The following is a 272,092-nucleotide window of genomic DNA, read 5'->3' as shown; positions in this document are numbered from 1 at the left end:
CAGGCACAGTGAGGAAGAGCAGGAGGATTTTCAGGAAAGTTTGTTGTTAACAGAAGAAGGCAGATTTCCCTCAAGCCTAATAGCTCTTTATTAAGTTGAAGTGCATGGGGAGTGCTCTGCTCTCCAGGGGCTCAGCACCTGACGCTGCCCTGGGAGGAATTAGGAGCCATGGAAGAGGGATTGATGATGATCTCTCCCTCAGGTTTTGTCTTATCTGGATTTCCAGTTTGTGCTCTGTGTGGAGCCCTGGAGAGCTGGGGGATCACTCCAAACTGGCTTTGCCTGCATTTCTGGGTGCTCCCAGGCACCCAGCTGAGCGCCCAGAGCTTCCAGCAGCACTGGGAGCCACCACTGCCGCTTGCATGAACACAGTTCTGTTCTGGAATTAAATCGTGGTCACAGTGTGATCTGCAGAGCTGCTGAAGAATCTGTCCCTCATTACTTGAATGAAACATCCAGCTCTGAGTCCTGGGATGTGATACTGTGAGAAGAACAGATGAGGAGATGCTCTACAGACACTCTGTGCTTTCCTCCCTGAACATCTGCACTGGCACAATCTAGAAAAACTAGAATTTTCTGAATGAGAAGTCCAAAATCTAAAGATGAGGTCCCCAAGACCTTCCCTGAGATTACTCATGGCTGCAGCTGGAACAGCACAACTCTGGCATTTTCTGAGGAGAACTGTTCCTAGCCAGGTTCACATGTTCATTCCCAGATTAGATTATGGCTCTGATCATCAGGTAAGGCACTCTTATAACCAGTTTGTGGCATAAATGGCTTTTTTTTTTTGAGTGTAATTTTGGCAAGTCAGATTTTTTCCCTCAGCTGAACTTCAAACTGCAGTGTTCCTTGTGCCTGGATCAGCACTGAGCACAGGTCTGCACTGAGTGAGTGGGACCAGAATATTCCAGGTGGTGTTTTGGAGATCTGCCTGGCCCAGGCTGGACGCTGGAGGAACGTGGCTGTTCCCTTATGTGCATTTGAACAAACAAGACAACAACATCAATAACCCCAGTCCAGACCAGCTCTCCTCGATCCCTGGCACGGGTGGGTTCCAAACGTGGGTATCTGCACGTGGGGGTGCGTGGGTACAAACATGGGTAGAATATGGAAATTATCATAAACTTTCTCAAAGCCTTCTTCTAAAAATATGGAAAATTATATGAATAAATTTGATTAAGTCACTCTGAAAGTAAAATAGCAACTAGTTTTTAAACTCCCAGTACAGACTCAACTGCTATGGAGGTTTTAAAACGTATTCTTTATTTCAAGAACATGTTTAGCAGTTTGAGTCATACAAATTTGACATATGCAACTTGTTATGCCGCAGCAGATGAGAACTGACATTTTACTGGAACTGTAAGGTGTCAGAATTTATTATCATAAACATTTTGTTATTAATTTGGTAGTTTGTGTGGCCAAATATCAGCATTAATGATATAGCTTGGTAATGTTTTTTTCTGGCTGCAGTTGTGCTGCTGATGGGCTATTGGCATGTAAGAATATACATAACATGTATCACAGTTTGGCTGAGAGCAGAAAGGGAATTCCAGCTCTGTGTGCCGTGGAATCCCAGAATAACAACCCCCAAAGAATGACCCTTCCTCCTGACAGACATTCCTTAGGGAAAGACAGAGAGCAAAAGACATCTTCCTGTGGAAGATAAGGGCTCTATGAGATACCATTTTAACTGGGGCATTTTTCACAGGCTATAATCAATTTCATGTTCTTTCCAGTCCTTCTGAATTACATGAAACAATTATTTAAAATATATTCCAAGAGATGGGTTCTCCTCCCCTTAGTATGAAAAGCAATGTCGCAGGGTGTTGTTTCAATCACCCACTGGTGTCAAACCCTCCCCTGGCCAGCTCCAGTTTTTGGATGCAAAGCTGGAAAAGGAGCTGACCTGTGGGGCTGCCAGGCCTCACCCTGGCATGAAGGACAGCTGGCTCTGCATCCTCAGCATCTCCTTCTGCCTCTGCATCCTCAGCATCTCCTTCTGCCTCTGCATCCTCAGCATCTCCTTCTGCCTCTGCAGCCCCAGCATCTCCTTCTGCCTCTGCATCCTCAGCATCTCCTTCTGCCTCTGCAGCCCCAGCATCTCCTTCTGTCTCTGCAGCCCCAGCAGCTCCTTCTGGCTCTGTCTCAGCAGCTCCTTCTGGCTCTGCAGCCCCAGCATCTCCTTCTGGCTCTGCAGCCCCAGCATCTCCTTCTGGCTGTGTCTCAGCAGCTCCTGCCCTGGCTCCTGCCCCTGCAGCCCTTCCCACAGCACAGCAAAGTCTCCATCTCTCCCCTGCCAGACACGTGGGAGCAGAGACAGGATCTGTCCGAGCTGAACCTCTGCCTGAACAAGGAATATCTGCTCCTGTGCTCCTTCTTGTGTTTATCCCAACAATCCTCTGCCCCCAGAGCAGCAGGACCCTGCACCCCCTGCACCCCAGCAGCTCAGGGCAGGGGAGCTGGGCAAGCCCAGCCTTTGGGAGCTGGAAGTTGTTCCTCTCACAGGGTTTGCTGCTGTGCAGAGGCCTCAGAGGTGCTGCTGGTAGGGCACAACATCAGAACAGGACAATGCCAAGAGCAGTTTGATGCTGGGGTAGAAATACAAAGTGCAGCAATGCCACGGAGTATTCCAAAGTACGAGTTCATTTCCTCAGTGAAAGTCTTGAGTCTAAAGCAGAAGTGTTGTGCATTCAGACCCAAACTGTCCTGCACAGGATAGCTTATTGCTATAAATTATTGTGTAAATTATCTGTTTGAATGAGAAATGGACAGATAAATATTTGGTGTTTAACAGATGGATCAATAAACAATTCTGACTGTAACTGTTTACCAGCACAGTTTGATATTGAGAACTGGGTTTTTACCTCCCCACAGGCAGCCCAGCTGATTTTGGAGTTCTTCACACTCCCCTTGCAGCAGTTGGATCTCCAGATCTTTTATGCCTTTGGATTGTTTGTTGATATTTTGCAGATGTTGAGATGTAACATTGACAAAGTACATTTTCTGCTTTGGAGGCAGTGTTCTGGTGATTGTTTTTGTGATGACAGCAGTGTTATTGGATGACAATGTCAATGAAGCTGAAGGGTTGACAGCCTGGTAAGGAGAAAATACATTTTTCATGTCATTCTTGCTAAAGCTTTGTCTGAGGGAAAGAATTTAATTCAAATTCTTTCAAAAATCATAGCGTAAGTGCTTTATTTGAAAGTTTCCTTCCTCAGACATTTCATTCAAGCTGTGAGTGAGAGACAATCTTGTTTGATCAATCACAAGTAAAGAGATAGGGATAGCACAAAGAAATGAAAAGCAGACAATCTTTATCCTTTCCCCTTTTCCCTTTCCCCTTTCCCCTTTCCCCTTTCCCCTTTCCCCTTTTCCATTTTCCCTTTCCCCTTTCCCCTTTCCCCTTTCCCCTTTCCCCTTTCCCCTTTCCCCCTTCCCCCTTCCCCTTTCCCCTCTTCCCCTTCCCCCTTTTCCCTTTCCCCTTTCCCCTTTCCCCTTTCCCCTTTTCCCTTTCCCCTTTCCCCTTTCCCCTTTCCCCGTTCCCTGTCCGGTGTCCCCAGCCGTGCATGCTGCAGCCGCAGCAGTGCATGCAGCGATGCATTTACCGCTGGATGGCAACCGAGCTCTTCCCCCGGAGCTGCCCGGGAGCGCGGGGGAAACTGAGGCAGCTCCGAGCTGGGCAGCGCCCGGCGGAGGGGAGAGCTCGGGGTGGCCCAGGACAATCCTGTCCCTTTTCCATGGCTCGGGACAAGGCGCTCATTGCCGGCCGGACGGGCGGGGAGTGAGAAAGGCACAAATGAAAGGGACGCTCCCTCTGTCCCCTTCGCCAGGCCAGAGCTCCCTCCTTCCTTCCCCTGCCCGGGGGTCTCTGCTCCCCTGCCCGGGGGTCTCTGCTCCCCTGCCCGGGGGTCTCTGCTCCCCTGCCCGGGGGTCTCTGCTCCCCTGCCCGGGGGTCTCTGCTCTCCTGCCCGGGGGTCTCTGCTCTCCTGCCCGGGGGTCTCTGCTCCCCTGCCCGGGGGTCTCTGCTCCCCTGCCCGGGGGTCTCTGCTCCCCTGCCCGGGGGTCTCTGCTCCCCTGCCCCAGCGGGGCTCCAGGGCCCCTCCTCCCCGCTCTCCCTCACTCCGGCCACCTCTGCCCCGTCCTGGGACACCGAGGGCTCGGCTGAGCCAGTCCCGGCACCGGGCACGGCATTCCTGCCTTTGGGATCTGTTCCAGGGGCACCGGAGCCTGCCCTGGGCTGGGATGCTTGGTGTGCTCCAGCCCCAGCTCCATCTCCATCCCCATCCTGTGTCTGGATGTTCTGTGTCCCATCTCCTGTTCCAGCCCCATCTCCAGCCCCATCCTGTGTCTGGATGCTCTCTGTGCCCCATTCCCATCCCCATCCTGTGCCTGGATGTTCTCTGTGCCCCATCTCCATTCCCATTTCCATCTCCATCCTGTGCCTGGATGTTCTGTGTCCCATCTCCTGTTCCAGCCCCGTTTCCATCCCCGTCCTGTGCCTGGATGCTCTCTGTGCCCCATTTCCAGCCCCATCCTGTGCCTGGATGCTCTCTGTGCCCCATTTCCATCCCCATCCTGTGCCTGGATGCTCTCTGTGCCCCATTTCCATCCCCATCCTGTGTCTGGATGCTCTCTGTGTCCCATCTCCTGTTCCAGCCCCATTTCCATCCCCGTCCTGTGCCTGGATGCTCTCTGTGCCCCATTCCAGCCCCCCGGGCACGGAGGGGTCCCTGCCATGGCCAAGGCCCAGCTCACTCTGACTTGGCTCTCTAAAGCAAGAAATCCTCCAAACTCTGCATGATGGAAGCTTCTGTCCCAAGCTGGAGTTCGGGCAGGCTCCCCCAGCCTGAGCTCAGGAATAACCAATTTGGATGAAGAGAGTCAGGAAAGCAGAAGCAGCCTGAGGTGTGTTACATCTGCTAAATCTGCACATGAATATTTAACTGCTGAGTTCCTTCTATTAGGCATTAAACTGTTGAGTAAATGATACAGTAAGAAGTGTCCTTGCATCGGTGTAAAAAGCATCAGAGTATCAGTGGTGCCAAACACTTAAGTGTTCATTGATCTTTTAAAAGCATTTTTTATCGTGTTTGCATCTGCTGAAGGGAGAAGCATTGGAAGCTCTGCAGGGTGGATCCATCAGTGAACAGAAAAGATGAATCAGAGCAAACATCAGGTGAATTTCACCGAGGCACCCCAATGTCACTGGAAAAGGAATTTCTCCTCAGGCAATGGGGCTGTGCCTCCATCTCCAGGGCAGACTGGGGGTGTCCCCACTGCTGCCAACAAAGGGTTGTTGGAAGCTTCCTCAGCCTCAAGGGGTTTTGGAAAGAAGCTGATCCCCCTTTCGTGCAGACAAAGATACCAGAATCGTCACAAAAGGCATTAACATCAGCATTTATTCATTTATTTTATTGGGGGATCACTTCAAATTGATCAATATTTTAAATAAGGTGTCTTACAATACAAGCAGTAAATACCTCCAATAATAAAAAAGAAAAGTCATAATGGGATAGTCCTGTTACTGGTTACCATTCACAGCAGAACTCCTAAAACTGCAAAGAGTTATTTGTAATTTGTCATTTGTGCTGGACCATGAGACAAACCAAACATATCAGGGAAGGTGAACCCAAGATAAATCTCGGTGTGCCCCGTTCTGGGCAGGGTGCAGGATCTGTTTCACCTGACTCTCAGCACCTCTGGGTGGTGCCAGTGCCACGAGAGAGTCCCAGCAGCTGGCAGGAAAGCAGGGGAAGGCTTTAGAGCATCAATTGCTTTTTGAATTGTCCAGATATTGCTAAATCAGGTCAGTTTTACAGCGTGCTACAGTCAGTGCAGGCCAGCCTTGCCTCCCAGAACTCACTAACCCCAAAAAACATCCCAAAGCACGAGGGCACTCGGCCTCACACCGCCCTGCTCAGAGCAGGCTCCCTCCTGCAGGGCTGGAACCTCACCTCGGTGCAGGGATGGAGAGGGCAGGGATGGAGAGATATCAGGGATGGAGAGAGATCAGGGATGGAGAGAGATCAGGGATGGAAAGAGCAGGGATGGAGAGGGCAGGGATGGAGAGAGATCAGGGATGGAGAGAGATCAGGGATGGAGAGGGCAGGGATGGAGAGAGATCAGGGATGGAGAGAGATCAGGGATGGAGAGAGATCAGGGATGGAAAGAGCAGGGATGGAGAGAGATCAGGGATGGAGAGGGCAGGGATGGAGAGAGATCAGGGATGGAGAGATCAGGGATGGAGAGAGATCAGGGATGGAGAGGGCAGGGATGCTGAGAGCTCAAGGATTCCAAGCTCAGGGATGGAGAGATCAGGGATGGAGAGAGATCAGGGATGGAGAGGGCAGGGATGGAGAGGGCAGGGATTCCAAGGCCAGGGATGCTGAGAGCTCAGGGATTCCAAGGCCAGGGATGCTGAAAGCTCAGGGATTCCAAGGCCAGGGATGCTGAGAGCTCAGGGATTCCAAGGCCAGGGATGCTGAGAGCTCAGGGATTCCAAGGCCAGGGATGCTGAGAGCTCAGGGATTCCAAGGCCAGGGATGCTGAGCAGGAGGCTGCACTGCAAAGTGCCCCTGCCCCTGGCTCTGTGCTCCTGCAAGCTCTGGCAAAGCAGCTGCTCTTTCACTTTACGTAACATTTAATCTTGTACAACCAGCACCGCTCCCACAGGGTAAACAGAGTCAGATCTCTTTCTCCAAGCACCACAACCTTTATTTCCATCTTCTCCCAGCTGCTGCTGTGTCAGGCTGTCTCTGTTTGGCCAGCAGGACCCGGTGTGCAGTCCCACCAGAGGTGTGGATCTCATAACTGAGCGAAGTTCAACCTTGCAGTACAAGCAAGGTCTTGTTGGAAAAGGAAGTTTGGAGTTCTTTCCTGTGCTCAGAGCTCGGGATGGCCCCGTCCCTGATCCCTTCCACAGCTCAGTTCAGCGTTACTGCGCTGGGGCTGGCTCCGTGGCTGTGGGGGCAGAACTCCGCAGGTTGTAACAGATCCTGTTAATCAAACACTTCCCCTCTTAGCACAGAAAAGATATTTTAATGCAATTAAAATTATGCCACATTTACTTTTCTAGTATGAATGGTAGGGAAGTCAACAAGAGCACTTATTTATATCTGTGTAGGATGAAAAAGCTCAGTGGAAACCCTAGAAAAGCATCCTGGCCCACAGGTCTGAGTCACTCTGCTCAGCACATGCCTTAGCGGTGAACCAGCTTTGAGGAGGAAAAACATAGAAAGCAGATATGGAATCTGAACCCAGCTCTGCAGGGATATGTGAATCCAGCTGGATTGCAGGGAAACACAGATTTTACCTTTATTTTCTTCAAATTTGCCTGAAGTTTATAGTAAATTCTGTAATTTTAGGGATTAAAAAAAAATAAATATATTAGCTGTGATTAAAAATACATGTCAACACTTGCTGAACTTTATTGTCCTGTGAATTTATGTTTTGTTTGTAAGACTGATTTGTTCCATGGTTTTATTTGCCTCATACTGGAAGGAAAACCATGCCTAAAAATCCATTAGGGGGAACTGTATAAATGGGAACTCTGACAAAATCTCTCTATAAATAGTTTCAGAGTCAGGAGAGCACAAGTGTGCCCAGCTGTCAGCCCTGGGCCTGGGCAGAGCCTCCGAGCTCTGCTCCAGCCTGTCCTGGCAGGCAGAGGGTGACCCTTGGGGCTTCAGGCACAGGCCAGGATGTCTGTCCCCTAAATGTCCCCTAAATGTCCCCTAAATGTCTGTCCCTGAAATGTCCCCTAAATGTCTGTCCCCAAATGTCTGTCCCTGAAATGTCCCCTAAATGTCTGTCCCCAAATGTCTGTCCCCAAATGTCTGTCCCCAAATGTCTGTCCCCTAAATGTCTGTCCCCAAATGTCTGTCCCCTAAATGTCTGTCCCCAAATGTCTGTCCCCGAAATGTCCCCTAAATGTCTGTCCCTGAAATGTCCCCTAAATGTCTGTCCCCTAAATGTCCCCTAAATGTCTGTCCCCCAAATGTCTGTCCCCTAAATGTCCCCTAAATGTCTGTCCCCAAATGTCTGTCCCCAAATGTCTGTCCCCAAATGTCTGTCCCCTAAATGTCCCCTAAATGTCTGTCCCCAAATGTCTGTCCCCAAATGTCTGTCCCCTAGCATTAACTCCCAGCCCCCAGCTCTCCTGCCCCATGCTTCCCCCTCTCAATATTCTGCTGAGCACTTTGAAAACTCGCTGCAGAAACTTGCTGTGGTTCTTGGAGTGGTTCTGAACCTAATTTTAGGTGAACTTTTTTTAAATCCTGCCATCGGTGACTATTGAGGAGCTGTGGAAATGCACAGTGAGAAATAGCTCTGTATTGTAGGAGTAGTCTAAATGTGCCCTTCCACACATGCAAATTAATTTATTTCAAATCAGTGCAGCATTGGTGGGCAGCTCAGGAGGCAGGGAATGGCTTCTAATGTGGCAACACGGAAAGGAGCTGTAATTATCTTTAACAGTGAATGTTTAGTGTTTGCACTGGGACAGGAACATCAGTTCACCACAAATGGTGATGTCAGATGTGGGGAACAGAAAGACAGACCAGGCAAACCTTGTGGCAAAGCCAGGAGAGAGACACAAATGTTAAACTACAATCCTTAGTGTGGATTATCTGTTGTGGGGATGAACATCTTTCCTCAAATGAAGTGAATGCAGCTGCTTTCCAAAAACAGCATCTGCAGCTCAGCTCAGGCTCAGCAGGACACCCAAAGTGACCTGTTAGCAGAACTCCCACAGGTCCTGGAGCTCTGTCTGTCTGTCTGTCTGTCTATCTATCTATCTGTCTGTCTGTCTGTCTGTCTGTCTGTCTGTCTATGTCTATATCTATATCTAATCTATATCTATATCTATATCTATATCTATATCTATATCTATATCTAATCTATATCTATATCTATATCTATATCTATATCTATATCTATATCTATATCTATATCTATATCATATCTATATCTATATCTATATCTATATCTATATCTAATCTATATCTATATCTATATCTATATCTATATCTATATCTATATCTAATCTATATCTATATCTATATCTATATCTATATCTATATCTATATCTATATCTATAGATCTAATCTATATCTATATCTATATCTATATCTATATCTATATCTATATCATATCTAATCTATATCTATATCTATATCTATATCTATATCTATATCTATATCTATATATCTAATCTATATCTATATCTATATCTATATCTATATCTATATCATATCTATATCTATATCTATATCTATATCTATATCTATATCTATATCTATATCTATATATCTAATCTATATCTATATCTATATCTATATCTATATCTATATCATATCTATATCTATATCTATATCTATATCTATATCTATATCTATATATCTATATCTATATCTATATCTATATCTATATCTATATCTATATCTATATCTATATCTATATCTATATCTATATCTATATCTATATCTATATCTATATCTATATCTATATCTATATCTATATCTATATCTATATCTATATCTATATCTATATCTATATCTATATCTATATCTATATCTATATCTATATCTATATCTATATCTATATCTATATCTAATCTATATCTATATCTATATCTATATCTATATCTATATCTATATCTATATCTATATCTATATCTATATCTATATCTATATCTATATCTAATCTATATCTATATCTATATCTATATCTATATCTATATCTATATATCTCTCAGAGATGGGATGCAGGATCTCTCAGAGATGGGATGCAGGATCTCTCAGAGATGGGATGCAGGATCTCTCAGAGATGGGATGCAGGATCTCTCAGAGATGGGATGCAGGATCTCTCAGAGATGGGATGCAGGATCTCTCAGAGATGGGATGCAGGATCTCTTGGAGATGGGATGCAGGATCTCTCAGAGATGGGATGCAGGATCTCTCAGAGATGGGATGCAGGATCTCTCAGAGATGGGATGCAGGATCTCTCAGAGATGGGATGCAGGATCTCTCAGAGATGGGATGCAGGATCTCTCAGAGATGGGATGCAGGATCTCTCAGAGATGGGATGCAGGATCTCTCGGTGGGAAGGTTCCAGTGGGGTTCCTTTGAGCCCCAATCCAAGTCCAGCCTCGCTGGGGCAGGAGCTGGCAGCGCTCAGCCCCTGGAGATGTTTCCTCACCGATTTCTGACCACCCTCAGCTGCAGTGACACAAAAGATGCATCCCCAGGGAGCTTCCACTCTTTAGGAATTGCTAACGATGCGCTTAAGTAGAATTGTTTATTTTAGCAGTTCACAGATGGTGAAATTTTTATTAGCTACTGAAATGTTAACGATGCTCTGAATTCCTCACACACAAATGAGCTCTTTTAAAAAACCCTTACATTTGAAACTATCATGGCTCCCAAAATGAAAATAAACTGCAAGCCAGGCTTCAGCTCCAGTGAGAGAAATGCTGACAGGAACATCAGTGGAGTAATGAATGTATGGAAATATTCCAGTGGTGCCTTGCAGGAATAAAGCCAGATCAGCCTTTGACAGGTGCAGTTTCATTTCACCCATCATTTCTTTGCTGCAAAGCCCCTGCTCCAGCCGAGGTGAGCAGGTGATTTTCCTGAGACAAACAATGCCCAGAAGAGGGCCCAGCTCTGTGCCGCACACTCGGCACAGAAATGAGACGTTTTCCCAAAAACAAACACAGAGAAAATGGTACGGCAACACCCTGAATTATTGAACGGCTAGCTATGCAGAACAAACATAATTAAAGGGTCTCATTATCTTCTAAATAATCATTGTAAATAATGCTTTGGATAATTACTTCATTAGTTCGCAAAACACTGGCTTTTATTCTCCTCTGAGATTCTACCCACTAACTCTACTCTGAATAAATTGCCAAAAGGGAAAACCAAAAGCAGAGCATGAGAGCTGGAAATGCAGCGTGTGCTTGCATGAACTGATTCAAACCCAGGATGTTTTCAAAGGGGTTTTTGCAGATTCTCAGATGGTTAAAAGCAGTCTGTTTGGATTTTGTGATGTATGTATTTCTCTCCCCAGCTCTCTGCTGCAGCCAGGCTCCCTTGCTTGCAGCTATATTTATATTTATATTTATATTTATATTTATATTTATATTTATATTTATATTTTTGTATATATTTATATTTATGTATATATTAATATTCATATTTATGTATATATTTATGTTTATATTTATATTTATGTATATATTTATGTGTATATTTATATTTGTGTATATTTTATTTATATATTTGTGTATATATTTATATTTATATTTATATTTATATTTATATTTATATTTATATTTATGTATATATTTATGTATATATTTATATTTATATTTATGTGTATGTTTATATTTATATTTATATTTATGTATATATTTATATTTATAATTATATTTATGTATATATTTATATTTATGTATATATTTATGTATATATTTATATTTATATTTATATTTATATTTATATTTATATTTATGTGTATATTTATATTTATATTTATAATTATATATATTTATATTTATGTATATATTTATGTATATATTTATATTTATATTTATGTATTTATTTACCCACGGGGAGCTGGTTGGCAGCAGCATGGTGAGAACCAAGAGCAGCCCCTGTGGATGTCCCTCCTCAGTAACCCACGCTGCCATTCCCTGCATACAAACACCATCAAGCAGTTCAATATTCACAGAAATGACACCTCTAAAAGCCACAGCCTAAACAAAAGGAGAGCCAGGGCAAGATAAGAAATGGGCAGAAAATCTAAGGCCACAGTCAGGTGGCTCAACAGCTGGGAATGTTTGATTTTGGAAAAGTGTCTTTGTTTAACAGCAACCTCTCAGTTCTGCCAGGAATTAAAGTGATGGCACAAAAAAGCACAAATATTTTCCTGGTCAGGTCCCGAGTCAGTCTGGAGACTGCAGAAGGCTGAGACCTCCATTTACCACCTCATTAAAGAAATTAAGGAGCAAAGGGAAAAGAGTCGCTCTGCAGAGCAAGTCAGCAAGCACCCAGCCCTGAGAGGAAAAGGGCACAGCAGCAAAAAGCAGCGGCCTCTGTGACTCCCAGAAGGGAATTAACCTGCACAAAGGTGATTGCTGAAGTTTTGAAAAGCCAGGTCAGCAGCAGCCACAAAGCCTAGAGAGAACTGAGACATATTTTGTGAAAATTAATCTTTTTCTTGTGTGTGTTTTTTGGTTTGTGTTAGGCTTTTGTGGTAATTTTTTATAAAAGTACTTGAGTAGTAAGGTGATGATTCAGGTTTTAGCACATGCTTTCCACTTTCTCAATACAAAACCCCCCAAGAATGTAAAAAGACAGTCCAGCCATGCTTTTGAGGGCCAGAACCCCTCCTGCCCAGCAGCCCCGTTTGGGTCAGGGACCAAGAGCCAACCTGCCGAGTTCTGCCAATGCAAACATCTGCATTGTGGCCAAATCCCTGGAGAAATCCTGGGGAAATGTGGAAAACCCTCTGAAACCTCTGCAGGGGAATGCTGCCTGGGATCTTGGAACCAGTAAAAGTTCAGCAGACTCCCCTGATGGCAGAAACCTTGCTGAGGTCATACAAGACTCAAAAAAATAAAACCCCTTCAAGTGCAGAAGAGTTTTGTGCAATCCCAACCAAATTACCCTGTAATGCACATTGAAGCTGCCCCTGCAAACCCCACAAGGAAGGACTTTGGAAAGGATATTCCCTTCCAAAAAGGGGTGCCAGGGCTGTTCCCAGAGGTGCCAGGGCTGTTCCCAGAGGTGCCAGGGCTGTTCCCAGAGGTGCCAGGGCTGTTCCCAAGGGTGCCAGGGCTATTCCCAAGGGTGCCAGGGCTATTCCCAAGGGTGCCAGGGCTATTCCCAAGGGTGCCAGGGCTATTCCCAAGGGTGCCAGGGCTGTTCCCAAGGGTGCCAGGGCTATTCCCAAGGGTGCCAGGGCTATTCCCAGAGGTGCCATCCAAGCCCCATGAACACATCACATCAAATTTAACACGGTGTAACCCAAGTCTTTAAATTCACACCCCCTGGGAGCACCCCCAACACAACCCGAAACAAAACCCACATCCAAACTGTGCTCTCAAAGCAACACTCAGCACTTTTATTTTAAATGATGGGATTTTTTTAAAGAAAAGCATCCTTCCTCACAGGCAGCAGCTCCCTCCTTTCCCTTTGTCTTCTCCACTTTATCAGGCTTCCACTCATCAAAACTCCAGTGGTGCTGATAAACAAAGCCTGCTCTGCCTGGAACTCTGTGCTGTGCTTCACACCACACAGCAGAGGCAGAATGAGGGCAGAACAGCTTGAGCCGACTCCATCGAGCTCCTTCCTGTCCAGGTTTGGCAGCAGACACCTGCCCATTTAAACAATCTGCTTTTGCTCATCCTGCACTTTGTAAGAGCAGCTATCTAACATATTCCCTGTGTTTTTACTGACATGTAGTCATTAACTGGGCATTTTCTAACTGCTTTGGTGTTCAATCTCAAACCTCACTGCTGTCAGACTGTTCCAGGAGCTGTCACAAATTATTTGTGTATGAAGAGAGCAGTCAATGAAACCTTGGGGTTTTCTCTAATAAAACTCCCCCATGGGCACAGCTTAAGTGAATATATCCCATTGTTTTCTTCCTAACTATCTCCACACTGTTCTGGTAAAAGGCTGCAGGAAAGCCACCACACCTTGCCCTGTGTTTGGTGTCACTCAGACACCTCCTGGGACACTCAGCAGCAGCAGCAGGACACACAGCAGACACAGCAGACTCGCTTAGATCAGTTTATTAGTGCACAGCTTAGAGATTTACTCCCCTCCAATATGAACCAAACAAAGAGGTTCATGTGAAAAGGTCTGTTTTGCTTTAAAACAAACTCACTGAGGCAGCTGTTCAACAAGAACTAAAAACTGTGGAGTAGCCTATTCAAATTTCTGGTCTTGATGGGCAGATTAGTGCATCACAGAGAACAGAATTCAACATGACAGCATTTGGAGGGGCAGTTTACATAAGCAGCTGGTAAACAGCAGGAGTGATTTTTTTTCCCCCATCTAATTTGCATATATGTATAAATAATATTTACTGATAAAAATCTAGAAAACTACAGAATAAAAAATATTTACCTAGAATGAGCATTAAGGCAATCCTTCCTTACTTTGCATGTAAACTTCCTCCCAAACATCAGTGAGCATTCTGGACTCAGAGGTAAAAGGAATTTGTTCATTGTTGAAGCCGAATTTTTCAAGCGACTTCTTTATGGCTGACTTGTAGAGAGACCAATAATAATAACAACAACAACAACGTGTGTTTTCTCTTTCCAACATGTTTGACATCTGAATAGCTCCAGCATTTTCACAGTACACCTGGACAGCAAAGCAGGAATACTCATGCATTTGACAGAAAGTGTAAACTTTGCTGACTTTTCTGAAGTCTGAATTCTCGCTTACTGAGTAACTTTGATCTCGGACACTTTCAACAAAACCTAAGTTTCAGGATTCTAAACTTTCAGGACTGAGTTACTGCAGTCAACATGAGAGCTGAATATCTGAAAACATTGATGAGTGTAGTTTTAGACTATGTTTAAAAAGGCACAAATTATCCTCTCCTCTATTTCTCTTAGAGTGTAAATATATCTACATATCTACATGGATATGCTTGAACAATGAGGAGTCACAAACCCAAGTTACAAATATTTTACACACAAAAATACAAAAATAACCTGTAACATTAAATGCAGTTATTTGGGTACATTTGAGTTCTATGAAGCTTTCAAGTCGTGCAAGCTGGCATTACATCAGGCATGTGTACACCAAAACACTTCATACATGTTATAGCCACACAGATCTCATAACAAATCAGTGTCTGGATTCAATTTCAGACTCTTCTGGGGGAGTTCATCCCCATGTGCTGTATTCATACATCAACATTTGCAAACTCCACAGCAAGGAAACTTGATTTGGCTTTATAAAGTCATTTTTGTCATACTCATATAAGCAACAAGGCTAAACTGATCCACCAGTTTCCTCTGCACAAGAATTACCTGTAAAAATTACCTGCTCAAGTGCAAATTCAGCATTGCAGAGCTGTATGCTTTTACCAGAAATGTTGCAATTAACTTTATATTAACCATGAAGGAAGTATTTAAAGCAATAACCTTGAAAGAAAAAATAAACAGGCAAGTGTAAAAAGGCTTTTTTTCTTCTCAGGTGTAATGCACTAGGCAGTTAAATGAGTGTCTTTTCAGGATAAAATATTTTAGCACTTGTTGGAGAAAAAGCATAAAGTTTCAATAGGTTTAGGTGACTAATTAATACAATTAAACACAAGGCTACATCTCATAAAAATATTCACAAGAGTGCTAACAAAGGCAGCACTGGCAAGGTACTTAAAGTCATGATTAGAGTTAGGTTAGCAATAGGAAAAAAAAGCCAAAAAAAAGTCAAAATTCAATAGTCTCTCAACTCCCTATTCCAACTGTAACACTGAGATGTGAAAAAACTCTAAGTTACTTTAGTTCAAAAGAAAGTTTCAGTCTTACAAGTGTCTAGTTTATGCTTCACAATCCATACACACCCTAATACATTCTGATTTTCATTTACAAGTAAACATTAAGAGTGATTTTTGCTTTCATTTTTAACCACTGCTGACAGGTCATCACCGTGGGACAGTGTAAGGCATCGTCTGTGGAAAAGGTCTGGTTTCACTGGAGATGTTTTGGAGTTCCTGCAGGCTGGGAACTCTTGGAATGTGCTTGCTAGGACAGAGTTGTTGCTAGGATAATTCCAAGTATCAGAAGCAATACAGTTACACAGATTATTATGAACATCAGTTTCTGCAGGGAAAAGAGAGAAAAGTTAAGAATGAAATACTTTGTCAGAGACAGAATTGTTTCGATGTATTCAGAGGCACAGTGCCACCCAGGCTGAGTGCTGGGATTCTCTTTCTAAGGAGCACTCGCTGCCATGATTTCCCGTTGTTCCCTGTTCCTAACATCCATGTAACCATAGCCACAAGCCTGGGCCATCTGTGCAACATTTCCCTCTTTTCCTTCACAGAATAATGGGCATTACTCGTGCCCAACTTCTGTAAACATCATTAGGAACAGATGTAGGTCAAGTCCAAGTAACTGCTCACTGCCACCCTCCTTGGATAAATATTTGCAGCCTGCTCAAACCTTCACATCTGCACCCTCAGTGGAATTCAGCAGGTCAGTGAAAACACTGCAGGTGCAGCTCAGAGGAGCTGTGAGGGTTAAACAAGGAGAGATGGTTCTGTGTAAATGCACCAAGGTGTGACTCTGGGTCAGGAATTCCTGACTGCAGGTAATGGCACAGTGAATGCTGCTCCCTGCCCACAAACCCCAGCTGACAGGAATCCCCAGCACCGAAACAAAACCTGAGATGTTAAGAGTGTTAGGACAGAAATGTGGATTTCTGATGAGTGTCTGAGCTGGTGCCTGCTCAGGGGCTCTGTGCAGAGCCTCAGGACACGGCAGGTTAAAAGCTGCACTGAGAGAAGTTATCTGCTGCTGCCTGCTGGCCTGGCTAAGCTTCATCTGGACAAGAACTGGTACTTAACTACAGCAAAAACACCAGCACTGGAAGAAATCTCATGTCCTGAACACGTTGTTATCTCCCACTGTCCCATTTAGTCTAGCACTAATAAACAGTTTCAAAGTAGGAAATTTGAAGATGTGCTCCAATCTGTCAGAGCCGACTTCACGGCTGCAGACATCTACACTTCAACAACTCTGCTTGAACCACAGAAACCCCACTGGACAAAGATCCAATACTGAGTATTCTGTCCTGTTTGCTGATGTGAGCTCTCGGGGTAAGAACCAGCACTGCCAGAGCTGGGGGCCAGCCCCGGGCACTCTGCAGCTCTGCTGGGCCTGGGGCAGCTCCCGTGGGCTCCCCGCGATGTTCTCCAGCACAGGACCTGTGCCAGGCCAGCAGTGGGGTCTCCAGGACAGCAGTGGGGTCCCAGACACAGCAGTGGGGTCCCAGGCACAGCAGTGGGGTCCCAGACACAGCAGTGGGGTCCCTGGGCACAGCAGTGGGGTCCCCAGGACAGCAGTGGGGTCCCAGACACAGCAGTGGGGTACCTGGGCACAGCAGTGGGGTCCCCAGGACAGCAGTGGGGTCCCAGACACAGCAGTGGGGTCCCCAGGCCAGCAGTGGGGTCCCCAGGACAGCAGTGGGGTCCCAGGCACAGCAGTGGGGTCCCCAGGACAGCAGTGGGGTCCCAGGCACAGCAGTGGGGTCCCTGGGCACAGCAGTGGGGTCCCAGACACAGCAGTGGGGTCCCCAGACACAGCAGTGGGGTCCCCAGACACAGCAGTGGGGTCCCCAGACACAGCAGTGGGGTCCCCAGGCCAGCAGTGGGGTCCCCAGGACAGCAGTGGGGTCCCCAGGACAGCAGTGGGGTCCCTGGGGTGCCCAGCCCTCCCCACACTGCAGGGAGGGGAAGGCTCAGCAGCACAGGACCGAGACAACGAGAGCCAAATTAGTTGATTAGTTACTTACTGCCACAGTGGCAGGCAGCCATGCATGCTGAGGTTATCCAAGCATCACCGAATACCCACAGACAAACCAATAATTAGAGCTACTATGGCAATCAACACCACTGACACAATGATAATTATCCACATTTTCTGTCAAGAAACAAGGTATTATTAATATTATGCACATTAGCACTTGCATTTATTTTCAACTTTTCAAGTAGTTTTTAGACCCACAAGCGCTTTCATTAAAGCCTCCTGCATTCTTAAATTGAGATAAATTTATCTGCACAATCTTGCAAGTGTAAGAATTAACATTTTTAAGCAGGTAAACTCGTGTGATTAATGCCTGTTCAGTTATCAGAGATGACACAAGCACTATTTACATACATATTAAGTGGGCTCTTTTAAGGCTTGTGAAAAGATCTTTTGTAAAGGACCAGGGGTGTTATCTCTATGTAGATCTCTATCTATAGAAAATGAATTATTCCCTCAAATCCAGCTCAGCATAACGAGCCTCAGCGAACTGCACAGCACAGCAAAAGGGGAAATTGGAATGTAAAAATAAACTACTTAGTAGTCTGATATCAGAATATATTATTTGGTGTCTGATGGGAGGAAAGATACCAAAACAAAGCAAGTGCCATGGAAAGTGCCAGAAGGTTTCCTTTGAACTCAAGTCCTGCACAAATTCAGTGTCACACCCTTTCCAGAGGGAAAATCCCCCTAATTTATCTATAAAACTAAAAATTACAAGCAGAATTTTGAAAAAATAAGCCTATTTCAGCAAAAGTACTTTTCTTTCTCCTGCTAGCAAATAGATTTTACAGCTTTAAATCCAGGTACGTTTACTTGTGATAAACAGCCTAAAACTTTTAAGGTTATTTAAAATGTGAATCATTTAAGGTACTGTGAAAGCTGGTAAGAAAAACACGTGAATTCATCCACTGGACTAATTAATAAATTCTTCTTTTGGGGTTTTTATACTCTGTACTGGCAGCTCTGAGCAGGAAATTGTGAACACACCCTTAGCTGTGCATGAACTGATCCCTTCTCCCAGTCCCAGAGGTGCCTGTGCTCTATTGGTATCACAGATTTTCAATATTAACTACAGCAAAACAATTCACACTGGAAGTGCTGCTGTGCTGAATTAAAACACTGCCTAGCACAATTACAGAAAGACAACATACCCTGCGTGCTTTGCTTTGATATTTCACTGCCTTTTTTGTCTCTTCTTTTGCATGTTCCACGTAATCTGTCGCATTCATCACGTTCTTTTCTATGTTGTTGATCATTTCACCCTTAAAACGAAATTTTGAAGAGAAAGCAGTATTGGAATGCGTGGATCTTTGTTTAATGAACCTAAAAGAAAGGCTCTAGAACATCAAGAATTGCTTTCACACATCAGTGACACACATACTGGGGATGACACCTTTTCTGCTTTGGCATGGAAAGGAAGAAGGGAATGAGAAGCCAGGCTCCCAGTTCTGACCATCAGGGCATGGTCACGAGCAGGGCAGGAGAATTCTCCCTGCTGCAGGAACAGGACTGACCACCTGCAACATCCCTGTGTGGGAGGGATGCTGAGCAGCCAGACACACTCCAGATCACAAAGCCCTGGTGTGTCTGCACTGGGAAAGAACACTGACTATTTCCACACAACAGCTGGCTAGGAAACACACACATGTGAGCTCCTCAGAGCTCAGGGACTAGCATGTCAATGCATGACAAATTCAAATTAATTATGAGCAGTGACATTTGGCAATGAAATGGAGGATTGGTGAAATATGACAGTAAGTCTGTTACCTGTGTCTCTGTCCATCAGAAGAAATAATCAGCAGCAGTAAACAGCAAAGCATTACAGAATGATGCACAAGTAACTTCAGTTCATGTGTAATTCAAAAGAAACCTGCTAACAATTTCTCTTGGCTGTGTATTTAATATCAAAGCAATAAAGGACTTCTAGAACAAAACCCAGTTACAAAAAACAGGCAAGTTTCTCTAACTTGCTTTTCAGGCAAGTTTCTCTTCTAACACTATTCTCTTCACTTCCCTGCAGAAGTCAAACCATTTCAAGATCAAACTTAGAAATACCTTTGTTGGATAATTGGTATTTAAAGACTAAAAATAGGACAGATTTCTGGACATGTCAAGACAAAGCCTATGAATACAAGAGATGACTTGAAAGCCTTGTCAAGCCCTTTACACTCCTGCTGGTGAACACAGCATTGCACTTCTGCATCAACTGCAAGGTGCACACAGCCTTGCTGACTGTCACTCCACTGGCTGAGAACCCAAAATGCCCAGGGTATTAACAGTGTTCCACGAGACAGTTTTCCTTACTTAAACATGCACAAAGATATTCCAGCATATTGCAGTTAATCAAACTGAAGAAAATATTAAATGTACTGACTGGAAGGCAAGTCTGTGGTCAGTTATTGAAAGCATAAGGACATTGAGGTGGTCAATTTGCCCACAACAAAACCAAGAGCCTCCAGTGATTAACTTCCATATATTCTAATCACAGTGCACAATCACTCTCGAGCTGCACTATCTGAATAAAACCAACTGCTTGTGCACATTGCAGAGGGGAAGAGGGAGCAAACAGCCCCCATCCCACAGATGTGCTTGACTGTCCTTTACCTGAGTCTCAACAAACATTGCCATGTCCATGAACATCTCGTGGAGCTCCCGAATGCTGGACTCCAGCTTCATGATATCCTTGTGGCGAGACTCGATCTCGTTCAGGGCTTGCCTGGTTATCTGCGAGTCTGATATGATCTTGGGGAGAATGCAGAGACACAGACACAGGTCAGTGCCAGCACACTCGTAAAGAGCAGGAGCAGCAGAACAGAGATGTAACTGGCCCAGAAATACATACATCAGAAGTGAAAATGGAAGGATTACCACTCTCTAGCATTTCTTCCAGCTCCTCATCGGTGGTGGTCTTTCCAGCTAGGATAGAAACAACAGGGCTTCACATAACATCACTTACTGAACACAACATTTCACCATCCAGAAGGATGACGAGTCAAAGACAATTCTTGCACTGAGATTTTGCAGGATAAAACCCTGTACCAAGGGCCATTTTGCACAGAACAAAATCCAGAAAGTATCGAGTAATAACCAGAAAACAGATGTAGATTCAAAGCTGCCATGGGGAATCCTGGTCAGGGCTGGCTCTCCCTGGCTGGTTGGGGTCTCTGTCAGATTCCAGAGCTTGATCAGAAACATTTACAATCTACATATGAACTCTGCTAAGTGGAGTGCTCTTCAGACCAGCATTTATTTATGTAACACTCAATATTTACCTATTCCGTTCCATTCCATCACGGCACACACTTCACCACTGCATGGGCAATAAAATCTTTATGTAAATTTGATTTTACTGACCCAGGATTCCATTCACAGTCCTCAGAGAGGATGAGAACCCCCAGTGCACCTCCAGTCCTGCTCTGATGCAGTTTAGTACTGCATGTCTGAGCAAACTGAATCCTATTGATCACACTTGTACAGCAAATGCAACACATTCAAATGACTTGCACTGTACACTTCTAACAATTACACATCAAATCCCTGTTCTTCCAATGAAAAATCAGCTGAATATCTGCACCAACTTATGGAATGCTGCTCCATCAGGCAAAAGCTACAGTTTGAATATTATTTTCTGATGTTAATACCCAAGAATGCTGCAAAACCTGCTTTAAAATCTGTAGTGCTTAAGAAAAGCTGAAGGCTCCAATTGGGTCATAACAACTTCAACTTAACCATGTCCTGAGGTATCAGGGTCCCTCCCCTCAAACACAAGAAAAGAACAACTTAACCTGCCTAATAAACGTTACTGAAATGCTGAATTGAGCCATTACCATGAGAGGCTAATGACAAATTTGAAAAGCACACGAGAAGCAAAATTTTCTTATAATTTGCCAGTTTCCCTGTTTGCATTCCCTGATTTAGCAATGTATGTATTGACTTCTATAAAGCACATTAAAAAAACTACTGATTTTAGGTACTTTTTAGACACCTTCCAAGGTAGATACTGTACTTCAAAGTAAAGTCAGGAACCTTTCTAAATACTTCCAATTCATTATTAGGAGTAAGTCATATGTGAGTCAGACAACAAATGATTAAAGTGCATTTAACAGCAGCACTGATTTTATGCCAGATGAATTTACCAAGTGTCCTTGTAGATAAAAATGGGACCACATAAAAAGAGCTGTTATCCTGTTAGGCATGTTAATTTTGGAATGGCTTTTAATAACACTTGCTGTTTCAGAATGCAGCTTTTCTTGATGCTTCATTTAAAACTGCAATATTGGAAGTAAATGAAGCAAAGGAAAAAGATCATTTCTTTAAGAATTTTCAATCTAAAGGAAATTATTGAGTTTTCTCTCTTTACAGCCGTTCTAAAAAGAGTAACAGCAAGGAGTTTGTGCCAGGCAGTAAAACTGTTTCTGTTCTCTCATACCCTCTGAGATGCTGTCCACCCTCTGCTGCTCTGTACCACATTTAATGACTGAGGAACGAGGGGGGCAGTGAGAAGCAGTGACTGATGCTGTTTGGAGCTCTGTACCACATTTAATGACTGAGGAACGAGGGGGGCAGTGAGAAGCAGTGACTGATGCTGTCTGGAGCACACCAAGGTCACTCACTGATCTCCAGCTGTCGCTGTATGCGGCCCTTGCTGCGCTCCCGGAACAGCGTCTGCGTCTCGTTGTACTCCGTCATCACCTCCACAAACTTGTGAGCCAACACTGAGTGCTGCAGTGGGACAGACAGCAGGACAAGGGGCATCAGGGACAGGGACACAGGGGGACAGAGGGACAGACAGCAGGACAGACAGCAGGACAAGGGGCATCAGGGACAGGGGAACAGGGGGACACAGACAGGGACACAGAGAGGAACAGCAGAGAGGGAGAGACGGGGACAGCAGAGGGACAGCAGAGGGACAGCAGAGGGACAGCAGAGGGACAGCAGAGGGGACAGACAGGGACAGCAGAGGGACAGCAGAGGGACAGCAGAGGGACAGCAGAGGGACAGACAGGGACAGCAGAGGGACAGACAGGGACAGCAGAGGGACAGCAGAGGGACAGCAGAGGGACAGACAGGGACAGCAGAGGGACAGACAGGGACAGCAGAGGGACAGCAGAGGGACAGCAGAGGGACAGCAGAGGGACAGACAGGGACAGCAGAGGGACAGCAGAGGGACAGCAGAGAGGACAGACAGGGACAGCAGAGGGACAGACAGGGACAGCAGAGGGACAGCAGAGGGACAGCAGAGGGACAGCAGAGGGACAGCAGAGGGACAGACAGGGACAGCAGAGAGGGCCATTTCTGTCATACAGCAACAACTCTGCACAACTCACAGTGGCACTTCCAGCCCAACAAAGCACCACACAGGCTCTGAAGTGAGTCCAGAACAGTTCAACTCATTCTCCACTCTACCAGAATCCACTGATTTTCTTTGAGCTGAAGGAATCCTACCTGTGTTTTTCTGATCCTGACGTCCACTGATGTCCGATTCGCATTTTCACCCTGATCAAAACTCTGCTCAATAGCTGAGAACAAGACAGGAGAACTGAGTCAATGTCAGTTATTTAACAGCCCAATTGCTTTGTAAATATTATTATTATTTTTTAAAGGTACAAGTTCCCCAGAGACGTGTGTAACATTCCAGCGGAGGGAGGTGGCAGTGATATATAAGTAAAATTTTAAAATAATTTTGATATTTGGTAGAGGTCTTTAAACACAGTAACTGCTTCACTCATACTCTTAACAGAGTCACACTAATGTCTTTTACACTGGAAACATTTTAAATGGTGTCATTTTGCAGTTAAAGTTAATCTTCTCCCAAAGTATCACCCCCAGAAAAGCACTTCAGCTGCAGAAGACATTTCTATATGGAGGAACTACTTTGCATTGTCATTTTCTGGGTGATTCCTGAAAGCAAGGGGCTTTATTTGTCCTCACAACTTACCCTTTAGCCTGGCCCGGATTTTATTAGCAATCTTCTTTATTTCCTCATTTAGTTCTTCAAGTTCTTCCTTTGTTCCTTTAAAAAATGTATTTTTTGAACTGTTAATGATTGATAATAGTAAGTCAGCAAGAGTCTACGAATCTACCTCGCAATCTCAGAATTTTATTCAGTACAACTATGCAGAGTTGAAGTTTATTATCCTCCTAAGTACTTTAAATACTGTTTTTATAATAGCAACCATTGGGTTCTTGCTTCTTATGGCAGGCTTACCCCTGGGAAATGTTATTACTACCAAATCTTCAACTAAACCAGGTGCTAAACAGTTTCTAACACTTTCAGGGTAATGTTAATTTGCCAGTCAAAAGTTAAATGCTGCTGAGTTGCAGGTGAGCACACAGATTGATCTCCCCTTTTTCTCTGTGTGCTGTGCACCACCTGAACAGCACCATGTGTGTGCCAGGCACTGCCTGCAGCCTGGGAGGGATCTCACCCACAGCACCCAGGAGAGCTCTGCCACCTCTCTGTCACCTCTGCCACCTCTCTGCCACCTCCCTGCCATCTCCCTGTCACCTCTGCCACCTCCCTGTCACCTCTGCCACCTCCCTGTACCTCTCTGTCACCTCTGCCACCTCCCTGTACCTCTCTGTCACCTCCCTGTCACCTCTGCCATCTCCCTGCCATCTCCCTGCCACCTCCCTGTCACCTCTCTGTCACTTCCCTGCCACAGGGCTCTCTCGGGACACATCCACAAGAACACTCACTGCTCACAGGTGCTCATTTCAACATTCAGACGAGCCCTGACTAAACCTGGGGGTCACTGAAGAAGCAGCCTGCAAAACCAGCTGGAGGAATACAAACACACACGAGGAGAACAGGGGGACAGGATAAAGTAACACCCCAAGTCCAGTTCCCATCAACAGGACAAAATAACAAGATAAATGTCAAGCCAGCATTGCAACATTCAAACAAAAAATATCTCAGCATCTTTTCTTCCCTTTTCTTTGAGCCCTGCCCGCAAGCACAGCCACGCCTGGAGCCAGCAAGGGCTGGCAGCAGGGAAGGTTCCAGGGCTCTGTTCCCTGAACTGCCGAGTTCTCTGCTCAGAAAGCACAACTCCAGCCCCAGCTTTGGGGACAAAGCTCCAGAAAAGGAACTGTGAGCAGCTGCTGGCTCTAGGGTCACACAGCACCCTGACCCCACCGAGGAATGGACAGAACTGACAGTGCAAGCTTCAGCTGACAGCATCCACCTTTTCACAAATGGGAGGAAACACAAGTAACCTCTCTGTTTGTGAAGAAAAACACCCATATTAAACTGAGTCTTGCTCTAGGAAAGATTTGGATAATACAAGAAATATTCTGAATGCACATTTTTCAAATGAGACCTAAAAAAGGTCAAAATAAACAAATGAAAGTATTAATTCATTATTAAGAAATAAAATACTTGCTTAGTTTTACATTTTGCATTCTGAACACCTGAAGTTGTATTCCTATGGACAGCTAAAACAAGCAGTATTTCAGAATATCCAACCACACTTATGTGACATCTCAAATATTATTACTCACTTCCTTCAGGATTTGGTGCTGACAGGATAATGCTGTGCTGCTTCTTCACTTCTTCCACATTTTGTGCTATTTTTGCTATATTATTTCTAATTTCCTCAACCTAGAGGAAGAGAAATATGACAAAGACAACATTAGAATAATTTAGGGCCAATATTAAAAAAGAAAACAACTCCTAAAAAACCCCAAACTATTTCATCTGTAAGCAGCAGAGAAAGAAATCCCAGCAGAAATGTCAACATTTGAACAGTCTGTAATTATTTTTTTTAAACTAAAACCCAGTATTGTTAATAGCAAATATATTCTCAACGGCCAAAAGCTTAAGTGATAATATTCCTAATAAACAACTATTTTAAAATTCTATTAGCAAATTTCTTGTTGACAGGGAATTAAAACCATTTCTCTGCAATAAATGCAGAAAATACCCTGAAATAAACTAATAAAGCATTACCAACATTTGTTTTGGCATACAGTTACAAACCATACTGGGGAGGATGAATCGTTAAACCTCATTGCTGGAATTAAAATGCAGAGAGAAAACAGCCAGTCTTTAATCCATGGTGAAAACTGTTGAGTTTACCTGTTGGAAGAAGTCATCCATAAAATGGTCTTTTTCAATGATAACTGTCTCCCCATCTTCATTTCCTTTATGCTGTGAAGGACAACAAACACAAATCTGTGAGATCGACTGCAGGACGCCGTTCTGAAGAAACTTCTGCCATTGCTCCAGCACACACATTTTCATCAACAGGCTGCAAAGCCAAGGAAGTTTTCCTTTTCTGAGGACTGCAATCCAAAACCAAATAAGCAGAGAGGCCGCAGGAAGTCAAGTGACTGCAAGAGAGCAGTGCAAGAAATGCAGAGTGCAGAGAGCCTGTGCTGTCCCCAGGCAGGCACCAGAACAAAACCCACAGGCTGCTGCTCCTGCCCTGCTCCCAGGGCTGCCATCCCCAGCAGCTCACCCCTAAACCAGGAATCAGGGGGTGATAAACCCCAGAGCCTCTGCCACACACCCAGCACATTCCCCAGCCCACAGCCAGCCCATGGAGCCTCAGTTCTTACCCTGGCAAAAGACACAATTAACATGCATCATATGAAGGCAAAGAGATAAAGCTTGTCTTCTTTAATTCCTCTCACTGTTTAGTTCAAACTGACTGTATGGAGTGCACTTAATGAAAATTAGAACAAAACATTAACATACAGTCATCAGGTTATCCATTAGGAAAAAAAAAACAAACTACAAGATAATTGTCATGAAGGGATTTTCATTCCAAGACACCTTTTTTTTTCTTACAAGGCCATCTGATCTACTAACACCTACTTTCTGCTCCTAACCTCTGATCCTATTACCCAAGAAGTTTGGTTCTGGCTTCTTTAAATTACATGAGATATGCATTGTTTGCATGACAATTCTGCAATTTAATCCAGTGTCAAACACTGCTATTATCTTATAAAGAAGTTACTGTCAATTAAGATCTGTGCATCAAAATCTACGAGTGCCCCAAACGTTCAGGGAGAAGTTACAGACCCGGTGCCAGCTCCTCTCCTGCAAACTCAGGGAATGCCTGAAGCCCTGGGGGAACACAGGCTCAGAATCCATCAGGGTTTGTGCTCAGGGGAAAGGATGATGTCCCACTGAAACACAGGAACGAGAGCTCAGTGCCCCCCTGGCCCATCAGGGACTCAGGGGAAAGGATGATGTCCCACTGAAACACAGGAACGAGAGCTCAGTGCCCCCCTGGCCCAGCCCCACAGGGCTGGGGACCACTGAGGACTCCATCACTCACTCATTCCGGGGAGATAAGCTAGAACTCAAATTCCCTGTCCTTACAGATTGCCATCAATGAACAGTCTTGCTCAACACAAACAAAGGAGGAAGTCTGTGCCCCAAGAAAGTCACCCAAAACTTTACCATTCCCAAGACTGGGCTGCTACTAAGACACAAGCTCTAATATTTAAGAAGGAGCTATATTTTAAAGACATTTAATTTCATTATCTATGCAAAACAACACTTTCTATTTACTGAGTAAAGAATATTTTTTTTGCTTGTTCATAACTGCATCCTATACTTCGTTATTTGAACTAAAAATAATGAAAACACCATCTACTAAGAGATTCAGAATGCCAGCTTTTGGTTTGATGAGATCCTAGTAAAACACATAACACCGGAGTGAATCCTAAAGGAACGAAAGGCAGAGCTGTGACTCAGGAATGTGTCTGGAGATCTCAGCTGGGAGGCAGCTGATCGTGGCTCTGCAGCCCACAGCCCGTGCCACCTGTATTTCACTTTCCTACTTGGCTGCCATGGTACCACTGACAGATCAATTTGCTCTCTACAATTTGTTGAAGGATTTATGGACAGCCTACCTCAGTCACCAGCACTTGAGACACCTGAGAAGTTTGTCAACCTCTGTTCTTTTATACTCATAAATCATCTCTTACCTAAAATACAGCTCATCTGCTGACTCTCTTCAAGTGATGTGCTTCCGTGCCTCTCTTGACAAGCACACAACTGACCAAGAACTCACTTTAATCAGGGTTTAGCAGAAACACACTGCTCTCCCTGGACTTCACCTCCCCAGTACAAGCAGTATCACAAAGAGCTGATAAAAAGTTTCACGTCAATGCCAAGATCAACCTAATAAAGTCTGTTTGCAGCTCCTACCTTGACCTTGGGACTCAAAGTCTGGGACACAGAGCTCCACAAACATCCAGGGAGCTGTAGATCCCTGCAGCCCCCTCAGGAGGAGCTCTGCTTTGGCTGGGACGGGTAACTCTCCTCACAACAGCTGGCAGGGCTGTGTTTGGGGTTTGTGCCCCACCAGGGCTGGCAACAGGGATGTTCCAGTTACAGCACCCACAGAGTCAGGGCCTTTTCTGCTCCCCTCCAAGGGGGCTGGGGGCACAGATGGGACCCAAGGGACACTGCAGATCACACTGATTATGCTCAGTGCATGAAGCTGAAGCGAGAAGCAAGGGGGGCACCTTCAGTGTTAGGACATTTTGTCTTCCCCAGTCACTGCTCTGTGTGACAGAGCTCTGCCTTCCTGGGAATGGCTTGACCCCTGCCTGTCCACTGGAAGTAGGAAGGAATTCCTTTTTTCACTCTGTTTGAGGGCAGCTTTTGCTTTACCAATTGAACTGCCTTTGTTCTCAATCCATGAGTTTTCTCACTTCTGGAATTCTGCCCCATCCCACCAGGGAGAGCGAGGGAGCAGCCGTGTGCTGCTCTCGCTGCCAGCAGGGTTAAAATACAGATATTCTCACAATAGCATTTCTCAGCTCCAAGCAGAAGCTGTCCTGATGGTTTATGGAACTTCTGCCACTTCCACTACCTTACGGAACTGCAGAAATAAGTCAGGCTGGAGGTATCTTAGTAATTACTGACCTTTGAAACTGGAAACAGCTTTTGACTGAAAAACGTGACTATGACTTGCCCTTGAAGTTCCATGCAAGGTTAGCTGTTTCCCAGTGCAGATCACGTGTATTCCTCTGGCAGGCTGCAAGGACCAGAAGTGACCATTCTCCCAGGGAAGCAGCCCAAGGAGCAGGTCACAGTGTCACAGCTCCTCCTCACAGCAGCCGTGTGTGCAGAACCCTTCTGCATCCCAGGAGGGCTCGCACAGGGCCAGGGAGAGCTGAGGCAGCCCGGGCAGGTCAGTCACTGCCAGGTATCAGCAGCAGGGCTGGAGGAGCTCAGCAGCACCAGCTGCCAAAGCAGCCCAGGGCTGCCAGGGCACACAGCTCATCCTCAGCTCCGAGGCTGAACCCAGCCCCGCGTCACAGGCTGACTCAGGGGAAAACAACAGCCCTGTTTTCTCCTGCTGCAAAGCCTCACTTTGTGTTTGCTTCCACCCAATTCCAACAATTCTAACCCCTGTGACTGTGCTTCTTCACCTGCTCCTAAACACTTCTAAGGGCACTGTGTGTGCAAAAATCAGCTCAGAAAAAAAATCAGTGCAGTTCTCTTCGAGTTACAGGTCCTTGCCTAAAAAAACCTGCAGTCAAATATGAACTTATAGCTTGCTGTGGAATACTCATTTTTCAAAGATTCTATGTAACAGATCTTCATTAACACTCACGAGGAAAGAAATACAAAAATCAAATATTTTAAATTATTCACCAATCAAGCATGAAAAATGAGTTCCAGGTATAGAATGGAAAATATATATATATATATATATAAAAAAAAAAAAAAAAATGGATAGACAGGTCTGCATCCACTTCAGTGTGTCACAAGGGGGAAATTCTGGAGCCATATGGACAATGCAGCCCAAACCTGAGATCCAAAACAGGACTCTGCTTGAGCAGAGGTTTGTGTCTAACCTTGTTCTGAGATGACTGAACAACAAAAAGAAAGTATGAGTAAGTTTTATTACCAGACCTTTAAAGTGCCATCTGTTTGTAATACCTGAAGTTAGCCAAATGTGCACGTGGGAACACGGATGGCTCCTTCAGAGCCCTGGTACATGGACTTGTGTCTGTGAACAGCAAACCACTGAAGGCTGGGAGCACATTTTGCAATCATAGCTATGTACTTTCCTTCTTCTCTAAACACCCACTACAAACCACTGCTGAAAACAGGGTATTGGATCAGAGAACCTTTTAATCTGACACTTATTTGTGCTCAAAATAACTAAAATCAGTCTAGGATTTGCTCAATTGACCCATTAATTGTATTAAAGGACAATTCAACCAGCTTAAAGAAGTTCATTTGGGCCTGTTTGCAGTAGTTCAGAAATGACATTAAAACAACCCCCTAAAATTGAACAAATACAATTATGGTTGCCATCTTCTGCAAAAGCACATACTTCACAAAACTTCTTTGAGCTAAGAAAACAAGAGGAAGCAGCATTATCTGAAGGCTGTAAAATCTGCATGTCATCAACCATTTCTTTCTCCAGCAATTGACAGCCTAAACATACTGTACTAACAAAATTATCTGACAGTCATGTTAATGAACCACTAACATTAATAGGCAGCATTTCTCCCTCTTCTTTACAATGATCTAGGAAAAACTAGTGTCAAAATATTTTGCTTGCTGCCCAGTAAAATTCAGGAACAGGAAAATGAGGACACGGGGAATGAGCATTTCTGCCAGGGTAACACTGTGCTAAGTTAAAACACGCCAGTGTAGGCTGGGACCTTTGCAACTCCTCATGTCCCACAGCAGTTCTGGAGGGAGCTGGCAGGTGAGGAATGACCAAAGGAACACAACAAAATCCTCGTGTTAAGGAAAAGAGACAAGGTAGAGTTATTTCTGAGGACTCTGCAGGCCTAGGCCTGTTTGAAAACCACAATGTCTATTTCTACTCTTAATGATTTAGCCAAATGAAATACAATGAAACTACATTAACAAACCTAAACACTTTGGAAAATAGGCAAACAAGTGTTAGCACTTTATTTCTTCAGATTCACTGTTCCTTTGCAGAGCATCTGACCCATGCATTAAGCATCTCTGTTCAAAGCATTTGTTCTATGAAAGGAAAACCACCTCACAAAACCACTGCACTTCTGATATTTCAGATAAAGATGTAAGATGGAAGCTGCTACTTCAATGAGTTGCCAGTGGAAATGGAAATATCCATCCATGCAACTTGACAAAACTTCAGGTCAACTACACACACTTGTAAACATAGACTAGATCTTCAGTAACTCTTACCGTCATTTCATGGTTAAATATTTTCTTCATTAGAAAAAAGTATTTAAGTCTCTAAGCTATTTATTAATTCTACAAGCAGTAAAAATTACATTGATGAACATATGAAGGCTGATATATATTTAAAAAGCAGCCAACTGCAGAAATGTCACCCAAAACTACTAAAAATACTAAAGCTGACTCAAAAATTCCTCTGTACAGCTGCATTAAACACTTTTAACCCTGTCAATGGGGGGTGTGTCAGGGTGTGGTACTGGTTTCTTCCATTTACAGAAACACAGAACAGGATTAAGTCTACAGGTATAGAATTATAAATCTAAAGCAAATTTGGATCACTATTGGTTGCTTCCTCTGTCTGGAAGCACACACCAGCACCAAAATCTGGCATGTGTTCCCACGACCTGGACATGCTCAGAAACAGGGAAAGGAAATAAGGACACTTGAAAGAAATGACACTGGTTTTTTGGCATGACTCCAAAACATCATTCCTGGTAGAGAAACTGTAATTCAATAATCCTGAAACTTTTCCAATGTCAATTCATCCTTTCAGAGAGAAAGGCAAAGAGACTTGTAATTCCATCACTAGAGATGGAGCTTCCAAAATGTATTTTATGATCCAGAAGATGAAAGAGCCCCAGACCTGAATGCAGCTCAACACAGCCCAACTTCTCCTCATACGTGGAGTAATGGAACTATCACAGGAACTCCTGTGTGTTCTCCATTTCCATTTCTTTTCAGGAAAGAAACAAAACAAACCCAAAACAAAAAACCTCAAATATCCTTTTATTTTACCCAAGCCATATCCTGTTGCAGACAGACTGATGGTGCCTCTCCCCAAACTCTCCCTTCTTTTTTAGGATACTGTTTCCAAAGCACAGATGAGGGAAAGGAAAAGAGCGTATAAACAGAAGCAGCTACCATTTTGTAAACACGCGGAAAATCCAGCTCGCAGAGCGCTTTCCTGCCGCATCACGGCCCAAGAGCTCCCGGGCGGCCAAACCCACCCCGCTACACCCCGGGCGGCTCCGGCACGGCATTACCGGGGGAATTTAGCGGAATTCAGCGCCGCCCGAGCCGCTTCGCAGAGGCCAGGGAGAAGCGGAGCCCTAGGGATCGCGGAGGGTGGAACCGCGCTGCCAGAGCCGGGGGATCCCGCCCCGCCCGCCCCAGCGCCCCGCACCTCCGCCAGGTCTGCCAGCCGGTCCTTCATCCCCGCCGCGGGCCCGCTGCCCTCCGCTGCTTCCGCGGGGCCCGCCCGCACCGCGCACGCTCGGCCGCTCCGCGGGCTCGGCCGCACAGCGAGCGGGATCGGCCCGGGGCGGGATCGGCCGCGGGGAGGAACCGGGGCGGGATCGGCCGCGGGGAGGAACCGGAGCGGGGAGGGACCGGCAGCCAGCGGGGAGGGACCGGCAGCCAGCCCCTGCGGGCCCCGCCCGGCGCCCTGACGTCTGACGGCACGGTGGGCGGGGAGCGGGCACAGAACGGAGCGGGCACTGAGGGGAGCGGGCACTGAGCGGGACCGGCACTGAGGGGAGCGGGCACTGAGGGGAGCGGGCACTGAGGGGAGCGGGCACTGAGGGGAGCGGGCACTGAGCGGAGCGGACACACAGCGGAGCGGGCACAGAGCGGAGCGGGCACAGAGCGGAGCGGGCACTGAGGGGAGCGGGCACTGAGCGGGACCGGCACTGAGGGGAGCGGGCACTGAGCGGAGCGGGCACTGAGGGGAGCGGGCACAGAGCGGGACCGGCACTGAGGGGAGCGGGCACAGAGCGGGACCGGCACTGAGGGGAGCGGGCACAGAGCGGGACCGGCACTGAGGGGAGCGGGCACAGAGCGGGACCGGCACTGAGGGGAGCGGGCACAGAGCGGAGCGGGCACAGAGCGGAGCGGGCACAGAGCGGGACCGGCACTGAGGGGAGCGGGCACTGAGGGGAGCGGACACACAGCGGGGCCGGCACTGAGGGGAGCGGGCACTGAGCGGGACCGGCACTGAGGGGAGCGGGCACTGAGCGGGACCGGCACTGAGGGGAGCGGGCACTGAGCGGGACCGGCACTGAGGGGAGCGGGCACTGAGCGGAGCGGACACACAGCGGGACCGGCACGGCTGCGGGCGGCCAGGAGCGGTCGGTTCGGCCCCGTTCCGGAACGGGCTGGACACATCCAGACCCCGGCTGGACCCGGCCCTGTGTCACCCGCGCCAGGTGACCCTGCCTTGCGCGGCGCTTGGAGCGGATGGTCTCCAGAGCCAAGCCCAAGTGTTCTGGGAGACGCGAATGCGCCGAGGGCGCGTCAGCGGAGAAATCCTCGGTGCGGGAGAGCTCAGGTGTGCTCCAGGGAATTCCCGTCCCACCAGGGATCCCCACGAGGAGTTATAACTCGGTTGCGGGAGATTGTAGTGAGAGAAAGAGCTGTAAAAAGGTGTGATCTGGTTATTTTTCAGTGGTACAAGCTTGTCTTAAAGGCCTGAGAGTTTGTAGGAGAGCATGCACGGACTGTGGAAGGCAGTACTCCTTTATACCACTCCTCACCTGCATCTGCAAACACTTTGTACCTGCTGCCTTCTATTCTGTATGTTTACCTGTGTCAGGCTTGCTAAGTTTGTTTACCGTTGACCTGAGTTAAGATACAGGGGATGTAAAGGCCTTTTCAAAATAATTATTCTGCCAATTGCCTACGGATCTCACGGACTCTAATCTTTGTGTAGTGATCTAACAAGTGTTTTGCTGCCTTTGCTGAATGGGGTTATCTGGAGCAGATGTTTTGTGCATCCTCTGAACTGAACACTTAATTATACATGCTGATAAAACAGATGCTAAAAAGTAGTTTCCACATGGTAATTTATCTGTTTAACAATTAAATAAGTGTTTGCCAGAAGCTCAAATGCTATGATAATGGAATTTTTAATAATTCCAAATTAAAGTGCTAGATACTTTGCAGGGAAAAAGTAGTTTACTAATAAATGTGTTACAATATTAAGAAATAACTAAAGCACAGTGAGTATTATATACACAGTTACAGATTGCTTTCCCCCCCATGTTTATATTCTTTAAAACTGCCAAACTGCACTAATGTGGCTTTATGGTCTCCTATTTATAAACACATTCCTGTTTGTAAAAAGGAGAGGTGGAATTCACAAGGGTTTTACCAGGATAGCATTGCGCTGAGAAAAAGAAGAGTTGCATATTCTGAAAAAAAAATCCTGACACCTAGAGGCACTCAGCAAAAATGCTGAAAACCACACAAACCCAACTCATGTCAGAAAGGGAAGGCAAATTCAACATGCCAGTGATTTTTCCAAGATCTCACGCAACATTTGGATTGGCATTACGCTATCAAGTAAGCAAAAATTACAGCACACTCCAGCCACTCTTGTAATTATAAATGCAATTACACTCTTTGTGTATATTGTGTCTCAGAGGAAATTAACAATAAACTACATTTGTGTATATCACTTGCCATGAAATACTTTCCTTATCAATTCCATTCATTCAGATACATGTAAAAGCATATCATTTATTTATTCTAGATTATGGGGACAGCAACAAAGATAATAAAAGTAATTTAAGTATACTGGATTAAAAAAAAATACCAGAGACCTTAAAAATCAGAGTGAACACATGAACTTGGTTTTTATCGACATACGCAAAACTCGTACTTTTTTTGAAAGCTGGCTTTCAAACAACTTTTTTTCCACTAATGTTTGGACAGAGTTTTTAGATCTTGGAGAGCTATTCTAAATCCAAGGCTTACAAAACAACTTTTGTTTTCATTACTGCACTCTCTAGTGAAGGTAGATTTGTTTGAAGAATGGAAAATCACAGTCATGAGGCACATTTAAGAAAAGTCCCTTTGAGCACAGCCCAGCATACCTGAGAGCAATTCAATTCAACCCTCCTGATGTGAAAAACCTCTTTACTAAACGCTGGACGCAGTTGAACAGTTTTTCTAAGTAACTACGTGCCTTTTTTTCACTTTGTCTGCGGAGAGAGCATCATCAGCTGGCAGCATCTCCTGGGATTTCACTGAAGCAGCAGGAGGTGTAGGGGAGCGAGCCTGGCACAGGGGCTGTGTCACCCCCACCAGGACACCCGGGCAGTGCCCACACTGTCCCCAGCACCGAGGAACTGCTCCTTCCAGCAGGGCTGGGGCCAGGGCTGTGACAGGGACATCTGCCACCGCTCAGGCCTGGGCCCCTCGCTGCGGAAGGGCCGTGGATGTGCCCAGCAAAGGCCAACGAGGCCACGAAAGGTGTGGAAAACGCGTCCTGCGAGGAGCGGCCGAGGGAGCCGAGGCTCAGGGGACACCTCCTGCTGACAGCCCCGCCGTCAGCTGCGGCCAGTCCTTTCTGCCGTGCCTGCAGCGACAGCACCGGACCAAAGGGCCTCAAGGCCACATTCACTTTAGCTATTTGAGCACATTTTTCCGCTGTTCGGGTGGTCAGCCATTGGAAGAGCATGCCCAGCGAGGTGATGGAGTCACCATCCCTGAGGTGCTGACGAGGATGCGGCGCTGTGATGCGGTTTGGCGGTTTCGGAGGCCGTGCTGGGCGGTCGTTCTGGCCGGCTGGCCTCACGGGGCTCTGCGTGGGGCCGAGTCCGGTGCGGTGCCCGCTGCCCGGTGCGGTGCCCGCTGCCCGGTGCCCGCCACGCTCCCTCACGGCCGCGGCCCTGCCCCGCCTCCCGCCGCCTCCCGCGCGCCGCGCACCACGTGACGCGTGGCCCCGCCCCCGCCCGCGGCCGCGCGGCGTCGCCGTCCGGGTATTTGAACGGCGCTTCCGCCATTTTCCCTGCGCCCGGCACGGAACGAGCGAGCGGGAGACGCCTCGGCTGAGGTAGCGGCCCGGTACGGGCCTGGGCTCCGCTCCCCGCGGCCCGGCGCCATCGGGGCACGCGGGGCCGCTCTGGGAAGCGCCCCCGGCGGGGGCGGCGGTCACCGCTAGCTCGCGGCCGGGATGGGATGGGCTGGGCTGGGCTCGGTGGCGGGCGGCTGCGCCTGAGGGAGCGTTGCGGCTGCGGGAGCCGAGGCGCGTGGCGGATTTTCGCCGCTGGGAGCGGGGCGGTGGAATGGCCGGGGCCGTGCGCGGCTCCGTCCGCGGTGGAAGGGCGGGCGGGATGTGAGGGGCAGCGAGCGGGGCTCCCGCGGCCGAGCCGAGGGGGAGGCGGCGCTGCTCAGTCATGGTGGCTCATGGCGGGGAGCGCGCCCGGCCCGGTGCGTGGGGAGGCCCGGCCGGAGCGGGCCCCGCCCGGGAGCCCCGCAGGACCCGCCGCGGCCTCTCCCGACCGGGCAGCGGCACCCATTGAGCGGCGGGGTGCTGGCTCCGGGCGGGCTGGGAGGACTCTCCGCGGATCGAGAGGGGAGCTGGGGCCGGCCGCGGCTCGGCCTGGGCGCGGCGGGGCCCGGCGGGCGCGGGGGCCGGGGCGGGCGGAGGTGCCGCCGCCATTACCGCGCGCGGTGCCGCCACACGCGGGCGGGAGGCGCCGCCTGCCCCGGGCGGGCCGGAGCGCCCGGGCTGGACACGGCCCCTTCCGGCGGGCGCTCCCGCGCGGCTCCTCACACGCTGCCATTTCCCCCGCAGACACAGCATGGCCGCCCAAGGAGAGCCCCAAGTGCAGTTTAAGGTAAGGCTCTGGTTCGCGGCTTGGGTTTGGGGTGCTTTTTTTCCCTTCACTGGAAAAGTAGCACGAGGGACTCTCGAGTGCCGACGTGGATGGTGGGTTTGGTTTCGAAGTTCTGGTCTTTCTTTAATGGCGTAACGTATTGTAGTGCTGCATACAACTTACACAAAAAGAGTCTGTTAAGCTGCGTCAATCTGTTCTATTTGCAGTTTAGACTAATAAATTTTAATGAATCTTTGCCTACAGAATGAATTTTAGATGTAAGAACTGAAGTGCACTGTAAAAGGTGCTCAGAGTGAATTAGAATAGCCTCCTTTCTGTTATGTGCTAATTGTTCAAATGTTTCAAAAGAGGATTTTCTGGTGTTTTGTGTGGTTGGTGGTGTTTTTTGGTATCTTAACAGCCAGAAGTTCTGAAGACTGCTTCCTGAAGGTCGTTACTTGTGATTCCTGCAGTACTTTGCTTGTGTATTCTAGTTCATGGTGCAAACGTTGGTGGGTTTTTGGTTTTGTTGGGTTTTTTAATTACAAGATAACAGTGGGTTTCTCCAGTGGATATTTTTGTCGTTTCCTTTCCAAATCTGGTCTTGTTCAGGTTGAAAGTCCTAAACATTCTTCATTCAGTCTCTTGTACAAGTTTAGTAGAACCATATTCACAGTGCAGTGCAGATCTTACCTTCAAGGACTGGATGAGACTGATCAGAGTTACAGCATGATGGATGGGCTCAGTAAATTGGTTCCCACCACAGGGACCTGCTGCATGGGCAGTTCTCTCTTTTGTTTACAGCACCTTGTAGGAACTAAGCTCTTTGTAATAAGAAGTCATATCTGTGCTAGAATGACTGTAAAATGTCTCAAAATGCTCTGACTTTCTTCCTTTATCTGTCTGCAGCTTGTTCTGGTTGGTGATGGTGGCACTGGTAAAACAACGTTTGTAAAGCGTCACTTGACTGGTGAATTTGAAAAGAAGTATGTAGGTATGTCTGAAGAAACATTTGAGCTCCACTATCTTACAAATGCAAGTACAATCCATGACTTGCTAAATGTGCTTTTTGTTATTTCCCTAGCAACACTGGGTGTTGAAGTTCATCCTCTGGTGTTCCATACTAACAGAGGCCCTATTAAATTTAATGTATGGGACACAGCTGGCCAGGAGAAGTTTGGTGGCCTGCGTGATGGCTACTACATCCAAGGTAAGATCTGAGGGGACGATTCTGTACCTCTTAGAGCTCAGTCCTTCATTCTGCTTGTGCTGGCCACACTGGAAGCTGCCAGTGTGGCTGCAGTGATGAACTGGCAAAGAAGTCTTCAAACTCTTCATGTGGAGAGGATAATGCCACACAGCATGTGCTAATGTGGGAGCAGGATAGCTTGTGTGGGCTTTGGTATTAACAGAAGTGGTGCACCTTTAATGACCAGATACTACCACCAGATACGCATTTGGTGGTTAAGGGGGGAAAATGCATGCTGCAGATTTTTTTTCTGCCTTGCTGTGCTCAGGCAAGGGCTTGGAACACAGAAACTCTTTAGATTTTCAATGCCATGAGGATGTTGGACACCTCCATGCCAGAGTCTGTCTTTCTGAAAAGGTGCAGACAAGTGTTCCTTCCTTCTGCTTGGCAAAGATCTGTCCTGTGCTGCTTCACTCACCTGCATATCTTTATTATGTCTTATTGTAGTCTTGAGTTCCCTGAGAAACTGCTCTGGATGAGGACATCCTCACATGCAGACCACAGGCTCTCAGCCTACCTTGGAGCCTCATTAGCATGTCTGAGATGAATTAAATAGGTGTTAACTGATTCTGCCAAATATTTGGGCAAATCCAAGTTGGCTTCTGTAGTCTTGTACGTTCTCACAGGGTGCAGCACGGTGTTCCTCTGACACAGCTGAGTCAGTAAAAACAGCTGGTCTGGTATATGGGGCAGGACAGATGTGAGGTGACACAGCTGTGGTTCTGTGGGCTCACATGTTGACCCTGTCAACAGGAGCTGTCAGAACTTGATGCTGAGATGGAAAAGTTGGTGCAGATGCCGAGCCCTAATGTGGGATGTCTCTGGGTTCCTCTTTATCCCATGTTGCAAGCAGGTGGTTGCTCCTGGTGTAACTTGACTTTGGTTCTCTTGCAGCTCAGTGTGCCATCATCATGTTTGATGTAACATCAAGAGTTACCTACAAGAATGTACCTAACTGGCATAGAGATCTGGTACGAGTATGTGAAAATATCCCTATAGTGTTGTGTGGCAACAAAGTGGATATTAAGGACAGAAAAGTCAAGGCAAAATCCATTGTGTTTCATAGGAAGAAGAATCTCCAGGTGAGTCAGGAGGAGGCCAGTTGGTTGGCTCTGCTGAGTGCAGCTGGGTTTTGGATGGTGATTGGGTGCTCTGCCTCTGTCATTATAGGGAGCCTCACATCTGTTGGCTCTTCAAACCAAAATTGAGGGGAGGGGGAAGTGGTGATGTTAAGGATGATCATCACTGGCCTGGAGCAGAAGCTGTGCCAAGTTCTTAAACAACTTCTGAGCATTTGGCTTTAACTGCTCAGAATCTCATCAACCCATGACAGGATTGGGACTGCAGTAGGTCACGTACCAGGAGAAAGATAAATGCACTGTTGCCTTCTGAAAGTTTTATCCTTGATGAGATTTCATAACCTTTCAGTTAATAGTTTCTTCCTGAAACTGTGTTTCTAGATATTTAAATGATAACTGCTTATAAATATGCAAGCAAAAGTAATTTAATCCAAAAAAAGGTAAAAGAGTTGATTCGGTCTTAATCTTGAGATGTCCTAAATATTGGAGGATTTTTAAAATAATGTCTAATATGTGCTTTTTTCAGTATTATGACATTTCAGCTAAGAGTAACTACAACTTTGAGAAGCCTTTCCTGTGGCTTGCTAGGAAGCTAATTGGAGATCCCAACTTGGAGTTTGTTGCCATGCCTGCGCTCGCACCTCCTGAAGTCGTTATGGACCCAGCACTGGCAGCACAGTATGAGCAAGACTTACAGGTCAGTGGCAGAGGGCACAGGGCCAAAGCAGTTGTCCTGTAAGTGGTGTCACACTTGGGGCACAAGTGGCTGGAGAACAGTTCTGAAGTGTAACTTGTTTGTTGCAGATTGCTCAGACCACTGCACTGCCAGATGAAGATGATGACCTGTGAGGGACGAAGCTGGAGCCCAGCGTCAGAAGTCTAGTTTTATAGGCAACTGTCCTGTGATGTCAGTGGTGCAGCGTGTTTGCCACTTTATTATCTAGCTGAACAGAACATGTGCTTAATCTTTGGGATGCTGAAAGAGATGAATGGGCTTCGGAGTGAATGTGGCAGTTTAAAAAAAAACAAACAAAACAAAATGAAAAAAAAAAACCAAAACAAAAAACCTTCATATTTTGGACCTGCATATTTAGCTGTTTTTTGGACTGCAATTACTTCCCCTTTTGAGTTTCAAATATAAGACTGCTGCAGTCACATCAGAGTGTTAAGTGAAAAATCTTGTTTCTGTCATTCCCATTCTTTTGTTTAGGTAATAAAGTTGTATTTCAAGTATCTCCAAGCAAGTGAACTTCCATGCATTGTTAGGAAAACTGTTCAAAGTGTCTTCTGTTCTTCATTTGAGGGTTATACTTGATTGTCTACTGCATTTCTCATTCTGTTTTCCTTCCTGCTTCTCCTATTCTGCTCCTCTTGCTAATTTGGAGCTAACAGTTAACCTTTGCCTTTTTGCTGGCGCACAGAGCTGAAGGTGCGGGGCTGAGCCTCCAGGCAGAGCTCGGTGAGCGCTGCTGGGCCGTGCCTGGGGGAGCGTTCCCAGCCCTGGGGAGTGTTGATCAGTTCCAGCTCCTCGCTGTTCCCCTCCCACAGGAACCTCCAGCTCTGTGCTCCTGGCAGCCAGCAGCGAGTGGCATCCAGCCTGGTGACTGACTCGAGCTGTCTTTGCATGAACAGCAGCAGAGCTATAGCTGGCCAAACCAATCCTAGGCATCTTCAGATTCACTAACCAGAAACAGCTGTGGCTTGAGCTAAAGCGCTCTTTATACCTGATGGCATATTAACTGAAGCCACAGTCATTCAAACATCTGTAACTGCACCAAGTTCTTAATTTGAAACTGGCTTATTACAGCACAAATGGTGGAAAATGTCAACTTTTAACACTACCTTGTAGCGATGAATCTTGGTCAATATTAGTACTGCTAGTAAGCAAAACTTAAGTTTAGAATTTTTTTTCAGTAGTGTTTGAGTACATGAAGTCTTGAACTCTTCAGTTTTGTATTTTTGGTTTCTTAATAAAGTGGAGCATTTCATTTATTCCTTTTAGCTTGTATATTTGTGTACATAAATTACTTTAGCTGACTGGTAGCAAAAATTGGACTATGATTATTGTGCAATATTGCTGAAAATGAGTAATTTGTAAGTTAATTTTTGGAATTCTTGGGGGCTTGGGCCTGTTTTTGGTTACTTAGAAGCTGAACTGTGTGTTTTAGACTTGAAGCTCCTGGATGGAAATGAGGAATGGTGTACCCTTGGTGTTTGAAAGGGGACAGACTCCCACTTAATGTTTCATTGACTCTTCTGCTGCATAATCCTGCTCTAACTTTGTTGTAGGCTTTTGCCTGTAGTGTTACTAATTCCCTGTGCAGGTCATGGTTAATCCTGCTGGCTTGGCTGCTGCTGCTTTACTGAGTGTGGTATGGTAGCTCTTGTGTCTTCATCTCTCACTGCTGGAAGCAACTGCAATGTTTTGGGAGTGGAGTAAAGCCCACTTGCACCGTTTGTTACCTTTAGTCCTTGTTAATACTTTATTTGAAATAATGCAGGTGGCCTTCAATAGACATGCAGAGTGCTCAGTTCAAGTTCCTGATCTATAACTGTTCTAAGGAAGTTTTCACTAGTTGGGTTTAGAGAAAACAAAATCTTGACCTATTTACTCAAGAGGAAAATTAAAGTTCTGTTCTAAGAACCTGTTCACTGAAGCCACATCAATGGCAGGACTGAAGGGAGACTGAAATCCTTCTCTGGAAGTGATGCTCAGGTGTTCTCTGCTTGGATCAGGAGCTGCAGGGGTTCTGTGTTCTGCACACCAAGCTCTGCCCCAGGCCCTAGTGCCACGTTACAGGCAGGGCACGGAGCTCTCCTTGCTCCAGGACAAAGCTGGCAGCTCCCGAGGGTCCAGGCCCTGCCACAGAAGCAGCTGCAGCAAGGACAGCAAGCTGGCAGAGGAAACGTGCTGCTTTAAAGGCCTCAGGAGTGTTAGGGCTGCCCTTGGATCTCAGGATTTCAACAGAGAATCTTTTTGTTTCTCTTTAGAAACAAAACACTTGCCTGCAGCACTGGGAACCTTTGTGCTGAGAAGGGTGAAGACTGCATTTCTTGTACCTGTAAGTTAAAACACCACGCGATTTGTCTTTTCCCTCCAGCAATGTGTCTGTTGTGCTGCTGTTACAGTCTGAGGCTGCTGGGATCAGTGTCTGCCCTCACCAATGCCTGGTTTGGTTGAAGGCAGCTCTCTGCCTGCCCTGGCAGTACCGGTCCCTTCCTCACCTGAGTTTTGGCAGCGCTTTTCTGCTCCTCTTAGGCCGGGAGTGCCAGCACTGTTTTACAGATAAGCGAGCTGCTCTGGTCCCTGCTTTGCCTGGGAGTGTTGATTCCCAGCCTGGCTCTGGGTGTGTGTTGGGTTTTACACTGAGCTGGGAAGTTTGGCTGTTCCCAGCCCCAGCTGCCGTGTGAGCACCCCTGAAGGGATGGGTCTGTGCTGGAGCTCCTGCTTCCCTCTGCCCCTGGCCAGGCTGGGCACACGGCTGGGGATCTGGAGGATGTGGATGTGCTGTCCTGGCCAGGAGCTCTTTCAGGTAACGGGCTGGAGGCTCCTGCTGATGAGCCCAAGCCAGAATTCTGTATTTGTCTGGTTATTGACACCCAAGGGTTGTTATTTACACCAAGGCTCCAGCACAGCCTAAACTTCCTGAGGTTACGTATTGGGGTGTACAGGGCAAATACTTTTAATTGTGTGGGTCATTATCCTCTAGTTCACCGAGTGAAGTTAGAGTTCAGTCAGTGAAAGACGTTTTCCCCAAACTGCGGTGTTCTGAAATGGGGCAGTGTTTGTATTAGGGCACTGGCTCAGTACAGGAATAGGTTCCTTGATTTTTATTTTATTTTGGAGAGTAATAGTTGATGTCTGTCTTGCTGTGATCCTGAAAACAATCAGGTTCCCTTACTTGTTCTGCTTACGTGAGGGGAAAGAAGTTGAGACTATGAATGACAAGTTTCCCTAAAGAACACTAGAAACAAAATTTCATCTTTATATTAACATTACCAGAAGTTTTAGTGAATCAAACTTATCTCTAAACTCATGGTTTTAATATATTTAATGCAAGCTTCAAAACTGAATGCTATTAATATAGTTCAGGTTTCTAGGAGGCAACTGTGGCTTGCTCAGAGTTGCCTATTTCTGAATTGACTTTATTAGCAAGGACTGAAAACCAACTGTAAAACAGTCATAAACAGGAAGCTCCTCAAGGCTGTGGTGATCTGTAACATCTAAGAAGAAAACTTTACCCAGTGCCCCTCCTCCTGTGACTGATTTTACTCCGAGGCACCGGGACCTTTCGGGTGCAGCCACTCAAGGCTCCGAACGAGGTGTTGAGCCAAAGGCAGCAACTCAGGTCAATAATAAAAGGTTCCTTGTGTTGATCTGTCTCCAGTGCAGAGCGCTCCAGTCTGATTCCCCAGCAGTGATAACTCCTATTGCTCCTGCTGTATAAACCTGCCACTGCACAAAACCAGAGGGAACCTGCTGCTGGCTTTAATCCATCCTGGTGCCCTTCAGAAACACAACTGGAGGGAAGCGCTGAGTGTTCTGGTTAGACTGAGAAGTCAAAGGTTCATTTTCACTTTTTCAATGGATTGCACAGATAAAATAAAAGGAAAGCTGGGTTTAGGAGTGGGTTCTCTGGGCAGGTTTTGGGGAAAGAACTCAAACCAGAGAGCTTCGTTGCATTTGTAAATTAAAAGATGGGTCATAATTAACAAGGAATCTGCAAATTCTGGCATTATTCATTGTGTTTTGATTCTGGATCTGGATGTTTTGTTTTATTCGAATACCTAAGCTGAGGTCTAGCTATAAAACCTATTTCAGACTGCAGCAAATGCGTAATTCTGCCAGGTTTGTGTGTGTGAGAACTGTCTGGGACACTTCACCTGCAGGCTTTGCCAGGCTTAACCCAGCTGCGAGCAGCTGCGAGCTCACCGAGGGAGCGGTTCCGATGGAGCTTTAAAACAGCTCGGTCCTGGACATCGGGGGGTTCGGCACAATTCTCCTTCCCTGATGCAGCAGGCGCGATCCTCGGAGCAAACGGGCGGTTCCGGGCTGAACCCGGGCTGAACCCGGGCTGGTTCCGGGCTGAACCAGGGTCGATCCCGGGCCGGTTCCGAGCCCGTTCTGGGCCGACCCCGGGCGGGTTCCGAGCCCGTTCCGGGCCGACCCCCGGTCGGTTCCGGGCCGGTTCCGAGCCCGTTCCGGGCCGATCCCCGGCCGGTTCCGAGCCCGTTCCGGGCCGATCCCCGGCCGGTTCCGGGCCGGTTCCGAGCCCGTTCTGGGCCGCTTGGGGCCGATCCCCGCCCCTGGGCCGGACCCGCTGCAGTTCCCGGTTTGGCCACGCGGTGGCGGCCGCCGCCCGCCCAGCGCCTTCCGCTCCCGCTGGAAATTCGGATTTTAGGGAAATCCAGGAATCCTTTCCCAGGAATCCCTTCCCAGGAATCCCTTCCCAGGAATCCCTTCCCAGGAATCCTTTCCCAGGAATCCCTTCCCAGGAATCCTTTCCCAGGAATCCCTTCCCAGGAATCCTTTCCCAGGAATCCTTTCCCAGGAATCCCTTCCCAGGAATCCCTTCCCAGGAATCCTTTCCCAGGAATCCTTTCCCAGGAATCCCTTCCCAGGAATCCTTTCCCAGGAATCCTTTCCCAGGAATCCCTTCCCAGGAATCCCTTCCCAGGAATCCTTTCCCAGGAATCCTTTCCCAGGAATCCTTTCCCAGGAATCCCTTCCCAGGAATCCTTTCCCAGGAATCCTTTCCCAGGAATCCCTTCCCAGGAATCCTTTCCCAGGAATCCCTTCCCAGGAATCCTTTCCCAGGAACGGGGAACGCGGCCGGGCCGAGCGCTGCAGGTGCGTCCTTCAGCCTGTGAGCACAGCAAAAAACAAACACCGGCAGCCTGCCCACAATTCACCACATTTATGTGGAAGAACTGTTAAAATCAGGGCTTATCAGAGAGCCAGCACATTGATAACTGACACTGAACTAAATACAGCTTCACCTGGGGAACAGAGACACCCAGCAAGTGCTGATCAGCCGATGTAACACGGCAGAAATGTGCTGAGGGACGTGCAGCAGTCACAGCTCGGTTCTGATGTCATTCATGGGCTGACCCTGAAGTTCTGTGTGTGCAGCAAAACGAACAGAAAGTGTGGAGGGTTGGTGTTCTGAGCATCTCAGCTCCTGTCCTGAGCATCTCAGCTCCTGTCCTGAGCATCACAGCTCCTGTCCTGAGCATCACAGCTCCTGTCCTGAGCATCTCAGCTCCTGTCCTGAGCATTATCCTGTCCTGAGCATTATCCTGTCCTGAGCATCACAGCTCCTGTCCTGAGCATCTCAGCTCCTGTCCTGAGCATCTCAACTCCTGTCCTGAGCATCTCAGCTCCTGTCCTGAGCATTATCCTGTCCTGAGCATTATCCTGTCCTGAGCATCTCAACTCCTGTCCTGAGCATCTCAGCTCCTGTCCTGAGCATCTCAACTCCTGTCCTGAGCATCTCAACTCCTGTCCTGAGCATCTCAGCTCCTGTCCTGAGCATCTCAGCTCCTGTCCTGAGCATCTCAGCTCCTGTCCTGAGCATCTCAGCTCCTGTCCTGAGCATCTCAGCTCCTGTTTTGCTATAAGGAGATGTAAGGAGGGGAGAAAGATGCTCCTCCTCATGGACCCTGAGCTCTGAAGCTGGGGTGGCTGGAAGAGCAGCTCTGGGATGGTTTTCTCCACTATCCTTAAAAACAGTGGGGCCCTTGAGCAGCAGGGGAGAGACAAATATGGTTTAGGCATGTAGGATATGCTGTGTTGCAGTTTGAAAGGCTTTCAGCCCCGGGGTAAGCATTTTCCTGGTGCCAGTTTGGGATCCTTTCAGCTGAGTTTTGCCCTTTGATGCAGCCCCTCCCATCATTGCTGACACCTGTGCTGGCCTGGCAGCTCCAACAAACACAGCAGATACTAATTATGGGGAAAACAACGCCATCTGCTTTAGTTAATCACGCTTTCCAGGCTTATTTGTGTTTTAATTGCCATCTATGGAGTGGACAGTGGCTCCTGGGGGTTCACTGCTAGCAGAGGATTAATGGTTTTATTCTCTCTGAGCAAAAAATCCTACTCCTAAATACATGGCATTTATTTATCCCTGGCTCCTGCAAATCTGCCATGGTGAGTTTTGTAATGCCATTTCCACAGGAGCTGGCCTGACTGCAGAACTGTCTCCTGTTTAACTCTACAGATTGATGTGCTGGGTGTTCCCTGATATTTCCATCTCCAGCTCCTCATCCCAGCTGAATTTGCATTTGCTAAAAAAGTCTTAGACCCCAAAAGGGAAACACTTCATCTCTCCAAAAATCAGTATTTGTAACTAATTAGAAGGGATATGGATCAGGTTGCATCAATGGTCTTTAGCTGCAATGACATCTGAAAATGACATTTCTATAAGGAGCCAATGAAAATCACTGAGAGATTGACAAATCTTCTAGAAAAGGAAAGAGGGATTTCCTTGATCTCCATATCATATCCATTTTCATAGTCAAAATCACATTTTGAATGGTTGATTTTATTCCAGTTTACTTTCCTGCAATGTGCATTAAGAGCAGTGGCAGATACAAATGGGATTGTTTTTTTCTTTCATTTATTGTTTTGAAAATAAGTTTTTAGGCAGTTCCATGATTTTAGGGTGTGTCTCGTGCCTTTAGGATCTCGGGATGACGGTTCCAGGCGACAGATGTGAGTGATTATTCAGATTACAGAGCTCTGCAGCAGAGGGAGGATCAAACCAACAGGAACTGCAGGGGCTGAGAGGTCACAGAGCAGAATCTGTGCTGGGCCAGGACCAGGACTCAGCACCTGAAATGATGTGACTTTTTCTGGAATCCAGTTTTCTTGCCTTTAAATTAGTTAATGAGTTGCATTTCAGATTTGCTGACCCCTCAGATTTTTCAGAGTGTAGATTTGGGAGCAGCTCTGATTCCTGCCCCACCTCTCATCGCTTTTGCCACTTAGATCTAAAGCAGGGAGCTCCAAAAGCCAGGCCAGTGTCATTCCCCATAGGATGAAGAGGATTTGGAATAAATATCTGTAAGAACCTCGGATGTTCTTGCTGAGCACTCATTTCCATTGGCTGCTCCTGCTGTGCTGGGGAATGTTTCACAAAGCAGTCACACAAAACCTTCCTGGAGTGGCTTTTACCCCAAAGAGAAAGAGAAAAAGCTGTAAAAGTGTGAGAGAAACTGGCACAAATCCTAGAGACAATGTCTCTCATGGTTTAGGGATTATTCATCATCATCACATAATATTATAAATGTTATTTGAATGTTTGTGTAATTAAGAAGATCTGACTACCTGAATGATCCCAAAACAAACCAGTTACAGACAGTGGCTTCTGGCAAAAAGGATTTGGCTTAATCACATAAAAAAAAGGATTTATAAAACATTTAATGTCTACAATTATCCAATTTTATGTAAGCCTGACATTAAGGCTCAGATAATCAAAGATTTGATTAAATTAAATCTTTGGGATTAGCACAAAATCCTAAACTACTTTGCAAAAACCTAACATTTTCTTCAGCACAAGGAGTAAGATATTCAAAGAACTACCAAGAAGCAAAAAAAGTCCAAAGAACAGAAAACAGAGTGGAAAAGAGCTGATCCCATAACCATCAGTTAGGGACTGGGACCTCATTTAGGGAAACTTGAAATGTATCATTTATTGTATGGTTTTATCTACCTGCTTAATTGCTCTTTGAATCATCAATGTCTCAAAGTTTTCATAAGGAATATCTCTCTATATAGAGTAAATCAGCTTAATGTTACATATGTTGCACAATAAAATATTTTCACTTGATTAGGCCTAAATTTTATTGCCAAAACGCTGAATTTTGTTTTCTGGCACCAACCAGCAACTTCTCATATTCTTAATTAGAAAAATATTTTTCCATGATAGCGTTGGCCTTGTTGAATTATCTCCAGGATTTTGTGTTTGTTTTCTTTTCCCCTGCTCTGAGCTGTTCCCTTGGTCCTTTCAGCTCAGGGGAGATTTCATGTGATGTTCTCACCAGCAGATCTGACCAAAACATTGTCAATTATTTATTCTGTCCTGGGGAGGGGAGCTGTGCCCTGGCCAGCCCTCCATGCCCTCTGGGAGGGTGTTCTGGAGGGTGTTGTGGGTGTTTGGGGGTGTTTAGGGTGTTCTGGAGGGTGTTGTGGGGGTATTTAGGGTGTTCTGGAGGGTGTTGTGGCTGTTCTGGGGGTGTTTAGGGTGTTCTGGAGGGTGTTGTGGGTGTTTGGGGGTGTTTAGGGTGTTCTGGAGGGTGTTGTGGGGGTGTTTAGGGTGTTCTGGAGGGTGTTGTGGCTGTTCTGGGGGTGTTTAGGGTGTTCTGGAGGGTGTTGTGGGTGTTTGGGGGTGTTTAGGGTGTTCTGGAGGGTGTTGTGGGTGTTTGGGGGTGTTTAGGGTGTTCTGGAGGGTGTTGGGGGTGTTTGGGGGTGTTTAGGGTGTTCTGGAGGGTGTTGTGGGGGTGTTTAGGGTGTTCTGGAGGGTGTTGTGGGGGTATTTAGGGTGTTTCAGAGGGTGTTGTGGGTGTTTGGGGGTGTTTAGCTGGTGTTTCAGAGGGTGTTGTGCAGGTCAGAACGGTTCCTGTGCCTCCAAGGGTTTCTCAGCTCTTCTGCAGTTCTCTGCAGGTTTGGAACACTTCCCCCAGGAAAGCAGAATTTGTGTGCTGGAAACCTCAATCAAAACCTGGGCTCGGCCCTTTCTGCCTCATCCCCATCGCTGCCCCGTGCAGATAAATACGGTGATCCTGTTCTAAAGAATCATCTTTGCCCTGTTTGCCAGGCAGAGCTGTTCTGGCTCTGGGAGCTTTGTGCTGCTCTGCTTTTCTCCTGTGCTGCTGCTGGATCTCAGTGAACCCCCCCGGTGCCCAATTAGCATCGCCCATTAGCGTGATTTGATTGCAATGCACCGAGGAAGAGGCGAGGGGAACATTCCTCAGGCTCTTTGAAGGAGATGCAGCTGGCAAATGACTTTTTATAGCGCAAATCCAAGCGGATTGCACCTGTGTACAGCAGGTCCCTGGAGCAAAGGACAGATAAATGAGTTTACACAGCTGGGGGTGATTTGTGTCAGGGAATTAAATAAAATCCCGTTGTCCATTACCAGAAAAGCTCCCGGTACAATGTGAGTGGAGGTGTGTCGAGGATCAGCTGTGATCACAGCGCCTGTTACTGACAGGGAAACCGATCAGAGCCATTTTAACCCAGAACATTTATTGATGTGTTAGCAGAGTGTGACGTGAAAGAAGCTTTACAAGATCTGCTGTTTCTTAAAACACTCCTTTCTACCATGTTTGCAGAAATATTCCAATCCCAGCTGTGCACCAGCTCTCACACGGTAAATGTGTGCTTCCAGGGCCTGCCCTGTGTGCTTCCAGGGCCTGCCCTGTGTGCTTCCAGGACCTGCTCACCTGCCCTGTGTGCTTCCAGGGCCTGCCCTGTGTGCTTCCAGGACCTGCCCTGTGTGCTTCCAGGACCTGCCCTGTGTGCCTCCAGGACCTGCCCTGTGTGCTTCCAGGGCCTGCCCTGTGTGCTTCCAGGACCTGCCCTGTGTGCTTCCAGGGCCTGCCCTGTGTGCTTCCAGGACCTGCCCTGTGTGCTTCCAGGACCTGCCCTGTGTGCTTCCAGGACCTGCTCACCTGCCCTGTGTGCTTCCAGGACCTGCCCTGTGTGCTTCCAGGACCTGCCCTGTGTGCTTCCAGGACCTGCTCACCTGCCCTGTGTGCTTCCAGGGCCTGCCCTGTGTGCTTCCAGGACCTGCTCACCTGTCCTGTGTGCCTCCAGGACCTGCCCTGTGTGCTTCCAGGACCTGCCCTGTGTGCCTCCAGGACCTGTCCTGTGTGCTTCCAGGACCTGCTCACCTGTCCTGTGTGCCTCCAGGACCTGCCCTGTGTGCTTCCAGGACCTGCTCACCTGTCCTGTGTGCCTCCAGGACCTGCCCTGTGTGCTTCCAGGACCTGCCAGGGCTTCAGGCGGGCCCTGGGCTGGGGTGGCCGCCCAGCAGCCCCAGTGACTCCAGTTTGCTGCTCAGGTCGTGTTTCCAGGGCAGCACAGGAGGAAATTCAGAATTTGCTGCTTGAATTTGCTGTTTCCCCAGAAATTTCTGGCAGTGCCGTTGTTTGCTGGGGCTCTCACAGCAGTTCTGGTGAGCGGATTCCTTCCCTTGACAGGCCCCTCTTGGCAAACATTTCAAATTCCTGTCCTTCTCTTTCCACATTTCAGTTTTTCTCAGGATTTTTAGCTGCAGCTCTCTATTATTTCTAAGAATGACTTGTCGCTGTATGATGCAGAATTCACAGGGTTCACACAGAATTCCTCCTCTTCCTCCAGGATATCGAGGAGATTGTGGCTAGCAGGAATGAGAGAGGAAGTCTCAAAAAAGCTGGAGGGAAATAAGCAAAAGCCAGGCTGGTTATCACAGGAACTGAAATTAAAAATTCAGAATTTTCAAAATTCTTCTTTTATGGGTGATCCTAAATCAGGATCACAAACAAAACTCACATTTTATTTCAAACCTGAAATTGTATAACACTGAATTTGTGTCCCCTTGGAGCATTCAGGCAGCACAAGAGTCTCAGGGCTTCCAACCCTGATGTCCTGAGCCCCTGCAGCCCCATCCAGCCCCGGTCACTCACAAACCAGAGGCTCTGGGAGCTCAGGATCCCTCTGGAGCCCGCAGGGGCCACCAGGGCTGGGCTCGCTGCTTTCCAGCACAGAACGTTCCTGTAAAGGTGGGGTGGGTGTGCAAAGGGTGGAGATCCAGAATAGGTGTTGGTGTGGAGTGTCTCTGGTAAGGGTACAGAACAGGTACAGGTACAGAACAGGTGTAGGTACAGAACAGGTACAGGTACAGAACAGGTACAGAACAGGTGTAGGTACAGAACAGGTGTAGGTACAGAACAGGTACAGAACAGGTGTAGGTACAGAACAGGTACAGAACAGGTGTAGGTACAGAACAGGTGTAGGTACAGAACAGGTACAGAACAGGTGTAGGTACAGAACAGGTACAGAACAGGTACAGGTACAGAACAGGTGTAGGTACAGAACAGGTACAGAACAGGTGTAGGTACAGAACAGGTACAGAACAGGTACAGGTACAGAACAGGTGTAGGTACAGAACAGGTACAGAACAGGTGCAGGTACAGAACAGGTACAGAACAGGTACAGAACAGGTGTAGGTACAGAACAGGTGTAGGTACAGAACAGGTACAGAACAGGTGTAGGTACAGAACAGGTACAGAACAGGTACAGGTACAGAACAGGTGTAGGTACAGAACAGGTACAGAACAGGTACAGGTACAGAACAGGTACAGAACAGGTACAGAACAGGTGTAGGTACAGAACAGGTACAGAACAGGTACAGAACAGGTACAGGTACAGAACAGGTACAGAACAGGTACAGAACAGGTACAGAACAGGTACAGGTACAGAACAGGTACAGAACAGGTACAGAACAGGTACAGGTACAGAACAGGTACAGGTACAGAACAGGTACAGAACAGGTACAGGTACAGAACAGGTACAGAACAGGTACAGAACAGGTGTAGGTACAGAACAGGTACAGGTACAGAACAGGTACAGAACAGGTACAGAACAGGTACAGGTACAGAACAGGTACAGAACAGGTACAGAACAGGTACAGGTACAGAACAGGTACAGAACAGGTACAGAACAGGTACAGGTACAGAACAGGTACAGGTACAGAACAGGTACAGAACAGGTACAGGTACAGAACAGGTACAGAACAGGTACAGAACAGGTACAGGTACAGAACAGGTACAGAACAGGTACAGAACAGGTACAGAACAGGTACAGGTACAGAACAGGTACAGGTACAGAACAGGTACAGAACAGGTACAGAACAGGTACAGGTACAGAACAGGTACAGGTACAGAACAGGTACAGAACAGGTACAGAACAGGTACAGGTACAGAACAGGTACAGAACAGGTACAGGTACAGAACAGGTACAGAACAGGTACAGGTACAGAACAGGTACAGGTACAGAACAGGTACAGAACAGGTACAGAACAGGTACAGGTACAGAACAGGTACAGAACAGGTACAGAACAGGTACAGAACAGGTACAGGTACAGAACAGGTACAGGTACAGAACAGGTACAGAACAGGTACAGAACAGGTACAGGTACAGAACAGGTACAGGTACAGAACAGGTACAGGTACAGAACAGGTACAGAACAGGTACAGAACAGGTACAGGTACAGAACAGGTACAGGTACAGAACAGGTACAGGTACAGAACAGGTACAGAACAGGTACAGAACAGGTACAGAACAGGTACAGGTACAGAACAGGTACAGAACAGGTACAGAACAGGTACAGGTACAGAACAGGTACAGGTACAGAACAGGTACAGAACAGGTACAGAACAGGTACAGAACAGGTACAGGTACAGAACAGGTACAGAACAGGTACAGAACAGGTACAGGTACAGAACAGGTACAGGTACAGAACAGGTACAGAACAGGTACAGGTACAGAACAGGTACAGAACAGGTACAGAACAGGTACAGAACAGGTACAGGTACAGAACAGGTACAGAACAGGTACAGAACAGGTACAGAACAGGTACAGGTACAGAACAGGTACAGGTACAGAACAGGTACAGAACAGGTACAGAACAGGTACAGGTACAGAACAGGTACAGGTACAGAACAGGTACAGGTACAGAACAGGTACAGAACAGGTACAGAACAGGTACAGGTACAGAACAGGTACAGGTACAGAACAGGTACAGAACAGGTACAGAACAGGTACAGGTACAGAACAGGTACAGGTACAGAACAGGTACAGAACAGGTACAGAACAGGTACAGGTACAGAACAGGTACAGAACAGGTACAGGTACAGAACAGGTACAGAACAGGTACAGAACAGGTACAGGTACAGAACAGGTACAGAACAGGTACAGAACAGGTACAGAACAGGTGCAGGTACAGAACAGGTACAGAACAGGTACAGAACAGGTACAGAACAGGTGCAGGTACAGAACAGGTACAGAACAGGTACAGAACAGGTACAGAACAGGTACAGAACAGGTACAGGTACAGAACAGGTACAGGTACAGAACAGGTACAGAACAGGTACAGAACAGGTACAGAACAGGTACAGAACAGGTACAGGTACAGAACAGGTACAGAACAGGTACAGAACAGGTACAGGTACAGAACAGGTACAGGTACAGAACAGGTACAGAACAGGTACAGGTACAGAACAGGTACAGAACAGGTACAGAACAGGTACAGGTACAGAACAGGTACAGGTACAGAACAGGTGCAGGTACAGAACAGGTACAGAACAGGTACAGGTACAGAACAGGTACAGAACAGGTGCAGGTACAGAACAGGTGCAGGTACAGAACAGGTACAGAACAGGTACAGAACAGGTGTAGGTACAGAACAGGTACAGGTACAGGATGGGTGTAGGTACAGAACAGGTGTGGAACATCTCTGTGAAGGGTAAGTGGAAATTGTTAAAACTGTTTCACCCTTGAGGTTCTGCTCAGCTCTTGCCCAGAGCTCAGGGCAGGATCCAGGTGAGCAGAGAGGTGAGGGGGGATCAGAGGGAGCAGCAGCAGGATCCAGGTGAGCAGAGAGGTGAGAGGGGAGCAGAGGGAGCAGCAGCAGGATCCAGGTGAGCAGAGAGGTGAGGGGGGATCAGAGGGAGCAGCAGCAGGATCCAGGTGAGCAGAGAGGTGAGGGGGGATCAGAAGGAGCAGCAGCAGGATCCAGGTGAGCAGAGAGGTGAGAGGGGAGCAGAGGGAGCAGCAGCAGGATCCAGGTGAGCAGAGAGGTGAGAGGGGATCAGAAGGAGCAGCAGCAGGATCCAGGTGAGCAGAGAGGTGAGAGGGGATCAGAGGGAGCAGCAGCAGGATCCAGGTGAGCTCAGGTGCAGGGATGGGCCAAGAGCCATCAGTGGGTGGCTGGAGAGGGGAGGACACCCAAAGGCCAGGAGGAAAGTCCTGCAGGGACAGTGACATGCAGGAAATAACTTTCCTGTAGGTCAGAATCCTGTGCATTCACTGATTTCAAGCAAAGACTGTTTTGCTGCTCGAGAGGGGCTGAAAATATTATCCAATATATTCACATAACTTCTGGCAAAAGAAAAGGTAAATCAAATAATCTGGATTTTGTTGAGATATTAGCATGTTATGGTTTCTGATATTGCCAACATCACCTTTAAGTGGCTTGTGTGAGGTTAAAGAAAGGGAAATACAGGGAAGAAATTAACAGGGATGGAAAGCTTATCAAATTCTGCTTAAAATATTGCTCTTTCAGTTTATTTGGCTGAAAATAAAGAACTTGGAGAGAACTGAAAACAAGATTTTTTTTCCCAGAAGAGCAGATAAAATGAAGAATATCAGCTAGTTCTAGCTGCTATTTTTCTTTTCCATGTAAAATTAATATTTGTGACATAGAGTGTAATTGGGACACTTATAAAAATGCTTACATGTGATTATTTTTATTAAGATAAGAAGCAAAGTAGCAACTAGAGAAGTTTTTTCCTAGGTTTGTGCAGCCCTGAGGAAGCCAGTGAAATGGCAATTCCTCTTTTCCCCATTTGGTACAGATGAAATAAAACCAGTCCGGAGCGGCACGTGGGTTAAAGCAGCGTTTTTAAATCTTTCCTCGGACAGAAAGACATTTATTTGTTGAGTAAAGCGATGTCAGCTCCCTCGGGGGTGTCTCCTGCTCTCCGGAGGGGTTGGGCTCGGTTTGCTCGGTTCGGGAGCGGCGCTGCTCTCCCTGCCCGGGCTGGGAGCGCCCCGGGAACCGCAGCGGGGCGGGGGAGAGAGAGAAACAGGTACAGAGATAGAAATAGAAACAGGTACAGAGATAGAAATAGAAACAGGTACAGAGATAGAAATAGAAACAGGTACAGAGATAGAAATAGAAACAGGTACAGAGATAGAAACAGGTACAGAGATAGAAATAGAAACAGGTACAGAGATAGAAATAGATAGATATAGATAAAAACAGATATAGAAATAGAAATAGATATAGATATATAGATATAGATAAAAACAGATATAGAAATAGAAATAGATATAGATATATAGATATAGATAAAAACAGATATAGATATAGAAATAGAAATAGATATATAGATATAGATAGAAACAGATATAGATATAGATAGAAATAGAAATAGATAAAGAGAGAAATAGATATAGATAGATATAGAAATAGATAGATCTAGAAATAGATATAGCTAGATAGAAATAGAAATAGGAATAGGAATAGGAATAGGAATAGAGAGAGTCCGGAGCGGGCCAGAGCTGGAGGAGTCAGTGACATCAGCGGGATCCCCACCCAGGGGCGATGGAGGTGCGAACGTGAGCGGGACGGGCGGCACCGGCCGGGACCGGCCGCCTCTTTTCGGCTCTCCGGGGCCCGTTCCGGCTCCCGGGGCTCGCTTCAGCCGGTTCCGGGACTCTGGGCTCGCTTCAGCCGGTTCCGGGACTCTGGGCTCGCTTCAGCCGGTTCCGGGACTCTGGGCTCGCTTCAGCCGGTTCCGGCTCCCCTGGGCCCGTTCCAGCTCCCGGGGCTCTCTCGGAGCGGACCGGACCGGAGCGGGAGTTCCCCAGACCGGACCAGACCAGACTTGACCAGACCGGACCGGACCGGAGTTCCCCAGACCGGACCGGACCGGACGGTACCGGAGTTCCCCAGACCGGAGCAGACCGGACCGGACCGGAGTTCCCCAGACCGGACCGGACCGGACCGGAGTTCCCCAGACCGGACCGGACCGGACGGTACCGGAGTTCCCCAGACCGGAGCGGACCGGAGCGGAGCGGAGTTCCCCAGACCGGACCGGAGTTCCCCAGACCGGACCAGACCAGACTTGACCAGACCGGACCGGACCGGAGTTCCCCAGACCGGACCGGAGTTCCCCAGACCGGACCGGACCGGACGGTACCGGAGTTCCCCAGACCGGAGCAGACCGGACCGGACCGGAGTTCCCCAGACCGGACCGGACCGGACGGTACCGGAGTTCCCCAGACCGGAGCAGACCAGACCGGACCGGAGTTCCCCAGACCGGACCGGACGGTACCGGAGTTCCCCAGACCGGAGCAGACCAGACCGGACCGGAGTTCCCCAGACCGGACCGGACCGGAGCGGGAGTTCCCCAGACCGGACCGGACCGGAGCGGGAGTTCCCCAGACCGGACCGGACCGGACCGGACCGGAGCGGAGCGGAGTTTCCCGGGCCGAGCCTTCCCCCGCAGCCGCCCCGGGAGCGGGACAGGAACTGCAGGGGGAGACGAGAGCAGCGAGAAAGTTGCGATCGAGATCTTTTCTCCTTGGCACAGATCGGAGTCCCAAGGATTTGAGTTCTTTCCACGGAACAGCGAAACCCCGGGCTCTGGAGACGTCTCTGTGAATTCTCCTCCGGTCTCGGTAACTTACTCGGAGTTAAATGAAGATATCGAGGGGTGAAGTAAGAAAACGCCGCTTGGAGGGTCCGGAAGGATATTTTGCCGTCACTGAAGGAAAGGACTTTTTGAACCTGCATGGAAAATGTCCTTTTTAATACCAAAAGTCGCGAAGGAAAACTTATGATTGAAATCTTACAGGAATTGGATTTCAGCTGTACTTTTAACCTTAAATAGACCATGGAGAGTTTGTTATCTCTACTCTGGTGCCTTTATTCTTTGCTGATTTTATTTCAGCAAAAACATCAGGTAATACTCTGACTGGGGTCAGTATTGAGATGTGCTTGTGTTCCTCACCGTGTCTCATTATTTAATGTTTTATGTGCAGGTGTATGGAAACTATTCCCAGCTACCCAAACACCCAGGTAAGGAACGCTCTGTTTACATTTTATGACGATGTACTTAAATATTTATATGCTTTTTTTTGCAGTTTGTATTTCTGTTATTTCCTTGGTGGCCCCACAGGAGCTGAGCCCGTGTTGGAATGCCAGCCCTGTATTAAATTTGTAACAGCCCAAAGAATCAGATTGTCCCAGTTAAACTCAGCACCCTGCCCACTGAATATTGGGAATGGAAACACATTTGGGGAAAATGGCTTGTTTTTGATCAGTGGGAAGGTCCCGAATAGACTTGTTTGCCCTCCCTTTCCTTGAGTGCAGGTTTGTGACCCGAATCTCTGCACGGGCTGTTTTCTCTTTGCCCTGGATGCTCAGCACGTTCCATTCAATGAGTTTCAGCTGTTTGTGGCAGCTCGCACGCTTTGCAGTGACTCTGGCGAGGCTTGGGGTCCTCTCCCCTCCTCGCAGCCTTCACACTTGGCTTTCAGTCAGTTTCAGAGCGGATTAAGGATTTCTGGTCGGTGTAAAACCCTCGGAGCTCACAAGGGTTTGTGTGTGTAACTGCAGAGTTCTGTCTATAGAAATAGTTTAACCTCAAGCCTCATGGTGGTGTACAAGTACAATTTTACTGCTTTACCACTCCATGCGTTGCTTTGTGCTTTTCTGTTCTAAGCACATGTAATTATTGTCGAATGGAGCACGGAGCGGTGGGGAGAGGCCACGTCTGTTAAATCAGCTCCAGCCTCATCAGCTGCTTTTGCTCCCCCTTGCTCCAAACCAAGAGAAGGGTCCTGTTTGCTGAGAGCTGGGCTCTGTGCTGCTGCTGCTGCCCGTGGAGCATCACTGCCCTGGGCTCAGCCTGCCCTTCTGGACCGGCCCTGCCTGGGGACAGCATTTCGCCTCCAGGGCAGCAGGTTTTGCTTCCAGAGGTCTGAGCAGAGTTCAGCTCCCCTGGAACTCTCAGATCCCGTTTTTTGTGTGCTCTCTGTGGGTCACCATCCCCCGAGGCTGGCATTGTCCCCGTCCTGGCCGTGTCCCCCCTGCCTTGGCAGCAGCACCGGAGATGGAGAGCCCAGAACCCCCCGGCCACTGCCCTGAGACATCCCCACCTCATCTGTGCTCTGCTCCCTGCTCCAGGGAAAACCTCTATGACAACGGCAAACATTTAGTTAGGTGGGCTAAGAATAGATCCTGAATTAATGAATTCAATTATGAATCATTTGTTAGATATCTCTGGAATAGTTGACTTTGGAAGCAAGGCTGAGCACTTCTTGTATCCTCACAAGACTCAGAACTCTGAGCTCTGCTTCCTCAGATCTGCAAATGCTTGTTGCAAAGTTTAGCGATTTTATCAACTTTGCACTCAAAATAAAAAGAATAAATCTTATTTTATCCCGTCTGTGTCACACCTCAGGAACCGTGAGGATGGAGGATAAAGTGCCCTCCAGGGTGGGCGTTGGGCACTTTAATAAAGGTTTTGCACCTTCGGATCCACAACAGAGCGATCTGGTGTGTGTGCAGGACACTGAGGTGTCAGAGCGAGTATCGGGCAAACTGCTCTGATCCCAGAGGTGGAGAAAGGTGTGGAATGCTGGACACTGCCAAAGACACTGCGCCTGACTTGGGTCAATTTGCACATCAGATTTTGCAGTGTCTGACAGCTGAAGTGGGGCTTAAAACCTTTCCTCAGCCAGCTTCACCCCTCAGACTCCGGGAAGATTTCTTGGGAACGAGAGCTGATTGTCCAGGGGAGAGCAGGAGCAGGGTGTGACTGCAGTCCTTGCTCTCTTTGTTACCCTTCGTGTCTTTCCCACCCATCCCACAGAGAAAAGTAACTCACACCGCTAGGGTGGTGTGCTCTGGTGGTGCATTCATGGAAAAACTTCTGGAATTCTCTATCAACTTGCCCAAACTTTCTTAGCTGCAGAACATGCTAAATTTATTTCATCACATCTGATTAAATTAATTGTTTTGAAAGTAAAGGGTTTCTTGCAGCTAGCAAGATAGGAAGAAATTACAACTCATGTTTTTCTACACTATTAATGCTCTGCCCTTAAAATAGATTTGTTATCTCAACAGCAAACTTGGCTGGTTGGGGTTGGCTGAGTTGAAGTGACTCCATGTCCCAGAATTTGTTTAAACTCTGCTCAGTCAGACTGAAATGCCAGTGGAGACCTGCAGGTGCCTTTGCCATCTTGTCCAGCTGTTCCTAAGGAGAACTTGCAGGAAAACAAAATGTTTCCCTCAGCCCCAAAGGGCTGTTCTGCTTTTGGGGTGCTGCAGAAGGTTCTGGAGGCAGAGCTGGTGCCGGGTGGGGAGCTGGGAGCTCTTCCCTCTGCTGCTTGATGTTCTGGAGGCTCTTCCCCGAGGAAAAGCCGAGCCCTGTGACACCTGCAGTTACCTCTGCAGGAAGCAAGAGCAGAGATGTTTGCTTAGGGAGATATTTGCTCATTCCCTGCTGCGTTCCCATCCCGCTGCTTTGGGCTGTCCACCCAAAATCCCAGTGAAATCTGGAAATGACTCTTGAATGTCTCCTCAGCTGTTCCCTCAGTGGGGGCTGCCAGATACACGAGCAGAGATTCAGCTGGAGATTGTCACACGTTTTAAGTGCAATTAAAATGAAAATCAGCCGGGATTTAAAAGCAGGTTTTCTGCAGTGGTTAATCAGTGACGTGGTTTTAATCTATTCTGCTGCTTTGATTTATGATCTCACTTGTGTGCCACGCTTGATTTACATAAAATATTTAGGTTTACTTAACCTTTTGACCTCTTCTACGGTTATTTTCTGTGGAGACTTGTTACATACCTTGTAGTTCTTTTATTTAATAATCTTTTAATCTGTGTTTCTTGAAAGGGTTCAAAGTCCTGGCATCAGCTTCCCATTACTGGCCATTGGAAGATGTGGATGGAATTCACGAGTTTCGGGACACAAATGGAGGTAGACAAAGCGTTCCCTGGCAGTGGCACCCACGGCTGCCTGGGCCTGGCTGTCATTAGAGGGGCAGCAGGAGATAAGAGAAGGGTTAACTTTTGTGGCTCAGGGCTGAGGTTTTTTCCCAGTTAATGTTTTTGCAGGGCTGCGCTATCCAAACGATGCTGTATTTGTGAGCTGATTTTTATGGAGTATTCTCCGAGGTTTTATGGGCTGTCTGCACATTTCTGAGTTATAAAGAGAAAGGTTTATGATCCAAGGAGTCATTGAAATCCCATTGTTATTAGTTGGTTTGGTACATGCACAGCATGCTCTAGTACACGCAGGGCCTGGGCTCCCTGGCTCTGCCAGCAGGGAAATTTCTCCTTCTTCCCTTTCTTCCTCTGGGATTTGGAAGGAGTTAAATGCCCTCCTGCACTTCTGAACGTTGCACATGGTGACTGCAGAAACAGAGGTGTAAGCTCTCATCTGGATCCCTCTCACTCATTTTTATCTGCTTTTGGCTATTTCCTCAGCATTGCAGCATGAGTTCACTTTAATCCAGTTCTTTTTCCAGCTGGCAGAGATGTGCTGAGGGGAGGCTGCCCCAGGTGTGCCAGTCAGCTGTGGGATGCTGGAAGGGGAGGATGGATGCTCCAGGGCTGTGGGATGCTGGAAGGGGAGGATGGATGCTCCAGGGCTGTGGGATGCTGGAAGGGGAGGATGGATGCTCCAGGGATGTGGGATGCTGGAAGGGGAGGATGGATGCTCCAGAGATGTGGGATGGTGGAAGGGGAGGATGGATGCTCCAGGGATGTGGGTGCTGCAGCAGAGGAGCTCCAGCAGCCCCTCTGTGCCCTCAGGGCTGCTCCTTGCAGGTGAAAGCTTGGGCTGAGCTGGAGGCTCAGAGGGTCCTGGTGAGTCCCCAGGAGCTGCTCCCTCTGTGCCCCACCTGGGGCAGCTCCAGCTGGAGCATTCCCAGTGCTCCCAGGGCCTGCTCTGCCCCCAGGCCAGAAATGCCAATATCACTCTGCTCCTCCTAAGGGGGGAAAAGATCCAGAAATATCTAAATCCCTTTATCGTTGAGCTGTTCAAGTTTTTTAAGCCTAAACTTTGACCTGACTTTCCACAAAATTTCTGAAAGGAATGAAATTGCCTGACCAGAAATACATCTGGGCAATATTCTGCTTCCATTAGGAGCTGATGGCAGCATTCCTACTGACTTCAATAGAATAATAATTTGGCTTACAAAAGTTGCCACAAAAGTTCTCTCCAAGTGTGTTAAAGTCATTTTCTGACCCTGGACTTGACGGGGTCCCGAAAGGAGTGAAGTGCTGAGCACCAAAACTGTTCTGGCAACCACATCACAACAAAGCTGTGTGGAGAGTGCTTGAAGATGATATATATAAAATATAGCTCTTGGAAAAGAACGCTTTACTTTAGATTGGTTTTCAAATTTTGTTAATTTTATTCAGCAAAATTCAGAAATAATTTCAGTGTTTTAAAAGAGAGAAAGCAGCACAGATGAAGCTCCTGATCCCACAAAGCTTCACGGACAGGAAGGGGCTGGCTCACAGGAGCAATCTCTGTTGACTCCTGTTACGAGATGGTGTTAAAGAAATTTATAAATGAGCCAGCTGCAGGACTCTGCTGAAAGAATTGGGTGGATTTGGTCTTACAATTACTTGCAGGGGATTTCAGTAGCCAGAGGTCTTTGTCTCTGCAGTGCAGCTCTGCCAATGCTGAATTCTCTCTTCAGAGCTGCACTGGATGGCTCAGATTCCTCTCAGGTGCTTCTCCTGTCATTATCAGACACAGATATTATCTCAGCTGCCTCCAGCAGAGCTTTTATGTGTCTGCTATTTCACTTGGATACACAAGAAAAGTGTTTTTTATTGTTGTAATCTACTCCAGGTGACAATCTGCCTGGGTTTGGTTCCATTCTGGTTACACAACTCTTCTGTTTATTGCAGAGTCTTTCTTGTTTTTCCACTCATCATATCATGCAATTATTTTCATTCCATGTTTCTCCTCTTAAATCCTCGAAGCACCACAACCTGTCTGTCACGTTAATCCATTTTATTTGTTGGAGTCACTGTGTGTGAAGCCAGATTTATATCTCTCAGAGCATTCGTGTGGGGAGACTGGGTCAGCAAATTAATGTTTTGGAAATCTCAGCACTAGAAGCAATCGAAGGGAAACCATCAGCTCAAAATATAGCAAATAAAATGAAGTGGCCATGCTCAGGTTTTTCATCTGACCCCTTGTTTCCCATGCATTTTTATCTGGAGGGTTTGTGTGTGTTTTGCTTTTCCTAAAAGCATTTGTCCTTTTTGTTCTGCAAGCTCAATTGGTCTAAATCCCAAATCAATGTCTCTCCATCTACTTTCATGGGCTTTTCATCAGGCTTTATTTGCCTGCCCAGGGCAAACAATTACAGCGTGCAAGACACTGTTAAATTTTCAAAATCAGAAAAAAAAGAGAGAATAAAACTTTATTGTCAGACATAAAGAAGCTGGAGGTTTTGGATGGAGTCTCTCATACTTTGATTTGTGCCCGTTGCTCTGCTGGGTACAAATGGGGAGAGCCTGGCTCGTTTTCCCATGAGAGTTTTTCCAAATTGCTCAAAGCCTGAGCAATTTGCTCAAACCTGCTCCAGGCTGGACACGGGGCTGGGGCTGCTGCAGCTCCTGGGCCCTGGGAAGGGGTTGGTGACTCCTGGGCCGATGCACAGAATGGAGTTTGGATTTCTCAGCCCTCTGCTGCTGCTGCGTTTTGGGCAGAGTTCTGAGCACCAGTGAAGAGAATCCTTGCAGAGCCTTCCCCTGCCACCCCCAGCTCCTGGGGAAGGGGTTAAACCTAAACCAGCGATGGGCAAAGCTGTGCTTTGTGCTGTGCTGAGAGATATGAACTGGCCAATTCATTACTGATTGTGTTTATTCATGGTTTTGCTTATTTGTTTGTTTTCTTTTGTTGTTCCACCCAGCTCTAAGAATCCACAACTTCACTGTGCTTCCTCCCCATAACTCTACCTTTGTAAATACCAATGACTCTGCCTACTCTAACTTCTCTGCAACCGTAGGTGAGATTTCCTGCTTTTTTTGTTCTGCATTGCTCAGCCTGGATGGTTCTTGTTGGATTCAGGGTTCACTGCGAGTTCTGCTCCAGTGGTGAAAGTGTTTATTATTGTTATTACAATGCCATACATTGAAAGGCACCCCTGTGATATTACCTGGAGTGCTGGAATCCTGGGGGAGGCATCTCCGTGTGAGTCCCACTGGAGGATGGGCCCCAGGGATCCTCCAAAACATAAAAAATCCTGTTGGCTCAAAAGAAACAGAGATGACATTTCAGAGGAACACATGAGAATAAACAGGTTATTTTTTTCTTGTTTTTCAAGGCTAAAATGGAAAAGAAGCCTTCTGGTTTTCACTGTTTCATAATAGTTTTTAGAGGATACGTTAAGAAAGACAGATGCAAGCAGATTTGCAAAGCCTGGGAGTGAGATGTTGTCAGCCTTGACAACTTTGGTTAACATGATGATAAGGAAACAAACATGATGGTTTATTTTGGGTTTTGTTGTTTGTTTGCTCGTTTCAATGAGACACAAATCTCTCTCTGTGTGCCCTTTTATTAATTTTTGAATGTCCACACACCAGGAGGTCAGAGGAGGAACAGAAAATGACAATTCCCAGGCAGAAGCCTGGCAGGCTGGAAGCAGTTCCAGCAGTTAAAGCCATGGCATTTCTGTATTTGTGCAATTGAAACGTGACCTGGTGGCCCCTGTGCCTTAGGTGTTCACTCACATCCCACTCTTGGAAAACCTGACCTAAGGAGAAGGATGGAAATGGTAAAAATGTCACTTGGGCTGCTCAGATAGCAAGAGTTTTATATTGCAATACTAAACCCACTATTTTTTTACTCTCTAACAGTAAAAGTGTGCTGGCAGATGGGAACTCTATTAATGATGAACTTGAAATGACCCAAATTCCTTTCAGTCCTCTCTTATCCGCTTTATAGACCATTTGCATAGTTCTCACATAATAAAACATGTTCAATATGAACATTATAGAGTGACACCAATGGCAAAGGCAGTGCTGGGGGAACAGAAATTCCTTACCTCATGGGAATTTTCCTGGAGAGATGGATTTAGAATTTGGGTGCCTTGAGAACTTAGAAATGCTCGATTTACTCCATAGTACACATGTTTGTAAAAGAAACTGAATTTTATCTGTCAGCTGGAGGCAGGACTCAATGGTTTCTTTCTCAAAGGGAGGGGAAGATAATAAATAAAACTGATAAATAGATAAATTAGATAAATAGATAATAGATAAAACTGATATTTAAATAAGGATTTGGGATGAACTAAGAGAACATGGAAACTTGCATTCAGTGTCTTCATGAAAATGTTCTCTCACTGCTGCAGCTCCCTCTTCTCAGCATTTTTCCAGAAGAAATTAGGGAAAAGGGCACTAAACCCAAGGTTCTGAATCTTCAGGCCTTGCAAGAATTCCATCCCAGACAATGGTGGAAACAGGAGCTGCACAGCGAGCAATTAATGTTCTGTCTGCTCAGAAACACAGGTCAGGATTCAGAAACAATTCAGCATTCAGAAACACAATTCAGGATTCAGAAACACAGGTCAGGATTCAGAAACACAATTCAGGATTCAGAAACACAATTCAGGATTCAGAAACACAGGTCAGGATTCAGAAACACAGGTCAGGATTCAGAAACACAGGTCAGGATTCAGAAACACAGGTCAGGATTCAGAAACACAGGTCAGGATTCAGAAACACAATTCAGGATTCAGAAACACAGGTCAGGATTCAGAAACACAGGTCAGGATTCAGAAACAATTCAGCATTCAGAAACACAGTTCAGGATTCAGAAACACAGTTCAGGATTCAGAAACAATTCAGGATCCAGAAACACAGGTCAGGATTCAGAAACACAGGTCAGGATTCAGAAACACAATTCAGGATTCAGAAACAATTCAGGATTCAGAAACACAATTCAGGATTCCCATGCTCTGGAGTGCAGGCATTTAACCCAGCAGGATGCTTGGATTGTGATTTTTGATGATTTCCTGTTGTCTTCATTGCTAAAACCAGTCAGGACAAATGAGAACAACTCCCCACCATCACCTGTCAGCTGCACCCCCAGACCTTAACGAGGTTCCTGCAGTAAACAAAGAGCAGGGTTTCTGTGTGAAGAGGATTCACGTGCTTTAGCTGGTAGCAGATGAACCAAGAGTGCTTTTCTTTGGGAGGGAACACAAGGAAATCACAAGCAAACCACACATTATGTACATTAGACAAAGCAATTGCCTTTCCAAGAGCCAAGGACAGCACAGCAAAGGATGTCTGGAAAGGAGATCCATTTCTGCCTTGTGAGTGTGCCGTGTCAGGGGTATTTCACTGGGTCAGTTCTTAGTGAAAAGTGGGGGTTGATCACCCATCTGCCCTTTCAAAAAGTGAAAAAAAAGAAACACTATTTTGTTATATTTTAATTGATTAAAGGATTTCTTGACTAGCTGAGCCTAACAGCAAAGCACCTCCAGGAGGTGGTGTGGGAAACATGAGGTTTGACCAAATTATTTTGGGGTGTGTGGGTCCTGTCAGCCTCAGTCATAGGAGTGTAATATTTACAAATTGAGTAAAAGGGCTCTCTGTGTGCTCTTTAAAAGTATAACAATGCACTGGCAAACAGAAACAAAGAAATGGAACAAACCAAAACCAACACCAAAAAGAAAAACAAACACAAAATTGACATAGCCATGTAGCTGGAACAGGGTAAACATCTGAGCTACAGCAGTCTGTTAAAATCATGTTTCCAGGAAGTTTTCCTGCATGTGAATGTTAAACTGGATTTTGCTTTTGCTTCAGATATTGTAGAAGGGATGGTGAACAAAGGAATTTACGTCACTGAGAAGAAAGGAGTCACCTTCCTCTTCTTTGGAAGCTATAGAAATTCTTGCATTAGTAATCCAGAGGCTTGCGGGCCTGAAGGTGAGAAATTCATTAATTATGATTGACTTTTATTTTGTTGCCAAATTATGTTATTCAATAATCATTGTTTCTTTCCTCCCTGGAATGAAATCTAAAAATCAGGCTTGACATTTGACTGACTTTTAAAACAATTGTGCGTTGATTGCTGAAAATTTGGTCTTTTCTACCTGCATTTGTGGAAGATGCAAGAGAATGTTCTCTTATTCCTTGGCTTGAGCTCGTGTGGAGAAGCTGCTGTGTAGTCAACCAGTGTGAAGAGTGAGTGAGGTTTGATTGAGTGCCAGAGAAGCCTTCTGGGGGAGCCTTTATTAAAGAAAGCCATCTTATGGAAATCACATTTATCCACTCAGATGTGACCTGGAGAGTTGCTCCATTTTACAGGATGATAGTGGTATTTATGTGAACTGAGCAGGATTATTTGTGGATGAAGTTAATCACTGCACTTGCAGGATTGTGTTGTATTTTCAGGATAATTCTTTTGTTAGTGGGGACCTCAGACTGTTTTTGGTGGCTCTCATGTTCAGTTATCCCTTCACTCCCCACTCTGCTGTGGGAGCTGTTGCTGAAGGCTGGCAGCACGGGGATAACGTGCTCAGGAAATTCAGGGCTCAGCTGGAGGCAGTGCTGGGGTCACTGAATTCAGCCTGGCTCCAGCAGGGGCTGGGGAACAGCAGGAAAGGGGAAGGAGATGAAGGAACTTTGGTTTTCACCGAGAGGAGCTGCTCAGGACACAGCAGTCACTGCTGTGTGCTGGCTGTGCTCACGGGATGCAAACCTGAGGAGGGATTGTTTATTTGCTTTGAAGTGTTGGAGCACTGTTGATTCTAAAAATTCTGTCCTGGTTTATGGCAGCAGATGATCTGTCCCCAAAAGCATCCCCACTGTCTGTATTCTACACTTGGAAATCTTATTGCGGTTGTTTTCTTCATTCAAGTCTCCTCTCCCTTGCTTCCCTCAGGAGTAACATTTTCCTTTTTCTGGAAGACTCAAGACCAGCAGGCCAAGCTTCTCCCTGCCTCTGGTGGACAAGTGATTTCCAGTGGTTTCAAAATCTGCTCAAGCGAAGGTGAAGGCTCTGTGGAATTTTACACCCGTGGGAGTGCAATGATGAAGTGGAAAGCAAGCTTTAGTCCACCAGGTAAAGCTCTGGCCTTAAAAAAAATCCCAATTTCTTTGTTAGATTTTGCTTTATTCCCGCAGACAGAGGTAGTGAGAAGAGCACAATTTCCGGAAAGAGAAGTGGGTGTATAAAAATATCTACAGACCTCTGTGCTCAAGAATTCTCTTGGTGTGGGAGGGAGAGATCAAGTGCAAACTGAGGAGCAGTGATGTATTATAGAACACTTGCCATTCACTGCCAGCCCTTGGACGCAGCTGTGTGGGGAGTGGAGTCCTTGTTGACTTCAGTGGGTTCAGCACGTTTGGATGGAGCCAGGAGCAAAGAATGCAGATTAATCCCTGACAGCTCCCAGTGTATCCCAAAGCTGGTGGGCTGCTCCTGCTGCCTGCTGAACTGAGCCTTTATTTGGGAACTCTCTAACTGCTGCTTGGTGCTTTCACGATTCTGTTCTCTGTTGAGTGTCAGGTTTTCTATGCCGAGTCACAGCATTAGTAAATATTTTGGTATATCACATATGTCACTGGTTCTCTCTAAACTGTGCCTTGCTGGGGAGCAGTAATATCCACTGACTGGAACCATTTCTGCTCTTCTAGTGATGCTAATGGCATGCAATAAATATTTTCTTGCCCCAATTTGACTGCCTATACCTTGTTAAAATAGGGCTCATGGTAGCAGTTTCATAAACCTTAATGAATCAGTCCAGAAATCTTATTTCAAAGGAAAAGCTGCAAATGGCAAGAATAATTCACACATTTTTGGATTATCCAATCCAAGTGAAAACTGATGTTGTATTTTCTTCCTCTCAAGCATAATAAGGAAGCTGTGAGCACTTTGGAGCACTTTGTTTGCTCCTTGTCCAGCTCTTGCAGTGTTCGTGCTGCTCACCATCCCATCCCATCCCATCCCATCCCATCCCATCCCATCCCATGGATCCCATCCCATCCCATCCCATCCCATCCCATCCCATCCCATGGATCCCATCCCATCCCATCCCATCCCATCCCATCCCATCCCATCCCATCCCATCCCATCCCATCCCATCCCATCCCATCCCATCCCATCCCATCCCATCCCATCCCATCCCCTCCCATCCCATCCCATGGATCCCATCCCATCCCATCCCATGGATCCCATCCCATCCCATCCCATGGATCCCATCCCATCCCATCCCATGGATCCCATCCCATCCCATCCCATGGATCCCATCCCATCCCATCCCATGGATCCCATCCCATCCCACCATTCCCCTTCAGCCCCTCCTGAGCAGCTCTGTGCCCCGCACGGGGCAGCAAAGCGGCTCCATGGCGAGCTCGGGATGGAGCTGGCTCACGGCTTCTGCTGTGGCTGTTCCTGCAGGTCCCCACTGGACTCACATTCTCTTCACCTGGCAGTCGAGAGAAGGGCTCAAGGTCTACGTCAACGGGACTCTGAGCAGCTCCGACCCGCAGGGGAAGGTTTTCTACGACTACGGCGACGCGGAGCTGCTGGCGGGGCCGGGCGGGGAGCCGGCCCGGCGCTCCGTGCACGGGGCCTTCGATGAGTTCATCATCTGGGAGCGAGCCCTGACGCCCCACGAGGTCCTGCAGTACTTCACAGCCGCCGTGGGTGAGTGCCGGACGCTCCGCGGGCAGCGCCTGCCGCCCTGCTGGAGCCCAAACTTTGGAAGGGTTGGACGGGATCTTGCCCGCGTCCCACCTTCAGTCCTGATTTTCAGGAGGCAAACTCCTTGATTTCTACCTTGGGCCGTCCGTGCCGTGAGCTGCTGTGAGTTTATTACAATTTGCATGGCAGGAATTGCTGCGTTGATGGTTTTTTTCTTACACCCCTGGCTTGCAGGTTTTTCAGTGTCATGTGGAACCATCAGAATGCTGTGAAAAATAAATGTATAACCCCTGAACTGAAGGTGAAGCTGGATGTGGGTTTTCTAGGGAATTAGGAATTCACATGTAAAGGGGTGCCAGGTATATATTTTTATTTAGTCAGGAGAATTCCAAGCCAACATTGTTTTAACGTGATCAGGTGCTTTGGAGCACTAGAGAAATGTGGCAATTTAATTTTTGGCTTTTCAAAATAATAGATTGATCAGATTTTATAAAATTTCCCACTTAATGTATGAAATTAGAATATTCTCAGAGGAAGCAATGGGTATTACAATAGTAATCAACACAGTAAGGAAAGGTTATTATATCTATTTATGGATCTTGGAGGATTTCTAGCAGGGTTGAAGCAGGGTAATGTGCTTTGACATAAGAAAATAGGAAAGTCTGTTTTTTAATTGAATGAATGTTCATGTTCCCTTTGATCCTGCGAGAGAAATGGGTCCATTATGCAGCTAACGTTGGATTGCACTGAAATTCCACGCTCCTGGCAAATAATAACTCTTGGCAAGATGTAAATTAGAAGAAAATTTTATTTCTCTATCACAAATGACTAATAAATCACTTTGCACAGAAAGGAATCAATATTTTTAAAATGGAGCAGCTGGAAGCCATCCAGAATCAAGTTTATTCTTTCTGTCCTGACAAATAATTTCTGACACGCTCATATGGTCATTTCCAGTGCTCCATTTCTACCCCTGCTCTTTCATTTGAGGGCTCCTCAGTTTTGCTGCAAGCACTGGGAGGGTTTCCACTGGCTTGGAATGTTTTTCAGATATTCAGCCAGTACAGATTTTGTGATGTGGAAAAGCCTTTCTGAGCCTGCCTTTGTGGCTGTGGTTTTAGCACAGTTCAGACTCAGGGTGAGTCAACTTCAGCATCTGGAGATGGGAGCTGAGACCTGAACCTCATTTTTCCAGTGTCCCAACACTCCCAGGCCCAGTTTGCCTCATACACAGAAATAGAACAAGAGCTTCCGTGAAATTGTCAGAACTGCCAGTAGATCATTATTTATTTCTGATAAGACACAGGATTAAAATAACCCCAAACCCTGAAGAATTTCTGTAAATGTTGGGGAAGGAGCTGGAGGAGAAAGACGGATGTTGTAATTGTACAGCTGACCTTTTTTTTATTGAGAATAGCACTTGAAATTTCCTGTTTGCAGACAAAGATTTAAGTATGTAAGAGTTAAACTATTGCAGTGCTCATCTGTAATAAGATAATGGAATAAAACTAATGAGAGAATCAGAAAATTCAATTTATTATAGAAGGCTGTGTGGCTGCAAATAACTAAAATCCACAGAAGAGCAAATCTGTTGCTTTCAGTTAGAACTGAGGTGGGAATACATATATATATATATATTTATATAAAATTATGTATCTGATATAAAAAATTTGGATTTGTTAACACTGATTTGAGTTTGTATTTCCCCAGGTGTGCAAGTCCTGCTTTCTTCAACACTTCCATGGTCTCTGATGACAAGCACTACAAACCCTGTGGTAGGACAGTGCTCACAGCTCTTTTCTGTGATGGCAGGATGTGCAAAAATCACAAAGTTACTGACCCTCCTCCCTGCTTCATTTTCATTACTGGCACTTCTTTTCCTGCCTCAATTATAAATGCTTTTAAATATGCATAGGCAGAAGTCTTAGCCACTATGGAAAGATGAGAATACAAAGAAAATTCATTGTTAAATAAAATATTCACTATATTTAAAAAAAGGGAAAAAATGTGGCAACATCTGAAGTATTACTATTAACCTTGAAAATATAAGAGGCTAAAAACCAGTTTGGTAGCTTTTCCTTTTGTTTCCTTTAAAATTAGAAAAAGAATTCCCACCACAATAAGAAAATAGGTTTCTGTCTGTTTAGTAGAAGTATAATGAAAAAAATGAAAATTGATTTTTCATATGGAGAATACAACAATTACCTGTTGTGGCATATTCTCATGTTTCCATCCTTCCATCCTTCCATTCATCATCCATCATCCATCCACTGCTGGTTGTGTCGGGATCATTTGGGATCATTTGGGATCATTTGGGATCATTTGGGATCATTTGGGATCATTTGGGATCATTTGGGATCATTTGGGATGGGCTGTGCTGGCTGTGTTGGGATCATTTGGGATCATTTGGGATCATTTGGGATCATTTGGGATGGGCTGTGCTGGCTGTGTTGGGATCATTTGGGATCATTTGGGATCATTTGGGATCATTTGGGATGGGCTGTGCTGGCTGTGTTGGGATCATTTGGGATGGGCTGTGCTGGTTGTGCTGGGATCATTTGGGATCATTTGGGATGGGCTGTGCTGGCTGTGTTGGGATCATTTGGGATCATTTGGGATCATTTGGGATCATTTGGGATGGGCTGTGCTGGATGTGTTGGGATCATTTGGGATCATTTGGGATGGGCTGTGCTGGTTGTGTTGGGATCATTTGGGATCATTTGGGATGGGCTGTGCTGGTTGTGTTGGGATCATTTGGGATCATTTGGGATCATTTGGGATGGGCTGTGCTGGTTGTGTTGGGATCATTTGGGATCATTTGGGATCATTTGGGATGGGCTGTGCTGGTTGTGTTGGGATCATTTGGGATCATTTGGGATCATTTGGGATCATTTGGGATCATTTGGGATGGGCTGTGCTGGCTGTGTTGGGATCATTTGGGATCATTTGGGATCATTTGGGATGGGATGGGCTGTGCTGGATGTGTTGGGATCATTTGGGATCATTTGGGATGGGCTGTGCTGGCTGTGTTGGGATCATTTGGGATCATTTGGGATCATTTGGGATCATTTGGGATCATTTGGGATCATTTGGGATCATTTGGGATGGGCTGTGCTGGCTGTGTTGGGATCATTTGGGATCATTTGGGATCATTTGGGATCATTTGGGATCATTTGGGATCATTTGGGATCATTTGGGATGGGCTGTGCTGGCTGTGTTGGGATCATTTGGGATCATTTGGGATGGGCTGTGCTGGCTGTGTTGGGATCATTTGGGATCATTTGGGATGGGCTGTGCTGGCTGTGTTGGGATCATTTGGGATCATTTGGGATCATTTGGGATGGGCTGTGCTGGATGTGTTGGGATCATTTGGGATCATTTGGGATGGGCTGTGCTGGATGTGTTGGGATCATTTGGGATGGGCTGTGCTGGTTGTGTCTCTGCTCCAGCTCCCCACCCATGCCTACCAGCCCATGCTGAGGGCTCTGGGCCAGGACAGAGGCAGGTCCCGGACGCCCAGCTCGGAGCTGAGGCTGCTGCAGAACGTGTCCCTCAGCCTGCCCCACACATCCGTGTCCCAGCACACTGCCCACAGCCTGGCCCAGGTGAGTGGGGCTCGGGGGACGCTGCCCTTCCCCAGGACCCTGGAGCTGAGCAGTGCCCAGAGGAAAGGATTGAAATGTCTCACTAGTCCCTAGAGCTGTTACTTTATGCCTTTGGAGCCATCATTACCACTGAGGGGCTGGATCGCTTCTCCAAATAACAAGGACAAGAGGAAACAGCCTCAAGTGGTGCCAGGGGAGACTCCAGTTGGATCTTAGGGAAAAATTCCTCCTTGAAAGGGCTGTCAAGCACTGAACAGCCTGCCCAGAGAAGTGCTGGAGTCACTGTCTCCACTGAAATGGGTTCGAGGAATTAATTTTGTTGGAGCTAATCCACAGAGGGGAAGAAGAGAGCTGGTGTTTCCCCTCTAACATAAAATCAGCCTGCTGGAAAGTGATGGGCACCTAATTCCCTGATTTCAGCAGGCAGTGAAGCCATTATTGCAGTGATCAGCTCTGGCCTCGCTGCTGATTGTTCCCCTGAGCCTGGGGGCAATTCCAGAGTGACAAGGGTGCTTTACTCAGACAGAAAATACAAATAAACCTTCTGAAAACGACAGGGACAGCAACTGAGAGATTGTGCTAAAAGCTTAGTGTTCGCAAACTCTAAAGCTTGGATTTCACGGATCACAGTTTAATATGTAGAAAAAGCCCTTTAAAAAAGCTTTAATACGTTGTTTCCTTTGTTTTCCTGATAAATTTGTGTGGGCTCTACATTACAAAAGGAACACGTCCTGCCACACTCGGTACCTGTTTCCCACAGCAGCCAATTGATGCTCGGGGGCTCCCTGGCGCTGTCTGGTGCTGCTTTGTGTGCCACCCCAGGGATCTGCAGACAGAAATGTGGGACACGATTAGCTTTAGCGAGCTATTCTGGGAGTAAATACAAGATCATATTCACCATTCTGTCATCTGCCTGATGGATGGGGAGGCTTTGTATTGTCTGCAGCTAATTCTCTGAAAGACAGGCACTGAGCACGCATGTGATTTTCTGTGCAGTTATCTCTGCCTGATTGTCACACGCCTCACAGCACAAGGAAATTTGATTTAAGTGATATGCAATAAACTTTGTGATTACTGACGCGAGTTTGTAATGAATCGCTTCTGACAAGTCTGACTTGGGTTTTGTTATGTGGTGTCTCCCACATTTCACAGTGGAGCTTCGCTATATTCATTCTCTGAAGGCTTTTTAATAGATAAGCTGAGGCTGGAAACCTGGGCTTTTTCTTTAATTTGATGTCCCTCGGTGTGGGGACAGCAGCAGGACTGGGCTGTGATCTGCTCAGCACTGCACACTGCAGGTCCCAGCCCAGGCTGGCCAGGGAAGAGGGGCTGGAACAAGATGATTTTTAGGGTCCCTTCCAACCCAAACCCCTCTGTGATTCCACAGATGTCATGTGAGTTCAGATAGAACTGGAGAATAAACTCACTGTAGTCCCAGTCCCAGTGCTAGCTCAGCTGTGATGAGCTCAGCTCAGCACCTTGGGAGTGACTCTGAATAAAATAATTGTTCCTTGGAGAAGCCACCACAGAGAACGTGGTGAGGATGCTGGCAGGTAGAGATGGATCTGTGAGTGGAATGGAAGTGGGCTTGTCAACATAAACCTGAGAAAAATCCTAGCAGAGATCTGCCCTGGGTCCTTGCCAGGAGATGTAGCTGGTTAATAAATAATGGAGTTTTATTTGTCTTCCAGGCATTTTTAAAAGCTATTGAAGACTTTATGTTGCTGTCCAACTGGATGGATGAACCAGAGGTAAGACAAGTGAGATGTGTGAGTTCCCTTCAGCTGCATAAATTCACATGGATGCTAACAAAACTGGCTGTTGCTTTATTTTGCTTGCTGGGACCTTTTGGCACTATGACTTATTTTATCATCTGCCACTGATGAAATACCTGCAGGGTGATTCCAGAAATTTCCTGAGTTTTTGCTTGAATCTTAAGAAAGCACAGATTTCAGAAGAGAGAGCTTTTAAACTGAGAGGAGAAGTTAAAGCACAGGGAGGTCTCATTGAAGCCTAAAATGCTTTTAAGACAAAAGGATGTCTAATTGATTTAAGTTCTTAGCATCAAATCCTTGATCATCTCCGGTGTAAATGGATTTCAGATAAAATAGATTTCCTTTTCACTGAAACATGCATTAACTCAGATTTTATGAATCAAATTTCAACCTGGAGGGTTATGGTAGCTTTTATACTGAGAAGCATTTGAATAAAGATGAAAGAAAGGCCAAACTGTAATGTCTCATCTTGTGTTCCAAGAGAGATCTGATACCAATCTTTATTGTCAAAAAACTTCTGCACAGTTCTTGGCCTGGTTCTGCTGAGTCCTGGGTAGTTCTGGCTGTCAGCAGCCGCCGTTTGGAGCGGCTGGATCCAACACAGCAGTTTGGGAAACTCTGGATCCATCTGTGCAAGGTTTTATTTACTGTGGGTGGGAGGAACCTGCCTGACCTGGGCAGGATTTCAGGAGTTACCTGGGTGGATTTCAGGTGTTATTGGGCAGGATTTCAGGTGTAATTGGGCAGGATTTCAGGTGTTATTGGGCAGGATTTCAGGTGTTATTGGGCAGGATTTCAGGAGTTACCTGAGCAGGATTTCAGGTGTTATTGGGAAGGATTGCAGGTGTTACCTGGCTGGATTGCAGGTGTTACCTGGCTGGATTGCAGGTGTTACCTGGCTGGATTGCAGGTGTTATTGGGCAGGATTTCAGGTGTTACCTGAGCAGGATTTCAGGTGTTATTGGGCAGGATTTCAGGAGTTACCTGAGCAGGATTTCAGGAGTTACCTGAGCAGGATTTCAGGTGTTATTGGGCAGGATTTCAGGTGTTACCTGAGCAGGATTTCAGGAGTTACCTGAGCAGGATTTCAGGAGTTACCTGAGCAGGATTTCAGGTGTTATTGAGCAGGATTTCAGGAGTTACCTGAGCAGGATTTCAGGTGTTATTGGGCAGGATTTCAGGTGTTACCTGGCTGGATTGCAGGTGTTACCTGTCCCGTGAGCTGTGCAGAGCAGTCCCCAGCTCACAGCCTGTCTCTCCCCAGGGCCCCGTGGTGTTCAGCAGCCTGATCCTCACCATCGACACGGTGATGTCTCACCTGTCCAACAACCTGCCCGGGGACTCGCTGCCTCTGACCCTCGAGGGCTCCTCGGCCGTGGCAGGTGGGGCTGGGCAGAGCTGCTCCCTCTCATCCTAAACCCTCCTGTGCTTCACCTCTCCTCTGGAGCAGGAGAGCAAAAGCCATCATTTCCCTCTCTGGAATGTAAAGCCGAGCTTCACTGGGGGAGGATGTCTGTGCAGCTGGCTGGAGGTGATCGGCTCTGGCTGTGCCTGAGCTCCCCAGGGCTCATCTGGGGAGGAATTCAGAATAAATGCCATGTGTGAAGGATTGAGCAATGCTCTGCTGATAAAGGGCCCAGAGATCTTATGCAGCCCGTGGAGGTTTGGGTGCTGCAAAACCTCAATCTTTGCACGGGTTTTGCAAGAGACTGAAAACAATAGGAATAGTTTTGACCTTTGTGGAGAGTTTTATTTTACTGCTGGTTAGCATCTGAGCACCCTAATTTCATCTGCATCTTTGGATGCTGCAGGTGTCAAATGTGTCTGATCTGCTCTGGCTGCCTGCTTTGCTTTGTTGAGACCCCTCTGAGGGGTGAATAACCTGGGCAGGACCATCCATCACTGCCTGCATCTCCTGCCCCCCGGGATTCTCATGTGCAGGACTCCAGTCAGTGCTGCTGGTCTGTTCTGTGCCCTGGGGAGGTGATCCCTGCTTCAGGAGCAGTGCTCAGACCCCTGCTCTGCCACGCAGGAGTCAGATACAAAAGGCAGTTCTGGATTTACCCTGTGGTCTGCAAAGAGCTGGGGTGTAGATGCAGGAGTGGCAGGAGCTCTCAGGAAGTCTGGATAAACAGTCAGGGAGCTGCAGGGGCTGTTGGTTTGTGATGGTTTTGTTTGGGTTATCCACAGATTACGCTGTGGTCAAAATGCACCCTCAGACCCTGAATGTGTCCCACTACCGATTTCCATCTCGAGGGCAGAGTTACATTTCCATCCCCAGTGAAGCTTTCCATGGAAAAGGTAAGGAAAAGATTAAAGAGAGAAATGGACTTGTGTGCACAGGGCCTCTAAAAATGGTTTTGTTTTAGAGCAGGTTTTGGTTCACCTTATTTTTTAAGTAACTGATTTGATCCCTGTGGGTTGCACTGAGTCTGAGGAGGCAGCAGTGTCCTGTCATAATAATGAGCAATTAACGTGGTGGAGTTTTCATATTACTTGAATTAATATTGAATAACAGAGCTGAGCAGCAGAGACTGAAGCCATTTAATTCTGACATATTTTTGCATCAGAGAAGCCATAATTTCATAATCATTTTTTTTTTAATTATCTAAACTGGTTATTTTTAAGAAACTCTCAGATGTCAGATCAGGTATTACATCTCCCTTCATGCAAAATTGGTCTTTTGTATAAAATTAAGCTATAAAATAACAGGTTTAAGCAATAGCAGCTACAGGGACAGAATGAAGATCTAGGCTACACTCATGGCAAAAAGGCAGAACTCAGAAATCCATAGCTATGCTAAAATTTCAAAAATCCCAAAAAGAAACGTGGCTAAAATATGCACCTTTACTCAAGACTCTAAAACAACAATGTTTGAAGTTAATTATGCTTTCCTCAGAGATTGAAGGAACCAATTTACAAAAGCATCTACCTCCATTCTCAGATCTTAGCAATTCTGACTTCTGCTCCCTAAACTCCACCCCCCAGAATTTCCTCACCCAGAGGCCTTTCTGCAGTCACCTCTGCAGAGGGATGGTCAGTCCCTCCTTCAGAAAGTGCAGAGTTAGCTGGAAATAACCTGCAGTGAGAAATTCTCCCATAGTTACTGAACTGTCTGCCTGATTTGTGGTGACAGCTTTGTTTCTTTGCACTGGCAGGGGCTCTGGCTGGAGACTGCAAGTCCTTTTTGAATAACTATAATTGCAAACCAACTTCTGATGCCAAAAATAGCATGTGAGAGTCTTTTCCTTTCCCACTTATACAGTTCCTCACCGTGCAGATTTTCTTTGATTTTCCAGAACATTGTCGTGCTTTGTATCCTGAAATGATCCAGGGCATTAAATGTTTTACTCTTTTCCAGCTAGAGCTCACTTCTGAGCAATTTCAGCCTTCAGGCCACACTCCTACACTGTCCAGATGAGCTAACCTAAAAAATGTGTTATTTCACCTTGGACAGCTGACACTGTAAATACTTGGAACCCAACAGGAGGGGCAGTAAAAGCCATCTGTGTGGCTCCCTCTGAGAAAACACACATCTGGCTCTTCACTCGCATGCTGGAGAGCCCAGAATCACCTGGGCTGCAGCAGGCAGGACTCTGGGACTGACTGAGCTGGTTCAGCTGGAGGTGGGGGAGGCTCTGCTGTGCCCTGCCCACCTCTCTGTGTGCTCTGACAGCTGATCTGGGGGGTGCAGGTGAGCAGCCCAGGCATCCTCCTGTTCCACTTGTGGTGTCTGTGCTGTGCACACTCTCTCCAAGCAGAGCATCAGAGCTCTGCAGAGGCAAAGATGGGAAGTTCTGTAAGTCAGGGCTCTAAATTCACACCCAGTTCAGCCCCAGGAGAGAAGCTCTCTGGTTTAGGACTGAGGAATAACCCCTGTTCCCTCTCCACAGCCTGCATCACCATCGTGGGCCTGCTTTACCACAACATGCATTATTTCTTCCAAAACATCAACCCTGTGGACACCAGGTAAGTGCCAGGAGGTAACAGCCTGTTCATTTCCCTGGTGATACACCTTTAAACACTCCTGTCTTTATCAGCTGTAAACAAATTACAAACCATAACCCTGCTTCTGCAGAGCTGAGGGTGTGTAGTCATTAACTAGAGAGAGATTAAAGTTTACATTACGTGTTTTATTTTAGGTTGCAGTAAAACAGATTCCCGTAGCGACCTGTTTGTCTTTCTTTGTCTTCTCCTTCCATTCATCAGATTTGGTACTAGAATTTCATAATTTAATCTGTCTCATAAAAGGAAATTGTGCTTTTTCTCCTAGCACATATAAAGATAAAGCTCGCACTTAAATGAAACAAGTAAGAAAACATAACATCCCTCTTTAGACAAAATCTGAATCCTAATCCTAGAAACCCATAAGTTGATTTTATAACAGGAGACCAGGCAATTCTTTAAAGAGCTTTTGCTTTATGTACTCCATCAGTGCAATCATTAGCAGATAAGATAAAGTAAATGCAGAGCTGTATCACCCTCTGCAGCACAGCTCCCAGGGGATTTCTGCAAGGCCATTCATGCCAACCATTACTCCTTTTAAACAGGTGCATGGCTGTGTTTCCATTTGATTTTCTCTGGGCTGTGTGGCTCAGTGTCTCGCACTGGACGTTTTGCTGGGCTGTTCCTGGCAGCAGGAGAGGAGCAGCAGCTCCTGGAGTGCCAGGAGTGCCCCCCTTCCCTGGGCACTGCCAGGAGCCCTGCCTGACCCAGCCTGGATCCCAGCCCAGATGATCACACAGCAATTACTGACTGACATTTCTAGATCAATTTGCCCTGCTCTCCAGGACAGGGACACTCAGCAGGGGCTGTGAGGGAGCTGTGCCACCACTGTGCATTTTGTACTCACATGAAGAAACTGGGGCAATAGCTTATGGGAGCCTATGCTTTCCAAAGAGCAGGATCAATGCAATTTATTAAGGTGATAAGATGTAATCTCAGTTTTTCAAAGGGAGAAGGAGAATGAAGATGATCCTGACATAGGTCAAAGTTTAGCAAACACAAGCAGGTTAAAGATGCTGCCTATCAAAGCTGAGAGCGTGAAAAATCCTACCCTGAAACCAAATGGATCCCAGTCACTCCTAAAGGTGTGAAAATGCCAGACTCATCAGTTTTACCTTAAAATAAGGGTTCTCATCTGCTGCAAAATTACTTTGCACCAGAATAAATGCATTTCCAGAACTAATCAGCTATTTAGTCAAATTCATGTTTGTATGTTTGTATGACCTGTCTTTCCCTCTAACAAATCTAGCTGGACATCATCAATTTTTCAAGGTAAAGCCATAAATCACTTCTAAAGACATTCCTGTGCTTATGAGCATTTTGTCTGTGTGTCTCACACTGATTTATCTGTTTGATCAGCCAGCCTGAAACCCCCTGCCAGCTTCCTCCTCCCTTTGCTCTGGGTGTGGTTAAGGTCCCTTCACAGGATTCTCTCCAAGTGCCCCAAACACTTTGAGCCAGGAGGAGCAGGGTGAAGGAGGACCTTTGATATCAGTCCCCAGGTGTCCAAAGCTGCTCCCCAGGCTTTACAGGCTTCTAGTGCTGCAGGATCCTTTGGGGGCAGACCTTGCTGCCCTAGAGGAATTCATTGGCTTGGGTGGAAAAAGGAGGTCCTGTGTTCCTTTGTTACGTGTGAACTAAAAATCCAGTCGTTATTCTTTTTCCTTAATACATTTACTTCTTTCCAAGGATTGCTGAAGCTGCTGCCTACAAGGGTTCCATGATCTCAGCCAGCAGTTATCTCATCTCTCTCAAGGTGGAACCTGTGCCCCAGCTGTCCTACAACCTGTCGGGGTCTCCTGTCATCACCATCCAGCTCGCCCACAAACTGGTGAGTGAGACCCGAGCTGCGGCTCAGAGCCTGGCTCCTTCCCCGCTGCTTCTCTCATCGGTTCTGTGGGTGTTTTCTGTAGCCATCCAGTTGCCATTTGTGGCTACAATGTGATGTTTTCCCACCATTATGGCTTCTTTTTTTATTGCTGCAAACGCTGCGAGCGCTGGTGCTGGAGAAGGTGAGCAGTGAGCCTGGGATGGAGTGATCAAAAACAAGAGTTCATTGTGGTTTTTGCTTTTTCATCTCACTGAGGGAACCGAGGGGTTTTGATGGTTCCAATCCCCGCTCTAGTTCTGAGCTGCCCTTTCTAGAGAGCAGAGGGTTCTGAACCTGTGAAATGAGAGCCAAAAAATACAGCAACCTGAGAAAACTCAGAGAAAAGTTTGAATAAAACTGATGGATTTTGGAAGGTGTTTCATTTTCACCAAACCATGCCAGCAAGAAGCTGGAGCAATGGCTGGTTTTGTTTGCTGTTGGAGAAAGGTGTGTCTGTGTGGTCAGTCCTGAACTGAGAGGAGGCACTGCAGCATCTCTGACCCACTTACAGCCTTGAGTGGGGATGGCAAGGAAAGATGTAAATTCTTCAGCATTTCCTAGAATGCATCTCTCAGATCTTCTTCTGAATATTTTATCATATTTTTCTTTTAAAGCTGTTTTCCAGCCAGTTTATCTTCTTTCTGTTGGGCTTCTGATAAAGCTGCAGAGAACACGAAGCCCCCTGAGGCTCAGGAGTGAAGCGTGCTGTTTGCTGACAGTTTTTCAAACTGAGGGCTCCTAAATGTCCCTTAGAGATGGGCACTTGTGAAGAGTGAATTTTGTGCAGATTGTTTGCAAAACTCCCTTTGCTTCATTTACCCAGGCTCGTGCTGCAGTAATGAGCATTTACTGGGAGGCTCTTGGACAAAGCTGTGCTTTTTGTCCCTTCCTGGGCTCCAGGGAGCGATGTTCCATTCATCAGGGTGGTTCTTTGTCTGGGCCAGCAGGATCCTGGGGATGGGGAGTGGGCAGGGCTGGCTGCAGCATCTCCTGCAGGTGTGCTCTTTGCTGTTGGAAGGGTGCTGGTGTCTCTCACAGAGCTCTTCAGTGACAATGCAGGTTGAATCTGACAGGAAAACTGCTCTCCTCTGACATCTCCAGCTTTCAGAGTGTAATTGCTCGTTTGGTTTTTAATTAATGGTTAACATGAGGGAATGATGAATAGATTGTTCCAGCTGTGCCCGAGTGTGGCTGCACGGGGCCAGACCTGTTCTCCTGTGCTCTGCTGTGCCTCCAAACAATTCCGTGCAGTGATTTGGAGCAATAGAAATACAGACAACTGTAAATTTACATAAGGAAATGACTTAAGCAAGTTTACAGAAGTAAATTCAAGTGAATTTACTTGAGCAGTTTGGGAAATGGCTCCATGTCCCTGGAAGCTTTCAGCTGACAGCAGCACAGATCCTTTCTGATATTGCTTCACTCTGAAGTGCTTTCCTTTGGTTCCTTAGGGCTCCTCATAGAATAAAAGTAGAATTTAAAATGTAAAAGAAATTCTGGCTGCAAGATGACTGTGTTAAAATAGGTGCTTTAAAGAGTAACATCAAGTTGTTTATCAAGTTTGTGATTGAATAATGTGTTTAAACTGAGAGCATAAAAACTGGCTTAGAAACCTGTTTTATCTATTAAAATACTGCAGTAATGGGAGAAACATTTGAAGTGGATATCATTTCATTCTTATAGCTGTTTGTTTGTTCCATGTAATGTTCTCAGTTTAACAGGGGAAAGTGTAATAAGAAAAAGTAAAAAATGCCAAGTCCAAACAGTTTTTCTTTATTAAAGTTTGACTTCTTAATTCCTCTTCCTCTAATGTGTGCAGGAAAAATGCCAATCCCTGAGCAACAGAAAACAGAAGGAAGTTGGAATAAAGCAAGTCTATTTTAGGCAATAGTTACAAAGAGGATGCCTGTGAACTGAATATCACCTCTTGAAACAAAACTTCACACAGCATTTATGGTTCCACAGCCCAGCCAGTTAAATCCCCTGGGGCAGGGCAAGCTCTGCATTTCTCACATGGCTCTGAGGAGCTGCTGAGGGGAGGGAATTTCTCTCTCATTTTGAAGCAGGAGCTGTTCCGAGCTGGGAATGATGTCAGGGAAGGGCAGGGAATGTCCCAAGGGATGTGTCAGTGCTCCTGGGGCAGGGGCACAGCCCGGCCATGGGGCTGAGCTGGGCTCTGGGCTCACTCAGAGCTACCAAACCCCATTAATTCAGGCTCCAGGGGCCAGGGGGAGCCGGCTGTGCTCTGTGCCTGCTCTTGCTGAAATTGCAGCACAGGCTCTGTGCACACTGAACAGATTTCAGTTCTCTTTTCCAGCAGCAAAGTTTTGCCCGAATTAAATCCTCTAAGAGACAAAATTCAACACACTAAATTGCAACAGTCATTTTTTGGGGACACTTCAGGGACAGACAGACATTTTTGGGACAGATTTAAGAAGGGTGATGCTCTGCTGCTCACCAGCTCGGGTGGACAACTGTGTCCAGTGCCAGAGATCACAGAAATGAACAAAATCCACTGACACCTCCAGGGCGTGGGGGAGGATGTGGAGACTGATGGTGCTTTGAGACAGCTTGCTCTTGACCTGTCCAGATGTTTTGTAGTAAGGCAAAAGTACATTTTGTAAAATGATTATCTGAAAAAATTCTGTTTCCAGCAAGATGTTTTTCATAGCAGGAGCAACTAGAGGAGAACTAACATTTCACTTGTGTGATCCAAGTAATTACAGCACAGGGTAGAAATTTAGAGGAGATGAATGTCAAGGCTGAAATGCAGCACAATGTGCTCTGGACAAAGTCAGAAGAGGCAACAGAGGAAGAAGTTGTGTCAAACCCACTTGGCACAGACTATGTAGCATCAGCCCTGATTTTTGCCCATGCTGAAGTTACGTTTTGACTCTCCTAGGGACAGAGTAGCTGTAAATTCTTGTGCTTCAGGCAGCTTTGGGCTGGTAGAAGCAGCAGCAGGGTGTAAATCCAGCACGTTTGGTACAGAGAGGGCCCAGAACTGCCTTGGGGAGAAGGTGATGGCACAGGAGGGCAGCAGGCACAGCCTGAGCACTGCTCAGAGCCCTGAGGATCCCTCACTCCTGGCTGGCACTCCAGGGAAAATTGCCTCACATCTGGGAGAAAACTGCTTGTACATTAGTTTCCACCACTCAGAGTTTTCTCCAGGGTTTATTTTCTCGTTCCTCTGTGCAGAAGGGGAAGATGTGCAGCTGCAGTTTTGGGGAGCTGTGAGCTCCTGGCTGTTGCACCCTCTGTGAGAGTCCTCACATGAAGATTAGATGCAAATTGGGAATTCTTAATGCAGCTGCTTTTCCCTCAAATAGCGTTTGGGGCAGTGCCACCTTAAAGAATTGTTTGATTCTGGGGAAAAAAAAAAAAAGCATGTTTTACTAAGATGCTACAAGTCAGGAATAATTTAGCATTGTTCCATCTCAGTCCTTTGGTGGAGGTGTTCATTTTAACAACCACAGAGCCTGGGGAACCGTGAGGTGCTCACCTTTCCTGCCACGTTCTGAATGCTCAAACAGCTGCTGCTCTCCTGCTCTTGAGGAGCTGCCTCTGCTCTCCCACCGTGGGGAGAGCTTCCCACGAGAGCCCCGCCAGCCTTCCCTTCATCAGCGGGGCTTTACCAGCTTCTGCTTCCTGATCAGCATCTCCTATCGATTATCAGCTTCTCCTATCGATTATCAGCTTCCTGATCAGCTTCTCCTATTGATTATCAGCTTCTCCTATCGATTATCAGCTTCCTGATCAGCTTCTCCTATTGATTATCAGCTTCTCCTATCGATTATCAGCTTCCTGATCAGCTTCTCCTATCGATTATCAGCTTCCTGATCAGCTTCTCCTATTGATTATCAGCTTCCTGATCAGCTTCTCCTATTGATTATCAGCTTCTCCTATCGATTATCAGCTTCCTAATCAGCTTCTCCTATTATCAGCTTCTCCTATCGATTATCAGCTTCCTGATCAGCTTCTCCTATCGATTATCAGCTTCTCCTATCGATTATCAGCTTCCTGATCAGCTTCTCCTATTGATTATCAGCTTCTCCTATCGATTATCAGCCTCTTCCCCTGTGCTGTGTCCCCTGTGCTGTGTCCCCTGTTCTGTCCCCTGTTCTGTCCCCTGCTGTGTCCCCTGTGTCCCCTGGCTGTCCCTGCAGGGGCAGGAGCTGTGGGATCAGCTCAGGAATTCACTCCCTGTGCTGCTGCAGAGCAGGCACACACTGAGCTCTGCCTCCTTCAGAGCAGACTGCTCCCACTCTGGCTTTTCTCACTGAGTTTTCACGAGGCAATGGGGCTTTTACCTTCCAAACACACCCAAACCTCATCCTTTTCTCTCTTTTTCCATGCAATACCCCAGCTTTGTTTAACATCATTACTGATAAGGAAATAAATAAGGGAAGAACCCATTCCCGTTCATACACAAATATTAGTGCTGCCATGAGAGACACAAATCAATGTGGAGCCAATTAATTTTTATGGCAAGTTAAGTGTTGGCTAATTTATATATTGATCGGGGAAAAACAATGAATCTTGCCCACATCTGCAGAACAAAGGTATAATTTTTCACTGAAAGGACTTTGACAGAGAGAACTTGACGAAAATACAATTAAAATTGTGACTCTTGCAGGATGTACCACAATTAAGGAAAAAAAAACCCAATAAAAGTTTGTTACACAAGTTAAATCCTTGCTGTAAGAACAGAGGAACTCCACTGAGGTCACAGGAGAAATGAACAGAGTTGCAGCTGCTTTTCTTGCTTTTGGGCAACTTTAAAACCCCAGCAGTCACGATGATGAAGCACTGCCCCCCTTAACAAAGCAGCAAGAGCTTTCTGTTGTTAATGCTATCGACAGAAACATCCCAGAACTGGTTTTCCCAAGGGAAAATCCATTTTTTCCATTCTGACAGTCTAGGAAGGTGAACTAACAAAAATACAGATTTTTGTCAATTGCAGATGGCCTGCTGTAAGAACCAGGATTGCTTTGTGATAAGCTGAAATCCACACAAGGTTTAATTTCCATGTCAGAACAGGCTCAAGCCTTTGGAGACACAAAACTTTGCCTGTGTTGTCACTCATTCATCATGAAACAAGTCCTCAGTGTTTCTTTGTAAGGGAGACAGCAGGATATGGGCAGTAACAGGACATTTATTCATTTGTCTGTATTTCTATCTCATAGAATATTAAATTTTTTGAATGTGGAACTCCCCTGTTGGCTTTCAGTTAAGAAGGAGTGGACCAGGAACATTTGAGAGTTGCCTGTTGGCATGTCTGACACATTAGACACGAATGATGAACGCGAGGGAGTTCAGTGTGGTTTTGTGGAACTCAGAAAATCCAGTTCATCATAATTGAGGGTTGAAAAGTTGTCTTCAGCTTTGCTGTCCTGGTGATAAAGTGGGGCAGTTTCCAAATGGGATGAATTTATAGTTAGGAAAATGAGGATTTGAAAACTCTTCAAGTCCATTTAATGTAAATTGATTTCTTCTCCCCCCCACATTAAATATTCACACTTTCTGCAGGAAAACGCTGTTGGTATTGCCTTGGACCACTCAGGAGAAAAGCAGAGCATGGTCTGCATTGAGGGTGGAATACTCCCAGGCCTGACAGAAAAGGGGGCAGTTTGAGGGAGAATCAGCACTTTTACAGTCTGACAGCACTTTTACAGTCTGACAGCACTTTTACAGTCTGACAGCACTTTTACACTGTGACAGCACTTTTACAGTCTGACAGCACTTTTACAGTCTGACAGCACTTTTACACTGTGACAGCACTTGTACAGTCTGACAGCACTTGTACAGTCTGACAGCACTTTTACAGTCTGACAGCACTTTTACAGTCTGACAGCACTTTTACACTGTGACAGCACTTTTACAGTGTGACAGCACTTTTACACTGTGACAGCACTTTTACAGTCTGACAGCACTTTTACACTGTGACAGCACTTTTACACTGTGACAGCACTTTTACAGTCTGACAGCACTTTTACAGTCTGACAGCACTTTTACACTGTGACAGCACTTGTACACTGTGACAGCACTTTTACAGTCTGACAGCACTTTTACAGTCTGACAGCACTTTTACACTGTGACAGCACTTTTACACTGTGACAGCACTTTTACAGTCTGACAGCACTTTTACAGTCTGACAGCACTTTTACACTGTAACAGCACTTTTACACTGTGACAGCACTTTTACAGTCTGACAGCACTTTTACACTGTGACAGCACTTTTACACTGTGACAGCACTTTTACAGTCTGACAGCACTTTTACACTCTGACAGCACTTTTACAGTCTGACAGCACTTTTACAGTCTGACAGCACTTTTACACTGTGACAGCACTTTTACAGTCTGACAGCACTTTTACACTGTGACAGCACTTTTACAGTCTGACAGCACTTTTACACTGTGACAGCACTTTTACAGTCTGACAGCACTTTTACACTGTGACAGCACTTTTACAGTCTGACAGCACTTTTACACTGTGACAGCACTTTTACAGTCTGACAGCACTTTTACAGTCTGACAGCACTTTTACACTGTGACAGCACTTTTACAGTCTGACAGCACTTTTACACTGTGACAGCACTTTTACAGTCTGACAGCACTTTTACAGTCTGACAGCACTTTTACAGTCTGAAAGCACTTTTACAGTCTGACAGCACTTTTACACTGTGACAGCACTTTTACACTGTGACAGCACTTTTACACTCTGACAGCACTTTTACAGTCTGACAGCACTTTTACAGTCTGACAGCACTTTTACACTGTGACAGCACTTTTACAGTCTGACAGCACTTTTACACTGTGACAGCACTTTTACACTGTGACAGCACTTTTACACTCTGACAGCACTTTTACAGTCTGACAGCACTTTTACAGTCTGACAGCACTTTTACACTGTGACAGCACTTTTACAGTCTGACAGCACTTTTACACTGTGACAGCACTTTTACAGTCTGACAGCACTTTTACACTGTGACAGCACTTTTACAGTCTGACAGCACTTTTACAGTGTGACAGCACTTTTACAGTCTGACAGCACTTTTACACTGTGACAGCACTTTTACACTGTGACAGCACTTTTACAGTCTGACAGCACTTTTACAGTCTGACAGCACTTTTACACTGTGACAGCACTTTTACAGTCTGACAGCACTTTTACACTGTGACAGCACTTTTACAGTCTGACAGCACTTTTACAGTGTGACAGCACTTTTACAGTCTGACAGCACTTTTACACTGTGACAGCACTTTTACACTGTGACAGCACTTTTACAGTCTGACAGCACTTTTACAGTGTGACAGCACTTTTACAGTCTGACAGCACTTTTACAGTCTGACAGCACTTTTACACTCTGACAGCACTTTTACACTCTGACAGCACTTTTACAGTCTGACAGCACTTTTACACTGTGACAGCACTTTTACAGTCTGACAGCACTTTTACAGTCTGACAGCACTTTTACAGTGTGACAGCACTTTTACACTGTGACAGCACTTTTACAGTGTGACAGCACTTTTACAGTCTGACAGCACTTTTACAGTCTGACAGCACTTTTACACTCTGACAGCACTTTTACAGTCTGACAGCACTTTTACACTCTGACAGCACTTTTACAGTCTGACAGCACTTTTACACTGTGACAGCACTTTTACACTGTGACAGCACTTTTACAGTCTGACAGCACTTTTACAGTCTGACAGCACTTTTACAGTGTGACAGCACTTTTACAGTCTGACAGCACTTTTACAGTCTGACAGCACTTTTACAGTCTGACAGCACTTTTACACTGTGACAGCACTTTTACAGTCTGACAGCACTTTTACACTGTGACAGCACTTTTACAGTCTGACAGCACTTTTACACTGTGACAGCACTTTTACAGTCTGACAGCACTTTTACACTGTGTCAGCACTTTTACAGTCTGACAGCACTTTTACAGTCTGACAGCACTTTTACAGTCTGACAGCACTTTTACACTGTGACAGCACTTTTACAGTCTGACAGCACTTTTACAGTCTGACAGCACTTTTACACTGTGACAGCACTTTTACACTGTGACAGCACTTTTACAGTCTGACAGCACTTTTACACTCTGACAGCACTTTTACAGTCTGACAGCACTTTTACAGTCTGAAAGCACTTTTACAGTCTGACAGCACTTTTACACTGTGACAGCACTTTTACAGTCTGACAGCACTTTTACACTGTGACAGCACTTTTACACTGTGACAGCACTTTTACAGTCTGACAGCACTTTTACACTGTGACAGCACTTTTACAGTCTGACAGCACTTTTACACTGTGACAGCACTTTTACACTGTGACAGCACTTTTACAGTCTGACAGCACTTTTACACTCTGACAGCACTTTTACACTCTGACAGCACTTTTACAGTCTGACAGCACTTTTACACTGTGACAGCACTTTTACAGTCTGACAGCACTTTTACAGTCTGAAAGCACTTTTACAGTCTGACAGCACTTTTACACTGTGACAGCACTTTTACACTGTAACAGCACTTTTACAGTCTGACAGCACTTTTACACTGTGACAGCACTTTTACAGTCTGACAGCACTTTTACACTCTGACAGCACTTTTACAGTCTGACAGCACTTTTACACTCTGACAGCACTTTTACACTCTGACAGCACTTTTACAGTCTGAAAGCACTTTTACAGTCTGAAAGCACTTTTACACTGTGACAGCACTTGTACAGTCTGACAGCACTTTTACAGTCTGACAGCACTTTTACACTGTGACAGCACTTTTACACTCTGACAGCACTTTTACAGTCTGACAGCACTTTTACAGTCTGACAGCACTTTTACACTGTGACAGCACTTTTACACTGTGACAGCACTTTTACACTCTGACAGCACTTTTACAGTCTGACAGCACTTTTACACTGTGACAGCACTTTTACACTGTAACAGCACTTTTACAGTCTGACAGCACTTTTACACTGTGACAGCACTTTTACACTGTAACAGCACTTTTACAGTCTGACAGCACTTTTACACTGTGACAGCACTTTTACACTGTAACAGCACTTTTACAGTCTGACAGCACTTTTACACTGTGACAGCACTTTTACAGTCTGACAGCACTTTTACAGTCTGACAGAGAAAAGGGTTCTTGCTCTGCTGGTGGCATTAGTGGCATTGGCACAGAAATAACCACAGGGGTTTTTAATGAACTGCACAGGGGTTCTTAATGAATTGCACTGGGGTTTTTAATGAACTGCACAGGGGTTCTTAATGAATTGCACTGGGGTTTTTAATGAACTGCACAGGGGTTCTTAATGAATTGCACTGGGGTTTTTAGTGAATTGCACTGGGGTTTTTAGTGAATTGCACTGGGGTTTTTAATGAATTGCACTGGGGTTTTTAATGAATTGAACTGGGATTTTTCATGAATTGCACAGGGGTTTTTAGTGAATTGCACAGGGGTTTTTAGTGAATTGCACTGGGGTTTTTAGTGAATTGCACTGGGGTTTTTAGTGAATTGCACTGGGGTTTTTAGTGAATTGCACTGGGGTTTTTAGTGAATTGCACAGGGGTTTTTAGTGAATTGCACTGGGGTTTTTAGTGAATTGCACTGGGGTTTTTAGTGAATTGCACTGGGGTTTTTAGTGAATTGCACTGGGGTTTTTAGTGAATTGGACCCTTTTTGTTGTGCTCCTGAGCTGGTGCAATGGGCAGGGAGCACCTGGGAGCTCCAGGGAGCCCTGAGCTTTCCCAGGGATTTGTCCAAGGAGCCCCAGGGGAGCCTGGCAGCTCCAGGGCAGGGCCAGGCTGGGCTGCAGGGCAGGGCTGGCAGCAGCTCACAGCACAAATGAACCCTTGGGTCAGAGGAGCTGTAATTTTAGCTCAGAAATGGCAGGGGAGTCGTGCTTTAGAGAAGGCAGAAAGGAGCAGAGGGCGGCACTTTGGGGTTTTTGCTGCCTCCCCACCATCCTTTCCCAAAGGCTCTGAACTCCTCTCTGTGGACAGTGGCACTGGCCACTGAAACGGGGCTGGGGCTGTTCTGGCAGGAAATCTGCAGCTGCTGAGGAGGGATTTTCCCTTTTCCAAAAAAACAAAAGGAGTCGAGTCCTTCGCAAGGCAGAGGCAGCAGAGCTGGTTCAGGCAGGACAAGGATCCAGGGGAGCAGAAGAATAAGTTTGGAGAAAGCACCAGACATGCCAGGGAATTCAGTTTTCCTGAGTCACTTTGTGATTATTCAGCAACACTGATGAAATCTTACTGATTCCCATTTGTTATTAGGGATGGCAGTTCCACCCTCAAAAAGCTTTGGAATTTTATATTTGGGAGAAAGCTTTTTTGTTTCTTTCTATGTGTTTTTTCCCACCTCAACCTAAAATAAGTTTTTTGATTTTTGCATATGGCAAATGGTAATTTTTTAGGAGTATTACTTAAAGGCCCTCAGAAGTGTCAGCTTTGCAATGTAATGCTATTAATTTGCACTCCAAGTAATTAAAAAGCTAGAACAGTATTGAATTTTTCTTCTAACCTCTGATTTCTCAGTTTCACCTTCTATGTAATGGCTGTTTTGTGATTCGTACAAAACTTTTCCCCCAGATTTATTCAGTGTTGAAGTCCTGACTTCCATTGATTTGATGCATGAAACTCCTTGTATTGACACGATCTATTTTCTAGTCAAATGCTCTTGTTTGCTCTTGCTCAAGCCGGGGAGAAATCATCATTAGAGAAACAGGCTCAGGCTGTAGTGGGACCAGGTTCTGGTGTGGGGTGAGGAGCAGAGCTCACAGGGTGAATGAAACGGTGCCAGTTTGGGTACCAGGACATTCCCAGGTCACTGAACGGCCACTGCACTCCCAGAATGGCCCAAACTTTCCAAAATGTGCCTGCTGCTGGGCACTGCAGTGAAAATGCACCCTGAGGATGCCCTGATTCCCCAGAGGCATGGCCAGGCTCTGAGGCTTGAGCTGCTGAAGGGAATGGTTTGATGGATGTCCCTTGAGGGAGGAGGGTGAAATGTTCCCTTTCTTGGTGCTGGCTGCAGTGCTGAGCCCTGCTGAGGTGTCACCGAGGAGCTGTGACAGCTCCACGGCTTCTCCTTGGCACAGCAGCCTGGCTCCATGTGAATCCCTTGGAGGAGCAGAAACGTTTGCTTTGAAAATCCGCCAAGAGTTAGAGAAGGTGTTGGTGGGGTAAAGGAGGGAAAGCATGCAGGGAATGATGTGATGCAGCTCAGTGCAGCCCAAGCCCTGTTTCTGCTGCAGACAAGCAGTGCTGTGCTCTGGGCTGCCAGAGTGACAAATGATCAGCTCTCAGCATCCTCTGGGCACTCAGCTCCTGCACAAACACCCACTGCTGCCAGCTTTTCCCTTGCAGGACCTGGCAGGGTCCCTCTGGCTGTCCTGGCAGGGACTGCCCTGCCCTTCCACCCTGCCCAGGGCAGCTTCTGCCTCCTCCTCTTGTGCCTCTTCAGGGCTCAGGGGAGGGAGAAAGCAGCCTGGGAGAAATGAGATGTTGTGTGCAAACAGCTCACCACCAAACCCTGCAAAATCCTCTGAAGGCAGCGTGGAGGGAACGACTCCTTCCAAATCTGTTATTAAAACTGATCACTCATTTTGAGAAACAAGTAACCTTACACTTATCTACCACCTTAAAGTACGTGATCTCACTTTAAATCATGCATTTCACAGTGAACAAACATCAGACCCAAATATATCCTCTGAACATAAAACCTGGGGAATGATAGAATTTCCCATGAAAAATGTATAAAGAGTTTGCAGAGACGTAGTGCTTTATTGTGGTAAATTCTGTACCCAAGGGAACAAAAGCATAACTTCAGTAAGTAGGGTATTGCTATACTGTACATTTTGATTCTTCACAGTATGTTGATTAGCTTCTTACTTCTCTTGATTTGAGTATTTTGTATATCCCAGAACTGGATTTACATATTTGAGCTCATTCTGTGGCTTTCTCTTGAGGAAAGTTAGAACTCAGTAAATATTGTCTAAAAAAAAAGCCACCATAAATATTCTTCCACTTCAGGAAAGAAAAGATTTTGAGTTTGCTTCTTGCAGCTATCAGCTAGCCAGAAGAAAACAAATGTACTGGCAAGAATATTTAGCAGAGCAGCAAATTTTAAGTGGTTACAGAAGACTGTTCCTGGAAGGCAGACTCCAAAAAGGAAGCTGTGACCTTTTTTCCTAGGTACCTACTGCTTTTTGATGTTTTATACATAATCTCCTGACTCTGTCTTCACTAAGGATCTGTCAAAAGAGTTGGAGATTTACAGGATTACATGTAGTGACCAAATGTTTAAGGGCAATTAATCACCACAAGGACTCTGTTCCAGCACTGCTTCTCCAAGAGATGCTTTTCACTTTCCTCCTGCACACATTTCATCCTGATATCTGCTGGTGTGCAAGCCTTGTAGAACAAAATCTCATCACTCGATACCTCAGCCTCTTGTCTTTCTCCTTCTGTTTTCCTTTGATTGACTGAGGAATTTTATTGCAGTCTTGCTGTAACTCTGCAGGAGTGCTGGCGAGGAGCTGGTTGCTTTCTGAGCTGGTGAACGTGAAGCCAAAGCACTGGAGGGGAATTCACTGCCCCTCGATCTCGGGAAAGAGCAGGAAAAACTCCTCCTGAGCTTTGGAGGGTCAGGGGAGAGGAGGAACAGTCTGGGGAGAGGAGGAACAGTGTGAGGAGAGGAGGAACAGTCTGGGGAGGAACAGTGTGAGGAGAGGAGGAACAGTGTGAGGAGAGGAGGAACAGTCAGGGGAGAGGAGGAAGAGTGTGAGGAGAGGAGGAAGAGTGTGAGGAGAGGAGGAACAGTGTGAGGAGAGGAGGAACAGTGTGAGGAGAGGAGGAACAGTCTGGGGAGAGGAGGAACAGTCAGGGGAGAGGAGGAACAGTGTGAGGAGAGGAGGAACAGTCAGGGGAGAGGAGGAACAGTGTGAGGAGAGGAGGAACAGTCCAAGGGGAGGAGGAACAGTCTGAGGAGAGGAGGAACAGTGTGAGGAGAGGGATGTGGTGTTTCATTCCCTGTGGCTCCTGTGGCCGTTCTGGAGCTGTGCAGGGCCAGGTCTGGCTCTTGGGGTATCCAGTTCCCAAAGCTTCACCCTGGCTGCCCCTGAACACCCGGGGCAGGCTGTGATGGAGTGGAATTTTCTGTTTTAACATCCCCTGTGACTGACACTCCGTGTTTGCTCAGCAGCCCAGGCTCCCTGTGCAGCCAGGGGGAGACTCCAGCTCCTCCAGGAGACCCTCTCACACCAAAGTGTTTGTTAAAAGGTTTTGGCTGAATTTTTCTTATTTGTCTGGATTGATAAGGGAACCTGGAGTAAGAAACCTCTGAATCTGCTGAGCTAAACCCCTTCCTGTGTGTCGTCCTTGGCTGCAGCAGTGCAGAGCAGAGCTGCCAGGGGAGCTGGGAGTGTTCTCTGGGGGAGCAGGAGGGATGCACTGAGGAACCAGAGGTGCAGTTGGTGCCAGCTGTAAAGACTGCACAGATGAGACTTGGAGATTTATATTTGGAGTGACAGAAGCTTGGATTGGGTGCTGAGGAAAACTTGCCCCATTTTGGACTTTTCTGTAGTGTGCAGTTTTTTAAGCCTAAGGAATGCATTTAGAAAGATAGAGAAAAAAAAGTTAAAAGGGAATGGTACTATAAAAGTCCTTTATTTTTCCCCATATTCCTTCTTGCATGACTGAACTAGATTTTATATGTTCTGATGATACCACAAATGTGACATTTCAGCCGAGAGCTGCATACAGAGGGATGGCTTCAGCCTGAGCTGCCTCACTGCTCTGCTCTGTGCAGGACTGTCTCAGGCTGTGTGCCTGTCTCCCAGCCCCAGGTTCCTGAGCAGGACACCACCAGCTGTCCCCAGGTATCCCCAGCTGTCCCCAGGTGTCCCCAGGTGTCCCCAGCTGCCCCCAGGTATCCCCAGGTGTCCCCAGGTGTCCCCAGGTGTCCCCAGGTATCCCCAGCTGTCCCCAGGTGTCCCCAGGTGTCCCCAGGTGTCCCCAGGTATCCCCAACTGTCCCCAGGTGTGTCCCCAGGTGTCCCCAGGTATCCCCAGGTATCCCCAACTGTCCCCAGGTGTCCCCAGGTATCCCCAACTGTCCCCAGGTGTCCCCAGGTGTCCCCAGGTATCCCCAGGTGTCCCCAGCTGTCCCCAGATGTCCCCAGCTGTCCCCAGGTATCCCCAGGTATCCCCAGGTATCCCCAACTGTCCCCAGGTGTCCCCAGGTATCCCCAACTGTCCCCAGCTGTCCCCAGGTATCCCCAGCTGTCCCCAGGTGTCCCCAGGTGTCCCCAGGTGTCCCCAGGTATCCCCAGCTGTCCCCAGCTGCCCCCAGGTATCCCCAACTGTCCCCAGGTGTGTCCCCAGGTGTCCCCAGGTATCCCCAGGTATCCCCAGCTGTCCCCAGCTGTCCCCAGGTGTGTCCCCAGGTGTGTCCCCAGGTGTCCCCAGGTATCCCCAGCTGTCCCCAGCTGTCCCCAGGTGTCCCCAGGTGTCCCCAGCTGTCCCCAGCTGTCCCCAGTGCCAGGCTGCAGCAGGCAGAGCTGAGTGTCACTGCTGGGATCAGGCCTTGGGCACTGCCTGGCTCCAGGGTAGAGGAGCCAGAAGAGGCTGCAGGGCAGCAGGGACAGTCCTGTCCCCTGTCCCCAGGCAGGGCAGGCTGGGCAGGAGCTCTGGGAGGCTGAAGGGCAGGGAAGGATCATCCCTGTGCCTCCCTGTGCTGCTGCTGGGCTGCAGGAGCCCAGGAGCCCGAAGGACAGTACAGAGAGCAACATTTCACATTTGCTGCACAATATCTCCCCTCACACAACCTCTGCCAACTCCAAGAAAACATAAGCTAAAAATAAAGGTAAATTTCAGAGTGCTTGGGAAAAAAATTGTGCAGCTTAAACATATGGTCTGATGAGAGTCTAAGTAGCTTATATTTTGAGAACTAAATATAGGTGAGTGTATTCTGGTATACTCTATTTAATTGGAGAGTATGGCAAAACTCTGTTCTCTGCTGATGGAAATTGGTGTTACACTGCAAATCTTCCTGGCAGAATGACAAGTGTGATCAAACCTTGTGTGGAGCTGTGCTGGGACCAGGATGTGGGGCTGCAGCTTTGTGCTCTGTCCCTGCAGAGGAGGGTGAGGCTGAAGGCTGCGAGGGGAGCCCACAGAGCTCTGGCAGAGCAGGGAGCTGTTCTGCCTGTCCTGGCTGGCCCCTAGCTGACAGCACATCAGTAATTCATGCCACACTGATAACACGCTGTAGTGCCAGTAACTTTTTATAACAGCGGTAAAATCCCGTGTTGCTGCGGGGAAGCGTTCCTGCAGTGCGGGCAGCCGAGCGATGGCTTGCAGATGTCAGCGAGGGCTGGGGCCACTGCCAGCCCCACGGGAAGCTGACCAGATTTGCTGGGCTCCAAGTCAGGGAGGAGTCGTTTGGAGAGCTGGAAGGGGGAGGAACGCAGACCCCACCTGGGATATGTTACAGACCTTCAGGCAGGCCAGGAACCTCCTTCCTCTTCCTCACATCTGCCTCCTATTCCTGTGCCATACCTTGAAAGCCAGCTCCTAAACCAGCAGATCAAACAGCCATCACAACCTGCTGTGTTATCCCACTTGAAGTCCCTTTGGTTTATAATTTAATCCTTGCCCTGCATTCCTCTGTGTAATATGTGTGAGTATTTTCCAGGGTTCACTCTGTGCTGCTCGTGCCAGCGGCACAAACCACGAGCAGCCAGCCTGGGGCAGGAGGGCACCTGCTGGAAATGACTTCTGTTCTCACTGCAAACCTGTGTTAAATGGGCTAAACACAGCTCAGACACCGCATCTGCTGAACTCTGCCAGTCCTGGATGGGGCAGGGAGTAAAATTCACCCTCAGGAAAATACCTGGGCACAGCTGAGCTTCAGGGCCTGGTTTGCTTCCTGCTCGCTTCCAAAGCAGAAAGATTCTTTTGAAATCCTTTTTGTTTCCTGGTATAACAGAGTAAAAGATATTGGGGAAACCTTCAGGTTCCTTGCAGGAAGGTAGTAGAGGAACAGGAGCCTTAAGATGCCCTAAAATTCCACAGTCACTCCTTTAGTTTGCTCTTGTGCTCTCTTTTTGTGATATTTCAAAGGTATTTGTGAGCTTTTTTCCTGACATTCCGCTAAGTGATTTCCTGTCTCAACAATTGCACTATTATTGCAATGACAGAGGTGCTTATTCCTACAATTAAACATTGCAAAGTAAGTAGTTCTGGCCTGCAAGACCTCCAGGTATTTCATTTCTCCCACATAACTGGTAGCTTGAAGGGAAATGATTCCAAGGTCCAAAACTTGAGTCCTTCTGTTGTGTTTGATCAAAGGCGGGGTGGGCTGTGAGTGACTCTGGAGGATTTAAGATGCTGTGGATTTGTGAAGCTCAGATAGATCCATGAGAGAGAATTGCTATTTAACTATAAAATACCTAAAAGGCTGTGGGGTCAAGAGAGGCCTCTTGCAGGGACAAATATTTGAGTGGATCTGCACTGAGTAATGCAGGTGGAGTTCCTGTTTTGTTGCTGGATGTGTCAATTCCTGCAGATGACACAGCTCCCATAGCAGTGTAATAACTCCTCTCTTTAATGGAATCTCAAACAGCAGAATGTCCCTGGGAAAACATCTTGTAATACACAGTGCTTTGGCTTTAATTAGACTTCAAACCTTTATCTTCTAAAAATCCTGCATAAGTAAGATGTACAAGATGTTTAATTTGAAATAGAAATAACGTCACTTTAGACTCATCTGTTTAAAGATACACACATGTAATTTGTCATAGGAGGATGATCTAAGGTGGCAGCTTTTTGGATTTCTTTTCAGATAAAATATCAACGTAACAAAGCAACTATCAGACAGCAGTGAGAATGATTTCTCACTGCTGTTCAAGTTAAGGGCAGAAAGAAATAGAAGAATGTGGCTTTATTTTCATTCATAGATATAGGATTTTCCAGGCATTTTGTTGGAATCTCTTAGCAATGGAAAACTTGACAAAGCAGACAAAAATCTGATTTATTATTAAATCTTCATATTCCAGTACTACCGACACTAAATTTCTTTCAGACAAATGTAAGTTAAAAAACAAATAATAATTTTTGTAGAGACGATGGGGAACCAAACTAATCTGAGGAACCAGCACATCCTAAGGCTGCTGAGTTTATCAAACATGTTCATCACGAAAGGCCATTGTGCACTGGCAGTCAAATGCCAATTAAAACCAGATCTTCAGAAATAAGTGAGAAATAGAGTGAGCAGAAACGAGATGCAATTTTAAAAGCAATGATCTCCCCAAATGGAATAACATAGGAATTAAAGATGTCGAATTTGCTGATGGCTGGAGTACTGGATTTAACATCTGTGGATAGGAGAGGTGGAGATTGGGCTGAAAATGCAGGTGTGGCTCAGGGGTATTTTCAGCCCAGCTGTAGAACAAGCACATAAAGACCAATTCAGTGTGAACCTCGTCCTGTGTTAGCAGTGAAACTGTTCAGTTTCCACTCTTCAGTTTGCACGAGAATGAGGGCCCTGGGAAGTCCAGCTGGGATGTCACAGAAAGGCAGCTCTGCACCTTTTCATAAACTTCTCGCTGGCCTCGCTCCAACCTCGTTTTTTATTGCTTGCATCCCTTTAATCCCGATGCCAGAGAAGCGGCAGCTCTGTGTAACACACTGATAAATGCACAGCACTCTGTTCACCTGCAGACACAGCACATCCATCACATTCCCTCTTACTTCAGGCCAGCCCCGAATTCCACTAGCTGTGAGAGATTCCCCGAACAGCAGTCCTGGTTCCACCGAGGCAGGAGGAGGTGTTGAGGCTGGCTGCAGCTGCAGAAATGTTCCATCTGCTGGCCCCAGAGGGGAGCACCCAGCTCTGGGCTGTGAGGGTGTTGGGGCTGCTCCCAGGGGAGGTTTGGGAATGGCTGCAGAGGGAATTCAGCTGTTCCCCATGGCAGGATCTGCAATCTGCTCTGCCCAGGGCACCTCTGCTCTCTCTGGGAGCCAGAGCAGGGCCACAGCTCACAGCACAGACTATGGAGCAACTCAGCAAAGTTATTGCCACACATTCATTCACGTGGACAGATGTTTTTCTAAGAAATTGGATTGTGCTTTAATGCTTCCTCAACAATTATCCAGAACTGCTAGTGGTCCTGGGCACAGTCCAGCTCTGACTAAAGGGTGAGCTTAGTTAATCACAGAGCACTTCCAGCACGTTCCAGAGCTCAGGAGGAGATGTTCTCTGTTCTCAGAGGAGCTGCAGTGCCATCCTCAGCCCCAGGAGGATAACTGGTAAGGAGTCTTGTGTAAAAGTTACACTGGAGCTCTTACGTCCTAGGGATAAATTCAGTTTCTTTTAAAGTATTATCCTAAGGTTGGTTTTGTCTGATCCATATTGGAGACAGATTTGTAAACTGCTTTGAAAGATGATTTAAAAGAACAAAGTACAACTATTGAGAATATGCTGGGGCCCAAGAACCTTTTCTGTCTGCATCCCCTGGCCCTGAGGTGCTCTGCTGTTCCTGCAGCAGAATTGCTTTGGCTTTCCTCTTGTTAAAGCCTCAATCAATAGCCAGCTTTGCTCCCAGGGCACAGTACAGGGATGTTTTAAAGCAGCATCTCCTGGTTGGCATCAATGTTTGCTTCATCAGAAATTTGTCCTGCCAGCTGTTATTTTACAGGCAACAATGTAAAAGAGGCTTTAACTTCAGTTTCCTCTTTGAGGAGTTAATTCCTATCCAGGAGAGCTGAGTGCCTGACCTGGGGGCTGTTAACAGAGCACCAGGTGTCACTGCTGTCCCCAAACAATTCTGGTTGTTAACAGTTGTTCATTAATTAATGAACCCATCCCAGCAAGATCAGGACACTGGGTAAGGTAAGGTGGTGTCACTGAATAGCAGCTAAAATGCTGAATTCACATTGCACAATATTAGTAAATAAGGATCGTGAGGGACAATAAATCCCCCACGCCCTGCTCTTAATTTATTTTAAACAGCAAAACAAATGAAACCAAATTAAACTCATAAGTCATTGTGTGAGCAGCATCCAAAAAAATGTCAGTTCCAGTAAATTATGACAAATAAAAGTATTGGCATAAACTCCAAGGATTTCTATCACTGGCACCACAATAAGGCCTTCTTTAGTTGATCTTGAGACATGACTCAAAATGTGAAGAATGAGAATATAAACATAAATAAAGGGATTTTTTTTTTTTCTAAATGCTGAAAGGGTTATTTTTAACACAGTAAACATTTTCATTTTAAGTTAGCACTAGTCAGTGCAATTGGAAGAACTTTTCAGTGGGTTTAGCACAACCAGCTGAAGTATTCAAAATGATCTGTACAGAACTGTCATGGAGCTGGATTAAATAGATTATTATACTAATCAGATTATAATAACCCACAGCATCGTTCACAGTCTTCATAATGAGCTCTTGCTAATGAGTTCTGTATTACTTTTCCTTAGATATAACATTTCTGGGAGGAGAGAATTTATTGTTCAAAATATAAACTCTGCACTCATATTTTTTTGTTCATAGCAATGAGTTTTTGTTCTGAAGCACCCAAGATATTTTTCATCCTTTAATTAAATAACATCAGTGTTCAAATAACAGACACTGCCTGTCAAAGAATACAGTGCAGTCATTCAAGTGCTCTCCACCAGAATAATTACCCCACAATCAAGCTGTAATTTGCCTTTTCAAGTATGAATGATCCAGATTGATTGAAAAAAAAGGAGTTGCTTTTTTTAATGGAAAATAAGATATGTTCATTTCACATTCTAAATTTTTTAAAAAAATAATTAATTGTGAGATGTCATTTGGCTAATCTGAAATAGCTTCTGACAAACCCCCAGGACCTGGCTTGTAGCTTTAGATAAATACTGCTGGGAGTAGGAACTGGATCTGTGTAAATTAATCACAGCATCTGTGGCCTTTTCACAGTGAGATTTGTCTTGTCCTGGAACCACACAGAATTACTGTAGCCAGAGCCCTGGGACAGGTAAAGTGCCCCCAGTGTCCCCATCAGGCCCCTTCTCCGTTTTCTGGCACTGATAAATTCCCTTTCCCAAACCCCTCTCTCCTGTTCTGGTGGCAGGGAATCGATGGAGCAGTGGGGAAGCTCCAGCCAGGGGCTCTGCAGAGTTTTGGGAGGAGAACTGCCCTGGGGTCAGGTTCCCCAGGAGTGAGGCTGCTCTAAAACTGAATTCAGAGGAGTTTGGCTTGCTGAGCTTGGCACAGGGTCCTGATTCTCTGTTTCCCTGCACTTTGTGTGGCTGTGTGAGCACTCAGCCCAGGGCAGTTCTGCTCCTGCCCGGGGCATCTGGGGCTGGCCCTGCACATTGAGAGGGGTCTTTGGTGCCTCCACAATAATTGGTCATTTCCTGTAAATGTAATTCTTTCTTTCTCTCCTTTTTTTAATCTGGCCTTTAAATTTCTGGTTAATGCTGATTTTTATGAAATCCTGATGCTGTACAAGACTTCTCTTCAATAGGTTTCTGTTTAAATCAAAGTATTTAATCTGATCACATTGCATGATCAGAACACTGAGAGCAGAAAAAAGCTGACAGACAAATGGCTGTTTTATGGAAAGTTGGGAGAGGTACAGAAAAATGTATGCAGAGAAAACTCGAAAGCAAACAAAAGATTTGGCTGGTAAGTTAAATTATAAGGATAAAGTTTAAAGCTGTTTCTTCCAGAAACCCCTGAAGGTTTTGTGGAATAAGGAAATTCCTTCAGTCCTGACTCTTGAAAATGCATAGAAAATTGGAATCAAATTAATAACAATGAAAACTCTGTAAACCTTTGCTCAAACTCTGAAGCAAACAGCTCCTGTGTTTCCGTGAAATGCAGAAGACATTGTTAACTCCCAGTGCAGTGTGTTTGTGTTTGAGCTGCACTGAAACTCTGTGGAAAGAGCTTTTCATGTGGCATTTCTGGTTTGTGGCTGAGCAGTCTTTGGGGTGAATCTCGTGGGACTGTCCCTCCCAGGACTTGGAGAGGTTGACTTTGTGTGCCAGGAGTCAGACACGCTCCAAGCAAACCGTGCAGTTTTGGAGGCGTGTCCCAATTTTCTGAGCTTTCTACAGCTAAAATAAGAAGACAGACTGGAAATTATCTGGTTTTGGTAGAGTTCATCTTTCTGCCAGTACACCACTCTTCATTTTTTTCCCTTTCCTGTGATGTGTCTGCTCCAATTTTAAATAGGACCAAGCTGAGCCATCAGAAAATCTGTTTTTGTCCCTCGCAGCTCTCAGGGAGCTGCCCTTGATACAAACCCTGAAGTTGTGCAGCTCTGGGGACTCTGCAGGTGCTTCATCTCCTCCCAGCCAAGCATGGAACTCCTCCCAGGCTCTTTGCTTTTGTTCCAGCTCTGGGGAATGTTCCTCTGTCAGTATTCTCACCTTTTCATTCATTTAACTGCACTTTTTAAGGGTGTTGCTGAATTAGAGTATAAATTGCTTTTGTTCACAATAGCAGTCCTGAATGTGTAAATCTGCTTTCTGTAGGGATGAATATCAAGATGAATCTATTTGCATAAGAAGCTGATTTTCATATATTTACCCCGTGCTTTCACTGCCTTATGGTCCCTCAATTAGAGCTTTTGTGGTTCCCTTGATCATGGTGTTTGTGAGCTGCAGCTGTATAGAGTGAATGTTTGTGATCACAAAAGGAAAGTGAAAAGATCATTTTACACTGACCAAACCTTTGATATCTAAACCAAATTTCTGCATCTGCCATAATCTACTTTTGTTACTTGGGGCAAACTGTTTAAATATAGTTGGGTCACTTGGACCAGATACAAAGAAATATGGTGAATTATCTCAAGAAGGGAATAGTCAATAACAATTCAGTTTGCCCATCTGTGTAATGGACACAGTGATCTTTCAGCTTTTTTTTTTTTTGTTCTTAACAATTCTTTTCTCTTCAGAGCTGAAACTGGGTGTGCTCAGTGCTTGGCAGGCTGGCACTGGACACACAGACTTGGCACAGAGATTTTTGGATATATTGCTGCATGGAATTAATTGGTAGATGATTTGTGATGTTGTTTCTGAGTTTTCCTTTTCCAATACACTTACTTTAGAAAACTCACTCAAGCTCCCATCCCCAGCTTCCAAAGAGGATCTGAGCAAGCCACGTTTTCATTTCATGGATAAATCCTGATCTGAGCAAGCCACGTTTTCATTTCATGGATAAATCCTGATCTGAGCAAGCCACGTTTTCATTTCATGGATAAATCCTGATCTGAGCAAGCCACGTTCTGGCCCCATCATGGCCAAGCTGCCCCTGCCTGCACACGGTGCAGGAGCTGCCTCTTCATGCACTGACATTATTTGTGCAGTAAAAGCCACTGAAGCCAGCTGCAAACAACTTGGGCAGAGCTCTCAGAGCTGCTGGCTCCCATATGCCACAAGTATTTTACTCTTTGGTTTGTGTCCATTTCTCATCATATTTAAACCAGGCATTTATTACTCAGCTTGCTAGCAGGATCTCTGGGGAAGAAACTGTTATGCAAAATAAATCACTGGTAATAAGTTGTATCTCAAATTGTTTTGATGAGGATTTCCTGATTGCAGCTAGAGCTCTTGTACACCAAAAGCCTCAGCTTTGCTCAGGTGGCTGTGTGCTTAATTTCTGTGATTCACAAAGGATTCACACATGTTCTACTTTGTGATTATTTATTGTAACTGTGGTGTCTCAGAGAAACTTCAGGGGAAGATTTATTCTCTGTTAAAGTCACTGTCTTAACAGAGACTGAGACTGGAAAAGCCACTGCACTCCTTCTAGTTTCTGCTGGAGAAATTGCTCTTCTTTTCCTCTTTTCCCCCCATTCCTTACCCAGATAAAGAGCTTGGGTGTTTTTTTAGCAGTGCCAGGTTCCCCTGATCCCTCTGGGGGGAATCTCCCCCTCTGGAGCCTTGGGCTGGGCTCTGGGGCTGCCCAGACCTTTTCCCTTCCTTTCCCTTCCCCCTGAGAATCCCTGGACATCTGATCCTGCTCCGAGCCCCATCACTGCTGACAGCAGAGCAGCTCTCAGGAAAGGCTGCAGTGACCAGGTGAGCAGGATAAAATGGTTTCTTTGGTTTAACTCAACTTTTCTCAAAGTCCTGAGAAACAACTGAACTGGGGTGGAACCTTTCTCCACTCCAGAAGTTTACAATATTTGTTATTTTAGTCCTTTTTACTCGAAGCAGGAGCAGTACAGAGAGTTTCTCTGCTGAGTGTGCGGTGGCTCAGCTCAGTGCAGGTGCTGGAAATGTTCTCCAGCAAACTGCAGACTCCTCCCCATGGAAAAGCAGAGTGTGCTTTTGGGAAAGGGAGAGATTAAGGAGTGGGAAGGGCCCTTGCATACAACAACTGCTTTTCTTGTAGCGTTCCCTTACACGAGCTGCTCCTCTGAATAGAGAAGTTCACATTTGTGAGCATTAATCTGTACCTGACCAAAACCAAAACACTGGAAAATGGTGTAATCTGGGCAAAAACCCGAAATGTGGTTTGTAGAGGACCCCACCTTTGTGCTGTAAAGGATTCTGGTGCTGCAAAGCCCTTGAGCTGGCAGTAATGAAATCTAGGGGAGTGTGAAGTCTCTGAGGGTGTTCATCAGGAATTTTGTTGGCTCTGTAATTGAGACAATGGTCCAAACCCCCTCTAAATCCAAGGAAAGCCCATCTGGGCTGAGTGGGACTGTGCTCATTCTGCAGTGAGTTCCCAGGCAGGCTCAGCTGGAGCCAGGGCTGGTGCTGCAGCTCAGTCCCTGCTCTCAGCTCCCTGCGGCTCCAGGGCAGCACACACACACTCAGGATTATGGCAGGAGCCACAGCCTGGGGGCAAAGGGCCAGCAGCTGCTTTTCCAGCAAGGGACACTAAAGGTCAGTGTCCCTGGAGCAGCCTGACTCACCTGAGACCTGTGGGCTCTCTTGCTCTTCCTGCTCTGCTGAGGTTGAACACAGAAGGAACCAGGGGACTTTGCCAAGGCAAACCACAGGAAGAGAAGTAGGAACAAAACTCCAGAAGAAGTTGGGTTGGATCAATATTTTGTGGTGGGAAATAAGCAGAAATGAAGCATGAGTGTGTAAAAAGGAAATAAGAGCCCTGGCTGTGCTGCTGAAGGCCTGGTGGAGGTGCTCAGAGGGTTCCCTGAGCTGCTGTTTGCCCTGCACTGTGTGCACTGGGTACACCTTGCTTAAAATACACCCAGTGTGTACAGGCTAGCACCAGAGGCCAGCACAACACAGTCTGAAGAGACATCAGGGAAAATTCTGTAGGTAAATAATATTTCTGAGAGGATTTTGCTACTTTTGAAAGTTTTCTTTTCCTTCATTCCTTTCAATTCTCTCTGTAGTACCCTGAGACAGGTGAGAGGCTCCTGTGTGCATGGCAGAGCCCAGGAGGAAGAAAGGGCTTCTCTTCTCTTCTCTTCTCTTCTCTTCTCTTCTCTTCTCTTCTCTTCTCTTCTCTTCTCTTCTCTTCTCTTCTCTTCTCTTCTCTTCTCTTCTCTTCTCTTCTCTTCTCTTCTCTTCTCTTCTCTTCTCTTCTCTTCTCTTCTCTTCTCTTCTCTTCTCTTCTCTTCTCTTCTCTTCTCTTCTCTTCTCTTCTCTTCTCTTCTCTTCTCTTCTCTTCTCTTCTCTTCTCCCATACCTTTCCTCAGGCTCCTCTTTGATTCCGTGTGGCATGAGGAGACCATAATGAAGGGCTGCCCATAAACCCAAAGACTGCCTTTAAATGACATTTCTTTTCTTTGCATTGACGCTCAGGGCTGTTTCACTGGTTTGATCTGGTGATTTGTGCGTGGGCAGAGCCTGGGCTGTGCAGTGTCCTGATCCCCAGCAGGTGAGCTGCAGCTCTGTGGGAGGGTTTGTGGTGCCCCAGCAGCTGCAGCAGAGCCTTTGGTGTGCAGGGCAGCCCAGGGAGCCGTCATGCCCCTGCTCATTTGCTGTGCTGCAGAAAATGCAAACACAGCTCTGGGGAAGGGGGTTTTGCCCCTTTCTTCAATTTTAGAAATGCTTGAGGTGCTTACTGCAGGAGTTTGTGAAAGAGCCTCTCCTCTGTGTGAGAAATGACCTGGCGTTTTCTAATGAACCACCTTTTCTGTGGCTCTAAACAAGCAGGGGTGACGTGAGCACAGGGTAGATGTGCACAGCATGTGCCATTTGTGGTTATCGGGGCACCAAAAGGGTTCTTAAGCTGAAAGTCATGGCTGGAAGGATTCTCATGGATTATTTGGATTGTGTGTCACTCTGTGACAGGTTAGCCATCACCTCTTCATTAAAAACATACATTTATTTTCTAGGCTGTCAGCCACTTATTATTTATGAAGAGGTCTTAATTGGAAGTGTTGTCCCATTGGAAATATTCCCATAAACACTAGCAAGAACATTTCCAAAAAATAACATGTTTAGCAAAAGAAAGAAATCTTCCTACTCTGTATCACAAAAAGCCTGAACTGTCACTCGGATGACACCAGAGGAGTTCTGCAGTGCTGGGAGATGCTGTGCTCCTAGGAATGGACGAACTCTTGCTGTGAATTGCCCCTGGTCACAGCACAGGTTGTGCCTGGTACCCACTGGGGTCCCAGGAGTTCCCCTGTGGCTCAGCAGGAGCAGCACGGGTGCCTCTGAGCCCTGAGAAGCTCCTGCCCCGCAGCACTTCCCTGGAGCCTTTGCATTTCTGCTTTGTAACTTTCCTGATGGTCTGCAGAATTATCACAGTAAATTAAACTGTGCACTCAGCCATCCCTGTGTACATACTGTTACGGTTTTATTAGATCTAAAAGCATTGCCACTGCTTGTGTAATACATTTTTCTTAAAGAAGAGGCAAGACAAAAGACACCAAGTGATTTAGAGGGTGGCTGTGTCCCAGGAGCCTGCAGGGATGTCACACTCAGGTGCATTATGTAACTACTGGGGAGGAAGGAAAGGAGCGTAGCAGTGCTGCCACTGAAGGGAGAAAATCATTTCTCATTCTTTGCCCATTTTAAATGGCTGTGCTAACTGATAGACAAGAGTCTGGGGACTTTGCAGAGCCCTGATGATCACAGCTGCATTCCTCAGGCCATGAGGTCACTTTGCTGCTTTCAGGAATCTCGGAAAAACTCAGCTCCAGGCAAGCAGGGCTGGGAGCTGAGTGACCGTGGAGGGATTCACATCTCAGGGCAGGAGATGTCTTCATGTGCCATCTGTGACCTGGCTGCATGAACCGGCAGCAGCAGCTGTCCCCCTGGGGGGATTGGGGCTTTTCTCCCATCCCTGCTCTCCCTGCCATCCCTCTGGAGGGATTGGGGCTTTTCTCCCATCCCTGCTCTCCCTGCCATCCCCCTGGAGGGCTTTTCTCCCATCCCTGCTCTCCCTGCCATCCCTCTGGAGGGATTTGGGACTTTTCTCCCATCCCTGCTCTCCCTGCCATCCCCCTGGAGGTGTTTGGGATTTTGCTCCCATCCCTGCTCTCCCTGCCATCCCCCTGGAGGTGTTTGGGGCTTTTCTCCCATCCCTGTGGCACGGTGGGGTTGCTGTGCCCACCTGCACCCTTCTCCCTCAGTGAATGTTCCTGCAAACCTTCACTCTGATGTTATTTGCAGCCTGACAAAAGACGGAAATGTTGAAGTCACTCCTTTAAAAGGTTCATGCAGGTTGTCCCGGGGGAAAAGCACCTGTGCTGCAGCAGGAGAGCTCCAGCTCCCCGGGGGCTGCGTTGATGGAGCTGCGGGAAGCAGACCCTGCCAGCCCTTGGTCTCTGTCACCCCGGGTCCTGGATGGGCACTCACAGCTCTGCAGCCCCCCCGGGGCTCTGGCTGGGTGGGGATCGTGCTGGGGCAGCCTGGCCGTGTCCATCACACCCCTGCCCGTGCTCCCAGGGATGCGCACATCTCGGGGATGTGCACAGTGCTCCACCGCCTCCCCTCAGCTGAAAAATCAGCCTCAGTCTCACTCTGTAGCTGCAGTTAATGCACCGGGCCTAATTCCAGACCTGTTCTCATCTCCTTGGATGTGGTTGATGCACACATCAAATAGTTCTGGCACCCCCACGCTTCCTGTGAATGAAACATGACACGAAATTGTTGTGTGCATTTCATCCCCATTCATGCAGCAGACTGAGACACAACTCATGTTTGGCAATCGCAGGAATGGGAGAAAAGATTCAAATCGGAGGAAAAAGATGTAAATGTTCTCAAGAGAGGGTTTTTCCCACAACGAAAAGAAAAAAAAAACCTCGCAGTAATGGAAACGCAGGAGTTTAATCCTCGAAAGATCTGCTCAGGAGAGTGTAATCTCTTGATGAGGTGCTGGGATGTGAGCAATAGCCCTGCAAGAGGGTGTGCTCCATCCCTCTGTGGCTTTGGGGCATTGCAGAAGGGTTTTTATCTCCAGCAGAGGGTTCATTCAGACCCAGCTGGGTGCACAGTCTGTATCATTCCTGCTCCTGGTCCCTTTGCCCTGGCTCCTTTGTTTTATTTATGGGCTGTGCTTAGGGCAGCAGCTGGAACTTGTTACAGCCACAGGAACCGTGCGGTTTTCTGGGGGTCACTTTCTGTTTTCCATCATTTTCGCTCTGTGGCTGCTGGAACCCGAGCAGGAGCAGCAGGGCCGGGTGAGACATGGGGAGTGGGCTCAGGACAGAGACCCCCGGCTTTGGGAGCTCTCGGGGGGCTCAGGACAGGGACCCCCGGCTCTGAGAACACTCGGGGGGCTCAGGACAGAGACCCCCGGCTCTGGGAACACTGGGGGGGCTCAGGACAGAGACCCCCGGCTCTGGGAACACTCGGGGGGCTCAGGACAGAGACCCCCGGCTCTGAGAACACTGGGGGGGCTCAGGACAGAGACCCCCGGCTCTGGGAACACTCGGGGGGCTCAGGACAGAGACCCCCGGCTCTGGGAGCTCTCGGGGGGCTCAGGACAGAGACCCCCGGCTCTGGGAGCTCTCGGGGGGCTCAGGACAGAGACCCCCGGCTCTGAGAACACTCGGGGGGCTCAGGACAGAGAGACCCCCGGCTCTGAGAACACTCGGGGGGCTCAGGACAGAGACCCCCGGCTCTGAGAACACTCGGGGGGCTCAGGACAGAGAGACCCCCGGCTCTGGGAGCTCTCGGGGGGCTCAGGACAGAGAGACCCCCGGCTCTGGGAGCTCTCGGGGGGCTCAGGACAGAGACCCCCGGTTCTGGGAGCTCTCGGGGGGCTCAGGACAGAGACCCCCGGCTCTGGGAACACTCGGGGGGCTCAGGACAGAGAGACCCGGCTCTGGGAGCTCTCGGGGGGCTCAGGACAGAGAGACCCCCGGCTCTGGGAACACTCGGGGGGCTCAGGACAGAGACCCCCGGCTCTAGGAACACTAGGGGGGCTCAGGACAGAGAGACCCCCGGCTCTAGGAACACTCGGGGGGCTCAGGACAGAGACCCCCGGCTCTGGGAGCTCCCGGGGGGGTCAGGACAGAGGGACCCCCGGCTCTAGGAACACTCGGGGGGCCCAGGACAGAGAGACCCCCGGCTCTGGGAACACTCGGGGGGCTCAGGACAGAGACCCCCGGCTCTGGGAACACTCGGGGGGCTCAGGACAGAGACCCCCGGCTCTGGGAGCTCTCGGGGGGCTCAGGACAGAGACCCCCGGCTCTGGGAGCTCTCGGGGGGCTCAGGACAGAGACCCCCGGCTCTGGGAGCTCTCGGGGGGCTCCAGCGGGTCCCGGAGCTGCCCCAGCTCAGGGGGTGCGATCCCTGAGCCCCGAGCCGGGCACAGCCGGGGACAGGAGCCGTGCTTCGGTCGGAGACATTACAGGGTAAATCGGTGGGATAATGGATGTGAAGTGAAACGTGGAGAACGGGAAAGAACCCGTGAAAAGTCACACGGGAAAAGCGAATTGCGGAATAAAACCAAACGTCCCGAATCCAAGTGACTTTTTGATTACACAAAACAAACATTCCCTTATCTCTACCAGTGGGCCTGAGTATCTTGTCCTTAAGCAAGCAGGAGTTTTGTGTGATATTTTCCAGTCTGGTTACAGCAGTTACGGTGCAAGGATGAGCCAGGCTGGCTCTGGCTGGGGCATCGCTCTGGAATGTTCTTTGTGCTCCGGCATCGTTCACAGCCCATCGCTCCCGCTGCCCGCCCCGGGACATCGGCACAGCCCGGGGAGGGATAAATGACGATTTGCAGCCAGCCAAGGGATGTGAGGGCTGACAGGGTCAATATAAAACAAAGGCAGCCGCACATAATTCACAGAGAATGAGAGGCGCTGCCTTTCAGGGGCTTTAATGACAATGGAAAATGCTAACACATAAATCCAGTCCTAAAAACAATATATTAACTACAAACGTACTGACTGGTAAATATTTTTGCCATTAAGCCCGGTACTCTGTTTCTGACGTGAGCTATTAAAACTCCTCCTAGAGCTTTCATTAAATCATGTCTTCAAAAGTCCCGTTTAAAACATGCTCCTTTGTTTGAAAGGAATTACTCTGCAGATGGCTGAGGACAAACCAACAGAGTAACTTACAAAAGCTTGTTTTTTTCCGAAGGGTGAGCACAGCCCTGACCAAGCTGTGGGGCTGGGATCCCCTGAGCATCCCCTGAGCATCCCCTGAGCATCCCCTGAGCATCCCCTGAGCATCCCCAGAGCATCCCCTGAGCATCCCCTGAGCATCCCCTGGGTATCCACAGCCCTCCCCTCAGGTTTTTTCCTGCTTCCTCTGTGTTTGGCCACCTCAGCCGCCTCCTTTCCCAAGGTTACCTGTTCCCAGGAGCCAGCTTTGTCCCTGGAGGTGAAGGGCAGGGGATTGAAGCCTTTTAAAGAAGATAAACGCACTATTCCCAAATATTCCATAAACAGCTCATTATTCCTCTTATTATCATGCAGAGTAAGTGAAATTTTAATGTTTCACTGCTCCAGGCTGTCAAAGTCCTTGTGCTCTTCAAAGAGAAGGGCTGAGATTTTGTTCAGTCTTTGTGAGGGAAAATTAGGGCATCTCTGTGCTTTTTAAAAATCTGTTTGGGAAAGGTCGTACGTGCAGTTTCTTCACTTGGAAGTTTGTACTGGGATGACCACATTGTACCTGTTGTGTGAAAAATTGCCTAAAAGGTCTCTAAAGCCTTCTGCATTATGAATATGAGTCAATATGGATTGATTCTTCTTGATTAGGACTTTCACTCTTGTAGGAAACAGATGTTTGCTAACTCAGATTTAATTTCTCACTTGGCAAAGAAGTGTGTACGACTGAAACCAATAAGGGCTGGTGAGATTTGCCTTTGCTGCTGGGTTTTCAGGCTTTGTGCTGCTTTTGAATTCAGCACAATTTTGAATTCAGCACAACTTCTTGTTGTTGCTGAAGCTTGTTATTTGCAGGCAGCAAACCTCAGTTCCACCTGAGCTTGGTGAAATCTGGTTTTCATTACTCCAGGTGTGCCCAGGCTGGGGTGGGGTCCCTGCCCACCCCGGTGCTGTGGCTCAGGGGCAGTGCCCAGCTCCTGCCCAGCTCCTGCCCAGCTGCCCCAGCTCCTTGTTCCTCCCCTAAATCCCCTCTGCCTCCAAACATCAGGAATCACAACTGCAGCTGAAATGCTGAGTGTCTTGAATGGTTCTTCTCTGATGCAAATGTTTCTCTTCTTAAAAAAAAATTTAAAAAGCCATCAGGACAAAAAGTCTGGGCACTGTTTAGGAAACTAAGAATTGTGGAAATACTGCCTAATAGGAAAAGTATTTTTAAAACTGATTCTTCTGCATGCATCCCTTTAAGGCATTCTGCTTTATGCCTTCTGGTCCCTGTCACAGCCCCCTCGTTACCTCCACAGTGTTTCCTGTCACAGAGCTCTCTGCTGGGCCTGCAGAGCTGTGTGCCAAAGGGAAACGTTTCTGCCTTTGTCAGAATACTGCAGGTGAGTGGAGGGGAGGAAGATTCTTCTGCTTCTTTCACTGTGGTTTTATTGGATTAGAGAACATGTCCTTTTATAAACAGCTTTTTCTACATCAGTCAGACCAGTTGTTTTCCTTTGGGAAAACTTTCACATGAGTTAAGAAAAACAGAGTAGATTAAGAAAGGGTGCATAGAAGGCACATCTGCTTCTTGTTTTAGAAAAGCAACACATTTTTAATATAATAATGCAGAGTAGAAGAAAAAGGCACAGAAAAGAAAACAAAAGACCTTAAAAAAAGACGCCATTATCTATTTAATTAAGCAGTTTTGGAGAGTTATCATGGATCTGTATCAGCACGATCACAACATCTATTGCATTATGCTGCTTGTAAGGCAGGTGGGGAAAGGCTGAAATGGTGTTTGATTCATCTATCCAAAAACCCCTGTGAGCTCCTAGCAGTGTACGTGAGCAGGATTTGGCAAGGCTTTGTAAGTGTGGACATTACTCACACTGCAAACAGTGATTTCAAGGAGCCTGGGCGTGCAGAAGCAGCACAAAGCAGCCCAGCCCTGGGCCAGGGGAGTGAACAGCACAAGCAGCTGCCTCAGTGGCCACCACAGAAATGTCTCACCAAGGTCCCTCCTGCACGAACCAGGCTGAACCCACTTTGGGACTCTTGGCTTTGCTTCATGCAAGCTCCAGGATTGCTTTCAGCCTGGCCCATTTAACTCAGATGTCCTAAAAGAGATCAGAGCATAAAAGACAGAAATGAGACCTTGGACATGGGAGAAGGGCCTGGGGGAATCCGTGTTACGGCCCCTCAGTGACCTCCAGGTGGATCTGCCATTGAAAAAAAGATATTGTTTTTATTTATTTACCAGTCTGAAAAACTCTTTCTGAGCCCTGACAATCACAGTGGGTTTCTCCTTGTGTGCAGTGAGATGTTCTGGAGCCCCGAGCTGAGCAGACACAGGCAAAAGCAGAAGAGCTGCTCTGCAGTGTGCACACTCTGTAACGTGCGGTACATCAAGTCAGAGTAGGGCCTTTTAAGCAGTGAGTAACTGCTTCCACATGGGCACCTTGGGTGGAATAACTTGCATTTTTAATTACTTGGTTTAAATGAGCTCTCTTTGGAGCCAGGCTGTGCTCATTAATTTTGGAGAGGCAGTGTGTGGTTGGAGGTGGTGCCCTGAGCACGAAGGCAATGTGGAGGGTCCCCAGTTTGATGGTTCTGGCCCTGCACAGACAATTCTGTTAATAACACACAGGAAGGGAGCTGCTGCTCTCCTGCTCTGCCTTTGGGACTGACTTGCTGAAATTAAAGAGACAAGGCTGCCTCAGTGCCACTGGCTTGGCTTTGCCCTCAGTCCATCCTTCGATGGAAGTTTAGATGGCTCTGGACATACAATTTTTCTCTTACATATGGATAGAACTGTTTAACTGTAAGGACATATCCAAACTCTCTGACTGCTGTATTGCTAATTACATAAATGAGGCTATTTATTGAGAGACAATATTTCTACCTCTTCATCCTTTGGAACAGAGCTGTGCTTTAAGGAACATGAAAAATGTTTTCACTTGAGCATTAAGGCAGCTTTTCACACAGATCATCAGCTCAGTTCTGTCTCTTGGTGCTTACATAAGGAAAGGCTGCCAGGCTGAGCTCTGCTTCTCACTGACTGGCATTTAAATTTTTTAAACATCAAATATTTACTGATGTAACCCAGTTGCTTCCCAAATTGAATTTCAAAGGTCCTTATCCTGCAGTTTCTATTTGTGCACATCTTCCATTCAAGGTGGCTCCATGCATCTCTAATGAAAATGAACCTGCTTCTTTCTGGAGCTATTTTTTAACCTTTCTGTGCTCTGCTTTATTACCATGATTTACAACGATATTGTGAGTGTTATTAATGCAGACTGCAGTCAGTGGGTGTTTGGCATGGCTTTACACTGCAGTGCTGCATCTGAAGTAGTTCAGGTTTCCAAACTGAGGAGTTTTGGCTCTCAGCTCCTCAGCCCTGCCCAGCCCTCAGCACACACACAAACACCCCCCAAACACCCACCAGACACCCAACACCCCCAAACACCCCCCAAACACCTCCCAAACACCTCTCAAACACCCCCAAACACCTCCCAAACACCCCAAACACCCCCAAACACCTCCCAAACACCTCTCAAACACCCCCAAACACCTCCCAAACACCTCCCAAACACCTCCCAAACACCTCCCAAACACCCCCAAACACCCCCAAACACTCACCAAACACCCCCAAACACCCCCCAAATACTCACCAAACACCCCCAAACACACACCAGACACCCCCCAAACACCTCCCAGACACCCCCCAAATACTCACCAAACACCTCCCAAACACCTCCCAGACACCCCCAAACACCCACCGTGCCCAGGGGCAGGAAAAAGGGCAATTTGCTGTTGGATATTTGAGACCCTGGAAGCAAGGCAGGTGTGGAAGCCCCCAGGGGCTGAGGTTAGAGAGGCTGAGCACCCACTTTGTGCTCAGGAATCCTCCAGGTCAGGCTCAGCTCTGGCCCCTGGAGCCAGAGGGATTTCATGAGTGGAACCTCTCTGGTAGGGTGGGAATTCTGGGGCTGTAAAGTTAAAGAAAAGCCACCTGGAGCTGTGCATGTGTGTTTAGGGAGTTTATAATTTTAACTCAAGGGCTGCAGACAGTTTGTGTTGCTAAAATTGCAGCTTTCCTTGAGCAGTTTGGAAAGAACTGATTTAATGCTGTTAGCACCCAAAAGCAGAGAGAAGAGCCATTGTTGTGCCATGGCATTGTAGCCAGTGAGCATCCAGCAGCCACAGCCTCTCCAGGTGCCAGGAAGCTCACCTGGACCGTGGGCAGGTGACCTGAACTGAGCAGAGAGAGAAGACAAGCAGCAAGGGACAGTTTGTGCAGCTCAAAGTGAGTGTGTGACAGAGGCACAGGGCCTGCCAGCCCCCACTGACATCTGCAGGCGCTCAGAGCTTGGCTTGGAGCTGTTGCAGGAAGCCCCTTGTTCAGTGCTGTGAAAAATGATGGGATCCTGTTAAGGGAAGGACATTTTTATTCAAATGGTTGTGGGCTTGGTAGCAGAAAACACAGCAAGATCTTCTGATGCTCTACATATTTGAAAGCAGTGAATTTTTTTTTGCTGTGTGCCGTAATTAAAAAAAGAAAGCACGGGGACAATCTCCTCATCCATTCTCTCCTCCTTTTTTCTCTCTTATAGAAATGATATCTGGTAGAGCAGCCAAGACATTTTTCAGTCTGTTGCTCATGGGTCTTTTCATTACTTTGTTGTTCTCACACTGCTTGCCCAATTCAGCAGCTGTTAAATAGACAACTCTGAGAACTGGGGAAGGATATTGGTGTAACATTTGATTAACACTATTTTTGCAGGAAATTGATACTTCAACTATTTTTAGCTTCAGGCAAAGGAATAATCAAGTCCAATCCATGTGGCAACTTTCTCTGATTTCAGATGGCTTTATAACCTCATTTTTAGCTTTATATTGCTGTCTGTCACAGTCTCCCACCCTTTGTGATTTCATGCAGTTTTTAACTATATGATTGTTCCATTAGGAAATGCATTCAGCAAACTTTCCTGGGAGCCTACAGTGCTGTGCTCATTGCTTCAGAAAGTGTGTGTTGGCACAGCTCTGTTCACAACAATGAAACAACTGAAAGCCTGGCTTTTATCCATAGCACACTCTAATTCCCTATTCATAACCTAAATTCCTTTTTGTGCAATTTGCAATTTTTTTTTCATTACATATGCTAGTTACATCTTAGGGTGAATCAGTCAAATGGGCTCTAAATTAAAACAGTTGGCTGATCTAAGCCCAGAATCTGTTGCAATGCAGTTTTCTCACAGCTTGGAAGAAAACAGCCAATACAACCACCATAGAAATGGGTGATTATTCTTTTTGTCTGTCTTTTTCCAGGTAACTCAGTAGATGCATGTACCCTGAAGTTTTAATCTTCTAGGTAATTAGGAGAAATGGATGGGAAGGAAAGTCAATAAACCAAGAGTCCCTGAATAGGTCACACTAACAGTCAGGATGTCTCTGTGAGGACAGGAAATCCTTAAATTAGATGCATCGTTTTTGTCTCTAATTTAATCCATAAATCAAAATCAAAAATTGTTTTGAATCACACACCCATAAGAATATGTAAGTGAAGCTCAAAAGACACAAACATACAGACAAAAGCCTTGTCTAGTGCCTTTTCTTGCCATCTTCAACATAATCCATAGCAGCCTTGGAGGCTGAGAAAGCAAGTCTTAAACATCTCTGAATTAGCAAAATTCTGTATTTTGCAAACAGAGACGAATTGACTCCAAATTGAACTTGAAGGGGTAAATTGTGAGCTGCTTTGGATGAGAGGACACCCAACACTTTGGGCTTGGAGCTGCTGAGTTTGGGTCAGTGACAGCCCTGGCCCAAAGGTTCCTCCTTCTTCACTCTGGAGAGAGAGGGTGCACACCCTCCACTCCTGGTGGCCACCACTGTGTGCTTAAATATTTGCTTTTTAAATCCAGGGGAGGAGAGGAGAGACAAGCTAATCTCATAAAGGTTCACCCCACCCTCTGCTTGGCCTCTCTTCCTTGGCAAGCCTTCCCAGCAGCAGCTGGCTGCCTGTTTTCCTTCTGCAGTTGTGTTCATGACATTTCCTGCAAGGAGGTTTTCCTGAAGGTTTCCAGCAGTCCCTTCAGCCCACACCCCCTCCTCTGGCCTCCTCCTCCACCCAGCCTGGCTTGTGCCTGGTTCCCAGGAGTGCTCCCAGCACACATCCCTGCACATCCCCTGGGGACATCCCCAGCACACATCCCTGCACATCCCCTGGGGACATCCCCAGCACACATCCCTGCACATCCCCTGGGGACATCCCCAGCACACATCCCTGCACATCCCCTGGGGATGTCCCCAGCACACATCCCTGCACATCCCCTGGGGATGTCCCCAGCACACATCCCTGCACATCCCCTGGGGACATCCCCAGCACACATCCCTGCACATCCCCTGGGGACATCCCCAGCACACATCCCTGCACATCCCCTGGGGATGTCCCCTGAACTGGGGGCTTTGCTTGGCTCTGAGTGGTCGCTGTAAGGGGTGCTGGACAGCCATGGTGTAAACACACACAGACAGACAGACAGACACAGAATTGTTACAGCTGGAAAAGACCCTCAAGGTGCTGGGTCCAACCACTCCTTCCTCAAGGTTCAGGCTCCATCAGACAGGCACTGGCTGGGCCCTGTGTCTGGGGCCAAGAATTTGCTTTCCCCTTGCAATGAATTATTTTTTGGAGAAGCTGCATTTAGCCCTCTCCATGCAGAAGGAATGATTTGAAGGATGTGGATTAGGGAGAGCACATGCACAGATCCTGGATTACTCAGTGTGCTGCTACTTTCCCTCTCCTGAAAGCTTCATAAACTGTCCTTTCACAGGCTTTTAATAAACACTCAAGTGACTTAATCTTTTAGTGTAAAAGCCTACTTGTATTTTAAGCTTTCTGTTATCAGTGTCATTAAATCAATATCCTCAGTTCTACAGGATCCAAGTCACAAATAATCTGTCACACACAGTTTAACTTAAGAAGTGCAATATTGAGGTACAGTCAGCTCCTTTCTCACAGATTAGAGAGCACTTTGAAGTAGAGCTGTTGAAGATCAGAGGGAGTTTATTCCTCTGTAGCCAGTTTCTTATGTGTTGAGGGCTTTCTATCCTAATGACAATTCTGCTGCAGAACTTCAGTGAAGTCTCAGAAGATGAGTATTTTATGCAGTTATCATAAATGGCACTGGAAAGCCTTGTGGAGATTATATATCATGGATGATAAAACATGGGACAGATTCTTTTAGAGTAATAAGAAGACAAATTGGGACAGACCCTTCTTTTCCATTCTTTAAGCTATTTATCTATTTTTCATTATTTTTATTTACTTACTCTTTCTCCATCTGAGTACATGCACAGTTCTGGACAGGTCAGGGCCTGCATGGCCTCACTTGGTGAGGTTCATTGGCTAATGAGGGACATCTGTGTTTAGAGTTAAGATGGAGAAAAACAACGACTTGTCCCTTGCCAGAGCAATTTAATTGAGGGTAAAACATACATCTGGGGTTTATGTGTGTGGAACATACACAACTGCAGTACCATGTCTTCTTCCAAGCTGACCCTGAAGATCCCTTTCCATTTAGTGTATTAGAATAGAGATTTACAAATCAGGAACAGCAGCTATTGCTCCATCTTTGCTGTTATTACAGATCTTCCTCTCTCTCCTTTTCTGGGGGTTTTTAGCCACTGTCTGCCATAGAAGTGAAATAATTTGCAGTAGAAGCTGGCTGTAGATTGTGTCCCTGTCTCACTTCAGGAGAGCTGTGGAGGTGCTGGGCAGGGTTCAGCACAGCTGGCACAGCTGGCACAGCTGGCACAGCTGGTTTGTGCCCTCGTGCTGCTGGAGCAGGATCAGCTCTGCCAGCAAAGCTCCAAATTACAAAAGCAGCACGAGCGGGCTGGGGCTGTGTCAGTGAGGTTTTGCTGGGGGTGAGGGACGTGGATCTGTTCCCAGGGGGACACTGTGGGGTGTGAGGTGTCAGGGTTTGCTCCTGATGGAAAAGGGCTCCAGGTGTCCCCAGAGCAGAGGGAAGGGTCAGCTCCAGTCCTGGCTCTGCACAGAGCTCCTGACCTGCAGCACTGGGCTGGGGGAAAAGGGGAGGCAAGGAACGGCACAGCTGGGCCAGGGAACAGCTGGGGCAGATAAGAAAATTCCATGAGTGCTCCCAGAGATGGGGTTAAGCAGTAAATTCCTTATCTGCAGCAGAGCTGTGGCCATCCAGAGGAGCAGAGGCAGCCCTGGGCAGGCAGGAGTGCTGGGTTATCTCAGCTGGGGGAGCTGGGCTGCCCCGTGCCTGACACTGCTCGCTGGGCCTGGCACACAGGAGCAGCAAAATTCCTCCAGGAACTTCTTGTACTTGGTTCAGTTTCAGCAGGATGAGGTGGTGGGGTTTGTTTTTTCATTCTCTGAAACAAGGAGAACAAAACTTGATTATCCTTTGTCTCAACAGCAGAAGTGTGTTGCAATAATCTGAGAGCTGTTAATTCACCAGTGATTTTTTTGTGTTGAAGACTCTTGGAATTAAAAAATTGCCATAAGGCAGGGTCCACATAACGTGGATTATAGGGATTTATGTATTAGAAAGGGCTGAACAAACATGGAAATCCTCTGGTTTGCATATTTTGTCTGTAACAAACTATTACTCCAATATAATTTGAATAATTTTGTCGTCAAGCTCATGTAAGGGAGTGGAGAATGGGATCTCAAAGCTTCTTGGGTATAGGAGATTGAGTTAGTTGCTAAAGCTGTTTATGGAAGATAGAAATGATGTCATTATATTGCTGAGGTGTGCTAAAATAAAACCTTGAATTACGGCATTGCTCTTCCAGTTTGAATGTATGTTTAAAATAATTGCTGTTGTGGAAAGAAAATGTCTGGGAGTTGGTCATTGTAGCACACATATTTCAGAGTTATTAATCGTAAAATGTGACACTTTTATTACACAGGGAGAACAAACGATGAACAAAATCCAAAGAAGCCAAATAGATGCTGAAGAATGATGTCCCAGTCCTGCAAAAATTAACACATGTATTTGTGTCTGTGCAGTAATGACCCTGGTTTGCTATTTGCTTAAACAGGACACAGATTTCTCACTCAGAGTGGTACAAGTTTAATCCCAGTGTGTAAAATTAAGAGTGAATACCAGCCTTTGCATGTTTGGAGCTTGTGCTGAAGATATGAGGACTGAACAATTTTGCTGCCGGTTCTGGTGTGTTAATCTCTAATAAGTCACTTGAAATTATTGCAGCAATGAGAATGTGAAGTAGCTGAATAGTGGAATTTAGTCCTTTTTAAACATTCCTTAGGGTTTATATTTTTTCTTGCAGACACCCAGGCAATACAGCCAAGCACTGAATGAAAGTAACAGAGTTCATCTTTACTGTGCATTCCTGGATTATAGGTACGTTGCATAATTCCAAATCCTTTAACTTGGTTTTATTAAATTACACTTACTTTGTGATGCTGGGTGTTATCCATATTCCTCTGCTTCCTTTCATTCATGGAAATAGTTATAGAAATGGAACCACTGGCTTATAAAAAACACAACCTGATTGTTTCTTCTTACCATCACTTGGAGACTTGTTATTCACAGACCCTGCTTAGGTCAGTATTTGGGAACTGGAAACATTTTGGAATCAAAGTTGCAGACTGACCCAAATCGTGCTTTTCTTGTCCCATGGGTGTGCCCACCTGGGCAGGTGTTTGGATGTTCCAGGGAGGCAAAGCTCCAGCACAGCCTTTGTTTCCTCTGGGGCTGTGCCTGTGCCACAGCATCACGTGGGATCAGTATTGCAGAGCTGGGAATTCTGGCCACTGCATGCAATGGATAAAACATAACCCTCGACTGAAAATTACAATTAAAGGGAAATAAATATCACCTCAAATTTGACTCAGAAAGTAAGAGTTATGGAAAAGCAGTACCTTTTTATTTCTTTTTGTTTAGCACTGAATAAATTTAATTATTTTTTTTTTCTTTTGAAATACGCTGCTCTTAGTGAATTAATTGAGAAAGAATACAAGTAGTGAATTTTTAATTTCATGGGGATTAACGGGTTTTGAGCCATAACAGCGTAAGCCCAGTGGATGCAGCAATGGTCTGGGATGCTGTGATCCCTCCTGTACCTCCTGTGCTCGGGAAGGTCTCGGTTATTGCTTCACCAAAGTTTTCCTTCCCGTGTGTCCGACTGCCCCAGCTGCTGGCAGTCACTCCTTGTTAGGCCCACAAATGAGGATAAATTAGAAGCAGATTTTACTGAAGCAAATGAATATTGCTGGGGCATTGTTCCTCTTCTCCTCTGGGGCTGGGGCCCTGGAGGCTTTGTAAGGATGCAAACTCAACGTGAAATCTGTCCTTCCAGACGAGCCTCCTTGGTGGCAGCATGGTTTTATTCCCTAGTGCACGGTAGTTAATTTGGTTTCTGACCTACAACAGGCTCTCTGAGAACTCAAGGAGGTCTTGAAGGACAGAAATATGAGGTAATAATGATGTTTAAAATAAGCACTGAGAGGAGAACAGATCACTCAGTCTGCAGGACTCAGAAAAATCTGAAGAAATGCAGAGTTGCTGTCAGACAGTGGGGTGGGTGACCTGTGCTGCCAAGGCTGGGAGAGCACAGGGAATTCTGCCTTGCCCTGGCTCCAAGAGAAAGCAGAGTCATGAGGATCACTGCTGAAAAATGGCACAAAAAGGCAAAGTGCATGAGGATCCTGCCCAGACCCCCATCCTGCCCAGCCATTCCCCTGCAGCCAGAGCTGCCCCTCGGGGAGAAGGGCCAGCAGTGCCAGGGATGGTGTCAGGCAGCTGGAGCAGGGGGACAGTGACGGTGGGAAAGGGCCTGGCAGCACAGAGGACACACGGCTGCTGCTGGGGGTTTGCAGTTATTGACTTGTCCGACACCTCAGCTCCCAGAATACAGAAATCTGGGTCTGGTGAAATGCCATAAATGAGATGCAAAATGTAAGGAAATGGTTTAGTTATCATCCACCGACTGTAAAACTGGGCAGAAATCTTTAGAGACCTTCCTGGAGGGGTCTGACCTGTGCCTGGTGAATGTTTTCCTGGCCTATTTCCATGATGGAATTGAGGAGACACCAGCAGTGTTTGTGGGGTCTGAGATGGCTTCCAGACCCTTTCATCTCCTGTGGGGTACAGTGCCTGTCAAATGAAGCTACAGCAGAAGCGTTTTGATGTTTGTTTTTGTGTTTGTGCTCTGGTTTTTGTGCTTTACAGCAATGGAACTGGTGTTTGGTCTAGTGAGGGCTGTGTCCGTGAGAGTGGGGACCTCAACCACTCCGTGTGCCTCTGCAACCACCTCACCAACTTCGCCATTCTGATGCAGGTGGTGCCTCTGAAGGTGAGATCAGCAAAGCACTAAATCTCTCTGTTAAAAATGAAGCACAAATACATCAGTTGAGTCCTCACATCACGTAAGTGACTGAAACTGGGTTCATTTATACCCATCTTGGATTTGTTTCTCGCTTCTCTTGTGTTTTCCAGGGAGCTGAGTGAATACCCCACCCTCTGTGTCAGGCTGACCACTTGAAGGTGGGCTTGGCTTCCTCAGCTCATCCACTTCTTATCTCACCATTATTATCTTTATTACCTGTACAGCACCTAATGACCCCAGCTGGTTTCCAAGTATAATTTTTCTAGGAACTCTTCAGGCTAATAATAAAACACAGCTTTGCCTCAAGACCTCCTATCTTGTGAGACAGAATTATCTTGGGAGAAATGTGCTATTATTAACCCTGTTTTAAAGAGCAGCTTTATTATCCAGGATTAAACGGGACAGCCACCAATTAAATGCCACTGGAAGATTGGTTGATTCTCCCCTGGGGAAAGGCTCTGAAAGGCCCAGCTTTCAACTAAACACATTTAGGATTGTGCTGATCAATGGGATGCTGCAATAAGTTTTTTGCATTATGCAATATTAGTAATTAGAGATCAAAGATATTTCATACAGAGTTCTTAGGAATCAAGTTTTCCTTAAGAGGTCTGAAACACATAGTTAGGATAGGCTGGATGTGGATGGACCTTCCAGTTCCTCACAGTCCTTTAATAGCTCCATTTTCAATACTTTATCTCTCCTGAAAGTTTTGGTCTGAGGCATTTACATCCACCAGACTTTGTGCAGAATGTTTTTCCATAGCTCTGCTTTCCCCTTCATGATAAAAGGAAAATCTCATCCCAGATCTTTGTCCAAGACATATCCCTTCAGCTGACCATTTAGGATTATCTTGTGGTACTAATTCTTTTAACTAGTGAAAGGGATTGTTATCTTCCTTGTGTAGTTGGCATGAAGATAAAAGTCAGGCAAAGAGAATTTCTGGCTGTTGAGCTGTGCCAGCAGACTGTGCTCAAGTTAAAAATTCCCAAAACATTTGCTAAATAAATCCTGCTGAACCAACATGACAATTGGAGACTTCTCTCAGGTGTCCTTGGAACCCTCTTAAGTAAATGTTAAAATGCTGTGGATTTTCAGCACGTACTTGTGTTTGTTCAGCACGTTCAGAAATCCAGGAGCCAGGGTTCAAAGGGTCCATGTAAATCACCCCTTGGAACACCAGACTGTCAGTGCTCTGAGGAATCATTGCAGTGATGTTATATCTGATCTTGAACTTTTGCGTATTTTAATGTTCTTTTCACAAATGAAGGGCACAGATAACATGAAACAAGTAGCAGAGGGTGGGAGGATGCAATTGCCCACGTTTGAACAGCTCTGTTTACACAGCTCTAATGCATCTGTGGCCAAATAAATTAAAATGGATCAAATTTTTTATATGAATACTGTTTTTGACAGAATGTTTATTTTTCTTTAGATTCTGGGGAAAAAAAATAGATTCTTACCCAAAGGGCTCTGCTTTTCATAAAAAAATGGAAATAAGTTATTGGAAATGAACTGCCTGGAAACTGTAGAATTTTTCATCAAAAGCTGTATTTTGGTACCAAAAAAAAAAAAAAAAGGGAATTAATTTTTCATGGGAATTCTCTGGGTGTTTCATATTTCCCTTCTCCTGTGGGAGGTGTCATTTCCCTTTCTCCCCATGGAGAGAGCAGTGCAGCTCTCAGGGGAGCAGCAGGAGGCACAGCCCCTCTCCAAGGGCACCTCTGCAGCCTTTCCTGCAGCAGTCAGAGGCACAGGAACACCAGGCATGCATGGTTCTGCCAGCCCCTGCAGAAAGGCAGGCACAGGCACAGAAAACAATGAAAACATTTAAAGCAGGGTGCTGCTGATGGCAGAACATCCCCAGGGAGAGCCCCTGGGAGGAAATCCGTGAGTCTCCAGAGCAGCCCAGTGTGATGAGTGCTCTCACTCTCTCGGCTCCTCTTCACGTGGATTTTCTTTCTGCTCAAAGGAAAAGGGCCACGAGCTTCCCATTAATGTGACTTTGGAGTTATTCTGAGTTTGCTGCTCCCAGCTGGAGCCCTCAGGAACCTCGGGGAGCTCAGAGCAAGCCAGGGTGTCTCTGAGCACCGAAGGGACCTTCCTCAGCAGCCCCTGGCCCCTGGGCAGGTGAGCTGGGTGCTGGCCACAGAGCTGAGCCTGCCTGGAAACTCCTTGGCAAGGATGGTGATTTTATCCCCAGTTACGCTAAATTCCAACAAGAATCTGCTTGTTTAACTCCTCTCTGTTCCTTGACACGGTTCAGTCTGGCTGATTCCACCTGCAGGATTCAGCAGGGTCCAGTCCTGTGGCCCTGCCCCAGCGCCTCCCCTCCTGCTGGAGCTGCTCCAGCTCTTCCCAGTGTCCAGCAGCTCTCTCCATTCTGTGCAGCTCTGTATCCTCAGTATTCTTTATCTCTGCAGAACTGTGTCACTGGTTTATGCACCTGCCTTGGGGAGGAACTGCAGTGTCCCACATGGATTTCACTTTGTTTCAGTGACACATTCATAGGAACAAAACTGAAGGTATCTTGCATCTCCTGGTGCTGTCTCTTGAACACTCGAAATACTGAGAAGAGGGATGCTGATGAATTGTTAGACATTTATGGCACAGATTGTCAGGTGGGTCTAATTTCTAGGGAGAGCAGAAATGCAAGAAAGTTCTTGAGAACAAGCTGTGAGCTCTTCATTTTTCTTCTTGATCTTTACTCAAAACCAGCTAGATTGATTCAGTTGCTGTTCTACTGTAGGCCAGCTAGAGATTATCTCAAAGGCTGAGATCTGCTGAGATAAAAAATCATTTTTATTCTAATATTCAGAGAAAGAAATTGAAAGAGACTACTCACAAAGAAAAAATTGAAATTCTGGAATATTAAATGTGACAAAATGAATCTTTGCTCTGATATCTGTGGGCTCTACACCAGCATGGGAAGAATTTATGCTGTGACTTAGTTAAAACTGAGCTCAGATTACAAATGTTGGACACCACTGCAGGTTTTGTGTTAATTTCAGCAGGAGCTTTAAGGCACTGAAGCCAAGGTGATTGTGGAAGAAGAACACAAACAATGCTGCTGCTGAGCTCAGTTTAGTGCCTGCAGAGGTGCAGGGATTAGCAGGTGTAACAAGTTTATTTCAGGAATGAAATAACCATCTTGGAAATCCTTAGAGCCACGTGGTGCTCAGATGCCAGCCTGGCACCGGCCTGTTCCCTGCTGAGGAATTGCACCTCATGGGATGCTGAGATTATTATTTGTGTTCTATCACTGCTGCCATGTCTGTGGCACACCTGGCCCAGATTCTCGCTTGCTGAGATTTGTTTATCTTGTTGCTCTTCACTTGAGAATTCTAACATTTATTTTGAATTTTGGAGACTAGTGGTCATCAGCTGCTTTAAACAAATAAGTTGCTTGAAGGTAAAGTGGGACTGAAGATGAGCAGAAAGCTGCTGAAGGAAGATGTTCAACCCTTGATTACATTTAGGAATGTCCTGGATGTAATTAAGGTCAGCAGGTGATCAGAACTGGGCTGGGAAGTCTTTGGCCAGCTCTGATGAGCTCAGTGAGACTGAGGAGCAAACCCTGGACACTCAGAGCAGACACCAAGAGATTGCTCTCACCAAGAGTCTCCTTCTGACAGGGAACCCGAGGTAGGGTAAAGAAATCCCTCACAGGGAACCATTGCTGCAGCAGCACCTTGGGAATTCCTGTCCTTCTCCCTCCTTGAACAGAGCAGTGCTGCAGGATCCTGTGCAGCAATTCCTGTCCTTCTCCCTCCTTGAACAGAGCAGTGCTGCAGGATCTCCTGCAGCAGCAGCACAGAGCTGTCCTGCCCTGCAGCACTGCCCTGGGGAGCTGCAGGATCTCCTGCAGCAGCAGCACAGAGCTGTCCTGCCCTGCAGCACTGCCCTGGGGAGCCGCTGGTGCCCAGGCACTGTGCTGGGAGAAGGAGAGGAAGAAGCCCTTTGTTTTGATGTGTCTGTGCCTGTTCCTGCTGAGGGCCCAGGGGGAGCAGCCCCAGGGCGAGGAGCTGCCTGTGGAGGGCTCTGGGGGGCTCTGCTGGGCTGACCCTGCTGGGAGCATCCCCTGGATCCCCATCTCCCATCCCCTGGATCCCCATCTCCCATCCCCTGGATCCCCATCTCCCATCCCCTGGATCCCCATCTCCCATCCCCTGGATCCCCATCTCCCATCTCCCATCCCCTGGAGCTGGGGGTCCCAGCCGTGTGCTCTGTGCTGGACAGCAGCACACACGGACAGGATCTCCCTTCCTGGACAGCAGGAACCCAGCCCAGGGAGAGCTGCACTTCAGAAGTGCTTCAGAGAAAATTCAGACGCTGTTATTTCATTTTGGGCAGCTTTACCCCCCCATCAGTCAGTGGGGCCCTCTGCTCCTGCCAGGAAACGTGCCAGCCATCTGGCAGATTTTATTTTCATAGTGATCCAACAACTACAAAGCGTGCCAGGCTATTTGTACCATCTGCCACGTAAATGTCATCTCAGCAAAAGGATGGTGGACACCTGGGGACCCAGGGTTCAAAAATCCCTTTAAAGAGGAATCATTTTCTCCCACAGAAAAATGGAGCTCGAGCTTGGGTCCCCCTCCCCTGAGACAGTGCAGAACATGACTGAAGTATTTATATCTCCTAGACCATTCTCTTAAATTGTTCTTTTTCCCTGTTTTTCCTCTTGCTGTCTTTTCCAACTGTGAGAGTATAAAAACGACTCCCATAAAGTTCACATGTGGATGGACATTTCCAGCTAAGCAATAGTGTTATACGATCTGTGGTAGAAATTGTTTGGGGTTTTGAACACATTTTCTGCATTTCTAAAGCTAGAAAAGCTTTTATTTTTATCCCATTTGTAGCATGCTCACAATTCAGAGGAGACCATCAGTCAATACAGCTCAAACAGCTCAGCAATGGGCTTGAAAGCAGACAAGTGTTTATACAGGGAAAATATTTAAAACCGTCTGATCTGGAACTGTAGAAACAACCCAGAGCATTTCTAGGGAGCCCAGGATTTTGAAAAGATTTGGGTATTTATCTGTGAGCTTCTATTTACAAAAAAGAAAGTAATCCCAAATTTCTTTCCTTGGGCCAGTATATGTGTTTTTATTTTATTTTTCAGTCTTATAGCTGAGTTTTGATAATGTATGGCTGACTGAGAAAAAGGTGCATCAATTTGTGTTTATAAAGGCTGCTTTGAAAAAGTCCTAATATTGCAAAATGCATTAAAAATATGGGGGATAGGTGTGTAATTTGTCAGTTTGGAGCATTGCTTCCTAAATCTAATATTGCAGCTATTGAACAAACACTGCACTTTAGGTGCAATAAAACAGCAGTCTGAAATCATCAGCTTTTTTCTTAAAATCTTCAGCCAGCTCCATACTCTAATAGGACAATGAAATGGAAATGATGTGGCACTCTCTGATTTCTGCTGCTTTGTAATTTTAATATAATTACTTTTCTCAGCATGCTTTTCATTGCTGGGAACATAAAAAGAATAATGCCTTAGTGCAGTAATTTTTCTTTTCTGTTGCATATTTAAAAATTGGATAGGCATTGTGATTTTTTTGGTCCTTGTTTATTACCACTGGCAGTTTGTGTAACTGCAAAGATCTCTACAGACAGTTCAGACAGCCCTCAGCCATCAGATGAACAGAGATAAATCAGCCTGGGTGTTTATCCTAGCTCTGCTCTGTGAACTTTCTGTGCTGTGTCTCCGTTCATGGCAGTGCTAATTGTCCCTGTGGAGGAGCACATCCCCCTGATGTGCTCACAGTGATTGGGCATCACATTCCTGTGTCCTCACTGTGCCCCCGCTCATCTTCCCTGAAAGTGGAGCACAACTCTTGATTTTGAGCTCAGAGCCTCGTTCATTCCTCTGCTAATCCCCTCCTGTGCCAGCACAGCTCTGCTGCTTTGGATGGGAGGGAACAGGAGAACTTCTGCTTGTCCCTAATCCCATGGAATTAAATGGGAAAAGTTGGGCTAGTGCTGCAGGATACCAAACCCTGCAAATTCCTTAGAGAATTGTTTGGCAGTTACTGAATTCCACTCAGCAGAGGAGAACAAAAAATGACTTTTTATTTTGGAAAAGCACAAATATTTAAGAGGCTATAATTGTCAAAAGAACTGCTTTGTTTGGGAAGCATGATAGTCTATTTTAATCAGAATACTCACCAAAGGAACATTGACCTCCTTTCCATGGTGGAAATGAAAGCACTGAACCACTTGGCAGCCAGTTCTTGCTGACTAAAGGATTTCCCCGTGCAGTATAAAAATGTTATGAGCAGGGCACCTTCATCCATCACTTTTCTCTTTAAATTGAGTCTGTGCTCTGAATCCACGTGGGCCTTTAGGAACCAAAGGAAAACAGAGCTGGACACACTCATTTTTATTGAATTTCACTGGGGTTGGGTATTTATTTATCCTCAACTGCTCTGAAAGATCTGGGAGTCTGGCAATTCTGCATTTCTGTGTCTCTGAGCCTGCTGGAGCCCTGGTGGGTCTGATCCCTGTGGTGCTCTCCAGTGGACCCAGTTTTGGCTGTTAATTGGAGACAGGATGAGGCTGCTCCTGCTGGAACAGAAGGCAGAGAACAGATGCACCAGCCCTGGGTGGATGCGCAAAAGCAGCTCCTGGAGTCTCACAGGGATAATCTGCTGTGAGTACAGCATTTAACATTTCCTGAGACACTGCAAGCCTTAGACTTGAAAGGAAGGCAGAAAAAACCCTGTTCTGTATTGCACAACAGATTCAAGAAGAACTTGAAAATATCGGCTTTTCTGGTCCCAAACTTCACTATAATCTGATTCCCCTTCACAACTTGAGTCCTTCCTCCCTGCCTTGCTTCCTTCCAGCTCCATTTGAAGGAAGAGCCTGCTGCTGGGGATTTGTAATGAGCAGAATCCCTGCTGTTTGATGACAGAACTACTTTAAAAAATGATGTGGGCATTTAAAAATACTAATTAATATCTTGGCAGAGATATTTGGAAAATTCTGTAGTTTTTGTGTCACACTGAAAAGTTTTAAATAATCACCACCAGGCTGGGCTGGCTGGAGGAAAATGTACCTTTAAAAGCCCCCTCTGCAGCACTTGGGTGCAGATTGCTGGGAGCTGAGGAGTTAATAGAGAAGGGGAATTCAAAAACAATTCTGCTGGAAATGGCTGATAAAGATGATTGCATTGTGAAGCCTGACTCTCAGAGGCCTTTTTTTTCTTTAAATTCACAGTTCCTGATGCATTGTGGCTTGAGAAAAGAAGTTTGTGCATCAAATTAGGCTTTTCTGTGATTGTACAGTGCCACTAAGCATGGCCCCACCAAAATCAATCCCGTGTTCTCAGGGAGTAGATTGAGCCTCCTGAATTCATCACAGATGTTAATTTAAAAAAAAAATTGAATGTTCTGTACCTAACAAAGTGCTTGGCAAGCTGAAGGAAAACAGAGATTTGTATTGTTGTTATTATTTTTTAATATATAAATAAAGGCCTCTCTGGGCTGAAATTGAATTTCAGCAGCCTTTCTGGAGGCAATTAAAACCATTAGCTTCATCAGCCAAAGCCAGCGTTTTAATGTCTCTGAGACACTCAGACTGCCAAAGTTAATTATTCATCCTTTTCTTAATTGGACTCAGATTACATTTTAAAGGTACAATTTCAGTAGATTTGGCTGAGCCCTAATTGATCCTCCCCCCCAGGAGGGGTCTCGTGGGAGGATGTCCAGACTTTGCAGAAGGGTTTCAGGGTGGATTCCAGTGCTGGGCAGCCCCTGGCAGATGAACAAACAGGGAAAAACCTTCACTGCAAGGGTGGGAATGTCCCTGTGAGAGGCAAAGCTGAGCCAAAGGGACATGAAAATCTCACTCAGATGTTTGGACTTGGGGCAGAAAGGCATTTCCAGCAGTGAGCAGGAGCTGTGGTTCCATGGCACGGAGCACATGCAAACGTGTCCCGTTCTAGGCTGAACCAGGGAGTGAAACACAAACCAGAGCTCTGATAACCGGGGCTGCTGTGCTCCTGTGTCTGGCCACTCATCAACTTCATGTAAATAAGGAGGTTTTCTCTTCTAGACACAAACAATTCTTCTTGTAGAGCCTCTGAATAAGTCTTTCAGCCTGAATGACCTTTCCCAGCTACTCCAGAGATGAAAAGTACCATCTCATTATAATAATATATTTTTATCTTCCGTGCAGTTATTTATAAACAGAGAGGTTAGATGGTTAGATATCACTCTTTCTTTCTTTTGTTTTTTTTTGCTATGACCAACATTATAAATGAAAAATACATCCTTGGAGTCTGAACTGGTGTCTTTGCAGGATCACATCTCAGGCCACCCGCTTGCTGTGGGTTTCCAAAATAAAAGTGTTAAGCAGTGCAGTAACTTCTTTTACAAAGGAGAACAGGGAAGGACATGGGGCTGTGGTGCCACAGCTGGCTGGGTCTGCTGAACCCCAGTGCCTGGGCCAGGGCTTGGCAGCACTCAAGGGAAGGGCTGTTACACCCCAGGCTAAAAGGGTGGGAGATTTATATCAGGTAGAAGTTTTTGATTTCACCTTGTCAAAGCTGAAACTGAGAAACATCTGTCTCTTAGTGCTGCTGACCGTGACACTCAGGACTGCATGAGCTCATACCCTGGCTCTTCTGGGTAAAAGACTGACCATATAAACCCAAGGAAGCAAAACATTTTAGAAGAATAATTTAATGTAGACTGGGACAAGAGTGAGAATCAGGCTCATGGGACTGCTTCACAGATTGCTCAATGTTTTATTTGGTACTTTCAATGCTTTTTTCTTTAATAATAGCATTATAGCTTGATTAGAGTTTTTGTGCTGATAACAAGAACATCCCAAATTACTGTTTTATATTCCACATCATGCAGGAAGTCTGTAAACTTCCAAGATGACAAGCTGAGGTAAGGTAAAATCAGCCCTTATCAGAGCATTGCAATTTATTGAAATGGTTTCTTAATTAATGAGGCTCAATACTTTGACAGCCCAGGTATTTCTAACAAACTGCTCCTTGTTACCCCTTGATATGAGAACCCACCACATCCAGATGTGCTGACAGCTGGCTTGTGAGAGGTTTGTGGAGCTCTGGTGGCTTTAAATCCGTTTTCTTTTCCCTCCCTCACCACAGCCCTGAAATGAGGCTGCACACCCTGGAAATCATTCCAAGCCTTTTTTGTCCTGTGTTCTTTCCCCTGCCGTTCTCATCCTGCTTTCACCCCCTCCTGCACCCCCAGCCCAGCTGCTCCCCTGGGAACAGCTTCAGTGGCTCCTCCAAAACCACCCCTGCCCAAAGCCCTGCCCCTCACAGCAGCAGGGGCTGAGCTGCAGTGGTGCTGCTGCTGGAAAAGCTGCTGCCAGACTGATGTGAGAATTGATTCAGGAGCATCATTCTTAAAGCCTCATCAGACTTTGGTTGTGTTCACCAGAGCAAGAGCAATTTCCAGCTCACAGATGCAGGGACCTGTGTAGGTTATTTCAGCTTTCAGTGAATCTTCTACATTTTGTTGTAAAGAGATTTTTTTTTTTCCCTTTTTCATTTCAAAGTAATAGAGGCTCACTTGTGAGGACTTGATTCACATTTTGTCTTGCCCTGCAGGGGTTTCTGGAGAAAGCCTGAACTAAAACCCAGAGAGAGACTTTCTTAGAAACGTGATATCAAAGAAATTAGAGAGGAAAAAAATATCTGTGTGATCATCATCTTCTTTCGGATTACTATGGGAAAAAAAGCCAAACAGTTTGATTTTTGGGGGATGGAGCACCTTTCCCACATGGAAAGAAGTGGTTTTGTTCAGCCTGGAAAAGAGAGGACTTCAGGCTGACCTAATTGTGGCCTTCAGCACCTGAAGGGAGACAGAGAGAAACTGTTTACAAGAGCATGTAGTGCCAGGAAAAGGGGAACAGCTTCAAACTGAGGCAGGGGAGGTTTAGAGCAGATATTGGGATGAAATCCTTCCTGTGAGGGAGGTGAGGTCCTGGCACAATTCCCAGAGCAGCTGGGGCTGCCCCTGGATCCCTGGCAGTGCCCAAGGCCAGGCTGGACATTGGGGCTGGAGCAGCTGGGACAGGGAAGGTGACACTGCCATGGCTGGGGTGGGGCTGGAGGGGCTCTGAGGTCCCCTCCAACTCATTCTGGGATTCTGGGATTCTGTGGTTCTGGGATTCTGTCATTCTGGGATTCTGTGGTTCTGGGATTCTGTGGTTCTGGGGTTCTGGGATTCTGGGATTCTGTCATTCTGGGATTCTGTGGTTCTGTCATTCTGTGGTTCTGGGATTCTGTGGTTCTGGGATTCTGTCGTTCTGGGATTCTGTGGTTCTGGGATTCTGTGGTTCTGTGGTTCTGGGATTCTGGGATTCTGTGGTTCTGGGATTCTGTGGTTTTGGGATTCTGTCATTCTGGGATTCTGGGGTCCTGTGGTTCTGGGATTCTGTCGTTCTGGGATTCTGTGGTTCTGGTATTCTGTGGTTCTGGGATTCTGTGGTTCTGGGATTCTGTGGTTCTGGGATTCTGTAGTTCTGGGATTCTGGGATTCTGTGGTTCTGTCATTCTGGGATTCTGGGATTCTGTCATTCTGGGATTCTGTGGTTCTGTTATTCTCTGGTTCTGGGATTCTGGGGTCCTGTGGTTCTGGGATTCTGGGATTCTGTGGTTCTGCCATTCTGGGATTTTTGCCCATTGCACTGCTTTGCTCCTCAGTATTTTGTGTATTTGTGTGTGATGTAAGGCACCACCACCCTGCTGAGAGCTCTGCCAAGGCAAACACCATGATAGCCCACGGTAAATCTGAACCTTCCCTGAGCAGGGAAACTCTCCAGGGAACATTTGCTGGCTGAAGGGCTCTGGGAGTGAAAGCAGTGAAAGAGAGCCTTGAACTACTGAGAAATACTGATTTCAGAGTGACTTTACATCTGAAAACTTCCTCAGCTCCCCTCCTCCTTCTGTAGAATTGTGAGCCACCTGTAGCCAGGGAAAAGGGTGTCTGCAGGACAAATCAGGAAATAAGGTCCATGCATTTTGGACATGAATAGACCTGATGAGGAAATCACTTCTAAACTGCTCCATTTACCACACAGATTATTCTATTTCAGGAATATTCTGTGAATAATGCCTGTGCATGGCTTCTCTGGGGGATGAGGGACAATGGGATCTCTTTTGTAGGAATTATCTGGAGCTTTTAAGCTGTTCCAGTGCACAGAACTCTTTTGTTTCTGTGATTGAGGCTGTCCAGTCAGGGAAAAGAAATGTGTCTTTGGCTGAAAAAGAAAAAATACTCAAGAGCTGCATCATATTTCCTAGGAACAGCAACACCATAGCAACAGTTGTCTGTCGGTGCTGCTGCATCCCTCAGTGGCTCTCACTGCTGGGGGAGTCACGAGCTCTCCCCACTGAACTCACCACAGCAGAGCTGCCACAGCTGGCAGGGAATGACAGGAAAAATCTACATACACCTTCTTCTCTGGATTTATAACATAACCCATAACCACATGGCACATTATTTCTCTCCTTTAAAAGGAATTTTAATGGGCAGTTTATTGGTAGAACTGCTTTGGTTTGATAATCTCTAATGAAATACTTCATTTGGGTGGGAAATTTTATTGTGTGTGGAAAATAATAGAAAATCCCAAACATATGTGAAGGGACTAGTTTTTATTAGATAAAGGCACTGTAAAAAAGCTTTGGAAAAGATATCATTCCTTTTCGTATTTTTTTATAATAAACACTTTGAGTCCATTTTCAGCTTGGAATTTAATTAATAGTGAATTGACATTGAAATAGAAACACAGTATTTCAAGCATCAAAATTAAAACTCTTTGATTGACTAATTTTTTTTCCTTCAGTTTATGAGAATGTCAAGTCTATCCAAAACCAAGTCAGAAAAAATGTTTGAAAATTCTTCAAGGATGAGAAAGCTTTTTCCTGCCTAGCTCTGTTCTACTTATTACATATTAATTCTGCCTGGCTCCCTTTGTTGGGTGTGGCTTTTTTGTCATTCTTTTATGAGAGCTTGCATGGAAAATTAAAACATACTCTGATTAATTTCAGATGAGTGCCCAAACCACAGGGTCCCCCTCGCATTGACTCTGTCCAGGTTTTACACAGATCCTGCAGAGCACCATGGGGTTACAGTTCAAATGTTCATAAAAATGGAATGACCTCTACAAAAGAAGCCTGTAGATAAAAGCAGAGGCTGAGACAAGAGGTTTTCCCTGCTGCTGCTCGGGCTGGGTCCCTGCTGGGGCTCTCTGTTGTGCTGATGTGAGCCCAGCTGCTCCAGCAGCGCCACAAACACGGCCCCTTGTCCAAAACAACTGCAGGGCTGCCACTGACGGCTGCTGGCCTGTTCACTGATGGGTTTGCCCCTTCTCCTGCTGTCAGAGGAGCTGCCTGCACAGGGCTGTGATTGACAGATTGATCACTGATTGATTGATTGATTGATTGATCAGCCCGGGCCCTGCGAGCTGCCCTGGCTGTGCTGCAGCTGAGCCCAGGGCACTGCGGAGCTGCAGCAGGAACCTGGCACAAAACAGGGCTGAGGCTGGGTCTGGAGAGGGGTTTGGTACAGAACAGGGCTGATTATGGAGCTGTGTTTGGTACAGAACAGGGCTGATGATGGAGCTGGGGCTGTGTTTGGTACAGAACAGGGCTGATGATGGAACTGGAGCTGTGTTTGGTACAGAACAGGGCTGATGATGGAGCTGGGGCTGTGTTTGGTACAGAACAGGGCTGATGATGGAGCTGGGGCTGTGTTTGGTACAAACCAGGGCTGATGATGGAGCTGTGTTTGGTACAGAACAGGGCTGATGATGGAACTGGGGCTGTGTTTGGTACAGAACAGGGCTGATGATGGAACTGGGGCTGTGTTTGGTACAGAACAGGGCTGATGATGGAGCTGGGTTTGGTACAAACCAGGGCTGATGATGGAGCTGGGGCTGGGTTTGGTACAGAACAGGGCTGATGATGGAACTGGGGCTGTGTTTGGTACAGAACAGGGCTGATGATGGAGCTGGGGCTGTGTTTGGTACAGAACAGGGCTGATGATGGAACTGGGGCTGTGTTTGGTACAGAACAGGGCTGATGATGGAACTGGAGCTGTGTTTGGTACAGAACAGGGCTGATGATGGAGCTGGGGCTGTGTTTGGTAGAGAACAGGGCTGATGATGGAGCTGTGTTTGGTACAGAACAGGGCTGATGATGGAACTGGAGCTGTGTTTGGTACAGAACAGGGCTGATGATGGAACTGGCTCCGTGTTTCCCTGGCCCTGGGCGCTGCAGGGACACAGTGAGGCAGGGCTGAGCAGCTCTGCATGTGAGACACCCACTAACAGCTCTCGTGTGCCTTTTCCTCTCTGTGCAGCTGACGAGAGAACACCAGGTGGCCCTGTCCTCCATCACTTACATCGGCTGTGCTCTGTCCATCTTCTGCCTGACGATCACCCTGGTCACATTCGCTGTGCTGTCGTGAGTAATTTTAACTTCACACCTGCTGAGAGCTGGCACAAAGGCAAGCAGAGCGTTTCAGGCCGCTGGTAGGATCCCTTCAGGTACTCAGGATAAAACAAAGGCTATTAATTCTACAACCTTCCTTAATTAGATTCTGCACGTGTATTTGTAACACTTGGTTGGTTATTTCTAAATTACTTTAATTTCCTGAAATGGGATGGATTTTATATGGCAAGCTGTTTCCATCTCATGAGAGATTGTAAGGGGTTTTTTTAAGCTGTCCATGCTTTGCCATAGCTCAGGAATCCTGCAGAGGTTTGTAGGAGGTCTTGGTCTGGACTGCAGCACAACGTGGGCAGGGACTGCAGGACCCTTCTCCCTCCCCAAATCCTTGTGTTGCTTGGAGCACACAGACAGCACTTGCTGCTCTTCCACTCTCCTGTCTGTAGGGCAGAGGGTTTAGAGAGGAGTGCCCAGTAAGGAAGTCTCAGCCAGCACTGGCTGCCTGGCTTTTGTTTCACACAACTTGTACACAATTACCTCATGTAAGTCACTTTTATGGTCAAGTGTCTGGCTGTTCTGCATCAGGCTGGTTTTCTGTGCTGCTGCAGTGGGATGAAGGACACTGTAAGCAGAGTGAAATTCACCCCATGGCTCCTGGTTCAAAACCTCTGCATCTCCTGCCCAGAACAGGGCAGCCCTGTGAGGGTTCTCTGTGCTGGGAGGGTTCCTGCCCCAGGGCCCTCATTCCTGTTTATGTTCCAGCAGTGACAAATGATTTTCTGGCCCAGCTGGGTTTGATGCAAACATTTCTGGAAAAAGGCTTTCATAAAGGTTTGTGTTTAAATAACAAACAGAAAACCTGACTAAGGGTGAAGCAACTTGTCCAAGGTTGTGCAGCAAGGAGTGGGGTTGTCTCCTTTCACACACTAAACCCTTCCCACTTAAGAGCTTGATTTTTGTTTTCTAAGCCTGAGCATGTATTTTGGACATCCTGTTAAGAGGCCACTTTCTAGGGAAAAGGACTTGTTGAATCTCACTAAACTGATTGCAGTGCTTGTTTTTGTCCAGACCCCACATTATTTCCAAGTTTTGAGATCTGTTTTGGTCATACTTGGATTAAGACAATAATGTGTGGCAAAATCCACTCTAAATAAGTCCAACATCTGCCTATCTGGCATTGTGCTGGTGGCATGTTTAGGCTAAGGGGAATGATCTGCTCCATTTTAGTCTGAGTGCAAAATTGGATGTTAGAGTGTTTAGAAAGGAAAAAGGAGCAAAAGGAGGAGGTGTTGCTGCAGCAGGGCTGAAAACCTCAAGGAGCTGGAGGCAAACAGGACTCAGAAGAGAGCTTGGAGCCAGCTGACTGTCACAGGGTTGAGCACACCACCTACATACAGCATCCTTCAAACTGCCAGTTTGAAATCATTTGATTATCTTTTCACTGGAGAGCAGGGTCTCATTAAGCAGCTGAAGTGGAATTTTGCAGTGTGGTGGTAGATGACGGTGACACAAGTGCAGAAGAATCTGGCAAGCTCTTCACTACTCCATGTCCTGGCCATGGCAGCCCCTTCCCGGGGAGCCCTGCTCCCCTCCTGGGTGACGCTGCCCAGTTTGTGACACATGGAGCTCCTCATTAGAAAGCCCTCGGCACCAGGCAGAGCATCCTTTGAGTTCCTTTTTGGACCTTGGGACTTCTTGTCATCTCCCTGTTCATTCCCTTCACATGGAGCAGTGCAGCAGGCAGGGTGCATTGCAACAGGGGCCTGTTATCACCAGGACTGTTTGTTTTTTAAAGAGAACAGAATTAAAGGCAAGGCCTGAGATGTTCAGATCAATGTTTTTGTTTTCTGTTTCCTATTTCTGGATGAGAACAGAAACACGAGGTCAGCAGACTTCCAGGAAAGCCTGTTCTTGTCAGCTTTCCAGCTGGTTTTTGAAAAACGAGAGAAATATGTTCAAATGATGTTGAAACCACAGCAGGTCCGTGTCGAGACAGGCACTGCCCATCTGTGTATGGAGCTATCGTTGCTGCGCTCAGAAGTTGTATTTGTATAAATCAGAATTGGAACCGATGTCTTTTACATTCCCTTATTTCCCACACAGGCAAATAGCAACAAAATAAAGGCAGGAACTGTGGCACAGCGTGGGCTGGGCGGTGCCATTCAGTGAGGAGTGGCTGTGCCCTCCTTGGCATCACAGCACCCCTGGGGATCAGAGCCTTTGGTGATGTTCTGTCGCTGCTCACGGACCTGCTCAGGTGCAGATCCAGCTGCTGCTGCCTCCAGGACAGCCGCAGACAGCCAGGGAAGCAGGCAGCTCCCACCCCAGGCTGGTGCAAGGAGAGCCCGAAGCAGCCACGGGAAGCCCAGAGAAGCCAAGGGCAGTTGAAATGCCGGCTGATAAATCAGGGCCGGGTTCGTGGCTCTGAGCGTTGCCGTGTCCCGCAGGTCTGTCAGCACCATCCGCAACCAGCGCTACCACATCCACGCCAACCTGTCCTGCGCCGTGCTGCTGGCCCAGCTCCTGCTGCTCACCAGCTTCCAGCTCAGCCCCGCCACGGTACGTCCCAAAGCAGGGATGCTCTTCTGGGAACACCCTGGAATGGCTGCACCTGCACACAGGAACCTTTCCTCCATGTCAGATCTGCTTTGAACGTGCCTTAGCCAAAAAAATGCCATCCTGCTGCAGGGGGAATTCCTCAGGAATACCTAAACCATTAAAACTGGCACCTAAAACTGCTGGATTAGATTAGGACAAATAGGCTGAGGTAACAGTATCACCAGTAAATATATACTGTAAATATATTTAATATATACAGTAAATATATTTATAAATACATAAATTTATACCAGTAAAATCCATTTCTTTCCACTGTTAATTTAAAAAATGCAATTTAAAGTAATGTAAGGTCTTTGGTCAAAAGTTCCACCTGAAGAGCAGAAACAAAACCTGATTTTACAATAACCTTTCAGGGTGCTCTGTGTTTGTGCTGGTAAAAACTCGGCTACTTTTGTGACCAGCTGTTGCTCCACATTGTTTTTCAGAAGCAGTCAGTGGTGTCTATTATTGGGGGGCTGGTGGGGGTGTTCTTTCTCAGTAAAAGTAAATATTAGGTTTGCACATTGTTCATTTTGCCAATACAACAGTTACCTAAATTTATACTCAGCTCCAATGGGGTCCCTTGAATTTCTGTTAAGTTTCTAAATAACTGTAATGCCTGGTTTGCAAGGCAGTCATTACATGAGGATCTAAAACCACTTTGGAAAACTAAATTCATATTCTTTTGCTGTTTAACATTCAGGTGGGTCCTGAATGAGTCATGCAATCTGCAAGGGAGAAAATGAGAGGGGATGGTTTAGCAGAAAAACGGAGTGAAGACATTGGAGAGTAGCAAAAGATGAAACTGAAGACAGTAGAAACCAGGCATGGAAATAATCCTCTTTGAGTAGAGAGCTAAAACCCTGTTGAAAGGGCACAGGCTTGGGGGCGATAGGAGGTTCACTCAGCGTAAGTGTGTCATATTCTCACAGGTTTTTCCTTTTCATCCATCCCAAATTTTCATCCAGTTCAGCTGGGTCACTTCAGGTGGTGTGTGAAAGCCTCTTTGCACCTTATCAAGGCCAGCATCACCTTCAGCCCGTGTGAAAGAGCTTTGTGTTTGTGGTTTGGCTTGGGCGGAGGTAGAACCTGTGCTCTGCAGGGACCAGTCCCAGCGTCACCCACACCTGCAGCATCTCGGGCGCTCTCAGAGGTCCTGCTCCTTTAGTGAGGCTTGAGAAACTCACAGACCCGAGCTGCAGTTTAATAGCTGCAGATTTTCTCTTGAACCTTTTCTGAAGCTACTCTGGTGAAACTGGGACAGGAGCACCAGAAAGCAAGACCTGGTTTATATCACAGGATTTGCATCCACAGTTCTTTAGGTTACTAAAGCATTCCAAACACCTGAGGGTGTTTGTGGGGAAAATGGAAATATTATTTAGAAACAGGAAAATGGAAATGGAAGCACAAGGTGTTAGCCAGCACTGGGGTTTTTCCAGCACAACCAGAAAATCCAATGTCTCCACTATCTGCAGCTCTGGATCAGGGTTTTTATCTCTTTCTCACTCATTACTCCTGCTTGGCATTGCTGGAAACTTCCAAATGGAGAGGTGAATGAGCTGCTTTTGTTTGTGATATATCTATAAAATTACCTCTCTGTTTTAAGACTGTCCTCAATAAAAAAAAAAAAAAAAAAAAAAAAAGTTAAATATTTTCTGGGAGGCCTTTCTGAAATCCTACTTTACTTTCTCATCAATGGTGACAGGACAGACCTTGCTGCTGGCTGGGCTGCTTTTTCTATTTCACAGCTAGAGAGTTGTCAGCTCTAGGAGTAGCAGGAACAAGATCTGTCTTTTTACAAGTATTCTGCTAGAAGGAGGGTGTTTCATATGGTGCTGTGAGAGAGACACGCCTGGGTTTAGCCTGGAAAGGCTCAGCTTCTCAGTGCTTTTATAGAAGGCAATCTTGCCTTATAAGAGTAACTTCTAGGCAATAATTAAGGCAAAAATCCACCAGAACGAGCAGCGACTTTGCTTTGGATTTTATGTACAAATCTGCAACTAGGTATTATACAAAATTATATACAGACCAACCTCCTGCTACTTCACTGTGTGCTATTTTTCTGCTGTTTTGTGATTCATATTGTTTGGCTACTCCAAAGTTGGAAATGATCCATTTGACAGAACTAGCCTGTAAGTCAGCTTTATGTTGCATTTATATTTTTGTGGACTAATCTTCTGGTAGAAATCAAAAGGCATTAAAATGGATTTTATAGCCTTATGATAAAATTAACTGGAAAGGCTTTTACAGCTTTTGTCAATAAGCTAATCTAGTTTAATAATATGTCAGTGAACTTTGTGAAATACTAAACCACACACAGACCTCACTTACACGAATTAACCCCAAATTTATTGCTTTTGAATACATGTGGTCCCATTGGATTTGCATTAGAATGTCCTTGTGCTAGTCCAAGTGAGTCTGTACAGGAAAGCCTCAATTTTCATTATACACCAAGTCCCAGCATTTTAATTTTCATTGGAGTACAAAATCCCAAATCACCAACATAAAGAATAAAATGCCAGCACAGCTTAGCTCAGCAAAGGGAATTCACCATTGAGATCTGAGGCAGAACTGGTTCCTACTGGTGGTGCATCACGTTGGGCAGTGTTAGGGGGTTTTTATTTATTTTTTTTTTTAAAGGTAAGAGGATTTGTTACTATGAAGCTGTATGAAAATGCAGGAGAAAAATGAAATTGTCTATTGCTTTCACTTTAAGACAGTTTTACTTCAGAGATTTAGCATTTAGCCTGTAAAAGTCTATGGAAATTAAAAAAAAAACAACAATGTGACTGTGTCACAAAGAGCTAATGTATTCATTTTTACTCTTTATTTAGCTGCCTTGCAAGATATTGGCCATTCTCCTTCATTTTTTCTTCCTGAGTGCATTTGCGTGGATGCTGGTGGAAGGATTTCATCTTTACAGCATGGTGATCAAAGTATTTGGGTCAGAAGAAAGCAAGCACTTATATTATTATGGAATTGGATGGGGTAAGCATTTAGTAGCTGCTTATTTTAAGTCTCCTCACTATAGGACAAGATTATATTCAGAGCATATTTGAAATTGTCATCTTATGATCACAGTTTGCCTTACTGAGAGCAGGTCTGTTGGATGAGAAAATGTTTAATTTTTCTGACTGCAATTTGACTTTGAAACACGCAGTCCTTGAGCCCAATTCCACTGCAGGGAATGCCACAACCTCCCCAGGCCAGAGCAGAGCCTTCATTCCCAAACCAGCAGCAGGACTGTGGGAGGGAAGGCTCTCTACACTGCTGTGTTCTTTTTTTGGCTCTAACACACACCCGTGGCTTGGTCTATGTGGATTCTGCAAAGTCATGCATGAAAAATGGGCACAGCAGCACAGAAATGTCACAACACTTCATTGGCTGGTGCTTTGTGATTGAAATCCTTGGACCAGCAGAGTGCCCAGAACCCCAATATCATTACTAGGGATGGAGAAGTGGTTCTGTGGCACGGGAGTGTCTCAGACAACAATTCAAGCCTTTCTAGGTGCAATAATGAAACATAATCCGTGGGCATATTTGGAGAGCCAGCACTGAGAGCAGGGGAAAGTCTCCTGCTCTCACAGCCCTGGGAGCAGCAGCGGTGCCCAACAAAGCTCCACACTCGGAAGGAGAGGGAACCTCACACGCCGAGTCAAAGAACAGGTGGGAAAAAGTAGAAAAGGAATATCCGTGCCATTACAGACAGTTTCAAAATATGTTAAAATATGCATTATCTCTCCTCCCCTCCAAATTCATTGGGAGATACAGCAAGAACAATTATATCCATAACACAGACCTGCTGCAGTCACAATTGAAATAGTTAATACCTATTTGGCACCACGCAGATCTGGGTGATAGTAATGCTGTGAAGCATACATGTATTTCAAGAGTTACCTACTTGTCCTTTTTTTAGTATGTCTTTTTTATTTTGTGTGTCTTTCCTCATTCATTTAAAAACGTTCTTAGCAGTTGTGCCTGAGGGCCACAGTCCCCTGGGGAAATGGGTGCCCAGGCTGAGGGATCACTGCAGCTGGAAGGTTTTGTCCTTTGCTCTCCCTGTGTGACAGGTGCAGGAATAGCACATCCATGTGCTATTTTCTGCAAGGTTTATTGGCTGTAAAATGGCAGTGATTTAGAAGACACAGCAGCACACCAGACTTCTGATTGATTGGGTAAAAACTCTTTCTTTGCCCTGGTGATTCAGCACATCAGGCAGAGGTGGTTGTAGCAAAGGTTTTGTGCCACTGTTTGTAGGATGCTGGTGGCAGAGTTTGTTTTCCCATTTCAGACAGTTTCCCCTCCTTTAGAAACTCTCACAGAGTGAAGACTTTGTTCTGAGCTGTCAAAAGACATAAATTCCATTATTTGCTGTTAGTTGATGTAGTCCTTGACTTCTGCCCAGATCTGATATAACACAGCAGAAGAAAATCATAGAAAATGAACTTCCTCAATATAAATGAGAATATACTCATCCCACCAAGCAAAGTAGATCTTTTCATCATTGGAAGGAAATACACTTTCATTTGTGTCTAATGCTTCATCTTTCTCAATAAATGACATATTTAGCCTTTCAGAATTGATGTCCTAAAATTACTTTAAATTGTCTACCACAGAGTTTCTACAGCCTGGTTTTTTGGGGTTTCTTTTATTCTTTGGGTTTTTTTCATGTATAGAAGACACAGAAACTTTCAAAATACAATGCTTCTTAACTACTGAGTATATCCCATGTTTATAAATATACATTCATATCAATATATAAATATTTATAAATGTGCTTCTAGCTGCAGTTATTAAAGAATGAAAATACTTCATCCAAAAATGATATTTCTGCCAGTACTGGAAAACTTTACACAATTTGTGAGAATGATAGTAAATTAAGCAGAAATTGCCTGTCAGAGAATTTTGTAAAACCCTCATGCAGAAAACTTAAAGAATTAAAAAGAAAATTGAAACTTTAAGCTATCATGTCTAATACTCTGTCTGGGACCTGTTTATTAAATTCTGTAAGATGATAAAAGCTCAAACTGTCACATTTTATTAAATCATACAGGAATTAACAGGCAATCATTTAATATTTGAAGGGATGGGTTTTACTGTATTTGGAACTGCTGGCAATAAACCCCAGCTCCTGGCCTGGAATGAAGAGCCAGGACCTGGCAGTGCTGGGGCCAGAGCAGCTCCTGACACCAGGACAGAGCTGCCTCTGTGTATTTGTGTAATTCCTGTGGATCAGGAGCAGAGCTGTCTGTGTGTAATTCCTGTGTCACCAGGAGCAGAACTGTCTGTGTGTAATTCCTGTGTCACCAGGAGCAGAGCTGTCTGTGTGTAATTCCTGTGTCACCAGGAGCAGAGCTGTCTGTGTGTAATTCCTGTGTCACCAGGAGCAGAGCTGTCTGTGTGTAATTCCTGTGTCACCAGGAGCAGAGCTGTCTGTGTGTAATTCCTGTGTCACCAGGAGCAGAACTGTCTGTGTGTAATTCCTGTGGATCAGGAGCAGAGCTGTCTGTGTGTAATTCCTGTGTCACCAGGAGCAGAATTGTCTGTGTGTAATTCCTGTGTCACCAGGAGCAGAGCTGTCTGTGTGTAATTCCTGTGGATCAGGAGCAGAACTGTCTGTGTGTAATTCCTGTGTCACCAGGAGCAGAGCTGTCTGTGTGTAATTCCTGTGTCACCAGGAGCAGAACTGTCTGTGTGTAATTCCTGTGTCACCAGGAGCAGAACTGTCTGTGTGTAATTCCTGTGTCACCAGGAGCAGAGCTGTCTGTGTGTAATTCCTGTGTCACCAGGAGCAGAGCTGTCTGTGTGTAATTCCTGTGGATCAGGAGCAGAACTGTCTGTGTGTAATTCCTGTGTCACCAGGAGCAGAGCTGTCTGTGTGTAATTCCTGTGTCACCAGGAGCAGAGCTGTCTGTGTGTAATTCCTGTGTCACCAGGAGCAGAACTGTCTGTGTGTAATTCCTGTGGATCAGGAGCAGAGCTGTCTGTGTGTAATTCCTGTGTCACCAGGAGCAGAGCTGTCTGTGTGTAATTCCTGTGGATCAGGAGCAGAGCTGTCTGTGTGTAATTCCTGTGTCACCAGGAGCAGAGCTGTCTGTGTGTAATTCCTGTGTCACCAGGAGCAGAGCTGTCTGTGTGTAATTCCTGTGTCACCAGGAGCAGAATTGTCTGTGTGTAATTCCTGTGGATCAGGAGCAGAATTGTCTGTGTGTAATTCCTGTGTCACCAGGAGCAGAATTGTCTGTGTGTAATTCCTGTGTCACCAGGAGCAGAGCTGTCTGTGTGTAATTCCTGTGTCACCAGGAGCAGAACTGTCTGTGTGTAATTCCTGTGGATCAGGAGCAGAGCTGTCTGTGTGTAATTCCTGTGTCACCAGGAGCAGAATTGTCTGTGTGTAATTCCTGTGTCACCAGGAGCAGAGCTGTCTGTGTGTAATTCCTGTGGATCAGGAGCAGAGCTGTCTGTGTGTAATTCCTGTGTCACCAGGAGCAGAGCTGTCTGTGTGTAATTCCTGTGTCACCAGGAGCAGAGCTGTCTGTGTGTAATTCCTGTGTCACCAGGAGCAGAGCTGTCTGTGTGTAATTCCTGTGTCACCAGGAGCAGAGCTGTCTGTGTGTAATTCCTGTGGATCAGGAGCAGAGCTGTCTGTGTGTAATTCCTGTGTCACCAGGAGCAGAATTGTCTGTGTGTAATTCCTGTGTCACCAGGAGCAGAGCTGTCTGTGTGTAATTCCTGTGTCACCAGGAGCAGAGCTGTCTGTGTGTAATTCCTGTGGATCAGGAGCAGAGCTGTCTGTGTGTAATTCCTGTGTCACCAGGAGCAGAGCTGTCTGTGTGTAATTCCTTTGTCACCAGGAGCAGAGCTGTCTGTGTGTAATTCCTGTGGATCAGGAGCAGAGCTGTCTGTGTGTAATTCCTGTGGATCAGGAGCAGAACTGTCTGTGTGTAATTCCTGTGTCACCAGGAGCAGAGCTGTCTGTGTGTAATTCCTGTGTCACCAGGAGCAGAACTGTCTGTGTGTAATTCCTGTGTCACCAGGAGCAGAGCTGTCTGTGTGTAATTCCTGTGTCACCAGGAGCAGAATTGTCTGTGTGTAATTCCTGTGTCACCAGGAGCAGAATTGTCTGTGTGTAATTCCTGTGTCACCAGGAGCAGAATTGTCTGTGTGTAATTCCTGTGTCACCAGGAGCAGAATTGTCTGTGTGTAATTCCTGTGTCACCAGGAGCAGAGCTGTCTGTGTGTAATTCCTGTGTCACCAGGAGCAGAGCTGTCTGTGTGTAATTCCTGTGGATCAGGAGCAGAACTGCCTGTGTGTAATAATCTTGCAGACCTATGACATATTTATGTTAAAATCAGCCTTGAGTGGGCACCTGGGACGGTCTGAGTTTGCTTCTGTCTCTTGCTGCTGGGTGTGATGCTCTGGATCACCAAATGTCACCACCCTTGTCCTCTCACCTGCTCTTCATGCACCCTGAGAGAAACTCTGCTCTCCTCTCTAAGATGCTCTGAATTCTTGTGCAAAAATGCACTTCCCTGAGGGAAAGTGGTTAAAATGAGGCTGACATTGCTTCACATTGTCACTGCTTGGGCAGCAAGAGGCAGAGAGTCCATAAACCAAAGCCAGGCTTAAAGAGGACTGTGATCCCAAGGAATTAGCACTGATTCAGTTTAACAGCTAAACTAGCACTCTATTAAAAAGTCATTTTGTTTGTCTGACATCAGTTGATTAAAACACGTTGGATGTCAAGTTTGACTTAATTTGAAAATGACTCTGAGCTGTTCTGTTTATAGAAAATTTAGCAGAACTTGCAGGGCTTACTGGAAGATGTACTTTTATTCTTAATACTGCATCTGCCTTCCTGCAGGCTGCCCACTGCTGATCTGTGTCATTTCTGCAACCTCGTCCCTGGACAGCTATGGAGAAAGTGGCAAGTGAGTATGAAAAACCCTCCCTGCAGGTGCAGGAAGGATGAAAATCCGGTGTGGAGGAAATTTGTAAATGTGTTAACTGGGCTGTGGTGCTGCAAGATCCTCCTGGGGAGCAGGGGGGAGAGTCTGCAAAAGGACGACTTGTGTGGATATATTGTTAAACATAGAAGCCCCAAGCCTGGTTTTCACAGAGATGATGCACAAGGAGCTCCTGAGATGTTTTTCCTGCTTTTCACTGAAGAGCTCCTCAGTGAGCTCCCTGCCCAGGGGGGAAAATCTGCACCGAGATGAGAGTAATTGTTGATTAAAGATGTTCAATCTTCTGAAGAAAACTGCAGCTGCACACCTGAAATTGGAATGGATAATGTCCAAAACTTTGAAAAATAATTTCCTTTCTAATTTATGAAAAGAAGAGCAAATTTTTCTGAAAGAACACCATAGGATTTAATCCTAAATAAGTTCACAGTAAACTGGTTCATCTCTTCAGGGCTGGAAGAAGGGCCTGTGAGGCTGACTGTGTTTGCCAGCCCCTTCCCCACCAGGAGAGGCAGGGAGGGCTTTGGTTTGTCTCTGGCTGCAGTGAGACAAATTCACTCCAATGAGACATTTCACAGTGCTCCAGAGCTGAAATGGCTGCCTGTGGCCGAGGATACCAGCACAGCAAATTGCAAACAAAACACCTCCTCCCTCCCCATCTTTGCACTCCTGTGAAGGTGGGCTGGGGCAGAGAGGTGTCACTGTGTGACAAATCCACCGATCCCACCTGCGATCCCCCGAGTGTGAGGGGAAAAGGAGCTTTCTCCTGATGTGCCGTTCCCTCTCTCCCTTTCAAAATTCATCAGCCTTTTTGCACTCTCTCTTAGTTGTTTTAGAAGTTGGGGTGTTTTTAAATTAGTATCATAACTAATTAAATGACTGTGTGTTTCCTCCAAACCAACTCTGATCTTCCCCTGCAGCTGCTGGCTCTCTCTGGAGAATGGAGCAATCTGGGCTTTCGTGGCACCAGCGATGTTTGTAATTCTGGTAGGTACAACCACAGCAGCCGCTGCTCCTGGTGGCTCCTCCGTGCCAGCCACACTGCAGGACTGGCTCAGGGCCTGGGGTCACACCTTGTGCCAGCCCAGTGAAACAGCACTCCTGAATGCTCCAGAAATTCTTGATTCCTGCTCCCAATTTTTGTGTTGTGCATGGGCGTGCATTAGTTCATGAATATTAATTCTCACACTGTTAATTTCATTATTCAAAGACAAAGACAGGACATAAAACAGTGGGACAGCCCTGCTATGTGATACCAAGTGCTCCTGGGAGTTTTGGCAGTTCTCAGAAACAGCCCCAAAGAGCAGTTTGTGTTTCACACACACCGGTGAAAGATGAAACCCCAATTCCACCCCGCTGCTGCTTGAAGCTGTGGAGTGTCCCCAGGGGAGATGGTGACCAGAGCAGAGGCAGCAGCAGGGCTGTGTTGGAACAGGGTGTGACTGTCACCCTTCAGGGGCTGGGGGAGGCACCAGCCTGCCCCACACCCCTGTCCCTGCAGTGCTCACAAACCTGATTTTGTCCCCTGGGTCTTGGTTTGCAGGGCTCAGGTTGGGCGGGTTGGGCAGGGCAGGGGTTCAGGTGAGTTTGCAGGGATCAGGTTGGCTGCTCAGGGATGTTCAGGTGAGTTTTCTGGGCTCAGGTTGGCTGCTCAGGAATGTTCAGGTGAGTTTTCTGGGCTCAGGGGCTGTCGCAGCCCCTGTGCCAGCTCTAATGAGCTGCCCCTTTCCAGGGGAGGGAGCAGGGTCACAGCTCCAGCGCTGGCACACGAACACTCCGCAGCAGCTCACGATGCTCACACATTAAATTGCAGTCAGTTGTAGCTACACCACAGCAATTACTCCAGGAGTCAGGAGTGCTTGCAGAGACCTGTGTGAGAGCAGCACCTCCTCAGCTCTGCTTCTGATACTTTTATTGACCAGGTTACCTACAGTGTTTTCTGCAGGCCGTGGTGTCAGATTGAAAGCCTGAAGATGCAATAGACTCACTGATCTGTGAAACCACGTTACATTTAAAGCTTTATGTAGATTTTCAGAGGCATGGACATTAAAAAAATAGCACAGAGAAACTTGCCCAGATTTCATCACACAGAAAACCCCCACAAATCCTGCTCACAAGCCAAAGGAAGGAATATATCCATATATATATATATATGTATGTTATACATATAGTTATACATATATATATAGCTATATATATATATAACTAGTGTTTAACATTGCATACCTCTGTAACTATTGGCAAGCAGAAGGTACACTCTGAACTTCTGCACGTGAGTTTAAATTCAAAGGTATGTAGACACTGATGATTGGAGAGCAATTAAAACAATCTAATATTCATATGTCCCCTCCTCACGTTAGCACTTGCTTTCTGGCCATTGATCAGCACCAGAGGAGGAAATGAGGTGCAGTCAGTAACACCAAACCTCTCCAGGCTGCTGTCCAAGGGTGGTGGTGACCAGAACACACCAGGCAGTGAAATGCTCACTCACCTGAGCAAGCACAGCCTCCAACAATTTGCACGTGACAGAGAGAGTTGAGCTGTCTGGCTCTAACTCATGATAGATAACATTTGTGCAGCTCAGATCATGTTCTTGTAGGGATACAAATACTTTCAGAAAGAGTGAGCTCACAAGGCTGATGCACATAGAGCAATTTGTTCAATAGTCTAAGCCCAGCTCTGCCCAGAATAGCAGCGAGTGAGCTGACAAATTACCTCTCTGGGCATTGGATATTCCAGCTGAAAAATGTGTTAGTGCCCATAGGGAAATAACAGGGCTAAACACCGTGCATGTGTGCCTGTGTTCTTTCAGTACAAATTAGCCACCAGTTGCATAAACTAGCATTTAAGTCTGAGAAAATACTTCTCAAAAAGCAGTTTTTGACTGACTAGTTGGATCCACAGTGTCTCTGCCAAGAAAAAGGATTATGCTGTGAGGGAAATGGGGATTGTTCCTTTCAACTCCCACTCCCCAGAGACAAGGCAGACCCCGTCCCCTTTTATCCTGCCCCAGCCCCACAGGCAACCCAGACCCCACGGAGCCTAAAGCAGAATGAGCTGGAGGGAGTGTGACTGGGGAAACACTCACACATCTTTTCTAGGCAGTAATTCCCAGAACCTCCCAGCCCTGTATAGAATCCCATACCAAATATGCTCTTTCCTTGGGGTTTGAGGCAAGGGATGTGATGAAGGAAAGAGTTCCTTCTAGATGTAGGTCTTTTGGCTTCTACCTACATCTCAAGGTTTTAAGATTAAATCCACAGCACACACCACACAAGCTCTATATCATCCTCTTAAAGCAGCTTCACAAAAAATCCTTGCAATTAATTTGCAATCCAAACTAAGCCCAGCCCAAGTTGCCCTGGGACATGTCTTCAGTGGAAAAAAATCCCGACTTGAAAAGCACCTGAATTTCTGACACAAGACATTAAAACTTGTGGCAGAAGGCTTTGTTTGTTAGCAGCCATCTGCTGCCTCGGTGTGCTTCCACAGATAGGGCAGAGTTAAGGGAACTCTGTGGAAAGCATCTGTGTGCAGGGCAGAGAGGCAGAGCTGCAGATGGGATGAGGAGGAGATACTGGGCTGCAGGGGCAAGGCCCCTCTTTTGTTTCCCTGTAAATTGTTATTTTCCTGGTGGTCCAGTTTGGGTGAGAGTGTGCAGGGCTCTGAGTTTGGCACAGAAATGGTTTTTTCAAAAATGCTCATTACCACCTCAAAGGATTTATAGAAGTTATTTACAAAATATGATTTGGTAGAAATAGGGAAAATGAACCCAAGACCATTGAATTTCACCTCTTATCTCTGTAAAGCTGATTGAACAACAAGTACACTTGTGATTGAGGAGCTGGCAGTTCCACGGGGTATCCTTTGAATAAACTCAAGAGCCATGGCAAAAACAAACTATTACAGATATGCTCTGATTCTACAGCAGATGATGATCTGCCCTTAGAAACCTAAAATTCAAAAAGGGATCAGAAGATTTGAAAAAAAAAAAAACCAAGGAAATCATTATAATAAAATTTAAACATCTTTAATTTACCCTCTTATCCTCAGAGTTAGAATATTTATGTCAAAGCAGAGGATGATTATTGAGTTTTAACTGAGGAACAGTACTTTTTTGAAGTCTTCTCTTTCTTTTTGTTCTGTAGTTCAGGATAGTTTTGTTCTGCCCTTGTTCTTGATGCTTTGTGCAACTTTGGACAGGAAGGGGAAAATATGTCTTTCACCTTCCCATTGTCTATCTTTTTTTTTTCTTTAAACCCAAGGTCTCTGCACAGCAAGACAGTCTTTGCCACATTTCCTTTAAGATTTCCCTCTTCCTTCACCTGTGACTCCAGCACAAACTTTCTTTTGTTGAACATTTTCAGTCTTAGTCTTTTCAAGATTTCCTACTTTTCTGTTGGGAATTCTTTTCATTTTATTGATGTTTCTGCTGGACCTGACATCAAAAAGAGTGGAGCCTTTGAAGAGAAGAGTTCAGATTTAACATATTTTTCTCATTTCTCCTTTAAAGTAGTGGTGTAGCTAAACTGTAAGCAGGCTTTGGTAAGAAGCAGGAGCTGTACACCCTGAGGTGTGGAAGGAAAGTTGCTCTCTGAAGTGTGCGCACGTGGAGCACAAAACCAAAGGGAATGCAGCCACGTGCCCTGGCTGAGGAAGTTCCTGCAGGAACTTTCTGTCATTTGTTGGCTGGCAGGGTATTTATTTACATCCAGGGTATTTATTTGTGTCCTGGGGATCCTGAGCACCTTGGCTGCCAGGCAATGCACAGACCCAGGCTTCTCCTGAGCAGCCAAGGATGCTCCTGAAGGAAAGAGAGAAGCAACAGCTTCCCACTGTGGGGGTGGAAATCATTGGCACCGGGCAAACTACACCAGTCCAACCCTGCAAACCTCTTTTGCCAAACAAAGACAGCACAGAAAGCTTGTTTCCTGTTGTGATTGTACAACACCCTCCAGGGCATCCTGCACCTCAGCCACAGCTTGCTTTCCTGACTGAGTCTTGTTCCTCCTTTTCCTCCTCCAGGTCAATATTGGCATTCTCATTGCTGTCACAAGAGTCATCTCCAGAATCAGTGCAGACAACTACAAGGTCCATGGAGATGCTAATGCCTTCAAGTAAGTTTCTCTCATTGAATGATAACAGCAATCTCACATGGGCAATGTTACACCGTGGCCTTCTCCCAGAGCACTGACATCATTCTCTTCAGTAAAAAGCAAGTACTGTTAAAGGTATCCTCCACTCGAATGCAGCCAGTTCACCACTAAAATAAATCTTATTTAAATAAAGCTGAATGCTGCACAGGGCGAAACCTGTGCTTCAGCAGGAGCTGAAGTGTTTCCCTGCCTATTACAGTCTCCAGCACTTGCTGATTCATTATTTTCCCTTTCATTAATGGAGACTTTCCTCTTCCTGCTGTAGTCAAAAGCTGAATTTCACAGGGCTTCATTAATCTGTACTGGCTTATTGCAACTCTTCTGCTCCTTCTAAGGACAGGCCTTGTTTCTAGCCCCAGCTCAGTATAATATTTAGGCATATGCTTATCTTTTAGGCTCTCTTGACACTGCAAGGCACACAGACTTACAGTGGATTTAAATGTGTGCCTAAATTCCAGCAGATCTTTATATTATAGTGCCTTGAGCCTCTTGGGGTGCTGGCCTCTGAGAGTTAATAATTTTAAAATAGCACTGGCAAGTCTGGAGGGGAAAATGTAAGGCAGACACAAAGCTACCTCTGAATATACAAGGACAAATTCTGATTTCTGAAATATACATAGAGATTACATGAGTGTAGCTAAGAAGATAATTTAATATATCGAGGCTAAATTAAGATGTTGAATTTGTGTCTCCTAAAGATGCTTTAGTCCAAATAGAAAAATGACACTGTATATAAATAAAAGAATATGGAACTTAGATAGAATAGAAATGTGCTGATGGCTTGTATTTAATGTTTCTGAGGCACAGGTTATTGTATGATAAGGATTTGGTGCCACTGTTCTGAAATGGTATCATAAAGAATAATTTTTATGCTTGGATTACTTATGTAATTTTGAAAATGCCATTCATTTTAAATATTGGCGACAGTTACCCAATTGATGTTACTTTAGTTATTGTACACTTATCCAACAGAAAAAGAAAAACAGTAAATAAGTCTACACAAAAATCTATAAGATAATTACACTGTAGTGAAATGAGAAGCCTGGGAATTAAAATGACTTTCAGGTTTGGCTGAGCTCCTGTGACATTCAGAAATACAAAGGAAATATAGAAACTCAGGAAGCAAATAACTGTATATTGTCAATGCCAATTTTTATGCACTATTGGAAGTTCAAAGACAAAGGCACAACTCCATAGGTCCAAAGGAGCTCAGAAACTGTTCCATGTACTTGAATATGGAGCACATACACTTAAGAGATACTTTTACTTACTGCAAGGAATTGATTCAATACACACTGTACCCTGCACATTAACACTTCTTTTATAAAAAATAACCTGTGTGTGTGCACATAAGTAAATAATTTTATGAATGATTGGTCTAGAAATAAGAGGTAGTGCCTTTAATGAGGAATAAATGTTCTTAGCCCAAATATTATCAGCTGTAGATTTGGAATGGTGTAACTGTACTGAAAATGAGACTGCTCCAGGTACCCTGGCTAAGAGGTGCCATGTCATTTTCACTTTACAGTTTCAGGATTTGACCTAAAAAAAGTTACAACAGGGAAAAAAGTGATTATTAGAGGGCTGATGCATCTGAGAACTCAAACCATTAAGTTAGTAAGTGGAAATATGCTGTGATAGAACAGCTTTCCTCACAGAACTAAATTCAGTCAACAAAATACAATAGACATTAAACAGAACATAGAGGATAGTTCTTCTGTAGATATCATTACAGAAATGGATCCTCAAAGGAAGTTTGAAATGAGAAGAGCATAAATAAATGTTCATATCAGATCTTGGGAAGTGTTTATACCCTGATTTAACATAGCAGTGAGGCATGATGAATTAGAGGTTTATGTACAGAGGATGTTATGGAGAAAGTAACTGGTCTACTGGAAAAAAAGATAATTATAAGGCCTTTGTAGCATCCTCTTTAAGGTTTATATGTCCACTGTGAAACCCTTCCATGTATCTTTCAAAAAATAAGAGGACAAAGCGGAGCAGGGTTCTGATCTGCCAGGTGCACGGGAAGTTTTTCGTTCCGGGCTCCTGGGAGCTGATTGCAGGTTGTTCAGCCAGGAGGGTGGATAAGCACAAAAGGAATCGGAGACAAACACAGAGAAACCAGAGAAGCAGAAAGGCTCTATAGTTTCTGTGAGGAAGGACTGCAAGGTAGTTTTTGAATCAACAAGTTCAGCTGGCTTGGGGAAGAAGGCTGCGGAGCTCTTTGTGTACTGTGAGCCTCAAATAAAGGGGATGCCAGGCATCCGTGAGTGCTGCACCTCACTGATATTCACTGTGGGCAAAACTGGGCTGTGTTAGGAAGAATTTCTCGAGCCCTTGTCACAATCCCAGAGCTGGATTAAAGCAGCATGGTGTGGTTTGATGAGGCAGGAAAGCTTTGGCACCGTGTCGAGGCTGTTTGCAGCAGCTGAGTGGGCAGCGAGCAGAAATGGCTCTGTTATAGCTGTGCCTGTGGTGTCAGAAAGCCAAAGGCAGAAAATGAGAGCTGCAGGGCAAGGAGCTGTGGAACCTGCTCAGCCCAATAAACGTGGGGCAGTAAAAAAGAGGGAAGCCAGAGCTGTCTCCTCAAGCTGGGGTGAAATGTAAGCGGCCAGCACGATGAGACAGCGAGCTCTGTGTGCAGCAGCCGAACCATGGCAGCCCCTGGGCAGCGACAGCGAGCTGAGGGCCCGCAGCCACGGCCAGAGGCTGGGGCAGGAGCACGAGGAGCTGCCAGTGCCACCTCTGTCCTTGGTGGCTCAGGCCAGCTCTCACATCAGCCTGTCAGGGTGGCCTCGCTCTTGTGGACATTGCTTCCAACCCGAGCAGCTGCTGCGGCCTGGAAACCGCGGCCTGCAGGGTTCAGGGGACAGCTCCTCCTCAGGCTCCCCTCTGGCCAGGCTCTGCTGCCAAAGCAGGTTTTAAACACCCTGACAAGGACTAAATTCCATTGCTGCTGGAGCCTGGATGGGAGAGGACCTGCCTGGCTCTCTCCTCTCAGCTCCTGAGCTCAGCAAAGCTGACACCACGTCCACTGCACCCCTGGCGTGCAGGAATGGCTCCTGCTGCAGCTGATGCCTGTAAAATGTTCATCTCGCCCAAAAAACTCTGATTTCTCCCCAGAGGCAGAGGAAATCCCAGGTGTGCTCAGACACCACCCCTGCATGGCTTGAGCCAGGTGTGAGACTCAGCCCATAACTGAGCAGAGATCACCTCAGGAAATCCTGAGAACAAAGACGTGTTTTGGGCCGTGATGGTATCAGCTAGAAAGGGTGTTTATTGCTAGAGAAGTGCTTAGTGCTGGAGCATCTTTAATTTCTGAAAAATTAAGTTGCTTGGCAATGCAAGTGGATATTACCAACAAGGCTTGTTTCTCTTGGCAACAAAAAGCAGTAAACTGATGTAATTATTTAGAGTAATTGTTCCTGATTTTCCATATGGCAACAGGTCCTCTCAAATGCTGACTCAAACGTGACTGCAGAACATGCACAGCGTGAGCCAGTGCTCTGCAAGGAAGGCAGCATCTGACAAACTTCAGGTTTAAAAGCCAAAACAGAAAGGAAGTTGTGAACAAAATTCCTTTTAGTGTCATAAAATTAATTTATTATTCATCTTCCCCATATTCACATTTCCCCCAGAACAAAGTGCAGTTATTGGCTTATCGATCTCTTCAGGTTCAGATGTTGCTTGTCACAGAGAAGAACATCCTGCTGAACATCTTGTTCTGCTTTCACTGTCACTGGTGTGCTCATCTTTTTTTGCTTAAAGTGAATAAAGTAAATGAAAAAAGTGCCACTAAAATGAATTTAACAAGCAACATAAAAGACTAAGCTTTTATGATACATGAACTGCAAAATACCCAGTAATTTGAGGCTAAATGAAGACAATTAAACAGTTTTTGACCAGAGACACTAATTAAAGCATAGTAGACTCCTGTGACAGTCTGAACAGTAAATATTTGGTCACTGTAGTAATTTTCCTATGTGTGTGAAAATAGCTACTTTTTTAGTGTCTGAAACTTTAATTCTGCAGGAGCAGTTTACTGGAAAGAGCTGAGCAAAGAATTATTATCATCTCCTATTTATTACTTGAATTTACTTAAGAACATGCTTTTTGTATTGTTTTTGAAGCATATTGAACAAATATACAGAATATGATCTTTTCCTTTAGTTGTGATTGATTATTCTTGAGCCTTTTATCAGAGGATTAGCTATTGACTCTCAGCAAAATAATTCTGAGCAATAATTCATTTGTGGCTTAATGAGAATGTTTTGCGTCCAGGGAACAGATTTTCTGCCAGAAAGCTAATTTAAATGTTTTGGTTTATAGAATGCTAAATCTAATACCTTGAAACATTTAAATGCATACATGCAGGATTTGTTTGAATTCTCCATTCTGTTTTCAGGGACATAACTAATCATATATTTGAGTTTAAGCATATGAGTAGCCTCTTTAAGCTTAATGCAATTAAAGCAGATTAGTTTAATGGGATTGCTTATGTGCTTGAAAAGGCACATGATTACATTTCTGAGTTATGAACCATTTGAACTCTTTTCCTTACTTATTTTTGCTGCATCTAAAGACTTAACTCTACTCAGCACATTCATTGACTATGAGGGCCTAAATAAGTTTTTTTTGCTTCCTGCCTCACCTTTCAAAGTCTCGTTGTTTTTTGCATGCAAAGTGACTTCTCTGGTACAGTGAGAAAAGATCCCCAATGTGACAGTGTTAGAAATGTGCACATTTCTTTCCCCATGGGGACAACTCTTCCCTGATTACCTTTAGCACAGGTAATAATTTGACTGCCTGAGTTCCCTCGACTACAGGGGTTCAAGTATAGCACAAAGAATTCTCAAAGATCTGTTTGGCACTGATGGATATTAATTGCAGCAGAGGAAGGAATGCCCAGCTTGTCTCTGTTCTGCAGGAATAGTGGTTTTAGTTTAGAAGCAAAGACACCACGTTTAGCCAATCCCCTGTGATTTCCCAGCCAGTTCACTTCTGCATTCTGCTGTCCAGAAGAGAGAGTTTCATTTACTTTTCTTGAATAAACTGCCAAGACCAACTCTTATTAAATACATTCTCACTGCTTACTGTGAAATGGTCCAATGAGTTGGAAAAATCTCTGTCTTTTTTATAAACTGTACACTTCAGCAATCAGTGAACCGAGAGTGATAGCTATCATAATCATCCATGGAGAAAGCAATTACAGCAAAATTAGAAATATTTCTTAGCTTTTTACCCTATTCTTTCTTTCATTTTATTATTTTCTTCATCCCTCAAACTCAGTGAAATAGTAAAACAGTTCTTTATTGGAAAAAAATGTTTTCTGTTTACTTAAATTAATGACTGAAGATTGGGGAAATGGCAGCAGCTGTAGTGAACAGGAGCAAAACAGGGCTTCAGGAAAACCTCAGCACAGTCAGTCAGTCATGTCAGCTGCTGTGTTAGTTCCAGCTGCATTTTTTAATGCATCACAAAGCCCTGCACGTGAAACTGAAAAGGGAGTTGTGAGCTTTAGTGCAGATCTGTTCCTTCCTTGGGTGGCCATGCACAGAAAGCCCTTCCCTGGTGCATGAGGACAGCTCTGCTGGGGCAGAGCCATCGATCACAGCGAGCCTGCTCAGCCAAACTGCTCCTGCATTTAATCACTGCTCTGTTCCGTGGTTCCTGCATTTAATCACTGCTCTGTTCCATGCCACAGCTCTGCCTTGCTGTTTCACTTTGTTTATAAAACACCCCCCAGCCCTTCAGCCCAGCCACCTCCTGCCTGGGACACAAATCCCGGGAGTCAGTGCTGATACCTTCGGTGCTTTAACATCAGCTCTTATTCTGCGAGCTCCTGTGTATTGGTTGCATTTTGTTCTTGTGATTCCACTCCTGTTTTGTGTCATTTGGTGTCCAAAGGCTCCTCATTCTAAGGATTATTCCCAGCTGTTCATTCTCACAGAATGTACTTGTCAATCAGAGCATCGCTTGAAGCTCTCACAAGAGCTCTCCTGCCAAAGCGGTACCACCATCTCCTCCGTAACTAAATTCCACCTCTTTGTGATACCATTAGAGAATTTTGCTTTCCTTTTTTTTTTTTTCTTTAATCTCCTTCCACAAGGAAGGTGAGGAGCAAGTTACAGTCTGTAAACTCTTCTGAAAGTCTACAGGGATTCAAAATGCACAGCACTAGAAAATCCTTTCTGTGCCTTTCTGGGTGGCAGATGATGCAGCGCAGCCCTCAGAGACAGGAGCACCTGCTTTTGTGTGCTCTAATGAAAAGGGAAAGAGCTTTTTCCATTTGCTGAGGGAGAGCCATCCGTTAGACAGAGCAGTGTGACAGGCCAAATCTGCTTTCAGCAGTTCCTTTTCTTCACAATTTCTCCCCGTGTGTGAGGAAGCGTGTTCACTGAACATGGCTTCAAACAGCATGAGTGATGCACCTCTGAGAAACTGTTGGAAGGAGGAGAGTTGACTGGCAACAAAGGAAACAATGAAAATGAAAGTATTAAGCACTGACAACTAGTGAGCTGAAGTGCTACTGCCAGTGATAATGTCTTCAACCTAATTAAATTTTTGGCTCATTGAATATGACAAATACAAATGCAGTTTGGGTGTCTCCTTATTAGACTCAGGGTTTTAGAGGAAAAATGACATGGGTTTGAATGTTGCCAGCGAGGGTATTAATGAGGAAGTGCTAATCTTCTAGAGACCATAATGACAGTAATGGGTGTGCTTTCTTTGCTGCAGATGCTGAGAGTCACAGCACTGCAGAAAGGCTCCAGGCCACGCTGGGATTGTTCAGGCCCATTTTGGGAGGAGTATTAAAAGATTAAAAGTGTGTAAAGCATAGCTGCAGAGAGGAGGCATCTCTGCAAAAGAGAGAAACAGGGACAAATAGTAACAGGCTTAAAGTGATGAAAAAATCAAATATCTTTAAGCTGAATGCGAGGGGAGTTGCAAAGCAATGGATCTGATTACCTGGAGCTGCTGCCTTTGAACAGCTTTCACAAGCGGTTGTACCCCTGCCTGTCAGGGCTAATTCTGCTGCCAGGAGCGACAACCAACCCTGTCTCAGCTGGGTCAGATGACATTTGAGTCCTTCCACAGCTTATTCTTTTCTTGGCTGTCTCCTTCTGAGCCAGGACTGTCCTTCATGGGAATCATTTTGTGTCTGTCATTGCTCCTTAAGCAGGATTTGCTGCTCCAGGGCCTGTTGGTACTGGCTCCAAAGGGACAGCAGCTCTGATACTTGTGCCTGTTTCTTTCTGTGTTAGGAAGGGCAGCAAGACAAAATATATGGGTACAAAATATACAGGAGAAACTTCATCCTTAAGAGGTGCTGGTTTTTCTGAGTATAAAGATAAAACAATTTTTATTAGATGTGCTTAGTCATGTTTATTTTCACATCTGAATGTCAGGATAGAATAAGGTTTATTAAAACCTGGTTATTAAATCCCTGTGATGAAACCTTGCTGTGAACACACCAGAATCGGTGATGAAGGGTATGAGAGGAGGGGCCACCCTCCAGCTTTTATCATCTTGTCTAGATGGGAATGCCTGCAAGCTTGTGTTGTACTTATTGACCTGTGAATGGATCAGGTTCTTGACTCTGACCTGACACATTCCAAGGGCAGTGGCTGCAGGTGGAGTCTGTCCTCTGCAGGAGCCTGGGGGATCTGATGGGGTCTCCTTAAAACAAACCAGGCTTTGCGCAGCATTTAATGAGAACAAAACTCTCTGCTGGCCCCTTGCCTGAGGCTGGATCACTCCTGATGAGTCCTTGGTGGCACACAGGGTGCCAGGGAGAGAGGAGTCAGGTGGGGACTGTTGTTAACAATATGGTGTTGGCACATCTGGGGACAATGAGTGCTGGTGTCACTCCACTGTCCCCTCCCTGCTGCCAGAGTTCTTAAAGGATAGCTTCTCTCCTTCTAGAATTATAACAACAGAAAGTTTCAGGTTTGGAAAATCTATAGCTTTGAAGTTCACATTCATTTGTTTTTAAAATGTCCTAGCTGGATTTAGTTTTCCATTTTTTAATATCAGATTTTAAGCCATGAAAGTGCTGGTGGGAGGATGGGGCTGTGAGTCACAGCTTGGTGCCTGGTTCCAGAGTAACAATTAAATGCTGCTCGTTCATCACAAAATGGGACAATTCCCTGTGAACAGCAATAACCTCAAGAGTTTGCTTGAATTGCTTCATTTACACCCTTGGCTCCAATTTATAATCCTGGAACTCTGTGTCAGCTTTATGCAGAATAATAAGGGGAAATATTCTAGTTGTGGCATTGCAGAATATAAATGTTATTTAAGCATGTGCCTTGTGCAGAGCTCTGGGCAACTTGTAAATCACTGCCCAGTCTGACACAGTTCGTAGCTAAGTGTCATTTACATATTTGCCCAATAAAGCACTCTGAAAATAAAATTAAATAAATGGAAAATACAGGTAATTACAATAAAGATACTGTCTTAGTATCAAAAATACTATTGAACTTTTAGGTGCTCTCTTCAGGTCGGTAATAAATGCAAGGGGTTGCAGCTGGGCTCCAGCAATCCTTGCAGTCCTGTTTCTTTTTTCCCGGTGTGTACATTTGAGACAGGTGCCCAGGCAAGGGTACAGCTATTTATTTGTCACTGCTGCAGTTAAAGCTCGTGTGAACCATTACATGTTGCACAGAAAATGACTTCTCTTCCTCGGTTTGTATGCCTGACCTTGGTCCTTTGCTGCTCGCTGCTGCCGCTGCCTTGGAAACGGGAGAATGATTGTTCTGTTGGTATCGTTGCATAATTAAAGGTCACTGAGAGAGACTGTTTGGGTCAAGAGATCATTTTCAGAATGCAGCTCCTCAGGGGCTGAATGTTATTCCACAAAAATTTTCTTCATGATTTGACGTGGTCGTTACTTTGTCATCCTAAATTAAAATATAGGTCTCGCTGACATCAAGTTAAAAGCCAGAAATCCTTGCCAAACCCACAGATTCCCAGAGCTGCTTTTTCTGGGTGTTCCAGGGCCACAGAAGCACCAAGCTGTGCACTTGGTGTCAGCTAGGGAGTGGTAAATGGCTGTGCAATTGCCACTGACAATTTGGAAATGTGTGTAGAAGGAAATCACTCTGACTGGTAAATGCCTCTGGTGGTGAGGTTTTGAGTCTCTTCAGGGAGTAACTAGCTCAGAAGCTTTTTTTTCTCTTGAAAACTTGATGTTTCTGCAAGGACAGTTTGAGAAAGGAGCAATTGGAGCCTGGGCCATTTTTGGCAGGCCATATTTTCTAGATTACCAGTAATTGTTGGTGCTTGCCTCCAGTCTTTCCAAAGAACCACACTTTTCTTGAAAACTCAAACCCAACACGACACATGGAGCACAGAGTAGGGGCTACTTCATATTTTAGCATTTGGTGTGCCTGCTTTGACATCCTGGAGTAAGGAAAACAAAATTAATCATGATGGGTTTTCATCACTGACTGCAGCTTTGTAAGTCTTAAAAGCAGGTCTATAAACTGTGTTTCCTTACAGTTATAATTAATTAAATGAAGCTAGCTCTATGCAATCCTGTGCTTTGGACAAGTCTTGGAGATTTTAGGGAAAAAAGGCCCCATCCACATTACCCTCCTGGTGTGGCAAGGCAAAATAGATGTCACTGCCACACTCTCCTTTGCTTTCTTTTGGCCCAGAGGTTTTTGAAAGGTCTGTCTGCTTGTGGTTTCTCTCTCTCTGTTTTTGATGCACCCTTTCTTCTGCCCTGCATGTCCTTTCTGAGCAGTGTGTGTGCCCTTTCCCATCAGTATTCCAGTCGTGTGAGTGCTTCCCTCACAGCTCCTGCTATGGAAGGAGAAGGGAGCGCTGTGGGGTCCTTCCCATAACTGCTGAAATGTGACAATCCCTCTTTATTAGCACTGGCTCTGTCATCTCAGTTTGCTGCTGGGAAAACAGAGATTTTCACCACATGATATGACAGCTATAAAAAAGATTGAGATGGCTGTGAGTAGCTCAATAAGACTAATTTTCAGAGTATTGTTTCAAGATGACTTGTAGAGATTTAGCCAATTAAAAGTAGTGAGAGTTGGGCTGCTGCAGATTCATGTCTCACACTGACAGTTTGCCTCGGGACAGTGTAGAGAATTCTGTCATGAGATGGGAGAACTGCACTGGGAGCTTGGAAAGGGGATGAAACAATGGAGATGGAGTCAGAGATAATCAGATACAATCAGATATAATGCAGCATCTGACCCTTTGAGACACTGGCATTTCTTTGTCCTTGGAGACAGGAAAGGAGATTTTTGGGAATAATCTGTCACAAGCAGTGCCTTCCCCTGGGCTGAGCCCACCAGAGCTAGGCACCAGTTCTGTGCTAGGAATCTGAAGGATCAGACTGGTTTCAGACATGCAGAGCACCCAGGGCAGCCAAGGCTGGATTATCCTCTTGCTCCTGTATCTGACTTTACAATCATATTTGTCAATTATTTGCTATCTTTGACCTAGAGATGGAACTAAGACCATAACCTGTTCAACCCAGGGCTTGCTCATGGCAAACTGGATATCTGTGAAACCAAATTCTCCTCCATAGTTCTTGCTGCTCTTTTGTCCTACCTTTGGAGACAAACTGGCCCCTAATAATAGCACGATATGGTAAAACGACTGCAAAAACAAAAAAACCCCTTACCCATTAGAAAATTACAATTTATTTTCTTTTAAAAAACGCAGATGAATCCCTCCAGACTTTCTGGTCAATTTGCTTTTGTGAGACTATTAAAGAAAACCTGCAACGGAAATGGGTAATATTTTCTTGTCTCCTTTTTCCCCCTCTTAGCTCTAGAAAGTAACTCCAGAATCTTTCAGGGAAGAACCAAACACTGTGGGAAATAGGCAAGTGAACATTTGTATTCAAGAAAGGAATAAATCTTCACTATTGTAAGGATCAGGGCCAATTATTTTCCTTTTAAACTGCTTTCATTTTCCACATGATTTTCTATGGATTTAATTATTTTGGCTTCTGGCCATGGTCATCATCAAGCACTCCTGGGAAATTTGTTCTGTCATCCATTTCTGGAGTCTCACACACTTTCAGCAGCCACAGCTTTTGGATTTCCAAAAAGCATAACCTGTGACTGAAGAAGAAAGCTGCCCACCCTGTGTACCTGTGCTGCAGAAACGCAGCAGTGACTGTGAACCTGTCCTGCAGGATGGGCTCTCTCAGCTGGGATTGTTCCCAGCAGATCTGAAGTGCCTGCCTGCCTGACCGGGGATATTTGTCCTGCACGCTCCTTTGGCAGTTGCCATGGAAAAGAGAAAACACGTTCTGTTCCACTGGGGCTCCTCCTGAGGTTCGAGTGATGCTCCAGGAGAAGCAGAGCATGACAGGGAGCACAGAGACACAGGAGGGTTTGGAGATTAAACACAAATCTGCAGCAAGGCCGTTCAGAGCGGTGGTGATTGCTCGGAGATCAGAGGAGCTCCTGGCTGTGCTGGGGAGGGAGAGCAGGAAGGAGAGCAGGAGAGCAGGCTGTGGAAGGAGAGCAGCAGAGGGGTGTGCAGAGCTCCCAGGGCTGTTCTCCTCACCCAGCCCATGAGGAGCTGTGGAAGGAGAGCAGCAGAGGGGTGTGCAGAGCTCCCAGGGCTGTTCTCCTCACCCAGCCCATGAGGAGCTGTGGAAGGAGAGCAGCAGAGGGGTGTGCAGAGCTCCCAGGGCTGTGCTCTCCTCACCCAGCCCATGAGGAGCTGTGGAAGGAGAGCAGCAGAGGGGTGTGCAGAGCTCCCAGGGCTGTGCTCTCCTCACCCAGCCCATGAGGAGCTGTGGAAGGAGAGCAGCAGAGGGGTGTGCAGAGCTCCCAGGGCTGCTCTCCTCACCCAGCCCATGAGGAGCTGTGGAAGGAGAGCAGCAGAGGGGTGTGCAGAGCTCCCAGGGCTGTTCTCTCCTCACCCAGCCCATGAGGAGCTGTGGAAGGAGAGCAGCAGAGGGGTGTGCAGAGCTCCCAGGGCTGTGCTCTCCTCACCCAGCCCATGAGGAGCTGTGGAAGGAGAGCAGCAGAGGGGTGTGCAGAGCTCCCAGGGCTGCTCTCTCCTCACCCAGCCCATGAGGAGCTGTGGAAGGAGAGCAGCAGAGGGGTGTGCAGAGCTCCCAGGGCTGCTCTCCTCACCCAGCCCATGAGGAGCTGTGGAAGGAGAGCAGCAGAGGGGTGTGCAGAGCTCCCAGGGCTGCTCTCCTCACCCAGCCCCGTTCATTAACTCCCCTCCATTGCTCATCAAACACTTCTGCTCTGACAGTAAACTCTCATTTGCTTTGATAACTTAATGGCAAAGCTCAGTGGAAAATTAGCTCTTACCTTGGCCTTGGGGATTGGGAAGCAGAGAATGCTGTCTCAACAGCAGTGCAGTGAGAGAATTAGTACCAAAAAATGTTGGAGAAAGGAATTATGGAAAAAAAGTGGTAAAATCCAAGTTTGGTTTCCCATGTGAAATCACAAACTCCTAAAATTCAGCTTGCAAGGACATTATGTTTTAATTCTTCATATTTGTTTTTAATAACTTGCACTAAAGACCTGGAGAAAGATATGTTTTGGTTCAGTACTTAATTTTTGGGAAGTATTTATTTTTTCTTTTGTGTTTTCAGAATCTGGAAGCAGTGGAGGTGACAAGGGACTTGAACTATGGAAAGCCTTAGCAAGACAGGGATTCCTGAATCCCTGGTTAGGTGCTTAAGTCAGAAGTCAGTGCTGAAGCCCCTGGAATTGCCTTCTCCATATTAAAATTCCTAAGGTAGCTCCAGTTCCGGTCATGGCCTTAATTTTGTCTGGCTTGATGGGGATTTGAAGTGAGACTTGAGTTTCAATCCCTGCTCTACTGAATATTTAATATAAATTCAGAAATATTAATAAAGCAAGGATTAGGTAGGACTCTCCTCTCTCAGGGAGTGCCTTGTGACTTATCTGTGGAGTTCACCTTCTCTCTCTGAGCCAGAGAACGTTTAATTATTCAATATGAGTGGGTCAGGTTCAACAGCAAAGAATGAGCATCAAGCAGGGAGTCAAAACGCTTTTCTGCAGAAATGGAAAGTGCAACCCTTAGGCAAAAGAGTGATTTGAGCCCAGCCCTTCTGCATCCTGGGCAAATGCTGCATCTCCTAAAGGCAGTTTGAGATTTTTGGGAAGGCCCGAGAGAGGTGAGGCTGCTTTGGCAACATCTGCCTTCTTGTGAGGGTCTGTGGTGACAGGGCACACTGTTAAACACTGAGGGAGACAGAAAAGGAACAATTCCACCTCTCTTCCCACTCATGTGATCAAAATTAATCTGAATTTAGTTGCTGTTGCAACCGAGGGGTTTTTTCTGTAGCTACAATGCTTTCATTTAGCAGCCTCTTCCTGGGTTATAAATGACACCCACAAGAAAGCAATGATCTGAAGTGACTGTAAATGGTTCTTAGTCAGATTCACACAGTTATTTTGAAAGTGCAAATAACATTTGGGAAATGGGAAATGGCCTCTGCAGTTATTAGTTTTGTCTTTTTTTTCCCTTTAAATTGCTATAGTTCTGCCTAGAAATCACCCAAGATTAGGTAAGCAGCTGTGTGTGTGCTGATTAAAGTGCATTCCTTGTGCCATCAGCCTGATTGTCTGTGCAGCCAGGATAAAGTGCAGCAGGAGGAGGAGGAATTCATTCGTATTTGCAGGAACTCAGGAGCTGCTGCTTGGAGTCAGGAGCAGAAGTAAAATCTGTGTGAATCCTTTTAGGATGAAAATTGTACCCAGTAGATCAAGACTTGTAGCAGAGTCCAGAGCTGAATTTCATTTAGTAAAAAGCACACACAGCTGCTCTGATGTCCCCTCCTTGCTGTGTTGGAAGGGGCCTGAGGGATCTGGTCTGAGCTCTGCTGGGCAGCTCAAACACCCCTGGGCATTCCTCTGGCAAAAGAGGAGTTTTCTTCTTGAGGAGCACAAGGGAGCTCGTTCCTCTGGATCCCAAATGGGCTCAGTGGCTCTTCAGCAGCCCTCAAGATTGTTTTGTGGTTTTTCTGCCGTTTGCTGCCTAGTTCCATCAAATATATGAGCTGTCGCCATTATTCTTCCATTTGTCCTTTTGATGTTGGTGGCAGCTCAGCACCTGCAGCTCCTGGTTTTGCTCCTTGGAGTAAGGAGTGAGCTGTGGGTGGCACAGTGAGCAGCAGGGTCAGGGCTCAGCAGGGATGGCAGTGAGGACACCAGGGGTGTGTGTTGGCCTCCTGTGAAAATCACTTTCATTCACAGTCAGAATTGCTACTCATGGTTTCCCAGCATCTCCCCAACTTCCAGCTTAGGGGCGAGTAAATGTCACTTGTAACAAATGGGAAACTGAAATTACATTGACTTTTTTTTCAGCCAGGAGTCTGAAATGTTAGTCACAGGTTTAGGGATTTATTTATTTTTACATAAAACACAAAGGGTACTGCTGGAAGTGACTAGAGAGGAGCCCAAGAAACAAGAGAGAAAGTTCAGTTAAAAGACCTATCTGTCAGACTGTCTTGTTCTGTGAAGGAATTTTGCTTTTTCTTACAGTATTTCCTCCAATGATTATATAACCTTGGCTTATAGGTCTGAATTTAGTTCTCACTTCAGCAGGCATCATGACAGAAAAGTGGATGTCAGAAGTCTTAAAAGGATTTGTGCTCCATATAGAACCAATAAAATTGATTTGTGAATTAGGGGTCCCCTTCACAGAAGTAATAAAGTTTTCTCTCTGCAAGCAGTGAAATTTCTTTCTTGTAAGGTGTCAGTGTGGTGGGGTAAATATCGACAGGGCAAGAGCAGGGCAGAGATTAACCAAGGCAAAGGGAGCACTCACAGCTGAGCACTCCAACTGCAAATAAAATAAAATAAACCTGGAAGGCCCAACTGTGCTCCTGGAAAAGTGTCCCTGGTAGCTCCAGTAACTGTGCAATGATTTTAGATGATGTTGGTAATGAAAAACCTCTCAGAGGTGCTGGAGCCTGTGCTCCTTGCACACCGGGGCTGTAGAACAGCTAAGGTAATTATCCATCTCGGAAACTTCCCCTGTTGATTGATTTCAGCTGGGTTCAAATGCTGCCTGACAGCCTCTCCCAGCAAGATACACTGAAGATATCAAAATCCCGTCCTGAAGTGAGTGATGAAACAAAAGCAGCTGCAAAAAAGCCAGCTGAAGAGATCTGGATGTGAGAAGATCTCTAGTGAGCAGGTTTCACTTCTCAGGAAACAGAATTCAACCCTAAGAACAGGAAAAGGGAAGAAAAATGGTTTTTTTCAACTGGAGATTGAAAGGGTGAGTGGATAATAAATGGGCAGCTCAGCAATTAACAGAGAAAGTTAATGCTGCTCTTGCCAGAGGTGCATCTGAAAAATGAACTGAGGATTTTCCAAGGAGCTGGGCTCTGGCTCTGAGCTGGAGGGGCTCGGTGTGCGGGGTGAGGGGGCAGGCAGGAGGTGACAGCTCCGTGGGACAGCCCTGGGACACAGGACGGTGGCACTGCCCTGCTCTGGGTGAGCCCAGCTAAAGAGGGTTCTGGTGCTGGGGCAGAGCTGAACAGCCCTAAACCATGGGCTGAACTGACAGCCAGGCTGTGCACAGCCAATACTATCCAAAGGCTTTTCCATATTCTCTAGATACAAAAATTTAATCAGACTCCAAGTATTTTTTATGTTTTCCAGAAGCTAAGTAATGACAGGTATATACCTAAAAAAAAAAAAAAACTTGGCAAAATGTAACAGTAGAAAAGAGATTCTGTGCTGGATTTGCTTAGTTCCAGGACTGATCCTTCAGTGTTTTTAGATGCACAGAGACAAAATCTCACCCGGCTTGGTGCTACTGGGCAGCAGAAAAGTGACAATACCTGAGCTTTGGAAAGTGTATGTGAGAACCAGGCTGTTAATTGCCAAGGCCAGAGCATGAGAAGGGGCACGCAGGAGAAATTCAGATGGCTGTTCTGTTTTCTGACACATCTGGGCACAAGAAAAAAGCCTCTAGTAAGGTTCATGAAGTCGTGGTAGGGCTGAGCCACAGCATGTGCAGAGTAAGCCCAGCCCCTACCCCGAATTATTGCTCCATGTCCCCAGGTTTATGGACAATATAAAGCTCCATTGATGCTAATGACTATTTTTTTTAGGTTGCACAGCTTAAGTCACGCATGGGGAAGTGCTCCTTCTCCAAAAACAACATCTATTTGATTGTGCTCTGTATCTCAGTGTACTAGAACTAATCTACTAAAATATTCATGTAGCAAAGAAAAACGGGAATAAAAAAAAATATAAAGTATGTGCAGTGTGTCAGAATTAATGTACCTAGTGGAACATTAACTTTTGTATTTCTAGGATTTTTTTAACCTTGCTACCTTAATGGCATTCTGAAGCAGCATTTTACAGTTAGCATTTTTCTTTTTTAAAGTTCAAAGATTAAAATGGAATAAGGGTAGGAAGGGGAGGGGTGAGTGGGAGAAGATAAAAGAGCACCAGGAACTGTAGAGCTGGGTCCTTTGATTGGTAGGCAAAGCTCATAAACATCTTGAATTAATAATTTCCTACATAGGATGAAATCCAAGCATGTAAGCATAGAAAGCTATGCAATAACTAGGTAAAAATTCAAAAAAGTCTTAATGAGATTGAAGAGAATCATAGGCAGAGCAGACCCTCAGACAGTCATAAATGAATTTCACCTTCACATGGCTGCTTTTCTAAATGAGTTTACGTGAAACATTAATACATTTGCATGGAAAATCCCACATCTGGATTGTATTTTCATTTTAGCTGTGGAATTCTGCTGCACATGTGCTGAACTCTGGGCTTAATAAAGAGCCATCTTTATTAAAATGTGATTTTAAAACTGTATGAGTAATTTGCAATGTTAAAAGCTTCTGAAAACCCAAACTGTAAGAATGGTTTTGAAAATATTGAAAATATTGAAATTGAATCTATTCTGCACCCAACTACAAATCAGATGAAGCCTTTAATGCTCTGACTCAAAGTGAAACAAAGAAAACACTTTTTGGCAACAAAATAGTTGGGGAAAATTATATTCCAAACTGCAAATTTTATGAAACCAGAGTGTGAGAAGAGAAAAAGAAAGGCGGGGGTTTGTGCTGAAGGCAGTTTTACAAGTGGAGCTGTGCTGGGGGTGCCAATCCCTGCTCTTGGGGACCCCCAAAGCCTGAGGGACCCTGGGTGGAGCTGATCCATCCCTGGTGCTCCCGGTCCTGCCCAGCTGCTGGTCCTGAACATTTCCCCAGGACACCGAGGGCTCTGCAGCTCCTCCTGCACAAAGTCCAGGGCAGCTCCCCAGTGCAGCACATTTCATCCTGGAGCTTGGGGAGGAGCTTTAATCCTATCAGGAAAAAAACCTCAAAGCATCCTCGATTCACAAAAATAAACCTGAATAAGTTGTTTTAAAATTGAATCTTTTAAAATGCATTTTAAAATTTAAATAGGACCTCAAGCTGTAAGATATTCCTTCATTTTTTGACTGAAAAAACTCCTTGAAGAATTACATTGAATTGTGCAGGAATATTCATGGCTGAGCATACAGAGATATGAATCAATACAGGAAAAAAAAACCAAACCAGAACAGAAAAAAGTTCCAGATGCTTCCCCATTCCAGATTTCCCTAAACTTCAGGATACACTTTTAGTTGAGGATATAATGGAGTGTGTGCTCAGGTCACTGAAATGAAGAAGACATCTTGTCTCTAAGTTTAATTAAAGGATTTCTTCATTGAATTGTGTTGTACAAAATTCTCATTTGTTTTGTGTTTGCTGTAATTACAAGCAGTCTCCTGTCAGGCAGCTCTGCATTTCTCTCCATGTGTGCTTTAATCTTACGAGGGGGCACAAGCAGGACATTCATCTCCCTGAAACAGCTTTTCCCCTTGCATAGGCTTCCATCTAAATAGAAATCTGATCATTTCTAAAAAACCATTGCTTTACCAAGCAGGGGCTGACTTTTCATTTCTCACTACCCCTGTTTCTTTACTGCCCCTTGGCTTCTCTGTCTGTAACTGTACCAAGGCTGAATTCACTGATATTTTTGATATTTTGATAAATGTGCAGGAATCCCACAGGCTACAACAGGAGTTTTGTAAACTGGGATTGGATCTGCCTTCCTGGCACGTTTCAAGTGGGGACTGGTCCCTTCTCTGTGCTTTTTGTGTCGTACTGTGAATTGTTGTGAGCCAGGAGGAGGGGTCTGTCCTGTGACGGCTGTCCCTGGAAATGCCCGGCTGTGCAAGGGTTCACCAGCTCCTCGGAGGAGGTGGAACTGCTCTGGGCTCCCCTTAGCAGTGTCTCCAAGGCAGGAAAGCTTTTCCTGTGCACTGATGAGTGTTTTGGTGGTTCCAGAGTGGACAGACCACGAATACATGTGGCTTGCCCAGTGCTGTGGCCTGTGTTGTGATGTAGGGTGCTCTCTGCTCTTGGACTCCTGCCCTGGGCTCCCCACTAACAGTGACACATCTCTGTAAACTGAAGATAGAGCTGCAGTATTTCATGGCCATCTCTCAGATCTCTTTCCCTGCTCCCTCAGTTACTGACTCACCATCTGTACTTATCCTGTGTGAAACCAATGTTCTCTTATCCCCCTTTTCACAGATGAAAAAATAATTAAAGTCTTGTCCCTTAAAAGAATTTCACGGTAAAGAAGAGTTCCGCCTGCTGCCCTGCTGCCAGAACATAATTGATAAAGTCCTTGGTGTGGAGGCTGACATTTCTTTAATGGTGTCCCCATTTCCTATTTTCTCTTACAGATTAACAGCTAAAGCCGTGGCTGTTCTCTTACCAATCTTGGGGAGCTCGTGGATCTTTGGCATTTTGGCTGTCAATGCCCACGCTTTAGTATTTCAGTATATATTTGCTGTTTTTAATTCACTACAAGTAAGTACCTGGGGGGAAAATTTATGGCTACAGAAGTGCTTCTGAGATCCAATTAAAAGGATCATTAGTAATGTTTTCACATGTTTATGCTTACTGCATTTCATTCTGTGTTCCTTCCTCTGTCTTTTAAGTTTGTGCTAAGCACAGAGTGCTGGCAATTGCTTGTCTTTGTTTGAACAGAACTTGTATCCCACTCCTTAGTGTTTCCAGCAGCAATAATTAAATAAATGAGACAGCACTGAGCTTCAGAAATGAAATGGAATTCATTCTTCCAGCACTGTGTACCACAGGCAGGATTCTTCAGTAGATACCAGGCCAATTTTTCAGTTCCAATTTGAGGCTTCATTACTGAGACTAAATGAAAGTAAACAGAAGTTTATGGGAAAGATCCAAAGTGGAGCTATTCCCTGAGCTGTGCCAAACTCCTGCACGCAGGAATCTCAACCCTCATCTTCCTGGCACACCAATCCAGAAAAACAGCTCTGTCCAAGGAGGAATTTAAACATGTGCTTAGCTTTAAGCAGAATTTCAGCAGAGGCATAACCCTCCAGGCGTGTTACAGCTCTTTCCCAAACAGTGGTTGCAGAGAGGAAGGAAAACCAATCTCATGTAAATCCTTTCTTGTCTTGGAAACAACTGTGGGCACAAAAACCAGTGAAACAGGGTTCTTGGTGCTGAATGCTACCACCAGACAAATAAACCTGTTTTGTGAGGGAAAGGGATGAGACCTTTTCACTTTGCATTGGACTAAAAGCCCAAAGATAGACAAATTCAGCCATTAAAATTCTTTGAGTGTTAATACCTTGCTTTTCTAATCTGAAAAATCCTGACCTGGTGTTTCCCTAAGAGCATTTCCCTCTCCTTGCTCTTTGCAACCACAAACACAAAGTTCTCTTGTCATGAAACAAGGATTTTTGCATATTTTCAGCCCGATTTTACCTTTAGTAGAGCGAAGTTTAGGAGGTGTTTTTTACAGGAATAGCTCCAGACCAGCCCCACAGTAACCTGATGCTGCAGGTTTCTCCAGTTTCACTTGGGACATCCTGGTTTAGTCACTCAGGTATTTATAGGGCTCCAGCTGCCTGATGCCTGCTCTGTACAATGCTGAGGGAAACACATGATTGCATTTAATTTTTCATAGCCAGACCTCACCCTTCTCCCTTTTTTCCATTTTCAGGGATTTTTCATGTTCCTGTTTCACTGCCTTCTGAACTCAGAGGTATGTAACCAAATGGTGTTAACAGATTTGGTGTTACCAAATTCAAAGAACGTAAGTGTGAAGCAAGCTCAGACTTTCTTCATTATCATTGCCTGCTATGCCACTGATTCCCTTTTTCTTTTAATTAATCCATGACTGTTCTGGCTTTGTGACTTGCAGCGTTTTTACCCATGCCTGCCATTTGTTTTAATTAGCATAAGAAAGGTTTGAAACAGAAGAAAGATAAGAGGAGCAGTTCAAGGGTCAGGAGAAATCTGTCCTGAGAGCTGCAGGGGCTGAGCAGGCGTGGGCTGCACTGGAGGACGAGATCCTTGAGAAGAGGGAGCAGGACTCGCTCTGGCAGTCCCTGCTGGGGGGCTCTGCTCCAGCTGCAGTTCCAGGGAGGAAAAGAAATATTATTCTCAGCAAAACATACTCCTGGATGTTGCTCATGCAGTCCTTAATGGGAAAGCAAACTGAGCAGAAGATATTCCAGGTATTTTTCTTGGCGGGAAGTTCAGGTTTTCACAGGGGACTGAGGAATCCTTTTGCCTTAAGACTGCATTAGAGCAACTGGGATAAAGCCAAGACAAGGCTGATGTAAATTTGGCTTGGAGCATCCTCTCCTCCTGTGGCAGACAGCAGAAAATGCTCAGCAGCAAGTATTACTGCACAGCAATGGTTTTTGTGAGAGCCATTTGCAGCAGGCTGCCAGGGCAATGCTCAGTGAGACCCTCCCAGCTTTGCTTCTCCACATTTCTTTTTCCTGGCTGTTGCTGAGTAGCTCTGCCCCAGCCTGCTGCTGCTTCCTGTGCTACTCCAGCTCTTCCACAGAGAAATTATCATTTATTAGTGGCTGCCAACCTTTTCCATCTCAGAGCATTCACTGATGTGATCTCTGCCAAAAACAGCTTGAAGAGTGAGGTCTGACTGTGAAACTCCTGATCTTTACTGAAATCAACTAAAATTAGGCAGGCAGGTTAAAGGTAGGGAGGAAAACTATTTCTTTATTCTGTTCTCCCCCAGGCTTAGAAATCTTCAAATTTCAAATGTTTTATATCTAGTATAAATATTTGAATTGCTGTCATTTTTTCAGGAACCTCATGTGAAATTAAATTCAGAAACTTTTCAGAATTTATATCCTTAAAAAACAGTTTATGCATAGCTGATGTGAGCTGTCATTTTTGGAGTGCAGGTCTTTCTGGCTCCCTCATAGGCTGTGAATATCTAAAATACTCCTTTAGCTAAAGTGGGGATTCTTCTTGAGAATTTCTTTCTGAGAAATAAAACTCAGATATTGTAAAGAAACATGCATAGACTGGGTGTAGAAGTGGCTGGGTAAAAAGGGGTTTATTCCCAGAGCAGAAACACACAGGTAATTATAAAGAATCACTGGAGAATGGGCCCAGATCATCTGAAAAACTGTCCTTGATCTCCACACCTAACACTGGTCAGTCACTTCCAGCCATTAATCCTTGACAGATCTCACCCACTTGTCTCACCATCTGTCCTTTCTGCAGCTGATGTTCACTCGGGTGAAGAATATTGCTCCATCTCTGGGGAGTTCCATCCAGCCCCATGAAATGACTGTTTACAGCAGGCTGGCAGCTGCTCTGTGTCTGGTGGCACTGGATGTGCCAGGGCTGTGCTGCCCTGCCTGCACGGGCACCTCCTGCTCCAGCCTGGGGCTCTGCAAAATGTGAAAGTGTCCCAGAGAAAAGCCCATGAGGACAAAGAGAAGTGCAGGGGTGGATTGGTGTTCTTTAAAGGCACATGACATTTGTGTGGAGGAAGGAAAAAGGGTAAATGATTGCAGGCTGCACCTGTGAAAATAAACACAACCATTTCTACTGGTTTCGTGTTTTTGCCAAAGGTTCGAGCTGCCTTTAAGCACAAAACCAAGGTCTGGTCCCTCACAAGTAGCTCAACACGCAACATCAACGTGAAGCCCTTCAATTCAGACATTGTAAGTATTGCTCTTTTCACCTCCCCTTTTGTATTTGAGAGTGTTGCACATTAAATTCTGTTGGAAAGAACAGAGCAGGCCCGGGGGTATTTTTAGCACCAACCTCGTGCAAGGTGTGGACAGGTGGAAAAAGTTGCAGCTCCAAAATCTGTTCTGAAAGCAAAGGACAAAACTCTGCATTCTGGGAAACTATCAAATAAAAGCAAACACAGCTTTATGAGCTCTGGATATGGTTCAATAAGGCTATTCCCACCAATTGCAGTGCACTTCTGATTCCAGCAGCATTTTGGCAATGTATTGCTCTGACAGGGCATTCTTACTCTTAACACATGAATATCCTTTCCTAGCTCTCCTTAGGCTGAGACAGAAGACATTTGTTTTTATAAAGAGCCAGACATCTGAAGTGATAGGTATTATTAAGTGATCGTTGCCAATCAGCTTAGATCCTGGCAATAACTGTTTAAAAGTCTTTTATGGCATATGCTCTCAAAACCCTGTGACAACACTGTAATGTAAATAGATGCTTTCAGGCTTTTATTTCATCCAGGCAAGAGCGGCTTGGCAAAATAAATAAATCAATTTTCTATACTATTTTATTTTCCAGATGACTGGGAACAGGCCAGGCACAACTCCCACCAAGCTGAACACCTGGGATAAAAGCAGCAACTCAGCGAACCGCATTGATTTATCAGCAGTCTGACAGGAATAGCAGCTCCTCAGAGAAAATCAAGCCATACATTCAGGACCTCTGACACTGTGTCCACCAGCTTTTTCTCACTGCTTGTGCCAGTAGAAAACTGGGGTTTTTAAAACACTGCCTAATGAATTGGGAATTGCCATATTGTTTTGTTGAGCAAATAGCCCTCCTTGCTTGCCTTCGAAACTGTAACACATTCTAGCACTTGGCTCTTAGCAATATCTGTAAAAAACCAGCACAAATATACACTGGATGGTTTTATCAGCAATGATGAAAACACTTGGTATGCAAGAAGGGCTTATTGCTCTCTGAATCATTCCAGCTCCCAGAACTGAGGGATAGCAACATACCTCTGAAAAGATGGACTTTTATGCTCACAAATGAAATGCTTCCCATTGTGATGTTGTAATGAGACTATTCCAGACTTGCTGTGCTCTCTCTGTTTACATTTATTACCTTACAGAATCCAATTATCAAAGTGAAGTTGATTCAAAATACATAGTATGGTGTTTAATCTAAATGCTACAAGGAAGCCAGGACTTGAGGGAGAAGCAGCTTCCAGCTACTGCACTCCCAAGGTGGGTGTGGATTAGCAAAGCTGATAAACACAATAAACAGCACCTGTACCGTGTAAATCTCCTGGATGTGGGCTGCTGGTATTTTAGATCTTCCTGTTGCCATCATCGGAGGCAGAAGTGGCTGTGGCTGTCCCTCAGCAGCCCACAGCACCTCTCACTGCTCTGTATGTGCTGCCACATTCCCACACAGAGCATTCCCTGCTTTGCCTGCAGCCTCGGGATGCAATCAGCCACTCTCCGGAGAGCGCATCTTGCAAACTCACCGTGGCTTTTACAGATCCAGAGCTGGTGCTGTGCCTGACCTTCCTCCAGTTTCTGGTCATTTGAGACACTGAACTCCTGCCACAGAGACGTAACACGCTGATACACTGTGAAGACAGCCAGCCTGCAAATAAGTCTGTGTATTGTTTCCTGCAGACAGCTTTTAAACAGGTCTCTGCAGTCTCTTTTGTGGTTTTAAACCCTGCTCAGCATTTAGCAGCTTCTGCTTTAGTACTTCTAGGAACTATCTTTAAAGAGGAAAAAACCACTGTGATTTTTCCTCTGCCCAGTGTTTTTTACAGGTTCTCAGAGTGGTGTTTGGAGCACGAGGCAGGGCACCTCAGCTGTGCCAAACAAGACCTTCCCAGCCTGGACAAAGCAGAGTTGAACTCCTGGCAGTGGTCAGAGCTCTCAGGACCTTGCTCCAGGATTTATTCAGCCCCCAGGGTCTCCAGAGTGACCTCCACAGGCGAGGGCCCCTGGCCAGAGGGGCTTTGCAGCCACAGCTCCTGGTCCCCAGCTCTCCCTCGTTTGATCCTGCTCTGCAGGGATCACCAGGCTGTTCCCTGTCCTGACCCCCTGGGATCAAACACTATTTATCAAACACTGCAACAGGCACAAAATATGCGAGTCCTCAACCTCATGTTTGCTAAACTGTTCAGTGTTGGGGTTTTTAATGTTAATTAAATGTTTGTGTCTTCAGCAGCTCAGACAATTCCTGGTGAATGTGCTATTGGTTTCCAAGAGAAAAGGTATTTATACTCTAATGTGCAGAGTGGAAATTTTCTATTGGATAGTAAATTTTTCAAAAAGAAAAATGAAAGTAAATTGATCTTTAGGGAACAGGAAATACCCATCAATTTTGACTGAATTTAGTGAAGTGTTTAATCCCAAAGACATGGAATTGAAAGCTTAGAAAAACTCAATGCATTTAATTTCTGTTTGATCCAAACCAAGTTTTGTCCATGTTTCCTTCCTGCACTAAAAATAATGATCTGTTTCAGTTTGGCCCAATCTTTCCTGCCTTCTCCCCTTCCTAGCCAGGACCCGTTGGTGTGATCCCCAAACTGGGAGCCCAGTCCACCCAAGCTTGTTGAGCTTACAGCTCAAAACATTCTAGAGAAATGATTTCAGTTGCACCAGGTCTGTGCTGGATTTCTGCAGCTGGAACAGAGCAGAACTGCACATCACACAGGCATGAAATTCATAGGCTTTAACCTCGTGTTTCCTCATGCTAAAGAACTCCAATCAATGACAGCTAACTCCAAACAGAGGGTCAGAAAAAGCTAAATATGTAGATGGCTGTGTCTTTCTTTTGGCTTTCGTGTATGGTTTTCTCCTGGCCTTTTCTGCACTGCTCTGCCTTACAGCTGTGCAAATAGATGGGCTTTTCTTGGCCTGAAAATGATTTTTTCCCCCCAGACAGAGCCCTTGGAATGTACAGAGGAGATGGAATAGAAGAGTGCTGTGATAACAGCACTCAGAGTTTGTATTGTGTGCAGACAATCTGTTTAATCATATTTTTTATACTGGAGCATATGAGTTCTTTTGGTTTTGGTTTGTTTCTTTGGTTTGCTTTTGGTTTTTTTACACTGTGACCACAAATATAGATTGAAACCTTCCTTGATCATTTATCTTCTAATCATTGTATTATAGCACAAAGTTCTGTGAATGAACCAGACAACATATAAAAGCTTTTTTTTTTTAATCTTAATTTTTGATTGTGCTCCCTCTGCACAATTTTCATTACTTGCATTTCCTCCTGTCTGTGTTGGTCATTTTGTGACTGCCCAAGGTCTATTTGGATAAAACCCAAACAAGAGATGTACCAGTGATGGGATGAAATGCACTGGTACAAAGGGCTAAGGCAGGTTTTCATCCAAGTGTGCTCTGTTTCCAAATTGTTCACCAAAAATAAGACAAGCATGAGAATGTGTTTGGTTTTACACTTTTGAATGACGTGGAAGGGTTTTGTGTGAGGAGCATTGATCATCCTGTGTCTCCTGAGATCCTCTGTGGATGCAGGATCCTCCCTCATCCCCCGCTGTACCTGGAGAACGTGGCTGGGCATGGAGCAGTTTTATCTTGTTCATGACCCACGAGGTTTGGAGCACTGAATTTATCTCACTGCACTGGGGATGGGGCTGCTGAAAATCCCCTCAAAGTGCAAATGTGTTCTGTTGCCATCGATTCCCATTCTGTTTGTTTGATTCAAAGTGTTCTTCTTGGTACTGAATGCAGCAAATGTACTGAATAAGAAATGCTCAAATGAATCTTTAAACAATCTCTTCCTGTTCTCAGTCTCTTGAAGCTTGAAAATCTTGCAGTTTATTTATGGGCATGTATATAGCAGCTATTGCAATATTATTTTGGACAGCATCATTTTGTCAACAGTATGAAATCTTAATTGAATGAAATGTGACTTTTAAAAATAGGTGATGTAGCAAGGATGACTTTGCCAGTAAGTAGTAAAATAATTTAGTTTTGTTGTTTTTCCCCCTCAAATAAATAAGAAATCTTAATTTCCTAAAAAGACTTTGTATTTGTTACAATTATTCTTTTGACATGGATTGTAAACAACAGCATAACAATGCAGGTTCCCTATCATGCTGTTGTTGCAATTATACATCAGAGCTGTACTCCTGTGAGAGACCTCCTGTCTGTCAGGGTGCTGGGGTAACGTGCAGACAATATTTCTGTGTTAAACTTTATACCCAGAGAGGAGCTGTGCCAAGCCTCAGCAGCAGAAAGAGAACTCCTGGGTTCAGGGTCAGCCCTTGCTGCGTGGCTGGGACTGAAATCCTGGCTCTGGGAATGGTTTCAGTCCACAGCAGGTCAGAAGTGAGGGGTTTTTAACTAATACTTCTTGTATGAAAACTTTATTACTCTCACACTTTTATCTGAAAATGATAATGTGGATCCAGGAAGGTCACATCTCAATCTCCTCAGCTCCCTCACAGGGATGCAGCCCCGCTGCTCTGGTTTGTGCCTTGCTGTGATGATTAACAGCCTCCCTGCTGCCTCCTGTGCTGCATAGGTGTGTGGATGTGGTGAGGTGTGGAAAAATAACTAGAGCAATTATATGCTGAAAAAGTAGAGATTGGAATTTAGATGAGAAAGGCTTTTCATCCTCTTTCAATAAACCTTCTTCCCTTCGTATCCTTTAAAACCACGTAGCAAGGCATACATAAAAGAAAGCTGTCTGGCTGTTTTGTGAAACACAGAGGTTATTAGCATTTATCACTCGTGATGGAATAATAAATTAGATCACTTTGGCCCTGGCTTACATCATGTTTGCCTTTAAAAGTATTTTCATTATATCTGTGGTATGCTTGGCTGGCTCTGTGTAGTGTGTCATGGATAGTTACTGCTGTAATTGCCCTTGTTCACACAGTTTTCCTTCTCAATAATCCCATATGTTCTTGGAATTCAGAGGCCATATTTCATCTTGTCAAGGATGATTACAACCCTAAATGTACCACTGACATCAGCATCTTCAGCAGGTGCTGACACAGGGCAGAAACTGAGTCACAAGGGATGTCAAGCACTGTGCCCTGGTCTCTGCCCAGCACCTTCTCTGAAGGATGCTCCATGTGCTCAGGGTGGTTCCCCAGAGGGCTGCTTTAGGCTGTCTCATTTACCTTGACCAAAGGCAGCTGAAATTTTCTCTCACCCCTGTTCTTTTCTGTTGTTACTGGATAAAACCAGGGTTGATTTGGCACTGTATGTGTTCCTTTAAGCATTCTCCAAGCTAAGCATTTGCTGGTATCTACTCACAAACAGAGAATAAAACATGAAACAGTTCATGACCAAAAAACCCAAGCCAAAACACGCACACACAGAAAACCACACCAAAACTGCAGCACAATTAGCACCTCTGCCACTACAAACCCTTCATTTTAGTTAATGCTCATAATATACTGGAGGAAGATGCAGAATGAAACAAAACCAAGTTTTTACCCTCTAAAACGATCTCAAATTAGGCTGCTTGGAAAGCTTGGGCCTCATATTGTAGGTTTTAGACAACTTAAAATTCGTATTATGTTGATTGTGGAATATTTCCTTCAGGTATTTTTGTTTCAGATTCTGCACAAGTCAACTAAGCGTGACTCTTCTGTGATGTGATGTCTCCTCTCTCAGCCAGTCATGTATCACTAATTTGCCATATTTTGCCAATTCTAAAAGGAAAGAAAAAAATGAGGGAGGAATACATGAGCATGTGTTCATAGAGGGAAAAAAGGCACACCTCAGTCCTCTCCCCAGCCTGTGGGCCCTTCACCCTCTGGGTTGGTGAGGCTGTGGTCCTGTGTGTATGGACCTACAGGTCCTACAGTCCTGAAGCTCAGCAGCTGGGAATATTTGCAGGATATAAGCAGCAAAGAGCATAATTGAAAAAATGTGGTGAGCTGAATATTGTGCATTTAGATTGCATATTATGCATTAAAATCTCTGATGTGCAGTCAGTGGAACACACTGCCAGTTTACCTGCCAAACCAACTTAAAGCATGCAAAAACTATCCCAGAATTAGTCCTTCAAAGACAGATTATTTGGTATTTCACTGCTTATATCCTCTTCAGGAGTTCAGGAGTGAACTTCTCCCAGCTGAATGCAGAGATTTCCTCACGGGGGGGGTGGGATTTGCACCCCTGAAATCTTGCAGGGCAGAGCAGAGCCGCTGGTTCTCCAGCCCAGCTGCAGAGCCAGGATGTGTCACCTGCCTTTGTCTCCTCTGCTGCTGCTGTGCTCCCCCAGACCCACTAAGGAAAATGAGTAACCACAGAAAAAGTGATGTCAGTGCATTTGCTGCAGACAAAAACCACCCCAGTGCAGCAGTGTGGGGTTTTCTTCTGTTTTTTTTCAGCAGAGGAGCAGGACTCACCCAGAGTGTCACAAATCTGGATTTCTGCATTCAGTTCTACGATGTAGATGGAAAAATGGTGTGAAAGATGCTTTCTGCTTGTCTGAAGGCATTTCTGTCAAATTCAGATATTGTTTTACACTTGCTGAATAGTCTGCCTCAGACACACGGTGCAGGATACATTTGTGCCGCAGAAGAAAATAACTCATGCTGTGCCCTGCTGCCTTAAGAGCAGAGATTATTTGGATCAGGGGAGCCACTTAGGAGCATTTCAGCGGACAGGAAGGGTAATGGTTGTGCCGTGACTTCAAAAAAGCCACTTCTATGAATGATTGCTCTTTGAATCCACAACAGTTCAAATCAAACAAACTTGAGACCACATTTATTTTCAGTCTATCAGCCCGGGCCATGAAAGGAGCCTGGAGCCCTGTGCTCGCTGCCGTGCGCTATCACAGCTTTGCCCAGGGCTGCTGCCACAGCTCACAGGGGTCACACAGTCCCCACGGCAGGACAGCCTTGCCCAAGGCAGCTCCAAGAAAGCTGGAGGCAGGGACAATGCCTTTGCTCCTGCCTCCAGGACTGAGAGCAGCAGCTTTGCATTCGGGCTGCAGCAAGGTTCCCCACCTGGAATCCATCTGCAGGGCTCACACGTGTCTGCAAACTCCCTGAAACTCCTTCCTGTCCTTCCTCTGCAGCTCTCACATTATCCACAACTCATAATGACCACAACAAAACATTGGGCACAGCAACTTTTAATAATGTCTTCTCATTAGGAAAGTGTTTGGCCCTGTGAACATCTAACTGCAAGAAAAACACAGTCCCTTCTGGCTGTGCATCAGTGCAGTAATTTAACAAGGAAAGAGAGATAATCTCCTTCCTCCATATCAGAGCTTCTCATTTAATAGAGCTATTTTTTTCAGATAACAGCCTCGGTAATGACACCACAAGAAATGCACACTGGGAAGCACAAAACAGCTAAAGTCTGCTTTCTTTCTGTGTACTGTAATTTGTGAGACATTTCACCTCCCCAGTGAGAAAGGAAGAGCTTAAGAGCTGTGGCCCCTTGTTTTCACTGCATAAATAGACAGTATCCTGGTTTTTTAGCAATTTGAGACAGAAATTTCTAACCTGACCATTAGCTACAAACAATTTTAATACTTTTTAATCATTTTCAGTTTGAATTGTATTTTTAGTTCACGACCTTTAAAAATAAGCACATTTCAAACTCCCCAATTCCAGTTATCTATTTTGCAATTAACATTCTTAAAGTGCATCACTACCACTAGGTGCCTCCCACAATCCTTTAAGAACAATTTTATTTTGCATCACTTGTGTTAGTCATTTCCCTAACTTCTCTGTTTCACCTATCTGGCATTATCTATTCAACTGAAACCAGAACAGATGTCACAAAATACAGGCAATTGCCTCCTACATGGTCTGCAGGTACCGCTGCTTTTGCAGGATTCATTTTTGGGACTGGCACAGGGAAGAGGTTGTGTTACCTCCACTTCTACCTTCTGCTTTCTCTCCCTGCAGATGGTGGGTTTTATAAAATGGAAGTAATTGCAAGTCAAACTGTGTTTGTCTGGGATGTGAAAGGCAGCTGGGCTCTGTTCCTGGCACTCAAATATGTTCACAGGTCTTGCTCCCCTCTTCATTCTGTTAAACTGATTACTTCCCTTCCCTTCCCGTAAATACCTCTTCTGTTCATTTAACTCCTCAGGCATTTCTTACTTGGTCCTGCCAGAACTCACATCAGACACTGTAAATGTCCCTTTCTGCAATCTGCATTTTCCTTTTCTGCTTTAGCATGGGCTGGGGACACAGCTCTGCCTGGCTGGGGACTGAGGTTCTGTGGAAAACAGAAATTTGTGGCTATCTACAGATCTCGGGGGGTAAGGATTGTTTGTAAGCACTCAGGCACAGAAATCCCTCCTTGGCCGAGAGGTTTTCTGAAAACATCCTCTTCAGACACTCTGTGGAGGAGATCCTGAAGTGCTGTGGATTAGCATCAATTAAATCACGGGGCAGGGGCCACCTGGGGCTGTTTCTGGCTCCCTTCTGCAGCAGCTAAAACCAACCCCAGCCCTCCTGGGGGCTCTGCTCCCTCCCTCCCCTCTGCCTTTTGGCTCGTGTTCTGAGAATCTCCTGTTTCCTTCTGGCTGGCTCCGTGTTTGGAATGGCAGCTGCTGGCTGACCACCACCTCTTGCTGCCTTATTTACCTTTGTGGTGAGGGATTCTCCTGAGACACCGGCCTCTGCAGAAGGATTTCTCCCACACGCCTGGAGCAAGGCCACAAACGTAGAAGTAGCGGCTTTGAACATCTAACAAGAAATAATAATTGTTATTTGCCCCTCAAATGAGCAGAGTTCTCTGCTCTCAGCACCGTGCAATGGGCACAGGCGAGGGAAGGTGGATGGGTTCCCATAATGAAGGTTATTTCACCCTTCACACTCAAAGCCAGCCTGCTACAGTGGGAACGTGGCCCTGTGTCCACCCCTGACCCGAGGCAGGCTTTGCTGGAGTGGTTCTTGCCACTCTCTGCTATCTCATAACCTGCAAGGGGGCAGCAAATCAAGGATTTATCTGAAGAAGGAAACAATTGATCCTGGAATTCATAACATCTGGATAAACCCTGCCCCAGATATGCCCCGCTGTAATTTGCTGTATTTCCATTCAAGTCACGGCCCATTTCCAGACAGGGGTTGCTTCCCAAGCCTGCCTTGCTCCTACAGCAGGTCAGCAGTCTCCATGGAAACCCAAACTGGAAGCAGCACTTAAAATGGATTTTCTGATTAATAATTTCATTGGCATTCTAGAGAAATACAGAGGCCCTTCCTGAGGGCTGTGTCGGGGCTCCTCTGGCACAAGCTACCAGAGAGCAGCTGACAATTGCCCAGGCCAGCACTCGGCTGGCCCAGCTGGCCCCGATGCCCTGGGCTCCTCTTGGCTCCCTGTGGGCCCCAGCAGAGGGAATTCAGAGCCAGGGCTGCAGGAGCCGAGCAGCACCGTCACTGCAGGACAGCAGTGTCTGGATGGGTCTGCTGCGGGATGAATGCACTAAACCCTGTCTCAGTCAAAAATTCATTCACTTCTCTTCAGCAATTGAAGACATCAGGAGATTTAAAGAGAGAACAGGAAACTGTGCCCTAATCTGTGATAATTATTCTCTTGAGCAGTTCTGACAGAGTCTGTCTAAGGAGTGATTGGTGACCACCATTCCTCTCCTTCTCATTCAGGCAGAAATCATTAGAAAAGATTTAATCAAGAGTAATGAACTTGATAGAAGCTGGACAGACAAATGAGAAAATCACTTGACTTCTGTTAAAAGATGTTGGATTTTTTGAGTTAGGCCCTACATTTTTTATTGAGTTAATGTAACCTCAGTTGTCTATTTCAGTTGAACTCCTGTTTCCCAGCTCTAAGTTAAATTCTAAGTCAGACACAAGCCTGTCACTCTTTAGAGATTTCTGTGTGCATGTAGGAATTTATCAATCTGTTTATACACCTTAAAATTTATGATGTGAAAATCTGAGCTGTTTTGGCTACCTTGCATTTTCATTACTTCTAATTTTCTTGTTTCTCTTACCTCCCAGATAAACAGAGGATGGCGAAGCAGAAAAACACAAGTTGCTGCCAGGCTGTCATAGTTTGGTACTGACTCTTTACAGGCCAGAAAGTCTCAGGATTGAAAGATTTCTCTCACAGGAAGGCTCCAGACATTTTGGATAGATGTGATCTTTGACATTATTCAAAGATAAAAATATTATAATTAATATTATTCTACAAATAATACAAACAGCTGAATACCATCCCCTTCTAGTAGATAAACCCTCCAGTTTGAAGCCTAATGGAGGCTCAATTCAATTTGTTGGAAGACTTCCAATCATTTCAATAGGGTTTATGTCAGGTCTTATTCAGGAACTGACTGAGACATTGACATTTATTAACTCCTTCAGAGTAACTGCTGCTATTCAGATTGTCTGCTGAAATTTTGTCATGAATGTTCACAGTTTGCCATTCCCATGTAATTTTTAGTTGTATGAGTCAAGTGACACTGATTAACTGCAAAAATACTGAAGACTTACAAAAATGGAATATTGCAATAGGTTATATATGGTGCCAGCTAGAAAATATTTAGTCACTTGTTGGGTCTGTTTCCTCATTTGGTAGAACTCATGATGAACTAGAAATGTGTGCATCAAACTTGGCTTCTGGTAAAAGAAGCACTATGGGAATAAATCACCCCCATACTTTCATGCCTACTTTCTGTAGTTGTTCAAATGTTCTTGGGGAACAAACACAGACCCCCCTCAATCAGAGTTTGCTGCTGAGTTCAAGTAAATGATGTGCTACTTTTTGTTCAAATTGTTCATCTCAGGATATATTTGTGGTTCACCAGTTACCAGCAAGGAGCCCTGAGCAAGTCATTAGTGGTTAAGACAGCAGTTTACAGTACGTGCCATTTCACTTCAAAAAAGAAAAAATACAAGGTCTTTCTACAGAAATGTAATTTCAGAATGAAAATGTAAGAGGAAGAAAACTATTTGTGGAAATCAAAAACAGATACTGTGTCTTCAGAGTATTTCTATCCCATATGTGAAAAGAATTCCATTCTCTATCTCAATATTGTATTTGCACACCTCCTGGTGTGAATCTTATTCCAAATCTGTGCCACACTGATCCATCACCTCGTTAATGAATACATAAGGGACATTTCCAGGTGAAATGGAAACAGTGAGGTGAAAAAACGAATGTTTTGTAACCAGGTAGATGTCTCTGAAGTGCAACCTCTCCCTCATACTGCATTCCATGATGAAGAAAATGATGTTTCAGGGAAAATGCCCTAACTTGAAACAAAACAACACAAGGTGCACAGCAGTCCAGTACTGGAGTAGCAGTGGAGATTTTTCAACCCATTAAACAAGTCCCTGCTTTTCATCTCTGTTTTAAACTAAAGAAATGGGAAAAGAAGTAAATATTCTGTTACCCTGCAAACAAAAGTTTACTAAGATACACCCTAGACGTAAAAAAGCCAAGTGAAGGTGCCCTGCCAATCCTACAAAACCCTTGAGAGGAAAAGCAGAACTCTGCAAACAGCCAAATGTTGAAGGACAATCTAAACCTATTTGTTATGGAGGTAAAGAACAAGCAGCTGGTTTGGCTGAGTGCCCTGCTCCAGGCAGGACCATGATGGGAGCTGTGCCTGTGCTGGCTCTGGCTCCTGCAGCTGCTCCCAGAAGGGCTCTGGGGGTCACAGGACCCAGCCTGGGCTGCTCTGGGTGCTGAGAGCTGCTCAGTGCTGCCCATCAAGGGCTTAAATCGAGACACGGAGGGGTGACAGTGGCAGCTGCTGGCCCTGGACGCTCAGGAGCACAGGAGCTGTCACACACCACAGGCAGAGCATTCCCTTCTGCCCCGATAATTTTCCTGCAGGTATTTCCTATTTCAGAGCAACACAAGAGCAAAGGATCATTCCTCATATGCACAAGGATAAAGGCATTTGATCACTTTCTCTGTAGACCAATTGGAGCCTATTCCATAAACAGCGTGAACAATTTTGTGGTTTTTGTTTAACCTGAATTCAAGACTAACCCATGGAGGCATTTTGGAAAATGCTGCTGTGTACTTAAGCTCCATGTTTAAGTAGCTGGCTTCAATTTTTCTCACACCATTGCACTAAGTACCACAAGGTCTAAAGGATTTGAACAGCTAAATCCCACTTTCATCAGTGACTGGGCAGCTGGAACACCAAGTAGTAAAGGCACTGAACAGGTCTTAAAGTCTAAATCGTGGTGCCACAGATATTAAAACATTCTTAACTCTTCAAATGCAAATGAGACCTAGAAGAATGTTCACATATGGCTATGGTCCAATTACTTTCAACAAATGTTTTTGAAGATACAACTATGTAGCTTTGGTCCCATGTCACACTGATGTGACTTAGATTCCTCAATCAGCTAGAAGCTTTCAAAAATGCTTCTTTTCTTTCTTTAAAACACAATTTATAATAACATTGGGGGGATGGGGCACTTCTAACAGTAGTTACTCATTTAAACTCTTAATGTGTTATGTCTTTACCCAGTTGCAGACAGCTATTTCTTGATAGAAACAGACTTCTCTTTACCAGAGATTTTAGTGCAACATTTCTTTAGTATTTGAATTTTAGTCTCTGAAACAATAATGGTCTAAAATATTTCAGTATTCTCTTTGCATCCCTGCAAAAGAAAAAGAAATCTCACTCAAGTCAAAATGTTTTTTATTGTCCATTGATCTATATAACCAAAACCTACAGCAACTAATTTCCCAGATTAAACTAATAAATTAAGATTGCCTCACTAGAAACCTGACTATGGCAAAAAAAAGGTGCTAAGGGAAAGAGATTTATTGAGATGAAAGAAATCTCCATTTTAGCTGCACTTTCATAGCTCCTTTGGTCAGGATTAGCTGACAGTTATCAGAGTCCAAGATAAAGATATATAATGTTTAGAAATGGCACCTAAGCTATTATTCCAGAGAACAAGTAGAGTGTGTTATTAATCTTGGGTTCTTAGGCCAACTAAATTGCTGTCAATAAATCAGTAATTATTTATGGAGCTTCTTTACAGTGACTAACTAAAGGATTGCAATTATTTATCACATAGTTGCTCTGCAGAGTAAATTCAATAATCCTTCTTGCTAACACATAGTGTTTGAGGGTGCGCTGGCTTGGGGAACCTCTGTTGTCACATTGTGCACACTGGGCTGTTGTATCCTCGTGCTCAGCACAGAATTTTGAGTGTCAGACCCTGCTATGTGAATTCAGCTCCTCTGTGCATGAGCTCAGCGCTAAGTGGCACACACAGAAACCTGGGGGTTCCACCCAGAAATGCACGACAAAATCTGGTTTGCAGCTTTCACTGTAAAAGCCATCATCACCTGCTTCTGTGGCTGCAGCATGTCCAGGGCTGGAGCCAGCTCCTGGGGAGATGGGTGGATTTTCCATCCCTGCTTACCCCTAGCAGCAGCCAGAACAAAACTGAAGAATCTGTTAATTTGACAAATTTGCCACATACAGGATTAAGCCCACAGCTCTTGAACAGGCTGAAGAATGAATTGTCCATACTACTCACAGGCTCCCAGGCTACTGATCCCCTGCGAGTCAGAGAATTAAAAACAATGTGACTTTCGGCAGGGTTCAGTGTATCTATTTTTAATGTTTTGGCATTTAAATCAATTTCAACTCTTATTACTTTGAGCAGATGTATGTAATAAGGAAAACTCCAGGCTGGAAAAGGCTGAAGGTGATAAACAATGGAATTTTGGGGGGCAGATGAATTAAAAAGCCTGTAGCAAGATCCTGTAACTAGAACCTGCAACAATTCAGACAGTCAGAAGACCTTGTTTTGCAATGCCAGTATTGCTGCTGTTTCATAGGAAATAAAATCATATCAGAACTGCCCCTGCTGAAGGAGGTCTAAACAGGTGTGCTGCTATTGCTCACACACCTGGATACCCTCAGACCCAGGACAGGGAGAAGAGCATTGCTGCACCACTGCTGTGTGCAACAGAAGCATTGGCCAGATCCTATTTTTGTGCCTTTTTAAAAGGAGAAGGTTTTCTAATTATCAAAGGACAGTCTGGACACCACATAGACATGAAGTAGATGAAAATCCATAGTGAAACTAATAGAATGCCTGGAATAATATCTAAATTACCAGCAGGAAAGACAGCTCAAGTATAGTGAACTCCTAAGAATTTCTCTGCAGAAAGCAGAACGTCCTGGAGGCTCTGAAGATATGGACAAGGCTTCTTATTGTGAGCTCCAAACCTTACAACAGTCTCTCTAAAGCCCCTGCAAACTTAAAGAGACTCCCTGTTGTCCTTCTTTTCAAACCTACAGCTGACTGCAATGAAAAGGGGCCAGGACCTCCTGAGGAGAGCCTGCCAGGACCTGGAATTGCTGCAGAACTAACGCCTGCCAGTTGCTTGGATTCTGCTACTCATTGCAAAGGAAGTATCAGAAGGCATTAGTTCTGCTCTGCAATCATGAAAGCTGCTTTGCAGCAGGATTTAGGAAAGCAGCAGCATCTTGCAGAAGCCAGGCTGGCACAGCTCTTGGGAAGTCATCGACAGACCCTCTGCATGGATGGGAGAGGGAGGGAGGAAATCATCTGGGGCCGATTAAAGATTTTACATGTGGCGTAAGAGAATAAAAACCACGACAGAAGGCAGCACGTGAACAATTCTGCTCTGTGCAAAATCCTCCGTGTGTCTGTTAAACACTTAAACATATGTACTTTTCATTTACATTTAAATTAAACTGGATCATTCAGTTTGAGGCAAACACCCATGGAAGTCGTAGAAGGTTTGCAGCACTTTCAAACACAAGGTAATCACAGCATCATCTGGCAGGAGTGCTTCGTGTTCCTGGAAACAGCAACCAACTGATTTCTTCAGGGCTCTAATTGGTGTGCCCTTGCCTCCATTATTCCATTTTGCTCAGCATGAGCATAACCAGGTGCTGGGTTTTCAGAACAGAACAAAGTGATGCTTTAGATGTGTGAAAGTGAAGGACACGTGGTAAAACCAATTCCCCCAGGAGGTGATGAGAGATGGGATGAGAGAGAGGAAAGGAAGGATAAATGGAACATGCAGAGCTGTGGCTGTGAGGCAGCGCCCAAACCTCAGAACTGGAGTTCAGCTCAGTCAGAACTGAATTGCATTTACAATTCACTACAAACTGACAGCTCAAAGGGGGTTAAAAGTGGGATAAAAAGTATTTCAGTTGTGTTCAAGGCAGCAAGGCCCATTTCCACATAAAATGAAGCTTCCAAATGGCCCCACACTGAGAATGAAGTGAGGAACTGGTTTGCAAACACCACCAAAACTGAGCCTACTCACAGGAGCATATTTGGGGCTAAAACTGGAACTGAACCCACTTGAGCTGACCCACGATTGCCTGCAGCCTGCTGTGAAGAGCAGCACAGCCTGGCTTCCGAGAGAGAGAACCCCAGTTCCCTGCAGGAGTGGTCCCTGCACCCTCAGGGTGCCACCAGCCAGGACTCCTGGACATTTCCTACGTGACCTTTTCTTCCAGTGCTGCCACGGGCATTCCCTGCAGGCTCCAGGAGCTATGGGGAACAAGGAATCCCCAAAGCAGGTGCAGAACATCAATGTCTGTCTGTGGTTCAGAGCAGGAGCTGCAGCCCCAGGGCTGTGTGGCCTGCAGGGACACGGTGCTCTCTGACCCTGAACAAATCTCTTGTCTTTCAGCTACCAAGGAGAAGAGAGATCTGTGGACACCTTCAGCAGCCAGTCTACATTCTGCATATATTCACCTCAGCACAGCAAGAGGAAATGAAGAAAATGTATATAATTACCTGCTATTTTAATGAGCATTTCTGGCTGTAAATCTAATAAGAAGAATTATAAATGCTGGGGAATATGAATAGCAGAAAACAGACTGATTAAGTGTAAATGGTGCCATATCCTGCCAGCTGCTGGGAGCAAAGTGCTGCAGACAAAGTGGCTGCTTTGATCCCTGAGCCTGCTTTTACCTCATAACTCAAGGTCTTAGATGCACTGAAGCATCTCACATTGGCCAGGGCTATGCAGTTAACTAATTTAACTGACATTTTATTTTAATTTCTTTGGTATAAGATCAGCCCCTTTTTTTCCTCTGTGACATCTGTGAGCACAAAACATTATCTTGTCTTAATTTAAATTATTATAACAAGCCCATTCCAGGTATAAATTCTGGCAAGATTTCAGATCTTTGCAGAAGGCCGGTACAACACTTATGGCCAGGTTAATTCCACTTAAACTTGGTGAAGTTTTGGATTGGATTTAACTGAGGCACAGAATCTGCTACAGCTTCTGTTCAAAGTAGATTGCACGAGATCCTGTGCTGCTGCTTCAATGAGCTCTCCTGCCTGTGGACCTGCTCACAGGTGAACATCCATTCTTCAACACAAACCTAGAGCTTTTATGAAAGTTTTTATACAAGTCACATCAGGCAGAAAGATCCAAGCAAGAAATAAAATCTGGTGGTGGATGAAGACTTGCAGTGTGCTTGGTTAGATAAATTGCTTGAACTACTACGATTACCAAATAAACCCACGCCCAATTCCAAGTTTACTTTAAACAAATAGCCAAGGGCTAACTATAATCAACATTCTGAGTTATTCAGTAAGTTCCAGTCTGATCTGTTCAGAGCTTTCTACAAAGAACATTTTCACACTATCTGAGCCATATTCTTTAGTTTTCAGTCCTATTTTTCTTCCAAATATAATTGTCTCTGTTATAAGGGTTCCCCTCTGTCTCTTCATCTGTAATTACAGTGCAATAAAATGCATTTTATTTGATCAATATCAAGAAACACACTTTTCTATGTACTTGCAAACAGGGAAGGAATATTATTCCCAGCTGCCTTTCACCCAAATGCAAAGCATCAAACCCTTTCATTTTGTATCTGAATTTTTAATAAGCTAAATCTATGCATTTCTTAGTTTAAAAACATAACTATTTGCATGTGTAGGTAGCTATGCAAGCAAATGCACATTTTAACCTATGTAATAAAGAAGTGATCACAAGTCAGTAAAGAGTTTTTAAATAGAGAAGAAAAGGACTTTGGTGGAGGAGAGTTGAAGGATCTGGGGAATGCACAGGATGGAGAGGATGCAGAGCTGGATGTGGGCTGAAGGAAGGAAGGGCCTTCTCAGAACCTTGGATGAATATTTGGCAACAAACCCAGCTCTCCACAAGCCAGTACAGTGAGGAAAAGCACGAGACTAAACACTCCTCACTGTATTGTGCCTAAAAGGCAAAATTGTATTTCTACAAGCTGCTTGCCAAGGTAAAAAGAAGTTTGTTATCTCAAAAATAGGAACTTCCCCCCAAGACAAATCAGCTGAGGAAAAAGAGCAACAAAAATTGATTTTCTGATGAACAGAAAGACAATGTGTTTATGTTTCAGATCTAGCAATTTTGTTCTCCCACCTTCAATTATCCATAATCCTCCCCCCTACCTTTCAAGATAAACAGAAGCTTTTTATTTGGCAGAGATTTGTTTTTATACTCTGTCTCCCATCAAGAAAGGCACCTGTAGCTCTGACAGACATCTCCAGGCCTCACTAATCAGTGCTTTTGTTTCCTGTACAGCAAATTTAATACAAAGGTTGTAGGGAGAGTCACAGAGAGATGACCCCCCCCATTTAATGACAAATAGGAACAGCATTGGGATCTCAGCAGAGGCTGCTCCTTGCTGATTAAACAATTGCTCCAAGCCCAGCTGAGATGGCTCATTTGTAAGGGTGAGATGGGAATTCAGCTTTCATGTCCAGTTAGCCCTTGGTGTGTCTACCCAGGCTCAAAGCACAGGCTCCAATTAGTGTCATCAGTCATCTATCCCAAAAACATTATCTCACAATGACCCCCTCGTTTTTGATCAGCCACAGAACAGTCCTAGCTGGGAGCAAATGGATTGTTCTTGTCACATTTGGAGTATGACTTCAAATAGTGTTTGTTGTAGGCAAGAAGTATTTTTGACAGATATATTTGATAAATGGTCTGAGGGGAAAAGAAAAGGTTGAAATGTTAAGAATAAAAGTGCTGGATCTATTAATTAAAATGGGCTTTGAATCATTATGAAACAAAAGTGTGTAACAAGGAAAGAGAAAAATATACTGAAGACTGTGTGATAAAGCTGAAAGACTGCTGGAGTGGTGGGCTAGAACACCTATAGGTAGCTGAGCCCAAAGAATTGGATGGCTTTTGTATATCAACATGCTTTTGAACGATTTTAACGAGACCAGCACTGAAGATTAAACAAAAAAAAAAATTCATGCATATTCCTCAGATGGTTTTTAAAACCTCTCCTTCAGCTTGGAACACAGGCATGAGTTTGCTACTGCAAATTCATGCCATCATTTCTTTGTAGGCCAGGCAGGAGAAACACTTCACGATATTGCCCTGAGTGTGTGCTACGGAAAATCCAGAAACCTGAAATCACAACTGTGCAGGTTATCTAAAGAAACTAGAACAGTGTGTTTCTGAAAACAAGGGGGTGGATTCTCTCCTGATTTCCTGGTGTATTCCAAAATGTTGCTCTGAGCCCCTTAATTGTGAGCCCCCATGCCTGGCCCCTGCCCCACATCCACTCACCTGCAGGGATGTGCCAGCCAGCACGTTTGTCTCAGGGAGAAAGCTCCCCTGCTCATCAAGGGTTCTGCATCTCTTCTTTCCTTTTCTACTAAAACCAAAATGCCCCATCTCCCGGGTTCTCATCGATCTCATTTTTGAAATAACGCATCCACACATTAAATACTTTGAAGTAATCTAAATGCAGACCCCTTTGACTTTCTTCTTGTACTTTTTTAATAACTGCAAATATTAATAAGGTGCACTTTAATCTTTCTCATGAGCTCCTCGAGTATGAAACAGAGCTCTACCAAAATTCCCTGAGACAGTAGCTAGGCCTCGGAAATGGAAACCTTGCTGGGCCTTGGCTGAAAGTCTGTGTGCTGCACGATGCTGTGGGGAGTGCCAGATGATGTTCCCCCTGCCCACTCAGTCCTCACCTCCAGGTCTCCTGCACAGCTCTGACTCTGCTCTTCCCCCAGCAGCAGAAGGGCTCAAACCACATCACAGAGTGAGGGCTGAGGAAGCCCATTATAAAACACAAACCACAGCTGCACATCATCTCTTGGTAACTGATGCAAATGAGTCTCCCAAGATGTATTTACTGAACCAGCCAGCTGTACAGGAAAAGAAATGGCAGCTTACAGCTTCTGCCCGTAGGTGATGCTGAAAATGAGCTGCTTTTCATAATTATAGCAGCGCAGATATAAAGGAGAGGAGAAGAAAAAATTTCCTTGCTAAGGTTTAAAACCAGTGACTGCCTCCCATCATGGCACTTGGCAATAGGCCAGACTGACCAGAAGTGCTGCTTAATTCCTCTGTGACGCCAGCCTGTATCAATGGCATTTCTTTAAAACAAAGAGGGTTATCAAAATGTAGTTCTGCAGATCACTGAACTGAAAAAATGGCAAAATCATGTCACTGATTAAGCCCAAAGGGCTGTGCCTGCACACAGCTCTCCTGCAGTGGGCTCATGGATGTTGTGAAACCTCGTGTTTCGAGGCAGTGCAGCTCAAAGCAAACTCTGCTCCAGCCCTTTTCCCTCCCCAAAGCAAAGTGCCAGGAGGGCAGGGCCCTTTCCTCCCCGTGCTCCCATCTCTACCTGAGTCAGAATTCAGGGTTCTCTGTGTGCCACCTGGGCTGCTGCAGCCTCGGTGCCTGCTGCTGAGAGCTGCAGCTGCTCACCCTTCCCCAGGGACTAATCTTCCAGTGGTGGAAAAGTCAGGAAGTAAACACCAATCTTAGTAAAATGTAGAAGGACTGAATAGTAAAGAACTGGACGTGTCATTGTTTTTATCACCAATATAATGACTATAAATTATTTTCATTAATCTTTTAAAAATGCTTTTCTACTTCTTGGCCTCCGAAGTGTTCTATAATCACTGACTGAGACTCTGAATTTATGAAGCATTTAAACTAATGCTCAGCTTTTGGTGTATTCCAGCTCACCTGAAATGGGCACGGTCATTTTGGATTGTTAATCTGCACCGATGCCCTGCTGGATCAGACCAAAAACCTTCAGTGCCTGAGATCACCTGGCTGCTGCCAAGATGCTGAACAGGATAAAGAGGTTTGGGAAAAGAACAGGAACAGGGTGATGCACAGAACTGGCTGATGTACTTCTTAACTATTCACTGGATTCTTCCTCATGAACTTTCTGCACAAACTCTCCCATCTCTGAGCCCGTTCTGGGCAGGATGCTGGCAGGATGAGCAGTCCTTGGTCTCTGAGGTGTCAGTGCAGAACGCTTCCAGACTCACACAGTTTAGAAGAACAAATGAACCACGTACCCAATACACAAGAGCTACACTAGCTTGGAGACCAAAATGTAAAAACGATTATTTACTATAAATGTTTAATATCCTTAATTCCTCCAACACTTCCAACATGTCCAACATTTGCTACTGCTTGCTCTTTTTTTTTTTTTCCATTCAATTCTTGGCTTCTGCAAATGCTAAAATCCAGCTGTGGATCATGATTACATCAAATTATTTTACTGAGTAAACACCAGGTCAATCCATTTTCCAAACATGTCAACAGAAATTTCTCACATTCCTTTTATAGAGTACAGGGCTGACTCTAAAGCAATTATAGCCATGACAGTGAGGGACCAAATGTATCTCATATTTTTCTTTACATTTTTAACATTAGTTTGACTGAAAAAGTCTGAAAAATCCCCAAGGCATCTTCAAATACTCCTCTTCTGACCTTATTTTGTCAAACTTAATTAAAACCAGAAAGCAAACTGTTACTTATTTCTGCACTGGCTTTTGTTCCTGTCATGTACTAACTGAAAGACAAAAGGAAGTTGATTCTTTAGGAGTCACAAATCCCAGCTCCCTTCATCAGTGAGTGCTTCAAAGTCTAGCAGCTGTTTTGAGAGCAGAGCTAGAAGAAGCCATAAAGGTTTTGTGTCATTTGCATTTTAACATCAGGTTTGTCTACTGTTTTTAAGTTAAATTGTGGAGATCCATTCTCTGCACTATCTCTGCAACCCTTCCTTTTCTTTTCCCCACTTGTTTCCATTCAAATCCATTGCAATTCCCCCGACTTCACCTGCAGAAAAAAATGGGCTTTTAATCTACAGGATGGTGAATTTGGAAGCCCCAGTCTCTGAACACAGCAGGGGTAAATAACTTCTGAGCTCCTTGGTGAGAAGTGTTGCTGATGAAAACGAAGGTGGGGATCCTGAGGAAACCAGAAGATGTTTCTGAAGAGGAGATGTTTTGCTGGTGGACATCTCCAACACCAATGTCCAAATCTGGCACTCTGAGCCATACAGGTGCAAGGAACTGTTTCTTTGCTAATGCATGTCTGGCCATAGAATTGTGCCTTTATCTATAATCTAAGTAATGTCTTCTGAAAACAGCCTGAGGAAACCAGATCCACTTACTGTAGGAGTAATTGGTATGCACTATAAAGGAAAAAAACCAAAAACCATTTCAAATATAATTTCAACTATCCTCTAGCTCTGGCCTTAGGGAAAGAAAATTCTAAGACTTACTTGCAATCTTCCCTTATTTTGAAGAATGTTTCCCTTTGGTTTCAAAATTATTTGCAGCCCCCGTTAATCTGGTGGGTTCCCTGGTGTATTCCTAAAATGTAGCTACATTAGAAACAGTCAGGAAACTGCATTTTGTATTTTCCAGTAGAGAGAAATGGATGGAAAGTTTCCTGAGGCTTAATTTCTCATATTTTCTCATACATTTGATTCAACTTTATAAGCATTTAATTTGGTTTTGACCATTGTTTAATCAGTTTAATTACTATCTTCTATTATTTTCAGCCTTTTGTCCGTATCTTAAACTTCTGAAGTCCATTTAATTCATTTTAAGCCTGGCTACCTTGGCATTTTGAGCTCTCTGATTTGTATGACAAAAGCAGCAGAATGCAGAATGAGGATCTTCTCTCTGTAATGGGTAGGACTGGCCTCACCTACATTAATCTTGGGAGAATGGGACTCAAACAATTCCCGTCTAAATTAGATTATTTATGAATATACAGTCAAATTTCCCACCTTGAGCCATTGGCAGCTGAACTCTCTATTGCTTCTTCAGAGACCTTTAGAATAAAGCTGTCTTTTACACAAAATCCCTTTCTCACTATGTTGGCATTTAAGAGGATCAGGAAAAAGCAACAAATCATTTACTTCCACTTTAATGCTTCTTTAAATGGTCAGAAAGAGTTTCAGTGCAAACTACAGTCAGATCTATTGCTAGTATCCAGTAGCATATCATGAAAGGAGACATTTCTAAGATTAAAAATAATAATCATAAAAATCATCCACAGAAAAGAATCCATCTAAAGTTGTTATTCAGTGGCTGGCACAGAAAAGACATTCTCTACCTGAGACTGGCAATGAGTCATCCAAGCAACTTGAAATGAAAAGCATATCAAAGGGATATTAAAAATAAAAGAATTGAGAATTCAAAAATAAATAAATATGATCATTCCAGGCAGGTAAATACTTCAGGAGATTGCTGAGAAAGATGGGATTAATATCAATGTTATCTCCAAAGCAGAGGACTTTAAAGTACATCTGGCAATCTGCTGGTGTTATTGGTATAAAAATTCATGCTAGATGGCAGAGAGGAAATTCAAAACAGGGCTCTTCATTTTTTCCCCCCTCAGATAAAGAAGGTCTGAAAATAAACAAGAAAAACACTGTGTGAAAGCATGGACTGGCAGAAAGGTAAAAACACAAAACAGAATTCAAGTCTCCGTGACAAATCTATCTATATGCAGGCTTCATTTCACACACTTTCAGAAATTAAGATTAAGTCATGGGACGCAGGGTCACAGCATTCTGGGTGCTTTGAAGCAATATATTGAATTACATTGTAGGTCAGATTCCTCCAGAGACAAGAGATAAAGTCATCTTCAAAAACTGGAAAGGACACGTGAGAAATGCAGGCTAAAGGAATCAGAAGTTAACTAGGGAAAAAATGTAAAGGTAAAAGGAAGAGGCTGCTAGAGAATATAAATGTGTCCATTCTCCTGTCCCCAGGACAGTGCCAGGGGAGACAAAGCAATGCCAGTGGCTGATTGCAAACCATGACCCAAGCTCTGCCCCTTGCTGGAGGTGAGCCCCAGGGAGCTGGGACATATCAGTGAGTCCCAGAAACAAATCCACACCCACTTCTATCCCACGGCTCCAGTCCAGGACAATTCTTACATCAAAGAAAATCAGACACCCAATCATAGGAAAATGAATCAAGATAATGAGAATGACTGATAACTGAGAGAACTGGGCTGCCCTCCTGAGTCTGCAGACATTCCAAGAGGATTCCCAGAGAGGGAAATACCACGGGACATTGCTGCTCCTGTAGAAAAGCAGAGGATGAGCAGCGTGTCAGACCGTGGCTCTCCTGCTACAGCTCAGCCCAAGCACATGCAGTTAGATCAGAAAGCAAAGTGTGGAACATGGCACGAGAGCTTTGCCAAGGCCTCTCTCCCAGAGCCCCTGGAGAGGCACAGGGGAGGCCAAGCCCACGATATCCCAGCCTGGCACTGCTGGAATTCCACCTCACAGCTGGATGCTGCATGCTCTGTTCATCTCTGCCAGATCTACAGCTGCTCTGTGTCACAGCAGCAGCCTGGAATAATCCTCCAGTGCAGCTAAATCTGGTTCATTTTATAAAACCTGGGGCAGCAAATGAGTGGCATGACGGCCCTGAAAGGTTCCCAGCAGCACAGACCAGTTCAACATCTGGAACAGCACACAACAGGCAGGTGAAGTCACTGGAAAGACAGACAGCAGTGACAGTGCAACAAAAAAAGCTTCTGTCCATTTGGCCTTGTGCTGCTCCAATTCCACACAAATCTGTTCAGACACAGGTATGTTATGTCAATTCTCCCCTAAACCTCCAGCCAAAATCATCAAAAACGGTGATTATCTGTATTTTAACTAATTAGCTATAGCCTCTGAGATGTTCTTACATGCATTAAGATCCTATCCATACACAACATATATCAATCTATGACAGAGAATGGTAATTTATTGCCAATTGGAAGAAAAGGGCTGCTAACATTCTAAAATAACAATTTCTGCAGAAGGGCTTCTAATCAACATCAAAATCCATGCACTTGAGGTATCCTTGAGGATAATGTGCTTCTTGTACTAATGATATTTTTTTCTGTGAAGTTGAAGTAATAATTTTCACATCATTTAAATGTGTTGGTACTGTTCATTAAAGCAAAGATTAGGTTGCCAGATGATAGCATGCTATTAAGTCTAAAAAAAATAAAATAAAATAAAATAAATTAACTATTTTGACACTAACTAGGCATAATTAATGGCTATCTGAAGTGGATTTCCAAGTAACAGTACACAGCTTGTTGGCAGCAGGATAAGAAATTCCATAATTCCATGAGAGCAAATGTGCCAAATTGCATTTGAAGCTCTACAGGGGTTTGTGTGAGATGTGTAAAAATCATGTGATGGAAATCTGAACTTCCAACTCTTGTGGCTGCACTGTGATCTCTCTGTACATATCAAATGATACATCAACAACTGCTAAAGGCTGCTAAGCAACAGGGAGAAGAAAAAAAAATTATAGATAATTTACACTATCTGAAAAAAGAACAGTCTTTTTTTAAAAGACTTTGTCATGTACTTGTTAAAACCATTTTTTAAACCCTGGGCTCCTACCGCAGTGCCCACCAGGTGTGTTTCTCAGCTCTGTACTTGGAGAAGAAAGCTGTGATATGATTGCTCTGCAGCCAGAGGTAAATGTCAGGAGAACTGCCAGGGCTGGGTGGGGCAGTGCCAGCCCTGCCTGGAGAGAGAAGAGAGAGGAAAGAGAGGAGAGGAGAGAGAGGAGAGAGAGGAAAGAGAGGAGAGAGAGGAGAGAGAGGAGAGAGAGGAAAGAGAGGAAAGAGAGGAAAGAGAGGAGAGAGAGGAAAGAGAGGAAAGAGAGGAAAGAGAGGAAAGAGAGGAAAGAGAGGAAAGAGAGGAAAGAGAGGAAAGAGAGAGGAAAGAGAGAGGAAAGAGAGGAAAGAGAGGAAAGAGAGGAGAGAGAGGAGAGAGAGGAGAGAGAGGAGAGAGAGGAAAGAGAGGAAAGAGAGGAAAGAGAGGAAAGAGAGGAAAGAGAGGAAAGAGAGAGGAAAGAGAGAGGAAAGAGAGGAAAGAGAGGAGAGAGAGGAGAGAGAGGAGAGAGAGGAGAGAGAGGAAAGAGAGGAAAGAGAGGAAAGAGAGGAAAGAGAGGAGAGAGAGGAGAGAGAGGAGAGAGAGGAGAGAGAGGAGAGAGAGGAAAGAGAGGAAAGAGAGGAAAGAGAGGAAAGAGAGGAAAGAGAGGAAAGAGAGGAAAGAGAGGAAAGAGAGGATTGTGCTTGTGCCTGAGCCCAAGGCAGCCGTGAGCCCCGGTGATGCTCTCAGCACAGGTCCCAGCGCAGGGATCAGGCTGAGCTCATCTCAGCACTCCCTGACCTACAGAGCAGCCAGGTGTCCATCCCACCTTGAACACAAGATCACACACATTGCCACCGATTTCAGCCCTGCTTTCCTGCTTGTGGCACAAATAGAGGTGAAAATGACCCCAGTGAAGGTTTCTGGGCCAGCTCACTGCCAGGAGCTAACAAGCAGCCAGGACTGCAGCCCTTGCTATCAAAGGTACCAACAGAGAATTACTGCCAAGGACACAGACAATCAGAAATGCTGGTTTGCACAGGATGGTTTCCTTACAGAAATTCCCCTCAGCAGAGCATCTCTTTGCTCCAGGTTTGGATGCTGACTGTACACAAAGAGCAGTGGCAGGACATCGAGCCAGGATCTCACAGCACGGGGCAGAACGGGGGAGCTGTGCAAGGCACTCGAAGCTGAGGCCTTACACATCCTACCTTACACATCTGCTTGAGAAGGAATTTCTGGGCCCTGGGTCTGCAGTTCACACCAGCTACTCAGCTCTGGCAAAAATCTTCTGCTCTTTAGTTGCAAAGCTCTGTGTGAGCTTTCATGGCTGGAGCAATGAGCAGCACAGAAATTGTTATTGTGTCCAGGCTCTTCAGCTCCACTTTCATGGCATATGATTTTCATATTTCTTTCTAAATTCCTCTTACACCATTTTTTTCCTTTTTAACAGCACAATAATCCATCTCATACCCATTCATCCTTCTGATTATTCTCCTTGTCAGCTATTTGTACATTTTTACCTTTTGTAAGAATGCCACATGAAAGAATAAACTTAATAATAGAGAACATTAATAAACACCCTTGCATGTCTGGCTCTTTTAACTTCTCTAATCCACACTTTGTTCCCTCTTTTAAGTAAGGTCCCACACAAGACTCGCTCAGCTAATCAGAGGATAAACTTAAAAGGAAGAGATGAATAAGTCACATTAAACTGGGAAGCAGCCAACCTCTTTTCAAAAAACCAAAGGTGAAATCTCAGCCCCAAATGAAGCTCCTAGCAAAACTCTCCTTGATTTCAGGAGGATTAAACTCATCATGGATGTAAGACCTTCGTGGCCTGTCACCTGTTTTCCCAGCAAATGCAGCATGGTGGCTGTTTCTCGAAGGATCCTTGGCTTTACTGGTGATTAGTTTTAAAATGTGCTGACAGAATTTGAAAATAAGAGTTCCTAATCTCCACTTCTTACTGCACTTAGTTTCTCTACAAAGTATTTTTAACTGTTCCCTCCTAAAATTATATAGGAGAGGAAATAAAGGTTTTGCTTCCTGGATAGCAAGGGTGGGCAGTGAGGAAAAACCAACTGCCTCTGCTTACAAAAACAAATCACTGGATGCTTTCAAGCCTTCCAGGTGTAAATTTGATTCAGTGGGTCACTAAATTAAAGCAGTGATAAGCAAAATCAACTTTTTGTGCAAAGAGATGAGAAAAGAAGGTACAAAGCTCTCTGAGACACTGGGTTTGTTAATCATGTGGAGAAAAGTGATGTCCAAAGTATCTGCTGTAGCTCCTGTGAGCAGGAACTGGCTTCCTCTCATGTCACTGACACATGGCTCCAGAGCTACAGGGACTCTCCACCGCCCACCAGAGCTAATTATTATACTGGCTAATTATTACAAGTGTTCCAGCCAGAAACACCAATGAACCCAAATCTGCCCCCGGCCATTTGACAACTTGCTGCAGATGTTTTGCAAATTTCTGGAAGAATTCTTTTCCTCATATGCTCAGTGTAGGGGAAGGGATGGGGCTTTTCTTACTGATCTTTGATAAATGAATTTTTAATGAAAACAAAACTCTTTCTATCCTTTGGCAGCCCAAAGATCCTCGCCTCTCAAGGAGAAAGAAAATGCTGAACTGATTCAGAAAGACATTTTTATAGAGAAAGAGACAATTTTACCTATCTTTTAGCACCAATTATTCATACCCAGCTGATTGTTATCGCTTTGGTTCCAAGAGGATGGATTATTACTGAATGATTTCTACTGAAGCACTGTTAAAAATGAACATTTATTATAAATTAAGTTGAACAAGAAGGGTAGGCCTGTAACTTAGCACCACAGCAGGTCTGAGATCACTTCCCACTCTCCCACATTTTATCTGTGCAGAGAGTTAAGCTCTGCTGCAGACCATTTCAATTTGGCACAGCCAGGGTAACAAACCTTCGATTTCCCACATCTTTGCCATCCCATATAGTGCAGATACAATAAATAATAAACAATATTTAACATTGTACAGAAATCCTGCCCTCGCTGGGAGAGACCAAGAACACCTCACAAGAAATAAGTTTTGGTACAGGGTCTGCAGAGTGGAAACAGATTCAGCAGATCTTATAGAGGTCCCAAAATATGGCAAAGGTAGGAAAAAAATCCACTTTATATCTGTAACACATTACGCATATTGAAATTCGTATCTTTTTAACAAGTGTTGATTACTGTTAATTATTTACAATTAAAAAATAGAAGTTCTAATCAATTCAAACCCTCACTGTATTCAGCTAATGTGACAGTGATCTCTGGCTCCTCAGAGGAAAAGGCTCTCAACAGGATCTTAAGTCGTCCTGTTATAGTTCAGGGTAATTAATGTTTTCCTGTTACTGCTGTACTATGGACCAGAACAGGCTTAATTAAAACCTTCTGCTATGGACTGCAAAGCTGGATTTTTATATAAGTATGTGGATGAACCACAAACATTTTTTCATGTCCGTTTCCATTGCTAATTTCTGGCATGTAAATTGGATAAAAGTCCATCTTCCTTTCAAGTATAGTCTGAGATCTGTGTTTGAAATATCATTACGAGGTAAATGCAAAAAGAGCCAGATTTACAGAGCAAACCTCGAATCAGAGCTTACAAGAGCTGTATGACTTGGTAATCACCCCTGTAAAACAAATAGAAAATTGTTGAAAGCACAGTCAATTCAGAGTGGCATCTCAGGTAAACCACTAAAAACTTTAATCTTTTCATCTTCCCAAAAATCACCTTCTCAACTCCTGAATTACCTCAGGGAATCTCAAAAACTTGATTATTCAACCAGTTTCTGGTCTTTGTGAGTGCAAAATTGGAATTCGCTTTGATTTGAGGTTCAATGGGTTTCACTTCCTGCAGTGAAACCAAAAAGGCAGGATATACATAAATGCCATTATAATGTATAATATAAGAGTAGAAAAGAGCCAAAATTGCCTTAGCACTTCTGTGTAGCTTTCTGTGCAGCTTTAGCAGTTAATTGAGCCTACAGTGGTTCTTTCATTTACAAAACTTCTGGCTATGGGGTGTGCCTGTGTCTACCTTCACACACATCTGGGGATAAATTGCAAGCGCTTTCCACCTCTAAAACACTTCTTTTTTTACACAGTGTAAAGTGAAAGCAAACAATGTTCTGCTCTTTTAGAGGGAACTGTGCCCCAGAGAGGAGACAGGGAGCTCCCAGGGGATCAGCTTGGCCAGCCCTTGCCTTTACACCGAGGCCCAGCTGCAGCTGCCATGGCCAGTGACTTCTGCAGGGGAACGGGGCTGTGCCCAAATCCTGAGAGAGCCTCCCGGGAAAGCAGCTGGAGAAAACCCAAAGCCCCAGAACTGGCAGGAGACAAATCACAGACACTGTACAGCTGCCAGTCCCACACAAGCTGGAATCCAGACAAGATGGAAATTGCCACTAAACAACTGGAAATAGGAAAAACTGTATTTTCCAGATGAATGAGACAAGACAAGATTAATGTTTATCTGAAAATTGGGAAGAAAATAGCATTATTTGTTTTCTAGCTCAGTCTATCCTACTATAGTGTTTGTGTTTTCTCATGTTTTGATGCTGGTGGTTTTCTCCAAGGACATGAAGGTCTCTGCTGCAGAAATTGGGGCAAGAGGCTGAGGAAAGATAATATTGGAAAGAAAAGCATCTCACCATCTGCCCACTGTGGGGTTTTTTTTCTACACATCATGCAGAAGCACAGGCCAGTTTTGGGTACTTTGATCCTGAAAGGTACAGAGTTTAATTCAAAGTTATATTTGTCTATGGAGAAAAATAGCAGATGGTCTGTCAAGTGATTGCAGGATCCCAGAGATCATACTCAGAGCAGGAGGCACAGAGGGAATTTAATCAGGATGCCACTGTACAAAACACACACTGTACAAAAGAGAGAATGGGAGCCAAACCAAACCAGCTCCCAGGATCCCAGTTTAAATGGAGAGGAACAAGAAGAATGGGTTCTGTTAGCCAGGAAACACAGGCTTCCTTTCCTCCCTCATGCACCATTTTTACTCCTCTGCACAAATAACACCCCCAGGTCGCTCTTCTTATGCTACTGCACGGCACTGCTAGGGAGGAGCCCATTCCAAGCAGGATTAAACTGGATAATCAGCTACCAACTATCTTTGTAATAAAGCTTCTCCACCTTAAGTTTGCACTGCATTAGCCCTTTATTCCCCACAAAGTCAATAGTTCTGATTTTCTAAAAGATGAAAATGAAGTGTCCATTATGCTTGGAAAATGTCAATGCTTCTACTTTGTGATTTTATGTTGTTGCTGTGATCGCCTGCCCACTGTCAGTGAACTCTCATTTGCACTGTGGAACTGTAAACAGCCTCCCAAAAATGAGAATTCCTGAGTCCCAACCACACACTGCACCCTGAATGATGAATAGTGTCTGCAGCCACTCCCCAGCCCCTTCTCCTTCAGCCAAGTTCTAATTGCAGCACCACACAGGATGAGGAAAGTTTATAGTTGCTAAAATAGCATGGACTTAATTTCAGTCTTTCTCGTGCCAATTTGCTAAAGCAGCTCAAGAGACAATGTTTGCCTCAATTTAAGAGGTCCTTGAAATACTCTGTGGGGAGGAAGAGAGAGCTCCCATCACTTCTGTAGTGGCTGATCATGAGAGAAATGCAGCACTGCCACCAGCCCAGCAAGGCCTTTAAGCATATAGCTATTTTTAAGTTCTGTGTAGATTTAAAATAAGTTTCTTGTATGAGGCTGTAGAGCAAGATGAAAAAAAAGATGACGTGGATGGGCAATTCATCTGTTGAGCAGAAGTGAGCACGTGTAAGCAGATGTAAGTGACAGAAAAGAGGAGAGTATAGAGACAGAGAATTGCTGTCATTACCATAGCAACAGCAGCAAAGCAGTTATGTGAAACACCACAGATAGGGAGAAAAGATGAGTTATTTTTACCTGGAATCTCATCTCTTATGGCATGTTCTCTTTAGCTGTACACATTCCACACAGTGTGTGAATCTTTCCCTCGCCCACACCAATCCAGTCATAGAAATATTTGGGTGGGGAGGACCCCAAAGATCTTCCAACCTCCTGCTGGAGGCAGAGACATCTCCCAGCAGCCCATGAACATCCCTCTAGGAAAAAAAAAATATGCCTAAATATTATCATTCTGGACTGACATCAGGGGCAAGTTATGGCCACATAAGCCATCAATGACTTAAAATCATTGAGGAACTCAATTTTCTTTCATAAAGTCAGGTGGGTTTATGCTGGAATGGAATAGCTTTGGAAGAGTTTAATAAAATGATTTTTGCAATAGCAAATGCCTCAACTTCTCTTCACAACTTAATTTAACTGGAAAGAGCCTTTTATAGCCACATAGATTCCAAGACATCACCAAAAGTGCTGATAACTGCTGGTTTGAGCATGAAAAATGATCCTGTTATGATGCCATAAATCAGGATATCTTCTTGAGCAAGAGCAGAGCCCAATGTCAGTGGCACTGGAGGAGTGGTGCTGCCTGGGTGGAATTAGAACAGGGAGGGGAAAATGTTACCTGTCAACATCAAACAGCACCTGCACAGCACTGCAGAGAGGAAGAGAAAAAACACAACACATCTTCCTGCACTCCTTTTTCTCATTCAACCAACTCTCCAGCATGTTGACCTAAATCTATTGCTGCCTTTCCTGGTTAAGGAAAAAAGACTTCCAAGCCTTTGAATAACAACACACGAGGTCTGCATTCACTTTAAGTGGAAAATATTACAAACCCTAACCTGTTTAAAACATTCAAACCAACCATTATTATCCACTTCCATCACTCTTTCCATATTTTGTTCTATATTTCTTGTCAAAACAGAACCTCTTACATAAGTTTTTATGCCTCATTTCGTGTGTTCCTACAAATACATTTCTATTAATTGATTTTTCGCTGTCTTCCAAATTTAGCTCCTGCCATTTTTTTTTAATTTTTTTTTTTCCCAAAACTTTTTGCAGTCTGCTGGTTTTGCATTAGCTCTTATTGAACATTTCCAGGTCATCCATTTGGCTGGCAATAACATGCATTTTTGAAGAAGAGCGGGGAAAGCAGGCTGTCCCTGGGGACAGAGCAGGAAATGCTGCAGCATTTGCAGTGCCCAGGCAGCAGGTTCTGCACAGCTGCACTCGGGCTCTGCCTGTCCAGGCAGCACCAGCCCACACCATCACCAGCTCTTTCCATCTGCAGTGCTTGTTTCCAGCCCTCTGGGCAAACACCAATCTACCACAGATAGAATAGATCAAATAAACAAAAAAAACCCAAAAAGATCACCAAAAAACCAAAAATGTCTTCAACAAATGAACCCTGAAGGAGTGGTGCAAGCTGATGATTTCAGTGATTATCAGACTGTGGGAACACCTTCTAATACCAGAAAAACATCACTACATAAATGATAGGATCTATATTTTAACAGACTCCTACTCACAATATTTTATTGTGTCCTGATGCAGAAGAAATATTTTGTACTCGAGCTCCCTACCTGCCCAGCATTTGCAGCACTTCATGAGCCAAAAAGTAACATCTCCCTGGAGTGGTGGATACAAATGCCATGCAGAGTGGAGATTTAAGGGCAGAAATTCCATTGAAGACAGCCAACAGGCTCCTCATGGCCACAAGAAAAAACAGATCATTTCTCACAGGACCAAAGCAACCTTGAACACAACAATAAACCAGCTGCATTTTCAAACCACCTGCAGGCAGCAGGGAGGGGACAAGAGAGAAAAAAAAATCCTCAAAATTATAATAGAAATACATTTTAGTATAATTCAAAACTATAATGAGATTGTAAATTAAGATCTGCAGAAACATATGGACATTTTCCCAGAGTAAAGAATCATCTTTCCATTTCATTCACGGAAAGGAATATATATTTGGACAGGAAGTCATTAGGAATAATTAATTTGTGTGAACATACATTGTAATTTTTCTAATTTGGCTTTATAGCATTACCCACTGCAAAATAGCACTCCAAACAAATTAAAATGTTCAATTGCAGCTGCAACATTAATTTTTGGAAAGTACAACATTAAAGTACTCAGAAGGTCGGGGGAACCAGAGACACCTGAATGAGGCAGTGAACCTTTGAAGTACTCCTGCAGCTGGGAAATCACACACAGACACACATCTCCTACCCCAGGATGCTCAGGACAGGTTTTCTGAGCAGCAGCTTGAGCTGCCATTCCAAGCCCTACTGAAGTCACAGCAAACTCAAAAGCGATTCTGATTTTCTTCTCTCAGGTGACACCATGTAGCTCTGGGTTAAATTACTTTCAGATGCTTTAATTGTAACTTAGAACGTACCACTTACAATCAGAAAACATTATTGTTTATGAATGTTTTATAATGATACTATGGAAAAATCCATCTTTGCTCAAATGCTGGAAAAAAAGAAAGATTGAAAAAGAGCCTTGGAATGCTACAGCTTGCCAGGGTACTCCCATTAAGTCAGAGGACTTCAGTCACTGTTTTTATTTGTACAGATAGGAAAATGACACTAACTTAAATTATCTAACAATTCCAAAAATTATTCGAGCTGGTTTTTAAAAAATATTAATAATTAAAACTTACTGCCAAAAATGGATAACACATGATTTGCATATCTACAAAACCTTGCAGGAGCTGGGAATGTAGAAAGAATACACACGTAGAGAAATCATAGACTTATAAAAGTGGTACCATTTCACTGACCTCAGTGGAGACACCAAGAGCACAGATTAGTAACTGATGATGATTTCAGTTTGTTTCCAGACACTGTGGTGAAATGACAGAGGAGAGCAGCCACCACACAAAGGAAAAGGTTGTGATCTGTGCTGCCAGCCTGGCTGTGTGAGGACTCTGCCCAGGTCCCCCTTCAGGGCAGGATTTGTGAGGCTGAACCCCAGGAGTTCTCTCTTCAGGGCAGGATTTGTGGGTTTAGCCCCAGGAGTTCCCCCTTCAGGGCAGGATTTGTGGGTTTAGCCCCAGGAGTTCTCCCTTCAGGGCAGGATTTGTGAGGCTGAACCCCAGGAGTTCTCCCTTCAGGGCAGGATTTGTGGGTTTAGCCCCAGGAGTTCTCTCTTCAGGGCAGGATTTGTGGGTTTAGCCCCAGGAGTTCCCCAGTGCCCCAGCTCAGCGAGGGAGAGCAGAATGGGGTGTGGAAGGGGATGGAGCATCCCAGCTCCCCAGGCAGGGCAGAGGCGTGGGGACCACTGAGGTCCCCAGCAGGAGGAGCAGCCAAGGCAGTGGCAGGGGGGATAATAAAGCTCTGGATCCAGCTGTCCCCAGAGCAGCAGCTTGTCCATCCTAGGGAGGGCTGGCAGCAGTGCCAAGGAGAACAAGGGCCCAGAGCAGAGCCATTCGTCCCAGCTCTGTACAGCACAGTGCAGGAAACACATCTGGTTAAAGAGGCAGCTCTGTGCTTTATTGCTCTTGATTTCTTTCTTATTCATGCATCTCTGGATAAATTCAAGCTATTCTCCAATATCATCAGAACAACCCCAGGAAGATTTGAGAGCTGAAGCGATGATGTGATCCAGCAGTGTGATGGAGCAGAGATAAAGCTTCAGCAGGCACAGCATTTGCTGATAAAGACTGAGCATCCCCTTCCCAGCCTGGAGGAGGATGAGCACTGATGTTTCTGTTTATGAAATTAACAGGCCCTGGAAGTGCAGCCAGCTGAGACATCGGGCTATTAGCAGGAGCCCTGCTGACACCCACTGAGGAAAAAACACCAAAGCTGGGACAGCAAACAAGGTTGAGGAGTTGGGGAGTTTTGCTTTGTTTTTTTTTTTTTTGAAGTATAGAGAGAAGTCAGTTCCATTTCAATGACTGCTTCCTCCACAGCTCAAAATAACACCCAGCCCTCTCTGTCTGTGGCCAGCCAAGAGCTCAGGCCAAACAGCCAGCAGATGTGGGCGACACACGAGGACAACGGAGGACCTGGCTGGGAGCAGCTTGGTGGCAATGGGCAGACAGTTGGCTATGTGGATAAGAAATCACTTAATATTTAAAATTTGTGACATTCGTATACACTTGATGGTCTTTATGATGTTATCTCTTTATTAATGGATTTTTTACAGAACTACCAGAATTCTCTTAATGGGAAAGAATCAAAAAATAAAGTTAATACACAGACCTGGTCACCAGATGTCACTGTCTTGTCATTCCAATATGGCCAAAAGTACACAAATCATCAGCAGGAAAACAAATCCTAGATACAAGCAAGAGGTAAGAGAAAATCTGGAACATGAAGAAACAGTTTCCTTGTTAGTCAGCAGAACTGGAAGAGCGAGATGTCATAGTTTACTTTGTAAGGCCTTTGTCCCCTCTGTGACAATCACTGATTGCATTGATTCCCTGAGGGCTAGGACCAAAAGTCATTTCAGATGACCTAACTTATTTTTTGACAAAAAGCAAATGGATTTGTTTGTCTATTTATTTGTTTATTTAAACAACAAATACGGGGGTGAAAACCTTATTTTCTGTAGGACCAGGAGCAGCATCCGTGGAGTCCTTAAAGTGCTGTTGCAGTCTCATGGGATCCGACTGAAAACAGCTGGACTGGATTGAAGGGGGATCTGAAGGAAAGGTTTGAGTGGCTGCAGAAGGGAGTAAGTGGGCAGTGTGTGATGATAGAAATGCCACACTGCTCTGTCACTTGGGGCCATAAAGAGAACTGCACTGTGTTTGCATTTAAAAAACTCCCACTCTAACGAAAAATAAAACATACAAGGGAGGGGAGGTGGAGAATGTGAATTCTGGGGTCATTCAGAAGTACTTCTGAAGACTATGGGCTAAAATGTCATAATATTATCTTTGACACCATTAAACATTCTAAGAATTCAATCAATATACTCCTTGCAATTACATAATTAAAACTCAGAATAAAATAGCATAATTGCTGTTTCATGGCTATCATCACATAATGAGTGGTTTTATGGCAATCTCAGCTAAATCCGCATTTGGGTAGTTTTAAAAAGTTGTTGATTGCCACACTACCATTCATGATTTTGATTCTGAATTCATCAAAATAAAGAGGAATTCTGTCAAAGATGTTGTTTGTGGTTTCCTCTTTTAAAAAAGATTTGAGAGGGATTTTCCCTTTGAAAGTGTTCAATAAGAGCTTAAAAACTCAGAAACTGCAGGGCGAAAATTCTTTTAGAGGCATAAGCAGCCAGCTTCAAGCTGATTAATAGAAATTCTTGGCACAAAGTGATTCTTAATGAGGATGATAAGCCCCAGAAAATAACCATTTATGGGCAATAAATAACTTAACTTAAAACAGCAGCTCAATCACAGAGCCTCCCACACACCACACTCCGTGCTGTGCATCTCGAGATCTAGAGCATGAAAGACACAGCCTAAGGAAGAGAAAGGAAAAAAAGACTAGAAAGAAATAAATCTCTGTGTGTATCTATTGTGCCTCTCAAATATTGCTTCAGTTTGAGCATCCCTCTGTCCTGGAGCTGCCTCAGCCATTTCCCTGGCAGATGCTCTGCAGCTCAGCCTTTCTTTCTCCCAGTCCCCACCACATCCCAGTATCCCCTTCCTATCCCAGTATCTCCCGCATCCCAGTATCCCCCACCTCATCCCAGTATCCCCCTCTCATCCCAGTATCCCCCACCTCATCCCAGTATCCCCCATCTCATCCCAGTATCCCCCACCTCATCCCAGTATCCCCCCCATATCCCAGTATCCCCCCCATATCCCGGTATCCCCCCCATATCCCAGTATCCCCCCCCATATCCCAGTATCCCCCACCTCATCCCAGTATCCCCCCCATATCCCAGTATCCCCCTCTCATCCCAGTATCCCCCCCTCATCCCAGTATCCCCCTCTCATCCCAGTATCCCCCCCATATCCCAGTATCCCCCTCTCATCCCAGTATCCCCTCATATCCCAGTATCCCCCCATATCCCAGTATCCCCCTCTCATCCCAGTATCCCCCTCTCATCCCAGTATCCCCCTCTCATCCCAGTATCCCCCCCATATCCCAGTATCCCCCCCATATCCCAGTATCCCCCCATATCCCAGTATCCCCCCCATATCCCAGTATCCCCCTCTCATCCCAGTATCCCCCCATATCCCAGTATCCCCCCATATCCCGGTATCCCCCCATCCCTGTTCTGGGCTCTGGGAGGCTCGGGCAGGTCCCCTCACTCCTGGGGGTGGGAGTTGCTGCGGGCACTGTCAGTCCCGCAGGTTTTGCTCTGTTTTGCTCAGGACAGCATCAAGGACATCAATGGCTCCAGGATCAATCAGGGACTCACACAAGCCCTGCCCGCAGCACTTGGGGCTCCCAAATGCCTCCTGTCACACCCCACACACCCCACACCTTATCCAGCGACCTGACTGCAGCTGCTGCTCCTGTAGACAACAGCTAAGAAAACAAATTATTGGAAATTATTTGGTTTTCTGATTGATTACATGCTAATTGATTGGTTAACCTGCCAGGCCGAGTTCAGCAGTAGAAAATGGCACCAAGATAAGGCAAAACAAATATCATATCTCACATCCAAACTCCTGACCAAGCTGAGAGGCTCCTCTCAATTCTGAGTTTAATATTAAGAGATTTAAAATAAAACCCATTCTGCCCTTTAATCCAAGTAGGTTGCAGTTCAAACTGAGTCCTCCATAAACAGGAAGCAGCTGTGTATGGATCTGTGAATATAAGGTTCTCATTATATTTTCATGTTCCTTTTCTGGACTATGAACAGTGTCTTAATTTATGCTAAAACAATCTGCTGTAACCATTCATTCATCTCACTTTTCAGGTCCATAAACATTTACTCCTCATCTGGATTTGATATTCTGGTTTTTGTTTTCTTTCCTGCCTGCACATGAGGTAGAAACAAAGACTTCTGCATAGTAAGCAGCAAGAGATTCCTTCAGGAAAATCATCATTCAGTGTCTTTCTGTGATTCTCTTCAAACGTGAACACATTGGTGTGTGCTTCCACAAATCTTCCCACCTTTTCTGCATTTAATAGCTTACTTTTGAAGCAGAGGCACTCCACAGAGTGGGAGCCAAAAAGTACATTAGTGAATTCATCTAAGAGAATTGTGCTGTTAAATAACATGCAGACTAATTAATGTAAATGCCGTGGTGAGAACATGCTGACATTGTTGAAGTTAATGATCCAGCTGCATTATCATTTCCAACACTGTAATGTTGAGAAAACCCAAGAAACTTGGTTTTCTGCATTTTGGGCATCTTTCAGAGACAGCTGAACAGCCTTTCCACACTGCACTGAAGACCACTGTGAATTTACCATGGAATTTGGGGCAGCAGATTAGCTTTACCTACTGCCTTGAGCAAATTTTAGCCTTGTGTTTGATAAGTCAGAGGTCTCAGCCCAGTGAGGTGGGGAGGCCTGACCCGTCTCCGTGGTGTTATTATATTTGTGCATATAACCAATATGTAATGCACAGCATTGTGAGGAAAGACAGCCCCTTTGCCAGGCTGAGCTGGACCATGCAAATCCAGCTGTCTGCTTGTCACCCGTGAATATTCTGCTGGAGCTGAATAGTCATGGAGCATGAATGGAGCAGCACTGGAGCAGCACTGACGGCTCTGGTGAAGATGGGCAGGGGAGAGGGGAAGGCGCATGAACTGCAGTGGTTCTTCTTGATAACAGCAGAGGCAAAAAAAGCACCCATCCTGCCAGCCAAAACAAGGAGATGCTCTTCAAAGTTTATCAAAGAGCTGCTCTGTGGAATAATTGCTTGTCATTTCTGTATAATTACGTTTTGACTGAAACTGCTCTTCAGACAAGGTATGAGATCTGAAGCAGGGGCACTTCTCACCCTCTTGTCTGGCTGCATGGCAATGAAGGAGGCTTTTGAAAAATCAGAAATCCACATCAGCAACACACAATACTCCCAAAGAAAATGAATAAAAAACCATGGTGCTCTAAATGGCCTAAAGAACAGGACAGCCAGTGATGAGTTTTGGTTCATTTCATCGGGAGCGTTTTTGCTGCTAATTTTCACGGTCCAGAATGAAGGGCAGAGCTTTAAAAGCAGCAGAAAATCACAATGAAAACAACGCAACATCATGGCCTCAGTTGATATTGCACAAGCCAGGAATCACTGCCATCTTATTTCAGCAGGGCTGAACAACCCTGACTCACAAATGCATTCAGCCACCAAAGGACCTTTTTCACTGGGAAAATGAAGCTCATATGTTCCAGCCCCTGTCTCCAGCAGTGCTGCCATATATTCCTTTTCTACCTAAGTGTGATTCATTTCACAGTTTTAGAATTTCCTTTCAGCTACAAGTCCTGCACAGGGACTGCTACTTAGAAAGGATAAAAATGGCAAGCACAGTTTGCCATTTGCCTAAAGCCACTCAGACCCAGCGTTTCTTTGAAATCACAGCAACACAGACTGCACTGGCCAAGAGAGAGATCTGATAAGGCCCCAGACAGACAGACAGACAGACAGACAGACCTTTTCCTCCCATTGCTTTTTCTATGACCAGGCAATTACTTTGAAGATTATACTCCAGGGAGAGATTTTCTAGAGATCTCAGATAGGCTCTAAATTCTGAAACAAAGGCACAGATTCTAAAAATGTGCTCAGTGATGGAAAAATACCAAATACGAGATAAGACACTACAACAAAATCACATTTTATGAGAAAATGGAATTGTTAAACTGTTTTTTTTGTCCTTTCCTGTAACTCATGTTTTTACTGACAGTGCATGTCTGTTAAACAGAAACAGATTTATTTGAGAGTGACCTCCTTGGACAGCTCTTCTTTTGTTGTTGAAAACACTGTCAGAAATGGGGCATCAAGAGTACACCTTATGCCATCCAATCCAGCCCTTCAGAAGGATAGCAGCTCCAAAGACATATGTTGGCCTAAATTTCAGTTATTCTGCTATGAAGGAATGAAACTACTTTCCCAAAGGAATTTTAAGCTGCTCCGAGCCAAAGTCTACATAATTTCAACTCTGCAGGTTTCATGGGAGATGTTTGGGTCCTGTCCGAACTCTCAGTTCAGAGTTACCTACAGAAACCCAAACAAATGTGGCTCTTACTGAAATGACATCCCAATTCTTAGCCACCAAACCATCCTCCTTTTCTGAAGGTCACTGAAAATTCTTTCCAGTGAAATGAACAGAGGATTCGGAAGACCAGAAAGTTTTTTCTATCAATTTGAAGTCCGCAATTAAAGTTATGAAACGATAGATCTATTTTAAAGCTAATCACGGCTTTGATGCTCCTCATCCAGTGCATGCACAAAGAACCTTTGGTTGGCTACACAGCAGCTAATTTGAGGCTACCAATATATCATCCTCCTTCTCCAAGGATGTTTTAAACTGACCCTTTATTGCCTCTTTTTATCTCTTAAAAGCTAATGTCACTCCAGCCCTGGCAGAGTGTCACTGTGTGAAGCTTCCAGCACTCAGTAGCCTTTGGAAGAGCATTCCCATGGTAACACTTCAAGTCCTGATGGCTACATCCTTTCAGCACAATAAGCTTAATATCAGATGCTTGAGCCATCTGTCCAGCTCCTCAATTAACATAGTTAGCTACTGAAACTTCAGCAATTACTGAAATCACACTGCAATCAAGGAACAGATCCACAGCACAAAAGCAGGACAAAGGAAACCTTAAAGCCACATTCAAGCAGAGCTGGTATTAGTGAAAAGAGAAGGAGAGCTACTTCATCCAGAATTAAATGCAATTAGAACTTAATCTGGCCCGTAATATCGGCCTCAAGTCCTCATTTGGACTGTGAGGCAGCTGGAATCCTGTTCTCATTACTGTAAATGACTGTGCGGTGCAAGGAAACAGAAAACCCAGCTCAGCACTTGTGTCCTCTATAAATAAACTTGAGAAACACCTTGGGACCGAGATGAAAGCAGAGCAGCCTAAGGCTGGGCCGTGAGAAGGAAGATGTCCTTTTCTATCAGCTTTTGACTTGAGGCAAACGCCGTGCAGTCATCCGGATATGTTAAAAACCTGGTGGATAAAAGTGCACTGAGCACCACCATCAAACCCACGATCCGTGGGGTGAGAGCTGGGATAGAGCAGGGACCCGGGGGGACAGCACAGGAGTGACAGAGAGCCGGGAGGGACAAAACCTGCGGGGGAAAAGGGACAGCACCTGCGGGGGACGGGGACAAAACCTGCGGGGGACAGGGACAAAACCTGCGGGGGACAGGGACAGGGACAAAACCTGCGGGGGAAAAGGGACAGCACCTGCGGGGGACAGGGACAGGGACAAAACCTGCGGGGGACAGGGACAGGGACAAAACCTGCGGGGGACAGGGACAGGGACAAAACCTGCGGGGGACAGGGACAGCACCTGCAGGGGACGGGGAAGGGGAAGGGGAAGGGGAAGGGAAGGGGAAAGGGAAGGGGAAGGGGAAGGGGAAGGGAAGGGGAAAGGGAAGGGGAAGGGGAAGGGGAAGGGGAAGGGGAAGGGGAGGGGAAGGGGAAGGGGAAGGGGAAGGGGGAGGGGGAGGGGAAGGGGAAGGGGAGGGGGAAGGGGAAGGGGAAGGGGAAGGGGAAGGGGGAGGGGAAGGGGGAGGGGAAGGGGAAGGCAGCACTGGCTGCACTCGGGGCTTTGCCCTGGCTCCAGGGCAGCACTCAGCAGCTCTGTGCTCCTCAGGGCCAGGCTCAGGGCTCACCTCCCCTGCCTGTCAATTCACAGGGATTCATCCAGTTATCTGCACCACCTCACAGTCCTCAGAGAGACATAGGCATTTCTAAAGCATGACTTACGTGGCGCTTTAGGCATTTACTGTAGAATAAGACAAATCATTCCCTATCTCTCTCCATGGGCTATAAAAGCACTCTGAACGTTCAGGTCAGCTCAAGATGTCTGCACAGTGGATATCTAAATTAAGGCAGCAGAATCCTACCTTGGAGTACTCTGGTGGTTGTGTGAACTATTTTCTTGCTTTACAGGGATCACAGATTTCATTAAAGCAATGGTGTTTCATACTACAGCTGCAACATCTGCACTGCTAAGTCCATGCTAAAGCATTACAAAAAGATGTTCAAGATCTTGCCCTGGCAGGAATAGCCTGTTACCACTCCTGAGCTCAGCACAGCCTTCTTTCTGTTTGCAGCAAGAGAAATTCTGCTCTGAGTTATAAGAAACTGTATGAAACTGTAAGAAAACTGTACCAAACAATAAGTTTATGTCAAAAGACATTATGGTGACACATGTCAGCAAAAGAAAAGCAAGGTACAAATGAATGCACTGGTAGCAGTTTGTCCCCTCACAGCAAGCACTAGTGCATGGCGTTTCATCTTTCTGCTCATGCTGGGTTTGATGTTTAATGTCACTGTCAGCCCTGAGTATTTCAGGTAGTGCTTCTGTTCCTTGGATTTAATCCATTAAGGGAAGCAGTAAAGCCCAGGGTCTTCCCATACAGCTGTTTGTTTTGCAGTCTCACATTCCCAGAGCCTCCAGCTGAAAGTGAAGAAAAGTTCACTTTGCAGAGAGCTGAGGGGTCTCTCCTCAATCAGCCTGGGCTTTTCCCTCAGGTCATTTCTCAGTCTGCTGCACAAATTCTGTCTGTCCCCACCAGAACCTCTGTCTGTCCTGTAGCTTGTTACACTGCCTCCACCTGGAATCACAAACCCATTCATCACAAATCCACGTGTGCTTAAAGGTAATGTCCACGAGCTGAGCTGTCCTTGCACAGGAATTCAGAGCTGTGCCATGCTTCAGCAGCTCCCTGATCCTGGGGTCAGTTCTACCTGAGCCTGGGGTCAGTTCTACCCTGATCCTGGGGTCAGTTTCCCCCTGATCCTGGGGTCAGTTCTCCCTGATCCTGGGGTCAGTTCTCCCCCTGATCCTGGGGTCAGTTCTCCCCCTGATCCTGGGGTCAGTTCTCCCTGATCCTGGGGTCAGTTCTACCTGAGCCTGGGGTCAGTTCTCCCTGATCCTGGGGTCAGTTCTCCCTGATCCTGGGGTCAGTTCTACCTGAGCCTGGGGTCAGTTCTACCCTGATCCTGGGGTCAGTTCTACCTGAGCCTGGGGTCAGTTCTACCTGAGCCTGGGGTCAGTTCTCCCTGATCCTGGGGTCAGTTCTCCCTGATCCTGGGGTCAGTTCTACCTGATCCTGGGGTCAGTTCTCCCTGATCCTGGGGTCAGTTCTCCCTGATCCTGGGGTCAGTTCTCCCTGATCCTGGGGTCAGTTCTACCTGATCCTGGGGTCAGTTCTCTCTGAGCCAGGGGTCAGTTCTCCCCCTGATCCTGGGGTCAGTTCTCCCCCTGATCCTGGGGTCAGTTCTCCCCCTGATCCTGGGGTCAGTTCTCCCCCTGATCCTGGGGTCAGTTCTCCCCCTGATCCTGGGGTCAGTTCTCCCTGATCCTGGGGTCAGTTCTCCCTGATCCTGGGGTCAGTTCTCCCCCTGATCCTGGGGTCAGTTCTCCCTGATCCTGGGGTCAGTTCTCCCCTGATCCTGGGGTCAGTTCTCCCTGATCCTGGGGTCAGTTCTACCTGATCCTGGGGTCAGTTCTCTCTGAGCCAGGGGTCAGTTCTCCCCCTGATCCTGGGGTCAGTTCTCCCCCTGATCCTGGGGTCAGTTCTCCCCCTGATCCTGGGGTCAGTTCTCCCCCTGATCCTGGGGTCAGTTCTCCCCCTGATCCTGGGGTCAGTTCTCCCTGATCCTGGGGTCAGTTCTCCCTGATCCTGGGGTCAGTTCTCCCCCTGATCCTGGGGTCAGTTCTCCCTGATCCTGGGGTCAGTTCTCCCCTGATCCTGGGGTCAGTTCTCCCTGATCCTGGGGTCAGTTCTCTCTGAGCCAGGGGTCAGTTCTCTCTGAGCCAGGGGTCAGTTCTCTCTGATCCTGGGGTCAGTTCTCTCTGAGCCAGGGGTCAGTTCTCTCTGAGCCAGGGGTCAGTTCTCCCCCTGATCCTGGGGTCAGTTTCCCCCTGATCCTGGGGTCAGTTTCCCCCTGATCCTGGGGTCAGTTTCCCCCTGATCCTGGGGTCAGTTCTCCCTGATCCTGGGGTCAGTTCTCTCTGAGCCAGGGGTCAGTTCTCCCTGATCCTGGGGTCAGTTCTCTCTGAGCCAGGGGTCAGTTCTCTCTGAGCCAGGGGTCAGTTCTCTCTGATCCTGGGGTCAGTTCTCCCCCTGATCCTGGGGTCAGTTCTCTCTGAGCCAGGGGTCAGTTCTCCCCCTGATCCTGGGGTCAGTTTCCCCCTGATCCTGGGGTCAGTTTCCCCCTGATCCTGGGGTCAGTTTCCCCCTGATCCTGGGGTCAGTTCTCCCTGATCCTGGGGTCAGTTCTCTCTGAGCCAGGGGTCAGTTCTCCCTGATCCTGGGGTCAGTTCTCTCTGAGCCAGGGGTCAGTTCTCCCCTGATCAGGGCTCAGCTCCTCCTCTCCCCACTCACTTTTCCCCAGCAGTCTCCATTCCCACCCTGGAGGCAGAGATGGTGACAAATGACTCCAGCCCAGGTTCTCTCGGCTCTCTCCTAGGTATTTACCTGTTTATAGCTGGTACTCTGTTACCTCAAGGAGAGCACACCACGGAGGAAATCCTGTTTCTCCTTGGAGGGATGCAGGAGCACAAAGCTCCCTTGAACTTTGCTGCTCTTTTGAACACGTTGCTCTTTACTTCTCTGTGCTAGAGATTATTAGGTCTGCTTATTATTACAAAAGACTTTTCTAGCTGGAGCCATTCACAGCACAACATTAATTTTCTCCTCATTTTGTATGAACGTATTGATTTGACCACAGCTACAACCCATGATGTGTTTTGCTGCTATTACATTCAAGTACTTGAAATAATATTGCCATGTAAAACAGAGCTATTAACTGCAGCCTAATATCTTCCAGCCAGTGGGGTGTGATAGAAAAGCAGGGAGCTATCCCAAAGGGAAAACTTAAAACATGTAAATATAGTTTAGTCATTCAAATAATTATAATTGTTTTCAATAACACTCAAATGCAACATTCAGATTATGAAGTTAATTCTCTGTACCCACTCATCCATTGGGTTTTTAGTTATTATAAACCCCAGCTATTACAAGGTTCTTTGTACAGCTGAACAGTAAATGAGCCATATGTGCCAGACTGACCTTTTGTCACATTCTATTTATGAACTCAAGCCTTAAAACAGTTATAGCTAAAATCCATTTAATGTTGATATAAGACTGTCCACCTTCCTGCAATCAGAGATATCCCATCTTTTACTCCTGTGTGTCATCAATATGGGGACTCTGCTATTGAAAAATAAAACTATTTACCAGCTATTGCAGATCTTGTAGAACTAACTTGGCTGGAGCCACTCTTCATTTTTGTCTGAAATTGCAATAGTGCCTTTAACTGTTGCCAGCAGTGCCAGCCCCAGGTTTCAGTCTGAGAGAAACCATTTGTAATGAAACTCTGAGCATGGTTTGGGTTCACCCTGCTGTCCCCAGGATTAGCTCTGCCCTGAGTGCTTTCTGTGACTGCACCTTCCCCAGGGACAAAGCTGCTGTGCTCACTCCTCTCTCCTCCATCCTGCAAAGCAGTTCTGATCCTCCTGGGTCTGGTGAGGCAGAGATGGATGAATAATTAATGCCCTGCCTTTACATCCAATTATATTCACCAGAGAGTGTTTTCTGCAGCTGGCAGTAGTGCTGGTGTTTGTTTGGAGGTTTTTTGAATAACCAATACATGATTTAAATTTTATTTTCCCTGGCATTTTCACTGTGACAATCACACAACCTACAACTGCAACTAAACTGAAAACAACAAACTGTTAATCCTCTGACAGACCATAACAATTCAGGGCCTCAATTTTGCATTTATTTATCAGCAGATTGTTATTAAATAAGACAAACATATGCATACATTAAACACTTCAGTGACCCAGCGTAGCCCTAGGAACTAAACCATAAACCAGCACATGCACAAGCTTTAGAACTCATTACCAAATTGTCCACAGGATACCAGAGGGCAGAGTTCTGTTTGAGTCTGCAGTCATTTTGCATTTCAAACTAGCTCATTTGGTAGCATTAAATTGCAGAAATACTTATTTTGATCAGTGTTACTTCATAGTATAAATTCTAGTGCTAAAAAATTTTAAGACTGGTTTTAATACTTTAGTATTTTTGCAGTTTTGTGACTTAAGATGAAACCTATTGTTATTAAGTTTCCAGAACATTTTGTGAAAATATGAACTTCCATTTTTAAAGAAGGGAAAGCTAACAATTTTCATGATCTTTAAAATTATTAATTTTCAATTTTTCTGATATTAATCCAGTTTTATGATTTTCAGACCATAATAATAAACTTAGAACTCCTGGGGTTGCCATTTCTACCCCAATATCTGCTATTATGGAAACTGGAGAGGCACAGAGACTCCTTCAGTATCAAACCACGACCTGAAAAATTATTTTATGCTACTCACCTGATACAACAGGATGCAGCAGAAATGTTAATTTGCATGCTCCTGACTGGCAAACATGGAAACCACAGCCCACTGAAGATGGGGAAAGTCACAACATATTACCCCCTCATGCAGCTCCTTACACGTGGTGTGCATTTCTGTCTCGCACTCTCATCTCTTACCTACCCCTCCAATCCTCACTTTCTCTTTCAAAACCTCTGCATTTGAGCCAAAAGAGTGGGGAAAAAGGACTGAGAAAACCCTTTCATGAACACACTGACACCCCTGGCCCCATGAGCCAGGACCATCCCTCACATTCTCTGCCTCAGTGAAACTGCTGGGGCGGCCAAAATGCAAATCCTGTTACAGCAGAAGGGGTTTGTAGCACCTGTTTGCACAGCAGAGACACGGGGGCCATAACCAGAAGATAAATAAGCCCATTCCAAGTGCACTGCTGATTGCACTGTACCAAATTTGCTCATAAAACCCCCCATGCCTGAAAGCCACTGAGCCTGAGGAAATGTGTTCCAGGAGCTGCTGCAGCGTGGTTCGTAATGAACGTGCAGTCATGAGCTGAGAACAGCAGGGCAAAGCTAGCACAGAGCAGGGGGAGCTGTTGGGGGCACACTGAGCTCCCTGCAAAATGACAAAATAAGGGTGTCTGAATTGCACTGCAAATCTGATAGACTGCGTGCTGGAAGCAAAGAAATGAGATGAACAAGGGCTCATCTACACTGAAAAGCTTTACTGCCTTAATTAATCCAAAAACATAATTAAAGCTGTGAAATCTTTCTAGTGTGAATGCAATTTCAGTGGTTAAATGAACAAGCACTTGGAGCTCACTATGGTTTGGATATATCATTTACCCATCTGACTGTACCCTACTCTGGCAATTTTAATATACCCAGTTTTCTTCTACAGACCATCCTAGCTGCCAATCTAAATTTCACAGAGAAGTTTCATACCACAGAGTAGTGCTGAAATCACACAAGTCCTTTAGATGATCAAAGATAAAATAATTCATATTATTATTTATAATTTTTGCAGTTGTTTCGAAGCAATGTCACTTGTAAGATTCATTTCCTCTCACTCAATATATAAATATTCAGATTTTTTTTCCTGCTGAGCACTGAGGTAATAAACAGAGCTGTGAAAGGAATTTTGAGACTAAAAAGACAACTGGCATTAGTAGAGAATCTTCCTGTTACTTTTCATGCACTTTCTGACTGATCTGTATCAAATCTCCACCCACAGCAAATATACAATTACCCCTGCCCTTTCTCTCCTTGTGCTCATCCATTTATGTTTTAGTTGGGATCACTGTGACAACATCTGCAGGACCCCAATGACCTCGGAATTTGGAGACCCAGATTCCCAAAAGGGCTCTTGGGCCTTCTGCTGGCTGAGGCTGCTGGTGCCTGATGCAGCTCCCAGGGGAGGGCAGGAAAGGAGCCTCGGTGGGGCAGCGCCAGCCAGGAGCCACAGCTGTGCCTGGGATGGGCGGGGATGTCACTCCTGGCTGTTCCCAGGATGAGCAGGGATGTCACTCCTGGCTGTGCCTGGGTGTGAGCAGGGATGTCACTCCTGGCTGTGCCTGGGATGGGCGGGGATGTCACTCCTGGCTGTGCCTGGGATGAGCAGGGATGTCACTCCTGGCTGTGCCTGGGATGAGCAGGGATGTCACTCCTGGCTGTGCCTGGGATGAGCAGGGATGTCACTCCTGGCTGTGCCTGGGATGAGCAGGGATGTCACTCCTGGCTGTGCCTGGGATGAGCAGGGATGTCACTCCTGGCTGTGTCTGGGATGGGTGGGGATGTCACTCCTGGCTGTGCCTGGGATGGGTGGGGATGTCACTCCTGGCTGTGCCTGGGATGAGCAGGGATGTCACTCCTGGCTGTGCCTGGGATGAGCAGGGATGTCACTCCTGGCTGTTCCCAGGATGAGCAGGGATGTCACTCCTGGCTGTGCCTGGGATGAGCAGGGATGTCACTCCTGGCTGTTCCCAGGAGTGTGAGCAGGGATGTCACTCCTGGCTGTGCCTGGGATGTCAGTGAGACCTGTGTGATGTCACTCTGGTGCCAGCCCCTGTGTCCCCCAGCCAGGAGTGTGAGCAGGGATGTCACTCCTGGCTGTGCCAGGGTGTGAGCAGGGCTGTTAAGATAAGTAATAACTCCCTCTTTAAAGACTTCCATAAATAATTGAATCCAATGCCAAAATGTCTTCCATAAGCCCCAAAATTGGGCCCATTTCCACCCCAAGCATTTCTGCCAAACCTCAGACAGTTTATTGGTGTACTTGAAGGATGCAGGGCCATTGGAAGTAGATTTTTTTTCATCTAACTAATCTTCCTCTGTAGTCAAAACACAGAGATAGAGACTGCCATCCCACACCTTCATCTGTTCTCAGAAATCAGTTCACTCTCCCATGTCAACTTTCCCCCAGATTCTGACTGCAAATGTGAATGCATTTACATTAATGGATTAGATTTAGAAATTGAAATATTATAAGTTATATTAATAAAATATGGTAGAAAATAAGTCTGGAAATGCCATTAAGTCACACAGTCCATCCTTTTCCCAAGAGAAGTCTGAACCCTGCATTTCTTGACAGAAGCTTTCCAAAGAATTAGAAAATTCTGATTGAATTCTACTTCCTTCTCAGACCATGTGGTCTCATACTTCTCTTTAACGGACAAGCTGAGACAGCTAAAGCATCTAATACAATTTAATTGACTTAGGCTTGGCAATTCTCCAAAATAATGAAGAAAAGCTTGGGAAAAACCATTCCTTTTCCCTCTTCCTTGAATACTAATCCAAGACAAAATTCAATGAGGATTTATTATATGTACACAAGGAAGCTGGGCGTCCCGTTATCTTAAAAGCACTGGTGAAATTTATAATGTTAATTCCTCAAAACAGCTTTGAAAATCCTAATCCAAAAGGATGAGAATTGCCTGTTCATTAAAGGAACCATTCATTATAACAGTATTGATTGTGTATCAACTTAATCCACACCCTTACCTTCAGCTGGAACTTGTTGAGCACCTGCCAGGTGTGAAGAACAAACACCAGCGAGGTTTTCAAGAGAGGTCACAGGCAAAGCTGCTGGGATAGAGCAGCTACACATTACCATGGAGAACATTCCAGACAAAAGGAAATCCATCAAGTCCTTTATCACAGGAGCTCAGTGAAGCCACAAGTTCTAACAATGCAGCTTAAGAAGCTGCTCAAGGAGAATTAAAACAGGAAAGCAAGCTGGAAATGCACAGTGGAGGATTAATCACGCAGTGTATTATAAAAACTGCTATTTAATATTAAATTGGCCCCAACCTTTAAATATTCCATCTACATTTCCTACAGAAAAGTGAGTTTCAGCTCCTTCATGGTTTGTTTGGATCTAATGTTATATGTTGGCTGACTGAGATCGGGGCATTTTATTTTTCAAACCATTTTTTAAATTTAGTGCATATGGCCCTTTCTGTAATATTTTTCTGTAATGTCATGAAATGGTGCATTGCATTGGTTTTAGGAGTAATATGCATTAAGCATAAAGATAAAATAACTGGAATGTCAATCATTATTTAGCTGCTTTTTCCCTTTGCCCAAGTCTTAAACCCAATGCACAAATTTGCATTGGCAATGGAATAGCAAAAAAATGTGAAATAGTTTTAATAAATTATTCTGAAAGATATTAGATAGAGGTCAATTCCCAATTCTTTTGAACTCCATCACAGAACTCTCATTTAATTTTCTGGGAATAGAATTTGGCCCCAATCACTTATAAAATGGGATTAAACTTCTGGCTTTCTTCCCAGAACCTGAAATGAAAGTATACCAATGAAAATCCGCAGAATCATAAAACAGAGCTTCCTAAAGAAAGGAAAGCCTTATATGTAGCTTTATGAAACAGATTTTTTTAGTTCCTTAGATTGCCACCTTCAACATGAGCCCTCTTATCCTGTTATTTGTAAATTGATTAAAATGCCTGAAGTCAGAAGCAATTTCTTGAACTCCCCTTGAATCGGTGGGCTTTCCACATTTAAACATTTTCAGCATGCATTTAAAATTGAAGAGTATGAGCAGCTATCATTTCTGTAAGACCATAATAAAGGTCAAATATTTATTAGACTGGAAGTGGCATTAATACCTTCTGAATTCTTATTAGAGGAGGTCCATCATGGTATAATTTTCTTGGAGAGTAATAGGTCAGCTGTCAAATCTATCACCATGTCTGTCTCTGTTTTCCTACTGTCAAAACAGGACTAAAGAGAACAGAAGGAGATACACTTCTCAAAAGCACCAATTTGACAGTTTTAATTAAAGCCACAAATTCAAGCATATGGAAATCCATCACCTGGAAATCCTAGAGTTGATTACTCATTCTACACTGACTTCAAGGAATTGAATTTCAGTGCAGGACTGCACAAGCCACTTGTGTTCTTACATAGCTACCAACTTGAGAAACTACTTAACCCAAAACATGTGGAAGACTGGATTCCAGCTGGGGCTGGCTTCTTACCCAGGAGAATTAAAGAATCACCCTCAGGGCACGACATCCTTCACTGGAACAGGTTCCAGAGAGGAGTTCTGGGACAGCTGAGGCTGGAGGTGTCAGTGACAGGCTGACATCTGGCTCCTCTTCAGCTTCCACTCCCAAAGAGCTGTGAGATCCCAGCTCCCAAACCCCATTCCCAAAGAGCTGTGAGATCCCAGCTCCCAAACCCCATTCCCAAAGAGCTGTGTGAGATCCCAGCTCCCAAACCCCATTCCCAAAGAGCTGTGAGATCCCAGCTCCCAAACCCCATTCCCAAAGAGCTGTGAGATCCCAGCTCCCAAACCCCATTCCCAAAGAGCTGTGAGTTCCCAGCTCCCAAACCCCATTCCCAAAGAGCTGTGTGAGATCCCAGCTCCCAAACCCCATTCCCAAAGAGCTGTGAGATCCCAGCTCCCTCAGCCCATTCCCAAAGAGCTGTGTGAGATCCCAGCTCCCAAACCCCTCTCCCTGCCCTCAGGACCTGACTGGAATCCAGCACTGTGAGATGAACTCTCAGTAAATGCTGAGGATCAGGTGTGCCAGTGCCAGGAGACATGGATGCACTGATCCTCCCCTGACTGCTGGGCACCTCAGTGCATCCTGTTCGGTTCATAGATCAGCACATCCTTTTTAAAAAGTATTTACAATGTGAGAAATGCAATAAAATGAAAAATGTAGTGAAAAGAAAGACGTATTTTACCTAATGTAGTCATGCTTCTGGTTTTAAATGTCAGTGAGAGCTGCCCAAGTTACTTGTGTTTTATGTATTTGTGCATGTTGGTTTAAGAAGATCATAAAATTGCACAAGTGGAAAATATATCATTTTAACTGCAGAGGGCAAGTCAAGCAAGGGAAGAAAAAGAATATGGAGGAAGTTACTCCTGTGTCACTTGTCATTAGGAAGTAACTGCATATTTCTTTTAAATCAGGCTAAGAGGCAGAAAAGCTTACAAGATAATCCATTATTAAAAGAAAAAGGGTGGGAGAGGGAGAGAGAAAAGAAAGGAGAGAAAAGAGAGAGAAAGGAGGCACCAAAACCTCTAAGAATCAACAAAGAATGAAAATACAGGGTAGCCAGGGAAAATCAGGAGTAAATCCCATAAACTTCTCCAGTTTTACACCCAGGTTAATTCAGTGATAGTCTGTGCCACATGCATGAAAGTTAAAAAATATGAAAGCAATGAAAACAGTCAACATTCACAGAAAAATAAACTCATGCTGTTTAAACAGGCCTCTCTCTTCTATTTACTGTTTGATAAACAGGTGTTTCTGGTAATCACTGCCCCAAATCAAATATGTTCCCAGGTCTGCAGTGGAACAACTCTGATTTTCACCAGGAGAGGCAGAGGGAACCTTCCCGTCTGTAACAGAACACAAAGCTCCTTCCTCTCAATTCACACTTCCAAATCCAACTCTAGGCACCGGGATTTGCAGCTCAGATTCCACCATGTATACACACGTTTTTAATAGCAAGTATTCCAAACTTCTTTATATAATTTCACAAATTATGTAATGATGATTCTCTGTGAATATACAGTGTATCACATCGCTTTGCAGCGCCCAAAGTGTTGATAGTGATAAATCTTACCAAGAGCCTCCAAAAGTTGCACTAAAATGAGAGATTAAGTGAATTTTGGTTGAGAAGGGAGGAGAAGATGTCATTTTGCCACAGTCTCCCCAAGAGAGGACAATGCTGAACTGAGATTAGATAAACCATTTTCAGTGGCTGTAGTCACAATTCACAGAGCACAAGCTGAATACGTGATTTCAGTTGTAGGAATGAAGAAAAGTTTTAATGAGATGAAAGTTCTGAAGATGAATTTATTTTCTGTAATTTTTTAAAGTATGAACACGTAGGAAAGTTTTTGACCTGAATAGTTTCTCATACTGGCCTAAAACACATTTGTCAGGGATTCAGCTTCCAGAGGTAAAATTGATAAAAGACTAATAATATGACCCAATTAAAGAGGGAGAATAGACAATCCCAGCAGTGTATGTGTAATTGCAGCATCTCCTTCCCTGAAGCACTCTGCTAATACCCACACATAAGCTGAGAATACAAGTAATTCTTTTTTTAGCTGTTAGATGTAGCATGCTTGGCATCCTCCAGGTTTTACCCAATCCTGTAAGGCCACTAAAACCTTCTGCATGTATTGCATATTAATATTATGTATTTAGGAAAAGCATTTCCTGGCTTTAGCAGCTTCCTAAAAGATTGTAGAAGACTGTATCATGTATTCTAAAATCCATTATTAACTTCATTTTAGCATTTTGAGTCTCTAAGGAAGTAGATGTTGTTGCAGGTTACCCACAAAGAATCTACTTTCAGTAATGAGGAGCAGAACTCTGACATCTGTCAACTGAGTAAATTCCACTGTTTTGTAAATATTGATCAAACAATCATGGCTAATGATACAGCTCTAAGTGAATTAGACAAATGTTCCCACATGGCCATCAGTTTAATTCCCAGACTAAATTAGCTTCTTTTGTAAAGCAAAACCCTTTCAAGGAAGATAAATTGTTCAGTGACATCAACGTCCATTTCAATTATGGCTTTATTCTGGTGGAGGCTGTTCTGCATGATACACCTGCTGTTCACCTGGTTGTGCTGTGAGAAAATACAGGGGAACCCCATGACACTAACCTTGATCATTTGTGTCCCAGTTCTCTAAAATATGGGGTAGCTGCTATAAATGGTACACAGAAGTTATTACTTTTCTCTGCACCAGCCCACAGAGTTTGAGCTGAAATCACCATTAGTAGAAAATACACTGATTTAATTCAGTTTAGCACAGCTGCACGTCAGAACTGCACTGGAGGTAAGAGCTTCACCTGAACATGAGCTAGGTGAGGATGGGGAGCCAGAAAGCACCAAAAGGATACTTGCAAATGGGCAGAAACTTTCTTTACTTCTTAAAACCCAACCAATTATCTCTCAGAAGTAATTCATGCATCACTCTCCAGCCTGCTTCAGTGGAGACAAAGCTGCTTGAGGTTCTGCTGGCCTCAGCAAGGCAAGAAGGGAGGGGAGGGGGCTTCAATTTGTCCCACTTAGAGAAAAACCAGGGAATCCTTCTCCGACCTGCTGTCCCTTCAGGTCTGAAATAATGCTCAGTGAAGTGGGGGAGCAGCTTCCCACTGGCTTCTGGGGACTTTCAAAGCCTGATATAGAATATGAAATGCCTTTTTATTGCTGTATTTTAGTCTTTATTGGCAGCAGTTCATTAGTTTTGAGAGACTACAAAGGCTCCTTAAAATGAATCTCAACCAAAGTGTCATTTATTTGCAAGCAGTCCATTCCAAAATGTTTCAGCTAAAATAAACCGGGTTTTTTTGTAAACATCATTACATTTCAAACTCAGTTTGTTGACAAAATGACTATTAACTTTCTCCCTGTAGACTCTTTTCCTTGACACATTCTAGTAGCTTTCAGTGGATGGAAAAGAAGACATGAGTAGGAAGTTATTCCAAATTAGAAGTACTTCCCCCCCAGTAGAGACAGCTGCTGTTTAAGTGATCTTGTCTTGCAGGGGGAAGGAAAAAGCTTTCCCACTGCTCAGTGTACAAATGTGAGCTGCCCATAGGGCAGAAACAGAGCACAGCATGAGCCTCAAGGCCCTGCTGTGACATTATGCAAAAGCAAACAGTAAAAAAGGAAGAGGTTATAGAGGCAATTTGGTGTTGCATTTAGAGGTTAATAAAGATATTTTTTGAAGGGAGGTTCAGCTTTTTAGGATATTCAGGTGGCTAACTCAATAGAAGTACCTAAATGCCTTTAAACCTCCCACACAGTGCTCATCCTGACAATTCAGTTTCAAGAACTGTGATATTATCAGAACAACGAAACAAGTCATATTTAGTCTGTGAGAAAATTTGTGTTTCTTTTTTCTCTAATTGCTTTCTATCTTTCTCTATATTTCTCAATATATATATTGCTTTGTACATTTCTCTATATATCTTTAACCCCCATTTTGAAAAGGCACAATTGAAGGATATGTTTGGATAAGTGAGAAGAGAGAATTCTAGAGGATCCTGCGTTGTGAGGGATCCACAAGGATCATCACATTCCACCTCCCAGACCACCCCAAGAATCAAACCACATCCCTGTGAGCGTTGGCCAATATGCCACATCCCCTCCCAGAGCACAGATGACTGTAAATTATTCTCATTTTTAACACTCCAGCCCAGCTGCCCCCTTGGAGAGACCAGGACTTATCCTTTTATCCATAAATCTCTGTTAACTGTCACATCTCAGCTGGGTGTCCCCTCAGTCTGGGGCTGCTCTGTTTGCAGCTCCTTCTCGTGGCATTCCTGAGCAAGCCACGGAACAAACACCATGTCTGCTTCCTCCTCCTGGTTGTTACAGATACCTGAATCCAACTTGCTGTGAGAAGAATTTACCAGAAGTTCTAAAGCATGATTGTGAATTGTGGGTGGCCACCCCAGGGCTGGCCAGAAAATGGAACGTCTCCTCCATGACTCATTCCAAAATTTATTTTCATTCTGAGTTCAAATGAAAGTCAATGAATCAGAATGAATTGTGCAAATTCATGTAAACATTTCCTTATAATTAACATGTTCCTATGAATCATTTAAATGAAAGTATTTCCAAGAAGAGATGGATCATTTAGTAAACAGCTGTTATCTGGGAAACAGGTGACGATGTGAAGGCTGATTTATGATCACACACATTCAGATCATGGCAAACAGGATGGAACACTTGCTTCTCCAGAGTGCCAATCTCAGGAGCAGTTATTCAAATGAAAATTATTCCCCATGTGGCTTTTTAAAGGTTTAGTTTTCATTTCTCCCTGGCATCCGTGCAGAAACCCCTCTCCCCCACTGCCTGCCCATACACATCACCCCAAACACAAACCCCCAGTTAATCACTGCTGCTTCCTGGTCAATGGAAGATGTAAGACAACACTGATGACGTTTTTATTTTATATAATGTAAGAATTCATTTTCAGGCAGTGATTTGTTTTCAATTTTTTGTACCTCCAGTGAACTAAAGCACTTTGGATGTAGGGACTTCTTTATATCTCTGAAATTGAGCTGACAGTGCTAATCACCAATTCAATATTTAATCTGAAAGAAGGACTATTTGATAGTTGGTGTACAGGCAAACATTCTCTTCTGGATGGCTTCTTTGGGCTCATTACTGTTTCTCTTTTCTCTGAACTGGGTCACTCTCTGACTCATTAATTGTCTTCTGAGATTTGACCCATTTTTCTGAGTAGTCCTCCAAGACCTCTCCAAAAAGGGATGAAAGCAGTCCAAATTGCTGGTATGGGGTTTTTTAGGCTGCCTGAATAATCTGAACAGTTATGTGAATAATCAGGAAGAGCTGAATCAAGTGTGACAGTATGAAAGCCCACAGGGGACGACAGAGCTCAGCTTCTGGGGGAAGTTCCAAGACTCTGACCTGGGATGGGGAAGGTTCTGCACTTCTGCCCAGGCCCAGAATGGAAAAGGGGGCACAAGCCCCCACATTTATGCATTTTGCTATCTGTAGATAGAGGTAAGAACTCCAAAGTTGTTTTTTTTTTTTGATGAAAAGTTGCCATAACACTTTCATTCCCCAAAATACAAAGAATCCAGGAGAGATAACAGCCTTGCCCAACTTTGATCAAAAACATACTAATACTCTTAATTCTGAAAACTGACTGCTGCAGTTAATACACTTGGTTTCTGTTTAATCTTATCAGTGAGTAGTAGGTTAAAAATAAAATTTAAAAGGAGCAATTTTCTTTGACTAAGTGAATTGTCAAAAGTTAATAAAAATCATTGAAGAAACTGAAAAGGCAAAAAAAAACATTGGTAGTTTTTGAGCATGGGAAATACTTTAGGGGCCTGTTGCACTTATTGTGTATTAGCTGCTTATTGGATAAATTAGATGTCTAAGTTTATCCAAATTCTCTCATCCATAAATTCATCATTAAAGCAAATTATGTATCTTACAGGAAGTATTTTGTGGGATTTTTTTACCCCTAACTTCACAGAAAAGCAAGATAGGCATTTCTGAGTGCTTTTACCTAGCTGACATGGGCAAACATCATTTTTTAAATTCCACTGTGATATTTGCAAGAAAACACGTCTGCTCTTTCAGAAATGAAACCTCATGTCCTGACAGCTAGATAGATATAGATGTAAACAAGGAATCTGAGTCACTGAGAAATAGAAAAAAGCAATTCAATACCAGGAAAAGGTCTCTATTTGTAGGAAAATGCAATGCTGATTTGTGATATTCAAAATGATACTGCCATAAATTCTCAGAGCTTTATGTTCAAAATATTAAGTCTAAAAGATTCAAGATCCAATTCAGTGTCTCTTCCCTTTTTTTTCCTTTCCCAAGAAACAAACATTTCCTGCTACAATTTCAGTTTACTGGTATTCGTCTCATCACCATAAAACAAAGTTTTCCACATACTTTTCCTCCTTTTTTGTGAGCAAACATTTCATTGTTTCAGTGCCAGATTCAAGTCTGGTGGAAATTCCAATAACACCAGCTGGATGACTCAGGAGCAGCCAGGTGAAGTCAGAATCTTTCCCAGACACTCCTTTCCCCAGAGACACTGCAATAAGCAATAGCCTTTTCTGACTGCAGACATCTGAGTATCTGAATTTGGAAAAATATAGATGGTTGTACACATTAAATTCCTCCCAAATATGTAAGCTAAAACAAAACTGGAATCCTTGTTCATTGTAAATACTTTTTCCTACAAATATCAGTCTTGTCTCTCAGTCTTCAAAGGCCCATTCTAGAAATTGGAACAATTTAATTACCACTTTTTTTCCTGCTGCTAAGGAAGCTGGAATCAAGAGTTTAAACTGCAGCACTGCTAGGAGCTGGCTGAGCAGCAGCTGCAGTTCCTGCAGTGCTTTTGTGTCAATCAGCACTTGCAGTGGAGCACACTGCTGCTGAGCTCTGCTGTGTTTGGTGCCTGGGGTCACGCTCCCAGCTGTGTTCATTCTGTGTCTGCAGTCCTGACTGGCACTGGAGAAATCAGCAACCCCAAGTATCCAGAGCTTTAATACCTTTTAATATGCACTGATGGAAATGCAACCTTTTCTGAATGTAGGTATGGATCCAAGTCAGTTTCCTAGCTGACTAATTTACTAATTTACTGACTAAATTACTAAAATGGATCCAATTAAAACTCCACGTCCAAACACCTGCAGCTCCTCCAAACGAGACGTGATGAACCACGAGCAGTGCAGCAGCCCATGGCACAAGCAGGAGTGCTGGATATCTACACGTGCTCTGCAGAGATACAGTTGCTATTTTGATCTTTAAAACAGATGACTAAAAATATTTTCAGTTGCATAAAAGCACAAAGTGATTGTTACGAACAATGTAAATTTTTCAAAAGCGCAAGGAAAATTACTGGGAAGCTGTGCTGTGATAGCAAAAATAAAATCCCTCAACTGGTGTTTTGAATAATGAAAGAAATTCAGTTTTGGCTCGGAGTTCAGGATTTAAATGAATCTCAAGGGAGAAGAAAGAGTGGAACCAACCAAAGTCAAAGTCTGGACTGTCTTACATCTTTCTTAATCTCTGTCTACAGTAGAAAGCATGTGCAAGACATTTTAACATCTTTTCACTTCTTCAGTAGAAAACCAAAGAAAATAAAGCCCAAATACAGTACAAAGTAACTGGGGAATTTATCTGAATCCTTTTCCTATGAATCTGTTAAAAAAGAAAAAACCTCATGGGATAAAGCAGAATGGCAGATTTCACCCCCAGTGAGCTAGACCAGAAAGAAAGCCCAAATATGCCTCATACAAAATTCATCTGGGTTAAGCATCATGGGTCTGCATAAGCCCAGTCAAGGAGGAGAATTTAAAACAGGACAAAAAAATAAAGTAAAAGTGTCTCCTGACGAGTTAGTGTAGCAGAGCTGTCCAGATTTGTGAGACATTTGTTCAACACGAATAACAAAAAGCAGACAGCAATGGCTTTTGTAGGACCCTGGGATCAGGAATGGGGAATATCCAGAGATTTTCTGGAGCTGTGTCTGTGTCTAGAGCTGACCAGACCAGCTCTGCAGCACTGCAGTGGAACAAGGAGAGCAACAATCATGGAATCACAGCTCTACTGTTTCTGTGGTAAAATGCATTTCATTGCCTTTGTGAAACAATTACATTTAGCAGCTGCTGCATTTGCCTCTAAGAAATATTAGAAATGCCACCACAATCATTAAGAAAAGTTCAGGATCAAATGACATATCAGTTTATGGCAACATCTGTTTTGGGGGGAGTTGGGGGAGTGATGGGGGAAAAATAAGAGAGCTACATCACACATGCAATAAATTTTACATATGAACACCAACTCAAAACAACTTGAAAATTTAATGTAGTGTACAGCACAATGGGGCACAGATAGCCAATAAAAGTAGCAGGAATAAAGAGGATTTGTAGGAATGCGAGTTTCACACTGGTACAGAAAGTACATTAATCACCTCTGCAGTAAAGTGAGAGAAAGGAGATGTTCATGTGAGCTCGCAAAGAGGTGTCAAACAAAGCATTTTCCACCTGAGAGAAAGCGAAGTGCCTGTGTTGGAGCACCATCTCAGACAGGGTAAGAAAAGTACATCTCAGGCTCCCATTCATGCACCTTCTGTCATGGTGGAAAAAAAAATTCAAAGTTAATTCCATATGTTTTCAAAAATACTCTAAATTACTCAATTAAAAGAAAGATATGCCTCAGGAAATAGCTCCTGTCATGCATATTAATAGAGTAAGAGAACTCCTTTGAGTTTACTCCTCCTTATTCCTGTGTTTCCTAGTTAAATCTCTGCAATGGCTGTTTGTACAAGCTGATCGTGGGCACTTGTCCTGCCAGACTCTCAAAAAAATAAAAAGAAAATAAAAGGAAGAGGACAAAAACACACATTAAGATTAACCACTAATGAAAATCAGACCTGTGACACCCACCCTTGAAAGCAAAAGGAACGAGGCAGCTTCTACTGCATGACCTGGTGACAGAATAAAGAAAATATGAAATAAAATAAAATATTAAATATGATGAGAAGAGGTCCTAGCCAAGAGCCCCATTCCAAGATTTTACAGGAGAGGATGTGAGAGCAGCATCCAGGACAGCACCTCCAGCACTGCAGAGCAGCTGCTCCCAGGAAAGACAAGTTCAGCAGTATTAATGATAATTGCAGGTTCTGTAGTTTAATGAAGGAAATAATTCTTCAGTATCATCTGGGATTTGAGTTAGAAGCTCAAATTAAGAAGGCAGAGACCTCACAAATGAAACAAAGCCAAACTCCAGGACCTGTGTGTCCTGGACAGTTATAGCTATATGTGAGATCTATTACATTAGCTGTACTGAGTACCTGGTGCTCATGAGAAACATGAACTGTTCTCACTTTCTCTGAAATGAATCAAAATGCATGAAGTCATTGTCCCTCTCTCCCTTGGCAGTGACCAGTGACCACAGACATGACAGAGGAGCCCTCAAAGGTGTGGAATATCAGCAGGAGCTGTTAATCAAACACTTGCACTGTCTACTGAAACACAATTGGACATTGTGAAAACAGCCAGAGCCCTTAACCTCAGCTGCTTCCAGCAAGAGCTCACTGCTCTATTTCCCCATCCACACAACTGAAATGAATTTCTTCTGACCCCAGCACCCAACCACTGAAACTCACTCTCCTGCTGAGCACTGCCTCACTGAGAAACACGAGGAAAATCAACAACTGTGTGTAAGAGTTAAAACCTAGGTATGAAGACAAATCCAAATTCTTTATCTAACTATCTTTACAACTCCAGGACTCTCTTAAAATGAAATTTAGGACACAGGAACCCTTATAGAACCCTCTCATTTGTAATGGAAACAGGTATTGCCTTCAATTGTGTGAGCATGTCAGCAAAAATTATGCAACTGTAAACTGCTGGGGATAATAAAAGACATTCTTACAAACTGATTTTTGCTGACATCCAGCAAATAACAAATATATATTAGAGATGCTTCAGCCACAAACAAAAGTCTGTGCGCAGAATGGACTGCTGTTTCCAGCTGTAAAATGAGGCTCTTTTAGCCACACTGGGGAGATAAAATTCAGTAGAAGAGAAATAGTCAGTGTAAAAGCTATGTTCATAAATGGAATAAATCTGAATTTTTCAGGACAAAGACTTGACATGTCTTCATGTCTTCCTTGCCTCTCTTTCTCCAATACAAAGAACATTTTTTTCCAAAAATTTCTGTAATCCACCAAGAGTGAAAATTAACATCTCTAGACCATCATTAACAGAAGCATTTTGAAACACTAAAAAAATTCCGTTTGTTTCAGTCTTTGCTTTAAAGTCCCCCAAAACAGGAATTGTTCCCAAAGGTGCAATCACAAGCATTTCATCAGAACACAGTTAGCAGCCACAAAGACTCACAGCTAACAGAGTAGATCCCAACCTCAAGAATGCCCACAGCTGTGAACTTCCATTAGAGCTTACTTGGGTAAAGGGAAAAAACACACAAATTCCTCCAGGAATATTTGTCCAAAAATTCTGGATCATGTTCCATGTAAATTGAATTCTAAACAAGTAGTCAATGGCAGGAAGGGAACATTAACTGGGTAGGTGGCTACAAGGCAAGAGTGTGTGACATAAACTCTGTTTTCTGAAGCCTGGTCTGGAACTGAACCGAGACACTTGTTTGATTTCAGAAAAGCTGTTCCGTGTCCCTGAGAAGCAGAGACAGAGACTGGGATGGTGTTCAGTGCTTGGCTTTTTCCCCAGGAGCTTTGCCAGGATCAAAGTGCCTGTGAGCAGTGGTGGGCAGGAATAAACATTGCAGAGAAACTCGAATTACAGAAGCCAAAGAAGATGGAAGAGCTGGGCTGGAGGCTGGAGCTGCGTGGGGCTCCCTGTGGGAGGACTGGTGCAGGGGACACCATCCCCTCCAGCTCACCTTGGAGAACAACAGAGCTGCAAACAAATCATCTGTCCTTCACTGAAGAGCTGGGTCAGTTAAAATAAACTTCATAATGAGAGAAATTCAGATTAAATGTGTCATCCCATTTCCCTTGAAATATAAAGATTAAAAAGGAGAAATAATAAAACAAATTATAAATATAAGCTAGTCTGCAAGTGAAGGGAACAACTGGAAATTCAATGTCTTCCTATCAAAAGGCATACTAAAGCATACTGGAATGTAAATAGATGCTTGGGGAGTATGAAGGCTGTGTGGTTAGAAGGGAGCAAAGTTCTTTAACTTGTATCAAAAAAAATGCTAATACTCAAAATGACATTGAGAAATTAGAGCAGTGGAACGAGAGCACATCACAGGCAATTTTAAATGTAAATTCCCTGCAAATGCAAAAAAACCTTGCAGATACTCCAAAGGCAATCAGAGAGCAAACTCTAAATTACAAAAGCCATAGAGGAGAACCTCAAATGCCCAGCACACGTATAAATCCTCATATACAAAATATATGCCAATGTAATGCATGCCATTCTGGTATTTCTTAATTCCTGATCTGTAAACAGAGATGTAGTGTGTGGCAAAATGGGTGCAAGTTTGACGTCCTACAGCCAGGAGATCTGAAATGCAGCTGTACACAAGAGTTATTGCAGGGTCTGAGTGCAAGGCAGCTCCTTCCAGAGGAAATGCAGGAGCACAGGATGCAGCCACCTGAGGGAATGCAGGATGGAGCTGGGGGTGGCAGGGGTCTGTGAATATTTCTCTCCTGTGCAGGATGGAGCTGGGGGTGGCAGGGGTCTGTGAATATTTCTCTCCTGTGCAGGATGGAGCTGGGGGTGGCAGGGGTCTGTGAATATTTCTCCCCTTCCTGCAGGGATGGAACCCTGACCCTGAGAGCTGTGGCCCTGCAGCCTGCCCCGTTCTCTCTTGTTCCACTTGGCAGTGCTGAGAAGCAAGGTTTAGAACACATTGTTCCCACCCAGGACCACACAGTAACTGCACAAATGACATTTATCACTATTAGCTACACTGGCTAGCTCTTTTGGTACCATGAGATAGAAAAGGCAGAGATTACCTAAAGGAGCTGTGAGCGAGTGTGAGACAACAGAGAAGGCTGAAGGATCCAAGTTATTTACTACCCCAACTTTCCACAAAGACCCAGGTGGTTTTTGTGCTCATTTCAACAGAAAACAACCTGAAGGCCAGAACAGGAACAGCTCACACACTCAGATACACAGACAACCTGAAGGAATCTGTCCTGGCGTTGTTACAAAGCTGGTCAGAGCAGCATTAGGACCAGCAATAATTATTTGTGATGACTCGGTGTCTTATGACAGCAGGACTCCAAAAATGCCTCAAGTGCTAAGTGCCCACTCTATTAAACTGGTACTTGATATTTATAACAATCAGATTCTCGTTCTCTTCTTGGTTTATCCTCTGTAATACTCAGGAGAGTGCTTGGCAATGGCCATTGTTCAGTCTCAACCTGCTGAAAATTCAGTAATTCTGTGGTGTACTGCTTCCTTCAAAATACAGTCCAAGGGAATAATTCCTGCTACAAGAAACCAGGTATGTCTTTGTCAGCTTTACAGCAATTTAGGGACAGCAACATGCACCAGGAATTTGTGTAATTACATGAGATTCTATCAACAGAGCCATTTCTCTCCTTCTTTATCTATATTCTAATAATTGGACAGTTATCAGTTAATAAATTCTAACTGCAGCTCAAGTCTGGCACTTTCTAAACCTTTACAAAAACCTATCAGTACAGCAAGGTAACGACACCTTGCATTTTAAATCATCTCTGAGGAGATATCCTGTGGTCCTGGCAAGGATGGCCCCTGCAGATTTTACAGTTCAGCACTTACAGAAATCACAGCAGTGTGGGCAGTGTCTGTGTCTTAATTCCCACCCATGGACTCAGCAGCTTCACTCATCGCTGATGAAGCAGCACAGGGAGTTCTGAACAGGTCCTTGGAGCTGAAAACCACAAGAAAGTAAATTTCACCAAGAATATTTTATTATTTTCTTTCCCCTGCTTGTCTGTTGTATTTTTACTTTTGTCTGTAAACCCTCAGGCACAGCACCTTGGCAGTTTCTAAATATCTGTGCAATATAACGTGCACTTGGTGTTTATTACTGTAAATGTAACATCAATTAGGGGCATCACAAGGGAGGATAATTACCTAGATTTATTGGAAAAAATATGCTCTGTATGAATACCTGAGCATATTAATGACCCTGTGTTTTTCCACTCTGTGGGAAGAGATGAGGGGCTGCCCTGAGGTTTTTTTAATGGCATTCAGTATTTTATTGCAACTCAGCATTCTTCCTCCAGAAAAAAAATGGAAAAAATGGTTTAGCAGCACAGCTCCCTTTGCAAGCTGACATCAAGACACTCTTAATAAAGATAGTAGTTTGTTCCCTTAACTTCTGCCTGTGGCATTTACTCAATAAAACACTATATAATTAAGTCAAAAGATCAATATATGACCCTATGAATTTACAGGCACCAACACATCCCCAATATCTGTATATATGGTCCTAGACATAATTTAACATATGTACTTACAGTGCAACTTGGAAGAAATGTATAAATAATTTAGAATTCTATGCAAATGTCCCAGTGCAGAGATTCACCAAGCAGCAATTGCTGTGTCCCCATCCCCATCCACGGGCCTTGAGCTGTGGGAGGGGTGAGCAAATGTTTGGATGGTGCTTTGTGTGCCCTGTGTTGTCTCCTAACCTGTGTCACCTGCAGCCACATCTCCACTGAAATCCAGTAAACTACCTCCCTGGATATCCCATGCCTGCAAGTGAATTTTAGACAACTACAACTTTCATTTTCAATACATTTCTAGGTATTGAAAATCAGATTTGAATATACCTTCAGCACTCAGAAACTGGACAGCCACTGCAATGAGCTCCAAATTTATTTGTGAAATTCCTTGTGACTCCTAAGTAGATCACATGCTGGTTTGGGTCTGGAGGCCAGTGCTGCATAAACCACCAACTTTCTGTTCATCCTCTGTACTTGCACATTGGAGCTAAGGAAATACAGAGGAAATTGCAGCCAGAAGTGTAGATGATTTATAGTGCCTTGGGCCAAGAGATACAATTTATGCACTATGTCCTACATAGCCCAGCCCAGAGGCTCTGCATAACACTTTGATGAGGATTTAATTTACTTCCTGTAGTGATAGTATAGTCTGTCATATCAGAATTTAAGTACATTAAACAGCAACACCATAAAACCTCTCATTTTCATTCATAAGTCAGAAGTAATTCCAGAAGGAAAAAAAAAAGAAGGAAAAAAAAAGAAAAAAAAAAGATATTTCACATCAGAAACGGATTCTCATCTTCTGAGACAATTTTTTTTTCTGCTGAAAGTCTTAAGAGTGATATCCCACATACATACCCCTCTGATCCTGTAGCTGGGGGCACTGGAAGGTGGCAAGGAAGCAATAGAATCCTGTCTCAGGCCCCTGGGTAACACAATCAATTACCACTTTGGGCAGTGAGAGGCCACCACACCTGCAATGATCAGGAAATGCTCTCAGCTGAGAGCTGCTGGTTGCTGTCTGGGCACTCCGAGTTCCCCTTAGCCCTCAGCCAAACAGGAATTAAATTACCAGCAAACAGCCCCACCTTTGGAAGTGCTGGGATGCTCACCCAGGCAGCTCCAGTCACACCTGGGGGTGCTGGGATGGACTGTGACAGCGAGCTGCTTCCAAAACTGCTTCTCAGAGAGAATTCCCACTGCAGCCTCCTTCTACCATCTCTCCATCCCTGTGGGGAGAGAGGAGTTGGACTCCTGGGACTTTGTCCTGGTGTTTTTCCTCAGCACCAGGGATTTGTTTGCAGTGAGGCTCTCAGACACCCTTAGGACACTGCCAGGGCAGGGTTTGTGAAACTTCCTTCACCTTGAAATGGATTTCTGGTCTCTTCTGAGCTGACTCCTTTGGGATGCTCCTTCACGGGGAGTTCCATTTATCTCAGTTCCCAGGGTCAGGAAGAAAACTCTAAAGCTCGTTGGGATCTTGTTTCTCGTGTTTATTAGGATGCTATCAAAGACCTGGCAGCCCTTCCCAGATTCAACCCCTGACACAGGCCAAGTGCCCCACTGGTGTCATTGAGTAGATTCATCAAATGCAGCTTTGTGACTTCCAGTCCTGCACAGGACACTCTTAGAAATCCAGTCTTCATTTCCCTGCATTGAAATGATAATAGGTTCTGATTTTCTACAGACACCTCGAGAGGAACATGTGAAATATCTTAAATAAGAGATGAACATGCACATAGGTTAAAGGGAAGTATTCCATGGGAGCTCCTTCCCCTCTGCCCACAGCCACTGACACTAATCCATACATTTCAGACACGTAGGCTCATGCCATAGAGATAGACTTCCCAAAAGATGAATTTTTACTCACTTGCATGTGTGCATTCAGTTCACTTAAAATTAAATTTGCATATATGCTGTTTTTCTTACTAATGGCAAAGAGAAAATACTTGGCTAGACTCACCCTGCAGACTGGGTAGATTGCTTTTATCTCATTTTTCTGAGAAGAGTCTAGCTTTTTAAACAGGAGTTCAGTATTCCTGATATCAATGCTCATAGGGGCTGAAAAATCTCACAGCTCAAGAGCTTCCTAAAGTAGCTAAAGCACCACCTCAGGAAGCAAGAATGAACAGAATAGTGTCTGCCTTCTATTTCTCTTAAGCTTTTTTGTACACATTTGTCATTTCCTTATTCTTAGATAGCAACCAACTGAATGTTTATGTTTGTCAAACACTCTCTTCTCCAGTTTCTACAAATGTAGGAATCCTCTGTGAAATTCAAACACTAATTAATAAATTCAGCAGAGGATGAAAGTCCAGTTATCACGTTCCAGTAATACAAGTTTTTGAAATGCAGCTGCTAATCAAATACCAGGAAATTAGTTGTAAAATTACTTTCAGGTCATTTGATTCTGTAACTGAGGCAATTTAAATAGCACTTTAAAATTTCTTGTTACACTAGAAAAGTATCTTTGCTATTGGAATTTTTTTTAAAAGAAATAAACAGTACAATTCTCTTAGAGGGAAGAGCTAAAAGGATGATTTCAGGAATTAGCCACACATAGTTGGCTTTCGAGGTAAATTATGGGTCTAGGGGAAAGCTGAAAACATCAAATTAACACTTGAGAATTTTTTAACTCAGAACAACATTTATAGTGATCTCAGAACCCTTCTAATTCCACTGAACCGTCCTTCAATTAATATTAAAGGCTGTGGTACGTAATGACCATGAGGGAAATCCAGTTCTTAACAGCTCACAAAACTATTCAAATATCAGAGCAGTAGAGCATTTTCTGGACTTGCACAGGAGAAAGAACTGAGGGGATGGAAATTCTACAGGTATTTTATATTTTTTCTGGAGTTCCAGCTACATTAATTTTAACATTTTGTAATTTATATTTCTATTCTTTATGTAAGTGATTGGTGTCTCCTTTCCTGAATGAGGCATTTCTCTCTAATCATAACGCAGTTCCTAAAACCCATTAAAATCACAGACACAGTGTTAAAATGTCAAGTGTGTAATTGATGTGTGAAATAAATGGACTCTCAGGGCTGTGCAAAGGGTGAGCAGCCGCTCTGAAGGATGCTCCAAGCGAAGGCAGCTCTGCCTGCTGAAATACAACAGGCAGGACCATTTGAAGGCAGCTTTTACCACTGCCCTTCCTTCTCTTTCCTGACAAAGGCTGTAAAACACAAATAAAAATTCAACAAATAAAGTATTTCATTTGGGAAAAAATTCTACAGCAAGTCTACCATTTCTCTGAAATGAAGTGAGAAAGACTCAGAGCAGCCTGAGGTTTTTTGTCATGACAACAGCAGACTGTCACAGAACTGAAGCTGAATTCTGATTTCTTTCTGTAAAAGACCACAACAACCAACACTCCCTGAAGCCCTGAGCAAAGGTGGGGAAGGAGGAATGCTCCAATGACCTGGGGGTAACTCCAGAGGAGCCCAGCTTCTGGCACTTTCAGAAACAGAGAAATAATTACAGATCTTATTCAAATGAAACTGCTGTCCATAAAACAAGCATAGGCCCAATCTCTCCTTACTCCTTTTAGTTTGTTCCAGTGGGACGCTTTTATTCACACTGAAAAACTGTTAAATCTTGTGTTTACACAAAAAAAAAATAACATTTCTATATTTGAGAGATTAAGACATCTATGTGGATATTTATGCAAATAAGATTTATCGACACATATTCATTTGTAAAGATATGCCATTTTGTACCGTGATAAAATATTTTAAATCAGTCTATAATTCAAGGGCACAGATGAACACCTTTGAAACATCTAGAGAGGACAGAGAGCTACAGGGATGGATGTACAGAGGGTGAAAATTAATAGAGCCTAACCTTCTAATCAGTCTGAAGATTTTAATTTCCACTACTACCAGCAGAATTTAATTGTCTATTTAATTGCATAAATGTTGCCAAGTATCATATTTTATATTTCTGCAGTCATTATGAATATTCATCTAAAAATGATGATTGCAAATAGGTTGTCAATAGAGCAGTCTGAAATGCTTAATAACCAGCACCATGATAGTTATCGACCCTTGTATAGTATTTCCCATCCAAGGTATATAATGGCTTCTTCTCTTCAAATTAACAAAACTTAATTAGGATACATTCCAATTACCTTGGGAGAGTGCAGCCTGAGAGAACAAAATGAAAGGCTGGTGTACAACAATGAAGTCTGGTCTTGCAGACAAGCATTGAAGTACAGCAGAGGGAACCTGGAACAAAAAGAGAAAACTGACACAGGTGCCAAGCACAGAGCTCAGGTGAGTCCGAGTGCTCTGGAAAATACTGAGTGATCTGGCACATTTCCCCCTTCAGTAAAGTCTTCAAGGAGATTGGAATCCAAATTAAATCAGTATTTTGGCCATTTAATGTGGGAGAAATTGTCATCTCTCACACTGTCATTCAGGATTCCCTATTGTTTCACTGTGAAAAGGCCACTGTTACAGCAATATTTAATTCTTGTAACAATTCACGAGAAAAAACAATTTATTTTTTTTCTCTTGTATTTTTTGCACAGTGGTGACAATAAATGAAAGATCAATGCCTGATGAAAGTCTGGCATTTACTGAGGATGCTGAGGACCAGGTATCACACATACAGACATTCAAAACTACACTGAGAGCACAGCAGGCTTGCACGTGCATCTCTCACACCTCATATCCACATCCTTGGTTTAATAATTCTGTCTGTTCTGATAGCAATTTACCCTAAAATTCATATTAAATGTGCTAGTCCTAGTTCAAATGTCAGGTTCCAGGCCACTGAAGTTACCATTCCTCCAGTGAGGTAGAGATTGACCTTGTCAACCCTGGCACGTAAATGCAAAGCAGAACAGGGTGTGTTATGTTAGGAGGAGAACTGCAGTCCTGTGCTCATTGCCTCTGTCCTCCCACAGACAATCTGCTCCCAATCCAACCCACGAGCCTGAATTAACAATGGGATTGAGCTCTGTCCTGAGAGTGCCCCGAGGTGCACAAGTCCCTCGGTGCCTTCCAGCCCACAGGATTGCCTTCAAACTCGTCACCTTCCTCTGCAGATTATTCCAGGGGAGTGCATTCCCAGCGATGTCATTCACTCTCTCCCTCCACAGAGTCTTTAGACTCTGATGGAGCTCTATTAGAAAAGTAACTTTTCACTGATCCCAGCCAGACATTGATTTTTTTTTTCATCCCATTATAATGAAACTGGAAATGAACATGTTTTTTTCTTTAACAGAGGAAAAGTTTTTTAATTAACCTGGGCTCCCTGTGCAGCAGCTGAATGGAAAGCACTGCAGGTGCACCTGGCCAGCAGAGCCTCTGTGCACAGTATGATCTTTCCCCTAATGCATATATGTGTATATTTGCATTTTCATATTTATTTAATTTATGATTCTGTTTCACATTTGGCCAAAATTTGCTCTACTTTTTTAGCAATTAAACACTTCCATGTAATGCATTCCTTCCATGGGCAGACCACAGTTAAAGGTAAAGTTCCTGTCTGATATAAATCACCAGAAGTCTGCTGGCTTGAGGGGAGCAGAATTGATTTACACCTGCTCAGGACCTGCCAGCAAACCTCTGAAACACAAAATATGTCCTTTTTCTTTTCCTCTTTTCTTTAAGCCACTCCGTTTTTATTACCCTTTGAAGGGAACTCTGAAGTGTTTACTTGTCAAGAGGATAAAATATTTGCTGTTGAAGTTCATTCCCTTAAGCTTTACAGTGATTGCCAGTGCTGCAGGGGTCATTCTTCTCCCCAGGCCAAAGCCCAGGTCCAGTACAGACAGCAGTGAGCACAGAACAGAACCAGCCCAGGAGCACAGGGACAGAACCAGCACAGGAGCACAGAACAGAACCAGCACAGGAGCACAGAACAGAACCAGCCCAGGAGCACAGAACAGAACCAGCCCAGGAGCACAGAACAGAACCAGCACAGGAGCACAGAACAGAACCAGCACAGGAGCACAGAACAGAACCAGCACAGGAGCACAGAACAGAACCAGCACAGGAGCACAGAACAGAACCAGCACAGGAGCACAGGGACAGAACCAGCACAGGAGCACAGAACAGAACCAGCCCAGGAGCACAGAACAGAACCAGCACAGGAGCACAGAACAGAACCAGCCCAGGAGCACAGAACAGAACCAGCACAGGAGCACAGGGACAGAACCAGCACAGGAGCACAGAACAGAACCAGCCCAGGAGCACAGAACAGAACCAGCCCAGGAGCACAGAACAGAACCAGCACAGGAGCACAGAACAGAACCAGCCCAGGAGCACAGAACAGAACCAGCACAGGAGCACAGAACAGAACCAGCCCAGGAGCACAGGGACAGAACCAGCACAGGAGCTGTACAAACACCAGTGAGCTCCTGAGCACAGGGACAGGAGCTGCTGGGATGTTCCCAAGGAGAACATTTTTGTAGAGCTCTACCAGAACTTGTTTCTACCAGTATTTGAAGGTCTAAGAGCTTATGGCTATATTAAGAAATTAGGAAATTGATGGAATTTTTAAAATTCCGGTTTCCTCGTGAAACAGAAAAGTGGAAATAATTTTAAAAAGTTCAGAGTCAAACTACTCTGACAGGTTTCTTCAAAAACGTGTTCTCCACATGTGTGACAGGCTAAAAGTGCTCTGGATGTGTTGGGATGATTGGAGCCTCCTGCAGTGTAGGTGCCCACAACCCAGAGTTCAACCAGCCTCCAGAGCTCCACAACAAACTCCTTTGCTCTTTATAGAGAGAAAAAGATCTGAACTGAAGCACACACCCTGTTAGCATTTATTCTGCTTCCCCAGAGAGTTCCATTTATCATTAACTCCCTGCATGCTGAGCTGACTTGTTTGATAGCCTGAAAATTTGGTTGAGTGTCTGCAAAGCTGCACTCTTAACATGCTGCTTATCTGATATTTTTAGAGATCCTCTCAACACTTCACACTTGTCAAGCTTCTTGATCTTTTTATAGTTTGATTTCCATAAATGTGTTTCTTTCCTCTAAATAAACATCCATGCAATTCAAGGTTTAGCTGATTTCCAGCCTGTTGCAAGTACAGCAAGAAAAGGCTAAAGAAGAGAAATTATAGGGATAACTATATATCTCGTTGACAGAAAGTCTGTGCCTATCTGAGAAAATATTTTTTTGGCCATTTCTGTACTACCTCAGTCAGGGAACAGTCTATAATCATAATGCTTAGAGACTACCAAACAAGTTTAAAGACCAAATAATACATTACTTCTAAAAACACAAAAGGAATAAATATTGCAGTGCTGTTGATTTAGAGCTGTCAACAGTTTAAATCATCTCAAAATCCAGCACTTTCTGTATAACTCCACATTGTGGTCTCTGCTTTCCGCTGAACTCCGTAAGGTTTCCAATGTAAGATACAAATCACCATCAAGCTTCACAAATGGCAGGGAAAGTGCAGTAACTGCTGTCTCAGGCCATGGGAGCAGAATATCTGCCAGGCTGGGCCACTGGAAGCTCCCTGAGGCTGCCCTTGTGTGGCAGGTTCAGCAGGTGGGTCACAGCCCCGGCACTCTGGTTTTGGAATGCCGATTCCCACATTAAACAAGGCCTTAGTGCACCTTACCCCTTCGAATTCTCTGCCAATCCAACGTTCAAACTGCAGCTCCAGTGGTTTCCTGCTGACTCCTCTGCTCTGTCGAAATTCACAGTAGTTTTGTGAAAGGACAGACACCAGAAATTTCCATCCTGCAGAAATCCTCATTTTCAAAAGTGCAGCGAGGAGGGGGAAGGGGTGAAATTGCTTTTTGTTCAGAATCAGAACAAAATTTCAGCAGTAAGAAATCTTCCAAAGGTGGAAATTAAAAGAAAAACATTTAGAAGAACGGAAACAGAATTTCTTAATGTTTCTGGCATGGCAAGGAGAACCCAGATCAGCCTGAGGAGGCTGGAGGTGAAGCCTCACGAACCAAACAATCCAGAACAACCACTACACACGGGGTCTGAGGGAAGAAATCTGAAGGATTTCTTCCAGCAGACATGACCTGTCAGAGCTAAAAGAATGTCTCAATTCCACTGAATAAGCATTTTCTGATGAAAAACCACGCTCCTTAAAAAGCTTCAACAAGCTCTGGCCACTTCAGCATCACACATCTCCTTCGCTGCTTTGGCTCTCATCCAACATTTGCAGCATGTCCTATTCTGTTTATATTGTATACTCCACTATAATGCTGTCTGAAACTGTATTTTAGTCTGATTTTCCTCTCCCCTAGGTTGGTAAGAATTGCAGAATTGCTCCCTAGAAGCCAGTGAATATAAAGTGAGTGTGAAGACAGCCAAAACTCTGCCTGCTGACTCCAAGTGTGCCGTGTTTACCCTTTGCATGTTCTAGCTGTGTGCTTTCAGCTGCCATGTGAACACAGCTCACTAGTGGCCCATTATGAGATGAAAAAATATTTCATGATGGATTGAATTTATTTTGGGTGCACATTCAGAGCTCAGAATGGCATAACAGGGCTATGTTATATGAATATTAATGCAGTGAGGGCAGGTTGCCGTGATTGTATTTGAATTTCAGTATCAGTTATTTTTTGGCTTTGTGAACAAGCATTCAGAAGACTTGAATAGTGGAATATCACATCTAAACACAGCACAAAAACAGATTTAATACACATATTCTGAAGAACAAAGGCCACATACATAAACAAAGGTAAAGCTACATTATTTTAAATGTAGTGAGAGATGAGTTTCATATAAAGTCATTTGTGATTAAGTCTTTTAAGCTGAAGGAATTGTAGTGCTTTATGTGCAGAAAATGAGGCAGCACATGCATCACACACACAGAGGTTTTTGCCATGGTTACAGTGACCACTGTATTTGTGTTTACTGTCAGGTAGAACTCTGTGGAGTGCTTTTTGTGTCAAATATTCTATGAGTATGAAGAAATGCTCTACCAAAGTGTGCTGCTTTGACTGTATGGGTGAAGTGCGTGCACAATGGCTTTCCCCCACTCATTACCTGAGAAGTGTTCTCACATTTTTCTGCAGCTTGGTCCTTGTTCAAAACGAGAGACAAGCAGCAGCACCAGACCAGGTACTGCACCGGGAGACACGGCAGCACAACCGCAGCGTGTCCTCCAAAACCGACGGTCTTACACTTTACACCACCAGAGATCTAATTGCTGCTGAGGATATCGGTTATTCCTGGTCTTTCAAAGTGCTTCAGAGTTGAGTATTTTAAGTATATTTTAAAGTTTACATTGTTTGTAAATAGGGTAGAAAATTATCAAAGTAGAGGCAGCAGAACAAGACAAATCTCTTGTCTAGAGACACAGTCTGATCAATACAATTATTAATTGAGGTGTATTTGTCTTCAGCCACGTAATTTTAATGTTAAATTAACCCAGAAAGAAGATACATTCTTTTTAAGGACATTGAATTTTCTTTGTCACAGCAAATAAATAAGGTCACAAACACATTTATTACCTCTGATTCTTTCTTCTGTAGCGAGATCAGACATTTCAATTAAAGAATGGTCCTTCTTCTCAACTGTAATAGAATCAACCAGTTTCTGTTACACTTTGACAATTAATTTATCTTTTTCTGGAGAAATAATCCCAATTCTATTAATTTTTACATCTTGACAATTAAGAGATGATTATGCAAATTACTTTTATATATATATATATATATATATATATGATTTCTCTATTTATAGGTACACATGTCCTTCTGTATTTTTTTGCATCTATAGAATTTAATAAATTCAGGGACTGAAGAAGTAATTGCTTCCTGATGAAAAAAAACCAACCAAACCTATGAGACAGGAAAGACACATGTCTGCATTGGAAGGAAAATATACAGATTGCAAAAGGGGCCTCTTCCAGACAATACAGAAGAGAAAGAACACGAATGTATAAACTGTGTTCAATTAGAGAACCAGGATTTTCAGGGCCCAGTGTCACTGAAATATGAGCTAAAGGGAGCTCAAAAACACCCTGCAGTCTGTTTCCCTCCCATCCAGTCCTTCACCTGGTCTGACCAGGCATCATCTTTCAACAAGTCTTGAATTTTGCAAGGCTTTCCTAAATGACACATCTCAGTGTAAATGTGACCAACTTCATCCTTTTCTGTGCTTAGAAAAGATGGAGATGGAAAATTTGCCCTTCCTTTTGCCAGCATTTTAATCTGGAAAGGCACCCACCATGTGATTAAAGTCTCCATGTTCAGTCTCTGTCACACCACTAATGCTACAATGAGTCCTGAACCAGTTTTTTCTGTACTGGTTCTGTTCTGATCTATCAGTTTGTGTTGTATATAAAAGACCTTAACAGGCTGCTGCTTCTGACAGATCGATTTAAATTTCTTTTTGGACTGACATCTCATTTATACAGCTTTGTTGAGATACCTGATGGCGTCCTGGGAACTGTTCTTGGCATTTAAATCAGATTTAAGACTGATTTAAGCTCTCTTACAGGTATTTGCATCCTAATCGGTAAGTCTTTACTTCCCTGTGGGAATTCATTGCCATTCTTTACCCCTACTGAGGCTTATCACTTTCCATATATCAAGAATGCCCTTTCTCCTTCAAACCCCTATTTACCTAACTTGCTTGTACTAATTTCCCCACAAATCATCACTGCTTGCCTGAGAGGCAATGGCTCTCCTGTATTTAACTTTTGACAAAGCCACTGAAGGAAGAAGGACACGGCTTTAAAAGCTTCTACCCATCTGAACAGCCGATTTTTAAAGGCCTGATTTCCAGAAAGCACCGAGCAATTATTCTCTCACAACTCACTCTGATTAGGGGTTGAGCTAATTGTGTGGAATGTGGCTCATTCGACAGCAGTAGTTTGGGGAAAAGAATTAAAGTTGTAATTATTTGTGATACCGACAAACCCTTCTAAAATAACTCTGACTGACAGTGAGCATTTGTTTGAATTCTCGAGTCTATATTCAAACAAAAAACTGCATAAATAACCAGAGGCAAATAAATCATCCCAGCAATAAATTCTCTTTCATCCAACATGAAAAGCATGAAAATGAAGTGAAGGAATTATTGTTACAGAAGCTTCCTTTTCAGGTGATGTGTACCTCGTCTGTCCAATGCTTGTGAAGGACAAATTACTTATTATTATGTATGATTTGCAATTTCCCAGTGAAAAGTTATATGTGATATCTCATTTCCTAAATGTATAGGTGAGAATGAGTTAATTAATGCCGAGCAGTGGGGAAATGTTTTGTTTGTTGTTTTTCTGAACACACTCAAGTCAGTGTTAGCTATAAACACGCACGAAATTCATGTTAGGAAATAATTCCTGCAAGTTTAGACAAAGCTCCTGGTGAAGATAGATAGAATGTCATTAGACAAAAAAATTAAATCATTTTTTCTGAACTTTTGATACATCCAAATGGAATTTTAAATATTAATTTTAGACTAGCTTGTCATAGGTATCTTTTCAATTCCTAAGTGTTGACACTGAGCTAGATAAAATATGAAATGAAACATCTATGAAACCTTGTGCTCAACACCTCTCTTAAACTGACTATGACTTGCAAATCAGAATTTATTGGAAAGGAGAAGTATTCCAATGCATATAATGAAAAAAAACACAGCAAGTTACTTCCTAAATGAACAGAAGGATTTAAAATTTTCTAAAATGTGAGGAAAAAGAGACGCATTTTTTTACAGTCATATAGGAAAAATATTCACTCTTACAGCAGTGATGGATACAGAACAACCTCCTGTGTGCTTACCTGAGGTTCCCATGCCAACTTCTAGCACATGCTAATTAGCAATTAATCACTTGGACTGTGCAAGAGCAATTTGCAGACAGTCAGCAATATTGATTCTTATCCACTGTTTTTAAAAATGCCTTCTGTGCTCTGATATTTTATCAGTCAAAGCGTTGAACATTTGTCATTCCACACACCCCCATCACACTAATTACCGGAAGAGTAATCGATCTGAACGGCAAAACAACCTCCATTTCTATTAGAAAATCCATCCCATAAACTGAAGTTTCAGAAATGACCAGTTATCTTATTCTGTATCAGTTTCTGACTAATGTTTATGTGGGAAATGGTGTTGAGTCATAATGCTGAAAACTCAGTGAAAATTTTATCCAAGTTATAAAAGAATTTCTGCCTTGTCAGAATCAGATAATTACTGCGGAGACTGAGAGAAATTAAATTGAAAACTGGGTTCTGGGTAACAATGGTCTAGAGCAGGAATGCATCTTTTTGAGGACAGAGACATCAGCTCCAAGAATACTTTCACATCCAGCTCCTGGAATTCATCCACTGCAGGGGTTACCAAAGCGTTTATGGAGGTTTTAGCAATGAATTCTGGTTCTGCCTGGCAGGAAGAGAGTTCAGCCATGAGGTCTGAAGAGACTGGCAGGACTCCATGGACCTCAATACAAATGTTGCATATTCACTGCCTTTTCAGGAGAATTTCATTCAGGCATTTTATTCAGGTATTTGCAGCCCCCCAGGGAGTGCCAGGTGCCCAATTCCAGGTGCTGCAGAGTCAGCAATGTCCCACTGCCAAACACTGCTCAGGATTTCTTTGAAGGGTGCTAGGAAACATTAAAAAAAAACTTGTGCCTTACTTATCCACACATGGTTAGAAAAAAATGAGGTTTCTTTAACAGCATGAGAGTGATATTTCACTCAAGATCTTCAGAAAAATAGCTATCAGCAGAAACTGCAGTCACAAGGTCACAACAATTTAGAAATAATTTCAATTATATTTCCTAAGGCTATAGGGTTTCTTTTGTGGTGTTATCCTAATAACCTTTAAAAAAATTGACACATTTGAAAAAAAAAAAAAAATAAGAAATGGCTTGAGGAGAGGAAGAGTGGCCACAGATTTATGCAATATTTATGGATCTAGTTCTCAAAATAGAGGAACTGGAGAAATTAATATGTTCTCTGCCTGAGGTTTTTCATCAGTAATAATACATAGGGTTTAATAGTACTATCCCAACACTACAATAAGATGTAATTCCTGTTTGCAACAGGTTTTTTGGCAACTTTGGACGAGTACCTCCTTTACAGGCTAAAGTATTCTGCAGCTGTTTAGCTGCTGGCAAAGCTCGGTAGAGACAGGAGCAGAATCTCTGGGAACATTTGCTGTGCCCTCAGTTTAAGCAGAGGAAGATCTCAGCACCAGCTGTCTGTCCCATACACAGACACAGAAAAACGAGTGCAAGCCATGTTCCACAATTCCATTTCGGCCTCAAATTCTCCTTGGATTTCTGACTGCAATCCATCACCCATGGATGTTTGTGGTGGAGGTTTGTGTTCACATTTCTGCCAGCAGCCTGGCCCACACCCATCACTCAAAACAGCAGAGCACTGTTTACAAATGAAAGCTGGGGGTGTTGCAATTGCATTTACCTCAAACGGGTCTGGGAAGGAAAAATCACTGACCTCAGCCATGAAGAATGCTGACAAAATTGACAATATGACTTGGGGCATCAAAAAGAGGTTCTCCATCACCTTTCAGTGTGTCTAAGGCCTCCAGCATGAAGCACAGGAGAGACAGGCAGAAATATTTCATTACTGTTTTACACGTGCATTTCCTTTCAGCTGGAAATGGCGAGAGGAACAGAAACAGCCACCCCTTCCAGTAATGGATATTTTTGCTATCTAACACACATCAGTGTAAATGATAGCTGTAGTCAAATAAGCTGCTGAACCATAAAAGAATTCAGGCATGGAAATGGAAAGTTTCGCCTCTATCAAAGACGTTGGGAAGTCTCACCTGAAAATAAATGTGTATCTACACAGAAGGGAAAGCCATGCCAAAATATGGCTTATATTTCTTGAGCATCATTTCCAGTCTAACATTAAACAATAACAGAAACTCAAACATCTTCAGTTCCAGGGTCTTCTCATCCCCACCTTTATACTGTTACTATCAGATCATATTCTTACATTCGTTTAGAGAAAAATGCATCGTTTGTTTCAATATTGTCAGTATGATATTTTAACAGTTTGGATATCTGTCTTCCCTGGGTATCTTATGCATTCTGTCATTTTTTTAAAAAGTTGGATTATTTCACTATTCTTAATGATCCTCTAAAGGAGTTAAAGAACAGTATTATTATCGTAAAAATTAAAACCCTTAAAACCACAAATCTGGAGCACTGGGGGTTTTTGAAAGCATCATTTTTACTACCTAATAGCAAAAAGAAGCTCTGTCCTCTCTTGTAGAGAGAGAAGAACCATGTTATTTTTTTAATTCAGGAAATTAAGTGAATTCTCCTTTCTTCACCATTTATAGAGGCTACAGCATTGTCAAAAATGACCTCCAAGGTCACAGCCTGCAGCAACACTGTTAGCTCAGCTGACACTGGGAGATGTTCCCATTCAGAGGAACGGCAATTTCACCTCTGGATTATCTCTCACATCCACAGCAGATGTCTTAACCTCTCTGTGACTCAATTTTCTCCCCTACAAAGCGGTGGCAAATGACACTGATGGCTGCCAATCCTTTACTGTTCAGAACACCCTGTCAATTGTGCAGAGCAAAGGTATATTTTTAGATCACAGGCATCACAGAAGTCCCAGCACATCCGAAGACACCAGGGGTAAAATCCTTTGGATTTCAATGGGAATTGTTCATGCTTGATGAAATAAGGATGATGCTCAAAAGCCTCTTGTCTGTTGGAACTGACAGCGACTCTGCATTTGCTCAAATTTCACCTAGAGAGGAAATAACTTCTATTTTGGTGAAGTATTTTAACCTTGATAAGAATGTGCTGGGTGTAGTATTAAGTGGAAACCATTCCACAACTAGAACTATTAACAGAGTTCACACTTTAAAACGTTCTCCAATGTTGAAAGTCTCTTAAATGACAGTAGGAAAAAACTAAACATTCTGTGTTAACATAAAGTTAATTTGATGTTGATTGATATGTTAAAATGATTCCACATCCTTGATTTTCATTTACTCTTCCCCAAACATCTGCTGTGGTCCTCAGCTGTGAGGTCCAGCTCTGTCTTGACCCCTGTGTGTGTGCAAGTCACCTGGCATAAATGATGAAGGTGTCACCACTTGGATTCTCCAGCTGTGCCTGATTTAAAATTTCTTTGGCTAAACTCCCGTGATTACAGTGGCTGCTACAGCAATTCTGTGACAGAATAGAATTGTAGAATGGTTTGGGTGGGAAGGGACCTTAAATCCCATCTCATTCCAAATCCTCTGCCATGGGCAGGGACACCTTCCCCTAGACAAGGTTGCTCAACGCCTGAAAAATTATTGTCTGTTTTTTCTGACTTTAAACAGCTGAAATCCAAAGACTTTCAAGGTTACTGTTAATTTTGACATGTAATTTACTACAATGTGTATTTAAATATCAGCATATTAAGTAGCTTTTCTGAATGCAAATGTTCCAACCTCAAAGTAAAATCCAAGAAAATGTGACCTTTAAGACAAACAAAAGAAACTGAGTTCCTCAACAGCCAAAGCAAACTCTGAAACAGAAAGCTTCATGGAAGCTGGAAGTGAATATAAAGTTTCTTTTAAATTAAAAGTCAACACCAAGAATGCCCTCAGAAGTAAAATTAAAATTCAGCAAGAGCAATAATAATTTTCTATAGGTTCCTAACAGGTTATTTGGTTAGAGAATGGGGTTTTAAGCAATCCTAATCTGTTCCTTATATACATTTTTTTTTGTTGTTGTATTCTTAAAATATTATTTTTGCATCCTACAGATGTCTGAAGCATTCTCTGTAAGTCACCTTTCTAGGAAAATAATTCTGGAAAGGCAATTGCAGCAAATTAGGACTTGTGATGATTCTTAGCACAAACTTCAAGACTAAAACTAGCTGAAAACATGGTTATTCATGTAGTCTGGAAAGGGCTGCTAAGATGCACGCTTTTAGCTCTGTGTAGCACTGCAGGATTTTACAGAAGTCAATTTAGACACCACCAAAGCATCTCTGGCTGAATCAGGAGATCAGGAAAATACCAATGCCCTGCTAACCTGCCTTCCACTCCTTGAAAGGTGGGGGTTAATAGTGCTCCCCACAGCTGGGTGTGCAGTGCCACCGCTCCCCTCAGCTCCTCTGCAAGACAGGGATCACTCAGGCTGTCTGCAATCTCTGTAAATTGAAATGCCTCATCTCCCCAATACCTCAATTTGCACATTCAGCTGAGTAACAAATCGTGCCCTACTGAAAATACATTTTATACACAACTGTAATTTCAAATGATGCTGTGGAGATAATGCTGACAGCAATGTCCTGTTGTTACCTTATCAAGCAAAACAGGAGATGGAAACGTGGTTCCTCATGGCATGATCAGCATTTGGATAATTCTGTAATTCTCATCAGATTTGGTTTTCTCCTTCGCCCTGCAAAGACAAAACATGCAGCTCCCAGACAGAGGGAAGACGAAGCAGAGCTGTGTTTGCAAATTGCAGTGCACAGTTCTGGAAGTACATGGCTCACTGTCCTTATGTTGCTTTTATACAGAATAAAAGAATCAAAAAGTAACGGCAGAAAGGAGGAACAGGACGTGAGTGGCATGAATGAGGAAAGGTTGTCAGTACTGTCCAAGCTTTTTGGTAGCACAGAAAATTTGTGTGGTCTTATATCCACATTTCCTCAGATGTGCTGTGCTAGGAGAGTGGTTCATTCCCTCCTAAGGAAACAATTATCTTCTAACATGCTAAAATAAAGTTAGCTTTCTAAAGTTATTCTCTGAAATAGCTGATATTAACCTGTCAGCATCAAGATAAATGGGTCTAATCTTATCCAATACACTGATCCTTTTGTTCCTATTAATTTCCATCTAGCCAAGCTACAAGGCTACAGAAAATCTATTTTTGGATACTTTTCAGTATTGATTAGGAATTATTCTGAAATGTATAACAGAATGGGAAATCAGTAGCCAAATCTTAAGCTTGTCTTTGTCTTGGGCCATCAGTGTTAAGGTAGGTGATTTTCAAGTTTTTGTCTGCCGTATTTTCCAAGAGCTGATGCATATGGTAATTGAATTAATTATTCAGGTTACCTGGTGGTAGCAGCAGGTGCATGGTAATACCTGCTCAGCCAGTGATCAGATTATAAACCCAGAACTGTCATTACATTTAAACAAGAAACACCAAACTTTTTCTGACTTTATCAGATCAGCCTCTATTATCACAAATAGAAGAATAAGTTGGTTCAGGGAGAGAACAGCATGGAGCTGTGACAGGAGAGGTTTAGGTTGGATATTGGGAAAATGTTCTTTCCCCAGAGGGGATTACCTGTTTAACTGTCTGCTCAATCACCTCTGGACACCCCCTAATACCTTAACACTCTTTTTTATTTTATTGTGATACCCCAAACTGCAGTCAGGACTTGAGGTGAGGCAGTAATATCCTGGAACACACCACGGATTTTTAATGACTCTTTTCCCCTCAGCCATTGCATTTCTATAAGAGATGCCATTTATATGAAGAACTTACTAAGGAAGAGAGGAAACATCTGACCTTTATCTGGCTGCCACAAAGGCAACATTCCATATGAAAGGTACAATCAAGCTGCTTTATCTATTTCAGGTTCCAAGGAGACACAATTAAACAATGCAGCAGTCCAGGGCAGGCAAGGCCATCCCTCAGCTGCGGGGACAAACACGGTGCAGAGCCACCTGAGCTGGGACAGGTTATCTCCAGGGCCAGGAGCAGCAGGGCTGCCTCAGCCTGCTGCTTTCAGTAATTTCCCTTCCAGGGAAGCAGCACTGATTGCCTTGGCAAACCCAGCTGGGTTTTGTGGCACTGCAGGGAGCTGGGCAGGCTCTGAACTCGCTGATTTTCTGTGCCATGGCACTCCTGGATAAGCACATCCTCCCTGACAACTGGTGGGAAAACCACTGAGCTGAGGGTGCTGAGAATAGCTACACATTATTGGTGCAGTAGGAAAATAGGTATTTACTATAGGTGTAGGTTTAAGTCTGTCAGCAGCACGTCTTCTCTATCACTGATTATAGTTCACATGAAATATCAACTATAACTTTCATTGTTTTCATTTTATCAAGACTAAAATAAATCACTTCAAAATATTTTGCCTTCCAGCACGGTTTTGATGAACACACTTTCTCCTGGAAGGCAAATAAAATGACATCAAAATCTGTAACCAGAGAATTTCTATTTAAGATTGTCGGTCTTGTTGTTTGTTTTTTTTTCACACTGAGACATTAAATCTAGGTTTTCAATTGATTTTATCTTTTTATTAAACACAAAAGCATTTCAGCTTTGGAGACTATTCTAAAAATGGTAAGTATTTAGAGCCATGCTTTATATTTTGATTGCCAGAGTGCCTTACCTTTAGCAAATACTGACAAGCACTTCAGGAAGTCAATCAGTTTTAAAGAGCAACCTTTCAAACACATTTGTCCCAGCCCTGTGACATGACTGGAATAATCTCTGAAATTTCAGTGTCATCAAGAAATCTGCATTACAAATGCAGAAATGGGAGGACGAGATTCTCTGACATTTGCTAATGTTTGTGTGGAAAATGCAGTTACTGGCACGAGGAATTAGGCAGATCTTTTGAATTTTGTTAGAGGTTAAAGCCATTCAACAGGTTCACTATCCATAACAGAGAAAAATAAACTTCTCTGGGAAAGCCAGTTACCATTTCACAAAGTTTTAGACTTTCAGAGCTTGAACACTAATCAATCTGACTTAAGAAGAAAAGTTTTTTAAAGGAGAAAAGTTAACTCCATTTGTTTCCTTCTCTCTTTTCCTTGCACCTCTCATACGTGTCTGCTTTCCTCTTACCTTCTCTTTTTGCAGCCTTAATTTTGCTCAGCAGTTATATCTACACAGTATTACTATAAAATACTTCAAACCATCATAGTATCTGTCCCCCGTACTTCCTGACATGATTTAATGAAGGATAACAATCAGGAACAAGAATCTTAAATATTAAGCATTTACTTTAAACATTAAACAATTAAGTTCTCCTCTGAATTTTTAACACTTATGCCAGCTTGATAAAAACTGAAAATGAACAAGGAAAAACTTTTAGTATGAAAAATATATATCCCTTAAATAGGAGAAAGAAAGTGGGGGCAGGACATAAGGGACACCCCACATTACAAATATTTCAGATCACATCTACAGAAGAAAAAAAAACACCATGTGATTTTTCCTACCATCAGGTAATCATGATCTCTGATACCAACCTTGGTAAAGAATTAGAAGCTTTGGCTGGTTTGACAGAAATGCCTCAGTGACACTGAAAATGGTAGCACCAAGTATTCCTGTTTGTTCTGTGAAGCCATCTCTGTGTCCCTGAGCAGGACGGGCCAGCAGGAGCCGGGTGATTTCTGGCCTGAGCCAGAGCCCAGCTGCAGAAGTGACAGTCACCATTCCTTACAGCCACATGGGAGCAGTTCTCTATTGCTAATTTCACTTGTCTGAACCACAAAATCTCATTATCCTGAAAGCTGCACTTCCATGTTACCCTGTAGACAAAGTCAATACCAGGAGAACTGCCTCACATACACTATACTGATTAATATTTGATCTATTATATTTGTAATCAGCAAAAATTCTCTTCTGTGAATCTTGAACCCTTATTTTCACTACTTTCATTATTTTCATATTCATATTTCATATTCATTATTTTTATATTACCACTTTCTCAGTAAGAGGGAAATGACATTTTAATAGAATTTTATACTCACTAAATTATAATGTCCAAGGTAATATTTAATGAGGCATAATCCTGCTAGTCACACTCCCTTGATCTTAATTATAATCTCAGATTTTTTTTTAAAATGGCTATAACTTCATTGGAATCTTTTCTGAAGGTTGGGGTGTAGCAGGTAAACACACAAGCAAAGAAACCCAGACGTGTCCTGCTCCAAGTGCAGCTTGGACCAGTTTCAATGCACTGAGAGAGATCCTGTTGTCATTCTATTTGGGAATAAATCAGAAAGTTTTGACACCAGCAGTCATGTTACCAAACCTCCCTTCTTTCTTAATAAATATTAACTTTTTTGGCCACTGGGAGAGTCGTCAGAGACAAATACCTCATTTTTATCAGAGCAGCTCTGCATGCAGCTGGAAGAAGAAAACCCTGGGATCTACTTTGCAGTTCACCCCAGCTGCTGAATTTTTAATTTCAAGCAATTAAGAAAAAAGATGATAAGTGGAATGTTGTTTAAGATTAAAAAAACAGAAAACAACTCACAAATTGTCTTACACATGTAACAGAAGTCTTGGAATTAGAAGTGAAGTATAATGTCCAAATAAATTTCTCAACCATTTGGAGTTTATTTCAGCCACATTATCAAGGAACATTCAAGCCAGTCAGAAGGAAAGGTGTAGTTTTAACAAATTACAGGAATATTTTTCTAAATTAAATATCCTGGTTTTTTACTATATAGACACACTCCAAGAGTCTTTCAAAGCAATACATGCAATACTGAAATGGTTTTAAACTGTGTGTCACTTCAGCTTAAAGGGATAAAAATTTATTTCCTTAATCTCTTAATGCAGGCTTGTGTATTTCTTTTTTCTAACTTAAATTAATTTCAGTAAATTATGTGATTATAGCTATTTCCAAATCCTTTTCTGAATCAACAGATGTTCTTAAATCATGGAAAACACTGAGAGAAAGCAGGTGAAAGAAAAAGAATGTTATTCTGAAGAAGGTAGGGATTTTCAGAAGCCCAAGCCTGCAGACCGGACAGCACAAGAGACAATTCAGAGCATCTGTGAAATTACACACAGAAATGAGAGTTGACAGTAAAAAAAACCAACCTGACATAAACCAAAAAATCACCAGTGTTTTAAATTTAAGAAGAGCTGAAGAAGACTGTTTAAAATCCCCCAAAATCTTACTTGCAATATAAATTTGAGAAGACAATGGATCTGTCAAGAAACAATAGAAAAAACACAGAAAATTTCAGTCTGACAACCAACTGAAAGCCCAAGGAACCATATTCCCTTTCTGGAAAATTCTGTCAGGAGGCTGGGGGAGAGCAGAGGAACGTGGCACTCCTGGCTGTGCTTTTCCCCCTGCCTGAGTTCACGGCTGCTGCAGGGCTGGATGAGCCCTCCATCCCCACTGCCACTCACTCTTCGTGGCTTTGCCAGGGCACTGCTGCTTTCCCAGGTACCCAAAGCTTCTGTGCTGGCTGGAACATCCTCAGCAGGACCCCAGCTGAACAGCAGCAGCAGCTCTGCCACATCACTTAGGAAGAGCTCCCTGTCCCAGAGAGCAGTTCCCAGTATTCAGGGCTTTGAAAAGCTTTCAATAGATCATTTTCCTCTTTCTTTGCCTCAGAAAGAGTAAGGAAAGGATGCAGAAGTTGATACGTAATAATCATTTGTCTATTGAACCTACGCTTTTCCCCTCTGAGAATGAGAACTGTATTATGTTTAAATCAGTACACTGAGATTGCTGTTAGATATATGTGCATGATTCATAAACCACTGAAAAATACTGATCTGCCCCGGTTATTATGAAAATACTCTATAATTATGCACACATTTAGTTACATTGGTTCAGATGGAGAACTGAAACTTGTTCTAACTCAGATCTGTCTGATGTTCATTTTCTGCAGCTTGTATGTGATGAACATTTATCCATTTTCAACCAACCATCAACTAGTGCAATTATTTTTGCATGGTTATTAATCATATAGCATAATGAAATAATTTATTCTGAAGCAGGTCGTAAAGAATGAGGTGTGTGTGCTGATGTTCACTGCTAAAGAGCAGCAGATGTCACAGTGTTTGGAGCTGTTATTAGTGCTGACCCCTATGCAATGTGTACATATTGCCTGGCACAGGCTCAGTTATGGTGTTTGGGGGATGCATCTGTCCAGGAGAGATGGGACAGTAAATAACATATTTTTTTTTCCCCAGGTCTATATACTTAACAACTAGAGCATGACTGCACCAATGATTGCTACCTCAGGATTATGCACTATGGAATATCGATTTTCACCTATTTAGAAAGAGGAGGAAACATTGAATATGTAATGGGCAATCAATTGAGGTCGTTAAGAACAAAAGGTGACTTTCTAAACACAAGCTATGTCTATTATCTGCACTGGATTAATGTCACTGCCTTTGCTTTTCAATGCTCCTGTCAGCCAGCATAAATGGAGATTGATGGCAACTATTAGTCTATTTGTTCACACTTTCTGTGCTTTGGTACCTTTCTGCTTGAAAATGTTGTTGTGTAAAAAGGTGACATTCATCAGCCACGCAGTTAATTGGTTCAAATCATATGTTGATGAAAATATCAGTGTAGTGCTACTGACAAAGCATAACAGCATAAGAGATGTCTGGGCCAGGGTGTCAAACCTCTGCAATCACAGTCGTTAATGTAAATGGCTTTACATCAGGCAGTGCTGTACATCACAGGCCACAGAAAAACCCACAACACCAAACCACTTACACACAAAAGACCAAACCCCAAAATCCATTATGTACTTCTGAAAAAGAGAAAGCAAGAGACATTGCCAGTGTCCTGTGTTTCTTAAAACCGAGTATCTTAAAAGGAGCTTGTACTTTCACATCTTAATCCTCTATCCACTGTCTCTAACCAGAAAGAATTAGTGCCAAATTATGAACAACCAAAACAGAAAAGAAAATTATTAAGTGAGATATTGGACCTCTTCAACAGAGGATCTACAAACATTATGGAGTTCCTGTCCCAGGTAGTGATCTAATGCTGAAAAGGATGCCCAAATGCTGAGAAGACAATGGTATATTTCAGTAGAACATATAAAATTTAGGTCTTTAAGAGACACAGGGATGAGTAGGACTCAGGGAACTTTTACATTAAATGACTGTGAACAGATCATTATAAATTGTCAAATTCCTGTAGAGCCAGTAAGAAGGTGGCAGTAATCAAAGGAAAACTGCAAAAGCCTTTCTGTCAGCAGCTACCCATGTGCTCTATTTCTAATTAGTTAAAAATACATGCACACAGCCTTGTTTACATGCACACAAGGATTTCAAATACTGTTAGCAGGGGTTTCCAACTGCCTTTGGTATGTTTCCATATAATTCAATCTAATTCTTTTCATACAGTGAATTTTTTAAGCTCTGCAGACTGACTTATAAAGTGATCATGGCATTTCACATGTTTGTGGCGAGTTTGAGACATTGTTCTTCTCTTCCCACAGAGTTTTTTAATAAAATACTGCCAGTTTGATGACCTTCCCTCTCAAGGTTAATGGTTTGCTGCCTACAAATTACTTTTCATGATACAGCTTGAGTTATAAACTCCAAAATAGTCTTCTGTTGGCTCTCCCTTCTTTTAGGCTCAGAGAAAAACAGATTTCACAATAACAGAAAGGACCAGAGAAATTAAAAGAGATAATGTTGACTTTAGCAAGTTGTGTTTTTTGTTCTGTAAGAAGACACAAAATTATTGCAGCACCGTGGTACTGGGGAACAAGTGCTGTCCTGTCACGTAGAAAAGCTGAAAGCCCCTGAGACTGCAATTTACCACTGCCCTGACTCCTTTTTCCTGCATACGGAGCCTCTCAGCTAAAGATTCTTCAGAGACAATAATTAGTGACATTGCATAATTGTAAAGGTTTATAAAGATGTTAATAGTCAGACAATTTATAATATGCAGGCTTTGTTATCCTTATGGAACATCTGTTATTTAAGATCCAACTGCATAATGAACCATGTCCTAGCATTTCTTAATCCTGTCACAGTTTAAGAAGTTAAAAAGAGATTAAATTAAATTTGATCCTGGGAAGTAGCAGAAATATTTGCATTCCATGGAGGGCAGTAAAGCAGAAGGTGTTCAGTACCACCTGGCAGTTTTCAGATCCTTCACTGACAGATCACATAATCCTTTACCAGCTGGCCCTTCCCACCCTTTAAACTTGGTTTCCTTTCTAAAATCCGAGTTAGTCAATAGCTATGATGCTTTGTCTACAGAGACCATTTTTAAAATCTTTACTTACAGTCACTTCTGCAATGCCGTCAAGCTATTTCAGTCCAATTTTATTTGACACTTAGAGATATTTTTAAAATTCATATCCATTTAAAGGAAAAAAACATATTTTATGAGTTTCCAGGGGATTACTATTCCTCTCTCTTAACACTCTTTTTCTTATTTACATTTCATTTCCTTTTTTTACTGGTGCACTGTGATTGTACATTTCAAGCAACAAAATCCCACCCCACCCCCATACATTATTTGGAAGAAAATGCCTAACTGTAGTATCTTAAGCCTATCAAATATAAACTCAACTCCTGTAATGTTCTGCTGAAGTATTTGATTTACTTGGTATAAGTTTTGTTTTCTCAATTTACTTACAGCAACAAAGCCCAGGGTTCCTCTAGCACTGGCCTGGAATATTGGTCTGGTTTTCCACTTGGAAACTTCCAGGACCTCTGGGAGCAGATCGAGCTTAGAGCAAAACATTGAATCAGCAAAGGTAAAATCAGCACAGTGCCACAGCAAAGAAACCTCCCCAAAGCAGCACTCAGCTCCCCTCTGTGTCCAGAGCAAAGGCTTGAAAAGAAGCAAAGTTTGAAGTATTTTTAAGTGACTACATCTTGAAAAACTGGCCTTGTTAAGAGGTCTCAGCCTGGGGACTCCTCGTGCAAAATTGTAAAGCATTCAGATTTTCTAACATGGATTTGGACATGACAGTGCCAAGCTGCCCTCCTTAAGTAAAATGTGCACTGAATTAAGCAAAATTTCCAGAAGTGATTAATCTGATAGTGGCACCCTAAAATATCAGCTTAGAAGCATCAGTGACCTATTGTGAAATAGATGGTGTTAAAAGATTCAAAGCTTCTAGAACTGGGTGCTGCAGCTCTGCCATCAGAGGAAATCAGTCAAATTATCAATCCTTTTACCACTGTGCAAAATTTATTTCAGTTAAAACCTCAAGCCTTTCATTATCTAAATTAGAAGTATACTGTGTTTATGGAATTTGGAGATTAGCTTGCTGTTACACACTGTAGCCTTACTTTGATGTCTCAGGATTAATATTCATGAGGTTTCAGACTATTAACTACACATGTACAACATCTAACAGGAAACATATCTTACAGAGTTCAATTATTGTGCAATGCTGTTCATTCTGATTTTATCTTTCATTTTTCTGTGGATTCCCATGCAGTTTTCATAAAATCAATGTTTTAAGGTGGTTGTAGCAGGTTTATTGTATTGATGGATCTGACTAAAACTTGGACTTTCAAATCCAAAGGATACCTTTCAATTTCTTTTTCATTTTTACTAGTTTTGTATAAATGAAAACTTTCAACCTCAGTTGCCTGAAACATCTGAACTTTCAGCAGAATTGGAAATCAGCAGAAAGTGTTCTCTATCAGCTCTGACTCTTGTCCTTTTCCAAAGAGTCCCAGAGACATGAAACCTTTGTAAACTCTGGGCCCCACAGATAGCCAAAACCACAAAACACTCTGAGCTGCTGCTTTTTTGGAATTCCAGATAAGACTCAAACCCAAAAGCCATGGAACACTCGTGTGGTCATTGCCCCACAGGAGCTGCTGTGCAGGAGCACTTCCCACCCGAGCCTCTGTCAAGAGCTGCTGAAAAGTTTCTGGGTCTTGCCCTCAGTGCAGGGGAGAAAGTCATAAACTGCACAGCAATAGCAACAAAAGGCAATAACAAAAGGAAATGTCAGAATTTGAATTGCAAACTATACGTGAGCCTTGACTGCTAAACCTAAATCCAGATTTGAACATTAAAGGTTTGAAGTTGCTCTGCTGGGGATAGAGGTTGCTTCTGCTCATCCTTTAATGGGCATCCCAGGTAGACTATGGCAGCAACTCTCAAAGTTCACAGGATTCATGTGAAATATTTATTATTTAAATAGAGAATAGATATCAAATTACTCCCTATGTAATAGAGATTTCTTTTTCTGATAGAGTTATTGTGCAGTAATATAACTTTCTAAAACGTAATTTCTAATTACATTAGACTAATTTCTCCTGAAAACAAACAATATTTCAGACCCTACTGTATAAGCTCTAATTCCCACTTAAATCTCTGGATAGAGGTAAGTTCAGAATTAATATTTTGACATTATTTAAAGTAAACAAACCTGCAACAATACAGAGCAGCTGGAATATGTATGGAGAACACTGAAGCCCAGTAGCAACATCTTCAATTAAATAAAATTTAAATCATTAGCTTCTTAACTTGCAGCTTGCCCCATTAACCATGGGTAGTTGCAGGTTTCTTCTATCAGCTGACTCAGGAAAAAGAAATTCTCTGATTTAGTAGATTTATTTGCATTATAAAGAACTGAAGTTTAAATTTTGGTTTTCATTTAGCAACACAGGCTTTATAAGGGGTTAGACTAATGTGTATACCACACTTAAATCTGTAATCTAGTATATGTTCAGGAAAAGAAAAATCACAGTGAATAGTGGTGGTGGCTGCTGTGGGGAAGGTGAGGAAATGGAAGTTGTCAATTCCAGATTATAAATCAGACCCCCTCAGTTGTAGACAAAGAGAAGGAAAAATTAAAAGTTTCACGGGGAGCAGGAGATCTCCATGAGTTTAAGTCATTTGCAAGGTCCTGCAGAGCTCTGCTCCACTCGTGGGGTGTGATGGGACAAGGCCACTGAGTCACGTACCGGTATCCAGGGCTCAGGGATCACACACAGCTCCACAACGTGAACATTAAAACAACTGAATTCCTAAAAGCATTCGTACAGGATTCTGGAGACAAAAATCCCTGCAGAAACAGCCCAGAACAGCTCAGAGCTCATGGCTCAAACAGCTCCAGGTCAGAACACAGCTGATACTCTGATGGAGCCCTTTAACAGCTCCTGGCCAGAACCAGAGGTACTGACTTCCTACAGCAGCACCAGACATGTAGAGTCAACCCAAATATATTCCTTCATGTATTATTAACTTGTGACAGCAAATTATAAGCTTCATTTGGTTTCTTATGGACCTTGATGCTCCTCAGTCTTCACCCCCATCTGACCTCTCCTAAATTCACTTTTTAAATCTGAATTTGAAGTTACAGTCCCTACCTTAGTGTCCAAGCAAACAGAGAAGGCACTTTCTAACTTTAGTAGAAGAAGAAGGTAGTTTGTTCATTTCAGGAATAAAACTAAACAAACTTGTCTCCAGTAGGATTCCTATGAGTAATTATTCCATATGTTCCCAATTTTTCCAGATCTCTGGTAATCTCAAAGTCACTACACAATTTATAGGCATGTTTAGGCTAAATCATCTCAAAACTCTGTCATTTCCTACACATGATTTAGGACATATGACGTGAGCTGGGTATTTAATTTTTGCCTCTCAGTTGCTGAGCCATCGTTCTACCTCAGCTCTGGCTTTTACTTTTAGCCAATAAATCTGGCTAAATTCATTTGAAATGTGAGAAGCAAAGCTGGATTACCCTGCTGGACAACACAGGCCTTCCTGCCTACATTTCCTTCAGGCACTAAGAACACATTGCACTTTCTGAAGTGCATAGGAACTGCAGAAGCTCAGTGAATAAACAATAATTTGTTGTTCATTTTCAAAAAAATATAAAATACAGTTCTTTCATGCCCACTTCTAACATAATGTTTAATGATACGCAATACTAAAATATTTCAAAGGATGCTCGCTGCTGCAGATACTCCTGTTGCCCACACTGCTATATAATTTTGCAGTAATTTACTACAGAAATCTCTCTTTGTTCAGGCAGCGAGCTATTGCTGAAACACCAAAAGGATGCAAACAGAAAATAATGTGCATTCCATTGAAGGCATAAATAGGAAGTTTCCCTCACTTTCAGACTTGGAATTGACTGTAAGAAGCACAAAGATAAAAAGACAAACTGTGTTTTTACAAAGTAACTCTTTTACAAGGACTGACAGTTTTGATGTTTCTCCCAAGTCCTAATGGTCTGTATTTACTGTTGCATTTCATTTTATGGATTTTTCCCCACATTGAATTCAAACACAATAAACAGATCTTTGAGTTATAGCATTTAACATGGTCAGAAAGGGACTTTATAGATTAGATCAATTCTTATTTCTTATCCACCTGGATTCATAAAACACTCATATTGGCTCCGCTGCTATACTCGTCGTGTTTGGTAGCTCAGGTTTCACAATCCATTAGAAGCTAAAGGAAGAGATTTTTGTGGGAAATATTGAAGTCACAGGACTTTCACAGTGCTATTCTCTCTTCTTCATGGATTTACTCTAAAGAATTTTTAGAAAGTTTTCAGTACCTTATTTTTATCTAGATACACATATTAAATAAAATCCTTCACTGTAATTCAAAAAACCCCGTGATTTCACAGTCAGCAAAGTCAATAAAAATACATGTCCATATGTATTTCCATAACAAAGCAATATTTCCAGTTAAAGCATGGAAAAAATGGACAAATTGATGTGAGACAAGTGAAATGGAAAGGAAGTGAAAGGGTGGAAGGAATCTGGATAGCTCCAAAGGGTTTCTTGTGAGACTTTGCCCTGAGAGGTACAACAAAGGAACAGTTGGTAGAAACTGATGCAGGTTTCTAGAGGGAACAGGCAGACATGACTATTCCAGAGCAGATTCTAGAACTAATTATTCCTTAAATATTAGTATTAGATATTAGGAAATGCCATTAAATATATAGTTGTCTCCCTTAGATTCTGAGAAAAAGTTATTAACTGTCTGCAGTCTCTATTTTTCATAGGAACCTGAAACAACAGTGGCTTGAAACACAGGGGTTTTTTTGTGTTTCACAAATTTCTGCCTTCTCTTGTTACTTGCAGGCCAAAATTTGGCTGCTTGGATTGCTTCCAGTCTGGTTCCCAATATGTATGAAGGAAGAAACAATGGTGCCTATGATTTAATAAATGTGATTATCTGTAATAAAAAGCTGTGACCCTTCGGTTTTCATCTAAGTTAGATCTGCACAATAAAAAGGAAAATATTTTCCTTCTCAGCCTTTCCATCCTGGCTGAGAACATCACGGCTCCAAGTGAGAGACTGAGATAAACCCAGGATCTGTAGTCTGAGCACCGCTGAACACAGAGATGTAACTGCAATTCTGACCTCATTCTCCAGGTCACATTCAGCAAACATTCCAGTGGGCTGAGCTCCTAACTATGGAGAAAACTTGAATGTAATGTGTCTGCCAGCAAAACAAATACACCAGTCAACAATGTTTCAGGAGCTGGGCACATAAATCCTGTGCACTTTTAAGATTCCAGAACTTTTGTTGTGATTTTTTTTTTTCATACCCCCAAAAACATTTCAAATTACAATAGTAATTGCAGTGCACATTAGATTAAAGAATAAAAATTCCAGTTTCTGAGAAGCAGGTAAAGGAAATTTCTATTATGGGTCAAGACCAGTGCAACTAACATTTTGAGGCTACTACAGTACTCTTCTATGTATCAGGAAAACTAAAAATTATATGACCCTACTACTCCATTTTGCAATAAAAAGACTGTTGATCAAAAATTATATAGTTAACAAAATCTGAGCTTCCCAAAAAACCCCACCAAAACTAAACAAACTCACTAACAAAAAAAAAAACCAAGGAAACTAAAAAGGACTGGAAGATCATTTCATACCATTAAAAATAAAAAAATAATGTTACAAATTGCTTTTGCTCTGGAAATTTAAAATGGTCTTGGGACCAAAAAAGGGCTCCCAAATGAACAGGATGCATCAGAAGGATGGTATGTGCTTACCCGAATATAGCTTTAGTGATGCAAATTTCTGCTTAATTATGCTACTAACAATTTAATTACTAACCTATGCCTCCATTGGCAGCCTGGGAATTGTACTGCCTCTGAATTTCCTGCTGTACCTTGATTTCTTTTCTCTTAAAATAGCAGGATGGCAAAGAATAAGTGAATCTGTGCCCTTCCTTGCTCAAGCTGCTGACATTTCATGGAAAGGTTCCGCTGTGAATTGTGGTCCAGGACCGTGTTTAAAACATGCAAACAGCCTTGGCTGAATTATAGTTTAACAAACCCGTTTTCTTCAGGAAAATTATTCTTCTTTCATTCTCATGTTGTGTTGATGTTGACTCAGAATGATTTTTCAAAAGATATTCAGGTCAATCCAATGATTTATTTAATTCAGTTCATGTGTTACAGCTCTGAAAAGGTGACTTTCATAATCTTTTTAAAATTACCACCTTCATATAAAAGTACTAAAAAACCTGAGTAGGAAACAGCAAAGTTATACTTCATTTTAAACCATTCTATTGAAAATACTGCTAAATTTCACCCCCAGAATACTGAATACAATAAAAAGTATAAACATGGTATTTTAAATTTTTTCTGCAATTTCTACAGAAATACATTACACCTTCCCAAAGCAGTCTGGATAATCTCCCAGAGTATCAGGGATTTAAACACTCTAACCTTGTCAAAGGTAGATGCCATTAACTTGGTGAACAAGTGTCTCTTTTATCTTAATTCATCAGCTCCTGAGGTATTTTTGGACAAGCAGAATCCCACATTTTCTAGCATATTTAAGAACCTTCTTACTCCTTTATCATCATTTTGTGTTTTGCTCAATGTCTCACTAGAGCAGTAAGTATTAAATATTAAATTTTATGTTCATACCAATATTAGGATTCATAGCATTTTTACTCTAATACTGATTGCCTTCATATCCAAAAAATTAGTAACTTAATATTAAACTCACACAACCATAGCAATGAAAATTAGAGGGAATACTGTATTATTCTGTGTCCTGGCACAGTTACTCAGGCTGTCACTGAGTTACACGAAGGGAACTTTTAGCAATTGGCTCAAGAAATGTGTCAATATTTAAACTGAAAAGAACACAAAATGTAAAACGAAGGGTTAGGAGTTCTCGCTGAACACAGGAGCCAGAAGATTTTGATTTATAGCCCATTTCCTTTGGTAGACATTAGATACTTGTGAGCTTGAGGAAAGAAAGGTATCTAAACCCAAGTGGAAATAAGCTGCATGCAGCTCCAGCCTGGAGCTGTATCTATTATTTCCAGTGCTACCTCCAATAACTGGCAGCGCACTCCTCACGTGCCAGCACAGCCAGCACCAGGCTGCTGCACACAAAACTGGGGCTCAGCCAAGAACCACAACACTGCTGGGTGACAGAAATGTATTTAACAAAACATTGCCCGCAAGCAAATTACCTTCCTCAGTATTTGTGTATCAATCAAACTACACAGGCTGAAAAGAAAATGATACTTGCCATAATTCCACGTGCCAATTCAGCACAGGAATTAAGGGAGAAGAGAGGCCAAAGCTTCAGTCACATGTTCCTGTTGATAGAAAACAAAGTCTGCCCAGAGTCTCAGCCTTTCAAGGGGGAAAGCCCTGGGGCTGTCTGAGCCAGGTGAGGGCGATTGCTGCTGCTGCTCTTAGGGAAAGGTGGGAAGAGGAGGAGGCAGTGCCTTCCCTGGGGAATCCAGAAAGAAGCGGTGCTAAACCTCCCCAGTGCCACCCTTTCCATGCCCTGAGCCCAGAGATTCCCCAGCCCTGCAGCTCAGAGTGCCAGCCCTGCAAAACCTCCACGGCTGTTTGCAAGCACTGCAGGGTATCGTGGATCACAGGAAGTGACCAGAGTGATTTCTTGCAATTTGCTCAGGGAAAGGCTGAGGCCACGCATTCCAAAAACCAATAAAGTTTGAAGTAAGACATAATATGCTGTAATATGTGCAATCCACACAATATTGCACTTGATTAAAAGTGTGGCTCCTCTTTTCTGGGAAGCCTTCTTGCATACATCATTTGTATTATCACACCAGACATTCAGACTCTTCTGATTTTTTGGGTTTTGTTGAGACTTTTTTTTTTTTTAAATTGTTTTGGGGCTGTTCTTTTTCTGACAGAGTTTCTCTCCCCCAAATATAAATCCTGAAAAGAGTATCAAGCACCAAATGCAGCTGAATCTGCTGAATCATGACAAAGCATATTTACTAAATAGATAAAAACACCCTTCGCACAATAATATACTGATGAAGTGGTAAATAAATAAGCAGTGCAATTTACTGGTTTCCTCTGTGTGCAATATATGAGGCCATAACTGCTTTGCTAAACTAACTGTGTCCTCCTAGAAAGATTTCCAATATCAATTACATCACTGACTGCATTGCTACTAAATAGAGTTCCCTGTTGTGTTTCCTTGATTATATGTAAATATTTCCTAAATTAGACATGTTTCAAGCTCCATTTAAAATTTAGTACAATTGGATATTGTGTCAAAATCGTGCAAGGTAGAACATGATTACAAGGACCAACAGTCTAAGATTTATACCTTTTACTTTCAAATGAAGGGAAAATAATTTATTCCAGATAAAGTCATTTAACAAAAATGCATTAGATACTTTGGGTTTATGCTATAAAAATTATGCCAGTTTTCTAAGCTATTAAAAAATAAATCTGAAGTTTAGCTCATGTGAGTCCCTAAAGCCTCAGACACAGTTCCAACAATAAATTAAGAACTTTAAAGTGTGATGTATAGGAAGATGTTTTCCCATTACTCAATAAATTAAGCTGTTCAGTTGACAGGAATTTCATATGTAAAATAATGATACACAGAGGAATACATTAATAATACCCTGAAGTTATTAACTGCCCACCTCAAAATCTCTGGATTATTTTAAAGATACAAAACTCTCATCTTGATGCATTTTACTGTATTAGAATTCTGTCTTAATCATCTTTTCAGAGTGCTGAGAGTCCCCAGAGAAGTGCTGGGAGAGTACTAGAGAGTACTGGAACAATGGTTGCCAGTTCACAACTGAGATGCTTCTGCTTAACATACTAAAAAAGAAATAAGAAGCTTCAATTAATGCAAGATTTATTTTCTTTCTATGAAAAGGTGTTTCTAATCTATCTCTATCTATCTCTCTATCTCCTCAGAACTTAATGGTCAATTGTATTTTATCATCCGTTAACTTTATTCAGATTTCTCTGCTAATATGGAAGCGTCTCACAATGTTATTACTTCCTCAAAATAAGAAAGCCAGGGGGAAAAAAAAATCATTGGTTTTCCCCACATCCTGAAGGGTTTGGAAGATAAGCATGTGCTAAGAAGTTTACTTAAACTTTAATACATCCTTTAAAATTTTACACCTTATGCCGCAGGAAATATAAATCAGAGTTTTAACACAGCAAAGTCTCATTGTCAGCCATCTAAAGATGCCAAGTAAGCAGAAAACATCTCAGGCTCTGGGGAAATTCTTGATGTTAATATGAGGAAATCCAAAATGAAATTCACCTTTAGAGGAATACCAAAAGAATGCTAAAAATAGTTTTTGGATACTGATGGTCTTCTCAATGAACACTGACATTTTCATAAATCCTTTTAGATATGTTAAGACCATACTCAAACAAAGGGAATAAAATTGTAACTGCAACATTTGCTAGTCATCTCACCCATGTTTTCCAGTGTGACATCTACTTTGCATTTTATACAATTAGCAATTTGTTTTCTAATCCAATTGGAGACAACTTTTATATAAATGTTGAATGGGGCTAACTAAATTCTGAATTAAATGTCATCTTTCTGGTGAAAAGCTTCCATTTTGAAATGCTCAAATTTTTCTGAGACAGAAATATGGTGAGCAGTACAGTCCAGGTTTTGTTTTTTTAAGGAATATTTTTTTATTCTTCAACAGGCCTGAAAATAAATTATAAATACACAGGAGTTTGTGTCTGTGGACATGTACTTAAAAAACCTCATGGAATATTTCTTGTTTAAAACTGAGATTGACTGAAGACGATCCCATTGCACTCATTCCTCAACAGTTCAGCTTCATGATGGAATTGCTAAAAGCCAAGGAATTCTGTCTGTCCTCTGAGTCAGAGGTTCTGGATCAGGAAACGCAGCATCAGCAGTAGGACCAAGGAGCTGCTCGGTCTGAACACGGATCGCTCAGGACACAAAGGGCAAAGCAAGGTCTCAGCTGCTGCCAAGGAGCAAAAAGCAGCTCCTCAGTCCTGAAAAGGCTCCCAGGGTCAGGTCAGGGTCCCAAGCCCCAGCAGAAGGAGCACAGCCCCAGCACCTCACGAGAAGGGGACGGCACCCCGGGAATGCCAGAGAGCAGCCAAGCAGAGGATTCCTCCTTCCCTCGTCCATTCCCAGGGCTGCGCACTCAGCCCCGCCGCTCCTGTCCCACAAGAACAACGCAGGTAACTCCTGCAGGTAATTCAGCTTCTCCTTCATGGACCTTGCTTTTTCCAGAACAGACCTGACACACTGAAATTTCATTTCTGGAAGTGCCATGTGACACATCAAGGGGACACTTCAAAAATCGTATCAGACTGAGAGATTTGGTGTTTTTAGGGATAAAATGCCTTTTATTGGAGTGTCACTGAAGACTAGAGGGCTTTTTTTACAAACATCTTTGTAATAAAAGCCTGTGCAACCTACCTGAGGGTGCCAGGTGCACCGACACATTGAGCAGCTTGGGCATAATTAAACCCCCTGGTGCTCCCCTGCTGCTCCTTGCCATCAGCAGCTGCTTGTTTTCTTTCTGGAATAGAACCACACGAGCTGATGGCTCCAGGAGCAGAGAGCTCTTTGACAACATCTCATCACTGACTTTCCATCTGAAAAACGTGAAAATGCCAAACCCCACTTCAGAGAAAGCTGAAGAAGAACAGCACTGCCTGAAAATGATGATCAGAAAACACTGGTACTGGCAATCCCAGGCATCTCTCAATATTCAAGAAATGATATTATTGAAAGTTTTCTTTTCTGCAAAAAGCATAGGAAACCACAAATATTTTCAAATTCAGATCATGAATTGCAACTATTTTAACTATTCCTCTTGTAGAAAGATATCTTTTTTCTGTTGAAAGATCAATACAGAAACCTTTCTGGAATTTCAACATACTACAAAGCTGTATAAAAATCTCTTTCACATTGCTCATTTGAAGTTTCTGATTCACCACTCTGCTTATCCATAAGAGTTCACATTTTTAGAGATTTCACATCCCCAATTTTTAGAATTGCTCTTCCCTTTACAAGGAAGTTTTGGGCTGCAATGAGATCTCCTGTCTGTCTTCTCTTCCCCACACTGAACAGACCAAATGAGCTCAGTCATTCCCCACATGAATTTGCCTCCAGACCCTTCACAATTCCTGTGGCATTGTAGAAACCTACCAGAATTATTTCTTCTTTTTTTTTTTTTCTAGATTTCAGAATTTTACCAAATAACTATTCCTTCAATTCAAAATATTGAATTTAGTGTATAATTTCTTGACTTTTTGACTCAGTCTCAATAAAACACATCTAACTCATACTTGCAGGTGTGACAGGGGCAGATACACTAATATCACCTTACCATAATTTGACTTTTCCAGCACTGCCTATCCCAAACTTGATCACTAGCCTCAGTTACAACCTTTTTATAAAGAGTTATTCTCAAAAATCCCCCAAACAACCCAAAGCCCCAAATAACCCACAATCAGACCCAAACTAGCAATAGAACAAACCAACCAACAAAAACCAACTCCAAAAATACCAAACCAAAAGAAACCCAAACAAACAAAAACCCCCACAAAACAACAAAAAAACCCGAACAAAACAAGCAAAAACCCAAACAAACAAACAAAACAAACAAGCAAATAAAAAACCCACTTGAGATCAGCCCTTTTTAATACCAAGACCTCTTGGACATCCAAGGATCACTAAAATGAAGCTGAGGACTAGACCACCAGCTTTCTGTTTCACTTGACCCTTTGCTGTTTGAGATTTCTCTTGCTGGCTCTTCTCCTCATCTGTACCCTGTAAATTAATTTGATGTTCTGATTGAATTCTCATTAGCCTTGACAGGACTATTCCTTATTGTTGGCATTTGGGTCAGGCAGTGTTTGTCACTCCCTTTATGTCACCTTCTGGAATGATTTCTTTCTTTGGACATTTAAAATACATGGTACCTCCTGTTTGTCATGCTTAAAGGCCAAAAATCTTAGATTGACCTAATCTTAGATCAGCAAGAAATGAGGAATTGCGTGTCAAAAGTGATATGCATCTCACTGCTATAAAGAGAAGAAACTGAAATAGCAAATAAAGCTAACAAGAAGTGACAATGTAGGATATTTCTGTGTCTAAACAAACAGCTGGCTTCTGTACAGGAGTATATATTGGTGGTCCTCAAATAAGTACTGGGAATTTATTAGGCAAATAAATTAAGGAGATTTCATGCAACAACAGAAAATGGCATGTCATTGTTCTGAAGAGTTTCCTGGAGTGAAAAGAAGCAGCGATTTTTTTATGCATGGAGAGGATGGTATGCAGTAGGATTTCTTTATACATTGAATATTGTTGCTGTCTTATCTGGCTTTCTGTAGCTTGTACATCTGTTTTCTGATACACATCTGGAATTGCATCTTGCAGCAGACAGCTAACTGACAGTAGAGATGTGCTATTTCCTGATTGTAGATATTCTCACAAAAATGATACCGAGATGGGACAAGTACATGTTTTTACAGACTGAAATTGTTACCTAGACCACTTTCTTCCACAATTATAATTTATCATTGCTTTCTCACAGCACTATGGTAAGAAGGATGACAACAAATGAAAGAAAAGTAGAAGTCTAACAGACCAATAAAAGTTTCCTTGGCTGTCCCCTACACCTAGCAGTTCCTCTGTCTTCTGACATGTACTATAGAGAAAAAAAACAAAGAAATTAATTCATCACAAACAGAATCACACACCTGAAGCCTCAAAAGAAGACACTGTATATTCCAATCTTGAAAGTACCAATCTT

General features: G+C 44.4%; 3 protein-coding genes and 1 long non-coding RNA gene across 8 annotated transcripts; 2 read left to right on the top strand and 2 right to left on the bottom strand.

The window, feature by feature from the left end:
• Positions 1-13,785: 13,785 nt before the first annotated feature.
• On the bottom strand, positions 13,786-32,036 carry STX2 (syntaxin 2). 2 transcript variants are annotated; one of them, XM_005524213.3, is made up of 11 exons: positions 31,894-32,036; positions 25,635-25,706; positions 25,058-25,157; positions 23,493-23,567; positions 23,000-23,073; positions 22,168-22,276; positions 20,397-20,470; positions 20,159-20,296; positions 18,706-18,816; positions 17,541-17,668; positions 13,786-15,847 (listed from the first exon to the last, which is right to left on the bottom strand). In XM_005524213.3, exons 1-10 carry the CDS (start codon positions 31,921-31,923, stop codon positions 17,585-17,587), a joined length of 867 nt encoding a protein of 288 aa, XP_005524270.1. In that variant the 5' UTR covers positions 31,924-32,036; the 3' UTR covers positions 13,786-15,847; positions 17,541-17,584. The 2 variants fall into 2 exon arrangements, with proteins under 2 accessions (XP_005524270.1, XP_005524271.1); XM_005524214.3 differs by lacking the exon at positions 17,541-17,668.
• Positions 32,037-35,439: 3,403 nt separating this feature from the next.
• On the top strand, positions 35,440-40,630 carry RAN (RAN, member RAS oncogene family). 2 transcript variants are annotated; one of them, XM_005524212.2, is made up of 7 exons: positions 35,440-35,544; positions 36,289-36,331; positions 37,220-37,304; positions 37,395-37,520; positions 38,454-38,641; positions 39,165-39,335; positions 39,443-40,630. In XM_005524212.2, the coding sequence occupies exons 2-7, from the start codon at positions 36,296-36,298 to the stop codon at positions 39,485-39,487; spliced, it is 651 nt and encodes a 216-aa protein (XP_005524269.1). In that variant the 5' UTR covers positions 35,440-35,544; positions 36,289-36,295; the 3' UTR covers positions 39,488-40,630. The 2 variants fall into 2 exon arrangements, with proteins under 2 accessions (XP_005524269.1, XP_014109351.1); XM_014253876.2 differs by having other exon boundaries at positions 35,460-35,555.
• Positions 40,631-54,995: 14,365 nt separating this feature from the next.
• Positions 54,996-175,486, top strand: ADGRD1 (adhesion G protein-coupled receptor D1). Of its 3 annotated transcripts, XM_088065027.1 has the most exons (27): positions 54,996-55,017; positions 56,003-56,374; positions 56,454-56,490; positions 59,318-59,401; positions 62,361-62,456; positions 65,263-65,385; positions 66,344-66,523; positions 67,862-68,110; positions 69,818-69,882; positions 71,557-71,712; positions 73,404-73,463; positions 74,752-74,869; positions 75,678-75,788; positions 77,381-77,456; positions 79,182-79,323; positions 118,174-118,247; positions 120,078-120,201; positions 133,593-133,696; positions 136,129-136,240; positions 139,114-139,267; positions 144,145-144,211; positions 145,165-145,231; positions 149,270-149,361; positions 168,127-168,253; positions 169,431-169,472; positions 171,325-171,417; positions 172,022-175,486. In XM_088065027.1, the coding sequence occupies exons 2-27, from the start codon at positions 56,306-56,308 to the stop codon at positions 172,115-172,117; spliced, it is 2,718 nt and encodes a 905-aa protein (XP_087921153.1). In that variant the 5' UTR covers positions 54,996-55,017; positions 56,003-56,305; the 3' UTR covers positions 172,118-175,486. The 3 variants fall into 3 exon arrangements, with proteins under 3 accessions (XP_087921153.1, XP_014109399.2, XP_005524268.2); XM_014253924.2 differs by lacking the exon at positions 54,996-55,017 and having other exon boundaries at positions 55,297-56,374; XM_005524211.3 differs by lacking the exons at positions 54,996-55,017; positions 62,361-62,456 and having other exon boundaries at positions 55,298-56,374.
• Positions 175,487-233,669: 58,183 nt separating this feature from the next.
• On the bottom strand, positions 233,670-236,399 carry LOC148182727 (uncharacterized). The gene is made up of 3 exons (XR_015774271.1): positions 236,289-236,399; positions 235,758-235,917; positions 233,670-234,850 (listed from the first exon to the last, which is right to left on the bottom strand). It is a non-coding gene; the product is annotated as an uncharacterized LOC148182727 (long non-coding RNA).
• Between the last annotated feature and the right edge of the window lie 35,693 nt (positions 236,400-272,092).

This window comes from Pseudopodoces humilis, chromosome 20 (assembly GCF_049639895.1).
Source record: "Pseudopodoces humilis isolate 2021_Gansu_Grassland_sample_001 chromosome 20, ASM4963989v1, whole genome shotgun sequence".
Lineage (NCBI taxonomy): Eukaryota > Metazoa > Chordata > Aves > Passeriformes > Paridae > Pseudopodoces > Pseudopodoces humilis.
The sequence above is the reverse complement of the archived record's forward strand: the minus strand, read 5'-3'. Positions and strand labels throughout refer to the sequence as shown.

Coding starts and splice junctions, on each gene's coding strand:
- STX2 (XM_005524213.3), bottom strand. CDS start 31,923: ATGAAGGACCGGCTGGCAGACCTGGCGGAG. Junction 25,707..31,893: donor GGCTGGCAGACCTGGCGGAG/GTGCGGGGCGCT, acceptor TGTCCTTCACAG/CATAAAGGAAATGAAGATGG. Junction 22,277..22,999: donor TCAGGATCAGAAAAACACAG/GTAGGATTCCTT, acceptor GTCCCACTGCAG/CACTCAGTGTTGGCTCACAA.
- RAN (XM_005524212.2), top strand. CDS start 36,296: ATGGCCGCCCAAGGAGAGCCCCAAGTGCAGTTTAAG. Junction 37,521..38,453: donor TGATGGCTACTACATCCAAG/GTAAGATCTGAG, acceptor GTTCTCTTGCAG/CTCAGTGTGCCATCATCATG. Junction 39,336..39,442: donor AGTATGAGCAAGACTTACAG/GTCAGTGGCAGA, acceptor TGTTTGTTGCAG/ATTGCTCAGACCACTGCACT.
- ADGRD1 (XM_088065027.1), top strand. CDS start 56,306: ATGGAGAGTTTGTTATCTCTACTCTGGTGCCTTTATTCTTTGCTGATT. Junction 69,883..71,556: donor CAAGCACTACAAACCCTGTG/GTAGGACAGTGC, acceptor TCTCTGCTCCAG/CTCCCCACCCATGCCTACCA. Junction 136,241..139,113: donor TCCAGCTCAGCCCCGCCACG/GTACGTCCCAAA, acceptor CTCTTTATTTAG/CTGCCTTGCAAGATATTGGC.